This window comes from Vulpes vulpes, chromosome 14 (assembly GCF_048418805.1).
Source record: "Vulpes vulpes isolate BD-2025 chromosome 14, VulVul3, whole genome shotgun sequence".
NCBI lineage: Eukaryota > Metazoa > Chordata > Mammalia > Carnivora > Canidae > Vulpes > Vulpes vulpes.
The window spans coordinates 5,953,026-6,238,533 of record NC_132793.1 but is presented as its reverse complement, the minus strand read 5'-3'; the positions used below and the strand labels follow the sequence as shown (position 1 = coordinate 6,238,533).

The 285,508-nt window shown below is 46.9% G+C and overlaps 8 protein-coding genes across 15 annotated transcripts; 6 read left to right on the top strand and 2 right to left on the bottom strand.

Annotated features, from left to right (window-relative positions):
- The first annotated feature begins 17,242 nt into the window (after positions 1-17,242).
- On the top strand, positions 17,243-20,133 carry MC3R (melanocortin 3 receptor). The gene is made up of 2 exons (XM_026015069.2): positions 17,243-17,375; positions 17,680-20,133. Exons 1-2 carry the CDS (start codon positions 17,276-17,278, stop codon positions 18,708-18,710), a joined length of 1,131 nt encoding a protein of 376 aa, XP_025870854.2. The 5' UTR covers positions 17,243-17,275; the 3' UTR covers positions 18,711-20,133.
- Positions 20,134-96,285: 76,152 nt separating this feature from the next.
- Positions 96,286-105,678, top strand: FAM210B (family with sequence similarity 210 member B). Its single transcript, XM_072735543.1, has 3 exons — positions 96,286-96,518; positions 102,922-103,097; positions 103,283-105,678. Exons 1-3 carry the CDS (start codon positions 96,333-96,335, stop codon positions 103,497-103,499), a joined length of 579 nt encoding a protein of 192 aa, XP_072591644.1. The 5' UTR covers positions 96,286-96,332; the 3' UTR covers positions 103,500-105,678.
- Positions 105,679-107,709: 2,031 nt separating this feature from the next.
- AURKA (aurora kinase A) lies at positions 107,710-126,981 on the bottom strand. Of its 2 annotated transcripts, XM_072735542.1 has the most exons (10): positions 126,590-126,832; positions 124,593-124,626; positions 122,372-122,418; positions 119,550-119,829; positions 117,988-118,042; positions 116,715-116,906; positions 115,565-115,703; positions 111,306-111,454; positions 108,474-108,648; positions 107,710-108,345 (listed from the first exon to the last, which is right to left on the bottom strand). In XM_072735542.1, exons 3-10 carry the CDS (start codon positions 122,411-122,413, stop codon positions 108,160-108,162), a joined length of 1,218 nt encoding a protein of 405 aa, XP_072591643.1. In that variant the 5' UTR covers positions 122,414-122,418; positions 124,593-124,626; positions 126,590-126,832; the 3' UTR covers positions 107,710-108,159. The 2 variants fall into 2 exon arrangements, with proteins under 2 accessions (XP_072591643.1, XP_072591642.1); XM_072735541.1 differs by lacking the exon at positions 124,593-124,626 and having other exon boundaries at positions 126,590-126,981.
- CSTF1 (cleavage stimulation factor subunit 1) lies at positions 126,844-139,316 on the top strand. Of its 4 annotated transcripts, none has more exons than XM_026015035.2 (7): positions 126,857-127,003; positions 127,831-127,914; positions 129,902-130,102; positions 131,671-131,948; positions 132,098-132,295; positions 133,129-133,519; positions 137,130-139,316. In XM_026015035.2, exons 3-7 carry the CDS (start codon positions 129,934-129,936, stop codon positions 137,387-137,389), a joined length of 1,296 nt encoding a protein of 431 aa, XP_025870820.1. In that variant the 5' UTR covers positions 126,857-127,003; positions 127,831-127,914; positions 129,902-129,933; the 3' UTR covers positions 137,390-139,316. The 4 variants fall into 4 exon arrangements, with proteins under 4 accessions (XP_025870822.1, XP_025870820.1, XP_025870821.1 ...); XM_026015034.2 differs by lacking the exon at positions 126,857-127,003 and adding an exon at positions 127,122-127,222; XM_026015037.2 differs by lacking the exon at positions 127,831-127,914 and having other exon boundaries at positions 126,844-127,003.
- A 4,917-nt stretch (positions 139,317-144,233) lies between these two features.
- On the top strand, positions 144,234-178,613 carry CASS4 (Cas scaffold protein family member 4). The gene is made up of 7 exons (XM_026015147.2): positions 144,234-144,522; positions 164,123-164,545; positions 170,368-170,469; positions 172,084-172,164; positions 173,066-174,373; positions 175,854-175,931; positions 177,942-178,613. The coding sequence occupies exons 1-7, from the start codon at positions 144,487-144,489 to the stop codon at positions 178,341-178,343; spliced, it is 2,430 nt and encodes an 809-aa protein (XP_025870932.2). The 5' UTR covers positions 144,234-144,486; the 3' UTR covers positions 178,344-178,613.
- Positions 178,614-185,785: 7,172 nt separating this feature from the next.
- Positions 185,786-227,250, top strand: RTF2 (replication termination factor 2). 2 transcript variants are annotated; one of them, XM_026015043.2, is made up of 9 exons: positions 185,786-185,961; positions 190,828-190,922; positions 192,084-192,177; positions 196,068-196,207; positions 198,898-198,976; positions 222,352-222,465; positions 225,123-225,177; positions 225,483-225,578; positions 226,500-227,250. In XM_026015043.2, exons 1-9 carry the CDS (start codon positions 185,893-185,895, stop codon positions 226,676-226,678), a joined length of 921 nt encoding a protein of 306 aa, XP_025870828.1. In that variant the 5' UTR covers positions 185,786-185,892; the 3' UTR covers positions 226,679-227,250. The 2 variants fall into 2 exon arrangements, with proteins under 2 accessions (XP_025870828.1, XP_025870829.1); XM_026015044.2 differs by having other exon boundaries at positions 185,799-185,961; positions 226,503-227,250.
- Positions 203,568-217,719, bottom strand: LOC112932183 (beta-1,3-galactosyl-O-glycosyl-glycoprotein beta-1,6-N-acetylglucosaminyltransferase 7). Of its 3 annotated transcripts, none has more exons than XM_072735540.1 (4): positions 216,980-217,719; positions 210,483-211,375; positions 209,253-209,348; positions 203,568-206,142 (listed from the first exon to the last, which is right to left on the bottom strand). In XM_072735540.1, exons 2-4 carry the CDS (start codon positions 211,084-211,086, stop codon positions 205,919-205,921), a joined length of 924 nt encoding a protein of 307 aa, XP_072591641.1. In that variant the 5' UTR covers positions 211,087-211,375; positions 216,980-217,719; the 3' UTR covers positions 203,568-205,918. The 3 variants fall into 3 exon arrangements, with proteins under 3 accessions (XP_072591641.1, XP_072591640.1, XP_025870827.1); XM_072735539.1 differs by having other exon boundaries at positions 210,483-211,511; positions 216,980-217,711; XM_026015042.2 differs by lacking the exon at positions 210,483-211,375 and having other exon boundaries at positions 216,980-217,695.
- Positions 227,251-230,079: 2,829 nt separating the features above from the next.
- Positions 230,080-233,176, top strand: LOC112932244 (protein FAM209). Its single transcript, XM_072735538.1, has 3 exons — positions 230,080-230,941; positions 231,094-231,421; positions 232,399-233,176. Exons 1-3 carry the CDS (start codon positions 230,787-230,789, stop codon positions 232,660-232,662), a joined length of 747 nt encoding a protein of 248 aa, XP_072591639.1. The 5' UTR covers positions 230,080-230,786; the 3' UTR covers positions 232,663-233,176.
- Positions 233,177-285,508: the final 52,332 nt, after the last annotated feature.

Sequence of the window (285,508 nt, the reverse complement as noted above, 5' to 3'; positions counted from 1 at the left end):
AATGCGAGAAGGGGTCAGATCCTTGTATATAAATAACAAAATAACAAAATACATTATGTCCAGTTTAAACAGAAAAGGAATTTATTAAGGACATTAGGTGGCTCACAGACACTCTAGGAAAGTCAGAACATTAGGCCCAAATCACCCTTTTGGACAGCCCCTTTGTGGAGCCTTTGGCCACCATCACTGGTCACACATTGGAAGCACTGATACAAACACAACAGCTGAGACATCTGCTGTCTGGCTGCAGTTCCTCAACTGTCATCAGAGTGAATTCCACACTGGGCTTGTCCCTTTTAGCACTACTTCCCAGTCAAAGTCTAAAATGGCTAGATCTCTCTCCTTGCCATTCAAAGTCAAGTCTGTGGATGAGCAATGTTGTTATTGTCCAGACCTACAGAACCAGAATCTACACTTTGACAAGATCCCTGGGTGGCGATCCAGGTGCCCAGCTAAGTTTGGAAATCCCTGCTCTGCACCACCCCACCCCGATGTGAGACAACTCAGTGGTGCAAGACCCTACAGCCATAACTTCACCAACGTAATGGCCCCACGAAACACAACACTGAACACAGAGAACCCAAGTGTTAACCAAGCAAAGAGAACAAGAGTTGCTGAGGAAAATAAGGGGCACTCCGTTTGGTGATTAGTGAAGGAAAAACAACTGCAAAGTGCTAAGATTTATTTTTAAGATTTTATTTATTTATTCATGAGAGATACAGAGAGAGAGGGGGGCAGAGACATAGGCAGAGGGAGAAGCAGGCTCCATGCAGGGAGCTCGATGTGAGACTCAATCCCTAGACTCCAGGATCACACCCCGAGCCAAAGGTAGATGCTCAACTGCTAAGCCACCCAGGCGTCCCAAGATTTTTTTTTTTTCAGCCATAAAATATAACAGAGACTATGTTTGGACACCGCAGAGGCTTTTTTATTCATTACCTCTGATCTTTCAACCAGACTTGATAGCATCAAGAACTCGGAACAACGTGGATCATTTTGTCTTCTACACACAGAAGAGAAACTCCTGCCCTTTGTCATTAATTTGACTTGGTTGCCACAATTTGTGAATCAGCAAGAAGAAAATGGACTTGGAGACGTAAATTGGTTTTTCTCTTAAGTTTCCAAAAGTGGATCTTGCAGAGTACAAAGAAAAAAAAATGTTCTTTAAAAAAAAAAAAAGGCATAAAAAAGTACCTTGACCTGTTCCTTGCATTCAAGTGTTCAGAAAACAATGCACTCTCTCTCTCTTCACAGAATCTCCTTGACATCAAGAGATGAAGAGGAAGAAGTTCGTGGTTTTGTGGTTTTGAATGTTCGTGGAACTTCCACGCTGGATTTTAAACAGGAAAATTTACAGTTCTTGGGGTTTTTTTGTTTTTGAATCTGAAAAACGACAAAGTGAGAAAATGGAGGGTTCTTTTATCTAAACCCAGCCTAGCGGGGCATTTTTTTTTTTTTTTTTTTTTTTTTTTTTTTTGCTGTCACATAGAGATAGAAAGTAGACTAGTAGTTGCCAGGGGCTGAGGGAAGGAGAGAATGGGGAGTGGCTGCTAATGGGTATGAGGCTTCAATCTGGGGTGATGAAAATGTTCTAGAATTGCAACTATACTAAAAACCACTGATTTGTATACTTTAAAATTATGAACTTTATGGTATGTGTAGCTCAATTTTAAAAAGGGAAAGAGAGGGTCACCTGGGTGGCTCAGTTGATTAAGCATCTGCCTTCAGCTCAGGTCGTGATCCCAAAGTCCCGGGATCGAGCCCCGCATCAGGCTCCCCACTCAGCAGGGAGTCTGCTTCTCCCCTACCCCTTATGCTGCTCTCATGCTCGTTCACTCTCTCTCTCTCTCAAATAAAGAAAATCTTTAAAAGTAATTAAATAAATAAATAATAAAAAGGTAAAGAGATAGAGATTTGCAGGCATACAAAATATTAGGAACCTAATGTATAAGTAAAAATAAATCTTGAAATGAGTTGGGAAATAGAGGCGCCAGGGTGGCTTGGTTAGTTAAGCATCCAACTCTTGATTTTGGATCAGATCATGAACTCAGGGTCCTGGGATCAAGCCCCATATGGGCTCAGCACTCTGCAGAGTCTGCTTGAGATTCTCTTCCCCGCTCCCTCTGCCCCTTTCCCCATCCTTATATGTGTTTTCCCTCTCTAAAATAAATAAGTAAATCTTAAAAAAAAAATTAGTTGGGAAATAAAGGCTTATTCGGTGCATAATATTAAAGTATTTGGACACGGAGTTGATAAAACAGAGCTAATTTTCTTCTGCATGCCATTTAGACAAATTAATAGATTTATATACTTGTATGTAAATGAAAATGAAAATCTGCAGATTAAGTGAAAAGGAGGGAAGGAGCAAATGAACAAAGGAAGGAAAGAAGCAAAGTGCCTGGCACATCGGAGTATTCCTAAGGGGATGCTGTTACCGGCAAAGTAGGTGTTGTGGCATTTGGCTGTGTTGGATCCGGTAGAGAAAGGACAGGAAACAGAATATGGGAAAGAACAGGAAGACGACCATTGGACAACGATGTAGGAACTGCCCTCCCATCCTATTATTACAGCTAATTAATACTTATGTATCACAACCCATATCCCTTCCATGAGTAAAAGTAGGGTTTTAAGACCCAGAAGAAATTCACATAAAAATGTTAAGACCTCGAAGGCCAAACTTGAGTAACCAAACCTCAATTACATAAGACGCTCATTAGCAAGTGACCAAGGCTAGCATCTCAGGGATGCCAGGTGGGTGGCATGTGCCCCTGATACGATGTGATGAGAAGACATGTCACTTCTGTGGTATTCTTTCCAGAAACCCATAACCCCGGCCTAACCATTAAAAAAAAATCTGACAAATCCAAATTAAAAGACCTGCCATAGAATATCTGACCAGCGCTTCTCAAAACCATCAAAGTTACGAAAAGCAGGGACAGAAATTGTCACAGACTGGAGGAGGCTAAACAGACATGTCGACTTAAGGCAATGTGGTCTCTCACATGGGATCCTGGACCAGAAAGGGGACATTAATGGGAAACGGGTGAAATAAAAATGTGGAGTCTGGTGAATAGCAATGCGCCAAAGCTGGTTTCCCAGTTTCAACAAAAGGATTGCGATGATGTAAGATGTCAACGATGGGAGGAGTAGGACGAAGGACAAATGGGAACTCTGCATGGTCTCTGCATTGTTGCTGTAAATCTAAAACTACTCCAAAATAAAACACATAAATATGATTTTTCAAACTCGATCACACAGCAAAGTGGCTGGCCACGATGAGAGTGTTACGAATGTGTATCAGAAACTCCTAGATTCTACTTAGATCATCACAAAATGTGGCCAGCCCTCCAGTAACTCATAGATGAGCTTGTTCCTTGTCATCTTGTTCCTTCCCCAGAGGTGTCCCTGCTGTCAGCTCATACTTGGGCAGTGAGTAACTCTGCCTCTGCTTGTTCTAACCACTCTCCATAATGACACGAGCTTCCAGCCAAGCACAGACCTACCCTGACCCTTTGTCGAAGGAGGTGCTACAGTCGGTACCCTCATGGAGGCAGCTGCCATGTCCCCCTCTGTGAGGGATGTCAGGAACAGAAATGCCGCCTCCAGCTCTCCCACACTAGTGGCAATGCTGTAAAACCCAATTCCTGGGTAGACACAGTGAGGATACCCCCTGCTGCCCAGTCCCATCTCCATGTGGGCACATACTCATCTCTTCTTTTGGGGTGAACAAGGAGCTGCGCTGGCCAGGCCCCCCTCCAAGCCCCATTTGTCAGCTGGAAGCCTCTAGCTTTATAGTTCCTTCAGGATTTGTCTCAGCTCAGAACACCATCTTGCCCAAGAGCCCCCTTGTCCCACACAGCCCACAGCTCATGGCTGACAGTGTGATAGGTATCAAGACCCAACCTCTTCAGCCCAACAGGGATGACTTGGGTGGACCACATTTCTCCAGAGCTCCCCATGGTGGGCTGAGGCCAGCCTGCATCACTCTTCAGCTTCTTCCTCCACCCTGTCCCGCCCTCTCCCCTTCCCTTCCCTCCCCACCTCCTCACCATCCCCCACCTCCATTCCTCTCCCCTCCCCTTCCACAGGTGTCAATCCCTAATAAACATCCTGCACAGTGAGCACCATCTCAGCATCTGCCTCTGGAGAATTCAATCTGTGACCTCTTTCTTGATGTGGGGATGGAGGAACAGTATGTTCAAAATAACCAGTTATATAATCCTTAATCCTGAGTTCCCAGGCCCCCTTGCAGCTAGAGCAGAGCATGTGATCTCAAAGGTCTCAAAGCACAGCAACTCATTAGGAAAGCAGAACACCCTATACCTGAGCATTCTGAAATACAAACTATTTTGTTTGGCTTTTGCTTAGGAAAATGGCCACCTAAAGTTTTCCGGCTACCATTTCAGGAAAGCAATCAGGTCTCAAAATATCCATATGCATAATGGGTTGTATTTTTTTTTTCCTAGCCAAGTGAACATCACTGCTTTCCACTCACACACCTAAGACCTTCCAAAATGGAAAAGGAGAAAGCAGCCTCAAACCACTGGAAAGCAGTCCAAAAATGCACTGCCATTAGGAGCACACAAATAGACATTTCTGCTTGAGAATAAGTCAATGGAATTGTTTAATCTCTGTAAGAGCCTCATGAGCAAGGCACTACGATTATACCCATTTTACAGACAGGGAAACAGCTTTGAGAGCTGTAGTAACCAGCCCTAGTCACACTGTTAACTTGTGGCAAGAGCTGGTTTCCAAAACCTTAGAAAAAGCAACAACTCACCCAATCTGCCCTCAGTCTCCCAGAAAATTATTTCACTTTCCTGAAGCCCAAACAGTGATTTCATCAGTGAGCCATTCTATCAGATCAGGAATCTATCAGATTCCCCTGAAATCCCTGTCTAGTGAATACAATGAGAGAAGTGTGAAAAGGGTTAATGACCGGTTCCCATTACTGCAGTGAACCGGGACTGCGTCTGGTGCCCGGCATCTGCAGGGAATGGCACCACACTTTCCTCAGGGGAACCAGCCTTCCCTCTGGGTGCACAGGACTCGGGCCTAGTTAACTTTCCCACAGCTCCAGAACCGAGTACAGGACTCAGGCCTGGCCAGTGCAGACACCACCTTCTCCTGTCCCTAGCAAATGGCTGAGGGATGTGCCCCTGGTCCAAAGAGATTCAGAAAAATGCAGTCTGCATGTCTTGCATCAGTTGAGAACAAGACCCTCCTGCCTTTCAGCTGGACTTGAATTCCTAGCGCACAGGTCTAGAGCCACCTTTACCCCAACACGGAACCTAAGATTGAGGCCAACGTGAAGGAGGGCAAGGCCACACTATGGAGCAAATCTGTGCTGTAGATTAAATTATGCTCTCCCAAAATTCATATATTGAAGCCCTAACCCCAGGGTGGTGGTATTTGGAGGTGGGGCCCTCAGGAGATAATCAGGATTAGATGAGGTCATGACGTGGGGCCCTCCTGATGGGACCGCTGTCCTTGTAAGAAGAGATACCAGAGGGACGCCTGGGTGGCTCAGCGGTTGAGCCTCTGCCTTTGACTCGGGGCGTGATCCCAGGGTGCCGGGATCAAGTCCCACATTGGGCTTCCCACAGGGAGCCTGCTTCTCCCTCTACCTGTGTCTCTGCCTCTCTCTGTGTGTCTCTCATGAGTAAATAAACAAAATCTTAAAAGAGAGAGAGAGAGAGAGATACCAAAGAGCTTTCTTGCTCTCTCTCTCTCTCTCCATCATGTGAGGACCACACCTGCAAGCCAGGAAGAGAGCTCTCACCAGAAAAGAAACTGCCGGACCTTGATCTTGAACTTCCCAGCCAGAAGGACCGTGACAAAATAATTTCCATCGTTTAAGCCACCTAAGCTACGGTGTCTTGTTATGGCAGCTGCACTAATGCATCCTGGGTCCTTGTTAAATTCACTGAGCCTTAAATCCAGCCATGTCTGAATCCATAAACCCCCTGAAATTTTCATTATATGAGACATAAAGTAAATGTTTTTGTCTTTTTGCACTTAAGCCATTTTGGATTCACTGCCAGAAGTTCTTCCCCACCCATGAGCCTATCAGCTACTTGGGAGGACGGTCTGCACGATCTGGGATAGAAGGAGCGTAGAGCCTTTACGGCTTTTGACAAGATTAGAAGCACATTTGTCATCTTCAAAAAGGAGCCCCAAAGTGAGCAAGTCGTTACTTCATGAATATTTCCTGGCTTATCACATAAATCCTCCTCCACAAGTGCAGCCAACTACAATTTTACTGTCTGACCATTTTATGCCAGCCACATGCAGGCTACACCGCCATACGCAGGCTACACCGCCTCATGTGGCCCCCCCTGTCATATGGAGGCTACACCACCACATGCGGCCCACCTTGCCACTGACGGCCCACACTGCCACATGCAGGCTACACCACCACACCCCACGCACACTGCCACACATGGCCCACACCACCACACAGAGGCTACACCGCCACACGCGCGGCCCACCCTGCCACACGCGGCCCACACCGCCAGCCACGTGCAGGTTACAGCACCATACGCAGGCTACACTGCCACACGTGGCCCACCCTGCCACTTGCGGCCCACACTGCCATGTGGAGGCTACACCACCACAACCACACGCAACCCACACCAGCACACAGAGGCTACACCGCCACATACGGCCCACACTGCCACACGTGGCCCACACCACCACATGAAGGCTACACCACCACACACGGCCCACACCGCCATATGGAGGCTACACTGCCACACTCAGGCTACACTGCCACACACGGTCCACACCACCACACAGAGGCTACACCACCACACGCGGCCCACCCTGCCACAAGCGGCCCACACCGCCAGCCACGTGCAGGTTACATCACCATATGCAGGCTACACTGACACACGTGGCCCACCCTGCCACTCGCGGCCCACACCGCCATATGGAGTCTACACCACCACACACGGCCCACACCACCACATGCAGGCTACACTGACACACACGGCCCACACCAGCACACAGAGGCCACACCACCACACGCGGCCCACACCACCACACACAGAGGCCACACCACCACATGCAGGCTACACCACCACATGCAGGCTACACCACCACATGTGGTCCACACCAGCACACGCAGCCCACACCACCACACGCAGCCCACACCACCACATGCAGGCTACACCACCATGCAGAGGCTACACCACCACACACAGGCTACAGCGCCACACGCGGCCCACCCTGCCACTCACGGCCCACACCGCCACATGCAGGCTACACCACCACACGCGGCCCACACCACCACACACAGAGGCTACACCAACACATGCGACCCACACTGCCACACACAGCCCACACCACCACACAGAGTCTACACCGTCACACGCGGCCCGCCCTGCCACACGCAGTCCACACCGCCAGCCACACGCAGGCTACACCACCATACGCAGGCTACACTGCCACACATGGCCCACCCTGCCACTTGCGGCCCACACTGCCATGTGGAGGCTACACCACCATACACGGGCCACACCACCATATGGAGGCTACACCACCACACGCGGCCCAGACCACCACACGCAGGCTACACCGCTACACACGGCCCACACTGCCATTGGCCAGACAAGCTCTATGCAATCCCACGTTGCCTTAGAGTTTAAGTATCACCTCTAACAAGTCGTGATTGCCTGAGTAATCCTTCCCAGTGCTCCCCTCGTGTTTTCCTTATCTCTCTGCATCGCTCGCTCTATCCCGGTTCCATGAAGGCAAGAACACTGTCTCGCTCCTCTTTCTCTTCCCAACACCTAGCATGGTACCGGGCGCGCAGATGCCACTCCATAACCGTCTAATGGGTGAGTACATGGAAGAACAGCTTCATCTTCAACCTTCTTTCCAGTGGGGGAAATAACACTGCATTACTGCCCAACAGTCAGCTGCGTATTAGCTAGCAAACGCTCCAAAGTGCTGTGACCGAAAACCCAAATTTTGGTGACTTACACAAAATAAAAGTTCAATTTTCTTCCATGGCACGGCCCTGAAGCAAGTGGCTCTGTGTGGACGAGGAAAACTAGCTATATAATAGGTGGTTTCCACGCCTGGGTCTCAACCACTGAAGCGGGGCTCCCATGTAGGCTCCCATCCACGGTCACGGCCACGCAGCTGCAAGGGAGGCTGGGAAGGGCAGGCCCTGATGGGAGAGCCACGCGCCTGATTCAAACCACTCTTGGGGTCTCTGTGATTAAAGAAAGAGGCAATAGATACTTGTCGGACAATGTTTGGTCATAGCAGGTAAGGATTTGGGCAAAGTATGAGCTTCTAACAGAATTTTTAAGTAATTTCGGGAATAGTCTCATAACTTTCATCCATCACCAAGTCCCTTCACTGTAGAATAACCCTGAACCGGGTTTGTATGCCCTCACTGCTACAACCACCCCAAGCCCTGCTCTGTACCGATCAGGGGTCCGTCTGGCCCTCATGATAGACCCCAGGAAATGGAGTTCTCCCCCAAATCCCAGTCCCACAGCTAGGTTCCTAATAGCTATTTTCAATACCTACAGAAGCTTTAGGACACGGGTTGAGCTCTTCGGCTCTGTGGCCAGACAGGAGTTTCCCATTTCCAAGCTGTGTGCCTTTCCCAAATCACAGAATGCCTTGTGCCTCAGTGTCCCCATCCACAAAGCAACAATTTCAATTCTCACCTATAAAGAACGTGACGTAGGGCCTCACACAAAATAAGCCCTCCGTAAATGTTGATTGTGGCTTTGACTTCCAGTCCATCCACACTCAGACAGTAAGTGCTGGCCTGGACCTCTCTGGAAGTATTCTTGCTTCCAGCTGCTTGCACATCACCAAACAGGACCAGGGGAGCCTTGGCCAACTCCAAGACATTGCATACCTGTGAAGGCCACTGCTCATTACCTTCCTCAACAGTCCTCTTGGGGCCTCAAACGTCAACCTGTTGGCAAACATCAGGTCCATCTGCAACCTGCTGCATCCCTGCCTGGCCCACTACACCCTGACACTGGCCTGATCTTGGATCTGACAGGTGTTTGTAAAATGCCAAGGACTATGAACTTAGCAAAAGTAGAAGAGATTGTCTTTACGTCCTTTTGTGTACAGTGTGTGCCTAGCTGGGAAGTGAGGCCTATTAATTCAGTCTCCTCCGGAGAATGTCAATCACAAAACTAGCATGCATTAACGAGAGAGAGAGACCTCCTTAGAGCAAATAATAATGAAAGCTTTAAGAATTAAAATGCAATTAGAAGCTGCCAGCATTACAGATACTTTGCACTCATGGATCAAGAGGCTAGTTGCTATTTAATCATCTACAGAAGGAAACACAGTGAAAAGAGCTTCAACCACTCTCCTAATGCAATGTTCATGACAGATCTGAATTACAATGATTTCCACCCCCCCCCTTTCTCTTTCCTGCCTCTTTAGTGCCACTCCCCTCCCACCCTCCACCTTAATTATGAATTCCAACAAACCAAGATCTGGTAGAAAAGACATTATCTTGATTCCACGGGCATAAGAAGGGCTCTCTTTTCCTCTGGGCACATTGATCACACACTCAAGACGATGATTAAAGACCCCACTTTCACATTCAGCAGGTCTTTGTTACTATCAGGATATTAATTTATTACTCAATTGCAAATGTCAGATGGGCACCTCAGACCCTCTTAATCAAGATACAAAAATTGGGGTGGTGGGATTCACGTGACTGAAGAGTTAAGGAATATAAGCTGCAGACATGCTGGATCAAGCACTCAAAGGATGCACAAATCTCCCTCTTCAAATTCCTCTGGGTTGGCTTCATCATCAGACAGGCCCCCCTCCTCCCATATCTTATGCCATGGAAACCACCTGCATAGGGCCTTTATCACCCCAACTGTGGCTCCTCAGTCGGCACCTGACTCATCACTATGGCTAGAGGGGTGGAAGGCGTTAGGCCAGAGCTGTCTAAAGGAACGTTCTGTGATGACGGAGGTGTTCTACATCTGTGCTGTCTGGTATAGGTGCCACTAGCCACACATGGCTACCGAGCACTCACAATGTGGCAAGGACAGCTGAAGATGAGAAATTTAAACTTTGCTTTATATTAATTCATTTAAATTTAAATGGCCACGTGTGGCTAATGACCACCATATTGTTCAGAGCCTCTTGATGATGTAAGTCAGGGGGCACAGGTCCAAGTTCTTGCCACAGAGAATAAGAAAAGAAAGGAAGACAGAGGCACAATTTCGGGTGGAGGGGAAGTGGCTGCTGAGGATACAAAGACAACTGAGGCTTTCTGGTTTGCACAGCTGGCTGGAAAGTGAGGCCATTTACAGGAAAAGAAACACTGAAGGGTGGTCAGATCCAAAGGAGCAAACACAAATCCAGTGCTGGACATGCAAGTGTGAGTCGCCCATGGGGAGAGATCAGAGAAATGGTCTGGAGCTCCAAGAAGGCTGAGCTAGAGATATAAATTGGAGGGGCGCAGATCAAAACATTGGAGTGGGCACAGGATGAGATTCCACAGGGAGAAAAACTAAATAGGGTCAGGAAAGGGGAGCCTCCATGCTGGTGTAGGGGAGGAGGAGGAGCTTGAGAAGTGGGATGAGAAACAGCGGCCACAGGATCAGCAGGGAAATCAGGAGTGCAACAGGAGCCAGAAGAGAAGGATCTTAGAAGGAAGGAGTGGTCGATAGTGCCAAAGTCAACCAGATACGGGTTAAAGATGAAGATGTGCCCTGGCCTTAATGACAAGGAGGTCGTTGGTGCCCTCTGTGAAATCATTTCCATGGAGTGACTGGGACAGAAGCCAGGAGGCATGGCTTGAAAGATGATGAGTGGAGAAAGCAGGTGTTGACCATTCTCTCAAGACCCTCAGATGGGAGGGGAAGGAGGGCTGAGAAGAAGCTACAGGAATATATGAAACCAGAGAAGAGCTGAGGTCTTTAATGAGAAGGACACGAGTATCTGCAGAAGAGAGTCTCATCCCACCTTTTCCCCAGATAGCAGAATTTTAAGGACACAACTAAGCCATTCAATGATTTAGGAAGGGGGGAAAAATCCATTAAGAGGCTTGAACTTCTAAAATGGGGTGCTGGGTCAGTGTTTACTTAGGATGGCGTGAACTAATCAGGAAGTCCCCCAAGACTGTGGCACTCTCCCTCCTCCCCGATCTTCCAGCAATTTCAAGATGGTGATGGTGTCTTCTTCAAGGAGATAAAGGGATGCAATTTTAAAACACATTTAAAGTCTCTGTCTCCCATAACAGAAAAAGAAAGGAAAATGGAAGCTTTCCTTCGGATGGGTGGTGAGAAGGATCAACAGAATAAAAACTATGAGACAGGCTCCAAATAAAGGAAATAAAGTCGAAGCTGGTGATTATGAGAATAAAATCTCCGTCCAGGGTAAGGAAGCATTGAAAAGATGCCTACATATCTATCACGAGTGTCAGTGTGTGACACTGGTCTCCACTGTGAAGGGACACACCTCTAGCGAGTCTTCATGTGACTATTGACCATTTAAGGCTGAGGGAGCACAATCATGATCATACTTTTAACAACTTACGCAGGAACACTTATACACCACACACTTCATCCGTGCTCAGCACACAAATGGTTCTTAGTAGGTCTATTCAATTGTGCAACCATCGCCCTCACCCGGTTTTCAAACATATTCACCACCCGGACTGTGCCCACTGATGGTTAATCCCCACCGCCAGCCCCGGTTCTACGCAACTACTAATTCAGTGTCTGTCTATACAGATCTGCCTTTTCCATACACATCTAGTAAGTGCAGACACCCCAAATATAGTCTTTTATGTCTGACTTCTTTCACTTAGCATTCTGGCTTTGAGATTCACTCATGCTGTGCACGTATCCGTGTTTTTACTGCCGATTCGTGTTCCACGGTGGGGATACGCCACATTTTGTCTATCCGGACACCAGCCAATGGACATTAGGCCGTTTCCACTGTTTGGCTACCAGGAATCACACTGCTGTGAACATCCACGTCCAAGAATTTGTGCAGATGTTTATTTTCATTTCTCTTCTGTAGGCATCTAAGAGAGGAATTGCTAGAGTCAGATAATTAAGATTACGTTTTGCTTTCTTTAAAACCCCTATTGGATGTTTTCCAAAGCACCTCTACTGCAATGTTTGCCACTGTCGGTTATGCCAGGGGCTGACATATAAAAATGAACAAGACAGCTCCCCCTCACGAGCAGCATATGCTCTAACAGGAGAGAAATTATCAATAAAATTACAGACCAATGGAGTTACTTTCGGATAGCACCTAAAAGTGAGGTCTATCAGGTTATTACACAATTAGGACCGTCTAGAGTGGAAAAAGAGAAAGATACGGAGCTTCTTCCTTTGAAACATTTTTGGAGCACCTAATATGTTTCTTACAGAAATTGGAGATAATTGAATAGGAATACGGTCATGCTTGAGGGACTTTGTTCATCTGTGCGGAACAGAACACCTCACATTACTAGAGCTTACATAAATAAAATGTTGCTTGTTGGGATGCCTGGGTGGCTTAGTGGTTGAGCATCTGCCTTCGGCTCAGATCATGATCCCAGAGTCCTGGGATCGAGTCTGCATTGGGCTCCCCACTGGGAGCCCGCTTCTCCCTCTGCCTATGTCCCTGCCTCTCTCTGTGTCTCTCATGAATAAATAAATAAAATCTTTAAAAAAAAAAAAAGAATGAATGAAAACGTTGCTTGTCTGGCACATAACTAGAAACCTGAAGGCAAGCAGTTCAAGGCTTTGCCTGCCTCTCAGTAAAGTCGACAGGGTTTCAGCTCCCCCGCCCCAGGGTGGGTGCCCCCAAAGGATCTGGCCCTTGTCCTCTGACTTACAAAACAGGACCTGGAGCTCCAGCCTTCATGCTACCATTCCACTTAAGGGCAAAAGAGTGTGTGCTGGTTGAGTCCACTAGCTAGCTTAGCAGAGTGACCTCCCTAGACCTCCCCTGCCTCCACTGGCCAGATGTGGGTCATGCCGCCTGCAAAGGAGGCCAGGAAATGAGTGTGTCATCTGGGCATGCTGCTGGTCTCAGTATATTAGGAGCCCAGGAGCGAGGAAGAAGGGGACAATAGGCCCCTTCAGGCTGGGTGAGAATCCCACAGTCCTGCCTTCCGTCCTTGAAGTAAATAATCAAGAAAAAAAAAGGATAGCATACCGGAGACCTGTGGCACACAGGCAGTGCTCTGGAAACCTTAGTTTAGGTCCTCTTCCCTCCTCCTCCTCCCAGCAGAACCCATGCCAGAGACCTGGGAGCAGGTAACTTATGTGGGAGATGATCCCAGGGAACAGGCATGAGGGGGAAGGGAGGAGGAGGCCGCCAGGGCTCAAGGCCACAGGGGCCACAGGGGCCTCTGGGGAGCACACAGGGCAGCCCCCGCTTGCCCACCTGAAGACAGGAGGCTGGCTCCAGCCCTCAGCAGCTGAGTGTTGCCCCAGACGGTGTTCACTCCCCTTCACTTCCAAGCTGAACCTGACCAGGCTACAAGGGCCACTGCCACTGCCCCACATCAGGGGAGACGCCGAGACACCACATGGAGGGAGCCCTGGATGTGGGACCTGGCAAAGAGATTGGAAACTGAGCTCCCTGGCACCTGCCCAGCAAGGGGCGGCTGAGATGAGAGGCAGGCTGGGGATGGGAACACAGCCAAGAAGGCCTTCTCCTCGGAAATAATTAGGGTTAATGATAAAATCTAATCGTCGTCTCCAATATGACCTCTGGCCAGCGCTGTGCCCATTGAGTGGCGTGGGACGTGACCACCAATTACATAACATTCTGCATGTCATCAGAGCGAGGAGGGAAGGGTGAGTTTTGCCAGTCGGGGGGCCGGGGATGTAGTGGCTGAAGAGGGAATAAAGTGAATAAAGTACATAAGATCTGAGGAAAGCTGTAAAACAAAACAAAACAAAAAACCAGTTCACATCTGAGCTGGGTCTTGAGGGCTACGATGCATCTGAGGCCAAACTCAAGGAAGCGTTCTTTGGGCAGAAAGAACTCCCAGGTGGATTATCTCTTAGCATAAGAAGCTCCTCATTATGGTTTATTAGAACATTCGAACAGGCCCCCCTGCACTGCCAACAACGTAAGGAAACACTGGAGAAGGTCGCGTCTCACAATTGTGATTAATAGAGCCCATTCATTTATAGGAGATTCAATTAAAAAATAATGCTGCATCTGTGCGGCTCCCCCAGGAGGGTGGGGGTGGCGTTTAGGGAAGGCCAAATCAATACTCTTTAGCAGAGAGGGTGCGTCTGAGAAGCAGGACTGCAGCTGCGGGCCCCATCCACTCGCTCACGCTCAGCCCGTGCCACGCACAGAGCATGAGGGGCCCGGCTGGTGACGGACACATCATCTTGACTGCCGAGCTTTGCAGGTAACACCATTGCCCCTGAAACCAGACAAGACAGGATGAATACACCTCTGGATGCATCCTGAGGGTGAGGAGGAGAGGCCCCCCCGAAGGATGAAGAAGATTGTGTTTTTCCCCAACCTGGAAGATGGGTGGTTTCGCATCAGAAATTAAGTTACTCTGTTGAGAATAAATAGAAGTGGTATCTCTTATGCCCCTAGGCAGACTGAGATCCCTACCCAGACACCTTTTTCATGTTAATAGAAACTGCCAAAAGATGAGACTATTCACAAACACTAGGATTGTCTTGCAAGTGTTCTCCCAATATTCTCTCCTGAATTTGGTATTTTTTTAATTCTTTTCTTTTAAGATTTATTTATTTATTTATGATAGACAGAGAGAGAGAGAGAGGAAAGGCAGAGACACAGGCAGAGGGAGAAGCAGGCTCCCCTGCAGGGAGCCCGACATGGGACTCAATCCCGGGTCTCCAGGATCACGCCCTGGACCAAATTTTTTTTTAATAATAAATTTATTTTTTATTGGTGTTCAATTTGCCAATTTGTTACAGAATAACACCCAGTGCTCATCCCGTCAAGTGCCTCCCTCAGTGCCCGCCACCCAGTCACCCCCACCCCTCGCCCTCCTCCCCTTCCACCACCCCTAGTTCGTTCCCAAGTATTTTTTTTTTAATTCTTGTTAATCTAACTGGAAGAATGGTATTGGAGTCCTGTTTGGATTTGGATTTGCCTCACTCCCTAGAAGGTTGGACATTTCTTCGTGTGTTTACTTTCCATTTGTATTCGCTCTTCAGCGGAAATCTATTCATACCTTTTGCCCAATATTCCAAGAGGAAATTCATCCTTTTCTTATTAATTCCAAAGTACTCTTTTTCTATAAGAGACAGAAACCTGTCTCATTGCCTACGGCAAATGTTTTCTTCCTTTTTTCCAAACTCTGAATTTTGGATTGCTCATCTTGTTAAGAAAATCTCTCCCGTCCACAGTTTTAAATATTTAAAATGTTCTTCTATTTCCTTATGCGTGTTTCTTCTCTCTCATACACACAAACACTCATTAGGTGGATCATTAATCCAACTGGAATGTGCGTGCATGTGAGCGTGTGCGCGCGTAGGGGCAAAGGGACTCTGTGCTTCAAGATTTCACACAGTCCTCGTGTACAGCACCAAATGTGACATCAAGCAGGTACTTAGGTCTATTGCTAAATTCTCCCTTCTACATTTTCCAGCTCAAAAAGCATCTCTGTCCTCCCTGCTACTTAAGAAGGAAGGGGAGGTGCTCCCTGCCCACTGCCTCGCCCACAGTCGCATGGTCAGCCACCCTCAAATCTCAGCCAACGCTTCTGCCTGAACACCTCCACCCCCTCCTCCCCTGGCCCCACGCCACCTCCTCCTCGCTCCAGCCTACCATCATCTACCCCAGACTCCGAAGCCCTGGCCTCCCTGGTTCCTTGCCCCTCCCCTCCCAATTCATTCTCTACCCTGCAACCGGGAGTCTTTCTAAAGCACACCCTTCCCTCCCCCCCGCCCACTACCTAAAGCCCTTTCTTCCACGGCCCCCACTGCCCACAGGAGACAGTCCAACCTCCCACATAGGGTAGACACTATCCTTCTGGATCCAGGCACTTCTCAGCTTTTGTTTTAAAAAAAAAAAAAAAAAAAGCCTTTGCGGTCTTAATTCTCAAATTTTGTCTCCCAGTTGCACACTCTGACCAAACTACTTTCATTTCCTCAAAAACACCGAGCTTCCTTGTAAAATACCTAAATCATAGGGATGAAAAAATACGGCATAAGGAATATGGGCAATAATACTGTAATAACACTGTCTGGTGGCAGAGGCTATGACTAGAAATCACAGCAAGCACTGTGTTGGGTCACTATATCATACACCCGAAACTAATATTACACTGTGTGCCAACTGGACTTTGGTTTAAAAAACAACAACAGGGCAGCCCGGGTGGCTCAGCGGTTTAGCGCCGCCTTTGGCCCAGAGCATGACCCTGGGGTCCCAGGATCGAGTCCCACGTTGGGTTCCCTGCATGGAGCCTGCTTCTCCCTCTGCCTGTGTCTCTGCCTCTCTCTCTCTCTCTCTCTCTCTCTCTCTCTCTCTCTGTCTCTCATGAATACATAAATAAAATCTTTTTTTAAAAATGACAAAAAAAGAAAAAGAGAAAAACACCAACCTTCCTTTTCAATTGATCTCAATCCTGGCCATGCCCCAGCTCACCAGTCGAAAACTGGACTCACATTTGTCCGGGTCCTACCCTTGGGGATCTTGATTCAGGAGGTCAGGTGGGTCCCCGTACCCGCATTCTATGATGATCCCTATGGCCAGGGTGGAGAGCCACTGCTCTTTGCCTCCTGGTTTGGGGTATGTGACTCCCTCTGCCCGGGACTCTCTTCTACCTCCTTTGACCCCAGTCCCACTCCACCGCTAGACATCACCTTCTTCCTCCAAGTCAAGGCTTAGATGCTCTTTCGTCCAGGAACTTCCTTGGCCATCCAGGTTGGGCCTCCACCCCCACGTCCCCCCAGCCCTGTGGCCTTCGTCATCACGATGAACTGGCGTGTCCTGACTTCTGGTCTCCCACCGTGGACGCCAAGTCTGGGGCAAACCGGAACGGCGTGTGGGTCTGGCCCACCCTTACATTCCCTGCTCCCAGCAGAGACCTGACACAGAGTAGGTGCTCCATAAGTGATGGCTATTTAAAAACAAAAACAAAAATGAATGAACAAACTGGATGAATGGACAAATGCCTGTGGCAGTTTCCATGACAAATAGGAACCGCTCGGCCAAGGCGGCGCGCAGACCAGCGGTCTGGCCTGCAGAGGGCACCAGCCTGCTGCTCACGCTCCCCACCCCAAGCAGGTGCCGCTGTCGGGGAGGCGCCTGCTCCAAGCTGATGCTCAGTGGTCGTTCCGCGGCGCTGGAGATGAAGCCGGAGTTGTCTGCCCGCAGCCCGTGTGCCGAGCCTGGTGTTCACCCCTCACCTCTAGCAACAGGTACCTCGTGCCCGGTCCTGCTCTGCAAACGGCTGGCACTCCAGCAACCAGTGGCAGCTTTTCCATTCCCAGGTGGGGGGGGTGTGAGCAGGGGCAAGAGTGGGGGAGATGGCAGACGACACAGAAGAGTGTCCGTGAAACTGGGTGTCCCGGGGAAGCAGAGGAAAGTTCTCTCGTCTGTGTCCAAGCTGACTTTCCCTCCCTCTCTTCATCCTGTTGCTCAGGGGGGAGAACAGTACCTGTCGGGACCGGACGGGCATCCACGACCAGCATCTGCAGGGTGATTTTTTTTTTCCTTTCCCAGAAACAGCAGCAGCAGCAGGTTCTGGAAGCTGCCGGAGCCCCAGCTCTGATCCACCAGCGATGAACGCTTCGTGCTGCCTCCTGTCTGCTCAGCCAACGCTGCCCAACAGCTCGGAGCACCTCGCAGCCGCGTCCTTCGGCAACCAGAGCGGCAGCGGCTTCTGCGAGCAGGTCTTCATCAAGCCCGAGGTCTTCCTGGCGCTGGGCATCGTCAGCCTGCTGGAAAACATCCTGGTCATCCTGGCCGTGGCCAGGAACGGCAACCTGCACTCCCCCATGTACTTCTTCCTCTGCAGCCTGGCGGTGGCCGACATGCTGGTGAGCGTGTCCAACGCCCTGGAGACCGTCATGATCGCCATCGTCAACAGCAACTACCTGACCTTCGAGGACCGGTTCGTCCAGCACATGGACAACGTCTTCGACTCCATGATCTGCATCTCCCTGGTGGCCTCCATCTGCAACCTCCTGGCCATCGCCGTGGACAGGTACGTCACCATCTTCTACGCGCTGCGCTACCACAGCATCATGACCGTGCGCAAGGCCCTGGCCTGGATCGTGGCCATCTGGGTGTGCTGCGGCGTCTGCGGCGTGGTGTTCATCGTCTACTCCGAGAGCAAGATGGTCATCGTGTGCCTCATCACCATGTTCTTCGCCATGCTGCTCCTCATGGGCACCCTCTACGTGCACATGTTCCTCTTCGCCCGGCTGCACGTCCAGCGCATCGCGGCGCTGCCACCTGCCGACGGGGTGGCCCCGCAGCAGCACTCGTGCATGAAGGGGGCCGTCACCATCACCATCCTGCTGGGGGTATTCATCTTCTGCTGGGCCCCCTTCTTCCTGCACCTCGTCCTCATCATAACCTGCCCCACCAACCCCTACTGCGTCTGCTACACTGCCCACTTCAACACCTACCTGGTCCTCATCATGTGCAACTCCGTCATCGACCCCCTCATCTACGCCTTCCGGAGCCTAGAGCTACGTAACACCTTCAAGGAGATCCTCTGCAGCTGCAACGGCATGAACCTGGGGTAGGGTGCCGGGACCACGGGAGCGGGCGTCGGCTCTGTCACTGGGGACCCTCCAACCAGCCAAGGTGTTTAGAAAACAGAAGAGGCGGTAGAGACATCCTTGCAAGACTTAAAATATGTCAACAGCCACGACAGTCCATGTCTTTTGTCTCTGTGCTTTGCAAAGCCTTTTGACGGAGAAAATGGTACGTAACAGGCTTTCTCGAAGGATTCTGAAGGGGGTAAGTCACTGATTTCCCAAAGAGGCCCTGGCAGGACTCAGTGAGGGCTGCTCTGGGTGCCGCCTGCATTCACTTCCATGCCCCCGGGGTTTGTAATGCCCCTGCTCAGCTGCCTCTGCTCCCCCTCCCTGTGTCTCCCTGCCACACATCAGACCAGAAGGAGGACTCTCATTGACTGTAAGAGGGGTTCGAAGGCCTCCTCAGGAAACCTGTCACGGCTCTGGCTGTCAGTTGCTCAGCTGGTCTTGTCCTTGTTTCGTAAGAAACTGAGTTTCTACTCTCTTGCCTAAAAAATACTGAGCCTTGTTATGGAAGAAGCAATGCCATGTATGCCCCTCTTCTTAACCCCCATACTGGCCTCCCCTCAAAAACTAGCATGGGGATGCAGCCCACTTCTATCCTGGCTGCTGCTGGCGTTGTCGGGTTCTTATGCACTAAATCTAAGGCTGCTTTCAAAATTCTAATGAAAGACAGATGCAGTGCTTTGGAAAATCAGCACATACCTGTGTACCAAGTATTTTGAAACCTTGCTATTTTAAGGGATAAATCTCCCCATTTAAAAAAGAAAAGGCCTCTTTCCTATTATTCCTTTTCTGTCATTCAAGCGAGAGAGGGAATCACGGATGAGAGGGCACGTGTCTCAAGAACTTGCCATCCTGTAGTTTCAGAGAGTTTCAGAAACTGTGAAGATGCATGTGGCTTTCTCGGCAGCTCTGTTTTTGCCCCCGGTAGCTGTGTCTCTATCACCTTCTCTATACCTGAGTTATCTGTGAAAGAGAAATTTCTTGGTTCACTGCTCTTTTTTTCTCCGGCGTGATATAAAAGTTGGGGTGACGACCTGGCTTTCAATGCCTGCGCCTTATCAAGTAAAGCAACTCATTCCTGTGAGCGTAGGGCGAGCTCTGCTGACTAGCACTGTCTCTGCGCGCTGTACATCACTGCGTGCTACACACGCAGACCCTTGCCTGCTCTAAAGAACTTCTTGCTGTGCTTTCTGGCTGTCCTCACACTGCTCCCCCCACCAAACCCCGGATGAATTCTTCTAATATGCTGTGTCTTTGGTGTACAATTGTGTATTTTTCTTGTGCTTGCATATATTGTGGTTACCTTGTACCTGAAGACATCCTGGCAATATAAGCAATATCACTTGTCTCCTGTTTTGGTTGTGATGTTTGGAAATAATAAAAGGCTTTTGTGGCTGCTAAATGTGTGACACATTAAAATATGCCACCTGGAAGCATCCCGGTGACTTCTGCACATGGCCATCAGACCTTACGCTGCAATTCAGAGTATTTTGTAAATGGCATAAACACTGCCATTGACCACACTGCTTATCTTTTCTAGGGCAATGCCTTTTAGCCAAACTACAAAATTCTCCCATTTAGTTTCCAAAAATACCAGGCCGTAGTTCCTGGGCCACTCTCGCTCTCCATTATTCTAATTGAGGCACCAAATAATAGGTCTTGCCCATTGCCACTCAGCCAGCAAAAGTGGAAAATGGGGAATCAGATTCTTTGAAAATTGTATTAACAGCTATAAAAATTATGATGTCCTTTTTCTATGTAAACAAGATAAAAATAACTTACTTTTCACTCTGATATCAGCTTTCACATCACTTATCCTCTCAACAAACTTCTAAAACAGGTGAGTCATTTTACAGACGATGAACCCGTGCAGGAGGGGTGACGTGGTTGTCTAACAATGCCCAGCTGGTTAGGGTCACAGCGTTATCTTGTGTCCTGGTGCAGATGTCTTTTTAGTACCAACATGATGTTGGCAACAGGTTTCCATATTCAAACCTGACTCAGCTCTCCTCGCTGTATACATTTTCACTTACAGTAGCACTTCCAGATGTAAATGCCCACAAGAATCACCTGGGATCTTGTTCAAGTGTAAAATTCAAATTAGCCGGTCTGGGGTGAAGCCTAGGATTCTGCATTTCTGACTCTGACAAGTCCCCCAGGGGACGCAGCTGATGGTCCAGGGACCATCTTTCACAAAGCAAAGCAAGGGCATAGAGGACTTTCACATGAGCATAATGGAAACCCAAAAGTACTCATCTGCATAGAGCACTGACCCCAGGCCAAGAACTGTGCTAGATACTGTATAGGCATTTGCTTCTCTGACCCTTGTAATAACTCTACAAGGTAGATACTGTGATCACCCTTATTTTGCAGATAAGGCATCTGAAACTCAGAGATTAAGGAGCTTGTCTACGAAAATTCAGTAGCAAGTAGAGAAGCAGAGACCCAAACAGGCTGCCTGACCCACATCTGCAAGTCCAACGCCAATGCCCTAGCACCTCTCATGGAAACAGTATAGATGATTGAGCCATGACCCGATGACACCTGAGGCATGTGCTGCCATGGAGGGAGACTAATGCATATTTCTACAACTCACAAGTCCAGAATTTCATAATAGAGTTTCCATAGAGATGTCACAAGAACCAAAAACCAATTAATCATTTTATTTGCTCTCCTTTTCCAAAGCCTGTAGGTAGCCCTGGGGAGTACATCTCTTATTGAGGGGGTGAACAATATCGGGCGTCCACTGCCATGTGGCCACTACATGTGCCAGAAAGCCAATAAACATTTTAAGCAGCAGGAGTCAGGTTTGAAAATGCTTAATTTGGGGAAATAAAAGCCCATCATGATTTTAATTCATTTGTTAAGTTACGTTCATCTTTCACTCCCATCCCCAAGGTAAGATCACCGCAGTGGTTGGCTCCCGGGGTTGGCTTTCCATATTTCCATAGTCTCTAGAAATGGTTGCCTGTTGTCCTTACTTAAGTTGAACTTTTGAGCTTAATTCTGATGTTCTCCTATAGGGCTGGGAGCCACAACATACTCCAGCCTCCTTGGCTGAAAACCTCCCCCCACCAAATGTGGAGTCTGAGAAAAACAGCCCAATCTCTGAAACTCACAATCCAGCAGATCACAGGTGATGCCAAGCATCTGAAGTCTTCAAACTCCACAGGCAATTATGATGTGCACCAAACTATGAGAACCACCTAACCCAACAAGCACTGCTCATTTCTGAAGAATAACAAAAAACCAGCACCCAGGGGCTTAAGTCTCTTTCCCGTCACCATTTCCTGTCAGGGTGTGAAGCACCTGCAATTAATGTTGGGCCCTCCAAGTGCCAACAACATGAATCTAGAAACCAGGACCACCAGATGACAAAATGCAGACTAGAAGGGAAGCTTTCAATTGAAGAACTCAAACTTTCTCATCTAAGAACACCTCCTTGGGAGCCAAATCAATAGAAATAATAATAATTGGAGCTATATGGTGTTAATATGTGCCTGATACTGTGCTAAGTGTTCTGATACATTAACTCACTGAATTCTCACCAGAAGCCTGGAGGTAGGCACTACTCCCATCACAGCCTGCAGAATAGGAAGCTGGATGGTGGAGGTTAATCATCTTGACCCAGGTCCCCAAGAAGGTGAGAGAGAGCGCCACACCACCCCAGCTGTGTGTTCTGCACCCATCACTAACTAGCTTGTCACCAAGCAGGACTGGGCACAGATTTTACGTCCCTTCTATGCCAGGAGGAGAATAGTTCATTCAAGTTAGTCTTCACCAGGGGCAGGGTTGTGTCACTGATGCTCAGTGAGTACCAAGTGCTGTCCCATGACTCAAAACCATTCACTTAGAAATATCTAGGCTTCCAGAGCTTGCCTGCTCTGGGTAAAAGTCATTAATAACAACAATAACTAATGTTTAGAGAGTATTTAATTAAATGCCAGATACCATCCTGGGCACTTTACATCTGATCGCTTTGAACCTTCACAACTGTCTCCTAAAGACAGTGGTTCTCAACCAGGGGCCATGTGGACCCCAGGGGCCATCTGCCGATGTCAACAGATACTCTTGTGGGTCACATCTAGGGTGGGGGTGGCATCTAACAAGTGGCGGCCAGAGCTGCTGCTAGACACCCTACAGTGTTCAGAACAGGCCCCCACAGCCAAGAATTATCTGCCTCAAATGTCGGCAGCGCTGAGCTGAAGAAGCTGTTGTAAGGTAGGTAACCGCCATCCTCACCACCTCACAGGGAAACGAGCCGCAGAAAAGAGCCTGCCCGAGGTCATGCTGCTTCCAGGAAGCCCTAGCACGGAGCCCAGGCTCCAGACTCCCCCTACCGCCAGTGCAGCACACTGAGGGGCCCTCCTGTGCGCTAGCCCCTCCCAGGTGAGGGGGCCACTGAGGTGGGCAGGTGGATGGGGCCCTGCCCTCCTGGACGGCCAGGGTATTAGGGAGATGACAGGTAGGTGGACACCTAGCAGGTGGGAAGGGCGCCAGAGGGCTGCAGAAGCAGAGAGCGCCCCCCCCTCAGCCAGGGGTGCCCTGGGGTGGGGGGGCCGGGGAGCCTCGAGGAGGAGGGAGGTGAATGAGACACAAGTGGGAAAAAATGAGAAGCACAGGCCAGAAACTGAAGGAATCTCAAGGAGCCTGGAGGTGAGGGCCAGGCCTGCAGGAGGGGAGGCGGCAACCACCGCTGCACTCCTGGCTTCTCTGACCAGCCATGCCTAGAAAGGCACCCAGGGGCCTTCAGGGAGCCCTGTCATCATCTTTCCCTGGGGGCTATTCACTGCTCCTCAGAGCCTTCCAGCCCCCCAAAGGGATTAGACCCAGTGACAGGAAATGGCAGCTTACCTAAGCCAAGCCCCTCTGCTCCTCTCCCAGGCGGGCAGACACGTGTCTTGCTGACCAGAGAGAGGACGTGGGAAGCCCTCCCCCTCGGCACCCTGACCGGCCGCAGGGCCCGCTGGGGTGGCGAGCCCCTGGGTTAAAGCAGGGTCAGAGTCCTCTTTCCTGCAGTGGGTGTGAAGGCAGGTCAACACTCAAGGACACCCAAGGCTGGGCTATCGTGGCAGCAAGGGAAAAGAGACTTCTGGGCAATCACACCAGGCACAGGTGTGAAACCGCAGGCCTCTTTGAGCCTGTGTGCTCATCTGTAAAAGGGGGGGGAGGGCCCCCACCCACTTACCTGGCAGCATTTAGTTGTGATGACTGAATGCAATCCAACAAGATCCAAAAAATAACCAACATAGGAATTTCACACTCCCCTTCCCTGCACTGGCTGGCCTCTAGAAATGTCTGGAGCTGCCTGCCCCTCCTCCCCCAGGCACCTGCGGATGGCTGTCAGCAGGGAGGAGGAGGAAGGAGTACGGTGAAGGTCCAACATGTGTCTTTCCCAAAGTATAAAGTGCGCTCCACCACGGGCGTGCACGATGGTCCACGGCGGTACACATTTGCCAACGGCTTCTATTTTAATAGAAAACTTTCCTAAGTAAGGCACAATCTGAGTATTTGGATCTTATTTATACTGTAAGGATATCTAAACGCATATTACATCGTTTACAAGACTCGTGGTCTCTTAAGTAGTGTTGCCCAGGACGGGACTCGAGCAGTATTTACAAATAAAGATGTGAGTTGGCGATGACACTCCTCAGTAAATGGGTCACGGACGTGACAAAATCATCAGGGTCACACACGAACGAGTGACGTTTGAGAAAATCTAGCTCAAAGATTTTTTTAAATTTTATTTATTTATTCATGAGGGACACAAAGAGAGAGAGAGGCAGAGACACAGGCAGAGGGAGAAGCAGGCTCCATGCAGGGAGCCCGATGCCGGACTCGATCCCGGGTCTCCAGGATCACGCCCTGGGCTGAAGGCGACCCTAAACCGCTGAGCCACCCGGGCTGCCTTAGCCCAAAGATTTTCACCGTAAAAAGAAAAGTATTAGGCGAGAGGAAAAATCGGTCAGGATATGGGGCAAGAGAGGAGAAGCTGCCTCTGAACTCCGTGTGAGTTCAGATTCTCGGGGAGGCTCTTGGCGCAGCTTCCTCGGGTCCCCAGGCCGTCTCCCAGGACACTGCAGTGATCGGCATTGAACTCCGGCCAGGTTTCTCGACCCTGGCACCACGGACCTCGGGGCCAGACAATTCTGTTGTGGGACCCATCCTGCACATTTTAGGATGTTTAGCGGCATCCCCGGTCTCTACCCACTAGATGCCAGTGGCACCTCGCATCGTGACATATGGCACATGACAACACATGTCTCCGGACATTGCCAAATGTCTCAGGGTGGGGGACGCCAAACCCATCCCCGGCAGAGAACCACTGCAATCGGTTCATTTGTTCTCCGCATCTTTTTTCTCTGTGATGCCACATGGAGACTGAATCAAGTGGTTGGTGCGGGCTGCCGGGGATGTATGCGAACATCCTATCAAGGAGTCTTGAAAATATAAAGTGTTCGGAAAACGGTGCCGTTGTACTAGGTCAAATCATCTCTCATTCAAGAGGATGCGCACAGCACGCTGGGGCTTATGTGTCCCCATCTCACACAGCACTTTCTCAGATCCTCAAGGATGGGTTGAGTGGCCTTCCCCCAAGCTCTCCAGCCCCATAGACCTCCCCAGACAGAGAACTTACCACGCTGTGTAACTGTCCTGTGGCCTTCTCTCTCTTTTCTGCCAGTGAGCTACACCGAACCTACCGGGGCAGACAGAGTGCCAGTGACCTCAAACAATGTAAGCCTGGGTCTCCAACACAGGAATTCACAATTAGCTGCATGGACATATAAGAAAACCCTCATTCCCAGAATCCCCATGTGATTTTTTTCCCCCAGTCTCTGAGGTCAGACAGACCTGTGTTCAAAGCCAGCGTCTTCGATTTGCCGCATAAAGAATGTAAATTCTCATAAAACCAAGTAGAAATCTGGCAGCCAGTAAACCAGGACTTTATTTTATAATTAAATTATTTTCATTGGCAGGAGGGGAGCTCCCTGAGGTGTTGGAAGCCTTCTGTTTCTCAATCCACTTGTGAAAATTCATTACACTTTATTATTTATGTACTTTTTAATGGAAGTGTAATAAACATTCAGGAAAGTTCCTACGAATTCTGTTTCGCCAGGTTCTGTGATAGGCCATGCAGGAAGCGGGTCTACCCCGGAGCCAGCAGTTGGCTGCGAGTGGAAAAGCAGAATGGAGTGAGTTGCTCCAGCCAGAGGAATAGATTTCCCAAACGATACCTGAAGAATCACTCAGTTCTCCAAACACTCTATAGGATACGCATCTAACACTGCAGATATATGCATGTTCCTGGCAGTGTTTTCTTTGTTTTTAATTGTGGGGGGAAAAGATCCTTCCTTGCACTGACTCTGTTTATGCACCGACATGTTCTGATTCTGAAGAGGCTGGCACATCCCACTCAGCACCAGAGTGAACACAAGAGCAATATCGCAGATGGTCCTTTGGGGTGAATGCCATAAGAGCGGCTCTGAAGGGCTCTGTTTGTCAGGAAGGGAAAGGCTGTGGGTACCACCCTGAAAAGACTGGGCGGCCAAACGGAGGAAACTCTGAGCTGAAATTGAGGAGAGCCTGGGACCAGACACGGCTCTAGGCTCGCGTGACCCTGAGCAAGTCTGTCACTGTCTCTGGGCTTCGGGCACACACGGATGTGAGGGGCAGAGCTGGACACGGTGGGTGGTTCTCACCTTGTCCCTGTCCATGGCAGTCACAGGTGGGCCCTGCTTCAGCACCGTGGCTCACATGGCACAGACCCCACCGCAACAAGAGCCACGAGGCAGGTGCCTGGCCCCCACCTGGCCACCTGTGGGTCCTCTACCTCTTGGGCACAGCAGCCCTATCTGTGACCCAGGGCAGCCCAGGGAGACTCCATACCTGTTCTTGAGCCACTGAGAAACAGAGGTCCTCCTGCCCCTGGAACTCTGGGTGCCAGAGGGGACTGCAGGAGGGAGGCACCAGTCTGTCTGACAATGCAGCCAGCACCAAAGGAAGCCGGCAGGAGAAAGAGAGAAGAAGACCCCCGCTGTTATCATGTGAACACCTGCATCCCTCTGTGCCTGAAGGTAATACTAAATCTGGCCTTTAGGTGACTGAGCTACTGCCACTTATAAACAGCGGCATTCTGACAAACACGGAGGCCGACGTGTGGCTTCCTCAGGGGCCGGGGTGGGGAGAAGTCAGGTGGGGGCCGGAGTGGGGAGGGCAGAAAAGTAACAACCGAGAAGGGCTTCAAGCTCAAGGAGACCAGCTCCAGTATGGAGCAGCTCCAGCTCCTGTATCCAGGTGTGCATACAGACTGGGTTTACTGGGTTTTCAAGAAGAGCTGAAAACAAAGACAAACCGCTAGAGTAAGACGATCCAAAGAAACTTCTGGTCTACCCTCATATTACACTAAGGGTAAAGCAAACAGAACTGCATGGAAACATTTCTAATCAAGGTATGAGATGGAGGGTAGAAAATTGGACAAAAAAAAAATAGTTTCCAGTATGCTAGGCCACCCACTTCCTCCTCAGTGACCCACCATCTGTAGGTGGACCTGTCTCGAGCACTGCTCTCCTGCTATCATAACTAGAAACTATGATGACGTTGACACAATCTAGCTTTTCTTGGCAGCCAAACTTGGAGACAGACATGCCTGTGTCAGGCAGATGCTCTGAGAAAACTGCAGGGAAATGCATGGATCTCTGGGGCCTGTGAATAGCTGGCAGAGAGCAGAGTCTCTGCAGAAGGAAGGAGGGTCTGGATGTCTAGTGGGGACAAGATCTGAAATGCATGTGGTCACCAGTGATTGGAACAATGGATTTACCCTATGGGGGCAGGGGTGGCAACAAAGCACTGAGTCCTACTTTAAGGTGAGCTCAGGGCATGGACTTGGGGTGCCCACAGGGAGCAGGAGAGTTCACACCTTATACATGTCTGCCACTCCTCCCATCCCTCATCCTCTCATCCCCTCCCCTAACTGGGAACACAGGGAGGAGGCAGGCTCCCGCCGACTTCTCCAAGTCCATCTCAGTCCTGGTCCAAAGCAGGCACTCAGAAAACATCTGAGGGGTGAACAAACAGATGGGAGCAAACTCGTTCAAACAGATCAACGTCATAGCACAGAGCCTGAGGTCGTGAGTTTAGAAACAGGCAAGATCTCAATTCAGCCCAGGGCCCTATTTCTCACAGCCTCTCACCTGAGACGGTAGTTTATTTCTGATCCCTCACCAAGAAAAACGGGAATAAGGTCAAACGTGGTTGAGACATTTCAATGAAATAAAATTGAAAAAACTGGGTGGCTCAGCACTTATAGCACCACCTTCATCCCAGGTGTGATCCTAGAGACCAGGGATCGAGTCCCATGTCAGGTGCCCTGCATGGAGGCTGCTTCTCCCTCTGCCTGTATCTCTGCCTCTCTCTGTGTCTCTCATAAATAAATAAATAAAATCTTAAAAAAAAAAAAAAAGACTCACTGTCACGGTGCTTGGGGCCCATTACATTGCTCCCATTGCTAACATCGTCATTAAAATTAGTGGGTCATCTTGTTCCATTCTGAGCACACCCAGGGGGGTTCTCAAACAGGAATGTGCACCCCAAACTCCCTGGGGATCCTGCCAAAATGCAAATTCTGATTCACCACGCTGGGTGGAGCCTGGGGTTCTGTACTTCTAACAGGTGCCGAGCTGATCCCAGCACTGCTGGTCTCAAAACCCCGCCCAGTGTGGCAAGGCCCCCCACGATCAAGACATCAAAACTGAGGCCAAGACAACTTTCCACAGCTGAAAGTCCCTCAGAAATCCCACCAGAAAACTCCAAAGGCAGTAAAAACAGGTTGAGCAGCCAGCAAGGCATGGAGCCTCCGGCTGAGAGAAAGGGGAGTAGGGTGACACAAAGCTTCTAGAATCATCATCACTGGTGCTAAGTGAACCAGAAGCACGTAGGGCTGTGGTTCTCAAATTTGGAGGCACGTGGCAAAACTTTAAAAGTTCTGATTCTGGGTCCTAGCCATCAGAGAATTTGATTTAATGGGCAGAGAATTTGATTTAAATGGTAGGGAGTGCAGCCTCATGGCACAGATCTTTTTTTTTTTTTTTTTTTTTTTTTCCTCTTTTAAAGCTCCAACATGATGTTTTGGATATTTGGAATCAGGTCAGGAGCAGAATGCTGTCAGTGCGGTGATGCTTAATGCTTACCCCTCGGTGCCTAGGGTCTCCCCGCTATGAAATGGGAATAGAAACTAGCTTCAGGATAATGGCAAGCGTCCCAGATTTAAAAAAAAAAAAAAAGTGCAAAGACTCTGCTCGGTATACAACAGTCACTCCTGGGCATCTTCTTGCCCAAATAAGACCTCATCTCCTTTAACTTATATCTTACCTAAAGTCCCAAACCAATTTACCAGTCATCTGCCTCACAATTGCTGGTTTCAGAAGACATCAGGCTTCAAATATCCCACTTAGCACATAAAACGCGTACTCTCTTCTGAGCTCACCTGTTCTCCACGTCTGCGTCTTCTCTTCCACCATCACAAATATTTGTTGAGTTGGTTTTTTTAAAGATTTTATTTACCTATTTGACGAGAGAGAGAGTGGGAGCACACACAAGGTAGGGGAGCAGCAGGCAGAGGGAGATGTAGAAGCAGCTCGATCCCAATGTGGGATCGATCTCAGAGCCTGGGATCATGACCTGAGCCAAAGGCAGACGCTTAACTGACTGAGCCACCCAGGTGCCCCTTGTTGAGTGTTTAATACGGACCAGCTACCATACCCAGCGCTGGGGAAGGAACACTGAATATGACAACCCTGTCTTTACGAAGCCTGGTGGCAGGTGTAGGGACTGCTCTTGGACAAGCAAGGTCTGGATTCTCTTTCAAAGTGAAAGTTTGCAAGAGAGGAACGCACAGCTCCAGGCTGATTGATCTCTTCACTGTGTCTCATTGACCCAATGGCTTCGCCATTCTGTGCCTCGGTTTTTCTCTGTAAGGTGAGTGAATGGCTCTTGTTCTCACCAGGCATCCTTGAGTGGAGAAGGAGGCCAAGAAAGTAATCAGGAACACTTTGCCAAGTGGATCCGAAACTGCTCCAGACTTCCCTCCCAGTGTCAGATCACCTCCCTGACAAAGGAAGAAAGAAGGAAGCAATGGCAAACAAATTGTTTTGTGTGGTCTAAAGCTCAGCCAGAAACATTTAAGAAAGGTCAGACTTTGCTCCACAGCACTTAGGAACAAGAGACAGCATGTTACTCTCATTTTAAAAAATCAAATTCTGATGACCTCTATTTATTCCAAACATAAGCAGAGTCAAGACTCTTTCAATTGCAAGCAACAAAAATTCATCTCATACTGGCTTAAGAAAAAAAAGAGAGAGAGGGAGGAAAGAATTCAGGCCCTGCTACTTCTAGACACTGAAATGATGTCATCAGAGATCTCTGTATCTTGAGACGAATTTCCTATCCTTTGACTCCTTTCTTAGGCAGGTTTTTTTTCACATGGTGGGCCCAATGGCATGAGGCTCTACTCTATAAGCTCATTCCTCCAGTAGAAAGCCAGCTTCTCTCCCCCCATAGTCCCTCTACCCATGTCCCACCACCCAAAAAAGAAGAAAATGAACTTTGAGTCAACTTAAATCATATGCCAACCATCAAATCAGTTGCTGGCCAGCACCTTCACTCAGGCCTGGATAGACCCCCAGCCCACCACAGGGACTATGAGATGGACAGCGGGTCCCACACAAACACACTGGGTGCTACTTCCAAAATAAGTCAGCACACCAGCCACTGTCCACGCTCTGCATCCCTGATGCAAGTACTCTCAGCGGGTTCCTCAAGGGGCTCCATCTGCATGACCCGCTTTGCAATTCTTTTGTTTCCCATAAAATATATCAGCTAATTCCTAGGTAACTCTACAGTGCATTCACTGTAAGATTATGCAATTCACAGTGCATTCATTTTAAGCTAATAAAATATTGTTTAAAGAGTTTATGCATAAATACAAATACATATGATAGGAAAGATACTGAGTGGGGCGCCTGAGTAGCTCAATCGGTTCAGCATCCAACTCTTTTTTTTTTTTTTTTTTTGTCAGGATCCAACTCTTGATTTCAGCTCAGGTCACAATCTCAGGCTCAAGAGATCAAGCCCCACATTTGGCTCCACACTGAGTGGGGAGTTGGCTAGAGAACCTCTCCCTCTCCCTTTGCCTCCCCACCCACTTGCACATACTCTCTAAATCAATCAATTAAATCTTTTTTTTTTTAATTTTTTTTTATTATTTATTTATGATAGTCACAGAGAGAGAGAGAGAGAGAGAGGCAGAGACACAGGCAGAGGGAGAAGCAGGCTCCATGCACCGGGAGCCCCACGTGGGATTCGATCCCGGGTCTCCAGGATCGCGCCCTGGGCCAAAGGCAGGCGCCGAACCGCTGCGCCACCCAGGGATCCCTCTTTTTTTTTTAAAAAAAAAAAAGAAAAGGTTAAGTTTTTAACTGGGTGGTCCTACAAGTTTGGTTTCCTAGTGCTTTGTTTCAGACATTCAAGGGCTCACGTAGTTTGCTAAAAAGTTTATTTCTCACCCCCCAGTGTTGACTTTGGTTTCAAAACACCACTAGCGAAAGCTCTGACCTTTCTGGGCCTTAGTACTCAACACTAATCACGTTGGACGTGTCTTACAAATCAGACAGAAATATAAGTAGACAGGGGCACCTGGGTGACTCAGTCGGTTGGGCGTCCAACTCTTAGTTTTTGCTCAGGTCATGATCTCAGGGTCATAGGAGTGAGCCCAGCGTCAGGCTCTGTGCTCAGCAGGGTGTCTGCTGGGGATTCTCTCCCCTTCTCGCTCTGCCCCTCCCCTCACTCCTACTAGCACTCTCTTTCTCTCTAAAATAATAAATCTTTTTAAAAAGAGAAATATAAATAGTATCTTACCTTTTAAAAGAGCAATATAAAAAGAAAATGAGTGGACCATTGTTTCCTCAAGTATCGCTTCCATTTGGTAAACTCCCCTCACCCGTTGCAACTCACATTCATAGTTCAACCACTATTAAAATAAGTAGATTATTCATGCAAATGTTCTAGAAGCACTATATATCATAGCCAAAAAGTGGAAAAACCTAAATGCCCACTGACTCGTTGAAGGGATAAACAAAATGTGAAATATTACTCAGCATAAAAAGAAATGGACCACAGTTACAACACAAATGAACCTCAAAAACATAATGCCAAGTGAAAGAAGCCAGACACACAAAACTAGAGCTTGTGCAATTACATCCATATGAAACACCTGGAAAAAGCAAAGTCATAGAGACGGAAAATAGATTAGTGGCTGTGTGGAGCTAGGGGTAGGAACAGAATGAACTGTAGATCTGAATGAGGTGACAAAAACACCCTCAAACTGGATTATGATGCGACTGTATGTGACATAATAAAAAGACTGGAATTTGGTCTTTGTCCCCGGTTCTTGGCACAGGCTCCTAAAGTCCTTAGAATCTCCCAAGTGATGAGAGTGGGTATCGCATGCTAGTGAGATGAGCTGGTGGGAGGTGGGAGTGGGGACCCCCAAGATAGCTCCAGGATGAGGGCTGGTGGCCAGAGAGACCACAGGCATGATCACAGAGTTGGCAGTTTCAGCCCCAACCCCAGGAAAGAAAGAAGAGCTGGAGACTGAGTTATTACACCAACAACCACTGATTCACTCAGTCCTGCCTACATAATGGAACCTCCATAAAAACCCCTAAGTGGTGGGGGTTCAGGGAGGTTGGTGACCATACTGAGGACCTGGGAGGGTGGCACGTGCTCCTTCCCACATACCCTGCCCTGGGTATCTCTTCCATCTGGGTATTCTGAAGCTGTACCCTTTGTGATAAATCGTTAATAGTAAGTAAAGTGTTTTCCTGAGTCATTCTAGAGCATTATCTGACCCGAGGAGGGTGGCTGTGGGAACCCCAACTTACAGCCGGTCAGTCAGAAGTGCAGGTGACAACCTGAGACCTATATCCAGCATCTCACCTGAGGGCAGGCTTGTGGGTGAGCCCTTAACGTCAGGGTCCCTACCAACCCCGACTAGTCCGTGTCGGAATGGAATTGAACTGCAGGACACCAAGTAGGCGTCCAGAGAGTTGGCAAATTGCTTGGTGTGGGGGAGAAGCCCATACATTTCATGCCAGAAATGTTGTGAGTAAAAACAGCTCATTGCACAACTCAGTAAAATTGCTAAAAATCACTGACGGTACACTTAAAATGGGTAAATTTTGTGGTATGTAAATTACATCTCCATAAAGTTGTTTAAAAAAAAGTAAACCTGCCAGGAAATAAGCAAATGACATGAGACATTGTGCAGGCAGGCTGTCCCAGAACACCACGTTCTGGGGCCCAGCTACCTGTACCGGCAGGAAGTCCAGACCGCCCCCCCAAAGATGCTCCAACACCCTCTACTTCCATTCGTGCCAGGGAGGGAACGGTCAGTTCTGCTCCTGCCTATCTCCAAGAACAAATTAGATGCAGCTCCTTCAGGACCAAGGATGGCACAGTGTGGAATCCCACTCCACCAACATTGTACCCCACCCCCAGTGGCCCAGATGCCCACTGCATCAGGGACCAGACCCCTTAACCCCACTCGAACTGCAAATTCTTAGGGCACAGACCTCCCACAGCAACCTAAACCCAGCGTTTCAGTATAACTCCCAATTCCATGGTAGACCCAACCCCCAGGGGGTCCTTCCACTCACCCACTCTGCAGGTTGCTAGATTAAAAGAGTAGGGGGTACTCAGTTCAATTTAAGTTTCAGATAAACTTACACTTTTTCAATATAAGTAGATCCCAAACATTGAAGGGGACATATTTATAATAAAAAAATTATCCATCGTTTATCTTGCAACCCTGCATAGGGAATGAATGAGATGGTTCTAATGAGATATATTTTTATTCACTAAATCTGGCAACACTACCCCCAGAGCTATTTTATCTCCTGGGACCCTTTCTCTTCCCTGCTTCTGGATCTTTGTGCGAGCCCAACCCTACACACACACAGTAGGTCTTCTTAACTTCACTCCCAGGGACAGGCAGTTGTGTGATCAACCCTTTCCCTTCCAGAAGGTTCCAGGGCTTCTTATGTTGGTTGGTCTGCCTTCCTCTAAGCTCTACATTGCAAAGGTCAGGGCAGCCTTGCTAAATCCAATAAAAGCTCCACCTTCCCGCTGTCCTCTGAGCCAGCAACCCCTCCTCAAGCATCTGTAACTTTTTATCTATGTAGAGACCAAATAGCAGCTTCTCTTGCTGAAAAGAAAAGTTAGGGGCAGCCTGGGTGGCTCAGCGGTTTAGCGCTGCCTTCAGCTCAGGGCGTGATCCTGGAGACCCGGGATCGAGTCCCACGTCGGGCTCCCTGCATGGAGCCTGCTTCTCCCTCTGCCTGTGTCTCTGCCTCTCTCTGTGTCTCTTGTGAATAAATAAATAAAATCTTAAAAAAAAAAAAAAAAGAAAGAAAGAAAAGTTAGCACAATCTCTCTCTTTGGGCAGGGCCAGCACTTGACTCAGGAAATTCTTGTTAGCATGAATATTTGCAATTTCTAAAGCACCTACTTTGTGCCGGGCTGTGCAGTCAGGAACCAGGGCACCCTGTGAGGATCGCGGCAGGAAGGGAACTAATATTTACTGAGAGCGTGCTGAGCTCCAGGCACCATTCCAAGTGCTTTCAATGTACCAATTTATTCAATTTCATGCTTGTTTCACTCCCTTCACACCCTTGAATGAAGAAACTGCTTATTATCCACCTTTTAGAAACAGAAAACCTAAGGTACGGAGCAGGTTAAGGAACCATGCCCAAAAGGGGACCCAGCGAGTGGCCACATGCTTTAATGACACAAGTTCTAGGAATCAACCACTGGCTGACCAACACCTGGTCAGGAAGCATATGTCATCCTTTGTCAAGGGTTTAGGTTACAGGATCAGATGGAGGGGCACTCGGACCTGAAGGCTACCACCCACCAACTGGGCATCATCCCCAACACCATCCAAAATAGCCACTGCTTCCTGGGAATTGACTCTGTGCCCGTCACTGTGATCACACAGATCTGAGACGGTGGTGTCACTTGCTCCTCTAATTTAACTGCATCTTCGAAACCACACAGCAATCACCCGCATTTCACTGATGCCAAAGCCCAGAAGCCTGAGCTGTTTCCCCTATGGCGCAATAACACAATCTGTAAGACAGGGCGGGGGAAAGGGCCTCAATCATTTCGTGATTAAAAAAAAAAGAAAAAATGAATTGCTCAAGGATTTGAAAGGCTAAACCATTTTAAAAAGGAAAAACTAGCATTTGTTTAAAGAAAAGAAAATAATCAAATCCGGAAGTCTAAAGTGTTTACCTAATATCCAAAAGCAACTTTCGGTAAGACGGACACACTTTTTTAAGGGATAAATCTAAACTTTTGAAATGAAAAAGACCCAACTCTGTCTGGCCTTACATCTCCATGACGGGATGACTGGGTCTTCAGTACACATACAATAGAGTTAATTTCATTAAATGGGACAAGAAGCGATTGTAGCTGCCTAGAAAAAAAAAAAACTTAATAATTATACGCTCCCCTCCAAAATGAAAGGTCAGGTTGTCCTACCCAGTGAAAGTGTCACACGAGCCATTAGCCATTTAAGCCTTGGAAGTTCAGTCTTCGGTGTTCTGACTCCCAAGCTGCTCCTCATGCCAGGTGCCTGTCGCTCCCACATCCGGTACGTGTTGTGCCGGGAACAGACCCACCCTGGGCAGGTACAAACCACTGGCCCAGGCAAGTCCTTTAAAAGCAAAGACGCTTAAATCTGAGACACAACGTCCCTTTGTCCTTTGGAACCTGCAGCATCCCCCATCTCGTCCAATGCCCAAAGTCAGCTAACTCGTGGACTGAGCCAGGTAACGTCACTCTCAGGATCCTGAGGATCCACTTGCCGTCTTGTGACCCAGGGGCATTCCTGGGTCTCCCTGAGCTTTTGTTTACCAGAACCTCACTTTTGTGCTTTTCTCTCAAAATCCTTACCGGAATTCATTTCTCGGGGGCGACAATTCCTCTGCTGGGATTAATCTGCAAACAAAACCAGCTGTGTTGGAGGGTACAGGAAGGAGGGCAAAGAAGGTACCTTCCAATGTGACCAGTATTAATGTAATCATAACATACATCAGATAGAATTTTGGTTAAAAACCTGCGGTAATGGGGGCACCGCGGTGGCTCAGTCGGTAAAGAATCTGCCTTCGGCTCAGGTCACGATCGCAGAGTCCTGGGATCGAGTCCCATATTGAGCTCCCTGCTCATCAAGGAACCTGCTTCTCCCTCTCTCCCTCTCTCTAATAAATACAATCTTAAAAAGAAATCTGTAGTAATGATAATGTCACGGGGTGATGGAGCAGGATAAGAAAACTAAATCCTCACCTCCTACGGCGGGAAGCCCACGCATGACATCTGATATGTAGAACCAAGTAGACCTGGAGGCGGACTGCCTCGAGGAGGAGGGAACTCAGACCACCCCTGCCCCACTGTCTTCCCAGGGCTGCTGGTGATCACGGGGACAAGGTGCTTTTGTAAGTCACGCTGCATGGTCACCAAACAAGGACCACCAAAGCTAGCAATGCAGCAGGAGCTGATAACCTTGCAGAGAAGAGGGAAGGACAGAAGGAAACCGCTGGGCACCGCGCTGGGAGCTTCAAGAGCAAATCTCACCAAGTCCCGCGACTCTGCGTGGCAGCTGCCATCTCCCACCTTCGGTAGTGAGGAAACAGGCTCTGAGAGCTGAGGTCCACTTCCCAGGCCACGCAGGAAGCGGAGCCAGGACTGCACTCTAGAGCCCTCTGCATCCTGCCCTGTGGTTTGCCCACCCTGTGGGGCACGGGGCACGCTCCTCTGTGGGTGAAGGCACCTGGCGAACACAACTGAGCATAACTTTCTGGTTTTAAGGTAAAAATGCCTCCACTCTGCTGATGTATCAAACAGCTATTAACATGTTCTCTACAGATTAAAAAAAAAAAAAACCATCTAGCAGGTACCACATTCATGGCTCCAGACTCCGTAAGGGGCAGGCTAATGACTCATTTAGTAACCCCCCATGATGCTCCTTAACATTTAAAATGAAATGGACAAAGTCTTTTATGTGCTATAAAAGAAAAATGTAGCTCAACAGGTACCTTAAAAGGCCATATTTTTAAAGGCATTTCTGTTTGTAATTATTGGCATTTGTGCTCTAATGCAAGATGAAAATCCTTCTGCTTAACACCCTGAATTCATCTAGAGGGAAGGAGTAAAAAAATCAAGTCTGCCTTGAAAACCAAGCTACTTTTTCAAACAGCCTGAGACTCCCAGTAGAACTCAAGTCGCCCTGAGTTGATTTGGGTGATTTTGAACTATGAGCAACTCCCCTCTTTTTCTTCTTTAAAAGTTTATTCATTAATTTTTTTAGTAATCTCTACACACAATGGGAGGCTCAAACTCAAAATCCCAAAATCAAGAGTCGTATGTTCTTCTAACCAAGCCAGCTGGGCATCCCAACTCCCTTCTCTTTCTTAATCAAGAGTTGACTTTTCAGCTAAAAGGCCCCCTCCTGCAGGAAGCCTAGGATGACTGCGCCCTGCCCTGGTGAGCAACGCCTCCTGAATGCCTGGAGCATTTATTACCTACAACCCCCAGTTCTCACATCAAACAATTGTGTGAGGACCTACCCATCCCAATTACTGCCCTTGGTGCAGGGAACAGACCATGGAGAAGACAGAGAAGGGCCCTGCTCTCCTGGATCTTGCCCAAATGAATAAACAAGAAGATACTATTAACTCTGGAAATAAGCCAGCTGATACCACTGAAAGTGACTGGATGAGGGCGGTGGCATGATAATAAATGTTTAGCCACCAGCTCTCTTAGGGACAAGGGGAGGCCCTAATTCAGAGTGTTTTCCTATTTCTTTTGTGTAAGTACCCCACATCGTGGTTGAGTTCAAGCTACCACCACGGCATCCTGGGACAAGGACTTGGGAGAAGGTGTGCAGCAGTGCACCATTATGTGAGAGCTCCACCACATGGATGGGAGCACTGCGTAACCTCAAGATCACAGGAAATACCCAAATGTGGTGAAATAATTAGATTTTTTAAGATTTTTTATTTATTTATTCATGAGAGACAGAGAGAGGCAGAGACAGAGGCAGAGGGAAAAGGAGGCTCCATGCAAAGAGCCTGATGTGGGACTCGATCCCAGGACCCCAGGATCATGACTCGAGCAGACAACAGATGCTTAACCGACTGAGCCACCCAGGCGCCCCTATATAACTTTATCTTTAATAGTGACTACACTTGACTAACAGCTTATAATATTTTTTGAAAATTTAATAATCCACTCTCTTGAGCCAGACAGGCAAGTTCCAACACACCCACATTAACGAGGGGGACAGAGAAGGGCTTTTCTGAGCAAGTGATTTTTACGATAAAACCAGAGAGGAGGGGAGGTGCCAGCCACGCAAAGATACTGACCTGAGAGGGGCCTGGGCCACGGAGGGAGAGGAGGTCAGTGGGGCTGGAGCTCAGGCGAAAGAGCGTGTGTGGAGAGGCGGGCCTGGAGGACGGGCACACTGTGCAGAGCCTTTGGATGGTAGAAGTGACTTAGCTGACAGTCTCATGACAACAAGAAGCCACGGAAGGTTTTATTAGGAACCTCTGGGAGAATGGGCCACAGGAGTAACAAGAGCAGAAGAAGGGAGCCCCTCTGGGCAGCTGTAACAGTTGTCCAGGAGGCAGGGGTGACACCTCCCGAAGCTTGTGTGTGCTTTTGCAAATGGTATGTCTTAAAGGGGCCTTTACAATTTTCTTGCCTGAGCCCCCCAAAATGAATCACAGAGGGTAAGATACTCCTATTTTAAAGACAAGGATGGGACACCTGGGTGGCTCAGCAGTTGAGCATCTGCCTTCGGCTCAGGTTGTGATCCCAGGTCCTGGGATCGAGTCCCACATGGGGCTCCTGCATGGAACCTGCTTCTCCCTCTGCCTATGTCTCTGCCTCTCTCTCTCTCCCTCTCTCTCTCTCTCTCTCTCATGAATAAATAAAATCTTTAAAAAAATACAAGGAAACTGTGCTGAGGAATATCTCAAGGACTTCAACAAGGCTACAGGGCATATTAATGGTTGTGACAGGGCTTGAATTAGTGAACTAAAGGATCATATGTCCCACTATCTCCAAGATTATCTGTTTTGCCTCATGTATCACGATTATTATCATCACCTTTCACTTTGAAAGATGTACCAATTTGAGATATAAATACAGAATGAGGGAAGACAAAGAACTATGTGAGGGTGCCCTGGAATTGGAGGTATGGATAAGAACTCATGGTTTCTAAAGTGTATGTTTGTGTGCATGTGTGTGTAAATGGGATGCTGAAAGGGCCTAGAAGCAAAGACAGCCCAGAAGCAATGCACACATCTCCAACCCAAATCTTGGTCTCTAAAACCATTCCTCAAGAAAGAAACCAGAGGTCCTCAAAGAAGTAGGTGACTTCAGAACTAGAACAGGGAAGGTACAAGCTAAACCTGGAAAATCTTATGCCAAAAAGTAAGAACATGCTTGAAACAATGATGGGGAATGTCAAAAGAAGAGATTCCCATTGGCCAAATCTGGGACAATTTGAGCACCAAAATGATTAAGGATAGTAATGAATTACAAACCATTGGGAAAGATGGAAATCTATGTGTCCATACTGATAGAAAATAGGGTTAAATAAATTTACAGTAGAATGGTAACTGCCAACTGGTCAATGCTGAGAAAGTGGCAGATTTGTAAAACCATCATTTCACAGCATTTGAAGAAAAGTTCTAGTAAAAATGGTTTTAAGAAAGTGACATCTAGAGGAGAGTCCAAGGTGGTGGAGGAGTAGGAGACCTTAGCTTCCTCTGGTCCCAGGAACTCAACTAGATTGCTATGAAATCATGCTCAACACCTGCAAACTCAACTTGAGACCTAAGCAAAGAATGGCTGCAACTGTGCAACTAGAAGAGCAACCACTTTCTGCAAGGTAGGAGGCACGGAGAAGTGACAGCGACCCATGAGAAGAGACCACAGGGCAAGGGAGCCTTGGCAGCCGACACCGGAAAGGGGTAGAGCAGCTGAGCACAAAGTCACAAATTTCAGAAGTCTGCTCAGGTGAGGGACGTCCCTGCCTTGAAAGGCACTCAGGCAGCAAAGCAGGGGGGGAATCCCAGTGGGACAGCGTGGTCTCAGGATCCCCAGGAGGTCACAGGGAGACCAGGGGTGCCTGCGTGTGGCAGGAGAAGCCAGCTGCAATCAGTAAGCCCAGGAGCAGGCTCTCAGCTTGGGGTGGCCACAGGCCCCGAACCGGGGTGCAGTCAGCATGATCGCTCTTCCTGCAGGGGCCCAACAAATGGTAGAACTGAGGAGACCCTCCCTTCCTCCCCGGGGCGGAGCCATGCAAGGAGTGAGCTGCAGCAGTCTGCAGGGCTTAGAGACTCAAGACAGGGTCTTGTGCCTGAGATAGACACGTCAGGCCACAGGCTGGGTGAGCACGGAGTGCAGATGGAGACCAGGGAGACAGGAGGAGGGCTGGACTGCTTTTCCCTAAGGCTCTACTGAGGAGTGGGGCCCCAGCTCTTGGCTGCGGGACTGGAGATTGGGAGGCTGCCTTTTTCACCTCATCCTCTAAAGTGCTGGGGAAAGCCTTCAGGGAAGGTATTATGTCAAGTGAAATAAGGCACTCAGAGAAGGATAATCATCATATGGTTTCACTCAAACGTGGAATATAAGAAATAATGTAAGGGATTATAAGGGAAAGGAGGGGAACTGAGTGGGGAAAATTAGGGAGACAAACCATGAGAGACTCCTAACTCTGGGAAATAAACAAAGGGTTGCAAAAGCAGAGGTAGGTGGGAGGATGGGGTAACTGGGTGATGGGCACTGAGGAGGGCACTTGATGGGATGAGCATTGGGCATTACACTACATGTTGGCAAACTGCACTTAAAATTTTTAAATGTGGGGGGGCAAAAGCCACCTAGAGCAGTTAGTTGGTTCTAACAAACCAACCAAAATACATTCAGGATATAATATATTTCTCTGTTCTGTTCACTTGTTTATATTCCTTCCTTTTTTGTCTTTTAATTTTCATTTTTGCAATTACATTCTATCTTTTCATTGTATTTAGTTTTTGTGTACATATATCTATTTCTTTTGTTACAAGTTTGGGATCTAGTTTCCTAACAAATAGACCAAAATAGACACAGGATCCATTATATTGCTTGATTCTATTCACCTGTCTCTCTCTTTTTTAAGGTTTTTATTTATTTATTCATGAGAGACACAGAGAGGCAGAGACATAAGCAGAGGCAAAAGCAGGCTCCCTGAGGGGAGCCTGATGTGGGACTTGATCCCAGGACCCTGGGATCACAATCTGAGCCAAAGGCAGATACTCAACCACTGAGCCACCCAGGGGCCCCTATTCTCTTCTTTCTTTTTTTTTTTTTTTTTTCAGTTTCAGGTCTCTTCTGATTTGTTTAGTGTATATTTCTCTGGGGCCATTGTTGCCATTTTAGTATTTTGTTCTCTTGTTCTTCTTTCTTCTCCAGACAGAATGACAAGACAGAAAAACTCACCTCAAAAAAAGAGAACAAGAGGCAGTACTGACTGCCAGGGACCTAATCAGTTTAGACATAAGTAAGATGTCAGAACTAGAGTTCAGAATAATGATTATAAAAATAGCAGTGGGGCTTGAAAAGCATAGAAGACACTAGATAATCCCTTTCTGAAGAAATAAAAGAATTAAAATCTAATCAAGTCAAAACCAAAAAGGCTATTAATGAGATGCAATAAAAACTGGAGACTCTAATGGCTAGGATAAATGAGGCAGAAAAGAGAATTAGTGATACAGAAGACAAAATGATAGAGAATAAAGAAGCTAAGAAAAATAGATAAACAACTACTGGATCACAAGGGGAGAATTTGAGAGATAAGTGATACCATAAAGTGAAACAATAATAGAATAATTGGGATCCCAGAATAAGAGGAAAGACATGGAGGGGGGCAGAAGGTATACTGGAGCAAACTGTAGTGGAGAACTTCCCTAATCTGGGGAAGGAAACAGGCATCCAAGTCCAGGAGGCACAAAGAACACCTTCAAAATCAATAAAAATATATCAATACTTCAACATATAACAGTGAAATGTGCAAATCTCAGAGCCAAAGAGAAAATCTGAAATCAGCTCAAGGCAAAGGTCTGTAACCTAAAAGGGTAAAAAGTTAGATTGGCAGCAGATCTATTCACAAAGACCTGGCAGGCCATAAAGGACTGAAATAATATATTCAGGGTGCTAAATGAGAAAAATATGCAGCTAAGAATACTTTATCCAGTTAGGATCTCATTCAAAATAGAAGGAGAGATAAAAAGCTTCCAGAACAAACAAAAACTAAAAAAATTTGTGATTACCAAACCAGCCCTACAAGAAATATGAAATGGCATCCTTTAAGTAAAGAAAGAGCCCAAAAGTAACACAGAACAGAAAGGAACAGAGACGACATACAGAAACAGTGACTTTGCAGGTAATATAATGGCATTAAATTCATATCTTTCAGTAGTTCCTCTAAGTGTAAATGGGCTAATGTCCCAATCAAAAGACACAAAATATCAGATTGGATTTAAAAAAAAGCAAGACCCACCAATATGCTATCCGCAAGAGACTCCTTTTAGAAACAAAGATACCTCCAGATTTAACGGGAGGAAGCAGAAAACCATTTATCATGCCAATGGACCTCAAAAAAAGTTGGAGTGGTGATCCTTATATCAGACAAGTCAGATTTTAAACCAAAGACTGTAATAAAAAGATGAAGAGGTGCACTATATAATAATTAAAGGGTCTATTCAAGAAGATCTAACAATTGTAAATATTTATGCCCCTAACATGGGGGGCAACCAATTATGTATGCCAATTAATAATCAAATTAAAGAAACACATTGATAGTAATACAATAATAGTAGGGGACTTTAACACCCCACTCACTGCAATGGACAGATTATTTAAGTAGAAGATCAACAAGAAAACAAGGGCTTTGAATGACACACTAGACCAGATGGATTTCACAAATACATTCAGAATATATTCAGAACATTCTATCCTAAAGCAACAGGATACACATTTTTCTCCAGGGCACGGGGAACAGTCTCCAGAATAGATCACAAGTGGGTCACAAATCAGGTCTCAACCAATACAAAAAGACTGGGATCATTTCCTGCATATTTTAAGACCACAATGCTTTGAAACTTAAACTCAATCACAAGAGGAAATTAGGAAAGAACTCAAATACATGGAGACTAAAGAGCGTCCTACTGAAAAAAGAATGAGTCAACCAGGAAATAAAAGAAGAGTTTTAAAAATTCATGGGAACACATGAAAATGAACACACAACTGTTCAAAACATTTGGAATGCAGCAAAGGTGGTCCTAAGAAGGAAGTATATAGCGATACAAGCCTTTCTCAAGAAACAAGAAAGCTCTCAAATACACAACCTAACCTTACACCTAAAGGAGCTGGAGAAAAGACAGCAAATAAAGCCTAAACCCAGCAGAAGAAGAGAAATAATAAATATTACAGCAGAAATCAATGCAATAGAAACCAAAACAACAGTAGAACAGATCAACAAAACTAAAAGCTGGTTCTCTGAAAGAATCGATAAGATTTATAAATAAATCCCTGGTTAGACTTATCAAAAAGAAATGAGAAAGAACCCAAATTAATAAAATTATGAATGAAAGAGGTGAGATCACAACCAATACTGAAAAAATAACAAACAATTATAAGAACATATTATGAGGGCAGCCCGGGTGGCTCAGCGGTTTAGCGCCAGCTTCGGCCCAGGTCGTGGTCCTGGAGACCTCGGATTGAGTCCCACATCAGGCTCCCTGCATGGAGCCCGCTTCTCCCTCTGCCTGTGTCTCTGCCTCTCTCTGTATCTCTCATGAATAAATAAATAAAATTTTTTAAAAAAGAAAATATTATGAGCAACTATATGCCAACAAATTAGGCAATCTGGAAGAAATGGATTCATTCCTAGAGATGTATAAACTATCAAAACTGAAACAGAAAGAAATAGAAAACCTGAACAGACTCATAACCAGCAAGAAAATTGAAGCAGTAATCAAAAATCTCCCAACAAACAAGAGTCCAGGGTAAGGGCAGCCCAGGTGGCTCAGCGGTTTAGCGCCACCTTCAGCCCAAGGTGTGATCCTGGAGACCCGGGATTGAGTCCCACATCAGGCTCCCTACATAAAACCTGCTTCTCCCTCTGCCTGTGTCTCTACCTCTCTCTCTCTCTCTCTCTCATAAATAAAATCTTAAAAAAAAAGAGTCCAGGGTCAGACAGCTTATCAGGTAATCCTATCAAACATTTAAAGAATTAATATCTATTCTTCTGAAGCTGTTTCGAAAAATAGAAATGTAAGACAAACTTCCAAACTTGTTCTATGAGACCAGCATTACTTTTTTCCCAAAACCAAACAAAGATATGAATTCAAAAGGAGAATTAGAGACCAATATCCTCAATGAACATGAATGCCATAGAAAATTTATACCATAAGACTACCCAATAGGATCCAACAGTGGAATTGATTTCTGGACTACAAGGGTGGTTCAATAACCACAAATAAATCAGTGTGATGCACTACATTAATAAAAGAGAGGACAAGAACCATATGATAATCTCAATTGATGTAGAAAGAGCATTTGACAAAATACAGCATCCTTTCTTGATTAAACCTCTCCACAGTAGTAGGGATAGAACAAACATACCTCAATATGATAAAAGCCATATACAAAAAGCCCATAGCAAATATCATTCTCAATGGGGAAAAACTGAGAGTTTTTCTTCTAAAGTCAGGAACACAGCAGGAGTGTCCACTATCACCACTGTTCAACACAGTACTAGAAATCCTAGCCTCAGCAATCAGACAACAAAAAGAATTAAAAGAATTAAAATCAGCAAAGTAGTAGTCAAACTCTCACTCTTTGCAGCTGACATGATACTCTATGTGGAAAACCCGAAGACTCCACCCCAAAATTGCTAGAACTCATACAGGAATTCAGCAAAGTGGCAGGATATAAAATCAATGCACAGGAATCAGTTGCATTTCTATATACTAACATCGAGACAGAAGAAAGATAAATTAAGGAGTTCATCCCACTTACAATGGCACCCAAAACCACAAGCTATCTAGGAATAAACCTAACCAAAGATGAAAGGATCTGTACTCAGAAAACTATACAACAAAAAAAAAAAAAAAGAAAAAGAAAAAAAACTATAGAACACTCATGGAAAAAATCGGTGAAGACACAAAGAAATGGAAAAAACCTTCTGTGTGCATGGACTGGAAGAACAAATATTGTTAAAATGTCTATGCTACCTAGAATAATCTATACATTCAGTGAAATCCCTTTTAAAATACCATAAACTTATTTCACAGAGTTGGAACAAATAATCCCAAAATTTGTGTGGAAACAGGAAAAATCCCAAATACCCTAAAGAATGTTGAAAAAAGAAAATCAAAACTGGTGGCATCACAATTCTGGACTTCAACCTCTATTATAAAGCTATGATCATCAAGACAGCATAGTACTAGCACAAAAATAGACATATAAATCAATGGAAAGAATAGAGAATCCAAAAATGGACCCTCAACTCTAGGGTCAACTAATCTTCAACAAAGCAGGAAAGAATATCCAATGGAAAAAAAATACAATCTTCAACAAATGGTGTTGGGAAAACTGGACAACCACATGCAGAAAAATGAAACTAGACCTTTTCCTCACACCATACACAAAAATAGACTCAAAATGGGTGAAAGACCAAACTGTGAGACAGGAATCCATCAAAATCCTAGAGGAGAACTCGCAACCTATGGAATGGGAAAAGATATTTGCAAATGACACATCAGATAAAGGGCTAGTATCTAAAATCTACAAAGAACTTCTCAAACTCAACACCCAAAAAACAAATAATCCAGTCAAGAAATGGGCAGAAGACATGAACAGACATTTCTCCAAAGAAGACATACAATTGGCCAACAGACATATGAAAAAAATGCTCAACATCACTGGGCATCAAGTAAATACAAATCAAAACCACAAGCGATACCACCTCACAAGGGTCAGAATGACTGAAATTAAGTCAGGAAATGACAAGTGTTGGAGAGGATGCAGAAAGTGGGGAACCCTCTTACACTGTTAGTGGGATTGCAAACTGGTGCAGCCACTCTGGAAAACGGTATGGAGGTGCCTCAAAAAGTTGAAAATAGAGCTACCCTACAACCCAGCAATTACACTACTAGGTATTTACCCCAAACATACAAATGTACTGATCCGAAGGGGCACCTGCACCTCAATGTTTATAGCAGCAATTTCTGCAATAGTCACACTATGGAAGGAGCCTAGATGTCCATAAACAGATGAATGGCTAAAGATGTGGTATATACATACAAGGGAATACTACTCAGCCATCAAAAACATGAAATCTTGCCATTTGCAATGACATGGATGGAGCTAGAGGATATCATGCTAAGCAAAATAAGTCAATCAGAGAAAGACAGTTACCATATTATCTCACTCATATGTGGAATTTAAGAAACAAAACAGAAGATGATAGGAGAAGAGAAGAAAAAATAAAACAAGACAAAAATCAGAGAGGGAGATAAACCATAAGAGATTCTTAATCATAGTAAACAACCAAAAGTTCACTGGAGGGGAGGTGGGGTAACTGGGTGATGGACATTAAGGAGCACATGTGATGTAATGAGCATTTAGTATTATATAAGACTGATGGATCACAGACCTCTACCTCTGAAACCAATAATACATTATATGTTAATTAATTGAATTTAAATTTTTTTAACTCTAAAAAAATTTTTTAAGTAATAATATTTATGTAAAAAGCAACTATGCTATTAAAGATATATTACATAGGAGTTATTCCAACTTATACCTAAAGAATTTTAAATTCAAATATACTTTTAAATAATAATATGGAATTAGTCTTTTACAAATAACTCACAACATATTTTGTAAAGGTCCCTGTTGACAGTACAAAATTGTTACAAATTTTATTAAGAACTGTTACACAAAAATGGAACATCAATAATAAACCATACTTCATATTTAAAAAAAACAAAAGCTATATGTAGGGGGAAATGTGGACAAGAAAAGGGATATTCATGTGATCTTAAAGTTTCTCCACCCACATCGCTTCTTAGATACAGGGAGGAATAGTTCCTATACACTGAAAGAATCAGACAGCTCCTCTGAGTCCTGGGTGATAGAATCAGCATCTCTAACGAGGGCAGGTGGACATCATGGGCCTGCAGACAAACACCCTGAGAAGGGCACAACATCACTAGTGGAGTGACCCGATGGGGAATACAAACCCTAAAGCAGTACTTTAGGGAAAACATATTTGCAATCAACTAAATTAATAAAAAATGGTACGTGTTCATATATAAAGGCCTAAAAGGATACACACTACAGAGCTGAGAGTCATCACATCCGCAAAGTGAAAAAGAGGAGGCAAGAAAATGTGCACTCCCTGCTTTATATATTTGGATAGTATTTGAATATTTTGACAGGCATATACCATGCCTGTCTTAATACCAAAAAAAAATGAAAGAAAGAAAGAAAGAAAGAAAGGAAGGAAGGAAGGAAGGAAGGAAGGAAGGAAGGAAGGAAGGAAGAAAGAAAGAAAGAAAGAAAGAAAGAAAGAAAGAAAGAAAGAAAGAAAAAAGAAAAAAGAAGAGAGAAAGAAAGAAAGAAAGAGAGAAAGAAAGAAAGAAAGAAATATAATCAGCATCTCTATCACTGGGGCTCTGGTGACTAAGGTCATTTGCAACAAGCAATGGCCTTGGCTGTCCTGCCTCTCTTAACTGAATTCTCTGAAAGGCTTCAACGACGCTTGGGCATTTTTCTCTCTGAAATGCTTGGCTTTAACAAAATTCTGAGTAGAAGTATGACCATGAGTCACAATTACAGGAAGGTTTTATAAATATTATGTAAAAATTACCTAAGGCAGCTTGGCTAAAACTTGCGCAAGCAGAAATGATTCACCCAAAACAATAATTGGGTGAGGAGGGGAGAAAAGCGAAAACCTTCGTGGGTCATTTTGTTCAATATCATCCCATGCTGCCCATATCCAGAATGTTGGGATAAATCTTCCCCTTCTGATTCAACAGGCTTACATTTGTCACCATACCTGGGTTTGATTCCAAGAGCCAGGGACACAAGGCCCTTTCTGGACATGTTGAGGGCACCATTTTGAAGAATGGTGTTCTCCTCCATCCAAATAAAGGGGAAAAAAAACCACACCAAACACAATCATATAAAGAGAGTAGAAAAGCCCAGTGGATGTCCGGAAGCATTTGCCAAGAAAGTTATATTTATATCTATGCTCATACATCTAATCCTTCTTAGTATTTTCAATAAAATCACATCACATCAGACATCACCTGAAACTACTTCTCCTTCCTCAAACCTGTAACCAGACTCAACCACTTTTCTCCCTGTCATTGTTTTCACCAACTGCTTGAGGCTGAAGACAATCTCATCCGTCCTCAGGCCAAGACTTCTTTGGGCATTCTGTATTTTCCGCTATTTTACATTAAACCTGCTTTTCCCAAATTTCAGTTATATCTTAGCATCTCCACGGTGATTGCCAGGTCGGTTTACAACCTGTCTTAAAATTGACTTAAGGTTCCACACAAATCTTAAGATTACTTGTTCCAACTCTCTGAGGAAAGTCCATGGTATTTTGATAGGGATTGCAGTAAATGTGTAAATTGCTCTGGGTAGCATAGACATTTTCACAATATTAATTCTTTCAATCCATGAGCATGGAATATTTTTCCATCTCTTTGTGTCTTCCTCAATTTCTTTCAGAAGTGTTCCGTAGTTTTTAGGGTATAGATCCTTTACCTCTTTGGTTAGGTTTATTCCTAGGTATCTTATGCTTTTGGGTGCAATTGTAAATGGGATTGACTCCTTAATCTCTCTTTCTTCAGTTTCATTGTTAGTGTATAGAAATGCCACTGATTTCTGGGCATTGATTTTGTGTCCTGCCACATTGCCGAATTGCTGTATGAATTCTAGCAATCTGGGGGTGGAGTCTTTTGGGTTTTATTTTTCTTTTTTTTTTAAAGATTTTATTTATTTATTCATGATAGTCACACATCAAGAGACAGAGAGGCAGAGACACAGGCAGAGGGAGAAGCAGGCTCCTTGCAGGGAGCTGACGTGAGATTCGATCCCGGGTCTCCAGAATCGCGCCCCAGGCCAAAGGCAGGCGCCAAACCGCTGCGCCACCCAGGGATCCCTCTTTTGGGTTTTCTATGTACAGTATCATACCATCTGCAAAGAGGGAGAGTTTGACTTCTTCTTTGCCAATTTGAATGCCTTTTCTTTCTTTTTGTTGCCTGATTGCTGAGGCTAGGACTTCCAGTACTATGGTGAATAGCAGTGGTGAGAGTGGACATCCCTGTCATGTGGAGAAAGGGGAACCCTCTTGCACTGATGGTGGGAATGTGAACTGGTGCAGCCACCCTGGAAAACTGTGTGGAGGTTCCTCAAAGAGTTAAAAATAGACCTGCCCTACAACCCAGCAACTGCACTGCTGAGGATTTACCCCAAAGTTACAGATGCAGTGAAAAACCGAGACACCTGCACCCCGATGTTTCTAGCAGCAATGTCCACAGTAGCCAAACTGCGGAAGGAGCCTCGGTGTCCGTCGAAAGATGAATGGATAAAGAAGATGTGGTTTATGGATACAACGGAATATTCCTCAGCCATTAGAAATGACAAATACCCACCATTTGCTTCAATGTGGATGGACCTGGAGGGTATTATGCTGGGTGAAGTAAGTCAGTCGGAGAAGGACAAACATTATATGGTCTCATTCATTTGGGGAATATAAAAAAATAGTGAAAGGGAATAAAGGGGAAAGGAGAGAAAATAAGCAGGAAATATCAGTGAGGGAAACAGAACATGAGGGACACCTACCTCTGGGAAATGAACAAAGGGCAGCCAGCCGGGGGGAATGGGGTGACTGGGGTGATGGGCATGGAGGGGGGCACTTGACGGGATGAGCACTGGGTGTTATGTTATATGTTGGCACATCAAACTCCAATAAAAACATAAATAAATAAATAAATAAATAAATAAATAAATAAATAAATATTTTAGAACAAGTATGTTGGGAAAAAAAAATTGACTTAAGGGGATCCCTGGGTGGCTCAGCGGTTTAGTGCCTGCCTTCAGCCCAGTGTGTGATCCTGGAGTCCCGGGATCAAATCCCACATCAGGCTGCCTGCCTGGAGCCTACTTCTCCCTCTATGTCTTTGCCTCTCTGTCTGTCATGAGTGAATAAAATCTTTTTTTTTTTAATTGACTTAATGTTTTTAAAAGTACATCTTTTTAAACTTAAATAAGGAATTCTTTTAATGGAAAATGGATATGCCTTCCTAAAAATGCAAAAACAGTACCACTTGCTGTATTAGGATATGCTGAGTTGCATGGCAGAAACAAACAATCCCAAATTCTCTATATACATTTCTATACACATTAGAAATTCATTCCCTGAGTGACTAAGGTTCACTACCATCCAGGCCACCCTCTCCAATGCCACCAGCCCCTATGAACCCAGAGCTCCAGGCTACAGCCAACAGACACCTGCCAAGTCAATATGTGATTCTACAGTCACTGGTTATAGAGCTGAGCAATGACTACTGAAGGCTTTCCCATCTAAGTGTCAACTGTGCCTTCGGCTCACATCTCATTGGCCAAAACAGATCACATTACCATGCCCGACTTCAAGACGACAGAGGACCGTGATCCTCCTGTGTGTGTCCAGAAGTGAAGGAGACCAGAGAGTGGTGAGTCAGGGAAATGCCTGCCATGTAAATCATGAGAAGACAGTAAACCCAAAAATGAACATAAGAATGAGCAATGTTATTAAATTCTAGCTAGATGCTGTTGCCTGCCAAAGGGAAAGGAGCCAGAGACAGAAAGGTGTTAAAGACATACAAGCAGAAGCACCCCTCTAACATGCCATGGAGGACAGTAATTCCAAAAATAAGTGTAATGAAAATGAACCAGTAGTATTTTAAAGATTGAGATGATATATTCAAAGTGATTTATCACTAATCAAAGCACATTGCTTATGACTGAGGACTAACTCAATCACTTTTATTATTATTGTTATTAGTTCCATCCAGAGAAGCATTATGCACATATTCACTGAAACAGTTATGAAAACTGTCCAGCAACATTGAAATATTCATACACTATATGGAAAAAGCAGTGAGATAACTGCTTCATAAAATTGTGTACTTGACACTGAAGTATCATCCAGCCTTAAAAAAAAAAACCCTACCGTGTGCAACAACGTGGATGGACTTTAAAGGCATTTTGCTTCGTGAAATAAAACAGATTCAAAACGACGAATTCTGCATCATCTCACAGATACGTGGAATCTAAAACGGTCGAACTCACAGAGGCAGAGGCCAGAATGGTGGCTGCCAGCAGCCGGGGTTGGGGGAAAATGAGATGTTTCTTAGAGGGCGCAAAGCTTCACTCATGTAGATAAAATAAAAAGTTCTAGAAATCTAATGTAGAGCATGGGGACAATAGCTGATAACACTGTACTGCATGCTTGCAGTCTGCAGGGGGTAGATCTTCAGTGTTTTCACCACCAAAACAAAGGTGACTGACGAGGTGAGGTGACGGATGTGTACTAGCTTGATGGTAGTGATGGTTTCATGATGTGCACGTCTCTCAAAACATCACATCTACTTTAAACATGAACAAAATTTATCTCTAAAATGTAAAAACAGGGCAGCCCGCGTGGCTCAGAAGTTTAGGGCCTGCCTTCAACCCAGGGCATGATCCTGGAGACCCGGGATCGAGTCCCACGTCGGGCTCCCTGCATGGAGCCTGCTTCTCCCTCTGCCTGTGTCTCTGCCTCTCTCTGTGTGTCTCTCATGAATAAATAAATACAATCTTTTTAAAAAATCTTTAAGGGGATCCCTGGGTGTCTCAGCGGTTTAACGCCTGCCTTCGGCCCAGGGTGTGATCCTGGAGTCCCGGGATCAAGTTCCACATCAGGCTCCCAGCATTGAGCCTGCTTCTCTCTCTGCCTCTCTCTCTCTCTCTCTCTCTCTCTCTCGGTCTCTCATGAATAAATACACAAAATCTTTAAAAACAAAATAAAATGTAAAAACATAAAAACATTAAAATACATATATGAATAAGGACTAGGAGAAAACTAGTCCTGTTTACAGAGAATCCATGTGCTGGCACCTGTACTAAGTGCTTTCGGCCTTGTTGAGTCATTTAACCCTCAGAATTACCACAAGCAGGGCGCCTTGGTGCCGCAGTGGTTAGACGTCCAGCTTTTGATTTCAGCTCAGGTCATGATCTGAGGGTCAGGAGATCAAACCCGGTGTTGGGCTCCATGCTGAGCATGGAGCCTGCTTGAGATTCTCTCTCCCTCTTCCCACCACCAACTTCTCTTTTGAAAGAAAGAAAGAGGAAAAAAAAAAAAAAACATTGAATTACCACAAGGTAGGTGCTACAAACTCCAGATAACCAATGAGGAGCCTGGTCACAGAAGGACTAACTAGCCCACACTATAGAGCTTGTTACTGAAAAAAAACTGAGATCTCAACATAAGTCTGATGCCCAAGTCTGGGCCCCAAAGGGTTCATTTTAATCACCATCATTTTAATTGCTTGCCCTCCAAAAACTTAGATATGCCGAATGCATTACATCTCTTTATTTGCCATCAGTTGATTTTGGATCCAAGCCCTCATTCTTCTGGGCTGGTAAGAAATTCAGCCCTAACTATTCTTCCTTTTTCACTAAAACCACAACCATTAACCACACCATCACCTGCTCCTTCAGGACTATGCACAGGGCCTAGGAAATTTCCAGCACCAATTGGGAAGCTGCCCTGAGTCTGGCTGGCTGTCCACCGTAGCTGCTGCCAGATAGACCATTCCTGCCTTGAGCTTCACCCACTCTGCCTCTTCCACACCAAGTATAGCACCAGGCATCTCTGGGACGCCCACAGCCCCTGCCTAGCCCACACTGCCCCTTTGAGTAAACATGACCATCCTCCCTAAGACCTTGGGGAGGGTTTCCAAAGAGCAAGGCTCACGATTCCTGCTCAGGATCCCAATGAGAACAAAGGCCTTCTCCTGCCCCAACCTATGAAATTTCTTCCAAATAAATAAATATTTTTAAAAATCTGGGTAAATCCTTTCATCTCTTTTAAAACTTCTCCCATCAGAATTCCTCCTTTCCTCCAACCCATTCTTTGGGGGGCTTTGGCCAGCAGCCACAAGTCAAATGGCTTCAGGACCCAGCCACAAGTGAGCAAAATGAAGACCACATGGTCCATGGAAAGAAGGCAGCTGCTCCTCAGCACCTGCCCAGAGTTGTCTTAGGAGAATTTTAGGATCAGAGTTGCCAGATAAGTTTCCTGGAGATTTCAGAAATCAGATGCTTAGGTGAAATTGCACAATCTCTAAAATGCTATACAGGTCCACGGAAATGCCTTTCAGGCATTATGAAGGCCAGTGTGTGATCCTTGGCTAACTTAGGCTTTGAAAAAAAAAGAAAGAAGGAAACTGGGAGAGCAAAGTGTTCTTCACACAGTTCCTGCTTTGTGCAGTATCAGAGACCTCCCCCAAAGAAAGAAAACCTAAAACCTTCTCCCTACCTGAATGGGAAAAACAAAGAGAAGAAAAAACATTACAAACTTAATGTCTCAAAAAAAAAATTACCCTAGTACATCTCCATTATTGTCTCATTTGTACAAACTATACAAATTCAAAGAGCACTTTGACTCCATGATCTAACACATGTTATTTATCCGGATTCTTTTTGGTTACAAGTGATAAGAAAAAAACTAGCTGAGACGCAAAGAGATTTTATTGCTTGTATAACTTAAAAGGGTAGATGTGGCTCTGGGCTCAATTTTATAAATAATTCGGACATTGTCACCAAATCTTGGTTTGCCTCCATCTCAATAAATTGGCTTCTCAGGCTACATGTAATGGCAAGACAGTGGGAGCCTGGAACTTGCTTCTAGGTTCAAAAATGAAGGAGAGCCTCTTTCCCAGGAGCCCCTCTTCAGGCTCCTTGCAATCCACCAGCTATGATTTGCATCCCTGAACCAGTCACTAAGGCCGAGAGATGATGAGCTGGTGACTGACCTCACGCCAGGTCCTGCTCCACCTGGGAGCTGAGGCACCCTCCCCAAGCACACGGTGGAAGCAAGGAGGAAGGCTTGCCGAAAGAAACTTGAAAAATGAACAAATGGATGCTGAGAAGGCAGAGGATGTTCACCATAATAGACTTTGAAAAGCCCTCACTCAGCAACCTGTTTTGCACAGCTGCTTACGAGAGGCTCAACAATTCTGAAGTGGTGCAAACCGACAACCACCACCCGCCCTCCATCACCGACAATTTCTAGCTGTGTAATCCACCGGGGCCAGTGCAAAATGAAAATGTGAGGGGTCTTGTTCAAAAGGTGGCAGGGGGCCGGGGAATGCTGTTAAAGGCACTGAAATATAAAGCTTTCCCTTTATTCTGAGGACTCTTAACTGATCATGGTATCTTTCATTCGCTATGTACTATCCTAAGGAAAACCTCAATTTTACATTGTGAGCATGAATTTTACTGCTTATCTTTACTTTATGCAATGCCAGTTTAAATGCAAATATAAGAGCATTTAACTCCTCTCCAGAATTACCAAAATTACACAATTTGTATTTTGTAGCTCACTTGTGCACATGCATCTCATTCCTACCGGAACAGTCGAAACGCGGCACGAAGCTAGCTCAACTGTCTGTGTCTAACTTTTTGAGACCTGAGCATTCGTCCAACATGGTCTACCTTCGGCTACTGATGAGTAAGTAAGACTGGAAAGAAAAGGAGCTCTGGAGTGCCCCCTCCCTTTCTTGTTCCTTCCAATGCACCATTTTCAGCATAAACAGTTGGCTTATGCAGGGAAGCAAGAAAAGATATAATAGGGGCCCTTGGTCATTTGTGTTTCTTCAAACAATATTGGCTTCTTTCTGCCTTCAAAGAAGGCTCTGGTTCCAATAGGATCATCAGCCTCCCAAGGCTATCCATGTCCCTGCTTATTCCGTCATAGATGTAAGGTACTTCTCTTGTACTCCTTTGGAGTCTTGCTGACTCCCATGTGCGGTAGGTCTGCTGGAAGTCTGTGCTCATGGGTACCACAACAACAGTGTGCAAATGAGGCAGATAGGAACTGCAGCAGACACACACACGTGTCTCCTCTACTCGTGCAAACATGCTGTTACCCCATCAGTCTTCACTTACAAAACACAAAGTTGATAAGAGTTTCAAGGTGGTGACAGCAGGGCATTTAACCAAGTGCAGGGCCCCTCTGAGAACACAACCTCAGAGGGACAACTGTCCATGAAGCCGGCCCTGACTTCAGGAGACACAGCAGCCCTCACACAGACACAGACATTCTCTGTGTTGTTCCAGATATTTCAACCCCATCATCACCACCCAAAACAACAGACTCACAAAGTAGTAGGTTAAAATAGGTTGACCAATAGACAGGAAAATAAAAGCTCTATCAAAGCCAACGCTAAACCCTACAACATTGCCTATTTGGCTAATTATATGTTGTTCTGCTTCCTAATGCTCCTCTTAACATTCATCATCACTGAGATGGTACAGATCGAGCTGTGCCACATGTTTGTTTCTCATGGGTAAATGTCCAGAAACAAATCAAGCTACTCTGTGTACTTTTGCTAAAGAAGTTTTGCTAAAGGAGACCGGGCTCATGAATCAAGGCCGCAGGGATCTATCACTGACAGGTCATCCACAAAAGAAATGACTCATGTGGAGTGCATTTGGAACAAATTAGTTTTTACTTATAAAGTACCTCTGTAGCTCTTGCTCAGTGCCAGCAACTGTTCTAAACATTTCACAAGTTTATTAATCCCCAGGAAAATTCTAAAAGGTAAGAAAACCATTACTGTACCCATCATCTAGGTGGTCAAACTAAAGTACAGAGAGATTTATTAACACTCAGCAACACAGCTGGTCACAATTTGTCAAGAGGCAATTGCGGTGGTCAGAAAGTCCAACTTCTCAGAGAATCGATTAGGACTACTTTTCTCACCAGGCATAACACAACCCACCCAAAAGAAGTAAACCTTTCCTTAGCTTGTCTGAAACCAAACGTTCCTCTGCCCACTGGCTGCCAGCCCTGACTACATCTTGTAATAACCTGGACAGCTCTTAAGTATCAAGATGCCCTGGCCTCAGCCCAAACCAATGACTCAGAACCTCTTGGATGAGAGCAGTCATCAGTGTTCTGTAAAGCTGCCACTACTGAGACCCACAGGGCTCTGGCCCACTCTTCCTGATACAGTGGTGAATGTCTGGCCACCATCGAGAGAAAGAGCTGCCATTTGGAAATGACTTATATTTTAATAGACCTGTCCACCTCCTCTTCTTCTTTAAGAAAATACTTTTTGCATCAAAAATCGTTCTGACCCTAATGCTGGCAAAATCTGAGGCAAGAGTCCAAACTAAGATACACATCTCAGAAGTCTTAATATTTCAGTTATAAGCTAACGTCACAAGTTGTTAAATATCTATCCTCCCAGTATGACAAATATACCCACCCACTCACCAAATGGAAAGAAAACAAAACACCTGTAAAGCAACAGTTTCTCCACACCATTGCAGATAGAACAGATTTGAAGGAAGTTTCGTTTTCTGCCGAAGACTGCAATTTGCTCTGGAGCAAGAGTGGGGATAGAAAGATGGATTATGAAGAACTTCTCCCACCCTCACTGGGTGGCCTCCTGGTTTTTGCAGCTAATCACACTCCTAGGAGCCAGGGCTGTAAGTACTGTGATTATCCCCATTTTGCACATGAGAAACAGGCTGGTAAAGGTGAAGAACTCCCAAGACTCTGCACCCACCGGACAGGGCCAGGACTTGAAATGAGCGCTAACTCCAAAACCCATGTTTTTAAGCAATTCATTACATCTTCTTCCCTCTGGTTGTCTAAATTACACCGCTCTTTCATGGGTCTCTGCAAAACCCAGCTACCCGGGCCAACCTGGACCAAGCCCCTCACTGACAGTGATCTATCCAGCCCTGAACTCATGTTATCTCGGACAACAACCACACTAGCGTGTGAGTACTCAGAAACTCTGGGATCAGCCTCACAGATGGTTTCAAAAGAAATCAATTTCCATATTCTCCAAGTTCATCTGTGCTCTTTCTAAATCCAATCTGAGCACATTCCTGGTGCCTAGAGGTGCTCAGAGCTCCCTGCTCGCTCTCCCCACTACCAGTTCCCTAATCGCCCTTTCCTACTCTACAGAAGCCCGTCTCTTCTCACCCGCAATCTCACCTCCGTGCACTGTCCCCAAGTCCAAACACTACTGGGGCACCACACAAAGGACCAGCAGAAAAGGAAGTTTTCAGAAAACAAAGGATCCTAACGTTGGGGACAGAGCCCTCCACGAGCCCAATGCCTTCCAATTCTTTGCTTATGATAATATTACAGCAGGACCTAATTGAGTTTTCAGCTCACAGATCATTAAAAATATTTTTTCTGACAAATCACCATGTGATTTTGGGCACATAGCTCAAGAGTTTAAATAACGGAGTGACACTGCTGTACCAAAATTCTTTTATTTTCATTAATTTATTCATGTGTGAACAAGGTTTCTCAGAACTTACATTTATAAAAAATGAAAAATAAGACCAGAATTAATGCTAAACCCTGCATCATTATAAGAACAGAATTAATGCTGAACCCTGCATCATTATGGTAATAAGTGATTTCCTCCTTCTGAACAGCCTTTTTAAAAAGCCCTATCTTATTAAGAGATACAGTCCAATAAAATGTTACTTCTTATGCTCAATAATTACTTCTCATATTTTATAAGAATTTATTTTATGTGGACCAATTATATTAATAATAACTAAATTGCAAATTCAACCTAGAAGAATTTTTTTTAAGCCCTAAAAGCCTTATGGTGCCCACTCTGGCCAGGAAGCCATATTTGGCTTTGATGTATCTACGTTTGCTTACAGAGAACTATGATTAAATGGTCAATGAAAGTTTTTAAAGCACAAAAATATATGTCATTAGAATAAAATTCTCTGTGGAAATTTAAAAAAAAGAAATTATAAACCTGAGAAAAAGGAGACAACGTAAAACTCACCGAAGAATTCTTTTCATCCATGCTTAAATGAATAATGGTGGGTATTCCACTTGTTACGGGATTTAGATTCTACTGGATATAACTTTTTAAGATATGTAAACTTTCTATTGTAAAACATCAATATTCATAATATGCCAAAAGTAATATTCTCTGCAAATACTAAAACTTACAAAGAAAAATGTGAATGTCAACCTCAAAATGTATAAAGGGAATTCACAATTTTTCAAAATACTTTTGGGGGGGTATACACGCAAAAAACTATGGAAGCTGTTAGCCTGTGTTATTCACCAGTTCCCACCACTGTGGGATGTGTCTTGGTTTTGATGTATTTCTGTGTCTTCATCCCCAGTATAGAAGAAAGCTAAGCCCAGACTCCACCAGCTCTCCATCCACCCCCTTATAACTCAAGAATAAAGACCTGAATGGAAATCCCACACCTGGGGATCCCTGGGTGGCTCAGCAGTTTAGCCCCTGCCTTCGGCCCAGGGCATGGTCCTGGAGTCCCGGGATCGAGTCCCATGTCAGGCTCCCTGCATGGAGCCTGCTTCTCTCTCTCTCCCTCTCTCTCTCTCTCTCTCTCTCATGAATAAATAAATAAAATCTTAAAAAAAAAAAAAAAAGTAAATCCCACACCTGCCAGCTCTGGGGCACGTGCTCCACAGCCATCAGTGCCCCCTCTGGGTCTTAATTTTCTCATCTATAAAAAGGTTCAAGACCATACACCTACTGTATCTATGTTACAGAATTCTTATGAGGCTCAAGTGGAATAATCTTTCCTCCTAGTTTTAACTCCAATTTTTGAAAGATTACCTTGCAGCCTGTTCGCTTGCTCTGAGCTCACAAACACCACCTCCCAAAAAGAATAAAAAATGTTCCCCACAAGAAAAAAATCAATGTCCCTAACCACCACCACCCCTAAACAAGTGAACCTGTTCCATCTTCCTCATTCAATGAGCCAAATATACCCTAAAATTTCTTCACAAAACCCACAGCTCTCTAAGTCACCAGCAATTGATCTTCAAGGCCACTTTCCCTCTGATGTATTTGATTATTGACTGTAGAGTGCTGGGTGTATGGATCATGGAGCTTTTGATGGCACTTCCCTCCCAGGAACTCAGAGGTCTCGGTAGACCCCCTGTGGTAGGGACCCGCACGTACTCCAGCATTTGTCTGGAGAGTTAGGAAGGTATGTGTGTGGGAGGAGAACTACAGGGTCTATGTCCCACTCCCTCCCCTCCAAAAGAGAAGCCAGAAAATGTCTCTGCATGGTTGCGCTCTCTGCAGGGTCTCTGTTCCATTAGTGACATCCTCTGCAGAGCCTGCCAGTGCTGTTTCATAACTGCTGTCATTTGGTTTGCTTCAAGTATTTAAGTAGGAGAGGGGTGCCTAGGTGGCTCAGTCATTTATGTGTCTGCCTTCAGCTCAGGTCCTGATCCCAGGGTCCTAGGATCAAGCCCCTTGTCAGGCTCTCAGGAAGCCTGCTTCTGCCTCTTCCACTGCCTGCTATTCCCCTGCTTATGCACATTCTCTCTCTCTCTCTCTCTCTCTCTCTCTCTCTCTCTCTCTCTCTTTCTCTCCCTCTCTCTCTCTCTCTCTCATAAATATTTTTTAATTTAAGTAGGAAAGAATACACTACTCTGCCAGCTGCTGCTGTGTGCAAGAAGCTTATTATATTAATAAAAAGACCCTCTCATCCTGGGAAGCCCTGGGAAGGTGGACAAGAGAAGCAGAGTAACCCAATAAATCAGCCAGGGAAAGAGTCTTGGCAATTGCTCTCATTCACCAGGAGAATGAAGACACACCAACCTGAGTCCCAGAGAGGTAAAGCCACTACAGTGCTGATCCTCAAGCCCACAGCTGTCATCCGTGGTAAGAGTCAATATAGTCTTAGGCTTGAAAACCAAATCTGCCACATTTCAGTATAACTCCACTTCTCCCTCCTGATAGTGAAAAACAAGGCCAAGCCATCCCTTCCACATGTTCTCACTAGCTCTGCAGATATGCCCACTCACACAAGAGTCCAGAAGGACTGACATGCTGGGCTCTACTGGGCTCGGCGTCTTAGTTCTAATCAATATAAACGCCCCAGGATGGAGGGCAATGAAGAGCCCTCCAGGACCCACTGGAAAGCTACCAGCCCTTGTTAGGCAGAAGCAACATTGCTGGTTACACTGCAGCAAGTCATCTCTGATATTCAGACCATGAGCCTCACAAGGCCACTGCCTCGGTTGGCACAGAAGAAATTCAAGGGTTCCTATGCTGGAGGGTATTGGCTTCTCCATATCAGGCACTGATCTCAGTGCCCAAGACAAAGCAGTGAGCCACAGACAAAAACTCTAGTAGAGAACAGATAATTAACAACAGAAAAATAATAATAAAATATATTCTACATCCAATAGTAAAAAGAGACAAAAAAGAGAAGAGTCTGAATAGGGAATGTGTGTATTGCAATCTGAGATAGTGAGGTCAGGTCACCTTGCTGAGAAGGTGACCTACAAGTTCAGTCTTGAAGGAAATGAGGAAAGGAGCCATGCAGTGATCCAGGACAAGAGCAATCTGGACAGGAAGAACAGCAAGTGTGAAGGTCCCAAATTAAAACCTTTCATGCATATCTTGGTCACAAATCTTTTTTTAAGATTTTATTTATTCATTCATGAGAGAGAAAGAGGCAGAGACACAGGCAGAGGGAGAAGCAGGCTCCATGCAGGGAGCCCGACACGGGACTTGATCCCAAGTCTCCAGGATCACACCCTGGGCTGAAGGCAGCACTAAACCTCTGAGCCCCCCAGGCTGCCCGGTCACAAATCTTAGCATAGCATCATCAATTAAGTCCATATTCCTTTCTCAAGTTCTATAAAGAACTTATTTGTTGTTTAGTGAGAAGATAAGGTGTTATGGTCACCACTCCAATGGCAGACGTTCACCCCCCAACTAAGGAATGTATACCTGATGCTCTGTGTTCAAGCCTTTCCACTGGTCTAGTAACTTTTCATTTTGAAGCCAAATCATGGTGTGATTGTTTTGAAGACATCTTTAACTGGCAACTAGACCTATGGTAACAACAATGCTCATCAATCAATTGAGAACTATAGTAGCAGTTAAGACCAAGTTCACACGTGTTCAGATAATGACAACCACATCATACCTGTTGTCTGGCTGAGAGCAATCTTAAATCACCTGTTCAAGACTGCTTGCAGTTTTCAGAGATTTTGAAATGTGATATGAATAATTAACAATGTGACTGAATAAAAGATTAATATACAAAAGCTAGCTCTGTTCTCAAAACCAAAACCTGAAAGCAACCCAAATAATTGGCCACCAACTGGACAATGGATGAGTAAACTACGATGTATTCATATCAGGAGATAGTAGATGAAAGTAAAAATCTATCCATTGCAGCAACATGAAGTAATATGCACAAAGTACGGCATAAGTAGATTTTAAAAAGTCCAAAAAGATTGCATAAGGCACGATACCCTTTTTACAAAGTTAATAACTACTAAAATTAAAAATACACTCTTGAGAATACATATAAATACAACAAAATTGCATAAGAAGAAGAAAAGGAAAGAATTACAAGTAAAACAAGACTCAAGGAGATGGTTACCTTGGGTGGAGGAAGACAAAGTGGTTGGTTGGTGAGGGACCATACGGTTGTCTTATCCTCTGGGTCAACAAATACATACTTAAGATACAAGAGCAAGTATCACCTTGTTAATCTTTACAGCCACCATAGTGCCTGTCTTTGTCTCCAACAAGAGCAACAGTGGCAGTAAGGAAAAGGAGGCAAAAGCCAGATTCTTTAGGACAAAGAATAGAGAAAAACAAAACAAAATAAACAAGAGAAAACTGAACACCTTCTCCAAAGGAGACATTCTAAACAGCTTCCTACAGCAGAGCTACTCCCACTTCTTTAGAAAGACTGATGGGACAACCACCGTTAACAGAGGACAATCTCAGGCTCAGGATCTCTTGCCTTGTTGGCATAGAAGGCATCCAAGTACAACCTCCCCTAGTCATGGAAAGAGGCAACATTCTCTTCCCCGTGGAGTTCTGCTAATTCTTTCATACAAATACAAAGACAGGAAAAAGTATTTCCACTGGAGCTGACTCACTATGAAAAAAAAATGAGATTCTTTTCTAATTAAGTGACTGTAAGAGATGCTTCCTCTGAAACCTATTGCTTGCTCAGCCAGTACTAGCTTTCAATGAGTGCAGCTGCACAGAAAAAAAAAATTAAAACATTGAAATGTCACAAAAGAAAGTCATCCCATTTATAAAATGACAAGGCTTTGGGGGGAGAATTTCCATCAAAACTAAAGCTAAGATATCATATCCCTCAGGATACAGGCATCCTCGAGTTGGGTGATTTTAAGAAGTATTAAAAAAGACTCATGTTCAAAGGTTAGGGAAATCACAAGGGATAGGAAATGCCCCGGCTCTAAAGGGAATACACAGACACACCTTTAGGCCTGAAAGAACGTGAGGAAAAGACAGTTCTCACAATGTGGAAGGTGGTCTCCATGTGGAGAGGGCTGCCTAATGCCACTTGGAGTCATATTCTTTAGCGAGAAAATGCAGCCATCCCAAGTCAAACCTGCAGGCAATGAGCCAGGGTAACAGCCACTCTGACCTCATTCCTCGCTCTCATCCCTCCCTCCAGTTTTCTGCTGCGGATTCCCATCAGTCAAACCCAACCTGAGACCAGAGAGAAGGGAGCCCTTTGATGCAGATGTGCATTCAGAAATAGAAAGCAAGGGGGATATGGATGCAAAGGGGATCTGGAAGGGCAAATTAAAAATATCGAATACATACACTGGATGTTCTTCAGTATCTACTTATCTCAATCCCAGTTAGCTCGTCTATTTAACTGACTTCCTATTTGCTCATTTTCTCCGGCTGTTAACTCTGCCACTTGACGAGTGGAATCAAAATCCCAAAAGTTTAATACAAAATACACAAAGATTATATTGGCCAGAGTTGTTATATTTGGAGGGAAAAATAGGGGACAACTGATCTACCCAGAGTAGGGAAAGGAATAGCAAGTTCAATTCTCATACATACACTGCATGAGTATTACCTCTCTCTAAAAATAATGGTTCTAACATATGAGAAGTTGGAAATGTTTGGGACCTAATAGAAGCGAAAAATGAGGCCACCAAATAGGCCATAAGATGGTTCTGCCTGTGTAAAAACAAACAATCTATGTTTAGAAGAAAATATACCAAAATGTTAGCATGTTCATCTTTCAGTGGTAGACTCTTTTGGGTATTTTTTATGCTTTACTTTATTTCTCAAATGTCTTTTTAAAAGCACCTAGTACTTTCAGGAGAACAACAAAAAGTACTGATGGAAAAAAACAGCCAGGGCAGGAAGGGTGGGGGGAATAGAGGAGGTGCTGATGATTCATTTTGGCCTCTGGATTTTCTGATGTGTCTATTCTAACCAAGTAACTTGGACAGCATCGGCTCTTAAGGGCACGCCGTGAACACGGAGGCACGGTGGTCTCCCCTTTCTCCACCTTCGCTCTGGGCGTTTCTCCATCATCCATGACACAGAGGCCAGAGGAGTAGCAAAGGCACTGGTCTCCAGGCTTCTGTCCACTATCTCCCTGCGCCTTCTCTTCCCGTGAAAGCCACTACCAGGACAATGGGCCCTCTCTCCCAGCACTCACCTCCAAACTATGCCCCCCTCACAAAACTCAACTCTGACCTTCCTCACTCAAGAAACCCTTCCCTTCCACCCAACTAGATAAAATCTCAGTGTGAGAAAGTATGTGTCCAAATGCCTATCCCTCGTTCTGACAGATGCTGAATGATAATTTCCTTCTCTTCTCCTCAGTGTTTTTAAATTAACAAACACTTGATTAAATAAACAAAATAATTTCTTTGCAAATGCCAGGCTGGCAAATGTCTCTCTGGCTGATATCTTTTTTTTTTTTTTAATAATCCTTCCCTAGTTTGCCCCCTGTAACATCCATAGTTCATTCTACTTCCTCTCCACGCCACCCCTCAATTTCTAGGACTTGTTCATAATTCAGAGGTCAGCCCCAGAGCTGAATCTGTTCAACAGTCATTAAGCAAAGTGCACGAGTTAAACCAAAGCGCTGCTGGATAACACAGCTGTTTCTACAGCTGAACAGAGGGCAGCTTTTATTAAATTATGCAGCCAATGTTCCTTTTATTTCCTCAATGAGAATGTGGTTCCTAAATGGTTACATGGATTAATCAGTTAATTTCAACAATCTATAGCCTCCAGGTAATTGCACCTCATTGTGTAGAGTGGACTGAGCATTTAAGATTTTGAAAGGACGGCGATTTGTTTTTTGAGTCCAGGACATTCCATGGGTCAGAGCATTTGTACCTGCTCAGCCCTTTGGGGACCTCCTCTTACTCAGGCTGGATTACTACTCCCTTGGGATGTAACTTCACAATGTCCCTCTCTGCAGAGTTCCAATTGTGTCTCCTAATCACAAGAGCTTCGTGTGTTCCAGAAAAAAAATAAAATAGCTTCCCGTTTAGACTCACCTGAATCATAGCAGATGCACTTGAGGAGGGGGTGCTGATACCAGAGGCTTTTGGTGGTAGGCCCTTTTCTAGAAAGGTTTTACTTTAAACATCATATGTAAGCAGGGGGACAAGGCAATCTGACCTGTGAGAATTCCTCTAAGGCTAAGAGTAAAGAGTCACCACCTGTGAGTCTGAAAATCACTTCTTTGGACCCACTATGGGCTGAGAGCCGCAGCAGATACAAGGATGAGTAAGACCTGACACCTACCCTCCTTCAAAGGGCTCGCAGTCTCCAAGGTACAGTGGTTGACAGCAAGTAGGCTCCTACTCATGTCTGGGTATAGAAACCCAAACAAGTCAGTGTGAAAATACCATGAAACAAACTAAAAAGATTTCAGTGGAAGCAGGCAGTCTGGCTCTGGGACCCTGGGAAAGTTTCTCAGCCTCTCTGTTTCTCTTTCATCTCCTAAAAAACAGGGATAATAATAGTGCCTACCTTATAAGGAACGAACTAGGGGTGGTGGAAGGGGAGGAAGGCGGGGATGGGGGGGGTGAATAGGTGACGGGCACTGAGGGGGGCACTTGACAGGATGAGCACTGGGTGTTATTCTGTATGTTGGCAAATTGAACACCAATAAAAAATAAATTTATTATTAAAAAATAAAGGAATGAATGAGTTAATATTTTCAAAGTGCTTAAACCAGTGCCTGGCTCAGGTTTAATTTTGTGTTCTACTTAATGACTGGCCTCCCAACTATTTCCAAGTCTGGAAGTTGATGATGGGGGAGGATGAACTGCAGATGTTTCAGGAAAAAACTGCAGAGGAACTGGCAAAAAAAAAAAAAATCCTTGAGTTGTCTGGCAGTTGCAAAGAAATTTTTGTTTACTTAATCTTTACTTTTCTGTTTACTTAATATTTGAGGCACAATCTGAAAATAAAGATTTATCATAGAATAAGTAGCTCAATTTAATACATAAGATACAAATATTAACCACCACTAATATCCATAGTCTCCAAGAGAACTATCTTCATCATTAATATAGCTCCCACTTCAGGAATTCTCAGATCACAATTAATATCAAATCATTAAATATTATATCAAACTAGAGATGTGGCACTTGGGAGAAGCAAGTATTAAGGAGTCCACTGCTGTCTCTTTACCTCATGCCCTGCACTTTTTGTTAACAACTGCCACAATTGTTATTATGTAACTACTTGTGATATTTTTAGTGTTCTCTTCCTTTGCCTCAATAGACTATAAATTCCATGTGGACAGGAGCCATGTCTGTTTTTTTGACTTTCACATCTCCTTTACCTAACACGATGCTTGCCACATACGAGACATTCAGTGGATATTTCTTGGCTGGCTGGCTGGGTGGATGGATGGATGGATGGATGGATGGATGGATGGGTGGGTAGATGGACAGATGGGTGGATGGATGGATGGACAAGTGGATGGATGGACCAAGGGATGGACACTTCTCAGGATCAGCTGCCATATTAGCTTCAATTCTTTTTGTCAGTAAAACATTATAGCTTCAGCTAGTGCTCCACTCCCTTCCCATCCCATTTCCCTGAGACAACTGCAGACCTGCGTGTCTATGTGTCACCTCTGAGGAGGGTTGACATCGCTCACGTTTTAAACACAGCAAACTGATACTTGAGCTTTCTGTCTCAGAAAGAAATGAGAAAACATTGTGCTTTTATGTTTTTCTTTTACAAAAGTAGAGTGTGGTGTGACATTAGCTACTCTTCCTGTCTTCCCATTTTTTATCTTCTTTCTCATAGTTTGCAAAGCTATTTTGAGATAAAGAATATGTGACCACTTTATTTTTAAACACTGGCCCTTAAATCAAGGCTATTTCATGAAATCAGTTTCAAAATTCTTTGAACAAAATAATTCCAGTTTATGGATTTGCTTTAGTTTCAAGTTTTAGTCAAACCTCTATTTAACTCTTAAACTGTATGTTTTTATCCCCGCTTGGCCTCCTATGAGGCTGGTTAACCTTGACCAATTCTCCTAACCCTTCTGTGCTAATGCTCCCTTGTGTAGCACTCAAGGTCCAGAAATGAAATAAAGGGCACACTCAAAGTTTACCATTAAAGAGAATGAAATGAACATCACTAAGAAACCAACAAGGGATAGGGAAATACCCCAGAGCTGGCAACAGCAGAAAGCCATCCTCAGCCTGGACCATAAAAGATGAGGGAAAGTAGTTGGGCCAGAATCTGGTGATCCCAAAGATGGAGGGTAGGGCCACTTGCCAGGAGTTGAGGCTTCAAGCAGGGAGATCAGTCCATGCCCTCCTATGACATTATGGCTTGACCTTCCATCTCCTGATGGCTCCCACTGGACAAATCTAACTCAATCCAGAGGACAAAGGAGCACAAGTAAATCATCCTACCAGAGTAGTGTAGAATGGAGGATATGGAGGGGCACACAGAAAATCTAGCTCACCCCAACTGTAAAATTAGGATGATACTAGTACCTGTGTCATATAGCTATTTGGACTATAACATGAAAAAACATGTACAGTCTCTGGCTCAACATATTTGTATATGCCCAACAAATACTAGCTTATTGCATTGCATGATTATTAATTAGTCCATATAATCAACTTACCTCTGAAGCACTGAATAGGCATACTGATGTTTTCAAAAAACTACAGAAGTGAATTCTTTCTGAAAACCCATCTTACCATGGCCTAAGGGACTTACATTCATTTGTATGTCTACTGATTTATTTATAGATCTGTAGCAAGGAATTTGCCAAAGAAGAAGTCCTTTCAAAACTGAATGTTTTCACCACACATAACTCAAGAGAAAATCTTCATTTTTTTCTGATGGGTAAGTCTGTGCCTTGATGTAATATTCACGGCCTTGCAGGAAAAAAAAAAAAAAAAACAGACATCTCTTACAAAATGGAAATGATTTTTCTTCAAAGAACCTGCTGCTCCAGATTTGTTGAAACTGATTTAATATTTGGTTCGATATTTGTCCCAATGCCAGCTTAAAATCTGGTGAGAAGTTTCAGGCTGAACCATGTGGCCTGAGGAAGACAATGATGAAAGCTGTTTCAGTACAAAAGATTCCTGTATGCAGCTTCCCTAGATCCTCTCTCCTTGAAAGCCAATGACGAGCTTTTGAAGACCAAAAGCTCAAAGCTAAAATGCAAAATATAAGATTGCTATCAATATCATTAATATTTGAAGGTTTTCATTTCTTGTGGTCAGTACTTTTGTACCAAGTACACCCAGAGATTTACGTAAGCCTGTGGTAACCCTAGTTATAGAATGTGAGCAATTTCATAGCCATAAAGCCCCAGGTTACAGCTTTACTAACTCTCTACTCGTCCTTGGGCACGCCAACTCCATTTTCTCCTATCTAGATCGGTAGCGAGAGTGCTTACTTCAAATTGTAGCTCAGCCACTTTTTTTTAAGATTTTTTTTTTTGATTGTCTGACTGATTGATTGATTGGTTGAGCAGGGAAATCAAGTACAAACCAGGGGATAGGCAAAGGGAGAGGAAAAATCTCAAGCAGACTCCCCACTGAGCATGCAGCCTGATGCGGGGCTCAATCTCACAACCCTGAAATCATGTCCTGATTTGAAAACAAAGAGCCAGACACTTAACTGAATGAGCTATCCAGGTGACTCTCTGCCACTTTTTAACCTTGAACAAATGATTTAACTTTTCTGGACCTGGGTTTCCTCATACATAAAATGGAAATAGTAACACCACATACTTCATGGCAGTGAAGATTAAATGAATTAATGAACACAAAACACTTAGCTCAGTGCCTGGCATTCATTTACTGAACAAGTATTTGTTGAGCACCTGCTATGTCCTAAGTGTTGTTTTAGGAACACAAAACTCTCTGCCTTCACTGACCTTACATTCTACTTGGGGAAGAGAGACTACAAAAATAATAAACTATACAGCATGTTAGGCAGTAATGAATACTACAGAGGGGGAAAAAACGGAGCAAGACAAGAGGAATCCAGTAAGTGATGATATTACAACTTTAACAAGATGGTCAGGGGAGATCTCAGTGGGGTAATGTTTTAGCAAGGGGCTAATGCTGATGATGGAAAGAGTTACAGGAATGGCTGGGGTGTTCCAGGAAAAAAAATAGCCAATGCAAAGGTCCTGAGGCAGGAGAATCCCTGACACATTCGAGGAACAGTCATAAGGTCCAAAGTAGTCAGTAGTCAATATTAAGATATTTTCAAGGTGGGGATCCCTGGGTGGCGCAGCGGTTTGGCGCCTGCCTTTGGCCCAGGGCGCGATCCTGGAGACCCGGGATCGAATCCCACATCAGGCTCCCGGTGCATGGAGCCTGCTTGTCCCTCCGCCTGTGCCTCTGCCTCTCTCTCTCTCTCTGTGACTATCATAAATAAATAAAAATTTTAAAAAAAAGATATTTTCAAGGTGAAATTAGCAGGATTTGGTTATGTTGTGTATGAGAGAAAAAGAAGTTAAAACTGATTCGAGATTTTTGTCTTAAGCAAGTAAAAGGACCATGCTGTCCCTTCCTGAGTCAATAAGTCAATCAGCTTGTTCTTCTTTATTGTTTATAATGAAAAACTCCGGTGTTGATCTGGACTCTCATCTAATGCCAAAGGTGATGTGCATTGGTCCTCTACACCATATTCCCATTAATTGCCAAGCAATTAGTCCTCCAGGACAGCCTGAACACCAGACCTGAGCTGATAAGTCAGTCAACAGTAAACACTGAGGTCATTCCCACTCGGCATTAATCTCTGGACTATGCTGGCTAAAATCAGGCTGAGCAAGATTGAAATGACTTGCCAGGGGTCCCACAGCCAGTCAGAAGCAGAGCTTTCAGCTTATACTAATTCACCCTGCCTGCCATGGATGAAGATTTACCTTTCTTTAAAGCAGCAGCTCTGAAGCTCTTGGAGATCCTGGACCAGTCTGAGAACCTGATGAGAATGATGGGTCCCATCTCCTGAAAATGCACCTAGACACACACAGCTATGTAGACAGTTCTGGAAGCCCTCCCCTTAAAGCTCATCTGCAAACCCACTCAGGAGCCCTGGGCTATGAACCCTTGCACTAGAAGCAAAGCCAAAAATAAATAGGATTATAATAACTAAACTACCCAGATATACATTCTTTTCAACAGGTGATAGGTGTACATGGAAAAAAACACTAAAATGTAGGACAAAAGGATGGTCTCCCTCCCACACCTATGTGGGGAGCATCTCTGTGCCCCTGAACCACTCCTTCTTCTATTGACACCCAGAGATGGGGTGTGTGCATGTGGGGGTGAGTGCCTCTTTCTTTTCATATAGAAAGGAGCATACTGTTATTCTGTTAATAAACACAGTATTCTGTCCCTTAGTTTTTCTCATTCATCTTCAAGGTCATTTCTTCATGGAATCTAGATACATGGTATGCTCCTTAAAGCTCCCCTAATGCTCCTGCTCTTTATAGCTGGCTCTTACTGATGAATACTCAGGGATTTTTTTTTAACTTTTGCCATAAAGAAAATACTGCATTGAATAACCTTCAACATCCCTGTTTGTGCTCATTTGGGAATATGTCTATAGCAAAAGCTCCCCGAAGTGGGATTGAGGGTCCAAAGAGGGTCCACGGTCATTTTACACTTAACGCATTTTCCAAATTGGCCTTCAAAGGGATTGTACCAATTTACACTCAACAAAATCACCAGATATGATAATAACATTGCCACCTCTTTCCCAAGAACTGGAACTATTGTTTTTAATTTTTAAAAAGAAATGCATTAAAAAATTAATTAATTGATTAATTAATTAAAGCATTGCATGAAATACTTCTTGAGTTCTCTTAACTAGTCCAAGTTCATTCCACAAATAAAAACAGATACAGTGGGATACCTGGGTGGCTCAGTGGTTGGGTGTCTGCCTTCAGCTCAGGGCATGATCCTGGGGTCCTGGGATCGAGTCCCACGTCGGGCTCCCCACAGGGAGCCTGCTTCTCCCTCTGCCTATGTCTCTGAGTGCTCTCTCTCTCTCTCTCTCTCTCTCCATTTCTCTCATGAATAAATAATTAAAATCTTAAGAAAAAAAAAACAGATACAGTAATCTAACCCATATACTCAACATTTAGCTCAGGCCAAAAAACAAAGACAGGTGTACAGATAGCTTTCAGAATGCTTGTCTGTTAACGAGGGACTGATGCTTGATTATTAATGAACAGACATCCCATTATTAATAAATAGAACTGATGTCTTATCTGAATTGCAGTTTGTTTCAATTCCAAAGGAACCTTACATGAATGACCCAGAACAGAGGGAGTTTACAAAATCAAAATGAAATAAAAAAGGGGGGAAAAAAGGAAAGGAAAAGGAAAAATGTCAAGGCCAGAATCCATTCTCATTTCAATTAGTTCTGGTGAAGAACTACTGAATCATAGTCTGCAACGTTGCTAAAGCAATCACTCGTTAAGGCAAACAGAGAAGGGACTCGATCCTTCCTTTTTCCCTTCGTGGGAGCAGAACATCCCATGCTTTCAGATTTGCACACATGGTACTAAGTACATTTAAAAATGAACAAGAAAGTTCATTAAAAGAAGATGCGGGAGGGGCAGCCTGGGTGGCTCAGCAGTTTATGGCCTGCCTTCAGCCCAGGGCCTGATCCTGGAGACCAGGGATCAAGTCCCACATTGGGTTCCCTGCATGGAGCCTGCTTCTCCCTCTGCCTCTGTGTGTGTGTGTGTGTGTCCCATGAATAAATAAATAAAATCTTAAAAAAAAAAAAAAAGATGAGGGAGAAAAATAAAACTGGATGTCTCAGCCAAGGTTGATGATTGTAAGAGACTAAAGCTCAAACTGGCTCCGGGAGAAAAAGAGAGAGTTCATAGAGAGAAAGCTCTCACCCCCTCCATTAAGGGCCATTGATTCGGCATCATTCCCTAAAGGGGCTTATGATTTCCTGGCCTACACCTTAAGATGCTCCCTCAACTCTCACCCTAGGGTTACTCCCCTGGGATCCCTTACCCTGGCCGACATCCCAATGGGACGGACATACATACAGCTACGTTCCTCAGTACCGTCTAGACCCATGGAAATGTGCATTGCAATCCCCCCAGCTCAGCAAATGTGGGCAGCTTCCTCTGCACCCTCTTCTCAGCCTCCTGCTATTTGGAGCTTCTCAGGCTGCCACCTGCCTTCAGGCCCCTCCAGGCCAGAGACGGGCACCATTCTACAAGGCCAAGTGCCCATGTGACAAGCTCTCCCACGCCCTCGCTCACCTTCTGCTCCTGTAGCACTTGGGGGCCAGGGAAGCATGGGGAGGTGAGGGTGGTCTACACATGTGAAAGCTCAGCAAGCACCCAGCCTAGGAAGAGATGCCTGTCAGCCTCCAGGCAACACACAGAGTAGATATTGTCCATCTCTGCCCCCTTCCCCTCTGCCTCACCCTTTCTGTGCTCTCTACCCTGACTTCCAAAGGCCCAACAGGCAACTCTTTTCTCTGGCCCCTAGAGCCTGCTCAGCCTGTACAAGGCAAGCTGGAAATGTTAAGATTATTAACACTCCCAGGGAAAAGCCTTCCATCACAACCAGTAGAAGCTGGTTAATACCCCAGCCCCCTCACCCCTCGGGTGGATAACTCTGAGGGGGGCACTCTACACTAACTCTCAATGTGGCCCGCAGTGGGAACATGCTTGATGACACACCCTGTATGGACGGTCTTCTCTTCCCTGTCCCACCTTCCCACTCCCCTACCAGTGTCTGCAGAGATCACCTCTCAAATAAACCACCTGCACTAGAATCTGTGCCTCGGGATCTGTCTCCAGTACAGACTATGTCAGGAAATCAAAACTTTCCCAGAAGTCCCCAGCAGAACTCTGATTACGTCCCACTGGTGAGGCCAGCATCACATGGCCACCAGCTGCAAGGCAGTCAAAGAGAAGCTCAAGTATTTTAGCTGGTTATACTGCAATGCAAACAAAATCAGCCCAGTCTTTCTGTGTCTGGCTTACTTCATTTAGCATAATGTCCTGACTGATCTATGTTGTTACCCATGGCAAGATTTCATTCTCTTTATGGCTGAATAATATTCCAATATATGTCACATTTTCTTTAATCATTTAACCATCAATGGACCCCTAAATTGTTTCCATATCTTGGCTATTGTGAATAATGCTTCAGTGAACAAGGAAGTGGAGATATCTCTTCAAGGCACTGATTTCATTTCCTTTCCATAAATACCCAGAAGTCGAATAGCTGGATCATCTGGGAGTCCTAATTTTAATTTTTTGAAGAACCTCCATGCTGTTTTCCATAATGTCTGTATCAATTCTCATTCTCACTAACGGTGCACCAAGGTTCCTCTTTTTCCAAATCCTTGTCAATACTTGTTATCTCTTCTCTTCTTGGTAACAGCCATCCTAACAGGTGTGAGGTGCTCTCACTGTGGTTTTGATTTGTATTTACTTGATGATGAGTGATACTGAGCACCACTGAGCTTATGGTAATGTGTTACCCAGTAATAGAAAACTAATATATGCCTTTGAGAAGCAGGAGGGATTTCCAGATGGCCCTGTGAATCTCCGAGTTCCCAGTTTGCTGAGGAGGAGGGATGGCCTATTGATGAGGATGAGCCTGGGGGAAAGACAGCCTCCCTGGAATTACCGAGCTCAATGTATAATGAACATGAGCTACAAGGCAGCTACCACAAACAGGATGAAAATTGAGACCCTGGAGCCACACAGCTGGGTAAAATGGTGCAAGGAAAATTATAAGTTCAGATATACCATAAGGGCTGGAATATCCATATCCTATACTATCTTTGGTTTGTCTTTGGTTTATCCCAAGACAAAATTCCTCACCATGCCCCCCAGCCCCAGCAGGTCTTACCTCTGCTGACCTCCCTGGCTTATTCCTCTCCATTCTCCCTCTTATCAAATACATTCTTGTGCCGTCAGCCTTCTTTCAGTACCTGGAACATGCCGATCTCTTCCCACCTTTGGGCCTTTGAAATTTCTGTTCCTCTTGACAGAAATGTTCTTCTCTCATCTCTTGCCTTGGGTGGCTCCTTCTTCAGATCCAGCTGAAATAGTATTTCTTCTTTTATTAAAGGGCTTCCAAGAAGCCTTCTCTAAATGCTCAATCCAAAGTAGGTCCCTCCATGTCACACCTTATCCCTGCACACGTTTTCTTCCATTTAGACACTCATGAGAACTTGAGTTTAGATCATGTACTTGGTTATTTACTTATTCACCCTCTATCTTCAACACTGGAATGTACACATCCCTGGTGGCTGGAATCACGTCTGCCTATTTAATCTCTGCTCCCCCAGCATCCCACAGTGTGCCAGGCCCAAGAAGACCTTCTGTGCAAAAACCAAAGAAAGACTACTTCTTACTTGAGCAGAGGGCTTCTCTGCCATCCTTTCCCCACCCCACCCCACCCCCGTCATAAGACCAGCAAGGCACAGAGACTTCAGGATTATGCTTGATCTAAGCTCAAGTTTGGAACTAAGAACTGTGCCCAGTATATGATGGACATTCGATAAATACTGTTGAAAGAATTAAAATGTTAATATAAAAAATCAGGAGTTCATAGGTATGTACACAGCAAGGGTCTCAACTTGGGTAGAATCCAAACACATACGGGTTTGCTGGCAAAACTGGCTTTCATTTATACTGGGGTTTCTCAATCTGGGCATCGCTGATTTGTGAGTAGGCCATTCTGTGTTGTGGGGGCTGCCTTGTGCCCTGTGGGATGCTCGCAGCATCCCCGGCCCAAACTCTTTAGATGTCAATACACCCCTGCTGGTTGTACCAACCCCAAATGTGTCCAGGCAGTTTCAAATGTCCACTCGGAGCACAAAATCACTTTCCTAACTCAGTGAGAACCACTGAGTTAAGTGTAGCAGAACCTAATCTTTATTGAAATGTGATCTAGCACAAAACTGAAAAGTATGAAGAATCTCAGAGCTTTTTGCTTGAACAAGGACACAATCTGCCAGGACACTCGGCTTGCATTCCTTTTCCTGTATAAAATTGATAGACTCTGCTTCAGAAGAAATAGGGGGAAGGAGACAGGGAGACTCCGCAGGTCACCTTGAGTTCCTACAGGGGCCATGCCCATTTGTGAAGCCAAATTCAAGTCCCCAGCTGTGTGGCTACGGTAACATCTGGATTTAATCTGACATGGGGGTGTCACTGTCTTCTCCCACATTGGGGGAAAAACAATTTTCAGCCTCAGCTGGAGTACTTAACACTCAAAATGAGAGTTTCTGGAACAAAAGGTGTCAGCCATACCACAAACTACAAAAGGCAGGTGGGGGAAGGATACTTCTTACATTAGAAATGCTGCTGAATTAAAAGTAAAACGAAGTGAAGGTTTCTCTTATTTGGAGTATGTGATATTATCTAGGAACAAGCAATACAGAAAATATGCATATATCAAAGAATTTTCTAAGTGTCACTGTGAAACCTCTCATACTTAGAATCTCATTCCCCCACGATGGTTTCTTATCTGAATTGTTAAACACACTCACCTGTCAGAACTGGTGTCACCAAACGAACTAGGGGTGGTGGAAGGGGAGGTGGGTGGGGGGTGGGGCTGACTGGGTGACGGGCACTGAGGGGGGCACCTGATGGGATGAGCACTGGGTGTTATTCTATATGTTGGCAATTTGGACACCAGTAAAAAATAAATTTATAAAAAAAATAATTTTAAAATAAAAAATAAATAAATAAAAGAACTGGTGTCCCCTTCCTAATGAACTGTAAGGAACAGCACAGAATCTGGCGAAGGCACAGAGTCCAAAACCACATCCCTCACCCACCCTTCCTCCCCTCTTTCAAAGGTAGAGAGGAACAAACATGTTTTCATCTTAAATGTCAGGCCTTCTCCATTGGGGCTGCTGACTCTGCTCCCCAGCAGGACATCAGAAGAAAAATCAGTCACAAGAGAAAGGAGGTGCAAGTTGGAATTCATGGGCACTTTGCTTAAACGGGACTTATTGCTTATAGACAAGGGAGCCTGCAGGGGTCAGAGCCCGAGAGACGCCGACTTTTAAAATAGGTTTCTAATTCATGGAACATTTTCTTCGGATGCAATCCCCAGAAAAATCGCAATCTCAATAAAAAAGCAGATATGAGAGCAGGCATTTTCAGAGACATGTAAGGTCTAGAAACCTACCCCAGCCAACACTCAGCCGAGCAGCTGCCACCACACCTCACCTCGCTCTGCCAAAGCCTGTATAGTTCCCTGCCCTGAGGGGTTAGGTTTTTCTCCTTGATGTTTGGTTGCTCTGTGGACTTGGACTTCCAACTGACTGTGCTTGCAACTGGAGCTACTTGGTCTGCCGCCTGCCCCCGGCTTCCAGCCCCTTCTCTCCTATACCTTGCTCCGTGGCCCAGGAGCTAATTCTAGGGACTGCCTGGCCCAAGTGCCCCTTGGCTTGGCCAGTGGAAGGGAGGGCAATAAAGGCACTTCTTCTCCACACACTCTCGAGATTAAGATAGTCAGCTCAGGCTGTTTTTGCACTGTGGCTATAGAATCACAATTTTCTGAGTCTGTTTACATTTTGAACAGCCTGATTGGGATTTGAGGTTGAGAAATGTGATTGCTGATATATATGTGCATTAAGTTCAAGCCATCCCTGAAGAACATCCACTTTTTTTTTTTTAACCTGGAAGTGGAATCTAGTTTGTTGGTTGCCTGAGAGACAAAATGCACTGCTTTGTACCATTTAAATGTTAAGAGGGCTTGGACATTTTTCTGCAAAAAACCTATTTAACCCCCACTGAGTTGCCCAGGCCTCACAGTTTCACAGGTTAGGAAGTTCCCTTTCATTAATAAGTTCTTTACAAAATGAAGGGGATGGATTTCATTTATATGAATTTCTTCCTGTGCTTTCCACTCAATTCCAAGCCCAAGATTTAATGGATCAGATCCACGAGGTCACTGTGACTTAAATATTTCATATCGAGCCTGACCACTATTAACTGAGCACCAGCTTTGTGCCAGGCATGCTCCATTCACTGTCTCCAGTCCTCCTCCAACTCCCGAGGGAAGTAGCATTATTCTCAATGAAGAAACGAAGGCTTAGAAATAAATGAAGTTACTTAGGCAAGCCAGAACTTGAACCTAGGTCTTTATGGCCCCTTAAAGCCTGATCTCTTTTCTACAATATGTAGCCCCTTAACATTTTACCCAAGTCATCTGAGGTTTCAATTTGGCAATGTCCTCATTTTGAGGTTGCCATCTTTTTCCTGCCCCTAATTGCTCAGAGTTGCAATGGGCTATGAGCAAGCTTCATGTTTGCCCCCACCCCCCACCTTGGAGTCTGCACAAAAGGTGCCATGCATTGTTTGTTAGCTAAGGAAACTTGGGTACCATTTGGGATGGTGAGAACAGAGTGGCCTGGGTCCTTCATTTGAGATGATGCCAGGCACTTCTCCTCTAGCTAGGCACAACACGTCTGTGTCTTAGAGCTTAGCTGCAAGAGGAGTAAGGCTATTCTCTGCAGAAAGAAGCTAAGAGGTCAGGAACTGAACTTATTGCTAGAGTACCCACTCCAACACCAGCTCCTTTGGGAACTCATGAACAGGGACCTTGGCAGTTCAGAAGAATGAAGCACACTGACAAACAAGGATCAAAGAAGAAAAGGCAAGAAAGAGTACTTCTTTCTTTAAATTGATATAATTTACATACTATAAAATTCACCCTTTTATTCAGTTTTAGAAAATTCACCAAATGGTGCAAGGACATCAGTGCTATCCCATTCCAGAACATTCTCATTCCCCAAAAGGAAACCCCATGCCCATTAGCAGTCACTCCTCACTGTTACCATCCACCAGCTCCTGGCAACCACTAGGCTACTTTCTATCTCTGTAGAGTTGCACATTCTGGACATTTCATAAAAACGGAATCGTTCAATATTTGGCCTTTTGTGTCCAGTTACTTTCACCTGCCACAGTGTTTTCAAAATCCATCTAACTTGGAAACAAACAAAGGGTTGTGGAAGGGGAGGTGGGTGGGGGATGGGGTAACTGGGTGACAGGCACTAAGGAGGGCACTTGATGGGATGAGCACTGGGTGTTATACTATATGTTGGCAAATTGAATTTAAACAGAATGAAGGAATGAATAGAAAAAAATAAAGGGAAATTTTAAGAACCATATAAAAAAAACAGATCTATCTAAGTTGTAACATGTGCCAGCAGTTATTTTGTTTTTTGGCAAATAATTATATGTATAAAGCATATTTTTTATCCAGTTATTAACTGATGGACATTGGGTCATTTCCATTTCTTACTATTATGAATAATGCTGTTAGGAGCATTCATGTACAAATTATTCTATGGATATATTTTTTCAATTCTCTTGGATGTATATCTAGGTGTGGAATTGCTGAATCATAGGATAATGCTGTTTAACTTTTTGGGGAACACCATTTTACATTCCCTCTCCATATGCATGGGGGTTCCAACTTTTCTATATCCTTGCCAACTCTAGTTACTGTTCATCTTTCTTATTGTAGCTATCCTAGTACATGTGAAGTGGTAACTAATTATCATTTTGGCTTACATTCCCCAAAAACTCTGGTGTTAAGCATCTTTTTACGTGCTTACTGTAAACCAGTACATCTTTTTCAGAGATCCATCTGTTCAAATCTTTTCGTGTTTTCAAAATTAGGTTGCCTTCTTATTGTTAAGAGTACTTTACAAGGGCACGTGGGCGGCTCAGTCGGTTAAGTGTCTGCCTTTAGCTCAGGTCATGATCTTGGAGTCCTGGGATCTAGCCGGGCATGCACCTCCCTGCTCAGTGGGGAGTCTGCTTCTCCCTCTGCCCCTCACCCTGCATGTGTGCTCTCTAATAAATTAATTAATTTTAAAAATCTTTAAAAAAAAAAGAGTATTTTACTATACTATAAAAGAGTACTATATTCTATACAATTCCTCATCAGATATACGATTTGTAAATATTTTCTCCCATTTTTGTAGGTTATCTTATTTTCTTGATGGTGTCCTTTGGAACACAGAGGTTCTCGATTTTGATAAAGTCGACTGAAGAATTGTATAGGACATGCCTCAAAATCTTCCTCCTGAAAGAGAATGAAGTTGGGTGGTCCGGGAGGCATTACACTGCCAGCACGCCTAGGTCACGCTGGCGCCCCCTGCTGGGACTCTGGAGAAAGACCCGAAGCTGCACAGCGGAGATGAGCCGTGAACTGTCCAGCACCGCGGTGCTGAAATCAGCTGGACCCAGCCGTGATGGGGGGACACCCACAGCCTCTGCCAAAAAGCATGTCCAGAGCAAGACCTCAGAGCAGTCTTGAAAATAAGCAAAGAACTTGCCAAGTGGACCCAAGAGAAAGAGTATTCCAGATGTAAACAGCATTTGCAAAAATGTAGAAGCGGAACACAGAACAGGTGCGTTTAACGGACTGCAGTTAGCTGAATCCAGAAGAAAAGTGGCTTGTATTAAAGTGATAGCAGCACTAATGGAAAGAAGTGACCACTTTGAGGATGGCTGCAGATACAGTCTACAAGACCTAAAGAAAGACTGGATGTGAGGGATGAGGAGAAGGGAGGAATCAAAGCAACTCCCAAGTTTGACTTGAGAAACCAGGCAGTTGAAGGTGGCATTTACAGAGATGGAGAAAAGTACAGAAAGGCTAGTATAAAAACTGTAATGTAAAACAGGTCTGCACTAAAAATCAAGGATGAGGAGTAGCAAAACATATGGTTAAATTTCAGAAGCTTGTTTTTTTATTCTCTGACTAGTATTGCTCTTGATCATTTTGAATCTCCTTCCCGTGATGTGTAAAAATGCCTTCCCTTGTCATACATTAATTTTTATGGAGTAAAGAGGAACAATGGTAAAGGTCACTGCCTCCAAAGCCAGATGGCTTGGGTTCAAGCCCAGCTCCAGCTCCTATGAACCCTGAGCCCAGTTCCTCCTTAGGAAGAGATGGATAATCATAGTCTCTAACTTAGGGAGTTGTAATGAATCTTAAAATGAGTAGATATTTTGCATATCTGGGGAACAACTGTTAATGAGTATAAGGCTTCTTTTCAGGGTGATGAAAACATATTATCTGAAAATAGATAATAGTGATGGTTGAACAATCTTCTGAATATACTAAAACCACTCAATTGTATGCTTTAAAAGGGTGAATTTTATGGGTATGACTTGTATCTCAAAAAAGAATCATGAACAGGTCAGAACCATGCTTGGCTAAGTGCTAAGGAAGTTTTAATTAAATGAATTAAAATAAATTGAGAAAACCATTAAACGAAAATTTTAGACTTAAAAATCTTTATTCTTCGATTCCTCCATCCTCCCACCACAGTGGATTTTTCAGAGTCTACTTCACTTCTGCAGAGCCTTCGTCCCTTCCTCCTAACTGCACTTTCTAGATGGCTCATTTCCACCTCCAAATTTCCCTCTTTCTGTTACATAAAGAAATATCACCCCCCCCCAAAGTCCTCACCCCAATTCAGCACCACACTCATTTTTGTGTATCCAAATCAAGGACCAAAATGCCTTCCATTTAACAAGATTCCATCCTAATTAAAAAGCAATTGTGGCTTATGTTTTCATTTTTCTTAAACAAGTAATTGTGATAGAAATGATGTTTTTTAATTGAAAGAACTCAAAAGATAATGTAGAAAGGGAAAACTGGATTGATTAGCCAGATATCTGTGCTTGAGGAAGCACAGATGGGTCTGAAAAATGTTTTTTTCCTTCTCATCTACCTTTTTTTTTTTAAAACAAATTTCAGAACATTTTGGCCTCAGGCCTTTGTATTTACTGCTCCCTCCACACAAAATGCCTTTCCAGCAGTTGCTACATGGCTCATTCTCATACTCCACTCAGGTCTCTGTTCAAGTGTCACCAATCCATGGTATCTCAGGGCTCCTTGGCTATCCATGCTAGGTCACACTCTCTTCACTGACACTCATACTCTCTCATACTGATTTATTTCCCCTCTACAACTTGTACTATAATCTTCCATCCTCCATACTGCAGTATTTACTTTTTTTAGAGTCTCTCTTCCTGCTAAAATGTCAGTGCCCACAGAGCAGTATTTTCTCTTTCTTATTCACTACAATGTCCCCAGCACCAAGAACGGTGCCTGGCACATAGAAGATACCCAGCACATATTCAGTAGATGGAAGAATGAATGAACAAATAAATGGGTGACACAAGAAGCCAGCATTCAATATATATTCCAGACCAGGATAACATTCTGCACTGACAGTATCACCACACAATGGGTGGCATTTGGGTTCTCTATATCACTTCCCTGGGTATCATGGAGACCTCTAGGAAGCCACTGTTCTGAAATAATATTACAGGGGGAAAATCAGTTCAAAAGTGTTCATGATACTGAATAAAAATTCAATGTGAACAGAAAAATCAGGGAGATAGCAGTCTACTGTCAGTACCCTTTTATTCTCTTAAGTTTTAAAAATTCATTATCTCCTCGGTGCTTGTCTTGCCACTTTCTCCATCAGGTTGAGAGCTCCCCAGAGGAAGAGGCTGGGGCAGAACTTAAATGAATTATAAGACATCCAGCTGGTGTCAGAACTGGTCCATGAGAGAAAAAAAGCTACACACCTGATCACAGAAGTGTTCTGTGTGAGTGGCAGAGGAGAAACACAAGTTTTTTCTCTTATACAACTAACTCAGGATGGCTGAAGCAGCAACTCTGGGCATGGGGCCCAACAGTCTGTGTTCTAACAAGCCCAAGAAGCCATAGTGGTGCAAGTTCAAGTTTGAGACCATTGCCTGCTTCCCTCTGGGAAGTCCCTGAAGTGTCTAACCCTCCTCCACACCTTCCCCCTCCACAGAATCATTCCATCTGAGCCCACAGTACCAATTTCCAACTAACCACAATGCTCTATAGCTCTAAATAGCATGTTTATACCATTGTTTCCAGATTTAGGTGACATATATTGCCTCCCCCAGCAAGAGGAGTTAGCTCATAACTTCCCCTCTCCATTTCCACTTTTGACATTTATAGCCTGAGTTTTTAGTTCCTTTGTGATTCTTCAGAAATGCAGATGATATGCTGAACTCTCTATTTCTTGTTCCATCAACTTTCTGCAGGATCCCCTGACCCCCTGTCTTTGTAAGATACTCATTAGCTCCCATTCCCCTCTCTCAACTCCTCATCCCTCCCATTCATTTCACAATGTTTTGTCAAAACACCTTTGCTTTTCTGTTTCTAAACAGTTCTGATTTTTCAGTTCCTTCTGACCTCTGAAAACAAAAGCTAAGTTTTTCATGCTTGGCCTAGGAATCCATTCTAAATGTTGAAAACCAAGAAATAGCACTTATATTGTTATAGGACTGTGTGTGTAAAAAAGTGTGGCACAGTGTGTAGCACATTGTAAGCCCTCTACTAATAGAAGTTATTACCGTTATGACAAGGTGAATGGTGTTCATGTGGTAGCCAGCCTCCAGGGTGGTCTCCAGTGATACCTCCTAGTATTCACATTTTTGTGTAATCCCAAAATGCATCACAATGAATCATGTTGACCTATTTGGCCAATAGAATATTGTAGAAATTATACTGTGTGATTACCAAAGGTAGGTTACAAAGAACATTGTAACTTCTACTTGTTCTCTTGGGATTATTTGCTCTGGGGAAAGCCCGCTGCCATGTTGTGAGGACACTCAGGCTGCTCTATGGGGAGGCCCGTGTGGGAAGGAACTGCAACAGTCAGTACCAACTGGCCTGTCATGCGGGTGAGTCATTTTGGAAATGGATCCTCCAGCCTCAATCAAACCTTCAGATGATGGTGGCCCACATGTTGACAGCAACCTCGTGAAAAGTCTTGAGCCAGAACTACCCAGTTGATTCTGAATTCCTGACTCACAGAAACTATAAACAATATGTTTATTGTTGTTTTAAGCCACTAAGTGTTGGGGTAATGTGTCATGCAGCAATAGAGAACTGCTGCAGTCTACCACAGAGTCAGCCATCCTGTTGAAGAGCCATATTTCACAGTCCATGGCTAGTTCCAAATGGCAGTATTCCAAGTTAGATAAAGAGATGGATCTCTCTAAACCAGAGATCGTTTTAGCCTAAGTAAAGCTATGGTTTTAATTATCTGCAAAATTATCTCCTCATCCAAGTGGCAAAACCAAAGCCAATTCTCTGTATATTCTAGGCTATAGCCAGTATCTCACTGAGACCTTTAAGCATTGACATTTTAACAAAGAGGATGGCTTTCCAGAGCTCACTTTTGCACCACACTGCCTGCTACCCTCCCCACATCTTAATGCACTGCCAAAAACACAAACACACACACACACACACACACACACACACACACCACAAACAACTAACTGGCTTTTTAAAACCATAGCTCCCAGGTTGCCATCGGCAGGGATTCCTAACCAGTGTCTTTAATCTAGACTCAGGAATCTGCTTTTTAAAGGAGGCATCCCCCAGGACATCTCAAATGTTGGTAAGTATGCAGAGAAAAGAGACCCCTTCTATACCATCGGTGAGAACATAAATTGGTACAACCATTATGGAAAAGAGTATGGCAGTTCCCTCAAAAATTAAAAATTGAGCTACTGTATGATCCAGCAATGCTACTTCTGGGTATATATTGAAAGGAATTGAAATCGGATCCCATGCACTCCCATGTCCACTGCAGCACTATTCATAACAGCCAAGATGTGGAAAAAACCTAGTGTCCATAAATGGATGAATGGATAAAGAAGATGTGGCATTATACAATAGAATACCAGTCAACCACAAGAAAGAAGGAAACCTGCCATTTGTGACATGAACAGACCTCGAAGGCATTCTGCTAAGTGAGATAAGTCAGTGAAAGACAAATACTGTATGACTTCATTCATTTGTGGAATCTAAAAAAAAAAACTGAGATTGCAAAAACAGGAGTAGAATGGTGGTCACTGGGGGCTGGAGAGTAGGGAAATTGGGGACAAACTAGGGAATTTGTCTAAGGGGACAAACTTCCAACTTGTAGATACATAAGTTCTGGAGATCTAACGTACAACACGAGGATTACAGTCAATAATACTGCATTATAAACTTCAAAGTTGTGAGGTGGTGACTCAGCTAAGCGTCTGCCTTGGGCTTGGGTCATGATCTCAGGATCCTAGAATCAAGTTCTGCATTGGGCTCCCTGCTCAGTGGGGAGTCTGCTTGTCCCTCTCTCTCTCTGCCCCTTCCCCCTGCTCATGCTCTGTCTCCCACTCTACTCTCTAATAGATAAATAAAATCTTTTTTAAAAAATTTAAAATTAACTTCAAAGTTGCTGACAGACTAAATCTTAACCATTCTCAACACACAAACCCAATGATAAATATGTAACATGATAAAGATGTTACCTAATCCTACCATAGTGATCATATTGCAATATTTCAGCTTGTCAAACCAATGCACTGTACATCTCAAATTGACCCAATGTTATATGTCAATTATATCACAGTTTAAAAAGAAAGCCATCCTCCTACCCCCACTCAGGTGATCCTGACATTGGTAGTCCTCATCCACACTCAGAGAAAAGATGCTCTACAGAATGGGGTCTCCTCTCCCCTCATCCATTAGCTGAAGTGATAGCAGCTTGTAAAGCAGGACTAACACTGAAAGTATTTGAACATAAAGGAACCAGACTTTCTCCAAGTCTGAAGGCAGAATGGCAAGCTGAGCTCCATTATGTAAAATATATACAATCGCAATCCTTTCTCAGCCTCATAAAAGATCCCCCAGTGAATAACTACGAGACAAATTCCCCTAAAAGACTCAAGGCCTATTCCTACCTGAAAAAGAGGCTTTTTCTTTTCTTCCCCACGTTTGCAAATCTGAGGGAATTATATCTGGTTCATTATATCAGGTGTTTAGGACCAAGACTGTTTTAATGGATCTTTAAAGTCTCACAGACAATGCAGGGAAAACAATTAGGAAACCTTGAAAATCTTAAAGTTGAAGCAAGAGCCTGGTTCCTTCCCGCTGCCTCGCTTGGCTCTGCTCAGGGACACGGATTCAAAATACTCATTTCCTCCGCCTAGTCAATACCCTTGATTATTCGCCACTGAAGTTATTAAAGCAGATTGATGTGCAGAAGCTAAAGCTCTGCTGGTGCCCTGGCTCACTGCAGTGGGTAACAAGATTAGGACTTTGTGCCTTACCGAAGTATAAAGATTCTATTTTTAAACAGGACCAAGAGACAATCTTGAACAAAGAAAACCACAGAAACTAAAGTTGAAATTCCTTATCCCAAGAGGAGAGCCCACAGAGATGGGTGCCCTCGGAGAGTTGGCACAGTGCTTGTCCTCCACACTACCATTCAAGTAGTATTTATGAACTCACTACGATTTACACGGGCAACATTACTGCGGTAGCAAACCAAGTTTTATTTCTATTCCAGTGCTTGCCAACCGGGGATTCCTGGAGCCCCAACCTGGAACTCAGAAATATTTGGTTCAACTTCTAGAGGTTTGGTTTGATATGTTTGCTTGTTTGTTTTTAATTCATTGCCAACATATAAAAATCAGGAGGTATTACAGGTGCCTGGGTGGCTCAGTTGGTTAGGCACCTGACTCTTGATTTTGGCTCAGGTCATGATCTCTGGGCTCTGTGATCCAGCCCCACATCAGACTCGTGCTGAGCTTAGAGTCTGCTTGAGATTCTCTCTCTCCTTCTCCCCCTGCACCTCCTCGCCACTGCTTGCGTGCGTGCACACTCTCTCTCTCTCCCTTTCTAAAACAAATAAATAATCTTTTAAAATTTTTTTTATTAAAAAAAAAATCAAGAGATTTTACATTCTTAAAATGCAGAGAGTAGGCTTGGTCAGTTAGCATTTTCTGTGTAGCAACTACTTGCCGTCTCATGATTCTGGGGTTTGGCAATTTGGATTGGGCTCAGCCAGAAGGCTCTGCTGGTCCGGGCTGGCTTGGCTCTTGTGGCTGGGTTTGTTCCTGTGTTTATGATCCACTGGAGCACAGATGGGGCTGGCTGGTCTAGGATGGCCTTGGCTGGGATGACTCACTCTGTCCTACGTGGGCTCCTCCTCCAGCAGGCTAGGCCAGTTTTGTTCACAGAGTGATCACAGGTTTTGGGAGCAACAGCAGAATGTGCAAGGCTCCTTGAGGCTGGGCTCCAAACGGACACCATCACTTCTGTGGCATTCTACTGGCCAAAGCAAGTCACAGGCCGGCCAGATTCCAAGCAGGGGAAATCATGCTTCACCTCCGAATGGGCAGGGCCGAATCTGTAGCCACCTTTCCAATTTACCTCACAGCTTATCTTAAGAATTGAATAGAAGGAAGCCAGAGTGGCTCAGCGGTTGAGCACCTGCCTTCAGCCCAGGGTGTGATCCTGGAGTCCTGGGATCGAGTCCCACATCAGACTCCCTGCATGGAGCCTGCTTCTCCTTCTGCCTGTGTCTCTGCCTCTCTCTGCGTGTCTCTCATAAATAAATAAATAAAATATTTAAAAAAATTGAATAGATGTGGCCATGTTGGGCACACATGTGCTAGAGCACACAGCTGGCCCCTTAGATGGGTATGGCTGTGCCCTTGTCCATAAGCCTTGCCCCTGCTGACTCACTTATGCCCGGTCTGGCTCTGTGGGCCTGGAGGGTTTGCCATTCCTGATTCCAGAATGACCTCCCATCCCACAGATCCCAAAGATCTGTCCCCGAGTCATGAACACAGCTGTGATCACTTTTCACTTCTCAGAAAACATCTCCTTTCTCTTTATCCTGTTTCTTCCCCACCCCCAACCTCCTCACCTCTATACCAATAAATATCCCATTTGCTTCTGGGAGGATCCATGAGGGGAGGGGGAATTGAGAAGTGGGAAATAGGATGATTACTCAACAGCTGGGAGACTTAGGGGAAGAAGGGCCCGGAGCCAGACCACCTGGGTTCCCCTCCAGGCTGGACTGCTCCATTCACGGAGTCTGTCCAAAACTCTGTCCTCTCCCAGACAACTGTACCTGCTGTGCTCACACACCTGTCCTGGAAGATATGATGTCAGTTACCTGTTCGTGTTACTTAAATGTGGACCCATTTGGTGTAGCAAAAAATTTAGACACAAAAGCACAAGGACAACCCAAAAGGCACTCAGAGGAGTGAGCGGTAAGGTTACTTCCATGCTCACCTCTGAATTTAAGGCAGGTTTTCCACAAAAGGGAACTCGAGACTGAGCCTCGGAAGCATTTCTCTGACCGGTGGGAACTCGACTGCGGCGGGGGTGGGTGGGTGGTGACTTCAGTAGTTGCATTTGCACTTGCACGCCCTATCTCGCCCCACACCTGCTGTCCGTGCAGGTGCCTCACCCCTCGGAGCCCTCGGCGCCCTCGGAACCTCGGGAGGGCCTGCAGCGCCACCTGCTGGGCGAGGACGCCTAGAACAGGGTGAACAGTGCGCCGGGCCGCGCTATGGAGGGTAAATCCGCGACGGTCTGAACCACCTGCACGCATCACCCAGCTGCAAGCCAGCGGGGCGCGGGGCCCCTGACCAAGCTGAGCTCTGCAATCCCAGCGACCTTCGGGGCTCAGGCCACCTTCGTGCACGAGCGCGCAGGTACTCCGAGCCTGCCCTAGATGCTGCACGGGGAGGGCTTCAATGAGCTCGCATCTTGGGGGAAGGAAGCCCCCCAGCCCCCGCGTCACGGAGGGGCCCTGCAGCCCCAGATCTCCCTCCCTGAACCTCCCTAAGTCTCAACTGCCTCATCTACAAAATGGAAAAGATAATGCCAGACCCCAGGGGTTGAGGTTAGCCGCAAATGTGACAATCCCTAAGAAGCGCCCAGAAGCCGCAGCAGAGTGTGCAAGAAGGAGCAGCTATTCATGTCAGGCCTGAACCTCCTCTGCATAACAGTTAATATAAAAAGAAGAATGAGAAGTCGTGGTCTTCTCATCCAGCAGGGGCCAAACAGCAGACACCGTGGATTTACTCCGTACCAGGCTCTACTCCTTACCTGCACTGAAACTCGAACATTTTCCACAAAGTCGATAACATTTATTCTCTTAACTCAGAGAGTTGTTAAGTAACTTGGCCAAGTCAGCTACCAAGCAACTGGCAGGACTAAAATTCAACTGCCAGCAGCCTGTGTCTGGAAATAATAAAAAAATATATATATAGAAATAGGGCAGCCCCGGTGGCTCAGCAGTTTAGCACCTGCCTTCAGCCTGGGGTGTGATCTGGAGACCCAGGATCGAGTCCCACGTCGGGCTCCCTGCATGGAGCTGCTTCTCCCTCTGCCTGTCTCGCTCTCTCTGTCTCTCTGTCATGAATAAATAAATAAAATCTTAAATATATAGATATATATATAGATATATCTTCCTGGATAGCTATTGGCAAGCCAGCACCCTCCCCACCTCCCACCTGTTTTCCTCTAATCTATTAAAAAGGGGGAAACTAAGCAACCAAATGGCTTTGCCCCCACCACCACCACCACCACCACCACCACCACATTCCTCCAGGATGCTTTTGGGGCCGGCTGATTCCTCTCCTGAACAGTAGGCAGCCCTGGATATTTGCTCCCCATCTCACAGGGAGAAAATGATGAGGATGTATGAGGCTAATGACTTCAAATCCCTTGCCTGTCACTCCCAGAAGCCAGTCAGTGAAGGTGCCAGCCTGGAGCCCAGCGTTCTGGGCCACACTGACCTGGGTCAAAATCTGCGCAGGCCGACAGAGGAGGGCTGATGAGCAGCACCTCCAGACTGCGGGGAGACGAAGGAGAGACCGGTGCGTGCACACAGGCTCCGGGTCATCCACGTACAACATCACTTTGAAAGGTCCCTGCACGTCGAGGTCTGAGACCTGCCCGGCGTGGTTTCCAGGCCGAAGGGAACTCGGTTTGCCCCTGACACCTCGCGACCCTCGATAGGATCCTGGCAAAGGGGGAATCCCGACTTACCCCACAGGCCGGCTCTTCCCGGGCTTCCCCCCGGCCGAGGGCCAGCTGCCCCCCACCCCCAGCTCGCGGTGAGGTCCTGCTTCCAGCGCCAGGGGCCCCCGAAACTGGCCCGGCACGTCGAAGACAGGGAGGCCACCCATGGGCAGGGGGCAGTTTTAGCAGCAGGGGACCCTCGGGAGGGCCCCACCGCCAGAAGCCCGAAGCTTATAGGGCGGCCCCCGCTGGCCTCAGTCGGTCCAGGTAGGCTCCCCAGGGGCCCCACCCTGAAAACGGCTCCCTCCCCAGGGGGGCGGGCGGGGCAAACTCCTCGGGCAGGGGCGGGGCGGGGGCGGGTGCTCTCGCGACCTCCTAGCCCCACCCCAGGCTTCCCCCGTGATTCAATCCTCGCACGTGGCCCGCTAGTCCACCGGAGCCCAAGGCACGTCCTCCCTCCCAATGCCCCTCTCTCTCTCTGTCCCCCTCTCTCTTCCCCCTTCCCCCTCCTCCTCCCCTCCCCCTCCCCTCTCTCTCCCTTCCCCCCATCCCTCCCTCGCCCTCCCTCTCCCTCTCTCCCTCTCTCCCTTCCCCTGCCCCCTCCCTCCTTCCCTTCCTTCCCTTCCTTCCCTCCCTTCCCTTCCTTCCCTCTCCCTTCCTCTTTCACTCTCCCTCTCTCCCCTCCCCCTCCCTCCCTTCCCCCTGCCCCCCTCCCTCCTTTCCCCCTGCCCCCTCCCTCCTTCCCCTCCCAACCTCTCCCTCCCTCTCTTTCCTCCTCCCCCTCCCTCCCTCTCTCCCCTCCTCTTCCCCCTCCCTCCTTTCCCCCTCCCCCTCCCCCTCCCCCTCCCCCTCCCTCCCTCTGCCGCTCTCTCCCTTCCCCCCACCCCTCCCTCCTTCCCCTCCCTCCCTCTCCCCCTCTCTCCCTTCCTCCCTGCCCCCTCCCTCTCTCTCCCTTCCCCCCCACCCCTCCCTCCCTCCCTCTCTTTCCCTCTCCATCTCTCCATCTCCCTCTCCTCCTCTCTCCCCCTCTCTCCCATTGGCTTGTCTCACTCCTGGGATAAAAGCCCTTTAACTTTTACCCACTGCATCTAGAATGAAAGCGACTATTCTGCCCCCCCCCCCGTAACTTTTTCCAGCGCAGCAGTACCCCTCACTCCTTGTGCCCTGGCCACTCAGGCCTCCTCTGAGTTGCCTGCCCCCCAACACACCAAGCTCACCTCTTTGGAAATGCATCCGTGCCCTCCTGTCCTTCTGCTCCCCGGCCTCTGCTGCTTTGACCCTTCAGATGGCGGATGCCTCTTTCTTGAGGTCCTTCTGATCACCCAACGCCCAGCACACACAATTCTGGATGCTCTCCTCACTTGTTCACCGTCCATCAGCCTCACCCATCAATGCTCCATGAGAGTGAGGACCATGTTGAGCCATCTGCCCATAAAACTGGCTCAATACTGGGCAGATCATAGATGCTCAACAAATATTTGAGGGAGGAGAGGGGCAGAGTGGAGGAGGGACAGAGGGAAGGAATGGGAAGATAGCTATACCCCTGTGGGAGATCAACCATTAACTTTTCAATATCATTCATAGTAATAATAGCTAACGCCAATATAGGGCTGCTCTGGGCCAGACAGTATTCTAAGCACTTTACCCTTGTTAATACATTTACTGCTCACAATTACCCTATCATGTACCTGCTGTGCATACCCCCATCTTGTATACGCAGAAACTGAGGCACAGGTTAAATCATTTCCCAGTGTCCTACAGGAAAAGCTTGAACCTGGACCTCACGCCAGACTTCTTACTCTCAACCTTCACCGCAAAGACCCTAAATGTCCACTACGTGGGGAAAGGAGTAAACCATTTCTGGTGCAACCACCACAGGTAATACAATGTAGTCATTTCAAGAGAGATGAGGCTGCTCTGTATATTTACCGACACAGATGTCCTTGATAGGATAGTGGCTGAAAAAACAAACGAAGGACACATTATAATCCAATTTGGGAAAAAAAAAGTCAAATAAAATAACTAGATGCCATTGTTTATACAGAGAAACCTTCCTGGAAGGACGCAAAAGTGCTAACGGCTGAGGCTAGGAGGTCCTTCCCTGGTTCTCTTGCTGCGAGCTCAGGGCACACGGAACCCTTCTGTGACAGCTACCAACTGGCCTATCTAAAGCCCCCCTGCCCGCCACCCCATTACTCCCCAATCTCTTACCTCACTTCCATGTGGTATTTACTGCTGCCTGACATCAGAGAGTATACTTACTTGTTTCATGCCTGTCTGTACAGGGGTGAAAACAAAATGAAAAAAGTGAATTTTCCATGGTGCTTCTTAAAGCACTTCCTTTAAAAAAAACTTGAAAATCCCTTTTCTGCCCCGGTGAAATGCCTGCAGACCTTTTTAAAGGTGAAATAAGCTCTTGACAGTTTTACAACCCAGAAACATGTTTCTTAAAAAGCTGAGAGCTGTATCTTTGAAATGTAAACATGAAGAAAGGTAGTATCCTGAACTCCCAGTCTAGGGGAGGGTCTCACTTAGGTGACTAGCTCCCTGTTACAATTACATGCTTGTCCTAGAGACATGACAAGTTTATTATTCTTCTCAGGAAGATAATTAGCAATCACAAATGGCCATCCCCATTACCAGGGGATTTAAGACGAACTATGTGTGACAAATGGTGCTCTCAAGTCCTCTTACTTGAGAACTAGTTATCGTTTATCTTGAGGGCATGAATACAATGCATTATATCTGCTGAGCTGCATAAAAGGGCAAGATTTCTGTCTTTGCCATCTCTTTAGTGACTCGCCTGTCACAGGTATCACATTCCAGCTTAATGTTTACTCAACAAAACTGTTTTCTTTCTCTTTTCTTTCTGTGGAAAGATTTTCTGGATTGGCAGGAGATTTTGTTTTGAATTCTATTTCCCCAACATCTCTTCCTTAGTGGAGCATGAGCTCCGTGGGATTTTTTTTTTTTTTTTTGTCCTCCTAGCTCAGGTGTCCATAGCACCTGGAATGGTCCCCAGCACCAAGTAGGCATTCCAAACGTGTTTATTGAATGAATAAACAGATTAACCCTCCATCTTTTTTGAATTCTATTTCTTGCAATGAGCAAGTATTTGTTATAATCAAAAAAATCAATTGAGCTTTTAAACTCAGCACAATTGCCGATAGAACAGGTAGGCGCTATTTGCTTTATGGATATTGATTTTATGTCCTGTGAGTCCTCATGCTTCTCAGCCATGAGTTGTAGTCTTTAAATCATTACTAGGAACTACTTCAGACATTCTCATAAGCAGCCATTTCAGACAGCATACAAAAAACAAACAAAAAAAAAAAAAAAAAAAAAACAAAACACCAAAAACAGAAACAAAAAACCTTTAGACCTCATAGTCCCAGTTAATCCAGATCCTTCCTCTGTAGTGAGAATGATCTGTTTTTATCTCAAAGACAGTCAAGAGGAGATTCTTTGGTGCATCTCAACACCTCCATGCAGGGTCATGTTTTCCCCTCTGCCCTCCTTCTTTCGTTATGTCCCCCAAGGCCACTTGTGTCCAGATGGAGGGAAGATTCATTTCCATTATTCTAGGAAGCCATAGAGGACATGTTGTTATTCCCATATTACAGGGAAAAAAACCCTGAGTTTCCAGGAGGTTGCATACCTTCCTCCGGGCCACACGGCTAATGGTCATGAACTTCAGAACCTACCTCTGACCTATTTGCCTCTGAAGACTCTGCCTCATGAAAGAAAAAGAATCAGTAGTCCTGGTGTAATGGAAGCAAACCTCACCACTTCATTAGTACCCAGTAAGTACACTCTGAGTAAGCCATTAAATGAATGGATGAGATTGTTTCAAGGAGAAGATTACTAACAGGATCTATTGCTGCAAGACAATACAAATAATGGGTATTAAATAGAGGGCTAGAGGGATGCCTGGGTGACTCAATGAATGGTTTGAGTGTCTGCCTTCAGCTCAGGTCATGATCCCAGAGTCCCAGGATTGAGTCCTCCTGCAAGGATCCTGCTTCTCCCTCTATGTCTCTGCCTCTCTGTGTGTCTCTCATGAATAAGTAATAAAATATTTTTAAAAAGGGCGGGGGAAGGGGTTGGGGGACTTGATCATTAAGTCCAAGTTACTTAAAAAAAAACAAAAACGAAAAAAGGAAATCACCTATATATATCCATTATAGTCTACATTAGTCAGCTTGGGCTCCCATAACAAAATACCACAGACAGGGAGATTGGGGAACTTAAACAACAGAAATTTATGTCTCACAGTTCTGGAGGCTGGAAGTTCCAGATCAGGGTATCAGCACAAACAGGTTCTGGTGAAAGCCCTCTTCCCTGCTTGCCTTCCCACAGAGAGCGAGTTTGGGCTCTCTTCCACTTCTTATAAGGGCACTAATCCCATCATAAGAGCCCATGCTATCTATAACCTCACCTAACCCTATGTACTTCCCAAAGTCCTCATCTCCAAAAACTATCATACTAAAGGTTAGTGCTTCAACACAGGCATTGCGGGGGGAAGGGGGCTGGAGTGGAATACAAACATTTAGTCCATAACATCCAGTACTAGGAGACTGGATTAAATAACTCATGGTGCATCAACATTATAGAATGCTTTGTGACTTTTAAATAATATTCCACAATTGTGGTTTCAACAAAGACATCAGTGACCTATGAAGTGAAAAGGCCATGTTATAATACAGTTATACAGCATGATCCCATTTTTATCAATACCAGAGGCAGTGAGGCCTTTGGCAAGACCTGGGTCCTGTGGCCAGCCCCTGACCAGAGGGCAGGTGGAGCACTGAGATTTGACAGCCTCACCCAAACTACAACAGGAAGAAAGGGGGGCACTCTTCAAGACAAAGAGGGACTAGGCAAATGAAACAGGAAGAACTACCAGCCATGTTTTCATTTCTCGAATCCTTCTCCATGCCAGGTCCAGTTCTGTAAGCCCTGAAATATGTCATCACATTTAACCATCATGGTGCCCTCTGAGATGAGTCCTATTACTCCCACCCATAAGGGAAGAAGTAGAGACTTAGTTGGAGTCACTTAGCAAAGGTTCAGGCCAGAGCCAGGTTCTAAGCCAAGCCTGTAGTGCACCAAAGCCCTGAGGCTATCCACCAAATCTTGAGACAACGGGCCTTCCACTGCTGCCAACACAGCACCTGGCATGCCCCGAGTCATCAGAATAATAAATGCTGATTGGAAATGAACAAAGAGGGTGCAAGAAGTGATGGATGGGCAGGAGTGATTGGGTTTGCCTTGGAAAAAGGGACAGAAACAGGGCAGAGGGAGGACTCCAGACAGGCCACAAACAGAAACAGTCACTGCATCTTCTAACAAAGTGAGAAAGAGAACAGGAATAAAAATGCTCTTGTCCACAGGAAGACTTAGGTATGTAGGTATGGTCAGAGAATATGCTTTGCACAGCAATTGCTCCCAAACGCTGCCCACTTGCCGGATGAACACTGCTTGTGCTCAGGAATCTATCCCCCACATTCCTATAGAAACAAGCCGTATGAGTAATCACAGGCCCCCGACCCCAGAGCACTTTAATGACATGTTCCCTTGGAAACTGGGAAAAGGGGATCCTCTGATGGAAGGGAGGAAACTTCTTGCTTCAGCACCTCACCCACTTCCTCCTCAACACTTCACACACACACACACATACACACATGCTGATTCCAACTTGCAAACATACATTCCCGTGTTATTCACTCTGCCACACATGCACACACCACCCTGTGGCACCATCTGTGGGTTACCACCTCCCACCACCTCTGCCAACAGAACCTCAACTCTGTTAGGAAGACAATATGCCTGCTCCAAAGCCAACTCTGCTTCCTTCTGCCAGATCCTTGAGCTTCAGACTCCCTTGCAGCTAAGAGTGATCACGTGGCACAGTTCTAGTCAATGAGACCTAGGGGGCTTCCCGTAGTAGGGGCGGGTGTGTTCCAGAAAAGGTTTTTATTTGCTGTCCTACTGAATTTAGTCATATTGATCCCATCTCTTTCCAGAACCTTCCTGGTAGAAAGGCTAAAGTTTCCCAGACTCCTTCACAGCTGGGCTTCTGGATACAAATTCGTTTCTGCCAATTGGATGCACTTGCACAATATTCTGAAGGCAGAAACTAGGCAGAGGCATCTTCCTTGGGCTTGGGCTTTTTGCTGCTGTTAAGCAGGTTTGCAGAGATTGGGAGTTTTCTGAAGAATTCAGGTGTCCAGTTGCCAAGCTATGGTTGTGGACAGGCAGTTGTGGCAGAGACAGCAGCCACACTGGACCAGTTTTGTGGGAGCTGGAAGGCAGGTGCAGTGGTGGCAGTTTCCTGAACCCTGGATCACAGCTATGGCAGCATGTTCTAGAATTCATTCATTCCACTGGCCAACTCCGGATGCCCACGTCCCCAGATGTGGCTGGCGGGTGTTGCTGTGTCCTGGGAGTCTTTTCTGGGGGCCCAGTCTAGTGCCACTCTGCCCTAGCTTTTCCAGTGGTTTTCCAAGCACTAATTCCCTGTGGTAAATTCTTTTCTGTCTAAAATAGCAAAGATTTAGAATCATTTAGAATCCTCTAGTTTCAACCAAAAAATGCTGAAGATGTCAGGCAATGGAAAGTGTATGAAGATAAGAGGCCTCGGGAAAGGCTCCGTTTCTTTGGGCCTCAGTTTCTTCTTCTGTGGAATGGAGACCAAAGGTCACTATCATCATTATCATCAGTTAATAATTATTGAATACTGTGGCATCCTGTATCTCTCAAAGATGGTCACACCAGTATTTCCCATCCCGTAAGCCTTCCACCGGTGACCTCGTCACTTCCCATCACGCAGGAGTCCAACTCCGTCACTCTTGCACCTGGGCTGCCCGCTGACTCTCCTGTAGCCACCAGAATACGGCCGAATCCACGCAGCCTAAACGGCAAGGACAGGGACAGGCACGAATCTCCCTCCCGCGAGCTGCGCGGGGGGGGGGGGGGGGGGGGGCTCCGGGTCCCAGGCTCCGGGTCCACTGCGAGAGGCTCGGGCTCGGGGGCGGGGCGGGGCGGGGCGGGGCCGGGGAGGGATCGCGCGGCTCCGGCTCCGCCCACTGCGAGGGCTCGGGCTCCAGGGGGCGGGGCCGAGGGCGGGGCCGAGGGGATCACGCGGCTCCGGCTCCGCCCACTCCACGAGAGGCTCGGGCTCCTGGGGGCGGGGCCGGGGAGGGATCGCGCAGCTCCGGCTCCGCCCACTCCGCGCGAGGCTCGGGCTCCAGGGGGCGGGGCCGAGGGCGGGATCACGCGGCTCCGGCTCCGCCCACTCCACGAGAGGCTCGGGCTCTTTGGGGCGGGGCCGGGGAGGGATCGCGCAGCTCCGGCTCCGCCCACTGCGAGGCTCGGGCTCCAGGGGGCGGGGCCGAGGGCGGGATCACGCGGCTCCGGCTCCGCCCACTCCACGAGAGGCTCGGGCTCTTTGGGGCGGGGCCGGGGAGGGATCGCGCAGCTCCGGCTCCGCCCACTGCGAGGCTCGGGCTCCAGGGGGCGGGGCCGAGGGCGGGATCGCGGGGCTCCGGCTCCGCCCACTCCGCGCGAGGCTCGGGCTCCGGGGGGCGGGGCCGGGGAGGGATCGCGGGGCTCCGGCTCCGCCCACTCCGCGCAAGGCTCGGGCTCTGGGGGGCGGGGCCGGGGAGGGATCGCGGGGCTCCGGCTCCGCCCACTCCGCGCAAGGCTCGGGCTCCGGGGGGCGGGGCCGGGGAGGGATCGCGGGGCTCCGGCTCCACCCACTCCGCGCGAGGCTCGGGCTCCGGGGGGCGGGGCCGGGGCCGGGGCGGGGCCCGGAGGGATGGCGCGGCTCAGGCCCCACCCGCCCCGCGTGCGGCTGCGGAGGGGCGGGGCCCGCTCGGATCTCGGGCTCAGGCGGGTCCCGCCCCCCGGTGCTCGCTGCGCGTCCGGCCCGCTGCGCCCGCGGGAGCGCTTCTCGGCGCGCCATGGCCGGGCTGCTGGCGCTGCTGGGCCCCGCGGGCAGGGTGGGCGCCCGGGCCCGGCCTCGCGCCGCCTGGGTCCTGGGCGCCGCCGCCCCGTGCGCGCCGCACCCCCTGTTCCTGCCGCCGCTCCGGCGCGGGCCCGACGCTCTGCTGCTGCGCGCGGTCCGCGGGGACAGCGGCGGCCGCCAGGTAAGCCTCCCCGCCCCCACCCCCACCCCCGCCCCCGCCCCAGGCTCCCGGATCCCGGATCCCGGTCCACCTCCGCCCAAGGAGACCTGCACTCGCCCAGCTGCCCAGACCGAGCGCCCCCAGGGTCCCCAAGGCCCCAACCCCTACAAGCCAAGGAAGCGATCGTCCCAGTTAACGGCTGGAGAAACTGAGGCTCAGGGCGGTCTGGTGGTCTGCCCAAGGTCACACAGCGTCTGGCCGAGCCCCAGGTTCCCAAGGCGTCGGCCGGTGGCCGAGAGGACGTCGCCGGGGCCCGGGCTGGCTGTCAGCGCCCTGTCACGTGGCTGTCGGGTTCTTCCCCCTTCCTGCGCCCGGGCCCCAGGGCGCAGGACCGCGGCGGCTCACGCTGCTGCTCCGTGTGTCTAAGCAGAGAGCAGGCCTCCCCGCCAGACTCCAGTGTTCCGTCCTGCTCCCTTTCTGTCGCCTTCTATGGATGGGAAGTGAAAACCGGCCTCCCTACAGAAGGGTAATACGGACTTTCCTAGAAAAAGAAAAATCTTTTAGTTTCTCTCTCTCTCTCTCTCCCGCTCATCTCCTTAAAGGAAAACAGTGGTAAGTAGCACAGTCTGGAGACACTGGGCTAACGAGTAGGGACACGCAGAACCGGGCTGCCTGCAGCCCCTTAGCCTGAGGATAGGATCCCTGCCCTCCCCTCCGCAGCCAGTGACCTCACCCCAAGTAGGCCGAAGGCTCTGAGCCTGTTTGCTGACCTTTCAAAGGGCTAAAAATAGCACCTTCCCAACCAGAGTTTGGGGGACAATTCCATGAGCTGAAGCGGGGCTGAGCGCAGTGCCAGTGGAGCTTCCGGAATGAACGTTCCTTAGGGATTTGACTCCCGCCCTCATCATGCCTCCTGCCTTCCGCTCCCCCATCTGACAGGCTGCAGATCTTGTCTCTAAATCCCGAGCCCTCTGCACCCATCTGGCTGCCTCCTGGCGATTCTTCGTGGATCAGCCCACTTGTCCCTTCCTCCAGGAAGCCTTCCATGACCATCAGTGATGCCTTGGGTGCCTCCACTGACACCCCCCACCCCCAGTCCCATGGACGTGGTTCCTCCCTACACTTATCATCTGGAATGGTCTCCTGACTTGCTTGTCTGTCCCATCAGCCACATCAGTTTTGTCCCTAGCCCAGGGCCTGGCACTGGCAGGTGTGTGGCACGAGAGCATGCATGAATATGAATGTGTATACAGAGGTGACCAGTGTGGTCAGACTCCCCATATTCCTGTCTCTACTCAGTAGTTCTGTGGCCTTGATCAAATTTCCCCACTTCTCTTTTGGTTTCCTCGTCTGTAAAATGGGATGTTAATAATTCACATTTCATGGAGCATGAATGTGAAACCTGGCATCGGGTACGTTCACAGGGCCTCACGGGCTGTGCTTGTTTCTCCTGCTGCCTGGTAGATGGGCAGGATCCGAGTGGGATCAGAACCTGACAGGCTGCTAGGACAGAAGATGCTCATCACTCAAAGTGTCATCTCCCTGAGAAAATACATCCCTGGTGGGGCCTGGCAGTGGCTGCAGGGGTCTCCCCCGTCAGCTGTTCCTGGCTACCCACAGGGCACCGTGTTTTTGGCCACTGGGAAGAGGGAATGCTCTTCGGGTCTCCATCAGGTACCTGAGAGACCGACTGGCATCTGCCTTTGGTGGGGTCTCCACTCTAACCAGAGGGAGGTGAAGCCGAAGGACAATCCTGCCTTTGTCACTTAACCTAATTCTCGTCATGTCAGCTGGCAGCCCAGCCTGCCTACACCTACACTATGGGAGGGAAATCTTAGGCAAATGATTTGCTCTCAAAAGCCCCAGTGTGTTTTGTCAGTTCTTGCTCACATGCTGCCTTTTCAGGGAGCCCCTCCTTGGTGCCCTTATATAAATTGGCAGTGTCCCTCCCCACAGTCCTACCCGTCTACCTCTCTTCCTTGAGGTTTCTCCATAGCACTTGTCATATCTGGCAGTCCTGATGCTGTCCTTTACTGTTTCCTGTCCCCACCCTCCCCACTGGACCACAGGCTCCCTGAGGTAGAGTTTTGTCTGTCTCCTTCATCGCCCTCCCGTACCCGCCCCCCCCCCTACTAGGAGCAGTGCCCCGCACAAAGCAGGTATCTGTGAATAACTGAGGAACATGGCATAGTTGTTTAGAGCAAAGCCTCAGAACCAGACTTGGCAGGTTTAGATCCCAGCTCTGACAGGTTAATTCCTGTGTGACCCTCCGAAAGCTACTAAACCTCTCTGGGCTTCCAGGATCCTCTTCTGTTAAGTGAGGATGACAATAATACCTATCTCACAAGGTTGTTGTGAGGATTATCTGAATTAATATTTTCAAAGTAGTCAGAATAGTGCACTACACTGTAGTGTCATGTTTAGGATTATTATTATTTATTGAATGAATGAAAACAGGTGTCACTCCAAACATCGTGAGCAACAGTTTGGCTCATTCCTCAAAACCTCCCTGCCTCTTCTAATATAGCCTTTTATACTCTAGGAACTGTTTGGCTTGGGGGCGGGGAGGCAGTCACACAAATACACACAGACGCACAACACATGCAGGATCTAAAAGCACTTTGACTAAGTACAGACATCAAGGGACGTATGATGTTATGTGCACCCAGGGCAGTGCCTAACATAACATCACAGGTACTTAGGGTGGTATTTCACAAAGAAAGGAATGTCTGAAAAATAGCAAGCCACCCCCTCAAAAATTCCTTTATTTTAGCTTCTTCAGTCTCCTCTAGGGTTAGTTAGGAAGAAGACCAAATGGCTCACAATGTTTAAAGAAACTTCCCTTTACCACAATAAAAGGAAGAAAATTGTCCCAAGATTCTAACTCTAGAAAGTTAACAACAGACTCTGCGGCTGGCTCACAGCAAATTGTCCATTGTGTCTGCGTATTTTATCCCTCCCATTGTTTTGCAGTAGATGCTGGTTATTCTGTAGCTGGAAGTCTGGCCGCCTCTTTGTTTTTCTTTCTTTTTTTCCCCTTTGGCCAAAAGGCCTTTTGCCAAAACAGAGGTTGTAAAGAAAAGAGCCCTCAACAGAGACAGGTCCACTCGGCTCTGGTGAATGGACAGATGGGGCATAATTAAGTCTGGTCGGGCCAAGTGTCAAGGGTAGGAAATGAAAAGGGGTTTCTCTGTTCTCAGCCTCAGAACGTCGTTGGCACTTGGACTGGAGATTGTAGATTATTGCCCTATCAGCGCCCGACGCCTGGCAGCCAAAAGGCGGGTGGGGCCTTGCTTATCAGAATGAACCTGAGCTCTGAGCAGCCATTCTGGCTGCTGGGAGGCAAGCCAGTGAACAGCTTTGGGGGGAAGAAGTCACGTGTGCTAGCCAACCTAAAGGAGACTGGTCTTCTCCCCACCAAAGCCTTGAAATCCTGGAAAAGTGTTCCAGAACTTTAGGAGTGTTCAGCTCTTACAGGACAGACACAAAGGCCAGTCTGACTGCAGAAGCCGTGTGGCCTCCTAGTGGCCACTGCAGTGACTAGGCCAGGCACTGCCGCCAGCTCACCACCCCCACACCCTCACACCCCCACACCCTCGGTCTCCCGCCTGTCAAAGTGGGAGCCACAGAGGTGCGCACGTTACCACAAGGGGTTTTATGAAATGACACCTTTAAAGCACTAAGCCCAGCACCTGGCTCAATAGAGGGAGCCTAACCTGAGGACACAGGTGGTTTCCTTTAAACCTTTCAAAAGAAGTTATGGGTTGCTGCCTACCTGAATGCAGTCTAGGCGGGGTGCCTGGCTGGCTGGGTCAGTGTAGCACTTGACTCTAGATCTCGGGGTTGTGAGTTCGAGCCCCACGTCGGGTGAAGAGATTAAAGATTAAAAAGTCTTTAATCAAAAAGAGGTGGGGGTGCCTGAATGGCCCAGTTGGTTAAGCATCTGACTCTTGATTTTGGCTCAGGGTCAGGCTCTGTACTCACGGGTGAGTCTACTTAAGATTCTTTCTCCCCACCTCCCCCGCCCCCACCAATCCACATGTACACACTCGCCCTTAAAAAAAAACAAAAACAAAAACTGCACTGAGACCTGTGACCAGAGACTGGATCTCGAACAGCCCCTCCCCTTTTGTTAGGTCTCTGTTTTCATAACTCTGAAAGTGGCTTTTTTTTTTTAAATTTTTTTTTATTATTATTTATTTATGATAGTCACAGAGAGAGAGAGAGAGAGAGACAGAGACACAGGCAGAGGGAGAAGCAGGCTCCATGCACCGGGAGCCCGATGTGGGATTCGATCCCGGGTCTCCAGGATCGCGCCCTGGGCCAAAGGCAGGCGCCGAACCGTTGCGCCACCCAGGGATCCCTGAAAGTGGCTTTAACATTGGATTCCCAGGAATGTGAGCAGCATTGAAAGAAATTGAGATGAATTAAATGAAATTTAATTTAACTAATTTAATTTCTGAATGAAATTGAGATGAGAAGCTTATGGGTAAGAGTCCCCAGTCAGCTGCTCAGCAGGTGTATCTGGAGAACATGCTGAGGGTGGGAAAGGGCAGGGCAAGGGGAGGCAGGATTGGTAAGCAGGGCTTTGCCTGGCAACTGATAACTAATCCCAGTGCCCAGGCCTCACCCCAGGGCACAAAATCAGACACTGGGCACCTGGACAGAAGTACGAATGGACCAGCCGCACGTAAGCCACCTGGGAGCTCCTGAGAAAAGCCCCACATACCTGGGGGATATGGGGCTCCTGAAGCAAGGCAGGGCTGGGAGGTCCCCTGCAGCCCCCCGGGGGGGGGCCTCCCTAGATTTGGAGGTGCTGCTCTGTGCTCCAGTTGTTTCATTTTCATTCAGAAAGCCCTGCCCATACCTTCTGGGGACTCTGGGCTGTTCTGCTCTTCCATCTTGCCTTTGAAGTTGGCCCGGATGCAACCTACTCTAAAAATACAAAGAAAAAGCCTTCATTCCGCAAGGCAGTAACTGGAGCTAAATGACCCAGATACTGTGAGAGATAGGTCATTAGGATTCAAAAAAAATCTTTCATAAAAAAGGCTCCATATTGAGAAGGAGCTTTTTAAAAAAAGAAATGCAGCGTTGTTGGGTCGTTTTTCCCAAACGTTCCAGGCCCTGTAGGTGCTCAATAAATGTTAAGATAGGGGCACCTGGGTGGCTCAGTTGGTTAAGTGTCTGCCTTCAGCTCAGGTCACGATTTGGGGGTCCTGGGAGTGAGCCCAGGGATGTGGCTCCCTGCTCAGTGGGGAGCCTGCTTCTCCCTCTCCCTCTGCCTACTGCTCCCCTGGCCTGGGGCCTTGGGCATGCATGCCCTCTCTTGCTCATGCATTCTCTGTGTCAAAATCTTTAAGAAAAAAATGTTGAGATGCTGGGTGCGGCGGTCTGTTTCTATGCAAATCCCAGCCGGTGCATTCATGGCCCAGGAATCGGCCATCCCTGGATCTGCTTAGTTGTCTGGGGTCAACCTCGATTCTGGTCATAAATACAGGTAGCTTCTGCTCTATTTTATTTTGCTTTCACTGTCCTTGATTTCGTAGTCTAGGATGGTTTTCATGTCCTCAGGCTGTGGACCCAGATGACCTGGATTCTAGTTTTGGTCACTTTGGGCCAATTGAAGCCTGTGTGGCTCCTCTGTAAAGTGGGAAGAAAACAGTATCTACCTAGAAAGTGGTTGTGAAGGTGAAAGCCAACAGCAGATGCAGAGAAACATCCAGCACTGCCTGGCTCAGGGACAGCGTCCCCAGGTGTGTGAGCCCGAAGGTCTTAGCTACTGTTGATGCTCTAACAACAGCTTACCAGAATTCCAGTGGCTTAAAACCACACATATGTATTACCTTACAGGTCTGGAGACCAGAAGTCCAAAATGGGTCTCACGGGGCTAAAGTCAAGGCATTGGCAGGGCCAGTTCCTTCTGGAGGCTCTGAGGGAGAGCCCATTTCCAGCAGACTTTTCCAGCATCTGGAGGCCATTCACACTCATTGGCCCCTGGCCCCTTCCTCTGTGTTCCCAACCAGCAGAGCAATGTCTTCAGATGTCTGCTTCTGTGCTCACATCTTCCCTGGCCTCCCTCTCTTCACGTATAAGGACCCTTGTGACTACATCGGAAAATCCACGATGCCTGCCCATCTCGAGATCCTTAATCACATCTGCAGAATCCTTTTGCCATATTCACAGGTTCTGGAGATTGGGACCTGGAAACCCCTGGGGCCATCATCCCGCTGATCGTACACGAGCCCCAGCCTTCCAGTGCGCTCAGTGTTGAAGTGGGCGCTAGCCTCACCTGAGGAGGAAGAGTCACTGGTCCCTCCCTGGGGAGGAAGGAGGATAGAACACGGAGCGACAGGAAAGCTGCCGTCAGCTACTAACATCCTTGCTCCTGCCCCAGATCATCTCTCCTCCTTTGGTTTGTGCACAGGACCCCAGCAAAATCACTGCGACAACAGGCAGGGCTGTCAGCAGCGGACAGGAGGAAAAGCAAAGCAAGTCACAGCAGCTGAGAAAGGTCTTCCAAGAGTACGGCGCCGTTGCTGTGTCGCTGCACATTGGAATCTCGTTAGTCTCCTTGGGCATCTTTTACACGGTGGTTTCAAGGTAGGATCTCTGTTCTTTACTGTCCTGTCATGCATGATTCTCTAAATGACAACATTTTTCCTATGAACTTTTATTCGTCTGACCACTTTTGTCATATTTTTTAAATACTTTAAATCTTAGAGCCAAATCGATTGTCTAACTTAACCCCTCGTGATAATTTTTTTTTTTTTGGTCTCTTTCCCCAGTGGTGTGGACATGTCTGCAGTCCTGCTTAAACTCGGATTTAAAGAGTCACTGGTGCAGTCAAAAATGGCAGCAGGCACGAGTACCTTCGTGGTGGCCTATGCCATCCACAAGCTGTTTGCCCCGGTGAGAATCAGCATCACCTTAGTTTCTGTGCCCTTCATTGTCAGATATTTTCGCAAAGTGGGATTTTTTAAACCTCCAGCTGCAAAGCCTTGATGAACTCTCCAACTGTGGGCCTGAAAACCTGTTTCTTTTCAATAGAAATTTTGGGTTAGTTTTAGGATATAGCTTTTCTGGGGGGGGGGGGGACAGAAAGCTAATTGCTATATTCTCATGAATAAGGTTTACCTTTGCCAGCAAAAATTCAGGTTTTTTAATAATTGTAATTATTTTGCTTTACAAATGGTCTTAATGCTCTTCATCACAGGGCTTGTATCCGTAATCTAAAATGTCAGCAAAATATCATAAACTGAGTTGTCATCTCAAACAAAACTGTTAGTCTACAAAATGTTCCTTCTGGAAGATCACTGGTGAGGTTCTAGTCTGCAGAAGCCCCAGGGGTTAATCTTCGCTCAGATTCTTAAAGGGCAATGATTCAATTAAGCTAGTTTTTAAAATTCCCCTTCCTCCAATATCTGTTGTCAGGCTGCCTGCGGTTTAATATGCAATATTCTGTAAAACAGCTGCCAGTGTTACAATTAATGAATCAATTTAAGACTTAACAATATGTAACCAGGATCTAAATTAGCATCAACACTTGGATGTCCGTTACACGTGTTTTGGGGGGAAGAATGACCAAGTATTTCTGGTGTGTTTCATTGATCCTAAAACACCCTCAAATCTGGACATGATGGCTCCTACCTGGTGGTTCTCCTCAAACTGCATTAAAGTAGGTCAGGATCATTTGTCTCTGTTTAGGGAAAATATGGAATCTTTATCCAGTAGCAGGGGTATCAGGTGGCTCCTGACGGCCTTGTCCACAAGTGAACCTGGATACCACACACATGGAAAAAGCTAAGACAATCTTTGCTGAACCCTCTACATCAAACTTCAGACATTCCAGAACTTCAGTCACAATGTTTACATTGTATCGCTACTTTGATTTTTTTTTTTAACTGAGTTAAAGTTATATAGAAAAAGATTGTTATATTGAAAAAGATTCTCCTTTTCAAAGTTATATTAAAAAAGATTCTCCTTTCTCTAAAAAGGAGAATTGGAGGCACTTGCTGTAAATGGGAGGCAACTGTGAAATAATGTTAATGTGAACTAATATGAAATGATACAAGCCAGGGAGGGAGAGGGACAGGCAGGTATAATTACTTTCTGATGAGCTGGTTTTACCTGATACAGGATGTTTGATATGAGCACCCCCCGCCCAGAACCGATGCTCTTAGGGACATTATTAAGAACAGAAACTCAAGCACGCAGATCCAAATTGAGATTTTTGTCCCTGAAGCACTTAGAAGCAGGCAAACTGGAGGGAATTCCTTTCCGTGGGATTCCTGTAAAGCTACCCTCCAGGCCGCATCCACACCCCGATTAACCAGTTCCACCCTGCCACCTTGGCCGAGGGAGTTCCAATTATTAATTACCTAGGTGACAATCAGAAAACTAAGGGAACTATAAATTGACCATCCTGGTTTTACCACCTGGCTGCTGACTGCCCCCTGGCTGAGCCTTAGTAACCTACGTCCATTATTTCAGTTAACTTTCACAAGAAGCTTTGCGAGACGATTCTCCACTTGGCGAGACTGTTAAAGAGGACCTCCCCACCCCCACCCCCCCCTTAAAGCAATTAGCGCATTGCCAAAAGGCTTCACTGATTTCAAGTTGGAACTGCCTTTCTGGGATCTAATTGCAAGGACATCGACACAGCTGAGCCAGATGCCTGGCGAGAGTGCTTGGCAGTCTCTCCTGTGGTCAGGCTCTGTTCACCTAGCTGGCTTCCCACTCCTAAACACCTTCTCTACCAGTCTCCCTACCAGTCAGATCCCTAGTAATGTCTATGCAAGAAAAAGCTGACAGTCCTACAGGATTAAGGGCTGAAATCAAACTTTGATTCCACGTTTGGAGGAATGGAAGTGGACAGGGCAAGCAATAAAAACAATCACCAAACCAAATAGCCATGGCCTCTCCTAAGCCCACCTCCACTCCACTCCTGCAGCCAGTGGTCCCAACAGAACCAAACCTGGAAAAGAGATCAGAGGACCAGGGAATATGTGACTTCACCAGCAAGATGTAGATTGCCTGTATTTACATTGTTTTTATGGAACTAGGGGAAATAAAACATCTATTTTAAAAATGTAAGCAATTGTTCATTCCTAATTTTGTATCTGACAAAATGAGCTGCTTAAGTTCCCTGAAACAAATAAACATCTTTGTAGTGTATGAAGAACTTTGGATTCCTCTTCTGGTTACGCCGTAACTGTTGCTGATTAGGAAGCAGCACTGTGTGTGACTAGTTTGTTAATGTTGTGCAACTACAATGAACTATTTTCTTTGCTCGTGTGGGATTCTGTTTGGGAAATGACAGTTTAGCTGGTGTCACTGGTGAAGTTGGTCACGTTATATTAACTATATATTGGGTGGATGATGCATGAAATACTACTTTGGGAACGTAAAAATTGGTTTATTCAAGACTGAAAAGCTTCATCCCAAGGGAGCTAACTGGATGGATACCTGGAGCTTTACTCAGTTGTGTTCTGAAGCTTCTGTCACTGTGTCACCAAAGCTGACCTGGAAGTTTCTCCACGTTGGCCACTTCCTTGTATCATTTCTAGTTTCTTGCATCGAAGTTGGCCATGAAAAGCATGGTTCTTAGTTCTCAGAAACTTCAACACTTCCAAGGTCGAGTTTACCCTCTCTGGTCGAGATGATGTCCACAGCCAGAAACAAATATGTAACTTTATGCATCAGAAGCACATAGTATAGATCAGAAAACGGATACACCTGCTTCTCTCATGGCACCTACTCATTTATTTTGCAGGCCAGTAGTGAACAGGTAGTGTTCACTAAGTTGCATGAGTAATTTGCATGGTAGTGTTCACTAAGTTGCATGAGTAGTGAACAGGTAGTGTTCACTAAGTTGCATGAGTAATTCTGTCACTGTGTCACCGAAGCACATTATTCATGCAACTTAGATGTATTTGTGTCTCGATGTTTCAACTTTACATACATGGCATGGCTCCAGAGTAATAAGTACTAAAAACAACCTGCCAAGTGTCCCTTGGGATCCAGATAAGAAGGGGATCAAAGGAAGCCACCAACAGCTGTACTGAAGGGGCAGCAGGCTTGAACACAGGCTGTACCCAAATCTCCCCACGGCTGGGAGAGATTCCACTTACGCAGACATTCCTTTAGAGAATTAAGGGCCACACTTAGAAATTTTTCAAAGAACTAGTTCACCCCACGTGTAGAGCTCTTTGCACCTTCTTGAAAACAATCAGAGCCCAGAGGTGGGAAGGTATGGACATAGATGACCAACTCCTTCAACCCTTTATCCTGACCACCTGCAGCTATGATGAACCCCCCAAAGGTCCCATGCCATGCCAGGTGCACCCACTTCTGTCAACTACTGCTGACTCATCAGGTATCTCCTCAGGATGAGGACCCACCAAGGATTCCAGCCCTATGAGCTGGGCTGCTGTCCTGTACTGCACTGAATGTCCAATGCCTACCTCAGAACTAACGCTGACTGGGCACAGGGCAGTTTGCAGGATAAAGAGAGGGCACTGGCTACCCCTTCCACCACCCAGTCACAGGGCCATGTGCTTGCCACCTGTGGTGCCATGTTTTTGCTGCTCCCTCCCTGGGCTATAGGGACCTCTTGCCATTCCTGCCTCCAACCTTTCCATCCTCCCTCTCCTTCCACCCTAGTTCAGATGCCATTCCCGCTTAATTACCCATCGCAATTTCCCAGCTCCCTGACTTGCCCCCCCTTCCCCCCACCCACCCCTCCCATTACCCTTGCCCCCGGTCAGTGGCTACCCTACTAAGTTGTGTCCCCAGACATCACAGGGTGGGTATGTTCACAGGCCAGGCCAGCTCCAGAACCGCAGCCCCGACAGTACCATGCAGGAGCCTTCCCACCCTCCCAGTGGGCCCACACTTAGCTCAGCATTTCTCAAAGGGTAGACTGAACTGGAAAATACATTATAATTTCAAGGTCATACACATGAGAACTTTAAGTATAATCATTTTATATATGTATAAGACTTAATGTGCTTTACAAAAACTAAAACCTCAAAACCATGAAATAGTAAGCCCTGTAACATTTAGAAACAGCTGAGACTGGTGTCTAGCCAACCCCAAGGAGGTAGAGCATGTGTTCCTACCTTGAGCAGTCTCAGAGAGGAACAGGAGGATTAGCTCACCAGGATACCGAATGCAGTCCTAAAGGGATATGCCATGGAAGTAAAGATAGAAGTCTTTATAAAAATCTTTATTTTAACACTTAAAAGAAAGAATCACATGTTCATCCTGACAGCTTTACCAGATTTGGCCACCCAATAAGTTACACACACACATAGGTACTTGGAAGGTTATTGCACGCCTCTTTCACTGATGGAGTCACGACGAGGTGGCCACTCTCCCTGCAGTAGGACCCAGAGTGGGTCCTCCACAAGGAGGCCTGACTTGGAACAGGCTGTGGGGAGGTCCAGGTGAACCTCACCTCCAAATTGTGAAACTAGTGACACTGCCACAATTCCTGTGGCTACTTTCACTCCAGAGCGTACTGTTCACTTAAGTAGACTCGAGTGGGGAGGCCGAGGCGCCACCTGTGCAGTAGGCCTTTGTCTGTAGCGCCCTCCGTCACAGGCAGGCCATCAGCAGTATCAGCAGCCCTGCCTCTCAGGTTTCTCCCCCTGCACAATCCTTAAGACTGTTTGCTAGTTGAGTCTTTGCTTTTTTGGCTACTTGATGGTTTTGATGAGTTAGCCATGATCCACGGGTGTTCAAGTACATCCTTGAGAGTTGGCCTTTGGCTGGGATTATGTTTCAACAGTCTTGAAATGAGATCCCTGGCTCCCTCCGGCACGAAGTCAGGGAATGTGAATTCAACCTGGAGTATAGGAAGTTCAGTCACAAAATGCAGCTTAGAGAAACAGTATGAATATTCAGCTCACAGCCAATGTTAAGGCTGATAAGCATTCTACAAGAAGCAACGGATCATTTCTCATTAGGTCTTACCCGTGATATTCTTTTGTAGGTCTCTTGGTATGTGCTTGCCTCAAAAGGAGGCTTCCCAACTAGAAATTCATAGCAAAGAACTCCAAGGCTCCAGAGATCCACCTTCTCATCATGCATTCGGCCTTCAATCATCTCTGGGGGCAAGTAATCCAGGGTGCCGCACAGGGTGGTTCTCCTAAAAGCGGAAGCAGGCTCAGGTTGATGTACTTCTCTTTGTGTTATCACAAGAGCTGCTAAATGTCACTAACAATTACGTTAACATTGAGTGCTTAGGCCAGATCCTGTGCTATGAAGCAGGTAAGATTAAAATCCCCGGTTTTAAGAGTGCCTGAGTGGCTCAGTCGGTTGAGTGTCCAACTCTTGATTTTGGCTCAGGTCAGGTCATAATCTCAGGGTTGTGAGATTGAGCGCCGCATCAGGCTCTGCACTCAGTGGGGAGTCTTGAGATTCTCCCCCTCTCCCTCTGTGCCTTCCCCACACTCACACGTGCACACTCTAAAATAAATGAATTTTTTTAAAAAATAAATCCCCAGTTTTAGGAAACAGATTGAGAGAGATGTGCAACACCACACAGCTAGCAATCAAGCCACACTTCAAATCTGTTCAACTCCAGAACCTCCTTAAATGATCTAAAATAGATGAAATTTAAAGAATCACTATTATATCAAAGAACTTATATGAAAGTTCTTTGTAAATACAACCTGGAGTTCCTTATTTGTTTTTATATTACACAGATAGGCTAAGAAGCTTAACAGCCAGGTGACACTAGTAACAACTAAAACCTGTCCTACTGTGAAAGCTTCGGCATTACAGATACATGCTACCTCTGATACATCACGGGTACAAAAGACATACTTAAATTTGGGGGTGACCTATGAAGTATTCTTGCCAAAAATACTATTTAGGCCCCTGGACCTACTTCGATTAAGAAGTAGCAATTACAGAGGATGATGGACCAAGTGACACCACAATCAGAAAAATCCATCTTAAATCGTGGGACAACTCGTCTTAATTTAGACCAAAAGAATACAATCAAATACAATACAGGGATGGACCTTGGTTGGACTCTGACTTAAAAGAACAGCTCTAAAATTCTGTGGACAACTGGGGAAACTGGTACATGAACCAAATTGGCACAAACAAGGCTGTTCATTTTCTGAGCAATAATGGTTGTGGTTTATAAGGACAATGTCCTTATTTTCAGGAGATAAATACTCAGGTGCTCAGAGAATGAAACATGATGACTTAAATTTATTTTTGAGGGTTCATCAAAAAAAAAAAAAAAAAAACAAAAACAGACACAGCCAAATATGGCCAATGTTTGACCATACTTATGGCAAATTGTTACCACCCACGGAATGCAGGCACTAGATAGGTGAGAAGCCAACCATCAATTCAGCATTTCTGCATGTTTGGAATTTTCAACAACACAGGCTGAAAACAAGCTGAGGATGGCAAACATGGAAGTAGGAACAAACACCATGTAGGTTTCCAGGGCTTTATATCAGTTATTCTTTGCCATTGGTTTTTCTGCGGGGTAGGCTGAGGCTATGCTCACCATGCTGGCACCCCAAAATGCACTCAACTCAAAAGAGCCCTGCGGCCTGGGATGAAGGAGCTGCCTCCCTGGACACCTAACCTCGAATCACCACTGAGGTCCTGGAAATGGACCAAGTCAGCATGTTCTCAACCACCACACCTGGGAACTCCTATGGTTACTCACGCTGAGGAGCTGTGGCAAGGGAGCATCAACATGTGCACAGCTTATCCTTTCTGGAAAAGACATTTACCTTTCCTATCACATGACCCACTGGACAGGTTAAGGTCCAGGTTAGGCTTTTGGTAGCCCAAAAGCCTACAATTCTTCATCACTGTTTGTTTCACCAGAAGTCAACAGCTTCCACTAGTGACAGACAACCAACTATGCATTAAAAAAAAAAAAAAAAAAAAACCCACAAGGTTGGGGGGGCATTCCAACAGGAGAGTCAATGCATTGCTGCAATCAGTAGTGATCTAGCAAAAATAAAGCTACCTGCCCCCACCATGTCACTTATCTTAGCCTATAAAAATTTTTAACTGTCTTAAGTATTACAGCTGTAATTTCTTAAGTCCTACCCCAAAGTTGACAAACTTACAAGTAGATGTATGTTTTTAATGCTCTACCTCCCATGAGGCTTAAAAAGCTTAAACCTTAAAAAAAAAAAAAAAAGCTTAAACCTTGAAACAGTATGTTAGCTCGTTTGCAAAATTAAGATTTAAATTGTTTCATTAGATTTCTCTCTGTGTTACCTTCAAGAGGAGACAAGAAAGGACTATGCTGCTGACAAAGGCAGACCCCAGAGTCTTCACCTGCACCCTGAAAGTTCTAGCCAAAACAGTTTGGGTTTTTAAATTCCCCAGAGAATTGTGCTCTGGGCTCTAGATATGTGTGTGTGTGTGTGTGTGTGTGTGTGTGTGTGTGTACGCTGCCCTCAGAAACTGGTCTCCTGTCCAGGAAGCAGCTGAGTCTCTACCTCCCCACTGCTTCAGGCATTATCCTATACACACATCCTACACTTCCTTTGTCATATACTTGTCAGATGTGTCCCCTTCATTAGTCTCTAGGGACATTAAGTATCTTTAACCCAAGCCAAGGACACAATAAATAGCCCCAAGCAGTTGCAAAATAAAAAGTTCTCAACATTTCTATCATGTCCAAGTTATTCCAAAGTATGTGCATCGCTTACCTGCCTGGATTCCATACATCTGTGCTTAAGTACTTTTCTATTTAGTTCCTGAAATCCCTCAAGGCTTTTGCCAAACTAAGTAAGTTCCACTTCTAAAGTCACATACCTGGAGGATGGAGCATGTACTGACCACCCAAAATCTGCAATCTTAAGCTCTCCAGCTGATCCAAGGAGTAGGTTCTCTGGCTTAATGTCTCTGTGAATGACTCTCTTTGAGTGACAGTAAGACAGGGCATCTGCCAACTCTGTGATATACTATTAAAAAAATTAGAAGTGTGAAAAGTCTGTATCTTACATTTTACATAAAACAATTTTAGACATCTCTTGTGAAAGGAAACCCACCATAGATTTTAACATGTTTCGTAGATTTTAAGGCAAAAGCTAGAAACGATTGATGATGCCTACAATTTTTTTAAGTAAATTAGTGTTTAGCATAAAATACAAGTTATCTCATACTAAATTATTTATTTGCTAATACAGCAAATAGGATATTGAAGGATGAGGGAAAACCGATTAGCTAGAACTCATCACCACATGGCAATTTATGGCCTAGTAGCAATGAATTATGTAATACTGAGAAACTGGCACAAATTAGGGAGTCAGACTTGTAAACAATTAAACAATTTTTAAAAACTTAAGTACCATCAATTCCCATTTTTAAAACCAAGATGAGGGGTGCCTTATGTCCCTTTGGCTCAAGTCAGGATCCCAGGGTCCTGGGATGGAGCCCCAGGGCCCAGCTCCCGGCTCAGCAGGGAGTCAGCTTCTCCTTCTTTCTCTGCTCCCGTCACCACCCCACCCCCAGCTCATTCTCTCTAGCTCACTCTCAAATAAAATCTTAAAAAAAAAAAAAAATCAATTTACAACAAAAGGATTTGAAGCTGAAAATTTACTCTAAAGGAACAAAATAATCCTGAACAAACAAAAACCCTAAAAACCGGTATATTTGCATGTTAAATACTGTGTTAAATTTGGGTATACTAATTCATTAGCTTAAAAAGGATACAGCAAGTCAGTCCTTTTGTTAGTTTTGTTTTCATTTCAACCAAAGAGAGATCTAGCAGGTCCAGAATCTGCTTCAGCATATAGATAAGAATTGCTTTAGTTCATATAAGTTCCTGAGAAAACTGAGGAGACTCCTTGTTTCTCAATACTTCTTTCAATATTTTGGACATTATAAGGACTCAACATCTTGATAAATCACCAAGTTTCTTAAATTAGAAGTCTAATTGAAATTTTAAATAAAAATAAAGATTGTTATTGGTGTATCAAAAAAATATATTCGGCTCTGGCTAAAGTTTAAAGTGTCCCCCAAAGCAAACACTGGACAGACTGAAAATTATTTTAGACTAAAAAGGCCTACTAACCAAATGGTTGTAGAAACCAAATGTGGCTGTCAGAAAGAACTTTTTTTTTCAGCCAAAAGCCAGAAAGACCAAAATTTAAACAATAATAAACTGAAAGTAAAGGCAAAGAAAGCTCCTTTACACCAAACTGAGTTGATGGCACATCAAAATCATAGAGGGGCTTTCTCTGCTTAGATCAAGAAGCTAGTAGTTAGAGCTCTTAGCACCTACTTCCTTCACACCTCCTGTATCAGATTGTGGATATGTGCAAAGGTCCCTAATATTTCTCTACAGTTAGTTTTATTTGAATTAATCAGAAAAGGGAAACAGGAGTGTGTATATATTCATTGTAACTACTAGGGAATCTAGAAAGAATCAAGCTTTTCTTTCCAATAACTATGTGCATACATCAACATAAATTCCATCTAGATTAAAGAAAACGTAGTAGTAGTACAAGTATTAATTGCCAATTAAATAAGGCAACTAATTAGGTTAGCTAATATTTAAAAAGTCAAATCAATCTATTTCTACTTATACAAAAATCATTTACGTTTAAAATGTCTTATTGCTGAGATGAGACCAAAGGGTCATTCACCAATAGTGCTGTGATTTCAAAAGCAGAACCACCTGAAAGTAATGCCATTTAAATCAATGCCAAAAAGCAAATGAGTGCACATGCTACCCAGAAACAAAGCAAAGTAACCGGGCAGCCCAGGTGGCTCAGCGGTTTAGCGCCGCCATTAGCCCAGGGCCTGATCCTGGAGACCCAGGATCAAGTCTCACGTCGGGCTCCCTGCATGGAGCCTGCTTCTCCCTCTGCCTGTGTCTCTGCCTCTCATAAATAAAGTATTTAAAAAAAAAAAAAAAAAAAAAGGAAAGCAACCAATCATCTGCCAATTTAACAAAAAAAAAAAAAAAAAAACTGCCCAAAGACTCTTCTTCAAACAAGTAATTTCATTCAGATAAAGAAGCACTATCCATAGGACTGGGGGAAAAACACACAAAAACCTGATTATGTTGGACTTTTAGATACAGGAAAAAGAATGAAAAGATAAGGCACAGGCAGGGAGCAAACCTTTATAAAACACATGCGATAAAAGACTTGTATCCAAAATATACAAGAACTCTTTAAAACTAGAGATGACCCAAATCCCAATTGAAAATGGGCAAAAAGCTGGACATCACAAAGATGATATACACATGGCAAATAAGTACATGAAAAGATGCTCATCACATTGTCAGTAGAGAACTGCAAATTAAAACAATGAGGTGCCGGGCGGAGCACCTGGTTGGTTCAATGGCTGAGCTGAGCGTCTGCCTTTGGCCTTTGGCTCAGGTCGTGATCCTGCAGTCCTGGGATTGAGTCCCACATTGGACTCCCCTCAGGGAGCCTGCTTCTCCCTCTGCCTATGTCTCTGTCTCTCTCAGTGCCTCTCATGAATAAATAAAATTAAAAAAAAAAAAAAACGGAATGAGGTGCCATATACACCTATGAGAAAGACTAAAATCCAAAAAATTGACAATACCAATTGCTGGTGATGAGAAACACAAAGATGACACATCTACTTTGGAAAGACAGTGTACAGTTTCTTACAAAGCTACTACACCACACAAGCTAGTTTTCAACGCTATTGAAAACTTATGTCCCACAAAAACATGCATGCATGTTTAAAGCAGCTTTATTCATAATCACCAATAACCGGAAGCAAGCAAGATGTATTCAATAGATGAAGGGATAAACTGAACTATATCTATGCTGCAGAATATTATTCAGCGATAAAAAACGAGCTGCATGCTCACACCCTGAAATGATACAGATGATCCTTAAATGCATAGTTGTTCCCCCACAGGGGTCATTCTAATACCACTACACATGTACACTGGAACTGAATAATTAAATGGTTGGTAGATGCAGAATCTAGGTTTTTCAAGGTTGGAATGGGAGGCTACAGATAAGCAATGAGCATACAGAACACCCAAATCTTGGTCTCTAGTATTCCAATAAAAGATACCAGGGCTCCTTGGAGACATGGCAGGTTCTAAAACTGGGATGGGATATATGCAAATCCAAGGTTTAGCAGCTTGTAGGGCCAGATGCAAGGACATGCTGCAGTACACACCACACACCCCCAGTGATGAGATAGGTCATAAAAACTAAAACAGTGTGCCTGGGTGGCTCATTTAAGTGTCTGCATTCAGCTCAGGTCATGATCTCAGGGTCCTAGGATGGAGCCCCACATGGCACCGGGCTTCCTGCTCAGTGGGAAGCCTGCTTCTCCCTCTCCCTCAGGCCCTCCCCCTGCCTGTACGCTCTAATAAATCTAAAAAAAAAAAAAAAAAAAACTAAAACAAGGACCATGTGAAAGGGATCCCAAGGACCAAAGCTGGAACAATTTGAGCAGGAAAATAAAGTAGTATTAGATTATAACTCAAAACAAACTATCCATGAGTCCACAGTAATAAATGACTGAGTAAATAAGGGAGAACAGACAAATGTGTGATGCAGAATTCCCAGTCCTCCTTCAGGATGGGCAGTACAGAGCAATACACTTGAGAAGAGGGCAGTATGGAAAGAGAGAAAGGGTAACTTCCCAGTGGAGAAACCTAACAGGAGTGACCTCAGCCAGGTGACCAAGGCCAACACCCCCAGTGACAAGCCAGGTTTATAGGAGGGACCACATTAATGGACAAGCAACAGGAGAAAAAACATCTGCACTATCTTCAGATTCTCTAAATCCAAAACAAAACAAAACAAAAGTTTATTTTAGAATAAAGAAGGCAACTATTCATATATATACATTTCCACAGAAAACAGCTGTGGAAACAAACCCACCTGGTACCTGAGTTTACCTGGACGTATGCTAGCAGTAGGGTATTCTGAGTCTTTCATTCAAATACCTGATCCCATTAAGCTGTCTTTCTTAAGACAAAACCCACTAGACTATGATGAAAGGCACACTGCTACATAGGACAGGAATAGAGGAAACAGAATTAGCCAGGACAATAAATGAAAACTTACAGTAGCAGTTCTCTGCTCATCAAACTTTGACAGTTTCTGCAGTTCTCTGTAGACAGCTCCAAGAGGTGCATATTCTAGAATTAGGTAAACTCTGGTGGCATCATGGAAATAACCATACAGCCTAAGAATATTTGGATGCCTGCAACAAAGGATCAATATTCTAATCCTTGGTTTTGGAGAAAATACAATATGTACTACCGATCAAACCCCTCATGTAAAACTAGTGAAAACTGGTTCTGGTCACAGACCTCCCCACCACCACATCCACCCACCCAACTTGAGCATCTGAAACTCCAGACCTACTAGGAAAACTTAAATACATCTGCACGTTAGTGCAGAGTATTAATGAACCTCAGGTTTGGTTAAGACTATTTCCTTCCCTTAGACCATCTTTATTCTTAGGGGGAAAAATTCAGCTAAATGTTAGTTCTCTGCACATTAGAGAAAGAGAAGCATGACATTCCCATAGCAGTATGATCACCAAACACTAGGAGACACAACTTTAAAGCAGGGTTCAGCAACAGTGGGAAAGGTGGGCCGCCAAGAACTTCACACAGCTGAGAACACAGCCAGCACAGCAGCCCTTCAGCTCCCACCAGCTGTTGCCAGGAAAGGATATAAACCTGATGCAGACAGGTCTGTAAGTATTTATGACTGATTCAAATCTGAAAAAAACAAGAAGGAAAAGGAAAAGGAAAAGGAAAAGGAAAAGAAAAGAAAAGAAAGAAAAGGGGGGGGAGAGAGAGAGAGAGAAAGAGAGAGGGAGGGAAGAATGGGAAGGATGTGAAGGAAGGGAAGGAAGGGAAGAAATAGACCCACTGGCTAAAGTCAACCTGCAGAGGCTGCCAGTCAACAACCTCTGCTTAGAACTCAGAAGTATCATTTCCCTTAATTATGCGTGCACATGTGCACACATGCATGCACACACATGTGCACAACACACACAAACTGGGCTAATGTACATATTTCATTAACAAAGCATAAACCTCCAAGGGACTTTTCAGGACCACAGCACTCATCTAGATAAATCTTTTTAAAAATGGTGAATTAAATAATTCTTTACAATACTACAGAGCATGCCTTGCATCGTTTAACTCTTAGTAACTAAGTTCTGCACCACATTCTTTTGAACGTCAATCTGGAAACTTACCTAAGGTGGGACTGTATTTCTACTTCTCTTCTCAGCTGATGTTCAACTCCTGCTTTCTCCAGTTGAGCTTTAAATAATACTTTAATAGCCAGGATAAACTTGCTTTGTTTTTCCCTTGCCAAGTAAACATTACCAAACTTTCCTTTACCCAGTGGGCGACCAATTTCAAAATCTTCCAAAGCCCATTGCCTTCTAGGAAAAAAAATTTGAACATTTTAAAATGTGAAAAAATCAAATTTTTTCTCTAACAATTTATTATTAAGTTGTAGATATGTCTATAAGTAATTTTATATTTGAAGTTGTATTCAATATGTACCTTGGCAAGAACCAAGCCAATAACTACTATATGTGTCTTCAAAGACATTAAACCCTCCACTCCTCCACCTGCCGATAGCTGTATGAGTCAGTGACTAGGAATGATCTGGACTTTTAGAGCTGAAGCACTAATGCTAAGTGTCCTAAGGCAGTACTGCACTCTGAATTACAGACCTATCACCACCACCACTGAAGACCACAGGAAAGGTTAGGGAAGTAATTCGAGGGACAAGTCTTAAGAACTTCTGTGGGCCTCTTGCAAACGAGCCACAGCCTCTTCCTCCATCCCAGACATGCTAACTCTCTGGAGTGGAGAATCACTCTGATAAAGCAAGGGGGGTAGATCCTACAGGGCAGGTGGGGGGCGAGAACCACTGGATTTAGATTCTCAGAAAGCTACTATGAAAGACAGCTAAAGCAAAACAGCATGTGGGTTCATTCCTGGCTCCTCCTGCTACATTCTAGACATTACATTCTACATTCTAGAGTCTAGGCAGTTCAGAAATTAAGAGCAGACTTTTAGAAAATATCTGAGGAATATATTATAAAGAATAATTGATACTGTTAAAATATCCATAGTCATATATACATGTGTCTAGTTTTGCAACAGGACTGCCTTTTGATAACAAACTTGCACTTCTGTATAAGATTTGAACTAGGTAGAGAAACATACCCAAGCTGTATGTAGTGGTTACGTCTGAGGGTAGAGAAGAGCTTATTTTACACATTTCTGTAACAGATTCATACAAGTTTTTCTAAATTTGGAAAGCAGTCAGAAAAGCTTGAGTCCCTAGTAAACATCATTAAAATACTTTTTTTTAAAGGTTAGATTTTGTAAACATTTACATTTTCTAAGTGAAAATATAAAAACCTCTTTTTTAATAAGTTCCCATAATTAAACTTGCAGTGGTGTATTCTAATAGAATGATAACACAGGACTTTGTAAGATAAAGCTTACTTTTTTGATTCTTCATTTTTCTGTTTTGTTGCCAGTTCCTTTTCAGAATTATTTCCTATACAGAAGAAGTTAAAAAATCTGTTTTTAGAACAGCTGTAATTATTTCAGAATAACTATACAGAGTAAGTTAAAAACCTATGAACAGAAATGAATCAAAGAAGGGCCACTAAAATATTAATGGTGTCTCCAGAATGGTAGATCTGGGCTATTTTTAGTTTTCTTTGTAGAAAAAAGAACACCATACCCTAACCCGACTCCAACCAGGTGAAGTCTTTATCGATTTCCAGAGTAAAGACAAGCAGATACATATACAGCTAGGCCATCTGATAATTTAAAGACTCAAGACTGTGCAGATTCTCCCTGAAGCTTCTGTTTCCAAATGAAGAGCTTCTAAGGCAGAATTTCCAATCTCTCCATCCATAAGCTCCCACTCATCATCTTTCCCCCCACTAGGTGAGCAAGCCCATGTCCATCTGCTATGTGCAAATTACCAACAATGTGCAACAAAACATAGACCAACTACCTTCCTTCCACTAGATTAGTCACCAAGGGGAAATATAAAAATAGAAGCCACCGAGTCAGTAAAATGTACAATAAACCAACTGCGCAACAGGGTGTTCATTAGCCAGAGGATATATAGGACATTTCCACTTCAAATTCCAGCAGCAGCAGGGTACACTCTGCTCAGATACCTGAATGTGGGCCCTAACTGGTTTTCTCCCTCTATGTTTCACTACTTCCATTAATGCCATTAATAGGACCACCATCCCTAAGTCCAGTTTACTGCCCAGTTCTATCCAGTCTTCATCTTCAGTGAGCACTTGAATTTGTCTGCACTTATCCATCCTGGCCTATCTGAGGGGAAGTTAATGTTTCTGAGTCTCCGCTTCCTCCTCTGTAATCAGAGTTAATGACAAACTACCTTCACTGTCGTCCTGAGGATGGAATGAGGCAACGTGGATGAAGGAAGCTGGTCTCCTGAGCGTGAGCATGGAAAACTGTAAGTAACTATTAATATGTACCCTGCTCCACCCAGTTCAGGCCGTGGCCATCTTTGACCTACCCCCAACAGCCTTCCTCCTGCCTACTACCCCAGGATGCAGCATGACTACTCACCACTTCATTCCACACATCCAGAGGAAGCCTCTTTCATAAAGGCCAGCTCCTCCTCTGCTCAAAAACCTTTCAGAAATTTCCCCATGTACAGGGGATGAAAGCCCCACTCCACGACACAGCCAGAGGGCCCACCGTGACCTCACCTGGCCAGCCTCAGTTTATCCATGTCCATCCACTTCCCCGGCTGCCCTCCACACACACTCCCAACCCTGGAGCTTTTCACTATGCCCCACAAGCATACCACGAAGGTAGGAATCAGCTCTCCATCCTGGGCCCAGGGCTAGCCCACAGGAGACACTGCTACTTCAACCTGAAATCACACTTTCTCCCCATCCTTAATAAAAAGGATGTAGAAGCAAGGGCTCCAAACAATAAATCCAAGTCTATCCACTTGCTTCCAACTAGAAGGATAACTATCCAGTATTAGTCTCAAGAAGTTGATTTACCAGGGGCTGATGATGAGGGTTGCTCACTCTTTTGGGTATTATTCAGTGACCTAGAGGCAGGACGAGGGACACCAGTTGCCTGCAATTGCTTCTGCTTCAGATTCTGAGCCGGTTTATGGCTGGAGACGAGCTTTTGGGTTTGTGGAGGAACTCGCTGGGAAGAATTTGAAGGACACAAGACCCGCTGGGCCTGGCCACTATTTGCAGATAATGGATTCTGTGAAGGAACTTGCTGAGTCACCAGAACACGTTTTGGACCATCACCAAGTGCAATTGCAGTCTAGATTGGGAGGGAAAAATAAATTTCATGTCTTCGTAAACAAAAGCCGAGTGTTTTGAGAATTCCACAAAGTCTGTTTTCCTAGTATAGCAAAATACATATTCCATGATAATCCATGGAAGGGGAAAGCTATTTTCATCAGCACTCCCAGAGGATATGGTTAACCTACAGCTGAAAGGAATACCTGAATGATACCTCCCACCCACCTCAAAAAAACCATGCCCCCATAAACATTCATTAACTAAACTTCCATCTAAAGAGAGAAACATTAAACACTTTCTAAGAATTCTCAATGACTTGGGAATTACTACTTGGCAAAAAGCGACAATACCAAAATTTTATAACAAAATCCCAATTCCATTGAAATTTATTTGGCAGTACCATACATGTTTAGAAAAAAGACAAATATGTCGAAATATTTAACAGTGGTTATCTGAGTCAAGATGTTTTAGAAGACTGAATTTTTGCATTTGCCAGATTTTCCACAAAATACTTCTATTATTTACTAATGTTTCATTGTCCAAGTATTTACAAAATGGATCTGAGCCAAAAGAACTATGGCAAAGAAGAAACAAACAGGATCTTCAAAAAGTTAGGTCAAAATACATTATTTACATGCCAATAAGTGAAGGATCACAAGCTTAAGAAAAAAGTTAATTCTAAGACCTTGAACCAGTCAAACTAAAATGGGGTAGAGGACTTCCTCCAACTACAATGGAGGAAATCTCCTCATAAACACGGAAACAATGCTAGGAAGGGAAGCCTCAGAGTTCATCACAAGCCCACTAGGTATGGGTGCTTCACGAGAGACAGGTATCCAACTTCCAAGTAAAAGTCAGTTACGTCTGAAATTAGTGACATCCACAGGCAGCGACAAATGTTTTAAACAGAGCAGCTTTTAAAAATGATCTTTATCATAGGAATTGAGAATCAGATACAATGAGTCAAGTTAGCCTTTTTCTAATTGGTTATTTTAGACTTTTAGCCAGTAAAAAAAAAAAAGTTAAGTATCCATTTACTTGAAAAACTTCTCACACCTATCAGAATGGCTAACACCAAAAACACAAGGAACAAGTTGTTGATGAAGACTTGGGGGAAGAGGAACCCTTGCACACTACTGGTGGGAATACAAAAACTAGTGCAGGTGAAGCAGTATGGAGGCTCCTGAAAAAGTCAAAAATAGGGGAGCCTGGGTGGCTCTGTAGGTTGGACATCTGACTCATGGTTTTGGCTGGGGCCGTGATCTCAGGAGGTCGTGAGATAGAGCCCAAGGTCAGGCTCAGCACCAACCTCCTAACATTCTCTCCCTCTCCCTCTGCCACAGCCGCCCCCCCTCCACACACACATCCCACTCATGCATGCTCTCTCAAACAAACAAAAAAAAAAATAAGAAAAGGAAAACTTTTAGGGACGCCTGGGTGGCTTAGTGGTTGAGCATCTGCCTTTGGCTCAGGTCATGATCCTGGGGTCCTGGGATCAAGTTCCACATCAGGTTCCCTGCAAGGAGCCTGAGCCTGCTTCTCCCTCTACCTATGTCTCTGCTTCTCTCTGTCTCTCATGAATAAATAAATAAAATCTTAAAAAAAGAAAAAAGAAAAAAAAGTAAAGCAAAACTTCTAAAAACAAAACATACATACAAACCAAGAAACAAGATTTGTATGTTTATGCTCTTTTCCTAGAAGGAAAAAAAAAAATCTGGGGAATATTTATATTAAAGGATCTTTATATAAAGACTCATTTAAATTCTAAGAGCCAGAGGTCCTTCCTTGATGAAGCCTTTCTAGATTCCAACCTATCCCAATCTGAACATCCCTCTGCAGAATTACTCAGGTCATTTCATATACACATATTTTATGAAGGTGTGATACCAGCTCACATAACCCACCAAAGAGCTAATAAGCTCTTGGAAGCCAAAACCATGTGCTTTTTTATCATTATAACCCCTGCATCTGACACAGAACCTGGCTCAAAGTGGATTCCCAAGAAATGTTCACTAAAATGCAGCTTGACAGTCCTCTGAATCATGACCAGAACAGACTATTACAAAGCAATTTAACTTCTGGCAAGCAAGTAAGCACAAGCATGTATTAGGCACCCACTGTGTACATTATCCTGCACACAATGGAGGAATATAGATACTTAAACAGCTAGCTAGAAGACAAAGCAGAACAAAATAATAGTTACAGTGACAATCAACAAAATGTCACTGAATGCAGAGAAAAAGTGACAGACATCCAGGAATGTAGTAGAGTTCTGAAGTTAAAATCCAAAGTAAAGGTAAAACAAAGTCCAGATATAAAAACCAATCTCCACTGGGTTTTATAAATGTGATTAAGATTACAGATTGGGACGCCTAGATGACTCAGCAGTTGTGCATCTGCCCTTGGCTCAGGGCATGATCCTGGAGTTCCAGGATCAAGTCCCACACCAGGCTCCCTGCATGGAGCCTGCTTCTCCCTCGGCCTTTGTCTCTGCCTCTCTGCCTGTGTTTCTCATGAATAAAATCTTAAAAAAAAAAAAAAATTAAGATTATTTAACTTACCTTAACAGGCCCTGCAATGCAGTTTTCTTTAGATTTGTCCATAATGCCTGAAAAGAAAAGAGCCACCTTTAATTTATACAAATCCCTGTGCTTCAAAGTGCTACTATGCTAGATCAGGGTTATAGCTCCTGATGAAAAAGCCTCAACAACACAGAATTTCACACTTTTTCTTTGTCCAAATGAAGCTGGCAAGGGAGCCTTGCTTTCTCAGGTAACCTAAGGGACAGGTGTGGGGCCTCCCTCACCCCCCCAACTTCACTCCCTGAGACCACCTGCTCCACCACCCCCTCTCTAGGGGATTAATTCCAACAGTGCAGGAGCCTGCTTCCAGCCCTGCTCCCTTTAAAAAAAAAAAAAAAAGCAGCTTCTCTCTTCCCCATAACAGACTCTAGATACAACAGCATCTCTCCTCTCACTCTTCAAAAGCAAAGCTCCAGAACAGTCATTACACTCCCTGCATCCACCATTTCTCTGGCTCTCGCCCTCCCCCATCAGGATTTTGTCCCTACGGAGAAGCCAGCTCATGACCGACCTCTAATGTTAGCAAATTCAAAGGTCCAATCACCACCCTGGGCTCCCTGGTGTCCCCAGCAGCATTTGACAGCGTCACTCTTTTTTCTACTCCCAGCCTCCGCTGGCTTGGAGGGTGGTCCCTGACCTTACCAGCTGTCCTGTTGTGACCTCCTTTGCTCGATGATCAGTCTGACTTTTGCCAACCTGAGAGTCTAGGGTTACCCACCAATGAGTCCTTGGACTCATTTCTCCATCCATTCCCTTCCTAGGGTCCCCCATCCAGAACCAGGGCTCTAAACATCTTTAAGATGACTTGAATTTACATCTTCTACCCTAACCTGTCCTGACTACCAAACTATTACCTACCTCCTGCTCATTATCCCCCCCCCACCCCAATCCAGACAGCTCTTTTCTCCTCCCGGCTTCTCTTCCCCTCTGCTCTCAGGAGCAGCCTGAGCTCAGGCCTAGAAACACTTCTACTGCTATACTCATTCCCTATTAAACTCATCCAGTCTCCTGGCTCTCAATACCACTCACAGGCTGAGGACCTCCAAACTTCCATCTTCAGCCCAGACTTCTCCCCTGAACTCCTATCACCTATGAAATATCACCACCTGTAACCAGAGAGGCATCTCAAGTTTAAAATGTCTCAAATGAAATTCCTGCTCCCTCCCTACCCTATCTCCCCAACCCCGTTTTCACAGATGTCCCCATCTCAGTTACTGGCAAACCCATCTTGCCAGTTGCTTGGGTCAACTGATCTTTTACATGATTCTCCCTCAAACCCCATACCTAATCCATCAGCATATTTTGTAGGCTCTACCTTCAAAATCACTGCTCAAGACATTTAATACCACCACCTGATTAAATCAATGCTCTCTCCCCTCATTTCTTTGCTACAGGCTCCCGATGGTCACTCTGCTTCCACCCTTACCCCATGATGGTCCATTTGCAACACTGCACCCAATGATCCCATTAACAAGTCAGCTAGGCCGGCCCTTGGTTCACAAGCCAAGCCCCTCCTGGTCCCTCAACTCCAATTCAAATTCAACTTGCACAGACAGACCTACAGTGTCTGACCACCTTATGGACTGATCTCTTGCCTTCTGCACACCAGCCATACAGGGCTTCTTTCTTTCCTCAAAGCAGTGCACTGCCTCAGGGCCTTTGTACTTCCTGTTCTCTCTACCCATTTGGCACTTCTCTCAAATACAAGTGTGGCTTGCTCCCCATGACATTCAGGTCTCTCCTCAGATGGCTCTCTAACCATCTCGTTTTTATTTTTCTGCATAGCCCTTACTTAACACCTTACATGACGTTACTTGTACTCGCTTACTTCTGCCTCCCAGCTCCCTAATCAGTATCTCCAAGGAAAGTAAGCTCCATGAGAGCAAGGGCTTAGACTCATTTTGTTTACTGTTGCCCCCTGCCAGAACTTGTCTGGCACATAGTATTCACACCAATGTTTGGGGGAATGAGTTAATCCGTTAAGAAAGCATATTAATAATGAAAATAGTTAACACTTGCTAAGCCCATACTGTGAGTCAGGCACAGTCTAGTAAATTAGAAGAACATAAACTCCAAGAAAGCAGAAACCTTTCTGTATTTTTCCTACCCAGGTGCTCTCCGAATTCTAGAATCCAATCAAAAAGTGCCTCCCATCCCCACCGCTTTCACATCCACTTCACAAATAAGCAGAAAACTTCACCTTGAAGATGGAACCACAGCTAAAGAGAGGAGTCCTTATGTCCAACAGCAGGTTAGGAGAAACAGGAAGGAGAAAGGAGTTATAAGCTCGTGTTACGCAAACATTAATTTCACACACGCTCTAAGGCTTCCTTCACTTTCCCCAACGATCACAGGCAGCAGACCAATGAGATCACACAGGCCTAACATTTATTCAATCGTCTCCAACAGAAGCTAGATACTTGTTCCAATTGGATATACTTTTCCTTCTCAGGGAGATTAATAATAATAAACAGAATGAAATAAGATGATTCTGATCCAGAGATTCTGAAGAGAGCCCCAGGAAAACTGCCTTTCTAGTGATTCCAGTCTACAGCCAGATTCAGGAGTCCCATGACCCCATGACCCTCACAAGATCCCTGCGGCTCAAACCACATGTCCTACTACTCTGAACAGGAGATGTGCTAAGATTGTATAGCTCTGCACGTTTAGACTTTTTCTCCATCAAAACTGCTTAGTGTCTGCACGGACTCAGAGGAGGGCAGCAATGAGTATGTTGCTGACAAGTATTTCATTCAGAGAACAAGGAAGATTAAGGAGCAGATGGAGCCGTTACAAATCAGGGGCAGTAGGTCCATCTACATCTGGAGGACACGTGTTAGAAATGGAGACTTTGGGATCCCTGGGTGGCTCAGCGGTTTGGCACCTGCCTTTGGCCCAGGGCAAGATCCTGGAGTCCCGGATCGAGTCCCACATCAGGCTCCCTGCATGGAGCCTGCTTCTCCCTCTGCCTGTGTCTCTGCCTCTCTCTCTCTCTCTGTATAACTATCATAAATAAATATAATAATAATAATAATAATAATAACAACAATAAAAGAAATGGAGACTTTCGGGGATGCCTGGGTGGCTCAGCGGTTCAGTGCCTGCCTTCGGCCCAGGGCGTGACCCCGGGGTCCCGGAATCGAGTCCTGCCTCAGGCTATCTGCATGGAGCCTGCTTCTCCCCCTGCCTGTGTCTCTGTGTGTGTGTGTGTCTCTCTATCATGAACAAATAAAATCTTAAAAAAAAATAAAAAAAGAAAGTAAGAAATGGAGACTTTCGAGCTTGACCGTAGACCCAACAAATCGGATTGTGCATTTTAACTTCCCCAGGCGACTCGTGTGCTCTGGTCTAGATCACTGGATCCCCAGAAACCATCAAGAGAAGCACCTGGAAAACCTGAAAAACTACAGATGCCTGAGCCCCTGTGCCCAAGCGCTTCTGGTTCACGAGGTGGGGAGGGGGGTCCCGCATTTTTAACAAGGACCCTCGGAAAATGCCCGATAAAGGCGGCCCGAGGTCTGCGGTTGCAGAAGCACCGGCCACAGGAGAGAAAGCCTCTCTGCGGAAGCTTCCGTTTATCCATCCACCAAGGAGGGCCCTTCGTGGCTGTTGTAACCGAAGCAGCCCCCGCGGAAGCCACACTATCGTCGGGCGGGTCGGTGTGTTGGTTTGTTTGTTTGTTTTGCGAGTTCTCGGGCCCCCGCTCCGCGCCTGGCGCCCCACCCCCACGAGCACGCAGGCTCTAGGGGAGCAAAAGCCCTCCCAGGTCTTCTCACCCAGGGGCTCCCCGAACACGAGAATCCCATTAGGAAGCGCCCCAGCTCGGCAAATTGAACTCCAATCAATCAATCAATCAATGCACCCCGAGCCCCAATAGATGCCGCCCAACACCCCGCGTTCGGCACACACCAGGCGCTATCCCACAGGGCGCCCCGGGAGCAGACGGGAAAGCACGAGGGGCCAGAGGAGAGGGGTGGGGGGGATGCAGGTGGGAGAGGAAGCCCGAGGGGGGCGGAGGGGACCGCGGAGGGGGCCGCGGAAGGGACCGCGGAGGGGGCCGCGCACCCGGGCAGGGCAGGCCTCGCCTCCGCTCGTCCCCGCCAGCAGCGCCGCCGCCCGCTCAGAGGCCACCCAGGCCCCGCCGCCCTCGCCCGCTCGCCCGCTCGCCTCCCAGGGCCGCCCCCGCCGTCTACCAACCCGCCGGCTCCAGCCTCCGAACCAAGCCGCCGAGTCCTCCGGAGCGCTCAGCCGTTAAGATTCAAAGTCTTCATTTTAAATAAGAGTTAAACCCTCTGCTCTGGAAGCTGATTGGCCGGAGCTCGAGAGGTGCTGCCTTGTGATTGGCTCACAGCCCACCGGACGCCGTGAGTCGCGTAATCACGTCCAAGGCGGTGACAGCGCGCAGGCGCACTGCCTCCCCCGCCCCTCCCTCCCCGGTAAGGCCCCGGAAGTGGTGGAGCCAACGGCCCGCCAGACTTTGGCAGTTCTAGCGCCCGTGGTGCTCTCCGGGATCCGGGGCTTGTCGGCCAGACAGCATTTCCTCAGCGTCAACCAGCGTCGCCGCGCAAGAGGCCAAGTCGGAGGAGGTTAACGAACCACTCGAACGCGCCAGTAAGTAAGATGGCGAGAAGGGCAGGAGGGAGTGGCGGGGCGTGTTGGGGCGGGGTGGGAGGGGGGGTGGGGGCGATCGACAGCGCAGCGCTCGGCGCCTCGCCCTGCGCGCGTGCGCAGTGAGCGTGCGGTCCTGCGCTCCGAGCGATCGATGGTGCAGAATTGGCGCCTCCATTTTTCTGGGGAGAAAGCGGGAGCCCGAGAGAGCCGGACTAGCGGGTACTGGGGGCGTGGGATGCATGGAGAACGGCTGGTGCGGTCCGCTGGGGTCGTTAGGGGAGCACAGGGAAGACGAGCGCGGCGGGAGGCCCGATGGCGAGCGGGGTGGCTGGCATGCGCCCTGAGCGGCCAGGCTGGGCCTGCACAGCGCCTGCGCTTCCCGCGGTCGCCCCGGCCTTCGCTCGCTCCTGCGGCGGGATGGTGGCGTGTGCCTTCCCGCCCGGGCCCCCGTGCAGCTCCGTGTGGACGGTTGCTCGGGCCTCGGCGTCCTCACTTGCACTTGGGGGGGGGGGGGGTGATGAGGCCCTTCCTAGCCCAGCGAGCGGACCTCCTGGGAGGCCTGGGAGGCGGGGCCCGTCCCTGGTTCTCTGTCTCCATCTCCCTTACAGCCCGTGATGCTCCCGGCACGCGTGCAGAGACGGGAGAGGATCGTGGATGAGTTCCGGGCTCAGCCGCGGGCCGTCCTGGCGGCCCCCCCCCCCCCCCCGACGAGTCGCTCCGCCGCATATTTTATTTCCAGTTTCCTAAAACCTCGGTCCCTGCCGGTTTCATCTTCTCTCTCTCTCTCTCTCTCTCTCTCTCTCTCTCTCTGTGTGTGTGTGTCCTAGAGTTCTGCGCAAGCATAGATGTACATACAGCTGCTCCTGCACGTGCTTCAGTACACTTTGGGTGGCTTCGTTCAGCGAGCTAAGGTTTGTCGAGTGCTTGGCACGGAGTCCGGCGAGCGCTCCGTACGCGTTAGCTGCTGTCGTTGACACCCGGCGGCGCGGCGCAGCGCAGTCAGGAGGCCGCTCCGGGGCCCGAGAGCCCGCCTGAGGACGCAGGCTGTGCCGTCGACAAGCTCCTTGAGCCTGGGTTAATTAATTAACTCAACCTCTCCGGGCTTTTGAGGTTGCCTGTCTCTAGATAGGATGGATGAGAATCAAACGGGGTGATGCGGATTAGCTGCTTAGGCGGCGTGTGTCAACACGCTACGCTGAAGGTCCCCGGAAGTCTAGCTGGTTTGTCGCGGAGTTTTTAAGGGGCAGATCCAGGTAGTCATCTCATCAGGGACAGCACAGTCCGCATGGCAGCCCTGGTTTCTCCAGGCACTGCTGGGACCTTGGAAAGTGATGTTCCCTTCTCTGTGAACCAGATTGCAGGGCCTTGCCTGCAGGGTGGTTTGAGGACTAAGTGAGATAAAACATGCTGAACACTTAGTAAATGTTGGCTCTTCTTACAATCAGTAGCTTCGTTTCCTCCCCGGAGGGGGTTAGAACACATGGTTCCCCACCCCTTTCCTGTCGTCCTCCCAAAATCTTTCCCTGTAAAGTACAGCAATCCAGGCAGTGCTGCTGTTACTGCTCGCTCCTCTCTTTTCTGGTATTCCTCTCTCCCCTATACTCTGACTTTCAGTTTCTCGTCTGCCTGCTATTTCTTTTCTTTATTACTGTTTCCCAGGCTCCTGTGGTCTTCCAAACATACATGTATATATATACAGACATTGATTTTTTTTTTTAAGATTTTATTTATTCATGAGAGACACAGAGAGAGAGAGAGAGGCAGAGACAGGCAGAGGGAGAAGGAGGCTCCATGCAGGTAGCCGGATGTGGGACTTGATCCCAGGTCTCCAGGATCAGGCCCTGGGCTGAAGGTGGCGCTAAACTACCAGGGCTGCCCCAGACATTGATTTTTGAAAGTCACATTATCCCATCCTATCCACCAATTGGAGTTATTTTTTTGCATAGACCGGAAACCATCATCTACAGGTTTCATTTTACTGTCTAAGAGAGAACTTAAGCACTTGAGAACCGATCTAAGGACACAGTCTTTGAGATTTTCACACACCCCCCTTTTTTTTCATTTTTTTTTTAAGGCTTTTTTTTATTTATGATAGTCACAGAGAGAGAAAGAGAGAGAGGCAGAGACATAGGCAGAGGGAGAAGCAGGCTCCATGCACCGGGAGCCCGATGTGGGACTTGATCCCGGGTCTCCAGGATCGTGCCCTGGGCCAAAGGCAGGCGCCAAACCGCTGCACCACCCAGGGATCCCTTTTTTCATTTTTTAATTATTGTTTTGGCCATATCTTAACTTGCCACCATTTTATTAAGCAATTCATCTTCGAATCTTTCCAAAGCACTCAACTTGATTTAGTTTTCATAGCATAGTGGCTTTTGTGCTCTCGTGTTGTTATTTACTATCAAATTATGTAATTTAACAAAATACCTTAAAACACATTTAAAGAATGAACATAACTGACATCAGTAAGCATACAGCTCAGCTGATGGAAACAATAGTGTCTAAATACTCAACAATAGCAGCTGTCTTACCTATTGCAAAAACCAGTTGCTGTCTTATCATACGAGAAATAGAACATTCTGAGATAGCAATATAGAATAAAAATGGCAGGTAAGTTGTTTGACAGAGAAGAAAAGTTGATGAAAAGTTCTGTAAATACTCACTAACACGATTTGAATGATATTTGTGTGCCACAGTGCTCAATGCCCTGCACTCACCGTCTTATTCGACCTTGGCTAACTTGCTTAACAGCTGATCTCAAATGAAGAAGGTCACTGACCAAAGATAATGCAAGTAGTAGAGCTGGGATTTACACCCCACGAGTCTGACCAGATTGTTGTGTTGCCTCTGTGACTTACTAGTGCCTCTGCCCTTCACCATCCCTGTTTTCTCATCTTGCAGGTGGCAAGGAAATTGTCTTCCTCTTTTCCAAGATGTACAGAACCAAAGTGGGCTTGAAAGATCGCCAGCAGCTCTACAAGCTGATCATTAGCCAGCTGCTGTATGATGGCTACATCAGCATTGCTAATGGCCTCATCAATGAAATCAAGCCTCAGTCTGTTTGTGCACCCTCGGAGCAGCTCCTACATCTCATCAAACTAGGTAGTTTTAAATGCAGATTCATTGATTCCATGGCAAGGTTCCAGATGTTTTCACAATCAGAATTTTTCAAGATTATTTTTGTTTAGTTTTAATGCCTAGTATGTGTCAAGTACAATGCTAGATACTGAAGGAGGAAGCAAACCCCAGATTATGAAGATTTTGAGCTGGCTCTGGCCTCAGGCTGTTTATGAGAATTGTCTGAACTGTTCTTTCATTGTATTATTGACTTCAGATTTCGACTCAAATGGCATTTTAGAGTCCTCTTCACCTTTTCTAAAATAACCCACTATCTTCCCCATACTTACCCAGGTATTCTAAAACAACAGTGCCATTTCCTTCGTGATAGACTCATGATCTAAAATTTTCTTCATTGTATGAAGTTGTTTCCCACACAGTCTGTACCTCCCCCCAAAAGACAGCAAGCTCAATAAAGATCAAGATCTTGTCTTGTTCAACAATATATCCTGGTGCTTGCCTGGGTTGTAGAAAACACTCAATAAAATAAGAATTACCAACATGTTTCTATTCTACGCTTTGACTTAGTAATGCCAATTTTGAGAATTTGTGCTCAAATTTGAGGAAATAAAATGAATACAACTGAAATACCCAACAATAAGGAATCCGTTGTTAATGTTCTTGTATCTATCATATTGGGTCCAACAACATGATGTATATAAACCTTACACTGGCTAGGTGTTTGTTCTGACTGAGTAAATGAACCAGTAAGTTAACAACATATCCTATGGTGTGGTTCTATTTTTGTTTTTAAGAATTGTAACAACTGTGCATGGACCTTCTGGAAAGGTCCAGAAGAATTCTTTCCTCCATGTTCGCAGTAATCATCTCTGGATAATCTAATGAGAAGTCATTATTTTGTGTTCATCTGTATTCCTAGTTTTTTATACTAATAAACATACTGTTTACCTGGTATGTGAAGTTATTTTTAAACCTAAAAGGCATTTACCTGAGAAACTTTATTTAAATATCAACATTCTTTCAAGTATGTTTCACTAGCATTGATATTAACAATGTATCTGACTTAATGGGCTTCAAAGCTGCTACTAACAGATCTCAGCACTAAAACATACTAAAATACAGAATGGGAAAAAATGGACAGCTTAACTACAGAACTGCTTTTAAGTTTATGTAGTTGTGATTAAACTAGAAAATTTTGGAGACAAAAGTCGAGGGAGCTGACTCTCCTACAGTGTCACAGTGCGTGCTTCCAGGTTGATACACATAATTTTGTGAATTGCTAAGTGTCAGCTCCAAGAAAGAGAAAGTTGATATTGGCAAACATCCTTCCCAGTTTTTTCTGTTTTTTAATATATTTATTCATGAAAGAGGAGAGAGACAGAGACATAGGCAGAGGGAGAAGCAAGCTCCGGAGAGAGAGCCTGATGCAGGACTCTGTCCCGGAACCCGGGGATCACACCCTGAGCTGATGGCAGACAGACACTCAACCGCTGAGCCACCCAGGCGTCCCTCCTTCCCAGTTCGGATCCAGAATTTTGTCTTGGCTTTTTAAAATAACATTTTTTTCATGCGCTTAATTTTTATTCCCTCAGGAATGGAAAATGATGATACTGCAGTTCAGTATGCAATTGGTCGTTCAGATACCGTTGCCCCAGGCACAGGAATTGACCTGGAATTTGATGCCGATGTCCAAACTATGTCCCCAGAGGCTTCAGAGTATGAAACATGCTATGTCACATCCCATAAAGGACCGTGCCGTGTCGCTACCTACAGTAGAGACGGGCAGTTAATAGCTACTGGATCTGCCGATGCTTCCATAAAGATACTCGACACAGAAAGAATGTTGGCCAAAAGTGCCATGCCAATAGAGGTAAAAATCACGGGAACATGTACTATCTGCCTGTTGTTGTTTGTGGGGAGAATGAAAGACTACTTTAGACCGGAGTTAACTCAGCATAGTTGGATACTTTGAGTCAGACAGATTTTACATTTTGAGCATGTCTTTTCCCATTGGTCTAGGTCATGATGAATGAGACGGCACAACAGAACATGGAAAACCACCCAGTGATTCGAACGCTTTATGACCACGTGGATGAAGTCACATGTCTCGCTTTCCACCCAACAGAACAGATCCTTGCCTCTGGTTCAAGGGATTATACTCTTAAATTATTTGATTATTCCAAACCGTCAGCAAAAAGAGCCTTCAAATATATTCAGGTTAGGGATGTTTGGAAAGGAGTTTTACATTGTTTTCTTAAAAACAAAGAGCTATTACTGTGTGACTATTCTTTTTTCTAAAGCAGTCTCAGCGATCATGCTTTAAAATGAGTTCACAAGGACACCTGCCCACAGGTGGCACAGGAATCAGATTGCACTGATACATGGTTCATATGCTGTCATGTGCCCACTTCTGGCCAGTCAGGACTGCTGGCTGGCCACGATTTATGCAACAAGGGTTCAGAATCTTTATCGCTCTTTAAAGATCCCTATTTAAAGACAACCAACTTCGCTAAAGTATGATTTAATGGGAATCAGATTATTCAGCTGAAACTGTCCTATGTATCCTGGAAAAGTGACATTTGGTACCATATCTTGAATACGCAGTTCAGAAATACTAATGTTTTGATAGTGGCTTCCACCTTTTAATGATTTAACTTAGTTTTTTACTCAGTGTTTGGAGACCTAGGACAAATTGAAAAAGGTGTTTGTGTCTACAAGTTATATCTATCGTAGTTCATTCATGTGTGAATGTATATCCTACATAGCCTAATAATATTCCATTCTGAGTTCACCCAGTGCTCATTTGCAAATAATGAAGCTCGCTTCTGCAGTTTTTGGAATAAATAATGTCACTGGTATATAGTTTGTGAAATCTGTTCAGGTGATACTTTCACGTACCCTGGAAAGTTCATTGTTCCTCCTTATACATTGATGTAATGACTGGCCATTGTTTTATGTATTCTTTCCATCAACCAAATACTTTCCACATTTCCTCTGGATTTAATTGCTCACTAGTTGGTCACTTAACGTTAATGTCTCTGTCCTAACAGGAAGCTGAGATGTTACGCTCCATCTCTTTTCATCCTTCCGGAGACTTTATACTTGTTGGAACTCAGCATCCTACTCTTCGGCTTTATGATATCAACACGTTTCAGTGTTTTGTCTCTTGCAACCCTCAAGATCAACATACCGATGCTATATGCTCCGTGAATTACAATCCTAGTGCCAATATGTATGTAACTGGTAGCAAGGATGGCTGCATCAAGTTATGGGATGGTGTTTCAAACCGATGCATCACAACTTTTGAGAAAGCCCATGATGGTGCTGAAGTTTGTTCTGCCATTTTCTCCAAAAATTCTAAATACATTCTCTCCAGTGGAAAAGACTCTGTAGCTAAACTTTGGGAGATATCGACAGGACGAACACTGGTCAGATACACAGGTATGCGAGAAATTGCTATTACTTGACATTTCTATAGCATTTTATGGTTTCCTGAACTCTTAAATCCTCACAAAAGCCACACAGTAAGTATACTTTGAGCAAGGCAGATATTATTCCCTCTTTTAAATTTAAAAAAAAAACCACAACAACAAGGCTTGGAGTTTAGCCAAGGCTGCAGTTTGTAAGAAGAAGAGCTGGAAATAGAATCACAATAGTTTCATAACTTTATTCTCCATACATTACTGCTTAAACTAGATCCGATTCCATGTGAGTAACATTTGAGCCTCTGGTGGTCCATCTGTAGACCAACAGTCTGCCATTTTCCCATGGACATAAGAGCAGTCTAGAGAAAAACTTGAGTTGGTGCGTCTTAGTAAATAATATGCACTATGGAAAGAAGGCTGAGAGGAAGATCCTGGCCTATTCCTAAGAGAGTGCAGGTAGCTGGGCTAGTCACTTGACAATGAGTGTTGTTAAAATATTGTATCTCGTTCTATGTTCCTTGGAGCTGCAAAGGCTGTTGTTGGTAAAAAAAAAAAAAAAAAAAAAAAATCCTCCAGGAAACTAAAGCTAGTTTCCTCTGCTGTGAGATGTTTGTGTCATACGCTAAAATCACCAGAACCAGAACACTGAAAGCAATACCATTGTAAGGGCTCAGCTGAGGTGGTAATTAGCTGAGACATCTGCACCGCTAGGGTGCAGCATAACCCCCTCAGATTTATCTCCTCGTAACCAGAGTTCCATTCCTGCCTTCCATCTGTCTGGCTTCTGACATTATAGATGGTGTAACTAACAAGTCCTGGGAAGAATCATTTTTATCATAATTCTTGGTAACTTTCTTGAAACATTTTTGTATGGAGCTATTTTGAAGAATTTATCTAATTCTTACTGTTCAAGGACTGTGTGCTTATTGCGAAAAGAAGATACAAAAATGATCAGAGTAAAAGTGGGAAAGCCTCCTCCATCTTCAGAAGTAACGACCATTGTCTGTGATGCATCCAGAAGGGTGCACACTAGATTCTCACAAGATTTATTATATTTGTTTTGTCTTGTGAGCATTAGGTTGTTTCATGCTTCTCTGTGACTGGTTTGTTTTGGATGGAGAATTGGGATTTGATTTTAAAGTGAGATTATACTGAATTTGTATGCAAATTCCCTGATTTTCTAATTCACAGGTTAAGATACCATGTTAGTGTGTTTAGATCTGAATTTCCAGTTTTAATGTTTAGTTAGAATTCAAAGGGTTCTTGAAATAAAGACAAGGAAAAGCTATCAAGCATTAGAAATTTCAGTGTTAAAAATTAATTCTGGGACGCCTGGGTGGCTCAGCGGTTGAGTGTCTGCCTTTGGCTCAGGGTGTGATCCCAAAGAACCAGGATCGAGTCCCACATCGGGCTCCCTGCAGGGAGCCTGCTTCTCCCTCTACCTGTGTCTCTGCCTCTCTCTCTCTCTCTGTCCCTCATAAGTAAATAATATATATGTATATATAAACATATAAACACTAAAAATTAAAACCTTAAACTAGGGAAACAACATTTCTAGCATGTAAAGTGGACACATGTTAGACAGTGGTGAGTGAGCTCAAGGGGAGCTAGGTGACCCCCGGTAGGTACTGTAAACCTAAGAAATGAAAACGCAAGTGTCTTTTTGTAGTCATCAGACTAGGAATTTAAAAGATTGATTTTATCTTGTGTTGCTCACTATTTTAGGAAATTACATATTTTATTGTTAGGAGTGTCAACTGGTAAAATATTTCTAAAGGGCAGGTTGGTGTCCCATATCAAGATTTTCAGTGCATGTCTATATTCTGGACCCACTGTGTGCACTCTTAGAAATTCAGCCTAAAAAAACTTGGCAAACATGCACATGCCCACATAGAAAAATGTCTATCCCAACGTTGTGTAGAGTAGGGGAAAGGTAGAGACAACAGAAATATCCACCAGAGGGGCACCTGGGCAGCTCAGTGATTGAGTGTCTGTCTTTGGCACAGGTCATGATCCCGAGGTCCCGGGATCAAGTCCCACATTGGGCTCCCTGCAGGGAGCCTGCTTCTCCCTCTGCCAATGTCTCTGCCTCTCTGTGGCTCTCCTGAATAAATAAATAAAATCTTCAAAAAAAAAAAAAAAAAAGGAATATCCACCAGAAAGCATTGAGTAAATTGTTCCTCATCCTTTTCACGGTATACAAGCTTTAGAAATAAATACTCCCACTGTAAGACTGTATGTATGTTACACCTTATGCTGATCTTGTAGCCATCTTGTGGGTAGGTGCCATAATTATCCCCCATAGAAAAGAAAAGGTGTAAAGGAACTGTGTAATTGGTCTCTGTTCACATCACTAATAAGTGTCAAATCCAGATCTAACACCAACACTGTATTTTTATCCAATAAACCATATTCCATCTTTATGGATCTCTACTACAGACTGTTGAATAAAAGCATATGATGTATGCTCTGCTTTACAAATGATAGACAACATACAGAGATATTGAGAAAGGGTATTCAACAAAGTCCTGACTCGGGGTAAAACTGTCAGGCAGTTTTTATTTTTATACTTTATGTAGTATTCTAAACAATCTGTATTTTCATGGTGCTATAAAAAGCCTAAAGCTTCCTTTTGGAGAGCAGATGTTCATGCTTGCCAGCAATTCTGTTCTAGGAATTTAATCTTGAGGATATAGTGTGTTCTGGGTAAAGACTTTGTCACAGTGTTATTTGTGATCAGATACAAACTAAATGCCTAGCAGAAGAAAGAATTATTAACTAGTAATAGTGCTTCCAAACAGTGATGCATTTTACAGCCAGAAAAAAACATGGAGAAATGAACAACAAAGAGTTGATTTAAACAATGACAGAAAAAACCTATAATATGACACCAATTTTGTTTGCTTGTTTGTTTGGTTTGGGGGCTTTTTTTGTCATTGTATTTACTTATTTGAGAGCGAGAGAGGCAGAGGCAGCGGGAGAAGCAGGCTCCCCGCTGAGCAGGGAGCCCAACACAGGGCTGGATCCCAGGACCCCAGAATCATGACCTGAACTGAAGACATGCTCAACTGACTAAGCCACCCAGGTGCCCTGTTTATTTTGTTTTTTAAAATATTTTTATTCCTAGAAATACATCCGAGCATTAACAGTTGCCTGAGGTGGCAGGCCAGGGGTGATTTTCTGTTGCATACTTCTTGGGAGTGTCCCACATTGCACAAGACATGTATTCAATTTTAGAATGTCCTTTTAAAAAAAATAAAATAAAATAAAATAAAATGCCCTCTTGAGGGCAGCCCTGATGGCCCAGTGGTTTGGCACCGCCTCAGCCTGGGGTGTGATCCTGGAGACCCAGGATCGGGTCCCACATCAGGCTCCCTGCATGGGGCCTGCTTCTCCCTCTGCCTGTGTCTCTGCCTCTCTCTCTCTCTCTCTCTCTCTCTCTCTCTCTCTGTGTGTGTGTGTGTGTGTCTGTCATGAATAGATAAAATAAAATTTTTTAAAAAAATAAATAAATAAAATGCCCTTTTGACATTGACAGGATAATTAAGCAGAGCAGTCTGAGGATCTAAAGTGTAAACGGGACAGCTGGGCCCAGCATTCAGACCCTTAACCTCTCATCTCTGCAGGTGCTGGCTTGAGCGGGCGGCAGGTACACCGGACGCAGGCCGTGTTCAACCACACAGAGGACTACGTGCTGCTGCCGGACGAGAGGACCATCAGTCTCTGCTGCTGGGACTCTCGCACAGCCGAGCGCCGAAACCTGCTCTCCCTAGGCCACAACAACATCGTGCGCTGCATAGTGCATTCGCCCACCAACCCCGGCTTCATGACGTGCAGTGATGACTTCCGAGCCCGGTTTTGGTACCGGCGATCAACCACGGACTAGCCCACCTTTGTTATATCCGGTTCTTTCCTTGAGGACTATGCCCCTCCTGCCCCCGTGTCCCATCACCAGCTTCGGTAGTAAGTCACTGCACCATCTGGCAGTTGTGCTGCCACCTCTCCATCCTTCTTGGATTTGTACAAAAGGATCTTTTTTTACCTTGATGTAGAATCATGGTGGGAAAAGTTGGAAACGCAGATCTATGCGGTTGTTCTGCATTCACTGATTATTACAGTGTGATTTTCATCGGTTTTGTAAATATAAGACTTGCCATTTCTCTTGAATCTCTCGATCATTTGAAGAAGGATAGAGTATTAAAGTGCTTTCTAGATCTCAAGTGGATCTGTCATGAGGAATTGTCATCTGGTGGTTTTGTCAGCTTTTATGCCTGTTCTACACCCTCTTTGTGTATATATCTCCTTGCAGAGTACATTTTGACGGATAAATAGGCATACAGCTCTGAGAATCAAGAGTCTTGTGCCATATTAAATACAATTTAGAGAATCCAGCAGTTCTCTCCTGAAATGACATCATTCTGATAATAAAGCTCGGATTTCCAACTTTACTGTTACACCTTTTTCACTTCAATGAAATTAGTGGCCAGATTTTCCTGAAGATTTATAGGAGATAGATCTTTCATCATACCTCCCACTTCTCCTCTCATTGCCTGCAGTGCTTATCTTCAGTAAATATTTCTGATAAGATTATGACCAGTTGATGGAAACCTAATTGTAGGTCTGTCCAATCTAACCAAAATTAGGTGAACCTGTTGCCACTCTTCGGGTGTCGCTTGTTTCACAAGTGATTCATATTGACTGACTTGGTTGTTAGTTCATTTTAAATCTCATTTTTCATTTTTCTTCAGCCTGGATCGTAACTACTCATGGTGGATGCACATGGCAACTATGTTCTTGGAAGATTTTTGCAATTAACAAACTGACAGGTTTAGTTTTCTTTCTCTTAAAACTTTTTAGAAAGTGACGCTATGTCTCTGGATTCAGCTCAAGCTAGGTCAGGGAACCCTCAGCTCCACTCTAAAAGACTTTGGTCTATATATTTATCCCCAAATACAAATACTTCATGATCTGGGTAGGAGTACCTGAAATTATAATCTAGGGTCATTTGATAAAAATAGTAAATAGATTAAAGTAATTGTTTTATGTTCTAGGAACTTTAAAATCTGAAGTTTACTGCATAAAAATTCTGCATTAGTCTTCCTTAAGGATCATTTCAACTCTTCGGTCTGTGAAACCATTTTAAGGATCTTAATGTGTTAAATCAGAATTTTAGTTCAGATTTCCAAAGAGCTGTATTTTTTGGTCTATATAGTGAGTTTGGGTTTATTTTTATTTTGTGTCCTGATTGTCCAGTATTTGAACTTGGCCATCTGTGGGTGCTGCTTTTGTAAGATTACAAGGAACCTACTGAATAGGAACAAGAATAACCAGTTCCATAGAATTACCAACCAAAACTCACTTCTTTTTCTGATGTTTCTTTTGCTTTCAACCCTATGAAACTACAGCAGAGATTGACCATTTCTGCGTTCTGCTCCAGCACATGCACTAGAGTGACCCCATTGCATTACCAATTTAAGTTCTGCTGGGTCTTTTTAACTGTTCATGAATTTAAATAATGATGCCTTCTTTTTCCAGTTTCTGGAATAGTCTCAGCAGTCCATGTATAGTTTCAGGACTCCTACTTACAAGATCAAGATACTTTTGTGTTTCCAAAACAGACTTTTTTTTAAATTGCATTAATATTTTGGATGCCAGGAATATTGGCATATTGGACTTGGCATCAGCATGTGATTAACATGCACCACCCTGACTTTCCAACGGCAAATACAAAGTCAGGATAAGAGCTTATAACTTCTATGTTATTTTTTAAAGATATGTGATTTCTAAAATAAACTTTTTGTATATAATGATAATTTAAAGCTAGTTCTTTTTTTTGTTGCTCTTCTTTTTTTTGGACTCTGCTTTGAATGTTGCCTTACTTGGACATGTGTTCTCAAAGGACAGTTATGACTTCAGTACTTTTCTGTTTCTTTAGTGTTTTGTTCTAGAAGTCAGATTTTTATAGCCGAATCTCCTTTAGCTATGTATCTTTCCTACTCTATGAATTTAAAAAACTAAAGTATAATTCCATTTCTTTTGATGATTCAGAGAATCATCTTAGACTTTGATTTCTCTTAGGAAGGGTAATGTGGGGGAGGCATCTCACCTCTGTTACTGACTTGTTAAGTAGTAAAACAAGCCAGTTCTCTTCAGGGCCACAGCTTTCTTTTCTGTGATTAAGGAGCTTAATCACAATCATCCCCACCATGCACTCAGTCAGTGAAGCATGCTGCTTTTTTTTTTTTTTTTTTTTTTTAACGCAGCATGCTAGAAACCATAGAAACAGACCTGAGGGAGGGGAAGGCATTAATTTTTGCAAGGAGACTTCTGTTTCTGAAGATGAGTCGAATACTCTGAGAGCCCTTTGGTACACACCTGCATAGAATTTATTTTAAATTTCTAAATAGCAGAGCACCTAAGTGGTTCGGTGGTTGAGTGTTAGCCTTTGGCTCGGGGTGTGATCCCGGATCCTGGGATCAAGTCCCACAAAAGGCTCCCCACAGGGAGCCTTGCTTCTCCCTCTACCTATGTCTCTGCCTCACTGAGTCTCTCATGAATAAATATATAACATCTTTTTTAAAAAATAATAAATTTCTAAATAGCTGAGCTATTAAAAAATTCTCAGGGAATTCCTGAGAGGCAAAAACAACCAGAAAGCACAAATCCAGATGGCCAGGAGCTATGGGGTGGCTGGTTGCACCAAGGACACTTGTCAGTCCCCCAGAGCTTAATGATTTCTGAGCTCTGATTTCACATGGTGGGAGCCAAGACCTAGAAAGAAAGCCCAGAAGCCAGAAGTTGTCCCTCCCTCCCCCAAAAGGGTGAACTTGCCAAAAACCTGCCTCCAGGAACGAGGACCTTCCTGACTGGGTGCTGGCTCAGGTTTAGGGGGAAGGTCTTCCCCAACAGTCCCGTCTACACACTATCTGTCCCAAGTAACATGAGAACAACTCGCACTACCTGTGTAGATTGAAGAAAAGGAGCCAGCACAAGTGAAGGAAGAACACGTCTTCACCCCAGGCCCCAGTTCTCCCAGATAAGCTCTGAAAATCATGGCTCCATAATCAAGTATTTAAGGAAACCGCCCCCATGACGAGAAGCAGTAGAAACTAGAAACGAGCGTCCGGCTGGAAGACGTGGAATTGATCAAATGCACAATATGTGAGTGCATCGAATATGAAGACCTAAAACAGGATCGAGGACCAAGAGACTTAAAGTGACCAAGTGGATTTGAACAACAGCGACAGGAACCTTTTAAACACAGTCAACGTTTCTATAGCTTTCACTCCTCATTCTTTTGGTCTTGATGGAGCTTTTCCCCTCCGCCTTCTGACTCCCTTGGTGGGCGTTCTGATCTGAGAAGCGTCTTTCCCACTCACCGTTTGGCCAATTTGCTCTTCACAGCCTGGCTACCTACCCAACACTGACCCCTTGCCTGTGGCCCCACATCCTTCCCCAGGGTTTTCTCATGCTCTCTGCTAACACTCAGCCCTGTCCTCCAGCCTCCCCCATGCCCATGCCCACAGCGTTTCCTTTGCATCCTGTTTTCTCAAGTCTTGCTTCCTTTTCCCTCTCCACATTGGCATCAAAATTCAGGCTATGAAATAGAGTCATCGCTGACTATTAGAGGAGCTGTAAAATCCCTGTCCTCCCTGTTTCATCCATGCGTTAGGGAATTTAAGTGAATTTGTTGACAATTCAGGAAATTCTGCTGTGACTGAAAGAGCTGTATTTATCTGTTATCTTCATGAGGTTACAACCTGCCAGGTCATCAGATGATCTTACAGCCACGCAGTCTGACATTTCCTGCCAAGCCTTTAATGCTTTGGACATTCTTCACCTGATGTCCAGCTGCACTTTAAAAACTCAGGCATTGGGTGCCCCGTGTTCAAAGACTACCCCTGGTGGAGCTTGGTAGCTAAAAGTCCACATGAAAACCGTATAAAGCATACCAAAAAACAGTCCCACATACAAAAGCAGTCTAACTTCCTGCACATTTATGAGGAGCTGAAGAAGGGATGTGATCAGACGCCCTGGATCTTGAAAATTCATCCAAGATACTGTTCTCAGTAGTGTTTGTCAAGAGAAGGGAGAGAATTACCTCACTAGCATCGCAAACTTAGTTCCCTTGAAGTCTAGCTGTTTCAACCTCCGGTCAGCGAGATGTTACAAAAGCCACCTGATTTCCTGGAATAGCAAACTCCTCAATATTTGTGCACAGAAGGACCCACTTGCCTAAATAAGTAAATACGAATGGATTGCAGCAAAATGTCTAAGAGCTTTCATTCAGACAAATGGCAGGGCCAAATAGTGGACTGAGAAACCCAGTCCCTCATTCCCACAATAGGACACTAGGTATCCACTTAAGAGTGAGTCTGTTTGATTTCAGGGCCAAATCTATGGCTTTTGTGTCTTTAACTCTTTTTAATTTAGGTTGTCTTCCCTTAAATAAACAAGATAAATTAGGAAGACCTGCAAGTTACAGCATTCTGACCTCAGTATTGGGAACTCCAGGGTCAGCCCTTCGGTATTGGGAAGAATCACTCTCTGGAGTTTGCCAAGATGACAGGAACTGTCCAAACTGTACCTGGAGTAAAGGTAGCCTTTTTCTGAGAGACTCGGGCCTGGACTCTACCTCAGCTTAATCACTGTGACCTTGAGCAAGTTTGTCCATCCTTTCTTTTTACTTTTTTTTTCCAAATTATATGCAAAAGTCAATTACACAACAAAAACAATGGTTGCCAGGGACTGGGGTAATGAGGAGTGACCACTAAAGTGTATGAGTTTTCTTTCTAGGGTGACGAAATATTCTCAAATTACATAGTGCTGATGATTACGCAACTCTGCGTATACGAAACATGGAACTGTGCTCTTTAAAAGGATGAGTTTTGTGATACGTGAACTATATCTTAATAAAGCTGTTGTTTTTTATTTTTTTAATTCAGTGTGGGCAGTGCCGTACAATGCATTTCCATGTAGCCATCACTCAAGCTCTGCAGTTTGCTACTCGTAGCCAATCTTACTTACCTATCCCCCTGGCCACTTTCCCCTCTCTTGAATGATTCTGAAGCAAATCTCAGATCTTTATCTGTAAATCTTTCAGTATGTGCATTTGAGAGGTAAGGGCATTTTAAAAAACAAAATCATAACATAATTACATCTAAATATACACGGAAACATCAAATTGAAGTTAATAGACTCCCACCCTGGAAACATGAACCTCTGCCTTAGCTCCGTAATGCCTGCCTCTTCCTCATCGGAGATCACAGACAACCCACACCCACCAACGTGGAGGCCCCAGTGGGGCCAGAAGAAAGCAGCAGCCAGGAGGCACACCCACGAAAGATGTCCAGATTCACTTTCAACAACATGGAAATCACCTGCCGGTTGGTAGAGGCCTTTACCTTACAAGTATCACTGGCTATGTGCCTTGCAGGAGTACCCGCTTTAATGATTCGTCTTATCTGTAAAGACTAATAGGATAAAATCCTCCTGCTAGTCCAGGCTGTCATTCATAACCTCAGCCCCTATGACTCATTGCTCTTTCATCTGAATCTGCTTGGTTTCCTTAAATGGAACTTGCTAATTCCATCTTTTTTTTTTTTTTTTTTTTTTGCACATTCACAGTGCTGCAGCCAGGAACAAGTTCTGCCTCTCTACCAATCGGCCCCTGCTTCTCCTATCCTGCCTTCCTCGTGAAGCCCTCCCTAAATACCTCCCCATTCTCCCATCTCTGTCCGCTTCTCTGTGGACCTCCACTTTGAACTTGTTGCTAAGTCAGCTTGGGTTCATTCTGTGGGGTCATTGTTCCCTCCCTGTTATGCGCTCCCATCTGCAGCACGTCCATTACTTGGCCCGGAAGTTAAATTCCAACAATGCTAACAATTTAAAATATGGATCGTCTCAGCCAGAAATCAGTCAGCTATTTACACCAGTAAATCCTTCCTGGTGTCCTGACTGGTGAGGCCTTCCTACACGGGGATGGATGCCCAGCAGACCCGACGGCGAGTGGGCGAGTGCTATCACGGCAGGAAGGTAGCAATGGGAGAGGCCACCTGCTGGAGACTCGACCCAAGCCAGGCTCGGAAGAATGGGTGCCAGTTCGTTTGAATGAAATAAAACTGTGACTGTGCCTCACGAGAAGTCTTCTTCCCTATAGGTTCCCACTGAGTGTGTAGTCTGAATTTAGGGAAAGTAAAAAACACTTAGCAAATAATGCTGAGCTGCAATGAGCTAGTGTTGTGGTTTTCAAGTTCAGACGGTGGATGGGTGAGATTTAAGAGATAATTTAATCGAACCGAAAGGTGCTCAGAAGAGCCCTGGTAGAGTCAGAACTCAGAAAATGGTCATCTTAAAGTTTTGTGAGCAAAGAGCAGGAGGTGGGCGTGGGGTCAGAGCAAGGAGCAGTGTGCTTCAGAGGACAGATGAGCTGGGACTAGGTCCTTTAGGGCATTACCCTCGACTTGTTTTCTCCCGGCCATTTGCGGGGCAAGTTTAGGAAGCAGGAAGGAAGAGTCCTTGACCATGATCACAAATTTGGCCTAGTGGCTTCTAATCAGGAGAACGAGCTCGGTCTCGTTCGCAGTCTTTGTGGGGAGGAGAATGTGGAGCGTTCGTCACGCCGAGCTTTCAAAGTAGGAACTTCACCCTACAAAGCAGAAGAGCATTTTTTTTATGCTTTTGTGGTTTCACATAGCAAATGTGTGACAATCTCTACTTATAGACCAAGTGACATGCCAGGCATCGAGGAGTGAGCGCGGCCTGGATTTCTTTTGCGTCCCCATCAGCCCTTTTATTTTACTCTCATCGCGCTTTCCAGAAAGTTTGCCTGCTGGGAGAATCGTTTTGACAATTTCCCGTGTTGTCAGCTCCATAGAATCCAGTTTCTGAGAAGCGGCCAGAGGCATGCAGTGACATTGCATAATCCTCCTGTGAAGCCGGAGATATCAGGCGGAGAGCTCACGGGGGCCGGTTCACACCAAGATGAAAGGAGCAGGCGTCATGGATGGTGCGCCCAAGGTGAGTGCGGGGCCCTTTGGAGGGGCAGGGGGCAAAAACAGCCCGCTATGGTTAAGGACAGTGACGGATTTTTAGCCCCAAGCTTCTAGGGAAGTCAAAAAAGTCAATAGTAATGAATACTAGTAACATGTGAGTTAGAGATGGAAAAGTTTCATGTAAATAAGTCTAAATGCGGAGAAGATACGTGCTCTAATGCCCCTACCAGTGAGGCTTGATTCAGAGGTGGATGAAAATGACTTCCCAGCAGAAGCCAGTTTATGGGGTTGATAACACAACCCAACCATCCCTTTGGGTCCACTCACCTTCTAACAAACTTCTTGAGCAAGATGCGAGTCTCGGCCTCAGCCCACCCCGACCTCTCTTCGCTCTGGACCCTGCAGGCCCTTAGTGTCACTCCCAGGAGGCCTGGGTGATTCTGTGTCCCTTTCCAGGAGCAGAGTCCAGATCTGGCTTCAGCCTCCCGTGCTGAGTCCATAGGGGGCATTCTGCAGGCTATTTCCCGGGAACTTCTGTACTGATACTTGTGAGTGGGGCTCAAGTCTGTGGCACGCATCGAAAAAGATTCACCACTTAGAAAGTCGCAACGGCTGCTTGAAAGGAAAAACAGCTAGGACACAAGGAAAATGAAGTCTGAGGATTATCTTGCTATACCTTTTTAAAATCTGAACCAGAACAGGAAAAAAAAAAATTACTAAAGAGGAAGCTTGCTTATGAATTACATATATGTTACTTATTATTCAAATAATAACAATGGATGTCTCTTGATGGCCAACAAGCCCATGACAGCCTCTCTTATATGGGTTGTCTGTAAATATCTAAGCTACCCTAGAATTTTGTACTCAACTATTTTCTTTGAAAAATATTTAAACCATTGGAAAAATGTTTAAACCATTGGAAAAATGTTTAAACCATTGGAAAACTGGGGGTCAGTTAATTCAGGTAACCCCTGTATAGCCTTTACGTAGATTCACTGTTCATGGCGCTTTGTCACATTTGTCTGCATCCATTTGTATTTATTTAGACCCACGTGTACACACAGTTTGTTGTGATTGTTGTTAAACGATTTGAAAACAAACTGTAGGCATAATGACACCTCACCCCTAAATGACACTTCACCTCAATAGGTGTCTCCTAAAAACAAGGACATTCTTCTACACAACTCCAATATGATGACAGGCAAGAAAATTTAACATTGAATTAATAATGTCTTTCTCATACTCAGTCCACATAATGGCAGTACGTCTTCAGCTCCTCATCCAGATGTAACCTCAGCTCAGGGTTTTGGGTTACAAAACTGCCAATGCACATATGATATGATTTGTGTTTTAAAAGGCTTTCTATAAAAAAATAAATAAAATAAAAGGCTTTCTATAAATAGGAGCACTAACTGAGCACTAACTGTTGAGCTTCTCACCTTTTATAATTAAGAATATGTATTAGAGTTCCTTTAATTTTAGCACAGCTGAGCTCCTTGATTATTGTTCATTGATTGGTTTTTATTAGATGGTGACACAAGGCAGTCAGGGGTCATACCACGTAAAGCAGTTCTCCACTTTGGTGCATTTGGCTCTGAAGCACTCTCGCTCATCAGGGGCACCTCAGAACACCTCTCATACCCTGAAGGTGGCCCGTGGCCAGTGGGTCGTGACCAGTGATTGCTCCGTCACACTGTCCCCTGGTGCTGCTGCTCGCCGCACAGCAGTTCTGTGTCAGTAGAGTCTTCACCTTAGTTCCCAGCAGCTGTTGTGTAGTTAGTTGTCTGACTCTCATTAGGTTTTTTCCTAATTCTCTTGTAAAATTCAAGAGAAAACCGGAAAATAAATATTATGATATTAGTGGTAGGAAACGCTGAGCTCAAGCGGTACATTTGCAGCAGAGAGGGGAACCTGTCGTGTGTGCCAAGGTGGTCCTTCTAACATGTCCTTCCTTGGCTTACTGGACTGTAGCTGGTTGACTCTGTGTTCAACTCCATTCAAGAAATGATGGAGAGTTTGGTCTAACAGGGTGAAGAAGTGATTTTATTTTTTATTTTTTTGAAGAAGTGATTTTATTATAGGTAAGCCCTTATTTGGGGTTTTGGGTAGTTTCAAAAGTGCCTTATTTATGAAAATGGAGTCTGCATGTACTTTATTGGTGGAGTCCCATGTGTTACAAATTGTGTTCACATCTGAGTATGCCTGGGTTTATGTGTGTACACGTGTGCCCGTGAGTACAGGCCATTAGAGGGGACATTGAAATTAGCATCTTTGGACACAGGCAGCTTTGTCTCATTGAGGTAAATGTCCAGGAATTGAAGGAGAACTACAGAGCAGATAAGCACGGTGTTTGTCTTCCTTCACTTTCTGAGAATTTCTGAAACTCGAATCTACTCTAAACCGGCTTTATCACAGTGTTTTCTCTACACGCTGTACTTTCTTCTGTCAATATAGCTGTATGCGCACTTGGTTTTCTGAAGGGAGTTTTCAAACAGATGTCTTTCTCCTGTTGCTGAAGGATGGATGTCCAGGGAACTGATCAAAATAATATTTATGTTTTACGCACATTTAAATGTTCTTAGATGCCCTTAACATTTCAGAGTCAGCCTCGAGCAAAGAGCAAATATCCTTTAGCCCTCTTCCCTCCCAATCCTGGGTGGAGTGGTCCGAGAGTCCCTCAAGAAGAGTCACAGGAAAGACATAGAATTTTTTTTAAGATTTTATTTATTTATTCATGAGAGACACAGAGAGAGAGAGAGAGAGAGAGAGAGGCAGAGACACAGGCAGAGGGAGAAGCAGGCTCCATGCAGGGAGCCCGATGTGAGACTCGATCCCAGGACCCCGGGATCACGTCCTTGGCCAAAGGCAGGCGCTCAACCGCTGAGCCACCCAGGCATCCCAAAGATGTAGAATTAAAATCGCCAACATTCCCAGGGCTGGTGTAGACACCAACAGACCCAAAAGCGAAGTGTCTGCCACTTGCCAGACCCAACTGCTTCAGTGCTTCCAGGCAAGAGCAGTGGGGATGTCATTTGAGGGTGGGGGACAATGCAGGCTCTCCTTGTGCCTTAGAACCTCTGAGGTGGGCAGCAACACATTTAACTCAGGCTTTGTTGAGGAGCAGCAAGTAGGAATGTATGCAGAGAACTTACTACGGCCACAAGGTCAGCCTGACCCCTCTCCCCCACCACACCCCCTCACCTCACTTCCTCCCCTTCCTCTGCCTTGGGATGTTCCGTTTGGGGACTGGATCACATGGATCCCCACAAGCATCTTCCACACTTGCTCACTCGATTGCTCAACTCCTCTCTGGACCACCCCATCCAAGTCACCTCCCCACCCACACCCTCCCTGGTCATGTTCATCCTCCACCTCCTCTTCATTAATCAACATCTGAAATCACCCCTCCCAATTGTTTCTCCCTTTGTTCATCATCTGTCTTCCCCTCTGAAGTGTCAGCTCCATGAGGGACAGAGCTGGGCTTTTTTTTTTTTTAAGATTTTAAAGATTTAAAGATTTTTTAAGATTTTAAAAATTTATTAATAAATTTAAAAAATTTATTAATTTTAAAAATTTATTAATAAATTTTAAAAATTTATTCACAAGAGATAGAGAGAGAGGCAGAGACACAGGCAGAGGGAGAAGCAGGCTCCAGACAAGGAGCCGGATGCGGGACTTGATCCCAGGACCCCGGGATCACGCCCTGAGACAAAGGCAGACTCTCAACTACTGAGCCAAACAGGTGTCCCAGAGCGGGGCTTTCTTGTTCAGTGCTGCGTCTCTAGCAGCTACAGCAGTACCTGCTCATAATAGGTGCCCAATAAACACTTTGCATATGTGCGTGTGAATGAATGGGAGGTAACAGAGAGTGCAGATAGAGCCCTTGCCACACAGCCCTGCCCTGCCACAAGGTCAAAGACAGCACTTCCTAGTTGTCAGACATCTGGGAACTGAGGCCGCCCCTGACTCTAACTCCCTAACCTCAACCTGGCCCCAGCCTGACCCACTCAGTGTAGACTCTTGAGAACTGGCCCCCGCTGCTCCCATGATCAGATGTTGCCTTAGATCTGAGCTTTCACAAGAACCTGTGACCTCCCTGTGACCTGGTCAAGCAGCTCCAGCCCTTCACTTGCCTCACAAGGCAAAACAGCCCAGATACAACAGCCAGCTTCAAAACACAATTCACTGTCCCCCGTTTAGCCTTCTACCTAGCGTGTAGTTATCAGGTTGTGGCCTTCGGATGACCAACACAGAGCCGATGTTCCAGTGAGGTCAGAGAGTCAGTAAATGAGTCAATGGATGCAAGGATTTCAGGTGGTGATAACGGCCACACAGAAAATGAAACCAGGTAATCTGATAGAAGTCACGGACAGAAAAGGACCTCTCTGCAGACCTCAGTGATGACAGAAGCATTCTAGACAGAGGAGACAGCAAATGCAAAGGCCCTGTGGTGGGAATGAATGCGGCATAGTGAAGGATCCTTTAAAAAGCCAGTGTCAATAAATAAATTAATTAATGAATAAATAAATATTAAAGTAAAAAAAATAAAAAGCCAGTGTCGTTGGGACAGGAGGACAAGGAGAGAGAGTGGGCACAAATGAGATCAGAAGGGTCAGCAGGGTCCTGTTCACAGAGGACCCTGTGGGTCCTGTGAGAACTTTGAGGTGCATTCTAACTGCAAAGGAAGCCACTGGCCTATTTAAAGCAGGAGATGACATGGTCTGATTTATGTTTCTAAGACATCCCTCAGGCTTCTATCCAACAACTAATGGACTGTTGGCCAGGAAGAGCAGAGCAAAGGGAAGGGTGAGGAGACAAGGGTGGATGGTCTCTCTTTCCATTCTAGAGACTGCCGTGGGGTCCTCAGGGGATGCGGACAAAAATTGCTTGCCCTGCCTTCTGGAAAAAAACTTTTGACATTTGAAATTGTCAGAGGATATGAACAGAAAAAATAGTAAATAAAGGTATAAATAACTTTTATTGAACTACATGTGCTACACACCTTTTTTTTTTTTTTGAAACCAGTGTTTTTCTTTCTTACCAACCTTATTTCCAGACAATATACCTTTCATCCATTCACCAAATATCAAGTGCTTTGCCCTGTGCCACACACTGTTCTAAATGCCACAAAGGACAAAAACATCTAGGTCCCTTTTCTACATATAATAAACTGCCGTTTTAGTTAGTAAAAAGTCGTCCCATGATATGATCACTTCTGTTTAAGAACTTTAATTCTCGTAACATTATATTTGCCAGAGAGCTCACTATATTTAAAAAGAAGAAGAAAAAAAGTTAAACAGAACACCCTCACGAGCCCAAAAGTTACCAGACTATTCAAAGGAAAGTGGCCTGCACGATAATCAAATGGGGAAGCAGCCGTAGAAACAGAACATGGTCATTTTGGAACTAGAATGACTAAGGGAGGAAATGACAAGTGCCTAGAGGGGAAATAACTTCAAAGGATGGAGGTAGGAGGCGGGTAGAAAATATGCTACACAAGTGATATTCGGACACTCCAAAATGAGTTGCAAAAAGGGGAAATAAATATTTTAGGAACCATTTCCAACTGTATTGCTCAGAAGCCATTTGTGGATTGGAATGGAAGAGGACTCTTGTGTCCACACCATGGGAGCCGAGTTAATGCCAAGAAGGCAGCGCATCCTGCACCCGGGACAGCATCCCGGGCTCCTGCATAAGGGCTTGGCAGCCTCTGCAAACCCCTCTGGGGAACGCGTGAGAACCTCTGAAAAGTTATCCATGGGCCAGTCTGGGCTACCCGTGTGGCCACTCACTCCACAGAGAATGTCTCTGTGCGTTTAGAAGTTACCAAACGTACAGCACTGTTCTTTTCCTTAAAGGGTTGCTTCTCCTTAGAATCAAAAGCAGCCTTGGCTACACATGTGTTACAGGCAGTCCGTCATCTGGGGAGAAGAAAACAGAAGAAATGAGATAAGAACGCAGTAGGGTCTTTCTCCCTTGGAGATGTTTGCCCCCTGGTTAGCAAAAAGTAAAAAGAGCTTTGTGGGATAGTCACTCCGGGTTCAGAATTCAAACCTGCCCGAGGTAGAAAGGGCAGGAGAGTCGGTTATAGATAGTGAGCCCTTTAAATTGCTTTGTTCCTACATGAATGTTGCCCAAAGTGAGGAGATAATCAGCAAGCACGGTGAGATCAACGCACAGCCGTCTCCAATCTTCCATGTGGTCTCCCCTGTAAGACCTGTAAGACCTGCGATGGGTTTATCTGTAGCCCGTTACTGATGACAAAATGAATAAGGCCAGGGACTGGAATAAATCCACACCCACAGACTGGGAGACCCACACCTTAAATAATAGGGCAGCTCCTTGCTTTCCTAACACCCCATAAAAACGACCTTGGGGGATGGAGAACTTGGTGAATAGGCATGAACCTTCCCTTATTTTTCTGTGATCCGTTAAATGGCTTGGGCCAGCTTTGATTTCTCCTTGATCAATCAGACAGAAAAAAAAAAAAAATCACACCCCGTGGGGACCTTGAATGCTGCCACACAAGATGATTTTAGGTGCAGGATACAGATAGAACCTTTTTGTAATGTCAGTTATGTATTCTGATGCACGTTAGAAAACACTTAAACCAGGGGCCCCTGGGTGGCTCAGTGATTGAGCCTCTGTCTTCAGCTCAGGTTGGGGTCCCGGAGTCCTGGGATCGAGTTCCGCATCGGGTTCCCTGCAGAGAGCCCTGCTTCTCCCTCTGCCTGTGTCTCTCATAAATAAATAAATAAAATCTTAAAAAAAAAAACCTTAAACTAGCTCATCAAAGTGTAATTTTATAGGTAAGGTTGCTTAGGGAGAGTTGCTTTTAATTGGCTTCAAGTAACATTTCACTTTAAGTTAAAAAAAACCTCCAGACAGCAGGTGGATGTGGGGAGAAGCAAGCTGTCGGTAGACACAGGATGTTGAAGCTCAGTCTCAGGCAAAGTGTCCTCCTCATCCGAGGAGGTACGATCGCACAGAACACTTTGCTGGATCTTCCCTGCCTTTCGTCTTCTTTTCCCCTTAAAAACAAACAAACAAACAACAACAACAACAAAAAAAAAAAACAGAGAGAGAAAGAAAGAAAGAAGGAAGAGAGGAAAGGGAGCTAAGAAGGGAAAGAACCTACCTGCGGAGGCCCCGAGAAGTTCCCAGTTATTCGCCCTCCTTCCTCCATGAGCTTCTCAAGGGCGAGGGCGGAACCTCAACCACCTCCAGAAGTTCCTTCCAACTTCTCTTTTGCCCAAACGAGGTACCTTCATCAATGACCCAGGGACATGGCTGGCAAGGGGTGAACGTGAAGGGGGACAGAGAGGAACAGATGCGGATGCTGGATCTCCAGGGCACTATGGGCTGTCGAACACGGTTTGCTAGAACGTGGACCCGTCCTGGGCCGTAGCTTTACAGAATCAGTTACTGGAAGGCCTGGTCTCTTGCGTCCTTTCAATCCCGGGGCTAGATCAAGCGGATCTGGTGCCCCTCGCTCCCCCCAGCACACGTTGCCAGACATACAGTAGGTGCTAAATGTGTAGCTGTCAAACCAACGAAGCGCTGCAAGTGCCCCTTCTAGCGAGGTTCTCACGAGTAGGGGAAGCACATTCAAACGAGTCCATCTGGTCAAGACCCAAACCTATTGGAAAACCACCGTATTCAGGCGTCAGGGAAGAAAACATTTCCTTTCCATGGGGGTGGCTTTGGAATTTTTTTCTGGCCAGTCACTTCCCCAAAGTCCTTCTGCCGCTACGGAAGTCCTGCGACAAGGGGCTTTCTCCTCTGAACCGTCAGGGAGAATTTAAAGTTGGAGACACCAGAGTCCGACGTTACGGTGGAGAAAGCACATCCAGCTGGTGCATTTTCACAGATGATGCCATCATCCAGGGCCGTTTTTACAGGTGTTAGGAAGACAAGGAATCACTCTTAAGTTTTTCTTTTTCTCTTCTATTATCTTCACATTGCTGAGCCCCCCAGGGTTATTCCCCCCACAAGGCTATTTGAACCCAGATGGGTGGGGGGGGGCAGTCAGGGAGCAGGTGGAGGGGATGCATGGTGTGGCCAGACCCATCCTTCCCGGGCCCCTGGGCGCAGCCCACACCTGCTGACGGGAACAGCTGCAGAGCTGCACGCGTCCACGCCCCAGCGTGAGGCCCACGTGTCCGTGCCCACGCGTCCCTGCACTCCGGCACAAACTGCCCCCCGGAGAACTTCCCTCCCCACGCGCTCCCCGGCCGTGCTTTCCAGATACGGAATGATCACCTTTACACATCATCTCTGTAAGGGACCAAGATGAAGGTGAATGTGAGTATCTGAGTTTCTCTCTCCGGATATCCATGTCTTGCAACTATCCAAGTGTTTGGGACTCTAACTGTGTAAAGGGATCCGTGACTTGTTATTTCAAGTTTTTCCCCCGTGTTAAGGGAGGAGGTAATGCTGTTCCTCAAATAACTGTCACCCCAGTGGAAGTAACTGAAAGTTGCTCCATGGCCCATGTTTTGAAACCAAAAAGAGAATTTATATTTTGTTTAAAAAGCTATATTCTACTAGGTTAAATTTTTTTTTTTAAGCTTAAGTGTGATGCTAGACGTAAAGGTAATTGGGGCAAGGGTGGGGTGGGGAGGGAGGTGTTCCTGTATGTCACCTCCAGTTCAATGACTTTGGGTGACTCTCTCCATATTCTGGAGCCTTCCATTGCAGAACTCGTCCACTTTTTCAGAGGGGCTGCTGGAGCCAAAGCTCCCTGGCCTCCCCAGCCTCCCTGGCCGACAACAGCAGCTTTTCCTCAGAGTCTCTCCTTTACCCACTTTGCTGAGTCTTTAAAAATTTGCTCCAAGAGAAGCAGCTCTTCTGTATGCGTAGGATGATGCAAGAAGTTGCATGGCTGTCACCTCATTAAAAAAAAAAAAAAAAAAAAAAAACAGAAACAAAAAAAAAAACAAGTATTTCCGAGGTGAACATGCAGATTATCGAGCGGAGCTGTCCGGAGCGCCACAGCGCGGCAAACTAATCCTGTCACATCAGGCGTGACAAATGGGACGACAGTAATTGAATACGGTCCCGGCTCCCAGGGCAAGTTCTGAGTATGAACTAGACCGTTTTGCTCTCTGCCGTGACGCTTAGTTCCCTATACCTAGTGGAGTTGTGCTGTTTGATGTAAGTGTCGCTGTGGAAAGCTACTGAAACCTGCAGGGGAAACCAGAAGTTAGGGCACCAGCTTCTTCCTTGGACGCTTGTTCCAAAGGGAGATGCTTAAGGAGTAGAGAGGGGGCGCCTGGGGTGGCTCAGTCGGTTTAGCATCTGCCTTCGGCTCAGGTCGTGATCCTGGGGTCCTGGGATTGAGTCCCATGTTGGCCCTGGGATCGTGTCCCAGGTCGTGATCTCCCAAGGTCCTGGGATTGAGTCCAGATCATGATCTCAGGGTCCTGGGATCGAGTCCCAGGTTATGATCTCAGGGTCCTGGGATCGAGTCCCAGGTCATGATCTCAGGGTTCTAGGACCGAGTCCCCCATTGGTCCTGGGACGGAATCCCAGGTCATGATTTCAGGGTCCTGGGATCAAGTCCCAGATCATGATCTCAGGGTCCTGGGACTGAGTCCCCCATTGGTCCTGGGATCAAATCCCAGGTCATGATCTCAGGGTCCTGGGATCAAGTCCTCTCTCTCTTAGATAAATAATAAATAAAATCTTAAAAAAAAAAAAAGAGGTAAGAAGGAAGGAGGGACAAATGGAAAACAGGAAATGGGGTGAAGGGCAAGGAAAGGAAGAGGAGGTGATCCCATCTCAACTGCAGACCTCAGGACACAGCCCCAGGAGAAGGAAGCAGGCCATCTCGCCCATCCCCCGTGTTACAGGTGCCACAGCAGCGCTGCTCTCTTGCAGCGGCTCCTCCTGGGTTTCGCTGTCGATGGCATGACTCTGCATGGAAAACTGCTTTCAGCCAAGATGAGGTTGACGTGGAGGCCAGGCTCCTATCCAATCGGGGCAGAAGGGACAGAAATGATGGACAGTGACCAATCATTCGGATCTACCAACCTAGAGCCATTCTCTTCCAATAGAACCAAAGTCTTTTTAAAAAACTAAAACACATACACGTGGTTTACAAAATTCTAACTGTACCAATGAGCATGGATGGAAGGAACGTCTTCCTTTAACCCCACGTCTCTATAGTTTCCTGGGCTCTGGTCCCCCCTGCCAGAGCGAAAGCCGCAACCAAAACCTTATGTTGTCTTCCAGAAAGATGCTATCCTCCCAACAGCATAAGTGGGTGCATACCATACATGGTTTATCATCCCAATTTTTTTAAATTAATACTGTATTTTTGGAGAATGTTTCATTTCAACCCATATAAGTTCCACCTCATTCTGATGGCCGTATGTTACCCTGTTATAAAAATGTATCATTATTTACCCATAATTACACGGAAGCTATTTCACAAATTCTTAGGGAAGGATCTAATTCTGGTTACTGGCCATGCAATGTACACCCCTGAGTTAAAACAGCATTTATCAGCTTGCCAGCCCTCTCTCCGAGGCATATTTGGTCACTCGCTTGTCTATCGAAATGCGCATGTCATCTTGCAGGGGAGTCTATGCCAAGCGCTGTGATTTGTAGGCCAAAAACGCAGACTCCAGGCTGAAAACTGCCTGTGTTCCGTTCAGTCCTGTGCTTTGCTCACTGAGCATCCTTAGGCTACTTTTTTTTTTTTTTTTTTTTTTCATCCTTAGGCTACTTAATCCCCCCCTCTGTGCCTTAGTTTTCTCATCTCTCAAACAGGCTATTAGTAAGTAACTGCTTCATGGGATTGTGTAGACCAAAGGAGATAATCTGGGTGAATTATCGAATTATGGCCTGGCACAGAAGTTGAAACACTGTGAGCTATCCTCACCCGGGAGGCATTGGTTAAATAGTTATCAACGAAAGTAAAGTGATGCCTGACTCCATATGCAGCCAAAAGATTAGCAGGGATTTTTCTTTCACTTTCATTAATTACAGGAAGTTAGTAGTAGCGGACACACAGCATGTGTAAGAAGAAGGCTGCATTGTTTTGTGGGGTTTGCAAACCAGGAATCCTTTCCAGACCATCTTTGCCGTGACTGCTTAAAACCCTGTCTACCCTGGCATCTCACCCCACGGGATGTTGTTACCCATCAAAACCTCGTACTAAACGAGTGTCATGTAGATACTTGGTCTCTTCCTCAGGGTTGTCCTTCTTCCTCTGTCTTTCTTCCCTTTTTGGAGAATGTGGATGGGAAAACGGAGGTGGTTGAGGGGATTTTGCTTCTGCTCTTGGAAACTTATATTTTCTTTTTAACATAATGTGCTTTTACGAATGATGGAAAGTAAACATGCGCAAGCCAGGCAATAGCACCATTCTCTCTACTTTCGTCTTCCCAAGCCTATCTGCGTATTTACGGAGCATGAAATACTTCCAGTGAATTCTTCAGGTGCATTTGAGGGGAGACGATTGTCCTTAGCGACGATCAAAGGGCTTTCTCAGCCCTGTGTCTACTCCTGGGGATCTGATTCTGGATTCAGCCGCCCCATAGAAGTATATGAGAGAAGCTTTCACTGATCTCAAAGTCAAGGCTCCTACAGCCAGGGGAAGCCCTATATGAACCTCAACGATTCATACTTGCCATACTTCAAAGGCTTTGAAATATTTACAGTGTATGCTTTAAAAAAAAATTGTGGTTTATGTGTTACTATTCTCTCACGATCCTCAGAGGGGAAGTATGAACAATTTTGCCACCTTCTCCTAAAACTCAGATTCTTGGAAACAAGTCATGGATTCTGTGAGAAAGAAGCTAAGATGATAAATATGGACATCTCTCAAAGAGGGAGTTTAGTAGAAGACAGGTGGCCATTTAGTCAACAATGAGGTTCTATGACGTTGTTAGAGCAGGGATCCAACCATCACTTGTCACTCATGGTTCTTGCCCCATGGGCTGTCTCCTCTTGTGTTGTTCAGGGCACTTCTTATTTACTATTTCCTGCCCTAAGCTGGTCACTTTGTAGTAGGATTTACGTCCCCAAGGAAATGATGATATTCTGGCTACTTTGAAGGAAACCATCTCAGGGTCTATCCTATCCCCTGGCTACTAACTTTTTACTGTTAGGAATACAAGAGGATGGAGGTGGGGATAGCACTTGTATCAGCCGTGATGCTGATCTGACCCCTGTGAAAGGGAGGACAGAAGAGCAGACCACCTGTTAAGAGAAGCCCTGCATTGAGCAAAAATGCTCCAGCCTCCTGCCCATTAACTTTGGGTTTGCCAAGGAAAACCTTGAGGGCCTCTAAGACCCTAGGTGTGGGCTGGACTCAGCAGCAGAGCACTTCACTTAGCCCAAGAAGTTATATTTTAAAATCTGTATGAGCATGCCACAGCCTCCAGCACTCCCAAATGCCTTATACCTGGCCTGCCTCAATATCCTTTCTGCCCAGATCCTATAATCATGTGAGATTGCTGCTCCTTCCTATGAATGTCTTTAAAGCCACTTCTTCTAAAAGCACTTGCATTTAGACTTTAGCAGATCAGAGCAAGAGGTTAACCTGGACTTGGAAAGGCCGTGCATGAAGCTGGCAAAGCAGACTTTGGAATCAGACAGACTCAAGTCTGAATCCCTACACATCTGTCTGCTGCTGTGTGTCCTTAGGCAGGCCATGTAACCTCTCCTGGTCTCAGGCACATAAATCTCTCAAATGAGGCAAACCCAGAAGACAGCATCCAGGGTCCCTGTCCTGCCCTAATGCTCTGAGTTTCTGCAGCTCCGCTCTTTCAAGTGAAGTAGAGAAAATAAAAATGGAAAGTAAAGCCAGAAGGCAAGCAGAGCTCTTGCAGTTTCCAAGGAGCTGTGCCCACCCTCCTGGTCTAGAGGGTGATGAGTGAAGAAGCACAGAACTGAAGCTTCTGCAGGTGGCATCTCCATGGGCTCGTTCCATCTGGTTCTGGTTAGAACTGTGGCTGCTGCGGAAGACAGAAAGGACGAGAACCAATTCTCTCTCTCCACTTCTTGCTCTCCCTGGTCCATACCGCGTCCCTCCTCCCTTCTCTGGTAATCATAACCCTGCCCTTCTTTCAAGACTCGCCTCAAAGACTGCATGCCATCACCACCTGCTCCCTACGGCTAACTTAAATCCAACCTGTACCCTCATCTCAGTGACGGGCATCCCCCACCTGGACTGGGCTATTGGCTTTGACGAGCCTCTTTGGCCTCACAGGAGCCCCACTCTGATCCCTTTCACCCAGCAACCAGATAAAGAATCAAGCTCCGAATCCTCTGTTTACTTGTCTTTAGCCAGCCTGGTCACTTTTCAGTTCCTCTAGCTTGCTACCCACTGCACACGTGCGCACACACACACACACACACACACACACACTCCATCTCCTCCCTCAACCCTCAGACATTTCTCTTCCTCCGCCTGGATGCTCTCTCCCCCACTCTTGCTCTGACTCCTACTCACCCCCAGAGCACAACCTTCACAGCTCCTTTCTCCCTACACCCATATTTCTCACAACTTCCATATTCTCCTTCATTGCCCGAAGAGGGGTGGAAACCTATATTGCTTTCCATGAAAATATGATTGGACTTTGCCTCCTCCACTGGAACGTAGATTGGCATGAGATCAGGAACTGTTTTGTTCGCTGCTGTGTCTCCAGCAGAGCACTGGGCTTATAGTAGATGCTCAATATAGTCTTCGTGAATGAATGAATGTATGAACGAATAAATGAATGATGCAACAACATCCCAGATTTCTCTAATTGTAGCTAATTATTCCCATAGCTCATTGCTGATTCAACATAGACGAACACATTGCATCTGGCAGTTGTGCGAAGGTCTCTCCAGAATGAGAACATTATTCTTCGCCTTCGTTTCTTTCTTCCAGCTCCATATTCATTTTCCTTTTCCCTCTTTTAGCTGCTGTATGGAGATGGGCATTTGAGGGAAATGCCATTTTTGGAAATTACTTAGGAATATTTCTTTCACTGCTCATAGAAGCTAGCTGCCACTGTGCCCGCGGGGAACAAAACCATAAACACATATCTTCCTTCATCTCTTAAATATCTGCACGATGTTTCCAAATTAACACCCTATTAGAAAAAATACCTCGTGAGTGGCCTCAGAGATTATTGCAGTTGTTGTTAGGTTCTCTCGTGGTGGGCTGACAGTTGCTTCCAAGTATTGTCTATAATGAGCTGAGGACAGTGCCAGGAACATAGGTGCACGATGAGTGTTTGCTGCTGCTGTTTCTTCTCCTCCACACACCACCAGTCAGCCCAAAAGAATCTGGCTTGCCCTGACTGGGTTCTTTCCTCAGCATGCCCACAGGCTCAGCATCTCAGGCCTGTGTGGATCCAGAGGAGGAAACTAGCCTTAAGTGGGTGTCAGGGACACCTCTGCAAGAGGTGACTTTCATGCAGGGACAGCCTCTGCAGGAAATGACCTTTGAGCTGAGATCCGAAGGAGGTGCCAAGTGATGCAAGGTCTGGTGTAAGAGGGCTCTGGGCAGGAGGAATAGCAAGGGCAACGGTCCTGAGGTGGAAACAGGCTTAGTGCATCTGGGAAGAGTGAGAAAACAATGGGGGAAAATTAGCGGGCAGAGTGGTGGGCCAGGAGGGCAACCAGACAGGGAACGCAGGTTTTGTTCTAAGTGTATTTCTAAGCCATTGGAGGTTTTAAATAACAGATCAATATGATCTGGTTTATGGATATAAATACTTATGTGTATAAATGTCTGGAAAATGAATTGTAAGGGAATGGTGCACTAAGGGATATGGGGAGAGCAGTTAGGGTCCAAGTGACCTTTAGACAAGTCATTTGACCTCTCTGACCCTCAGTCTCTTCCTCTCTAAAATGAGGATAAGAAAACCCACCTCTGAGGCTTCAATGATAATAATGACTGCAGTGCCCCCAACACCAAATAGGGCCCCCTTCAATATGGTCCTCTGTTTTCTAGATGAAGAGCCCCCAACACACCTCACTTGTGCTAAATTCTTTTGGAACAGAAACGTTGATGGGCTTTGTTATTAAAACTCTGAGACGCTGACTGATTGCATGAGGTGTCCAGAGACATCCCTGCCAGTTATAACGAAGGGAATTAGTGATAGCAACAGACGCAGGATTTTCCTTTGCTGGGAGTTTATGGCCTGTAAGGTAGGCGTGGTTGTACCCCAGGCTGCAGGCCGGAAGCCCAGAGTAAACCTTGCCTCCCAAATAAGACTGGGGTTGTCCATCTAGGACAGCTGTGGGTGCCCAGGGGCGTGGGTGACCAGACAAACCCACTATTCTCTGGGAAATAGTCCCTGCCTCTCGCAATAGGCAAATCCACCGACGAAGCTGTTGCCAATCTGGACGCTTCCGAGCAGCTGCCACGCTGCAGCAACTGCTCTGTCTGGACATACACATGATCTTGTTTCTAGACAAATGCAAGCACAACTCAGATGATCGGCTTTGTCTTTTATGGATGTGTCAAGTGTCTTTCATAAAATGAAAGATGAAATGGTGATTGGCTGGAGACTGTTTTTGTTTTCTTGCCCGTGTGGACAGTTGAAGTGTAATGTTCAAGACGGTAAAATCATGACTCTCAGGAGAATTTAAAATGACCTCACATCAAAGATTTTATTAAACTCATCAATGAATGGGAGAAACAGTAAGATGTTCAAACTAAGTCAAAGAGCATTTGAGAACCTAGGTAGTTGTAGGCAATTTTTTTAAAGATCTTACTTATTTATTGAGAGAGCATGAGAGAAAGACAGAGAGAGACAGAGAGAGAGCATGAGCAGGAGGAGGGGCAGAGGGAGAGGGAGAAGCAGACTCTGCTGAGCGGGGAGCCCAACATGGATTCTAGGACCCTGGGACCATGGCCTGAGCCGAAGGCAGACGTTTAACCAACTGAGTGCCCCCGTTGTAGATAATCTAATAAAAGATTATTAAGAGATGATTGCAAGGCTAGTTATACATCTGGTTAAAGTCTGACAAAGTAGTAAACTATAAACTTTCAGGTTCGTTTCTTACTATACAGAGATTGTTATTATTTAACTAGAAAAAATCTACAAAGCATGGAACTTCACTGAATCCTGGCCTTTAATCCGTACTCTTTATAAGATTCTAAAACTCTGTTCCCTCTAAATGCTTCATCTTTGCTGGATTCTCCAAGCTGGAAAGGCGCTCACACCACATTGACGGGACAGTCACTGAGTGGGCAGATTAGCCAGGTCCTGAGCCCACCTTCTGGAACGTCTTGATGGTCATTCTCACCATCAAGAGATGGTGATGGCCACCTAAGGAGATGGGCAGAGAGTCACGGAGAGCCTCCATCTACTCTACTCTAGAAGGAAACAGGGGCTCTCACCTTGGTGCTGTGTGTCTCTTTATCTCCCAAAGACTTGAACGCAGGGGCATTACATTGCGCGTCCATATCCACCCATTAACTCAAAAAGTGGCCAACGAGCAGCTCCTATACCGGAAGCTGGGGATGCTGTTAGAGCAAGGAAGGTGTGCTCTGCAGAGCCAGTGCTCTAGCCTGGACATAGACACCACATAGACAATCATCATCTACTTAGTGAATTATATGCGATTATCTTCAGCACCAATATGGAAAAGCATTGAGCAAAAAAATTGGAGAGGCCTAGTGTAGTCTAGGCGAGTCTGAGCATCAGGGAATCTTTTGCAGGGAGGGGACATCTATATGGAGCCTGGAAAGATGAGTGGGTCTGACCAGGCACCCAGCTGCTGACCCTTTCGGGTAGAGGGAACAGCCTGTGTGAAGGACTCAAACCCCCACAAAGGGTGGTGCTCTTGTGGGGCTGATGAGGAAGTTGATACCACGAGCCTGGAAATGTAGGCGGGGGTGGGGTCTCTTAGGGCCTGAAGGTTTGGGCAGAGTAAAGGCTCCGAGGGAGCCATGGAAAGCTCAGAGTGGACCATCACATGATCAAAATTGGTGGCCCCACACTCAAGCACAGGGGACAGTGCCATACCTCACACACATTCAGCCAAGGTCAGCTTTCCTTATGAAGGAATATGTGGCTGGCCAAGGGGACATTTCATGGGGTCCCTCACACCCAGAAGGCAGTCAGTGTCTTATTAGCCCTAACTTGGCTTTCTGCTTTTCAGTGCAACCCCCCAAACACACATACTCTGCCTCCAACTAGTGAGATCTGCGCCATCCCTCTCAGGGAGGGTTTCTGGTTCTCCAGGGATGGGAGAGGAGATGCCCACAGGCAGGCGTGTCCTTCACAACACACATGCCTCTAACACTTCAGGAACATGTTCCTTCTTTTTAAAAATGTGTTAATTTCCAAAAATGTGTTTTAAAAAAACATTTCAAGTTTCCACGACAAAGATTTTTAAACAAATGCACCATCCAACCAAGATCATGACAAGGGTCATGGGGTGTGAGGAAATGAGCAGTCTTGTTCCACTGTTGGGACGGAAGTGTACACAGGTCAACCGTGCCTGAGGGCAATGAGGGAGGGGAGCTCTAAGGATTTTACCCACCTGGAAATTTGTTTTCTGGAAATTCTCTGTGAAAATAAATGAGAGTTGCAAATATTTGACTATAAAGATGATCATCTTTGCACTGTTTGGAATAACTGAAAACTGGAATTAGCTAGCATGACGCAGAAGCAGGAAGGACAAGCATGGTTCACCCTTAAAACAGAAAACAGCGCCACTGTTTAAAAGGATACTGAGTCATGTGTCTTTGGGGGCACAGAAATATATTCATAATCTATTATTAAGTAGGGGGAAACAGCAGATTGTAAAACTGTATGTTGCATATGATCCCATGAAGTTTTTAAAATACAACTGACTCTGGGTATATAAATGGACAAATAAAAAAATAAATAAAATAAAATAAAATGACAAATATGCACAAGATCCAAGAGGTCATGAACAAAAGGAGTGACAGTGGCTTTCTGTGGTAAGCATTTCTGTTTTCTTCTACCTGCTTCTCATTATTTTATGGTCTCTCTGTTGTGAACTTTCATTGCTTTTGTAGTAAGAAGAAGGTTCCATGGACGAAACTTGTTCCTGGTCTCTGAGGATCTCAACTGCAGTAGATTTTATGTGGGATTTTCAGTGTCTGCATGGAGAATCTGATTCCTCTTATGCTTCTCAGATACACGTGTAACAATGCAACAATGCTTCTCTAAATACCTATAGACCTGACTGTGGTTTAAGGTGATACTTTTCAATAGTTGGACATCCAATTCCATTTTTGTAGCAGAAGAACTTTATGCAGAAAATAAATAAAAAGCAACACTTCTTAACAAACGTAATGGGGTGGTTGAACATTTTTGCTTCATTTTATTTATAAACTGTATGTACTAGGAGCTAGTGAGTATAAAAAGTATAATTAACTAAACTTAAAGAAGGAAAAAAGCAACCAGAAGGATAAATACCAAAATGGTATGAAAAGGTACCTCTGAGTGGTGGGTTTATGGGTAATTTTCACTTACCTCTTTTTGCTTCCATATATTTCCTAATTTTTCTGTGATAAGTGTGCACTGATATAGTAACAAGTGATTATGTTAAAACCCAGAGAAACAAACTGCCTTTGTTTAATTACAGCAGAAAATCCATATAAGAAGGAGGCTTACCCATGGCTGCCCCTGCGACAGGGTGATTTACCTTTGAGGATCATGTGGCTTATGGAAAGATGATGAGTCTGAGAATTATGGAGACTGACTGGATTTTTTAAAATAATTTTATTTCTTTATTTGAGAGAGAGAGAGAGAGAATGAGCATAGGCAGGGGGAAGGATAGAGGGAGAAGGACAAGCTGACTCTCTGCTGAGCGTGGAGACCGACTTGGGGCTTGATCCCAGGACCTCAAGAACACAAGCTGAGCTAAAGGCAGATGCTTAATCAGCTGAGCCACCCAGGTGCTCCTGACTGGGTTTTGATCCTGGCTGTGTGACCATAGACTAGTCACTAACCCCCATATCTCTGCTTCATCACTCACCAGTTCATGAACATTTACTGAACATCTCCTATGCACCTGAGTCTGTGCTGGGGCCAGAGCAGCACATAAGTGAGATGTGGTCCCAGGCAGTCATGGAGCTTCCAATCCAATTCAGGAGAAAAATAACAAGCAGAGAAAGAGCACTATGATCATTATGACAGTAACAGCCAACCTTTACGGAGCACCTACTAAATGCCAGGCATTGTTCAGTGAGCTTTATGTACATAACAACCCTTTTCATTCTCACCCCCTGAGGGAGGTATTATCATTAGTCCCATTTTACAGACCAGGAAATGGAGGCCCAGAGAGAGTGGCTCATTTGCTCAAAGGCACACAGCTAGGAAGTCATCAAGCCAGGATTTCAACTCGACTACATGCTATGCTGCACTCACCCGCGCAGGTCATGGTCATCACAAATTGAAACAGTGCCGTGGGAGTACATTCAGGAGACTTGCCAAATTAGACTGCCCTGAAGAGATGACATTTCACCAGAGACCCCAAGGATGGGTAGGAAACAATCAGGCAAAGAGTAGGGACAAGAGCCTGTGGGTCAAGGAAACATATGACTGTCCTCTAGTGTTTCTAACCCAGTGGCGTAGGTGGAGCGGTTGTCAGCAACAGTAATAACAATGAACGCTTTCTCCTCCCGCCCCCAGACACTCTTGGCCAGAGCACTTTACGACAACCACCCAGATTGTTCCTATGAGCTGGCTTTCTGCAGAGGAGACATCTTGACCATCCTGGAACAAGACGTGCCAGAAAGCGAGGGCTGGTGGAAGTGTTTGCTCCACGGGAGGCAAGGTCTGGCTCCTGCCAACCGCCTCCAAATCCTCCCTGAGGCCCCTGCAGACAGGCCCTGTCCCCCTTTCCTGAGAGGCCTGGAAGAAGGTCTCGCCAGCTCCAAGGAGACCTACCAGGTGCCCACCCTGCTCAGGCCCCTGACTCCAGGCCCCGTGTACGAGCACATGAAGAGTTGGGTGGAGGGGCCTCCACCTGCCACCGCCGAAATCTACGAATTCCCCGACCCCCCTGCCAGTGCCAGAATCGTCTGTGAAAAGACTCTAACCTTTCCAAAACAGGTATGCACGTTTCCAAATAAAACAGATGGGTCAAGGAGTATGTGAGACACCCCGGGGCTTACCTCTGCCTTGAATTCTTGGTGTCTATCAGGAGGATCAAATGTGCCAAGTGGGAACCTGGACCCCTCTGACTCGGTGATGATTTCCTTGGCAGGAAATTGGATGCTTAGTGGGGCTGGTCATGAAAGTATTAAGAACTTTCGCGGTGGCCTCTTGGTGCACTAGGACTTCTAGTGATGGGTTCAAAGGCAAGGAATCACCCAACAGATTTAATATCTATATTCCCTTCAACCCAAGAGACTTTACTTCCAGTATTGCTACAGAAACACACAAGAAGGCAAACATATCTGGGTGAGGAGGCCATGGCCATAATAGCATTTTTTTTTTTTTGTCACAGGGTAAAATAGTAGATGACTATTTTTTGTTAATGGGGGGGGGGGGGATTGGTTACCTAAATTTTTATTATCCCTACAACACACTAGGCACTTGTCAAAAAAAAAAAAAAAGATGAAGTAATTCTAGGGGACATGTATCAGGGGAAAAAAACCAAACATTTAAACAAAAACCAAACAAAAACTAAAAAACAAAAAAAAGAAAAGAAAAGAAAAGAAAAAAGAAAAGAAAAGAAAAGAAAAAAAAGAAAAGAAAAGAAAAGAAAAATCTGTGTTTGTATATGTGTGCATGCTCATCCAGAAGAGATCACACACCAATAGTGGCTCCCCTTAAGAAGTGGAGTTGATCATTTTTATGTTCCTGGGACTGTGCCTGGCTGGGGTGGGTACTCAGTAAATACATGATGAGCAGAGAGATAAGGAAGCTGATTTGTGTGTTAGATGCAGTATGTATTGCATCTGCAATTTTAAAAATAGCCATTTAAAAAGCAGAGGGAAAGAAGCACCAGGTAAATGCAGAATGAACACTTTTTTTTTTTTAAGAAGGAAAGAAATTTAAAGAACAAAGGAGAAAAATCAAGTGTTGTTTTCCCCAGGCCCAGGCCTTCACGAGGTGTTAAGCATGCAGAACAGATCTGCGTGGTCTCCGGTCACTGTGGGCATTTCCTGCACACTCTGCCTCCAGCTCAAAGGACACATCCCACCTGGCTCGAGCTCCAGGCCGGGGGGTCCTGGCCAGGTCTATGTCCAGGAAGGCTGCTCCCCCTGATGTACGTGCTGGGGGCCCTGGGAAGGTCCTGCTAACCATGCATGCCTTCTCCACACCACTTCCGACCAGAGAAAGGTGTTGATTTCTTAGAATATTTTGAACACTTCAGATTTTCTAACCCCCCGGGCTGCCAGGCGGAGAACCAGACATTTGTTACACAGAACAGCTGCCATTCAGAGGCGCTGGCTACAAACACCAGAATGAAGCTGGTCAAGCCTTCTACAGCCGCCCCCAACGTGGACCCTAAGGCACTTTTCTGGAACAGCTGGCCAGTCGAGGCCTGGCATGCTCAGCTGCTATCTGAGCAGCTGACTCCAGGCAGGGCCTTGAAGGCGGTTTCTCCAAGAACAAGTGGCCTTTTCTGAAGTGACTTTGTTTCCTCCTCTCCCTAAAAGGCAAACAGGTGCCATGTCTGCGGTCCCCCAGATATCCCTGGCACCCCAGCCAGCGCAGGCTCCTACAACTTTAACGTTTTTGTTTTTAAAGGTTTTACTTATTTATTCATGAGAGACACAGAGAGAGGCAGAGACGCAGGCAGAGGGAGAAGCAGGCTCCACGCAGGGAGCCCGATGCGGGACTCGATCCCAGGACCCCGGGATCACACCTTGAGCCAAAGGCAGAGGCTCAACCACTGAGCCACCCAGGCGTCCCCAACATTAACGCTTGCTAAGTAAATGAAGTGACTGTGGACTCCAGCTTCTAGACTGGCATCATGATAAAGACGAGTTTACTTTCTAAACCTAACTCAGAAAAGGGTCAGAGCATGGGCTGTGCGATTCACCTCGACACGAAGCGTGTCTGTGTCTGTGATTGGAGCCCTCCTACATGTGAGGCTGCGGCCGTGCACACAAACCACAGCCACCCCAGGGGAATTCAGAAACCAGGGGCTCTTGGCCACTCAAGGAAGCTGCTTGACGTGGCCCCAGTAAAACACCTGGGGAAGTTTCCTGCCCGTTTCCTCTGTGGCTGCTCCATCTGCATTTTTGCTTCCTCCTTTCCCACTTTTTTTGTATTGCCTTCTCTCTGCTTTGGGGGCGGGGGGTTGTCTCAGAGCAAGAGGTGCCACCTGTGGCTTGGAAATCAGCAGGGCTGGCTGATGGGGCTGATGGGGCCATGCTGGGAGAGGGGACACGTCCCAACGCTCCTCTGTAACTCTGTGTCTTACTCTGCCATTTCGAAGTCTCGAGGTTGTACCTTCTGGCTATTCTAAATAATTCCACTGTCTCCTCTGCTACGAGAAGGAAGGAGCTAGAAGAGGTGGATCAGTTCAGGGGCACCTGGGTGGTCGAGTGGTTGAGCGTCTGCCTTTGGCTCAGGGTGTGATCCCAGGGTCCTGGGATCGAGTCCCACATGGGGGTCCCCGTGGGGAGCCTGTCTCTCCCTCTGTGTCTCTCCTCCTCTGTGTGTGTGTGTCTCAGGAATAAATAAGTAAAAAAAAATCTTTCAAAAGAAAACCGGTTCAGAATCTTCTGATCTGTGGAAGAGGCAGCCCTCGCCACCCCGCTCGTGTAGTCTGGGGGTCGGCCCTGACTCTGCGGTGGTGGAGGGAGTGCATACTAAGTAGTAGCACTTGATGGGACCAGCCAAGTCCAGCCACCAGCTTGGAGCTGTTTTCCAACGGGCAGTTCATGGGCTTGGAACCGACCCATGTGACCAGATGACCCATTTCACAGACCCCCCTCCTTATCCCCTGCTTTGACTCTCACTCAAGTAAGGTGGCCAAAAATTAAAAACCAAGAAAGGTGAAAAGATATCACTTTTTTCGAGTTGTCTGATCAAGGGAGCCCCGTATCAGAAGCAGACATCTCTGGAAGAGACCTATGTGGGTCTTGAGGACAACTCTTCACTTTCGAAACAGGGAACTAATTCCCAGAGAGGTGGGGTGGCCCATCCAGGGTCACAGGGTGACGGATGCCCAGGACCGAAGCTTCTGTGAGCCTGCCCACAGCTGTCCCTGCACCTAGCCTCTGCATGCCCCTGCCCTTGGCTGTCCTGACTCCGCGGCTGACACTGTCCATTCTTTGCAATGAGCTTTTTACTGAGACGTAACCTCCAGATCCTAAGGGTGTAGCTTAGTCACTAGCATCCAGATCAAGGGACTGAACAAAACTAGCACCCCAGGAGCCCCATCACACTTTCTCCCGGTCACTTAACTTCCTCTGGGGTGGCCACTATCTTGAGCTTTGTTTTACTTTTTATTTCAACTTCCTTAATAGAATAGGACTGGCCTGACTTTTTTTTTTTTTTTAATCACCATACAGAGAACATATTTGATGCTGGTTTGAATTCAGGAAGGGGAATCTTTTGTATTTCAAGTAAAAGGGGTTCCAACTTCCCAGTGGGGTTACTTTCAGACCCACTAGTTCTTTTCTTTTCTTTCTTTCTTTTCCTTTTTTTTTTTTTTTTTTTAATTTGAGAAACAGAGAGGCAGAGTCACAGGCAGAGGGAGAAGCAGGCTCCATGCAGGGAGCCGGATGTGGGACTCGATCCCGGGACTCCAGGATCACACCCTGGGCTGAAGGCAGCGCTAAACCACTGAGCCACTCGGGCCGCCCGGACCCACTAATTCTTGAACAGGAGTTCCCTCCTATCCTCCTAAACCTTTGAAACTGTGGTGCCCAAACATGTTCCTTAATTGGCCGCCACCTTACACCCATGTTTTCCAAGAAAACACTGGGTATTTTCGAGCCAGCTTCCTCTACCTGAAATTCCCACGGGAAAGTCCCTCTGTCCTCTGCAGGTGGTCTACCCACAAAGCCAGCTACAAAAAGCAAAGGAGCCTGGGGTCCTAGGGGGTAATAGGCAATGGAAGTGCATTTGGAAAAGCTCTGTGGTAGGAGAGAGCTTGGGGTGTTGGAATAAGCCTGGACTGGAGGTGATGGCCCTTGGCCTAGCCCGAGACACACCGCGCACGGTCGCTGCGATTGGACAGGGCAGACCTGTCGGGAGCTTGGATTTAACCCCGAGTGGGGTGGAAAACCACTGTCAAAGCCTAAGAGCAGCAGGGACAAAGTCAGGTTTCCTGCCCCACCGCAGGGAGAGCATTCATAGAGCAGAGGAACCATGGGGCGTCTCACAAAACACAGGCTCCCTTGAGCACAGTTAGTTATCGGGTTGGGAAAAGGTGGGGTTTAGGTGACGGGTACACAGAGGCTCTATGCAAAATGGGGCAGCGTGTAAAGGGTTGGCATCAGCCCAGGCTGCAAAGCAGGCTCCTCTCTCCTTGGGACCCTCCAGGTTGGGGTAGACGTGGAATGTCCCATCTGATGTCGCCTGCCTGGAGCTCTGTGTCAGGGGTGGACAGCGAGCCTGCTTCTCTGACAAGAGTGGGATGTTTCCTTTTCCCTAATAGAACTTCAGGCTGCAATGCTCCTGAGAGCCTAGGACTTTAGAGAACCAGGTTTCTCTGTAAGAAAGCAGTTAGCATTCGGAGGGACCTTATTTTGACACGTGACAGCTGACTGTGTCCTGAGGGGAAGGGGGCTGTCTGTCCTGTTTGCTTTGCAGCTGCTTTACCTGCGCCAGTTATTCCAGCCCAATCGGTGGTGGGACCCACTGGTCTGCTACCACTGCCTCAAGGGGTACCCGTTCTTTCACCCCAAACAAACAAATCAATAAGTAGGTTCTAGCATTTCCTTCATGCCAGGCACAGAGGTGGGTCACCCTACTGATCAAAGGGAGTCTGCTCTAGTCCTCATCAGCTGCTCCTCTATCTGGACCGCCCACCCATCTGCACCTCTTCAGGTCCTAACCATCCTCGCGATCCAATTCAGAAAGCCCTGGGTGCCCAGTGGGAAATGCATCTCCCTCTGCCAGACTCTCTGGACTTGACCCTTTCCTCTCCTCAAGGGCCTGTCTCGCTTTCCAGCCCACATCCTGGCTGTGTCCACACCTTGTTTCCCCCTTTAGACCTTAACCATGGCAGACAGCATCCATTCACCGATAAAATCATCCCTCCTGGAGACATCCTTGCTTGAAAGGTCTGACATGGAGCCCCGGCAACTGCATTATTTTAAAGTTCGCCTGGTGGTTGTTTCCCTGGCCAGGTCTGGGTGCTGCCACCCTGGAGCAGACAGAGTGGTACTCCGTGGAGAGCGGATATTCATAAACTCTGGAGGATTAACTGGAATCCAGTCATAGGCACAGCCTCCAAGGCTGAGGGCCACCACGGGTCTGCTCACCTCCTGCTGCCCCATGGGACCCTCATCCCCAGTGGCATGTCCTGCAACAGGCCCCTGCTCCCTCCCCACCCCCATAATCCCTTCACTTGACACCCTTCCAGCCTCTCTGCCTGTCTGCCTCACTGCTGCATCCCCAGCATCATCGGATGAACACATTAACCACCCGGATTCAAATCACAGCCCCAGATCCCTAGAGAACTTCAGAATCGCCTGGGAGGCTCGCTGATAGTGCAGATTCCCAGGGTCGCCGGCAAGACTCAGAGACCCCAGTATAACGGACATGGGGCCTGGGAATCTGCGTTCTAACCTGCTTCCCCATCCCATGTTGGGGGTCTGAGTGAAGAGCCACCATTTAGGGGTGCAGGGGGATTGCCTGCATGCTGTGGGGGCAGCCTTTGTTGTGTGAGGGTAACCTGCAACGTGACATGTGGACTCTGCGGTGACATTTCCTTCCCTTGGCTCTTCCTTTTCCCCTCCAAGGCCCTCTTCACGATTCCCAGACCAGCTCGGGCCTCGTTGCCAACCCTGCCTTCCCAGGTGTATGACGTGCCGGCCCAGAGCCGGGGCCCCCCGGCTCTGAAGGTGAGTGTGGCCTTCCCAGCATCACACAGATTGCTCTTCTGCTTCCTGCCTCTCCTTCCACCTGTCACTGAGCCACTGTTCCCAGGTGGCTCCTCCCTGGGCTCTGGGGACAGGCGGGTAGGTCATCTCTAGCCTTGGCTTCCTGTGATGCTCTCACCCCCTCCCACACTTCCGGCCTGACTTTTGCTCCAGGGCAGGCGTGACCCTCGTCTGGCCCATGGATGAGCACACTTGCTCCCTTTGCCATGGCAGATGCCGGAGCACAGGCTGCCCCCGCACTGGACAAGCAGAGTTGAGGCACCGGCTTCGGGCACCAAAGTCTTAAATAAAGACACACATGCTGGACTCATATCACTCACCTCACTCACCTCACCCTCATCCTGGGCCTCTCACCTTGTCTTTATTGAAAATAGTGAGGTTTTGTTCATCGTGATTTTTTTGCATTAATTGTGATTTTTTTTAATGTTGCATCACATTGTTATTTACCTTAACGATTGAGAATTTTGGTGCTCTCTCAACCGCTGTGGCCAAGGCAGCTGCTTCTCTTCCTTCTCCCTGGTCCCCACCCGAGAAGAGGCCATCTCTAGCACAGCCACCCCCTGTGCTTGGCCATCAGTATTCCCACCCTTAGCTTTCCCTGAGCTGGAGTTGGCCCCTGTGCACTACGACCCCATGCTCAGGTTGCATGATTCGTCCCTGAAGGTCCTGCTGGGGCACTCTCCATTCTGCTTGAGGGGGATGAAGGACACCCCACCCTTCCCCGGTGATGAGAAGTTGGTAGGAAACCCACATTTCAGCTCTCTCCAAAGCAACCCCCTCTCCAGAGTCCAGCTCTTTCTTTGCAGAACCCTGTTTCCTACTTTCTTTCCCCTCACTTTGGAACACGGCACCTACTTTTCACATCCTGATATATGCATTTTCTAATTGCTGTACCAAAAAAAAAAAAAAAAAAAAAAAAAAGCACATCATCTGTCTGGAACCATGTCTTCTGCTCCTTACTGGGTGTCTACATGTCTATGGCCCAGTGTCCTGGTGGTTATTCTGTGAATATTTGCAGGATGATGACACAACCTACAAGCACAGGAAAATTTCTGCTGAGAAAAACAAACAAAAAAGACGGAAGCATATTAAGTCACAGTTTCATGTATTCCTTTTTAAATCCATGCTAAGGCTAACCTACAGATGCAAATGAGCCACCCTATAGTTTGTCCCCAGCTTCTGTCAAGAGGGCATCTTCTTTTTTTTTTTTTAAGATTTTATTTATTTATTCATGAGAGACAGAGAGAGAAAGAGGCAGAGGGAGAAGCGGGCTCCCCACAGGGAGCCCGATGTGGGACTCTGTCCCAGGACCCCAGGATCACGACCTGAGCCGAAGGCAGATGCTCAACCACGGAGCCACCCAGGCATCCCAAGATGGTATCTTTTTAAAGCACAAAGTCCATTGTTGAAAACATAACCACATAAACTTCCACCATGTGAGCATCATGACCGAGAGCGCCCCAAATCTTTGGTGTTCTGTGTTCTCTTTTGGAAAGAACGCTTGCAGTGGGTAGTTTGTGATGTGTATCCATCAGGAAGGAAAACTCCAAGTTATCCTTTTCCGTCTTTCCCCAGGAGCCAGAGAAGCAGCAGTTATATGATATACCCGCCAGCCCCAAAAGGGCAGGACTTGGTCCCATGACCAGCCCACCAGGTGTAAGTATGATGAGGCCCAGAGATTCGATACTAGGAAAATGTGAGCATCCTCCGGGATGTTTTATTAGCATGGCCAAAACTGGGGATGCAAATTCCTCATAGCAGAGCTTATTTCCTTTGAACCCCCTGCTGGCTGTGGTGTTCAGGAACAGGGCGAGCAATGTGCTTTGGGCAAGTCCTCTACCTTCTCCGTGCCTCAGTTTCTTATAACAAACTAATTGTGAGGACTGAGATCATTCCTGCAGAGGACCTAGTACAGGTACAGTGCTTGGCAAAGAGCAAAAGCTCAGTAGATCTTAGGTAAATGCTTCTTCTTCCTCGCCTTCCACACCTCAGAGATGGGTTGTGTTAAAATGGGTTTTTATCTGTTTATAGAGGACATGTCTTAATTTGAAAATCTGGAATCCATGTTCATTATCGAATGCATTTAAAAATACATATACCTACGCCCAAGGTCATTGGGGAAGGCCTTTAGAAAGTGATGGCATCTCTGCAGCGTCGTGAGGGGTGCATTGAGGTTTGTTAGAGGGAAAGGAAGGGGTCGGGAGGGCACGTAGAACAGAAGGACTGGCTTGGGCAAAATGAACTATAATGGGCTAAGTGAGCATTTGGAGTTCAGGGGATGGTGAACAGCCAGGGTGACTGAGCCCACAGGGAGGCTGGTGGCAGGTGTGGTGGGGAGGCTTAAAGGCAGATACAAGCAGATTATGAAGGGCCTTGAGCGATGATGGCAATGGGGAGCTGCTGAAGACACTTGAGTGGGGGAGTGACCATCAGATTGTAAGAAGCACGCTACCCGGCACTTAGTAGGTCCTCAGCGTAATGCACATTTGTCAGACGAGTCGCTCGAACCCTCTTTTTATTGCTACTGACCTGGGCATCTTTGTGGGGCTCTTCGCAGAGGCAGAGCGCTGCCGCGATGTCGGCGATCGCCACGAGGCAAGGCAGCTACAACACGTTGCCGAGCCCCCAGAAGTCGGAATGGATCTATGACACGCCAGTGTCTCCAGAAAAAGCTGATGGCAGAAATGCATCTCTAGGCAGCTTTGTGGAAGAATCAGAGCCCCACACTCCCCCCAGGTATATGTCCAGCTTCCAGAATCCTCCAAATAGCAGAGCAAGGTCCCTCAATCCACACCTGCATAAAAACGTGCCCATGCAGAAAAAACTCAGCCTTCCAGAAATTCCTTGCTACAAATTTCTGGCACCCAGGGACACGATCCCCTTGGACGAGAGTGCGGGCTACAAGGTCCCTTCGAGCTTTCTGATTCCCCGGGTGGAACAGCAGAACACCGAGCCAAACATTTATGACACCCCGAAAGTGGTGGCCGGGGGCCGACGGGCCGCGACCGAGCCGGGGACAGTGAACGGGCCTTCGGAGAAAGCGGACCGCAACTCCGCGTGGCCCTCGGGACAGGCACCATCGCTGTCCCCGGACCCCGACAGGCTGTCCGTTTCCAGCTGTGACAGCAGAGCCAGCGTTGTGTCCTCGTGCTCGTCCACGTCCACGGACTCCTCATCCAGCTCCTGCTCGGAGGACTCAGGCAAGGAGCTCTCGTTGGACCCGGACCTGGCCAGGGAGACGGTAGCGGCGCTGCAGCAGCAGGTGGCCGGCTCTGTCGCCGGCCTGATGCTCTTTGTCAGCAGGAAGTGGAGGTTCCGAGACTACCTGGAGGCCAACCTCGGAGCCATCCGCACGGCTGCCCACCGCGTGGAGGAGTCTTTGAGAGCATTCCTGGAGTTCGCCCGCGGGGTCCAGGGGAGCGCCTGTAACCTCAGCGACACCACCCTGCAGGCCAGGATCCGGGACCAGCTACAGACCATCTCCAACTCCTACCAGATCCTGCTCGGGACGAAGGAAAGCCTGGACAGCTGCAACTGGTCTCTGGAAGTCCTTGTGACCGACAAGGTCCAAAACAACCCGGATGACCTCGAGCGCTTCGTCATGGTGGCACGGATGGTTCCAGAAGACATCAAGAGGTTTGCCTCCATCGTCATTGCCAATGGGAAGCTCCTTTTCAAGCAGAACTGTGAGAAGGAAGACACCTTGCCGATGACCCCCCATGCACCATTGAAGCTTGCAAAATGCCTCCAGCTTCCCCAAAGGGAGATTGAATCATATCAGAGCAGTGTTCCTGTTCACAAACGAAAGGAAAGCGTACACTCCCCAGAGCTACTGAAGAAAAACGGGACAATTATCCGCGAACCGGTGAGTTCAGCGTGGTGTTATAAGGATGCTTTCAAATTTTATCTGGAGTGGTCACCCATCAGTTAGATGCTAAGAATATTTCACTGATTAATTATTAGATAGTTCAATAATTGGATTATTGTCTTCCAATAATTTTTGAGAGATGTTGGTTCCATTTTTAAAAAAATAAAATTCATGAAAGTAATGTTCCAGATGAAATCTTATTAAGAAGTAAGATAAACACTTTAATATATTTTTAAAAGATTTTATTTATTTATTCATGAGAGACACACAGAGAGAAGCAGAGACATAGGCAGAGGGAGAAGCAAGCGCCATGCAGGAAGCCAGATGTGGGACTTGATCCCGGGACTCCGGGATCACACCCTGAGCCGAAGGCAGATGCTCAACCCACTGAGCCACCCAGGCATCCCTAAACACTTTAATATTAAGGCACATCAGATGCCTTCAGGAAACTTGGTGTCTTGGGGTTTGTCTTTAATACTGGGGTTAGGGAGGACTTTGAAAACCTTTTGAAATCTGTTCTTTGAGCACCTTTTTTAATCTCACCAATGAGTTTCCTTGCATTTTTGAAAGTTTCAGATTTAGTCATTTTCTTTGTGTTTCTTAGAAACAGAAAAGGAAGTGTAAACACTCTTCCAAGTTGTGCATGATCTTAGCAGCCTCCAGACTGCAGTTGCTGTTAGAAATTCTTTGCTGCATGAGTTCAGACGCTATAGAAAGAGAACCTCTGGTTCAAGGATTTCGAGGATCAAGGGTCAAGAGGCACAGCACATATACTGAGAGGGCTGTCTCAACATGACTTGGCCCTTTACCCCAAATCTTGCATGGTATTCTGACAAAATGCCTGGTGGTCGGTGTAACAGCTTCTACACATTCTTAGAGAAGCTAGAAACTTGGATAATTTTTAATTATCCAAGTTTAATTATAATTTAAAAATATAGATATAAAGAGATATAATACACATTAATATAAATATATGTATACTTTTTTAAAAAACCCATGTGTCCTTATATCAAGCCATATTGGTAGGAAAAATTCAGCCCTTGGTCTTGCAAAGTCTCCTTTGCTAAGAAAAGGCATCAGACCTCTGAAACTAATAACATACTATATGTCAACTGATTGATTTTAAATTAAAAAGGGGGGGGGCATCCAGAGGCAGAACCATTGGCAAAACTATAAAGAGAATTGTTGAGGCAGCCTAGGTGGCTCAGCGGTTTAGCACCACCTTCGGCCTAGGGCGTGATCCTGGAGACCTGGGATCAAGTCCCATGTCAGGTTCCCTGCATGGAGCCTGCTTTTTCCCTCTGCCTATATCTATGCCTGTGTGTGTGTGTGTGTGTTTGTGTGTGTGTGTGTGATGAATAAATAAATAAAATCTTCAAAAAAGAGAGAATTGTTCAGGTTTTAAAGTGGACATAAATACCTCTATACCGCGTAAAAACCATTCAAGTTGGTAATCAGGAGGGATTTTATTTTTCAGAAGTTGCCTAACCTAGAAAAGACAGAAAAATCCATCTCAGAAGAAAGGTTGGATGAAAACAAAAACCTTGAAGCACAGGTAAGTGATAGTGCTGACTGCCTGGTACTTGTGACTCACACGCTTTGTCCCTAGAGATGTCTTCTGCTCTGAACAAGTCAGCATGAGAGACACGACCCACTTGGGAGTAGATGTTTTTATGGTAGTTTTTCCCATTTGCAGTAGAAGGACCCCTGGAGATGAGCAGGCCCGATGAACCCCAGTAGGGTGGAGCATGATTTCTAACCATTAGTGACATAGTTCTCGGTGGCCTGCAGGTTTATCATGGGTGGGACTGACATGGCTTTCAATAGCATGGACTCACATTTCCTTTTTATATTCTCTTTTAATGCTTCTGATCACAATAGAAAAACCATTTTGGTTTGGGGCTTGTTTATCATCAAAGCTTTGACACTTAATGTACCTTCCTTTTTTTTTTTTTTAGTTAAGGATGTTATCATTGTGCTTATTTTTATTGGTTACCTTCTACTGGTGGCAAATGACAATGACTTTCCAGTTACCAATTTGAAAAGTTTCCATTAAACTAATATATATAAAACCAGTGGATTATGTTAAAGATGCAAATGAAGCAAGTCAAGGTCAAGAGGGAGGCCAATAGGGCCTAACTTGTGAAGGTCATCTGAGTACCTGAAGCCTGAGGACCAGTGAACCAGATTAGATCCCTGGCTAGGGGTGCATGGGGGTGGAAGAGGCAAGAACAGAGATGTCTGATGACATGGGCAAGACCATTTGTCTTCTCAGGGGGTAAAATGGACCGAGAACTCTAGACTGGAAGTCCTAGATCAGGGTGCCAGCATGGTCAGATCCTGGTGATCTGTCTTCTGGTTGTGTCTTCTCAAGGCAGAAAGCAGAGAAGGGAAGCGAGCTCTGGCAAGGTCACTCATTCCATCACGGGGCCACATCCAAATGACCTCATCCAATCCCAGTGACCTCCCAAGGGCTCATCTCCTACTACCTTCATGTTAGGGGATGGAGTTTCAACATATGAAGTGGAGGAAGCATGAAAAATCAGACCTTAACGCCATCTGAGTGCTTTGAGGCTGCGAGTTTTGAGACGGCAGGTGGATGAGAGAGCACGCAGATTAATGAAAAGATTAAGACATTCAGACCTAACTGACTCAGTTCAGAACTCCAGCTCTTCTTTTCACTGAAGGAATGACCATGGGCAGCCCCCTCACTTCAGAGAGTGCCCATCGCCCCACCTGTAACCTAACAAAGGAGCTTTGGATCATTACCTGGAGTGGTTGCCACTAAGTTAGATGCTGAGAATCTTTCAACAATGCCTAGGCTTTGGGAAGACACTGGCTCCATATTTTAGAAAATAAAACTCAAGAGAGTAAAATTCTAGATGAAAACTTTTTTTAAAGATTTTATTTATTTATTTAGAAGAGAGAGAGAGAGAGGAGAGAGAGAGGCAGAGACACAGGCAGAGGGAGAAGCAGCCTTGCTGCAGGGAGCCGATGAGGGACTCGATCTCAGGACCCCGGGATCACGCCCTGAGCCAAAGGCAGATGCTCAAACACTGAGCCACCCAGGTGTCTCTCATTTTATTTTATTTTTTAAGTTATAGATTGAGTCATTGTCAGTGTGCTTCTTAGAATGGGCTGCTAATGGTTTGTTGAGGGTATTGAATAGGATTTTATATATTTAACATGTGAGGCTATATATACAACGCAGTAGATAAGACTGTATATATAAATACTATAATTTGGCAGCCCTGGTGGCCTAGCTCCCTGCAGGGAGCCTGCTTCTCCCTCTGCCTGTGTCTCTGCTTCTGTCTCTCTCTCTGTGTCTCTCATGAATAAAAAAATAAAATATTTTTTTAAAAAAATAAGTAAATACTATAATTTACATGTAAGTGCTTTGAAAACATTGATTTGTTAGGCAAATGGTGCACTGTGGGGCTTCCCAAGCAAAACCATATTTTTTCTTATAAAAAGCCTAGGAAGTTGAGCAAACCAGAAAAAGGGAGACAACCACAGCCTGGTGACCAGACGTGTCTCTTATCAATTGTTTTCCTCCCTTCTCCAGAATCCGAGCTCCCTCTCCTTGAGTCAGCAGAATCCTGAGAAGAGATTCCACCTCTCTGAACACTGCCGCCTCTACTTCGGGGCGCTCTTCAAAGCCATCGGCGTGTTTAACAGCACCCTCAGCAACAGCCAGCCCCCCGAGATCTTCATCACGCAGAGCAAGCTGGTCATCATGGTGGGCCAGAAGCTGGTGGACACGCTGTGCAAGGAGACCCAGGAGAGGGACGTGCGCAACGAGATTCTCTGCGGCAGCAGTCACCTCTGCAGCCTGCTCAAGAACCTCGCCCTGGCCACCAAGCATGCCGTGCTCAAGTACCCCAGCCCTGCAGCCCTGGGGCATCTCCAGGCAGAGGCCCAGAAGCTGGAGCAACACACTCGCCAATTCAGAGGGACGTTGGAATGAGCCTCCTTCTCTCTCTTTCTCCCTGCTGACCTCCCAGCCCCAACCTGTGCCACCCTGTCCTATGGGAAAAGCCAGCCGGGGAGGGTACAGTGATGAAGCTGGTATTACCAAGTGGCTAAACAACCCCAGGACATTGACTTATCCCATGGACAGCCAGGTAGTAAATAAGGACCTTGCTAAGGTTTTAGCATGGCATGTGGGGTCAGTGTATGAAGTGACATTGTAGAAACCAGTGTTACATTGGTTGAATGTATACCTGTTTTAAATTCATTCATTCTATGCTTATTTATTGGGCACCTACTATGTGTCAGGTTCTAGGTGGTGGGCATATAGTAGGGAATTAGACAGAGGCCTTGCCTTCAGGAAGCTTACAATCTAGTGGAGAGACAGAAGATAAGTGATGAAGAATTACACGCACGATATGTCAGGTGCTAGGAAGACAGTAAAGGAGGAAAGACTTATTTTCAAATGATGAATTTCTGTTGCATCCGTTAGCAAATGTAAGTTTTTTATTTTGGACTTAATTAATTCTGTAAGATTTGGTACAAATTATGTATCTGCATCTTACAGTATATATATATGTAGAATATATATATCCTATTCTATCTATATATTATATAGATTCTATATATATAGAATAGGACATATATATATATATATATATTCTATTTTATCTTAACCAAGTTAAAGATGCACGCTATATTTAAAACATAACATGTTCTGTTGGGTTCCTCATTAATTTATTTTGTATATAATAGTCTATGTTGATAAATTCAGTATGTTTACTCGTCAAAGGCTTGTAGTTCAACAGTCTCAGATCTGTGACCTTTTATAACGTTATGTAAATATAATCATGAATCGAAACATCCTTTGTAGCAATCCTTTCTTTGGAAGAGTTGGCGATCCATGCCACCCAGGTTCTGGCACCAAAGCAAAGCCACCAGTGTTTACTTTTCTTACTCAAATGCCTCTCCCCAAGGTGCACAAGGAGATGTAGTAGAGGCCAAGCGCTCATGCACAAGGCTAGTACAGCAAAAGCAAAGCCATCCCCCGTGGTGGTGCAACCAAGAGGTGTAATGTGGACAGGATACTCACTGCTGGGCACGGATCTGAAAGTGGTGCAGAGCTCCCCTCACGTCAAACCACCTCCTCTTCCTCTCCTTGCAGCTGGGTCTTCAGCTCATGTTGCTATGGTTGCACCATCTCTACTTCACCTCAAGTGAAGGCCCGCGTCTCCTTTACGCTTCGGCCACTAAACACCTTGGTAGCCTGGAAACAGCATCCTCAGGCTGGAAGGCATCTAAAATGTCACCAGCTCCTGCTCCTGCCAGCTATTCTGCACTTGGCAGGCACTTCGAAATGGTTGACTGTTAGAAGACTGGTTGTTTTCACCGAGTTACTCCTAGGATCTCAAAAGAAGGACCACCATCTTTGTGAGGCTTGTTTGGTTCTCTACACTAGAACAGAGAGGCCACATTCTTTGAACAGCTGTGATCTGTATCGGTTGGGACTCCTTCTAAACCCTATCCTGTCTTTCTTAAGCAATAAAGGAAATGTATTGACTCAAGTATCTAAAAATAACCCAGGGGCAGACTGGCTTCAAGGCCAGCTGATGTGAGTGCCCAGTTTCTCAGCCCCACTTTCTCTGTGTTAAGTCTCATGGTTGCAAGGTGGCTTCCCCAACCTATGCCCTTGGATTGTGGCCAGAAGAGAAGAAAGAGGCTTGATTCTGCTTGGAGTGGCTGCTTGCCCCTGAAAGCCCCATAACAAACAGGGCTTGTAGTACCCAGATTGACCTACACTTGGGATTCACCCCTGTGCTCTCTTGCACGCGCTCTCACTCTCTCTCTCCCCACTGTGTCCTAAGAGAGGGAAAAGAATAGCCCTGCCAATAACTATGATATGCCCTAGATCCCTCTGCTTTATTTTTTTTTGATCCCTCTGCTTTAAATGAACAAGTTTACCTGCCAGTTTCATGGATGTTGAGAGAAGACACAAGATTCTGGGATCAGAGATCATGTCTGGGGTCCCCAGGATGACCCCTAGGTCCAATGATTTGAAAGGAGGAATCCTAAGACTCAACATTATGTTCATACTCATGGCTATGATCTATTGCAATGAAAGGAAACAGCAAAGGGAAAAACTCAAAAAGTACAGGGCGAAGGAATACCAGGTTCAAATGGCCAAGCGTCCTCTCTCCATGGTCACACAGGACCATTTTAATTCCCTCAGCAACAAATTGTGACAGCACCCGTGAGATGTTGCCAGCTGGGGCAGCTCACAAGAGCCTCACATCCAGGGTTTCCATGGAGCTGATCACATAGGCAGCCTCTACATGGCACATTCCCAAATTCCAGACTTTCAGAAGGAAAGCAAGTGTCCAGCATGAACCACATTGTTCGTACAGTTTAGGCATGCCGACCCCTTCTCATCAACTCTGGGGAGGGTAAGAACCCTCCCCAAATCCAAGTTCTCATAAACAACAAGAGGCCAACCTTGCAAGCCAGCCTTTCTAAGGATACTATTCAGGCCTGCGATGTCAACTCTTCTGCCCAGAGGCAAAGGATTTTTCTTACCGCCTTGCCAGCAGCTTATGCTTCATCTTTACATCATGTCCCCCTCACCTCAAGTCCCAGGGCAGAGCCAAGGAAGGCACAGGTGCTGCTGTGCACACACTGGGTTTGTGTCAAAGCCAAAGAACTCTGAGCAGAGGCAACCCCAGTCTTTCATAATGGTCTCTGCACAGACCTGGCCCAGCTTTGCCTCAGAGCGAGACATTATCGTTATTATTCTAGACGGCAAACACACCTGCCTTTCTGCTCTGGAGGGAGACATTATCTCTGTCTTCCAAGGGTGTTCGCTAAAAACCACCTTGAAGAGGTAATTCAGAACAAAATGGCATCAATGCATCTGTTCAAAGGACATGCAAAAATGCAAGAGACCCCAGAGAACTGTTTCTCAACAGAGACCCCAACCCAAGTTGGGAATGTTTTTGGAAGAAGGGAAGGGGTGGTTGCAGGAAGGCACCAATACATGTTTACTCTGGATGGCAAGATTATTTTTGCACCATAGGAATAGCAACAGTACATAATTATTAAGTGATTACTACATTCCAGACCCTGTTCTAATTCTTTCGATGTTTTAACTCATTCAGACCTTCATCCGTGAGGGGCTCTAAAGGTAATCAACAGCTCCCCATTGCCCTCAAAACACTATAGATGTAGGTATGTAGATAGGTAGGTAGAAAAACATATATGGAGATATATCTGTCTATCTGTACTTTTTCTGTATATATATGTATTTTTTAAGATTTTGTTTATTCATGAGAGACACAGAGAGAGAGAGGGGCAGAGACACAAGCAGAGGGAGAAGCAGGCTCCATGCAGGGAGCCTGATGCAGGACTTGATCCTGGGACTCCAGGATCACACCCTGAACCAAAGGCAGATGCTCAACTACTGAGTCACCCAAGTGTTCCCTTTCTGGATATATTTTGAGATGATTGTTGACAAAGTACAAAGCCATTGGGTAGAAAATATTGAAAGTTGCTGCTTTTAGCTAAATTTGTTTCCTTCCCTTTTTTTTCTTTTTGAAAGAGAGCAGATATGGGATGAGTTTCCACTACCTTGATAGGATAATTGCTCCTGAAAAATATTTAAAAGTAAAATAATATCACATTTTTTTTAACTTTTAGCACAGTTTTGATCGGCAGTTTTCTATAATGCCCAGAATTCTGTGCTGCTTTGTCTCAAGGTAGGAAGAGGAAATGGTGGGTGGTGTGGTGGTGCTGGTGGTAGCAACTTGACCTCAATTAAGTTAAATTTCATCAGGAGGATGGAAGTGGTGAGGAGCCTAGTTGAGAGATCTTCCAGTGTGACAAGTAGTAGAGAGCCATGTTTCTGGTTTGGGGGCAACTATCTTTATATATATATATATATATATATATATATATATATATATATATATAACATGTTTTTAAAATTTTATATTCTCCCCAAGTATGCACCCAGGTCTCCAAAAGCTGCCCATTTACAAAAGTTGCCCATTTGTGTAGAGGACTTGCTAATGCCTTTTTCCTTTCATTCGTTCACTGAACAAATATTTATTGAGCATCTCCTATCTACCAGGCCTCTGCTGATCACTAGAGATGCTGCAGGGGACAAAACAAAGGTTCTGCAACTTGCAGCCTTCATTCCAGCTGAGGGGGATGGGAAACCAGGGCCAGGAAAAGGTGAAGTGAGAAGGCACTCGCCTTGAATAAAAAATGTAGAGGGGCACCTAAACGCTTAGTAATCAAGATAAATTGTATTTTACCTTTTAAAATGCAATCTTTTAAAAATCACAATCAATGCAAAGAAGTCCATGATGAACAAGATATCAAAATTTAAATTTATAATATGAGGTCAGTGGTGGTAAGTGACCATCCCTGAGCAGGTGCTGAGTCACTCAGGGAGCCAACCTGGCAAACTACAGGAAAAGAGAGTTCCTGGAGAGGGAACAGCAGAGCAAGGCCCAGAAGTGGAAGCGTACCTGCAGCTCTCAAGGGACAGAAGGGGCCAGTGTTGCTGGAACCAAGAGAGGAAGGGAAAGTGGGTGACATGAGATGAAATGGGTAGCCTGAGGCCAAACCATGCAAGGCCTGTCTACTCCTGAAATGTGTTTAACATTTCCCTAAAACTGCAAATTAAAAGTTATTTTGCGGGGGGCGGGGGTGGTGGTGGCGGGAACAGCCCGGGTGGCTCAGTGGTTTAGCGCTGCCTTCAGCCCAGGGCCTGATCCTGGAGACCCAGGATCGAGTCCCATGTCAGGCTCCCTGCAGGGAGCCTGCTTCTCCCTCTCTCTCTCTCTCTCTCTCTCTCTCTCTCTCTTCCTCTCTCTCTGTATCACTCATGAATAAATAAATACAATCTTTAAAAAAATTAATAAAAACTGATGTCAAGTACTAACAAGGATGCAGAGCAACCGAAACTCTGACTGTTGGTGAAAATGCAGAATTGGGACACCTGGGTGGCTCAGTGGTTGATCATCTGCCTTGGGCTCAGGGCATGATCCCAGGGTCTTGGGATCCAGTCTGCATTGGGCTCCCTGCAGGGAGCCTGCTTCTCCCTCTGCCTGTGTCTCTGCCTCTCTCTGTGCCTCTCATGAGTAAATAAATAAAATCTTTTTTTTTTTTACAAAAAGATCCTTGTAAGGAAATAACCTGTTACCAGTTCATTCAGCAAAGGCAGTGGAAATAGCAGCTAAGGACACCAGTGTGTCTACTGTGCCCACAACAAAATGTCTCAAATCGTGTAAAGCCCTGAATATAGCATCTGATACTCAGCCAACTCTCAATACAAATTACTTGTTATTGATGATTTTTCACTCTACCAAAAGCTTATGCTGTGCATAGGCACAGACTTTATAGACACAGAGTAACCTAAAAAAAAAAAATTCTAAATGAGGAAACCAGGGAGGAAGAGAGAAAAAAAATTCAGCTGCCCAAGCTTCAATGCCCACCCAGTTGGCACTGCTGGGTGTTGCAGCAGCTTTCAGGGAGGAGTTAAGGAACGTGGCATTGGTAGTCACATGGGCCTCATTTGAGAAAGCCTCTCATCTTGTACTCCTTCTACTCAACCGCTGTGTGCCCCTGACCCGAGACACCTTGTACACCTCAATCACAGTTTTGTCATTTGGAAGATGGAAGGCATGATATCCCCAACCGCCTAAATTGTGAAGACAGAGGAAACCATGCCTCCAAATCTCCCGGGCACAGTCATGGTTTAATAAAGAATGGTTATTTTTATTTTAATTTCTCCAAACGAAGTCGGTGAGGGGCATATTTAGTCGCCAGAAAAGAGCACTGGTTTGAGAGTCTGTCTGAAGGCCTTCACGTTCATGCTACTCTGTACCTGGTTTTCTGTCTGTCGTTTTGGGGAGAAAACTAATCTTGCAATCCAGTCCCAGCTCTCCCTCTTACTAGCCGCGGGACCTTGGGCAAGTCCTTTGATCTTTCCAGGCTTCTGGTTCCTTACTTGCAAATGGATTTTCATGGCACTTATGAGTTTTAGGGGCTGCCCAAACTGGACGTGAATGTGTCTGCACTTCCTTTTTGGTTGATTGAGGAAATGACCATTGAGTGTGCCAAAGGCTCTTCCATGCACTGAGGATATAATAGAGATGAAGATGAAGCTCCCACTTCACAGAGTTAACAATTTCTCTAGCTGGCATAAAAATACATCCTAAGGCCATAAGAGACCAACCGATTAAAGAACTTACTTTCTTTTAATTCCCATTAATTGCAGGAACAGATAATCCAATGTCACAATCTATGAACTTTTCATAGCCACATATTTTCTGTTCCCAACTGGGGAATATTTTCAGGGTTGTTTTTTTTTTTTGTCTTTGGGGTTTTTTTTTGTTTTTACGTCTCACTTTGGGTCAGCAAGGTAGCATCCACTTAGGTAGGCCCACCTTACTCCCTGTGGTTGACCTCCCCCTAATGGTTATAATAATTAAAGGAACAAGTAGAAAGATGGTCAAGAGCAAGAAAGTAGACAGTCACGGATTTTAGCAGGGGGGCTGCAAGGAATCTGTGCTGTCGTTCCGAAGTAATAGAACCTGTGTCTTGGAAAAGGCAGGTTGACATCAGTGAGGCTCTCATACCTGCCTCTCTTCACACACTATACTTGCTTTTAAATAACTCCATATAAAAAATAAATAAATGAATGAATGAATGAATGAATGAATGAATAAATAAATACATAAATAAATAAATAAATAAATAAATAAATAAATACATACATAAATAAATAAATAAATAAATAAATAAATAAATAAACAAATAACTCCATAAAAGAGGAGGCTGTGACTCCAATACGTGCAGGCACAGCATGTATTTGCTTTGCAGCATTTCCTCTGTGGACCGGACCTCGGCATTGCCAAAGTTGCAGGCCCTACACAGACCGCGGTACTTCCCGTGCACCTCCTGCAACAGCCTTCACAGGACTGTCGTGAGCTCCGAAGTCACAGGGGTGCCCCCTAAGAAGTTCTCGTGTAAGCACCTAATCGTTAGCGGGAATAACAGGCGCCGTCACATGCATCGTCGATTGCACTAAGAAAATGCAGCCCTTTCCCTCGCGGTCCCGGGGTGTGCCGCGCCCAGCGCCAGACACCCGGGGCGGGTGACCCCTGTGTCACCCCTGCCCCCGAAGCGCGGCGAGCGACCTCCACGGTGCAGCCGAGACCCTGCACCCTGCGCCCACCGGAAAGCAGGAAGGGACCTGCGGGGGCCCGGGAGACCGGGACGCTCCGCCAGCCCCGCGCGCGCAAGCACAGGCCCGCGCTCCCGCAACCCGCGCCGCGGGGGCCTCCCGGGCCCGGCGCCTAGCGACGCTCTCCATGGCAACCGGAGCTTGGCAACGGATCCGCCCCGCTGCGCGCTAGGGGCGCCTGCGTCATCCGGGCGCGCCGGAAGTGACTGCCGCAGTCGCCAGGGGCTCGCCAGGGACTTCCGGAAGTGGCGGCTGCGGGGTGTTGCTGCCGGCTCGGGCTCCCGGCTCCCGGCTCGCGATGGGTTGCGACGGAGGAACAATCCCTAAGAGACACGAACTGGTCAAGGGGCCGAAGAAGGTTGAGAAGGTCAGCGACGTGGGTCCAGGGGGGCCCGGCGGTCGTGGGGTGTCCAGGGAGCGAGGGGCGGTGGGGGTGGGGCCAGCGGGGCTCCTGAGGCCGCCGAGCTCGTTGGGGGAGACTCAGAGTTGACAGCGGTACCGCCGTCAGACCCTGCCTGGTGCTCGCTCTTAATAACGCGGGGTGGCTCGTGCGGTCTCACAGCAGCCCGTGGGCACGCACTGTCGTTGCCCCGTCGCTTTCAGACGGAGAAATCGAGGGCCCGGAGGACACAGCTGCGGGGCCGGGACTTGAGCACTGGCTGCCGTTGGTCGCCGTGAGCGGACGGCTGCTGCTCCTTGAGCCTGGTGCACGCTGGACCTCATTTTCTCCCAGAGGTTCCCTTATTCACACGAGCTCGGGTCCTAACCACCTGACTCCCCTGCACCCTGCCTTCGTGGTTGATTAGTGTCGGCCACAGAGGCAGGTGAGCTGCCCGGAGCAAAGTCTGTCTGTCCGTCCCCTGCCGCTAGCACGGCCCCTGGCCCAGGAAGCTCGGTGAGTATGTGAGCGAGCCGGCGGTGTTGAGAGAAGATCGCATGTGATAATCTCCGTGCTGCTAACAGGGGAGTTGAGTGAGTGGCGTGATCAAGATCACAGAACGGACAGATAATGAAGCCAGGATTTCCAGCCAGTTTTTAAGGTTTTATTTATTTATTCATGAGAGAGGCAGGGACGCCGGCAGAGGGAGAAGCAGGCTCCACGCAGGGAGCCCAACGCGGGACTCGATCCCGGGACCCCAGGACCACACCCCAGGCTGAAGGCAGGCGCTCGACCGCTGAGCCATCCAGGGATCCCAACTTCCAGCCATTTATTCAGGAATTCAAAGTCAGCATCAGTAATTATTTTTTTTAATGCTTTATTTTTAAAATTATCTCTACGACCGGGGCGCCTAGGTGGCTCAGCGGTTGAGCGTCGGCCTTCGACTCAAGTTGGGACCCTGGGGTCGAGTCCCGCATTGGGGTCCCTGCAGGGAGCCTGCTTCTCCCTCTGCCTGTGTCGCTGCCTGTCTGTGTGTGTGTGTGTGTCATGAATAGATAAATCTTTAAATTTTTTTTTTTAATTTTTTATTTATTAATGATAGTCACAGAGAGAGAGAGAGAGGCAGAGACACAGGCGGAGGGAGAAGCAGGCTCCATGCACCGGGAGCCCGATGTGGGATTCGATCCCGGGTCTCCAGGATCGCGCCCTGGGCCAAAAGCAGGCGCCAAACCGCTGCGCCACCCAGGGATCCCTGAATAGATAAATCTTAAAAAAAAAAAATCTCTACGACCGTCATGGGGCTTGAACTGGTGACCCCAAGATCAAGTCTTGTGATCTACCAGCTAAGCCAGGTGCCCCATGTTAGTAATTACTTGTTTTTTTAAAAAGATTTTTTATTTATTTTTTATTTTTTTTTAAGGCTTTTAAATTTATTTATCTATTCATGAGAGAGGGGGTGGGGGCAGAGACACAAGCAGAGGGAGAAGCAGGCCCCATGCAGGGAGCCCGATGCGGGACTCGATCCCGGGACTCCAGGATCGCGCCCTGGGCCAAAGGCAGGCGCCAAACCGCTGAGCCACCCAGGGATTCCCCTTAAAAAGATTTTTTAAAGAATTTATTTATTTAATAGAGTGCGTACACGGCAGGCAAGAGGGAGAGGGAGAAGCAGGCTCCCCACTGAGCAAGGAGCCCAGTGCAGGGCTCTCTCTCAGGGTCCTGGGGTCATGACCCAAGCCAAAGGCAGATGCTTAACCACTGAGCCACCCAGGTACCTTTTCTTTTTCTTTCTTTATTTTTTTAAATTTTATTTATTCACAAGAGACATGAGAGAGAGAGAGAGAGAGAGAGAGAGAGGCAGAGACACAGGCAGAGGCAGAAGCAGGCTCCCCGCGGGGAGCCGGAGGTGGGACTGGATCCCAGGACCCAGGATCATGCCCTGAGTTGAAGGAAGATGCTCAACTGCTGAGCCACCCAGGTGCCCCCCCAGTAATTGCTTTTTAATAACAGAAGGCATGTAAAAGATCTGATACAGTGCCTGGCACATGTGGGTGCTCCCTATATTCTCCCTTCAGCAACTAGAGAAATCTTTTTAAAAGTAAATCTCACATATCACTACTATATTTAAAATCCTCCAGCTTTTTTCATATTCAGAACAAAATCGCACAAAGTCCTGTGTGATCAGATGCCTTGCCTGTCTTTCCACCTCATCTTCTACCCCCTTCCAGGTCTTTCAGCCTTTTCCAGTCGTACAAGCCTTTTGTTCCTCAGCCTGGAGTATAATTTCTACAACCTGATAATGTTCTTTGCTGAGATATTCATTTCTTTACTTCATTCAGTTCTTTCCTCAGATATCATTTCAACCCCACTGTTGCCAAAATACGTGTCACTTCCAGTTGTTCTCTATCCTCTTTTGCTGCTTTCCTTTTCTTTATAGAGCTTATCGTTGTTCTCGTTTGTTTATTGTTTGTCTTTCTCCAGCGTGAGTAGAGACTTTGCGTGTCTTACCTCTGCCCACCACACAGTAGATGCTTAGTAAATGTGTTGAATGTGGTAATGAGCACTCAAGAGGATGGAGTGTGCCCGGCGGCTCCACTCATACCTACATATACATACACTAATGGTAGATGGTTAACACTCATGAGAGCTCTTGCCAAAAAAGTATTCAGCTAATTTTGTTAACTTGTGACTAGGACTGAAGAGGAGCAGCTTAATGAAAAGCTTGGCAAGGTGTCAGTAGGGGGTAGACAAAAGAAAGGGTGATCTGAGACAACCAGAGTGCTCAGGCATGATGGATTTTTGTTAACTTTATTTATTTAACAAATATTTTATTAAATGCTTACCTTAGACACCAGTCTAGGCCCTGGGGACAGTGAACATTGTCCAGCCTTTGCATTGCTTACATTTCAAATAGATACATAATTTTAAAAACACAAATAGCTACATAATAACGTAATATTTTTGATCACTCATGTGGTATGTTTGGTCTGACAAAACTATTGCTGTAGTTCAAGGCCCTGCCCTGAAAAGAAGAGAGACCTTGGTTTAAAAAAAAAAGGATTTCAGAAGTTTTTTGGGGTTGCTAATTTTTAAATCTCTGGGTATAAGGATTAGTTTAACACTTTTCTCCCTATCCCCAGTTCTCCTGGTTATTTTTTGAATCAGCAGAGAACTATGGGTAAAGCAGGTGAGGCTTCCAGAAAGTAGACTGACTTAATGTGGTTTTTTTGACTTTGCAAAGGGTATAGAAAATCGAACTTTACTAAAGTTTTTCTTAGGGCTTGGCTGCATTGTGAATTTTGATAAAAGCTGTTTAAGCTGCCAAAATGTGGCTCTTGGGTCTGGGGTGTGGGTAGAATAACAATTATAGTAATGTGGGCTTTGTTCTATTTTTTTTCTGTTTTGTTCTATTTGAAATAACAGAAAAGCAATAGAAAGTAGTGAGTAAAAGCATGGTCTCAGGGCAGCCCGGGTGGCTCAGCGGTTTAGCACCACCTTCAGCCCAGGGCGTGATCTTGAAGACCTGGGATTGAGTCCCACGTCGGGCTCCCTGCATGGAGCCTGCTTCTCCCTCTGCCTGTGTCTCTGCCTTTCTCTGTGTGTGTCTCTCATGAATAAATAAATAAAATCTTAAAAAAAAAAAAAAAAAAAAAAAAGCATGGTCTCAGAGGTACAGTAGGTTAAGCATCTGACTCTTGGTTTCAGCTCAGGTCATGATCTCAGGGTTGTGGGATCGAGCCCTGTATTGGCCTCCGCGGTTACTGCAGAGTCTGCTTGAGACTCTCCCTCCCAATACTTCTCCCCCGTTCTCTCTCAAATAAATAAATAAAATCTCAAAACAAAATAAAACAGCCTGCTTGGGTTCTTATTTTAGCTCCTTCATCTACTTGCTGTGAAACCTTGGACATGTAACCTAACTTCTTGGTACCTCCAGCTCCTCAGTAACAAAGTAGAAATAATAAGTTACTGGATTTTTATGAGGGCTAAAAGATCAAGTCACGGAAACTGTTTAGCACAGCACTTGGCACTCAGTAAACATTTAAGCAGTTGTTACTACAAAAAGTAAATTTAAGGTAATTTTTCCACATTTTCTTTCTCTCTTCCTATTTCTCCCACTTGGGCCATCCTATATATTCAGGTTTGGCATTCTAGGAGGGGAAGAGTGAGACATAGAATATTACATAGGTGAGATATCATTTGAGGGCAATTAGAAGGTCTTGTGTTTGGATTTTAATAGTTTGGGTAAGGATTTCATATGCCCCCTGATGAACAGGGTTAGATTGGTGATTTTTATAAAGAAGTTTATAGTCTTTTGCTGAACTTTTTAAGAAAATATATCTATTTTCTAAAATTCTTAATCTTTAAAATCAGCAAATACTTTAGAGCCTTTCCCATTGACAGAAATGAACCTGTATTGCTTATTTTTTTCAGTATGGATTCTCTAACTTATTGTTAAGATACAAATATTAGGGGCACCTTTGGCTCAGTCAAAGAACATGTCTCTTGATCTCGGGGTCATGAGTTCAAGCCCCAAGTTGGGTGTAGAGATTTATTTAAAGAATAAATAAATAAACTTAAAACAAGATAGTGATATTTATATGAAGCTTTCATAAGCAACTTAATGACTTGATGTGAACTGTTCTGTTGTAGGTGTCACATTTGGAGGGAACTTTATTTGACATGGTAGTAGTTACTTTGACTTTTTAAGTCCCAGCTTCATATGTCACTGTCTTTGATATAAAAGACAAAAATCATTACCTGTGGTATTACTGAATAAGCCTTTATATGTAGAACTGTGGACCATATGTCTTTCAGAGCTGAAAGTTAATTGAAAGGATTTTTTTTTTCTTTTCTTAGGTTGACAAAGATGCTGAACTCGTGGCCCAGTGGAACTATTGTACTCTAAGTCAAGAAATATTAAGGCGACCAATAGTTGCCTGTGAACTTGGCAGGTATGGTTCTTTTTACTTAATTGAGATGAATTTTTATTAACTAATTTTTTAAAGAATTTTAATGTGAAAAAAAAAGAATTTTAAATACAGTTCTTGATTCATGAAATGTGAATTATCTCAAACTTACGAAGTCTGAGTTATCATTCCCTGTCTCTGAACATACTTCTGCATTTTTCTGTTTTGTTTGGTGTACTTAATCCATGATCTGAAAATTCAGGGCCCAATAAGAGCTGAATGATAAACATAAATGCATGAAGGAGCAATGTGGGGTAGTAGAGAATGGTGGGGACTGTAGGAAAATGGGGAATTCGTGTCCTGTCTCAAAGGGTGGCTACTGCTCATTTCCAGCCAGGTGTTGTAGTTCCAGAATGTGGGCCTATTGCTTCCAGAACTTCTGATTGTTTTTCCCAGGAAAAGTTGAAAATGTGTACTTTTCTATTAAATTTCCCAATTTTTAAGATCCTATTCAGATCACATTAAGACTGCCAGTTTGCAACCCTTGATTTAAACTAGTTTCTTGGGGCACCTGGGTGGCTCAATCAGTTAAGCTTCTGCCTTCGGCTCAGGTCATGATCCCAGGATCCTGGGATTCAGGCTCGCATTGGGCTTTCTGCTCAGCGAGAAATCTGCTTCTCCCTCTCCCTCTGCTGCTCCCCCTGCTTGTGCTCTTTCTTTCTGTCTGTCAAATAAATAAAATCTTTTTTGTTTTTTTTTTAAGATTTTATTTATTCATGACAGGTGCAGAGAGAGAGAGTCAGAGACCTAGGCAGAGGGAGAAGCAGGCTCCATGTGGGGAGCCCGATGTGGGACTTGATCCCTGGACTCTGGGATCACGCCCTGAGTCAAAGGCAGACGCTCAACTGCTAAGCCACCCGGGCATCCCTAAATAAAATCTTTAAAAAAAACAAAACAAAACAGAACTAGATTCTTTCTTTGTATGCTCTGGAAATAGTTGAGGCAGGATTTAATTTACTTTTTTAATAATGCAGGGCATTTCTGTTATCAAATGTAAATTACTTTGGATTGTAGTGAATTTATTCTTACTCCTTTGTGTGGAGTAAGAATAAATTAAGGTTCTTAGTATATTAAGAACTCCTTAATATATTGATGGTTTTTCACAGAATGTTGCCAGAATGTTTTGACTAATCCTTATTGTTGCAGACTTTATAACAAAGATGCTGTCATTGAGTTTCTATTGGACAAATCTTCTGAAAAGGCTCTTGGGAAGGCCGCATCCCACATTAAAAGCATTAAGGTAAGACCAGTGATTCTGAAGTTCTCCAAGGGTCTCAGTGGTTAGTGTTTATTTTATAGAATTCATGTACTTTATAGACTGAACTCAGAAATTTGGAATTCCATTCCTACCCAGCCGCCTAATAATAAGTGTGATTTGGGGCAGGCCATGTAAAGCTCAAGCCAGAAGTTCCCACACCGGTCCTTCTGCCTTAAACATCTGTTATAATTTAATATGTGCAAAAGAGGTTCAAAACTCTTAATATGATGAATAAATATTTGGGAACTTTTTTGTAGTTAAAACTCAGCGACTTGAATTTCTGATTTGGAATACACCTAAAGAATTACCGTTTTTATAGGGAGATCACTTGTTAAATCTGTGTGGTATCTCCAACTAATTAGACATTCTGATTGGCAGTTAAAATTCTTTTATAAAAATGGAAAAACAAATTTTTCACTAAAAGAGGTTGGTTGAGAGGACAAAATCTTGCAAATCTGGTCAATGGGAGAGAAATCAGAAAAGTGTTAGAGAATTTGAGGACCATCAAGCTTATAAAACACTTCATCTCACAGGTGAGAATGCTCACTCTCCATGACTTTTTGAGGCTACACAGTTAATCAGGCACCTAAACCAGAACCAGAATTCCTAGCTCCCTATATAAGGCTTTGGATTTTTTTTTTCTTTCTTTGTAAATTTTTTATTCTGTTAGGCTTTTTGTTTGAATTCTTGGATTGATTACAGGATGCAAAATATGTTAATTTCAGGCAAATTAGTAATTCTGAAATGTAGCTAAAGTAGTGCTTCAGAAGTAACCATCCTGATTTTTGTCACCCTTTATCTTGGGAAGAGAGAATTCATTCTTAAAACACCCATGGTAGCATAATTATTTTATTTCAAAAAAGTGATTATCATTGAAATTAATTTATGCAATTCTATATTGAAGATAATATTCAAGGTATATGATTGAACTTTTAATGCAAAAAAAAAAAACCTTCAAGAAATCAGAACTTTTTTTTTTAAGATGTTATTTGTTTATTCACGAGAGACATAGAGAGAGAGAGAAGCAGAGACACAGGCAGAGGGAGGAGAAGCAGGCTCCATGCAAGGAGTCTGATGCAGGACTGGGATCCCGGGATCACGCCCTGAGCCAAAGGGCCATCCAGGCGTCCCCGAAATCAGAACTTTTAAGCAGAGAATTCAAATAAAACAATGCTAGTAGCAAAATGATCATTACCGTCAATTAATAGCCCACAAATACTCTTGAGTGGAGAACTTGATGAGACACCTGGCGGCTAGCTGTCAACCAGGAAATTGACCATACCAGGGTGGCTTTCCTTTCGAGGCACTCTGCTGATCTCTGGGGTGCTGAAAACAAAATGGTACAATTAAATGTCAAGAAGTGTTCAAATGCTAAAGTGGAGTCATTAGATCACTCCTTGTGAAGGTGAGTGACGGCTACCAGCGGGCGCAGCTCGTGGCCCTCCTGTCGCAGGTGAGCCCGCGGCCGCGCGGCGCCGGCAGCAGGGACGCGGCCGTGCAGGTGAACCCGCGCCGCGACGCGTCGGTGCAGTGCTCGCTCGGGCGGAGCCGCCTGCCGCGCGGGGCCCGCGACCCCGGGGTCCCGGCCGGGCCCGGCCTGGGGGGGGCGGGGGCCGCCTCGCCGTCCCCGTCCCCGTCGCCGTCCCCGTCGCCGTCCGCGCAGCCCGAGCAGGGCCGCCCCCCGCGCCCCCCGCGGCCCCCGCGCACCGCCGCCGTGTACTCGGCCGTGGCCTCCCGCCGCCTGTCCACCTGCCCGCACCGGCCCGGCGGCGGAGGACGGGGACGAGGACGGGGAGGGGGAGGGGGAGGGGCGCTCGGCGAGGAAGGCGCCCCCGCGGCCCGCAGAGGAGGCCGGGGCAGGCCAGGCGGACCGGACGCCGAGGGCCCCAGGTCGTCGCCGCGGAGCCCCGAGCCCGCCACCGAGCGGCCGCGCTTCCAGTTCTTAGAGCAGAAGTACGGCTACTACCACTGCAAGGACTGCAACATCCGATGGGAAAGTGCCTACGTGTGGTGCGTGCAGGGCACCAACAAGGTTTATTTCAAGCAGTTCTGCAGAACTTGCCAGAAGTCTTATAACCCTTACCGGGTGGAGGATATCACCTGCCAAAGCTGTAAACAGACTAGATGCTCCTGCGCAGTAAAACTCCGCCACGTTGACCCCAAAAGGCCCCATCGTCAAGATTTGTGTGGGAGATGCAAAGGCAAACGCCTATCCTGTGACAGCACTTTCAGCTTCAAATATATCATTTAAATGAATGTTTAAAAAAAAAAAAAAAAAAAACCCGAACGTGAGCTAGTAGAGCAGACACGTTAGCTTTCTCCCATGTTCCTCCTTTCTGCCTCTCCCTTCTCAGAATACTTCATGAAAGGCTGTAGTTTTGACAAAGCCTTCAAATAAAAGTACTGCAAGAAAAAAAAAAAAAAAAAAAAAAACATACATGCGAACAGGCAATCTTGCCCCAACACACACTCACTGTCCCCTACAGCTCTGAGGAGGAGCAGTGGTGGCATGGTGGTGGTGGTGGTGGTAGTGGTGGTGGTGGCGGTGGTGGGTGCTGCAGAAAGGGCAGTGCCAACCCCTCTGAGGATGCCGCTTTGACTATAAGGGTGAGGCTGGTGCCACCCAGGGTGTCCTGGGATCTGCAGGTGTCTATCCCTGAGTCTTCCTTTCCCTCCAAAGCAAGGGTGGCACAGACAGTAGCTCCCTGGAGCTCAGGAGCCAACACAGGCACACGCACGGGCGTAAGTTGGCTTCGGCCACTGCCACCCCATCGCCCTTCTTTTGTGCGTCAAGCTGGCATTTTCGCTCCGCTGCCCCCTTGCCCCGCCACCTGCTGCTCATTCAAACTCCTATCTGGGTCTCTCCATACCCTCCCTGCCTTCCCATCAGCCACATTGGCCCCTGGGCACCAGAGCAACAGACACAGAGCATGTCTGGCTTTTGTGGTAGGTCCAGACTCACGCTACTTCTGATTTTCCTGCCTCCCAGGGTTCTCCCCCACCCCACCCCCCCTTATTCCTGTGCACATACCACTCTTTCTTCTCTTACCCTGCCACAGATATTCCCCATCACCCAGAGATGCCAGTTGTATTTGTGGGACTTCACCCATTATTAATAAAACCTATATTTATACAGTAAAAAAAAAAAAAAAAAAAAAAAAAAACAGATCTTGGAATATGGAAGTATTCTCTGGCTAATGTTCTGCCTTGGGCTCATTAGACTGTTGGCCTCATAGATTTTACTGTCTGTCCAAATATTAAATAAACGAGGGTAGCAGTAATATGGAGCAGCCTTAGTGAGGATTCATTCACAGAGAAAGGAAGTGTTCCTTTCTGGATAAAACGAATACAAAATGTTCTCTTAGTGGAGTTATTTTTCATGTCCAAAGTTACTTTTTTAGGGATGCCTGGGTGGCTCAGCAGTTGAACGTCTTCCTTTGGCTCAGGGCCTGATCCTGGATTTCCAGGATCGAGTCCCGCATCAGACTCCTTGCATGGAGCCTGCTTCTCCCTCTGCCTGTGTCTCTGCTTCTCTCCCTCTGTGTCTCTCATGAATAAATAAATTAAATCTTAAAAAAAAAAAACCAGAAACCAAAAAATAAGTTACTTTTTTAAATAGCAAAGTATTGGCAAAGTGGAAATTAATCACTTGCCAGCCAGTGAATTTTAGAAGTCCTGTTTTTTATCACAATTTATGGTTTAAGTCTTTCATCCATGTTACAATTGGTGGTCAAAGGAAGTAGCTGGGAAGATCAGGTTTGGATGTGAAATTCTGAACTGGAATAATTTAGGTGGTTAATTTAGGTGGCTATTGAAGCTAAGAATGATCCCTTAATCCGATGAATTCTTAATATATTGATGGTTTTTCACAGAATGTGACAGAACTGAGACTTTCTGATAATCCTGCCTGGGAAGGGGACAGAGGAAACACAAAAGGTGACAAACATGATGACCTCCAGCGGGCACGTTTCATCTGCCCCGTCGTGGGCTTAGAGATGAATGGCCGGCACAGGTCAGTAACAGATGTGGGGCAGACGGTGTGTGGTCTGGTTAGAGAATACTGGTGCTGTTTTGTCCTGTAGCTTTATGATCACACAGTCTTCGTTAAAGTGTGCTTTGTTTTGGGTCGTGCCTAGAGCAGAAGTGCTGGATGTCTGTAAGGTGGCATCCAAGTCCACCCAGCTTTGGTGTCTGTGCTTTCTGTTCTTGAGAATAGGAGCACCTGAAGTAAAGAGGGATTTTAAAAAATTTCCAGTGTGACACTTAACAAGACTTGAATAGGGGCAGCCCTGGTGGCACAGCGGTTTAGCGCCGCCTTCAGCCCAGGGCGTGATCCTGGAGTCCGGAGGTCGAGTCCCACGTCGCTCCCTGCATGGAGCCTGCTTCTCCCTCTGCCTATGCCTCTACCTGCCTCTCTCTCTCTCTCTCTCTCTTTCATGATTAAATAAATAAAATCTTTTTTAAAAAAATGACCATTTTAAGGTGCACACATCAGGGGTGTTTGGTACAACCACAGTGCTAGGCAGCCCACACCTCCGTCTGGTTCCATTTTCTCCATTGTCCTCACCTCAAAAGAAAAGTCCCTAGCCACGGAGCAGTCCTCCACATACCTCCACCCCCAGCCCCTGGCTACCACCAGTCTGCTGGCTTCATGGATTTGCCTGTTCTGGAGATTTCCAATGTATAGAATCACTCAGTATTTGACCTTTATGTCTGGCATCCCACTTCTTTTTAAGAAAACCATGGTTCACCCCAAAAGAGGAACTTAGAAACAGACTCAATCTGGGGTCTTGAGGAGGGGTTCCTTGTATACAGCCTGTTGCTCCAATTGTGGCTTCTCTAGTTTTTCCCTTTTATTCGCTGGTTATTCTCCTCTCTTCTCTCTTCCCCATTAAATGAGCTTTGCCTGTTTTGGCTCTGCCCTCCTGCTATTAATAGGGCCTCCACACTGCAAAATTGATTTGAAGGTTACTTCATACATTTATTAAAGTTTTTTTTAAAAAAAATGATTTTATATATTTATCCATGAGAGACAGAGAGAGAGAGAGAGGCAGAGGCACAGGCAGAGGGAGAAGCAGGCTCCATGTAGGGGACTCGATCACGCCCGAGCCCAAGGCAGACGCTCAACCACTGAGCCACTCAGGTGTCCCTATTAAAGTTTACACAGTGAAGATTTAAATGCAGAGAAAAATGGAAATAAATGACTAGTGTAATGAAAACATTGAGCCTTTATTTAAAGAGAACTAATTTTCGAGGTGCCTGGGTGGCTCAGTTGGTTAAGGTCATGATCCCAGGGTTCTGGGATTGAGTCCTGCATCCTGCTTCCTGCTCACCAGGGAGCTTCCTTCTCCCTCTGCCCCTCACCCTGCTCGTGCTCGCGCACTCTCTCTCTCTCTCTCTCAAATAAATAAAATATTTTTTTAAAAAATATCATTTTCTAAATTACTAATAATCATCCATAAAATAGGATTTTTTTTGGGGGGGTCCTAAGCAACAGTAAATGAATGTAGTAAGTGTTATTAATTGGGTCTTTGTTATGGCAGTCTGTATCCACTACAATCCCTAGAGAATTGGTGAGAATTGTGGCATTTTTAGAGGAATATATAAAGTCACATGTGCACGTGATTTTTGCCCCTTTCCCGCAGTCCCTGCCTCCAGTGGCAGTGGACTTAGTTGTTTGGAGTTTAATGCCCCCTACAGACCTACCCAATACCAACATGCATACTCCGCACTTCCCTGTACCTCTGCCATTAGAAATACAAATAAACAGCGTTCTTCCCACAGTCATGGAAACATACATATCTTGCAACCTCTAAGAGATGGTCAGAAAAGTGATTCTTTCCTTGATACTGCAAATTGTCCCACTGAGACACACCATGCGGTGTCTGCCACCAAGACTTGCCTGTTTCCTCCTTTTCCAGCTGGATACCTTCAGTCTCTCTCACCACCGCTGGCTGTGTAAAACATGGCACATCGTTGTTTTGCAGTGAATTTCTTTAACAGTTGAGGTTAAGCATCTTTTATAGGTTTTGGCCATTTATCTTTCTCCTGTGTGAATGCCTTTGCCCATTTTTCTAATATATTGCTTATTTTTGCTTTTTGAGACCTTTTTCTATATTCATAAACACTGAATCTCTTATATATTTAAGATATTTTCTCCCAGAGTTCCTATTCTGTCTTTTGACTTTTTTTTTTTAAGATTTTATTTATTTATTCATGAGAGACGGGGGGGGGGGGGGGGGGGGGGGGGTGGGTAGGCACAGACACAGGCAGAGGGAGGAACAGGCTCCACCCAGGGAGCCTGACACGTGACTCGATCCCGGGTCTCCAGGATCACACCCTGGGCTGAAGTCGGCACTAAACCGCTGAGCCACCCGGGCTGCCCCTATCTTTTGACTTTTTATGTTTGTAGGGTTTTTTAATTTATTTTTTGTAGAAGGGACTTTATTCTAAAGGATTATTACAGGGGAGCAGGAATAGGACTGTGGCCTATATTTCTGATTTTTATATATGTGTGTATATATATAAAGTAGCATATAGATATATATGGGACGTGTTAATTTTTTTCCTTTAAATCAGATGTGACCATTTTTTTCTTTGTACTTCTTGGCCTTTGTACAAACTGGACAAATGTTAACTGATAGTCTGGGTGATCATTTTTAAATTATTGAAGTCATCCTCCATTTTGGATTATTTCTCCAGGTTTTGCTTCCTGCGGTGCTGTGGTTGTGTGTTTTCTGAGCGAGCCTTGAAAGAGATAAAAGCAGAAGTTTGTCACACAGTGAGTTGTTGACATATATCATTTTTTCCGTCTTGGTAGCTGAGGAAATCGGGTGGTTTAGGGTCCCTCCCTTCATGTGATATTTCAACATCCTTCAATTCTTTCTGAAACAGATCTCATTAGTTGTTTCTCTGCTTAAAACCCTTCCGTGGCTCAAGCTTGCTGGAGGTAGATTCACACTGCCTTCTGTGACCTGTCCCTGGCTGCCTGTCCGGCACAGGCCAAGCTTGGGCCACGCCCTGACCCCTCTTCTGTGCCTTTGTTCCCTCTGCCCTAACCTGCCGGCCCGGAAGGTCATGTCCCCTGTAAACCTTAGTTCCAGAGCAGTTGCTTCCTCTCTAAACCCCTGCTGCCAAACCTCCTTCCCCATTCCCCGGGTACCTTGTTATCGAACTGATCTCATCAGAGTGTAATTGCTAGTTATGTGATGATTTCCCCCCTGGACTGGGTTGGTTGTTTTTTTTTTTTTTTTTTTTTTTTTCCTTTTTTATTTTCTGTAAGACCTTATTTTTTAGAGTAGTTTTCACAGCAAAATTAAGAGAAAAGTGAGGGGTTTCCCCTATTCCTTCTGCCTCCCCCTGCTTAGGACAGGGCCAGCCTCTGTCCTAAGCAGCATATGGTGGGATGGCCTAAGGGATAAGATTGATAGAGCCCTTGCTTTCATGGAACCCACAGTCCAGTTGGAGAGAGTGGCACTCAGCTGAGCAAGGCAGCTGCAGTTGTGACAAATGCTAGGAAGGAGACACAGGGTGATGTCCCTTAGAGAGAAAGGCTGCCATAGTGGTGATTGGCAAAGGCACCTCCAGAGGTTTGAGCTGACCTGAAGGGTGCAAAGGAGGAGCAAAAGCTTTGAAGTAACAGAGGACTTGGCTAGTGTAAGGAACAGAAAGTGTGGTGGAGGAGTGGCCAGTGGAGGGAGAAGTAGGAAAGACAGGTTAGCTCGCTAACCTGAAGGGGTCACTTCATACAGGGCCCAGCAGGCCACATTGGGGCTTATGGATTTTTATTCTAAGAACAGTGGGAAGGAAGGCAGAGGGCAGCTTTAAAGTGGACTCGATGTACTTTAGTTTGAAAATGGTCCCTCTATAAAAGAAACCAGATGCAGAGGATGACACCCAGAGCGTTTCCATTTATTTGGGATGCGAAGACAAGCCAAAAGTAATTGTTGGTGAGGAAGTCGCCAAGAGGCATGGAGTTGTTTCCATTTTGGGGTGATTGTGAATAAAGCCATCACAGAATTTGGCATCTGTCTCATTGAGCTTTTATAAAAGAAAAGAAATTCACAGAATGCATTCAGAAATTGACTTATGTCATTTATTTATTCACCACTGTTTATCACATCTTCTGTATTAAAGGTGAAGTGGCAGGTACTCCGAGGGCAAAGGGTTGACATAGTCCCTGCACTCAATGAGAGACTGTAGTCCTACAGGAATCCTAAGTTATATGAAAAATCATGTTCTTTTTTTTTTTTTTTTTTTTTTTGAGGCCAGCTACCATGTGGATGACAAAGATATTGTTTAAATTTAGGGGCCTGAGAACTTTGTTTTGACTGTGCTGGTGAGCAGTGGCTTTATGAAGGAGGAGATGTTCATTCTAAGCCTTCAAGGCAGAGCATGGTTCTCATTGGTCAGACTTTCCCAGAGGTTGGGATGTGACCACCAGTGGTATGAGTGCTGGTGTGAGGCAGGGCACAGACAGGACCCCAGACGGGTCTGCGAGACACACAGCAACATGGGGACTCCCATTTTGGGCTCCTTCAGATGCCTGCTTGCCTTGAGGAGAAAGGCTCTGAATAGGTTTTATTTCATTTCACTCCAGCACATGCCAGGCCCCCCGAGAGAGAGGACACTACACTCAGAGCTCTGGCAGGCAATTCTGGTGAGACTTGTTTTGTGTTCTGCACTCTGTGCTTGCTTTATGGCAAGGGGTGCTGTTTTGTATTTATGGCAGGGATACAAAGCTAACCTTTAAAGTAAATGTAAGTAAAATTAGAACCAATGGGCACATTTACAGAAATACAAGACACTGATAAGTGCATCAGCAGGGAAGCATGAAGGTACGGGACAGGTAGCAGGTGGGAGCGGAAAGGAGGAGGAGGAGGAGCAGCTGCCATTGCTGCTCCTGGAAGGAGAAGGCGGCCCAGGCAGCCCATGGAGATGGAGGTGCAGTGCCAGTGGTAGTGCTCACATGGGCAGGGCAGGGTGTGTGAGCAGAGAGAGGCCTGAGAAGTGAGCGGACTGGACGTTGGAAACTTCGAGGGCCAGCCCAAGGGGTAGGTCCAGGTGGGTATGCAGTGTAGAGCCGTTGACATCTGTGGGAACATAAATGTGTAGGCCTGTGCAGGATGCACAGAGGGTGACGGCCAAACAAGAGGAGGAATTTGGCAGCAGGTGAGTGCAGGGTTCCTGTGGGAGAAGCACTGTGGGATCCAGTGCTCAGCTGGCCTGGGGCTCCTTCAGGCAGGAAGGGAACTTTCTATACATTGGGTTCAAGAGTGTGTGTGTGTTTTCCCACACAGTATGGAAGGTGTTGTTTACATGTTAGACACATTCACAGGTACATTCTCGAAGTCTGCTTGAAAGAACAGAAATACGAGAAGGTGGGAAATTAAGCTGAAATTTATGATAGAAGCCAAATACCCTAAATCAGTGGTACCTAAACCAGGCTATTCACGACAGTAGTGTAAGTTCCCACCCCCATTTCAGACCCACCAAATCTGAGTCTTTACAATTGAGGTAAAGCCCCATGGCTTTCTGATTTAACTTAAGGGTTCCCAGAGTGATGCCAGTGGGCAGCTGAGTTTGGGGAACTGCCGGATCCAGAGCAATCAGATGTTATTTTCTTTGCCCCATAACGGTCACCATCCCTTAGATGGCACGAAGCCATCCTTTGCGTAGGCTGACCTCGCACATCCATATGAATGACCGTGTTGACAAACCTACAGCAAAACAGGACTGTCTGCACAGAGCTTCACAGAGAAGTTGATTTTATGTCACTGAAATACAACATTGCAAGGGAAGTCTGAAACATTTCTTGGTTACCTGAGAAGTTTCATCAGACACTGGTAAACTTTTGAAGATCAGCACGTTGGGCGCTTCAAGGGAAAGGAAGTATGAAGGAAAGGGGAACTGAGGGTACCAGGGTTGCACAAGGGAAGTGCAGGGCAGGTGAGAACTAGGAGTGTTGGCTCCTCCTGTCTCATGAAGGTGGCTGTCGAAGCCACTGCCAGTCAAGACAGGACACCGGCTACACTCCAGGGATACCTCAGGGAGAGAATTTTCTGAACAATGAATCTGTTGCCAGAAGAGCAAGATAATGAACACTTTTAACTACAGGATTCACATAAAAATTGTCCCTGCAGAGCCACATAGAATTCTCCCCCATATTAGTTTGCTAATACTGGCTGCCATAACAAGGCACCACAAACCAGGTAACTCAACACAAATTTACTCACGTTCCTGAGGCACAGAGTCCGAAATCACAGTGTTGGCAGGATTGGTTCCTTCTAAGGGCCATGAGATGGCCATCTTCTCCCTGCATGTCCTCATACGATTTTCTCTCTGTGGAGTCTGTCTCTGTGTCCCAATGTCCCCTTTTTATAAGGACACACCAGTCATATTGGATTAGGGCCCACCCCAGTAACAGCATCTTAACTACATCTACAGCAACCTGACTTCTGAAGGTGGCCTCATTCTGACATAATGAGGGCTAGCGCTTCAACTTTTTGTGGGGGGATACGTTCAATGTAGAACACTGTGCAATTTAGAAAATCATAGAGCGTGGGACAGTCAGGGGCCCACTTGAGTGGGAGCCATTCAGCCATATAACCAACGCTTGAGAGCCTGGTATGTATCAACGCTGGGTCACACTCCAGCGCTGGCTTGGGAATATTACTTCTCGGCTTCGGATTCTAATATGTAAAATGAAGGATTATAGTAAATTCTTAGACACTTTCCTTTTTGATCCAGGTTCCAAACCATAACATTTTAAAATCATAAATGACAAATTTGTATGCTGCTATCAGATATCAAACTCCTGCTTCTAATTTAAAGTCTCTAAAATGTGGAAATGCTAAGTGTATCAACCAAGGTTGGCTAATTGCTATGACCCACAGCTTTCACATTTTCACCTAATTCCGTGAAAGTTCTGGTTGGGCAGCTCTCTGCCAAGGGAAACTCAAGGACTCAGGCTCCTGCTCTCTTCTGGCTCAGACCTCCCCTGGGGTGTGGAGTATTGTGCACTCAGCTGACTGATGGGAACAGAGGAGACCATACAGTATAGGAGGTTTTATGGGCCCAGGCCGGGGAGTGGTGCAGTTCTGACATCCATCACTCAGTCATGTGGCCACACTGAACTACAGGGATACCTAGGAAAGGTAGTAGAGCTGGTTGCCAGGGAAGAAGTGAACCCCAGCTGTTTCTGCCAAAACTGCCAAAAGGAAGAGTGATGTGCAGCACATCAGGGAACGGTCAGTAAAGTGAGATGAAGCCACAGCGTCTAAGTCTAAAAACAAATATTTTCATTTTTTCAAATAATGTCTGGAATTTAGAGAAACCAGTGTCATAAGAATGACTCAGGAACCTCATGAATATTTAGGATATACGTTTTCTTTATTCTTCAGTCTGTAGTTTCATACACATTTGGTTTTTCAGTTCACTAGAAGAGACTCAGGGTTTAAGATCACTCTGGGCACACTTGATTTCTAGAAAGAGATGTAGTTGCTAGGTTGGTTGGTTTGTTTTCACTCTAAACAAGTCACTAGCCAAAAAATTAATTGTATTCCTCACTGTGTTCTTCCTTCTTGGAATAAAGAGAAACACATTGGAGTAATTACAGTTTGCTGAATAAATGATGTGCTTGTTACTCAAAGCATGATCCATGGTCCTGCAATATTGGCATCACCTGGGAGGTTTTTTTTTTTTAAGAAATGCAGACTCCCAGGTCCCTTCCCAGATCTGGAATCAAAATCTGCATTTTAATGAGATCCCCCTCACCTGGGGTTTGTATGCACTATAAAGTATAAGAACCCCTGATCTAGATGTTAGAGGTGTGACCTGTAGCATTTGACTTGCCACTGGCTTCATTTATTTAGGCTTTGTGGTCGGTGAGTAAGGTGTGTGGGTATTAGTACTTTATCTGTTACTGAAATGACTTGTTGAGATAGCTTCTTCTGTTATGTGTGATCCCTTTGAGGGCAGCTCTGTGATTGAGTTCATCTTTCTTTGTATGAGGTGAGGTGGTGTGGTAAAGGCGTGGGCTCTGGGGCCAGACTACCAGCTTGGGTCCAAGTCCCAGCTCCACCTGCTTAGCCGTGTGGTCCCGAAAAGTTCCATTGTTGCCCCGAGCCTTGGTTTCCTCATCTGTGAGATGAGTCAGATGTTATTCTAAGTACTTCGTATGGCAAAATATGGCAAATCTGGCAAGTAGACATCCAGAGTAGACCCTTTCATAATAATGTGATTATACTGGGAATTGACATTGAAACAAAATGAACGCGAGCTTGTGTTTCAAGTAACTTGAAAAGATATAAACTTTTTTTTTTTAATGGGTTTTGCACTTAACTTGCTAGTGAGTTGTTAAAATATAAGGGACACAGTCATGGTGAATTTGAGCCTTCAGACCAGCCAGCTGGCACCATCCATGAGCACTGTGTTTGCCTATAAGAATGCGTAGAAAAGCAGAGCTGTGCAGTTGTAGGGCTCTTGGGTTCTCACCTTTGACAGTTTTAACATTTTCAGTGTGTGCTTTCCTTGGATCGAGGTGCCTGGATGAAAGAAATGTTTGTTGGAATGGAGATTTTAATGTTCTTTGGTTAGTTACGATTGATTTGTGGGATGTGCTTTCAAGGCCTCTTTTGCTTCTATTTCGCTTTTTGCTTTCCAAGGGCTATTGCATTGACTAAGTGGATTTGACTTCATTTCCTCGCAAAGCTTCAGTTTATTAAGGCTTTAGACTCTGCTCCTGAATTATATATTTATTTCCTGTGCTTCCCGTTTCTCCTTTAGTTCTCCCATGTTGTGCCACTCCATAGTTTTATACATGTTCAGTCTCATATGGTGCCATGAACTACTTTAGAGAAAGAAAATAGAAATTTCTCAGAACAATGAAAAGGTTGTGGACTGTTGAGAGACTTGAATCTATGAGTGGAGAGAGTTAAGATCATTCCTGCCTTTGGCCAGTGCTGTTCGGTATGGTAACCACCAGCCACATGGGACTATTTCAATTTCAGTTCATTAAAATCTTCTTTAAATAAAGAATGAAATTCACTTAATCTGTCACACTGTCTGCATTTCAAATGCCCCGAAGCCCCGCTGTGGTCGTGGTCGGTGTGGGACAGCTCGGTGGAGCTTGTAGCCATCAGGGCAGACGTACTGTTAGCACCCCGAGACTACGGGAATTCACAGCAACCGGCTTAAGAAAGTGTGTTTGGATTCTGGTTAGTTTCATTTTACCCAAAGGAACCAGACTCTTCTGTATTTTCCTAGGATTACCAGAACAGAGTTCTGTGGTTCACAGCCAAAGAGGCTGTTTTAGATAAGCAAAGGTTAGTTTTCAGGGGGAGTTTGCTCTTTATTAGAATCTCATATGCAATTGTATGTTCAAAACAAGATGTGTTCTTAACTCGAACTTGAGCCAGGGTCTAAGCGTTTGGAGATTTTGATTTGCTGCCGTTTACAGAAACAGTCAGCCCTCCAGCTGGCGGATCCACATGCCCCCAGCAGTTCCTTGAGCTCCTTTTCCTCGTGATTTCTTCCTCAAAGCTAGAAAAGTGGCCTATGATGGACAGGAAAAGCTCATCAGCAGCGTGTTTGTAAATTCATCTCACGACTAGCTTGTATCAAGGAGTCATCTCGCATTGTCTCTTTGGTTGAAAGTTCTCTCATTATAAGTCAGGGGCACAGGCGATGGCCCCAGGGGGGCAGGCAGCGTGCAGCTCCCCGCTCAGCGGCCCAGTCTCCCGTTGAGGTGACGCTCCCGTGGGAAATGCCAGTGCGGCTCCACCGCAGCCTCCGCCCCACGCAGCACCCGCAGCCGGTGCCACCGTTCCAGGCACGTCACCACCAGGGGGTCCGTCGAGTCGAACGCGTAGGCGAACAAGGAAGGGGACCGAACGATCCACGGCAGGTCTCCTGGTCCGTACACGCAGCTGTCGTGGACATAGTGACCTGCAAAGAAGCATGAGAACTTAGCTGCCTTTGTGTCCTCCGTCAGTTTACATTCACACACAGAGAGGGACGCTTCTCCCGGGTTAGCCGTCGGGCCCCTGCCTCACAGGACCTCAGATGGGACACAATTTCCCGGATGGCTCTGATGGGAGCTTCTGTGTGGGATTTATAATCTAAATGGGGGGACAGGCGTGCTGTGTGCAATGGATGCTACTTTAAGGGAATGCGGTGGAATGGTTGTGAATCATGAACACGCAAGGGAGGCATAGTAGTGCTCGTCTCTCGTTTGCCTGGCCAGCTCTGAATTCTCTATCAGCCTTCACGAACAACCTCAGTCATGGGTGGTGCGCAAGAATTGCATAGGTGCTAACAGGTCGTTGCTGCAGTCTGTTGCTCCGGCAGGGTGAGTGTGTGATGTAACTAGGAGGGAGAACTGAAACGGTGGTTCGAATCCTGTGCTGACCTCCCAGCAGCCTGTTCCGTGCACTCACAGGCCCTCCCTGGCAGCGTGACGTGACCCCCCCTCCCCCCCCGCCACTGTGGTTCGCAGAGGAGCGGGCGCTCAGTTTGTGTGAGGGAAGGGTCTGTCCGGGTGGTGTCCCTGCTCCTCTCTCCACACCCATAAGGAGGTGGGAGAAGCCCTCCTTCTCCTAAAACCTGCCGGAGGGAAATACCACAGGACGGGAGGAACTGCGTGCACAGAATCACCGAGTGGTGTTTGTGAGCAGGAGAAGGTGGGGAGAACCTTCCCCTTGGGAGCGGGTGTTCGTCCTGTAAGGAGCCAAGCAGCTGGCGTGCAGAGAGCGCTCTGCCGATGGCCCCGTTTTCAGGACTCAGATCTTTCTCAATGAGAGGCATCCTTGGTACAGCGTCACAGAGTCTCAGTAGAATTGCATTTCACCAGTTGGAAAGTTGGAGTATGAAGACAAGCAGCGTGAAGAACTTCGGACAGAGTGAAAAAGAGTCCCTCAACTGTGCCTGGATAATCCTGTCCTTTGTATACACACAAGTTAGAGCTGGAAGGGAACCCAAGCCAGTGGAAAGTCCTCAGAGCTGGATTCATGCTGTTTGGTGACCACGAGTAGGCTTTTGCTGATAACAGCAGGGTGACAGGCACTCTTTGTATCAGCTCATCCAGTGGAGGGGCACCAGGCAGCGGCACCTGGCTCGAGACCCAGCTCTGCCACTTCCTGTGCCGCTGCCTGGGACATCGGGGGTGACTCGCTCCTCCAGGCCTACGGTTCCCCATCTGTACAGTGTACTTATGATAGTTAATAACCCAGAGTCATTGTGAGGCCTGACTGCAGGCCCAGAGCCGGGCTCTGGGAGGGGGCAGGGTCTAGCACAGTCCCTGCCAGGGCTTGGCCTGTGGCGGGGGCTGGCGGAATGCTGGCCATCTGTGGCCACATCACCGCTCTGCTGGCCGACGGTGTGCGTACCGAAGTGAGCAACAGCAAGAACTTTCAGAAGTGTTTACTTCGGGGCAATGATGATTGTTGATAAGATCCACAGTAATTAGGCTTTTTGGCAGACGTTCAAATACCCAGGTTGTCACTAAATGAAATTCTAAATCGATATTATTGATAGCAGCAGCCCTACGTGACTTCCACTGTGAGTGAATCATGTTTTCAGGAAGAATCTGAGCTCCACCCTGCAGGCCCCTGGCCTTTCCCGAGCATTTATTCCCCAGTCTTGTCAACCCCAGTGCATCATGGCAGCAAGAACCTGCTTTCTGAAGAAAGGCCAAGGTTGCTGCTTACTCTCCTGTTTGGCTATCACCTTTTTCTGTATGTGAAGAGCTCCCTAATTGAATCCTGGCGAAAGTATTTATTACTAGAAAATTATTATAGCCCCTCCTGACCTGATAACCTGTCAGGAGGGCAGCTGTGCACATGACAACAGGAATTACTCATCTTTGAATTACTCTGATATTAGGTTTTACATTTTTCACTTGTTTACAACCTGTCTCTTTTGGGTCAGTCCTTTAAATACCTTGAGAACTGGGGTGAACCCAGCTGAGATTGCATATCTGGTCTACTGTAACTCAGTGCACCATGAGACTAGGTGGTTCTATCTTCACAGTAGCTCCCACCGTGGCTGGAAAGCTGCAAGCAGGCAGAAGCGTGGGCCAGATCTGCTCAGACAGAGGATGCTGTGCCCCAGTCCCCTGCACGCATGTCTGCTGTGCTCTCCCTGCTTTCTCTGTCCCCGACAGTTGGCAGCCCCGTAAAGGTCAGACACCTCGACTTCCTTTCCATGCAGGCTCCCAGAGCATTTGCACCTCTCTCTACCGGATTTGTGTGCATGGCGCAGTGACCCTCTGCCTCCATCTCCTCCCCAAGACCATCTGCTCCTCTCAGACAGCCATCAGATCCTGGGCTTCAGGTGGGCAGGAGGAGCCGGTGCCCAGAGAGGAGGCATGAACAGCCTGGTGGGAGCCCAGGCCCAGTGTTCCCACTCCCTGGACCTTTCCCCCTAGACTGCGGTGCCTGAGAATCTGCAGTCAGCCAGTTCTTTTCCACTGCCCTCCCCACCCCAAGTCTTGCTTTTCTTTCTTGTTTTTCTTTAGTTACCAGTATTGTCCTGGTAACTAAAACCTCTGAGACAGTGGACACAGGGGCAAAAGAATTCACAGCTCACAGGGAGAATCTTCTGAGGGCAAAGCGAAAAGACCTTCCTTCAGCAAGAACTACTCAAAAACCCGCTCTGGAGCATACACCCGTGTTACTCATCTATTCCAGTAGAGACTTAGGGAGACATGGAGCTTTTTTAAATAAATGTCTGAGTTTGAATTTTAGGAGCACGTGGAACCCAGCTAGCTTATGTATTTTTATCTTAAAACCTTTGCTCTCCTTTAAACCTTTAAAACCTTTAAAGTTACAGCCTGGTTTTGTGTTCACTTTGTGAAAATTTATCAATTTGTGCACTTTTCTGTCTAGATGTTAGAATTAAATAAGTTCTAAAAAGATTGATCCAATGGAATTGGACTGTCACTAATCACATCGCTACTTCTGCTAACGATCGTCTGCGTCTCCCCATGTTACCCTGGCAGCAATTGTATAGTTTTCATAAAATTGGAAGGCTTGCTTTTGGTTTGGTTCAGTTTTTACCTTTACACCCATCATGAACACTTCCCTCCTCGTTTCTCCATTTAACAGCTCGAACATTTCCTTCCCAACCGGAGTCTGGTGTGGCTCCTGGGGCATCTGGGGGGAAACAGAACAAGCATTGCAGCACACAGACAGCTCCTCAGCCCTCCCTTCCTCCACTGTCAGGGATAGAGGTGGGGGGAGGGGGGAAACGGAAAGTCAGGCCTCACTTGGAGTGTTGGGTCATCATCTGATGAGGGGTTAATGCTCTGGGGATGGGTGGGGGGTGCTGGGCTGGCCCTCTGTTCCAGAGTTGTGCTTCACTTTCGCTTTCTTCCTTTTCTCCATCCCTAGTAATTCACTGAACAGCCTGTCCTTGGCATGATGATGTTGGGTTTCTTGGGATTGTGTTTTCTCCATGATAGCCCTCTGAGGTGATTTGAAAATAGGATTTTTAGTAGATATGAGAGATTATAGTGAGATCCTAACCAGACCATGAGTTCTGCTGGATTCATTGTTTGCGCTGTCATCTGGACCAGTTAGCTTAGCTGTTTGAACTTGAAGCCATACCCCCTATAGAAGCCGATCAGCTTTGTACAAAGAGAAAATAATTCCACTTAAAGAAGGACATCAGATTTCCCTCTGCCCTTCAGAGAACCAGAGGTATCCTGTCTGCCACCCAGAAAATTACTACTTTTAATATTTTCTATTCCTTTTTTAAAAGATTTTATTTGAGAGAGGGCGCATAAGCAGGGGGAGCCTCAGGCTGTTGGAGAGGTAGAAGCAGGCTCCCCGCTGAGCAGAGTCTGACATGAGGCTCCATCCCAGGATGCTGGGATCATGACCTGAGCCGAAGGCAGACACGTAACTGACTGAGCCACCCACACGCCCCAATATATTCTATTCTTCAAGAGCCCCAAGCATAATGTCTGGCTCTAGTAGGTATGCAGTAGTATTTAATAAGTGATTGAAGAAGTTTCTGAAGATCTGTGCCCAGATGCTGGTATGATTTTTTTCCAGAGAGGGAACAGAAGCAGCTGGGCTGGTTTGGGAATGTGGTGCGCTCTCAGCAAACCTCAGACCCCTAAAACTGAAGACCCTTCTGTATCCTCAAGTGAAAGATCCTGTACAACGTAGAGCTATTTGCCAAGCCATAGTAAAATAGTGAAATACCAAGACTTGTCACTCAAGAGTAAACTGCTGTTGCTGCCTCTACTCTGACCAGACCCCATACTGCTGGGTTGTCCTTACCTCTCAGCCTGTTCAGAGTCACCCAGTAATGGCGCTCTGGGCTCTGCACATCTTTGGACCACCGGAGCATGTCTTTTGCACGGGCGTCAGTCAGTACAAAGTCTACAAACTTCCTTGTTAGGATATAGTAGGCGCTTCCAAAATAAATTGTTAAGTTATGGGGTGGTTTGTCTTTGAATTTTGAATTTGGAGATATGTGGATATTTCCTTCAGAGCTGAATTCAGGATGACTTTCACTTGTCTTGGATTTCACATTTGGTGGTTGGATTACTCCAGGAGTGATGTTTTTATCATTCCATTTGCTTCTGATGTAATGTATGATTTCTTTGTTGGTTTTGATTGGAAAATCCTGTCCACCAAGGTTAATGACATAGTTCCATTGAAATTTGGAATGGACCAGATCTTTCATACAATTAATATCTGCCTGTAGTCTTGTAAAGCCAGTGTAAGCCACTCTTGCTCTCTTTGAGGAAATAAAAATATTTCCAAAACAGTTAACCAGGGTTTGCACAGCAGTCTTGTACTTCTTTGGGACCTTTTCATCCACATAAATACAGTAAACATTTTGAGGCACATAAATAGCTCTGAGAAGTTGCACAAACATCGCCAGCTCCTTATGAATAGTTATAATATATGCCAAAGAGAAATTTCCCTCTTCTGCAGACAAGGGTCTGGTTATGAAATGCAAGTCCTGGGAAATCCTAGAACAGTTTCCTGGTGTGCGTAAATGAGCAAGTATTTGAGAAGCGTGAGGGGTTTTACAAAATCTTGCAATTTGAAGGGCGGCCCCTTTCCCTTCAAGTAAAGCTGAACACAGTTCGTCTGGATAAAAACCACATTCCACTACTGCTGGATAGGTGGGTTCCTCCTCTGCTTCCTCAGGAGTTGGATTCCTTAAATAAAGAAAAACAAAGATGCAAATGCCTGCACACACGAGGAGCCCAGGCTTCGTGGCTCGCAGCTGGCTCATGTTTTGGGCTCCAAGGGCCTTCTTGTCACCATGGTTTAAAATGTTTTCCTTTCAGCTTCCTAAGAGAACAACAGGTAGACTTTAGGGTGTGGCAACTCTTCCCCAACCTACAGCTCGACTGAAGCGCAGGGGCATAACGCGTATAACATGCTCAGTGTTTCTGTACCTGTATGCGTATACGCCTGCAAAACCATCGCCACAGTCACCAGGACAAGCATTCCCCTCACCCTTGAAAGTTTCTTTGTACGCCTTTTACTCCATCCTCCTTCCACCCTCACTCTGGGCTATTTCTGATATTCTGTTATTGTAGATTCACTGGCATGTTCCATTAACTTTATATAAATGGAGTTGTACACTGTGTAGTTTTTGCCTGGCTTGTTTCACTTAGGATACAGATTTTGACGTTTCATCCACATCATTGCATTCATCACCGTCCTTGCCTCTTTATAACTGAGCAGGGTTCCATTGTGTGGGCACGCCACAGTTTACCTGTTCATCTGCTGTGGGCATTGAAATTGTTTCCAGTTATAGGATATTACTAGGTGCTATAAGCATTCATGCACAAGACTTTGACCCTTTGTTTTTGTTTTTGTATTTCAGTAGCTTTATTGAAAGCTATAGCTATAGCACCAAAACATAGTAGTTGTTTAGGTGACCTCTACCAACTCAGAATTAACACCGATGTATTCAAACTATTGAAATATAGATCAGCCTTTGGGAAAACTGAAAAGTTATCCACGAAACATGTTTACAAAAGTGTAAGATATGCTGTGGGTCTGTGGTTTATTTTCCGGTACTTATTGACCAATAATGTGATATCAGAATTGGGCACAGCTGTCCTGGATGGACTCAGGCTACACATTGCACTGAGTAGCCGTTTGCAAAACTTGTGATGCTGGAGATCTCCTTACATTCACTGACATCCTAGAAAATCCTGATGACTAAAAGTTCACAATCATAAATGTTGCCTACCTAAGACTTGCTTTTGGCACAGTAGGGGCAATTAGTGAAAGTATAATTCTTATCCTTTTAAACACAGTTCTAAATTAGGAGCAATGGCAGTTTAAAAAAAAAAAAAACAGCACTTAGTGAAAACATCTGGAATGTTAAATCAGCAGGTTTCCAGGGTGATGTTAACAGGACTGTTGTTTTTGTTTCCCTGGGGGTAAATACATAGCAGTGAAACTGCCAGCTATTTCCCAAAGTGGGTGTACCATTTTACAGCAGCAGTGTAGCAGAGTTCTAGTCACTTTATATCCTCCCCAGCACTTGGTGTGGTCAGATTCGTTATTTTAACCATTCTGATAGGTGACTGGTGATGGTTCATTGTGGTTTTACTTTGTATTTTACTTTGCATTTCACTTTGCATTTCCTTAATGATGTTGAGCATATTTGCATGTGTTTACTGCTGTAATCTTGACAGGCAAAAAATGTCAAATATTTATTTTGGACAGAAATACTTTTCTGTTCCGCATTATTCAGAGTTCATTTTGTGCTGTCTCTCTGTATCATGTTATAAGCAACAAATCAGGAGAAATATTATGATCATAGAATATGTCTTGTTGACATGAGTTGATTATGTTTAGAGAAGGCTTCAGTGATTAAAAACAAGATATCTTTTACCTAATATCATTTGATAATAATTGAGTTGCCTTTCTGGAGCCCCGCAGAAATGCATGAATGGCTTAGCAGGAGTAAAGGTGGTGACCAAAGGCATTTTGATTAATTAATTATTAATGCATAAAAGGCATCATCACCTTTGAAATTTAGGAAGAAGAATGAGCAGGTAAATTGTCTGTGTTGTTAGTAATTACTTTTTTCATATTTATAAATCCTGACTCCTGGTTTCCATAAAAAGCTTTACCATTGCCTATTTTAAAAGCCCATTTGCTTTTGAGCAATGTTCTGTCTCAGGTTTGACACTAGTCCCTTGGCCTCCTACATTATTATAAATGGCATTTAGATGAAGCATTGACCAGGCAGCCTTTTGAGTTATCCCTGTGTTCTTAAACTGTGAGCCAGTGAAAGCTCTAAATGCTGATTGTGGGTTGTGAGTTTAAAAAACGTATTTATTTTCCTTGTATGGTTTCGTTTTACCCACCCTGCTTCGAACATAAAAAGCAGCCACTGCCCACATAGACCAAGTTACAGTGTTTTAGGCCAGTTCAGTAAATGTTTATAGATAGCCCCAAACATGAAACATTAGGGCATAATTTTAAAGACATTTTTAGAAATTATGTAATACTTTTTACAAATGCAAAAACTGATGTAATGAACACATTTCATATCTGGTATGTAAAATAAAACCTAGAAATTTAGCAGGAAGGAAATTCCTTCTTGAAATTAAAACAAAGCTTTAAAAAAAAATAAAACAAAGCTTTTAACTACTTTTACAAACTTCAATTCAAGGGCACCCATGTGCCATAGTTTGTTGCATTTTCTCTTGTATTATAGCTTTGGCTTGTTTGGTTTTGTTTCTAGGCTTCTGGTCAAAGTAAAACATTGTGGTCTCATCACAGAAATGTTGCTAGCCCCACTTCACTGACAAATCACACCCCGTGTAAACTGTGGCTCCACCACAGGGAATTGGGTCTTTTCAGTAGTTTGTAATAATTAAATGAGGACAAGTCCCATGTGTAATCCGCTATCCTTTAGGGTAATACCTGGGCTAAGTGTTTTCTCTCCCTTCTGTAGAGGCAGAAGAGCTTGGCTGTGTTCATCTGCCGCCACTCGGCCTCCCAATTCTGTCAATGAAGCGCTGCCCAGTTAAACCTTCCTTCCAGCTCAGGTTCCCTCTGTGATTGAGAAGTAGGTGTGCCCTAGAATGCCACCGGCTGTGGGGACCAGGGTCAGCAGCAGTGAAGCTTTGTTGTCATTGCTTCAGCACAGGCTCTTTAAGGCAGGCAGCCCTGCCTCCTAAGTGCGGCCTCCCGAGGCCTCGCCACTGTCGCGGTTCTTGCTGTGGCTTTAACACGACACCTAGTGGGCAGCATGGAAATCCCCACAGGCCTCCCCTTTTCGGGGCTGGCCAGGTCATCTTTCAGCAGGGGATGGGCACCATTTTCAGTTTGCAAATATTGGCTAGCCTTGATTCTTGGTGACTTGTGGTTTTGTCTATCATGTAAACTCGACTTTTGTTGCCATAATGAAAATGTAATTATTAAACATGCGACTTTTCTATCACCGAACTAATTTCTGAGACATGTAAGTGGTATTTTTCAAGTGTGGGGATAATACACAGCTCATTAAAAAGTGCAGTCTTACTTCTGGACCCTTTTTTTCTCCCACAAAAAAAAAATATTTAAAATATTTATTTTGAAGGCTTTAGAAAGGAGCACCTGGGTGGCTTAGCTAGTTAAGCATCTGCCTTCAGCTCAGGTCATGATCTCGGGGTCCTAGGATCCAGTGCAACGTCAGGCTCCCTGCTGTCTCCTTCTGTCTCCCTCCCCTTCTCCCTCTCCCTCTGCTCGCACTCTCTCTCCCTCCCTCTCTCTAATACATAAATCTTAAAAAAAAAAAAAAGAAAGGAAAAGAAAAAGACTTTAGAAAGAGTAGCAGTTATCCTTGTGTTTTATGGAGCAGATAATATGAAGGTTGTCCAGATCAGACCCATTTTTACTATTCCAGTATGTTCTTTCCTCACCTTACTGGAGTCACACATGGCTCCTGAAACTGTTATTTTGTGTGTGAGAACATTCTTTTTTCATGTACTGTTACTGAAGTTACCTTTCCTGGGCCTTACATACCCTAATAATCTGTTAGTCCCTCCATCACCACAGCCTTTGGGAGGCAGAATCAGTGAGTATGTTCAGGGTGCAATAGAATCAAGTAGCAAATAGAATTAAATAGACCGTGAGTAATGTTTTGAAGATCATACGTTTAGTTGACTGAAGACATACGACACCTTTCAGTAAAAATAATTACCAAAGCTATGGTTAAGGATGGGGTTTAAAGTTTTTCCCTGGGACACCTGGGGGGCTCAGCAGTTGAGCGTCTGCCTTTGGCTCAAGGTGTGATCCCAGGGTTCTGGGATCGAGTCCTGCATTGGGCTCCCTGCATGGAGCCTGCTTCTCCCTCTGCCTGTGTCTCTGCCTCTCTCTCTCTGTGTCTCTCATGAATAAATAAATAAAATCTTAAAAAAAGTAGTTTCCCCCTTTTTATAGTGTTAGAATCTATATAATAGGAGAAATGATTTTCAGGTAATAGTTCTCAAAATGGACTTGTTTTGCTTTTTATGTTTTTGCCCAAGCATATAATACTGTCAAGGAGTTGTTTCAAAACACATTACTCCCCTAATTATTAGACCAAGTGAGTATGTTTTTCTTTTTCTTTTCTTCTTTAGCCAGCCACAGTGCCCCCCCCCCCCTTCACCACCCATGGCAAGCCTTGACAGCCAGAAACAAAAGTTAGCGGCGTGGGTTGGTATCGTGTATTACCACGAGAACACTTTCTTTAAGAGCAGTCATTTTGAATTTGTTAGGATAGGATTTAATTATAAAGACTTTTCAGGGGAGTTGACAACATCCTGTAGAAGCTAACTCTTTTTGCTAAATCTTTTATACTTTTTTTTTTTTTTACAAGGGTAATTTCTGTGAGTTAACAGATAATGCACTAGTGGGCATCTTTAAAGATGAACTTAAAATAGTTTCCTATATGTTTTAGAATATTACTGTTTTAGAGCATTAACATTAGCTTGCCAAGATTAAATCATTGAGTCTCCATTTTCTGGACTTAAGATGGAATGTATGATAGGACCTGTCCCATAGGAACACCGGGATAGGAGTTCTGGAGCAGGTGGATGTGAGTTTCCTACTGAGCCTGGCTGGGGGAGGTACTCAGCTTTAGCAGGATTGGGGTGCTTAGCATTGACCCCAAGACCATGAATGTCGATGCTCTCTATTTATTGGCTTTTTTATCCTAAAAAAGCCTCTTTGGCCACAGCAATGAAAATTTGGTGCCTATTATTTTATGGTCTCTGGGCTCAGAATGATGCCCAGTATCCACAAATTAAATCATTTGGTTTTCTTGAACTCTTTTAGTTTACAACGTGAGACTGATTTTGAATTCAAACACTGTTCAACTATCCAGCAAAATAGATGTCTTAGTCACAGCATGTATACGGTTTCAGCCATTTCAATACAAAGAGGAAAACCTTTTATGATATCCTACCCAAAATCACCACAACAAAAATAGCATGATTGGCACAAAGTGAGGCCTTGAACATGGCCTTGAGGCTGACTTAGTTATTATCTGTGGTATGAGGAAGGAGCAGCTGGTGGCATTTTAAATTTAAAAATCTAATCTCCAACTTGAAAATATTCCAGTTTTATTTTCTTTGGCTGAAACGAAGACCAAGGGCTGTTTTTGAGAGAAAAAGATGCCTGCTTACATATGCATTTTAAAATATTACTGATCTTCCACTATTTATGTTTTAAAACTATAAAGGAAGCAAAAAATTTTTTTTAATAATTGTATCCTGCTCAGCCTCTGGCATTCATGATCTGGGCATATTTAGTGAAGCACTTACCAAAAGCCGTTCCTCGTATTCCAAGGGCTGGAATGCTGGCCGTGTCCGTCCCAGCCCAGTTTTTCTCTCCCATGGGTGGTTCTCTTCCCATGGCTTCCGCTCAAATCACATGAACGGAGTTGCTTGGCAGGTTTTGTTACCCTTTCATCCCTGGAGGATTTTATTCTTGTTGGTTGGAACCTGCAGATTGAAAAATAGTCGCTTCTTCTCTGAGTATTTCTCAACGACCGGATCACTGCTTCACAAAACACGACGAGACAGCAGCCGTAATCACTCAGCCCAGATGAAGGGCAGCACAGTGCTCTGGTGTTCTGAAAGCTGGATGAAGCCCTAGCAGTTGCAGGGCAAATTCTATAAATGTTTTTAAAAATTGGAGGCCAATTTTCATCAGAAGAATAAATAATAAAAGTCCTTTAAAAATCTTGTTTGCGGGGATCCCTGGGTGGCTCAGCGGTTTGGCGCTTGCCTTCGGCCCAGGGTGTGATCCTGGGGTCCTGGGATCGAATCCCACGTCGGGCTCCCTGCAGGGAGCCTGCTTCTCCCTCTGCCTGTGTCTCTGTCTCTCTCAGTGTCTCTCATGAATAAATAAATAAAATCTTAAAAAAAAATCTTGTTTGCTTCCTAAATAGCATTCGGAACAATGCAAGCGTCTCAGCACGGCTCTCCAGAGGGCCTGAGTTCAGGGACGCAGGTGAGCCGTGCCCTGCTCAGTCCTCTGTGGCTCGCAGGGGCGGGGCTGTGCCGAGGCACGTGGCTGAGGTGGCCCCTCTGCTCCACCATCAGTGACTCTTCCCTTTGTTCTCTGCTGCTGGATGCCTGTACTCTCGCCTTCTTTCCCTCCTCTAGTTTAAAAGCTTCCCTCACTTGCTGTGTCTTTAGGTTTCCCACAAACAGCTCTGCTAAGAGCAGTGGAGCCAAGAAACTAGAGCTACACATGGTGGAGGCTTATCTACTTGCATGGATGGATCCAGGCACTGGAGCTTGACTTTTAGTCAGAGGAGTACAGGTTCACTTCACCTGCCCGCAGGTGACTCGAAGCATCTGTTGCTCTTCTGTGGAACAGATTTGCTGTTGCCATAGAAAGATTTCTTCATTGAGCAGATAAAGTCTAGTGTCTTTAGGCTCATGGAGTTGCAGCATGGCTGTGTGTGGCAGGAATGCTTTTTTATATAAAAAGATTTGTGCCGCCTTTCAGTAGTGAGATCTCAGATGTGTTTGTTTGGAGATCTTTGGATGCCTGAACAAGAATCAGGAAAGGAAAGGTCCTTTCACATATGGCAAGGCTGCTGGTGAAGTCTTGCTGCAGTGTGTGCCCCCCGTACCTTGAATGCTTGTTGGAAAAGTCATCCTGTGGGTACTCGTGACCTGGGCCCTTTGTAGTGGCCTGTCCCTAAGGGATAAGGATTGGTGCTGGATTTCACCTGTGACCTCATATCCTGAACCTGGAAGGAGGACGAATCACTAAGCCAAAAAAGCAGTGAAAGAAACAGCTGAGAACATAGAGTGGCCTGCATGCATCTTTACACTTCCATAGCCCTAAGGGAAATATAGGATAAAACCAAACATACGGGAGGAATTACTGTGATAAATGGAGCAAAGGCTAATAGGCCTAATGTATTGACTTCTTATACAGGTTGGTTCAAGTCAAAATGTTTTTGAATGAATGTCCTAATAAAGTGGACCTATAAGCATATATATGTAATAGTGAGAGAGGCAGTAGGAATGCGGTAGGGATTTTTGTTTCTTAACCAAAGCCAAAAAGGAGTTTATCTTCTTTTGCCTTCTAGATCAGGGTAAGTTTTTTTGTTCCTTCAAATTATCTGGTCTGCTGGGCCCTCTCACATGCTGTAGGGAGTGTAAAGTTAATATCTTTCAGGGGAACTATTTGGCTTTAAAATTTTATTCCCTTTCCTCTTCATTTGGAGTAGTATTTCTTCAGTCTCTATTTTCATTCAGACATAGCATGATTATTTACAGGACCCTGGGCCCCAGCTGAAGACGACAACGACCAGTCCCTCCCTCCGACATGTGACAGAGGGAGGCACTCTGCAGGAATCAGGCTGTGTGGTGGAGAATATACAAGTCCCACAGTGGGATTTAGGGGTCTGAGATGCATTTCATTGATTGTTTTTTACAAATGTTATTTGTAAGAATAGTGATTGAGAAAGCACTCTTCCATTTGTGATACAGACATACAGATAGAGTAGCATACAATCGTAATTCTACCCCTGTTCCCTCGGTGCTTTCCTGCTTTTTTTTTTCTAATGCTTTTATAAACTATTAATCTCCAGAGGTCATATGGATATGCAGTTTGTAGTTGTCTTCTCTTAGCATGATAATAAGCACTTTCAACATTTTCAGAAACTCTGAAATAACTATCTGCCCTTCTTTCTAAAGAACGTATTGTGATTTTTTTTTTCTAATTTTTTTTTTAAGATTTTATTTATTTATTCATGATAGACATAGAAAGAGAGAGAGAGGCAGAGACCCAGGCAGAGGGAGAAGCAGGCTCCATGCCGGGAGCCCAACACAGGACTCGATCCCAGGACTCCATGATCGCACCCTGGGCCGAAGGCAGGTGCTAAACTGCTGAGCCACCCAAGGATCCCCTATTGTGTTATATTTAACTATTTCCCCATTTGGGGGACATCTAGATTATAACTGATCAAAGGAAGCTAATTGAAGATAAATTTGTGGTTTCAACTGTGCAGTAAGTAACCATACACATAAAAAATGCATTTGGGGGCATCTGGATGGCTCAGTGGTTGAGTGTCTGCTTTTGGCTCAGGTTGTGGTCCTGGGATCAAGTCCCACATCAGGCTCCTTGCAGGGAGCCTGCTCCTCCCTCTGCCTTTGTCTCCACCTCTCTCTGTCTCTCATGAATAAATTAAAAAAACAAAAAGAAAAATGCATTTGCGGGCATACATGGGTGTTTTGCATGTATATGTGTTACTTCACAAGTGGAGAAAAGGTCCGTCCCTTTGGGTCAGCCGTGCTTTTGCCGCAGCCCTCCCCTCCCTCAGTGACCCTCCCTTGACCCTTCAGTCCCTAGAGAAGAACCCAGCCTGGCAGCTGGTGCTGTGGACAGAAATCTGCTTCCTGCTCTGGCTTCACTTTCCCCAAGGAATGGGCCACTCACCCAAGTTCCTGGGGTCAGTCAGAGGCCTGCCAGGGTCAGGCCCATACCAGAAGCATGTGAAGGGCCTGTGGCCAGTGGGAGGGTCATGTGCCCCAGCTCCAGGGGGCAGCCCTGCTCAGGTCCCAGCAATTGAGGCCTTGAGAGTACAGGTTCAGTATTGATAGATCTTTTGCATTTGGGGGAGAAAGCAAAATATCTCAATTTTTAAAAGTGTGAGAGGTTCCCGACTTTTTATATGCTTAGTGGCTAATTCAGTTTTAAAAATATAATTGCAGGCACAACACACCACAACTGTATGTAGAACGGGGTCCAAAGTCATATCTAGACAACTAAACGGTCACAGGTGGAGGAGACAGTTGACTGCTGAGAGCTGCTGTAGAAAGCCTGGAGTGGGGGGGCAAGGCGGGCCAGCGGGACAAATGGGGACTCCTTTCTATCTCTTGGTTGTGTGCTCGGAGGGTTATTGACGCCATAGCCCTGGCCCCACTGGGCTGTATCCACCTCCCAATTCTGTTCTTGTAGATCCCTTTTGTCACCTCAGGACAGAGATCTCCCAGGGGAAGGCTCTACCCAAACCTCCCACAGCGCAGGGCTTCCCAGGGGGCCGCCTCTTGCAGAACCCGGAGGCCTCCCAGCAGTGATGACAAAAAACAAGCTCCTTTTCTTCCAAGGCAGTCCCAGCTAGGTGCCCTGTCAGGTCCCCTTTTATTGTTCATGTGACTTCTCTGTGGCCCTGATGTTGATTTGTGGGCCACAGTGGGATCTCGTCAGTTGTGACAGCTTACCAGATCCCCCCTAGAAAAGGAGGTGCCTTGGGCCCGTGTGGTGGGTTTTGGAGGTGAGAACCAAGCTTAGGCAGCACCTGAAGGGTCAGCGCATGTCGACTGGCTCTCCTGTGTGTTGGGAGGTGCTGGGAAGGTCTTGGCAGCTTTTAAGAAGAACGCTTCAATGTCTTGTGCTGAGAATGTGTTGTAGAAAAGAGATTCTGGGTACAGTAGGTCAGTGGCTCTTCCTGTTTTGGGGATAGTAGGCTTTCGAGGACTCACTGGGGTCAGCACATGATGTGCTCGCAGCTCATATTTATCCCAGCATTCTATTTTATTTATAAAATAGAAGGCTCTGTGGCCACTGGTAAGGGACAGAGACCCAGGCAGACTCGGCAGGAATCCAGGCTGTCTCCCTTCCATGAAGGGACACAGACACACTTGGCTCTGCAAGGCAGATGCAGCCACATGTGTGTGAGGTTTCTCCCAAGGAAGCTACTTAAGAGACGTCATGTGTCCTGGAGATGGGGCTGTGTCGGAACAGGTCGCTCTCCTACAGGAAAGCACAAACCCACAGCTGTGGCCCGTGGTAGTTGGCTGTTGGGTGCCCAGCCCTGTGCTACAGTCCCTACAGCGTCACCCTAAACTCTTGCCTCATCCCCCACCGGGTTGGGAGTTCCGCTTACTTCCCATTGAACAGATGTGGTAACTGAGGCCAAGAGCATCCACGGGTGTGTCTGGGCCTTGGGACCCACAGGAGGAGGAAGAAGACAGAACAGATGCTGCCCCAGATCCTTCCCTCCCTCCGCAGGGCCAGCTCCCCAGGGGGGCTTTGAGAATGTGGGCCCCACACCCCCTCCGTGGGAAGCACAGCGGGCAGCAGCCCAGGACCGAGCTGAAGAGCAGCCCCTGCCTCTGGACAGGTCCTCCCGCTGTCCTACTGGGACGGAGCCCAGTTCCTCCAGTTGGCCGTCTTCCCAGGCACTGGAGCAGGGAGGGGTTCCTCCATGGGCAGCGTCTGCGTCACCTGAGAACCATGTGAAGTGCAGGGGATGGGGACCCCCCTCCCCGGAGCTCCTGGATCGGGCACTGGCCGGGGCTCCCCTTGCTCCCAGAGACCCTGCCGTCCCCAGGCTGGCGACCATCCGCTCCATCTGGGACAGGATGCGGCAGCAGGTGCTGAGTAGATACTGCTGATTCCCGCTGCAGACTATTCCTGAATGCCCATGGGTTGGGGAGGGGGGGGCGTGTCCGGGGCCATGGGACAGACCTGGGTGGAAAGAAGCCTGACACAGGAAATGGTGGGCACCCTCCACCACGCAGAGCTAGGCCCTTGCAGAGCTAGCCCTCTCAAGCCTACCATGCTGACTCCATACCCAGAACTTGCCAAAGCAGGGCTCAGGGTGAGCATCTGGGGCTAGCTGCCCTCTGCGTGGTGATGCAGTCTCCTCTGTGTTCTCCCTCTCCAGTGTGGGGCTGCCTTCCAGGACGACGACGTCATCGTGCTCAATGGCACCAAGGAGGATGTGGAAACGCTGAAGAAGAGGATGGAGGAGAGGAGGCTGAGGGCAAAGGTCGGGAAGGTAATGGAGCCTTCAGGTGCCTGGCGGTGCTTTCGGGTGTGCAGTGATTAAGGTGCTTTTTACGACCTCCAAGGGTTCGAGTCAGGGCTCACTGTGTGGGGCACAGCACTTCTGCTCTCCTTTATTCAGCTGCTTCATCCGTGATATGGGGATGGTGACAGCCCCTGCGCAGAACAGGTGTGGTCAGGAGGTCACCAAGATTGTCCCCGGAGTGCAGCCCAGGGAGGGGCAGCCACCACCACCACTGTGCTGCCACCGGCTTTAAGAGTATGTCCTGGGTGCATAAAACTTGTGCCATAGAGGTTCCCAGCACATCTGGAGAGCCTCTGCTGTGCAGGTCTGAATGTCCTTGGGAGTCCCCTGGAGATCGGGGGCCCGCAGAGCCTGTGATCCCTGCCCACTGCTGAGGCACCTCAGGTAGCCGGCGGGGGGTGGGGTGGGGTAACAGCCTTCCCATGACTGGGGGCTGCCCCCAGCCTCCCTGAGCCTCCAGTGGGGCCTCTAGTGGTGAGGACTGGAAGGGAAGCCAGTGACGGACCAAAGCTAAGGGTGGATGCAGACAAGGAGGCTTTGTTTTGTGGCCCTGGCCTTAGCATCCCATTCCGTAGGCAGTGGTTTCATTGCCCCATGATTTGGCATAATAACCAGGCTCAAAACAGTTTATCAGTTAAGTCATTTTTATGTGCCATCCATTCTAGATCTAGCAGGAAATTTTGTTATTTCTTAAGTATTTACAGATGATCCCTATCATCTTTCCTGAACAGCAAGATTTTCATTCTTTAAAAAAAATAAGTTAGGGACTTATTTGTCCCTAACTCAGTCCTTAGAGCTCGCAACTCTCGATCTCAGGATTGTGAGCTCCAGCGCCACGTTGGGTGTAGAGATTACTAAAAATAATAATAATAAATTTTAAAAAATAACCATAATTTTAAATTAAAAAATTAAAAATAAATTAAAACCACAAAAAAAAGTAAGTAAGTTTTAGGGTAAATGTGGGAGAAATTTGGGGATCAGAACTAAGTCAAAGGAAAGCTTAAAGTATTAGAAAATTTGTTTCTGTGTCCTGAGGACATAGAGTTGTGGGGAAAAATAGCCTGCCCCTGTATGGCATGCATTTACCAGTGACATAATTATTAAAGATTTTTCAGAGTTGTCCTGTTTTATTTTGTTTTAATTATCACAGAGGAAAGAGAAGGACCCTTGGAATATAAGTGCACTCGTTCTCCATTGTCTAAATGGCTGATGTTGTTACAAATGAGCAAAACAGAAAGAAAAAAGCTTGAGATATTTTTGACAGTTAACAAAAAGGACTCTCCCTCGCTATCATGATCGAGCTCACTGCTTAAAAAGTGTGTTTCAGAGGAAGCTCCCAGTGTCTTGTATGGTCATTAACGGTGTCACTGGGGTGAGTCGTCTCCAGTCCCAGAGTTCCTGCCAAGGTGTTCAGAGCCCAGTGGGGCCAGCACAGCCCTCTCCGCAAGATACTCTCTCAGCTTCTGGGAATGCCTCTTAGATACTGCTACCAGGATACCAAAATATTTCCCAAATATACTCGCAGCCGAAGGCAGGACATAGCATTTCCACTCCAACTTCTTCCTGCTCTTGCTTCTTCCATAACCTCAGCTGTGAATGAAAGGCTTCAGAATCCAGTGGTCTGTTTTTGAAGACTGGGGTATCGTCCTCACGGATTTGAGTGCATGCCCTGCGTGTGTGAAACACCCGGGAGGCTTTTACAGGTCACTCTGTCTGCCTGTGCTCCAAGTTCAAGGCCTGTGCCCAGGAAGGTGGGTTCCCCGGTTTCTAGGGGCAGCAGCCCTCCCAGCTGAGTAGGCCGTGTGTCTTTAGCGCCACCTTTTGGAAGCTTGGAGAGTGGCATGTTAAATTCTCTGCGTAAGCGTCGTTCTGTTTGTGCGGTGACTGAATCTGTTGTAACACAGCCATGTGATTTTCGAATGGTCAGTGTCATCTCTTAAATTTTTGCTGACCAGTGTTGATTATTATGAGTGACTGAATTCTAGTGCCTAAAAATCTAACCGGAGTAATCCAGAGTTTAGGAGAATTGGCTATCATGTCAGGTCTTTTTTTTTTAAGTCTCTTTTTTCTTAGTAACCTCTACCTACACCCCATGTGGGGCTCGAACCCATGACCCCAAAATCAAGAGTTGCGCTCAGTCTTCAACTGAGTCAGCCAGGTGTCCCTAACCTCAAGTCCTTATAGTTAAATATCAAAGCAGTTGGACAACTCTGAAAAAGAGTTACTGGAATGGGTTAGATTCAGTACACATTTTACGGCAGCTGGACCTGAGGTACCCATCTATACTTTGTTGTTTAACTGCTCTTTTATATACAGCAGTCACCATGAACATTGTTATCCCTGGAATCTGGCATCTTTATTTGAGATTTTTGGAACATAGGTAGAGAACTAGGCAGCTCTCTTCAGGTGTATTCCTGAGTGAGGCAGAGGAGCATAACTGGAAACGCGGCAAGGGTCCAGGTTTAGGATTGATGTGGTATCAGAGTCTGCTCCAGAACAAATACCTGCTGTGGATGAACTGCATTGGCTTGGTGGCCGGGCCCCCTGGATGGCAGATGGCAGGAGCCGCACGTACCCTGAGAGTGGACCCAAGCACATCTCCAGTTGGCTCTTTCTTTTTACAGAAAGGAAAGAAACCCAAGGCGGCAGAGTCTGTCTCAAAGCCAGGAGTCAGTGAAGGTAAGACACTAGAAGAAGTTAATATGGGGATCCCTGGGAGGCTCAGCGGTTTAGCGCCTGCCTTTGGCCCAGGGTGTGATCCTGGAGTCCTGGAATCGAGACCCACGTTGGGCTCCCTGCATGGAGCCTGCTCCTCCCTCTGTCTGCGTCTCTGCCTCTTTCTCTCTCTCTCTCTCTCTGTCTCTCATGAATAAATAAAATCTTTTTAAAAAATCTTTTTTTTAATAAAATCTTTTTTAAAAAAAGTTAATGCTTTTGCTTTGTTTGGTTTACCTTTTTTTTTTTTTTTTTTTTTTTTTTAACAGAATCCCCAGGACCATCAAAAATTAAGGCAGTGAAGCCTGAAGAAAACAATCTGGATTCTAGGGAGAAGAAAGCCAACTCAGCTCCCAAAAGTGCAGGTGGGTCCTGCCAAGACAACAGGGAGCTGTTTAGAAAGCTGGTAACCCAGAGGGTTATGTTGCAGTTTCCTTGGAGTGAATTCAAAAGCTCAAGCTCATTCTAAGTCCTATTTCTGAGGAGTTCATTGAGCTCTCCTGGAGGCCAAGAAACAGTCCCCCACCCCAAAGCCTGGTTGAAGGAGCCTGGGCAGAGATGCTGAGTACATATCTGCCAAGCTACCAAGGCTCCACGGGGAGCTGGACTCAGACTCACTGGGGAGACTGGTTAGTGGCCTGAGGCTTGGCGTTGGGCGGGAATGTTCCCAGTCCCACTAAGGCTGGGGTTTTACGTGGTGTACGAGGCACTTAGCCAGCCTTCCCTTTACCTGCCTCCTGGCCTCATGTCAAAGGGCTATTTGACATATAGTCCAGAAGTCGGTGCATTTCTCCTCACTGCCTTTAACTCAAAGATTTATTTTATGAAAAGGAAACGCAGATTTATTATTAGGTGAAGGAATGTATAATTTCATGATGTGAGAAGTACCCACAGTACTACTTGATGGCTTCAGGTCCCCAGCCTACATGGAGTAGCCACCTGGCCTGGGGTAGGTGACCCAGCCTTCTGGTAGTTCTGCTCCTGGCCCTGTGAAACAGGCTGACAGCCCCCACGCATCGGTCCGATCTGCAGCATTCACAGGGTGGGGAGCAGAGCAGAGCATAGTTGTTGATTTTCAGTGATAGATTTAAGTGCAGTAGCTTCACCTGCTTTAGGAGTTGGCAGTTGAGGTGATGTACTATGACGTTTATCCCAAGAAAGGAAGGGGGAAATTCCTGAGACTAACAGACTTTTTCCTTTTAAAAAGAATGTGATATTTGGAGTGATCTGTAGCCCCCCCCCCCCCCCCCCCCCCCAGTAAAGTATTTGGCTTTTCATTCTTCCAGCAGCAAATGGGAGCTCTTCTGGAAAAATTGGGAAGCCTCTGGGTGGAGCTGCAAAGAGATCCATTGCCGATAGCGAAGAATCTGAAGCTTACAAGTCCCTTTTCACGACTCACAGCTCCGCCAAGCGCTCCAAGGAGGAGTCGGCCCACTGGGTCACCCACACGTCCTACTGCTTCTGAGGCCCATGCTGCACTCCACGCCATGCGGGCTCCGTTCCGTTTCCACGGGGGCAGGTGGCATAGGTGTCACTGTCCCCTGTACTCTGCTCACTCTCTGTGCGGGGCAATAAAGTCCTCCTCCCAAACCTCCTTGCTGGTGTAGTTGCTCTTGCTTGTGAGGCGCGTGGGTTCCCAGTGACAGACGTGCTGGGCAGCTGGCCACCCCCTTCCAAGGCACATGCACCTGCTCTCCCCGCGGCCCAGAGAGACGCACTGGCCACACTTCTTATGCTTGAAATAATTAAGGACTTAGATGCCTGGTGGGGTGTGTGGTTGGGCCCTTTTGACTAAAATTGTAATGATTTTGCTGCCAACAGGCCAAATGAAACTGCGCTCTAGGAAGTGAATTTTAAATGCACTCTGCCTGCAGGTCTGTTTGCGGGAAGGCATCTGTGCCTGCTGAGTAGAGCTGGGGCCTTGCCAGTTGAGTACTTCAGGGAAGTTCCTTTACTTTAGCAGTTTCAAGATGAAAGCGATTCAGTTGGGTACCTGAGGATTTGATAGAAAAATAAAGCAAGGCCACTTTTCTCTCACCTGTGTGTATTTTTCTCTCTTCCATAATGTTTTAGTAAGAAAATTATAGCCTTTCTGTTGATAGTGTCATAGCATTTGCACATCGTGAGTTCCTTTTTCACTCAGAAGATGAAGGAAATAGGGGCGCCTGGGTGGCTCAGCAGTTGAGCGTCTGCCTTTAGCCCAGGGCGTGATCCTGGAGACCTGGGATCGAGTCCCATGTTGGGCTCCCTGCATGGAGCCTGCTTCTCCCTCTGCCTGTGTCTCTGCCTCTCTCTCTCTCTCTGTGTGTCTCTCTCATGAATAAATAAATAAAATCTTTTTAAAAATATCAAAAAAAAAAGAAGATGAAGGAAATTATATGTAATATTGGTGTCTCTTACCGATCCGTAACGTGTGCTGACAGCAGTCATTGGAACTCCCATGGGACAGCTGAGTAAGAGCTGGGAATATCCCGGAGTCAGCACGGCTCTCTGGAGCCGGTCGCACTGTTGGCGGGACCGGCTGGTTTCCATCAACAAGCAGGAAAAGGAGCTGGGGGCAGGAGGGGGCGCGGTGTGAGAGGCCCCACATTCTCTGCCTCTGAGGGGCAGAAAGCTTGGCTCCCCAAGGCATCTTTCTTGAATACTGAAGCATTTTAATCAGAATTCTAGTAACATCAGTGAATTTTTGCTGTAGACTTTTCCAGAACAAACCTGAATTGCCCACTCACTTCTTACGTGTTTCCTGTACAGCCCGGTTAAACCATTTCTAGTTGCTTTTTTATTCCTTTTGTCAAATTATTTTCATAACGATCAGTACCTTATTTGGCTAAAATTTCTCTGTCACAGTGAGTTTTCTCCTTTCACAAAGAAAACTAAACAGTCTTTTTAGCTGAATGTCACTAATCACAGATTCAGTCATGAGGTGTTTTTATAGGTTAACGGCCATTATTTTGCCAACTTCGATTTTCCCTAATTTTAGCTTTAGATATTTCGACTGTCCCCAGTTTTTCCCAGTGACCCGGTCACAGTGTCCCCAGCATCAGAACCTGGGCAGCTCAGGCCGCCCACTTCCCTCCAGGTCACCTCCAAGCTCTGCATGGCTCCCTCCCCTCCCTCCGTGCCTGCAGCCCCCCCAGCGCCCCAGCCTCTCCCCACCTGCAGCCCCCCAGGAGAGCTTGCTCTGGAGAGGCCTTTCAGCCTTCAGTGCCTAGCAAGGCGTCGAGCCCTCGGAGGCCCGAGGAGCCAGTGGCACTCATCTGGTGCCCGCCCCCCCAGGCCTGGCAGGATGCCTGGTACACGGGGGGGGGGGGGGGGGGGGGGGGGGGCAAGGCAGCAGGGGCTCGGAGCTGCCCCGTTTTGAGCGCTCACCGGAAGAGTTAAGCACTCGATGGCCTTTGTCTCTTGGGACTCGCGCACAGAGAGCGGCCGGTGACCACCGTCCCTCCTTGAAGCATCGCAGCCCCTGCAGGTGAGGGCCAGAGGGAGGAGGACGGGGCACCTGCCAGCTCCTGCCCCGTGGCCACCCCGCAGGACCCGAGCCTCTGCTAGCCGGGGGGGACACGGGAGGGCGAGAGCTCCAGGACACAGGCTGTTTAACGCGCTTTCTTTCATTTTACAGCCTCCCCACAGTGAACTGAGAAGATTGCCACCCGACACCATGAACCTTCCTGCCTTTTGACCCAGAGAGCCTTGGGCTCAAAGATCTTTCTGCCGCTTACCTGCCTTTCCCTTGTCCTCCTCCTATTGAAAAGCTGCTTTAGGCTTTTGAGCACCGAATAAACCACGACGGCGTTTGCTATCGTTAAATATACATAAACATTTCCAAACGACAAAAGTCACACGGAGGGGAATTTCCTGAGCATTCCTGTTGTGTGGGGTCATCTACGTGAATAAAGCCTGTCTGCCCCTCACTGCATCACACCGAAACCGCCACACATTAGAGCCCTGTTTGGGGGGGGGTGACTTAAAATACGGGGTGCATGTAGACACAGGGCCGCCCCAAGATACTCTGCAGCCGTGGCTCAGCAACAGGGCGACCCTCCCACCAGAGCCGGGTGAGGCTGCTCGGGAGGGCCAGGGCAGAGTCCGGGTTCCAAGGATGAGCCCCCGAGGGTCACCGGGCACCCCCTCTGGCACTTGGCCAGAGGTACCTGCCAGCTGCTTCCCCAGGAGCAACTTCAAAGTAGCCCCTCGCGAGGAGGAATGGGTTCTCCTACCGGGCTACCTTCTAATCAGCCCTTTGGCTTTGCCTCTCTGCAGGCCCCGAGCAGACCACCTCCTACAGGAAGGCCCCCGCCTCTCCATGAGCTGTGCGCGTGTAGGAGCCGGCTTCTCCTGTGCTTTCAGATGGTCTGAAAACTTCTTGGTCACTGCCCAGAGCTCAGCACGGTTCGAGGCACGGGGAGGGTCCCCAGTGGATCCTTGATGACAACTGAACATTTCATTCCTAGGGACCAAGTGTGAATCAGACGACACAGGAGAACAGGTACACAGGCCTTGTGTTCCGTTAAATGCGATTCTTTCGGTTTCGTGTCCTTTCGAAAACGTTCGGTTTCAAATACACTGGCCAGCGAGCCCTAGCTTACGTCCCCACGTTGGCTTCGGTTGGCATACAAGCGGGGTCCTTCTCCCCAGGGTCTTCACACCCCCCCAGATGCCAGCACCCCCCGCTTTCCCCAGCCACCTCATCGTCCTTCAAACTACCCGAAAGTCTTTGTGGGAAAGCCTCCCTGCGTAACCTAACCTCGAGCCGCCTCCTACAGTTCTGTTCTCCTAGAGTGCTCGCTGCTTATCACAATTTGAATGAAGTGATTTATCCTCTTCCCCACGCACCACACAGCCAGGGACGATCGGTGAGTGGAGGCGGGAGGCGCGAGGGAGGGGTGGGCACGGGGCAGAGCGTGGCCACCCACAGGGCCTGTTTGGCCCCAGCCGAGTGGCCGAGTGGCCAGTGTTACCAGCTCATCCCTGTTTTCCAAGGAAGCCAGAAACCTTGGTTTCAAAAGTCGAGTCCCTCCCAATATTTAAATATTCCCAAATAGGGCAGCCGGGTGGCTGATGCCCTGGGCCTGCCGCAGGCGCGTCCGACTCCGAGACCTGGGTGCTGGTTGGGGTCCTTGGAGGCGGGCCAGGCGCTGGAACGCGGCAGGGCGCAGGCAGGGTGCGAGGCGCCCACCCCGAGGTCCTGTGATGACCTGAGGCCACGATCCTTTCCTGCCCCCGGCCCTCGGCCTCGGGGCCCACACGGCCCAGGACGCCCTGCTGTTCGGTGGCCCCTAAAGAGTGTGGCTCCATCTCTGTCCTACTAAATGAGGTCTTCTTCCTGACAAGGGATAGATAGATTCGAGATCCTGGGGTGTTTCCGGCCGAAGTTATTCCTGGAGGCAGGGGTTTAGCACCGCCTTCAGCCCAGGGCGTGATCCTGGAGACCCGGGATCGAGTCCCACGTCGGGCTCCCTGCATGGAGCCTGCTTCTCCCTCGGCCTGTGTCTCTGCCTCTCTCTCTGTGTGTATCTCTCATGAATAAATAAATAAAATCTTTAAAATAAATTAATAAATATCGCCAAATAATCATGTCTGGGAACAACGCAGGCCAAGCAAAGCCCGAGGGGCTCCCAGTGTGCAGCCTCTGGTGTCATCGCCCCCCCCCCCCCCGACCCCCGGCTCTGGGTCCCACAGCGACACGTGCTCCGTCTGCCCCGCTCACCTCAACGTCCGGACTGGACAGGTAGAGAAAGGGCGGAGCCGGGGGCGGGGGGGAGGCTGCCTGTGTCCCCGCCCTCGCTGCACCCGCCTTGGAGGCCGCTCCAGGGCGACCCCCGGGAGCCTCCTGAGCCCCCGCCCGAAGGGTCACAATGGCCTCTGTGACATCACCAACAGCCGGGCCCCAGGCACCCGGTCTCCGGGTGCGCGGGAACAGACCCACCATGAGCAGCTCCGCGCCCCAGCTCTGCTCACCATGCGGACGCTGACATGGCTCTTGCTCCTGCCCGTGTGCCTCTCCTGCGGCTACGCCTTCATGTTTTCCCCGCTGCGAGACAAGGCCAAAGAACCGCAGGGGAAGGTGCCCTGCGGAGGCCACTTCCGAATCCGGCAAAACCTCCCGGAGCATGCCCAGGGCTGGCTGGGGAGCAAATGGCTCTGGCTGTTTTTCGTTGTTGTGCTGTACGTGATACTGAAGTTTCGAGGAGATAGTGAGAAGAGTAAGGTAAGGACGGCCCCACCCCGGGCCCACCCCGGGCCCACCCCAGGCCCACCCCGGGCCCCGCTGCCCTGGGCCCGCCGCAGGCGCGTCTGACTCCGAGACCTGGGTGCTGGTTGGGGTCCTTGGAGGCAGGGCGGGCGCTGGAACGCGGCAGGGCGCAGGCAGGGTGCGAGGCGCCCACCCCGAGGTCCTGTGATGACCCGGGGCCACGATCCTTTCCTGCCCCCGGCCCTCGGGCTCGGGGCCCACACGGCCCAGGACGCCCTGCTGTTCGGTGGCCCCCAAAGAGCGTGGCCGGATCTCTGTCCTACCAAATGAGGTCTTCTTCCTGACAAGGGATAGATAGATTCGAGATCGTGGGGTGTTTCGGGCCGAAGTTTTTCCTGGAGGCAGGTTCGCTGCCCCCGGTTCTTAATTTCCCTAGAAGAGATTCTTAATTTCTCGCCAGTTGCCGAACCGAATGGAAGTGGCATCGTTATCCCAGGAAAAGGAAAAGACCTGTCGTGCAGGGATAAAGGTGTAAGGGAGGAACAGCTCCTCCCTAAAGCGGCTGCACAAGCCTCCGACGGGGAAAGGGGGAGAGAAATACGGCATGTTCTCTGCTAGACAGGCCCCAACTTCATGACGCTGTGTCCAAACTGATAGAGCAGAGCTTGGCAAACGTTTTCTGGAAAAGACCGGATAGTAGATCCTTTGAGCTCTGCAGCCCACACAGTCTCGGTTGCGTCTCCTCAACCCTGCCGTTTGGGCGTGAAAGCAGCCTCGTGCAATGTGCCAGTAAATGAGCAAGGCTGCGTTGCAATAAGACTTTATTTACAGAAACAGCCGGTGGGCCCGATTGGGCCATAGTTTGCCAATCCCTGGACTAGAGCGCAATGCTAGAACCGTCTTCTCTCAAGGTGAGCCCGACCCTGTCGGAACTGCGTCAGGACAGCAAAGCCACCCATGTTGTTATTCACCCTGAGTGTCTTTCTTGACAGGAGCAGAATCCTTCCGGCCTTCGAGGCTGTCCATTTCGCTCTCCACTAAAGAAAAATCAAAATGCTTCCCCCAACAAAGACTATGCATTCAATACCCTATCCCAACTGGAGATGGACCTTGTGAAATTCGTGTCCAAGGTGCGGAACCTGAAAGTCGCCATGGCGACTGGCAGTAACCTCAAGCTTCAGCACTTGGAGGTACCTCCAGAGCCACACAATAATATTACCATCTATGAGATATGGGGCGAAGAGGACTCTGAATGAATGCACTTATGTGTCAGAGTAGGAGAGACAAAATTGAGTGTTGACAAACCGTATGCAAACCAATAAAATTATTCTGAAGAAAAAGAATTCTCAAATTTGACACCTTTTCTTCCCCCGCCCCCTCTCTTTTGAAACTGGAAGAAAAAATAAATGTGAGCCAGTAGCCGCAGCAGTTACTCTCTTGTTTTTGCCTTCCTCACCTCCACTAGAGCAGAGAGTGGTGAGAAGAGCACAGACAGCCACGGCACCAGGGCCCCTGGAGGACGATACGGCTTAGGAAATTTGGGATACGATGCAGAAACCATCTTCATAGTAGTCATCCTTGTAGTAGCTATTTGTGCAAAAGATGGAACCAATTTTTATCTTTATAACTTATTATGAAGGCCAACTTTACAGGTTTAAAAGAAAAATGAATTAAGAGGGGTGTGTGTGTGTGTGCGTGCGTGCACGCGTGTGGACGCACATGTGTGCCCCTGTCGGGGAATGCTTGATTCTAGAAACACTTGATTTTCTTACCGTCAGAAAAGTCTTTTTATTCATTCTGTCTCGTGGATGACCCATATTGACCTTTTCTTGTACCAAATGTCTAACTGGATTAAGAAATAGAGAATTGATCTATATTTTCAATGTAATTCAGATACAGGTGAGCTAACCGGGGCCTCCCAGATTAGTTGACACGAATGTGTATAATGCTTATTAAAAATATGGATGTTTTGGCATGTTTTGTATGGCTAATGGGAACTATGCTTACCCAAGGCTGTTAAATTAGCCTCCTGAGCCCCAGTCAAGGTCAGCGGGTGCAGGCCTGGAGAGGCAAGCTAGTGGGGAGGACCACGGAAGGGCCAAATCAATGTGTGCCTGACAGGGGAGTCCTGAGTCTCCATCAGCGAACCCCCATTGTTTGGGCCGAGCATTCAGGCTCCGTCCCGTGTGGGGGGGAGTCAGGCCTCAGACAAAGGCCGCCAGGCCCATCTCTTCCCGTCTCGTCCCTCCTGAACACTTTTTGTCTTGACTTAAGAGGATGGGAAAAAATGGAAGGAGCGGAGTTGTGCGTTCAGTATTCCGAGTTGTCCAAGCAAACGGGACCATGCGAGTTGTTTTCACAGCCGACTCTGAGGACACTCAGAGAGGCAACAGATATTTTGGTTGGAACCTGTGATCTCCACGTGGCACAGATTTTAGATGAATGGAGATCACCTACAAGGCAGGGGTCTGCAAACCATGGCTCACAGGCCAGCTCGCTACCCGGTTTCATGCTCCCCGTGAGCTGCTAATGGCTATTATGTCTTTCAATGGTTGAAAAAAGATGAGTAATATTTCACGACGTGTAAATAACATGAAATTCACCTTTCAGTGTCCATTGACTCTTGCTGGCACACAGCCACGCGTGTTCATCCCCGTACTGCCAATGGCTGCTTTTGTGCTCATTGGCAGGGTTGAGTTAGCGCGACAGAAACCCTGTGGCCCACAAAGCCGAAAATATTTGCTGATGGGGGCCCTTTACAGGAAGTTTGCCAACCCCTGGTTTATGCTAACCTTATTTACATGTTAACAACCAGGGGATCCCTGGGTGGCGCAGCGGTTTGGCGCCTGCCTTTGGCCCAGGGCGCGATCTTGGAGACCCGGGATCGAGTCCCACATCGGGCTCCCGGTGCATGGAGCCTGCTTCTCCCTCTGCCTGTGTCTCTGCCTCTCTCTCTCTCTCTCTGTGACTATCATAAATAAATAAAAATTTAAAAATAAAAATAAAAAAAATAAACATGTTAACAACCAGGGAGAGTGTCCAAGAGGAGCAGATATATATATATATATGTAACCTTCACAACCCTCCCACATTTGTCTGATAGGCAAACAAGTAATTTATGAATCACATTTTTTGTAGTTCTGTCCAGGTCACGAGCAACTAAAGATGGGGACCCTAAGAGAAGGCAAAACAGCACAATTCCTTACAGCAAGCTGACAAGGATACAAATTAGAACAAAAGCTGCTGTGCCTTTGGATGTAGCAATTTCTTTTTTTTTTTTAAGATTTTATTTATTTATTCGTGAGAGACACACAGAGAGAGGCAGAGACCCAGGTGGAGGGAGAAGCTGGCCCCCTGCGGGGAGCCCGATGCAGAACTGGATCCCAGGACCCCGGGGATCACGACCTGAGCCAAAGGCAGGTGCTCAACCACTGAGCCCCCCAGGTGCCCCATGGATGTAGCAATTTCTATAAACAGTGTCCCTGGGTCTTTGCCTTGCCTTATGCAGAGCTTTGCAGGCCACAGTTTTGCGTAGACAACAGTGTTTTCTTAACCCAGTCAATTTCATGCGATATTTGCATGCAAAAAAATGCATTCAATTCGGGACCTAGAGCCTAAGAAAGCTACTGAATTCTGCTGTTCCAGCAAAAACTCAAATCCTAATGTCACCACACTCTGGTTTCCAAAGAGCGGTTGACGGTTGACGGCCAACGGTGATGCCTGGCGCTAACGTGCTCGGCCCAGGGGCTCCCCTGCAGCGTTGATGCTTGTCTCCTGCAGCGGGGACGTCCCAGTGGTTTGCTCCTTGAAGGCCAGCAGGAGGAGTAGGACCCCAGGAAATCGTAGGAGTAACAGCTGTCACATGACCTACTGGATAGAAACGTGTCTCTCTAGGAGTGGGGGTGACACCCGGCGTGAGCGGCGGGACTGGACCACGGCAGACCCCGCGGCAGAGAGGGCGGCCGGCCGCTCCAGCGTAGAGGATGCTAACGGAGAAGTGGGAGTCGGGTCGGTCCCCGCTGGGCACGGTCATCCGCAAGGTGCATGGATGAGTCTGGGCATGGATGGGGGCGGAAGGGGGGGCCCGGGGAGGGGGCACGCAGCCTTGTGTAGTCAATCTCTGTCTTGAGTGTGGGCTGGAGCTGCCGGGGTGGTCACTGCATGATGCCGGTGTGTCCCGTGAGGCTCCATCCCAGCCCAGACACCCTCCCGGTGGTCTCTCGGTCACACCGCAGCGACGAGATGGGTTCTAGCAACAACCAGTGCCCTGGAAAGAGGCCCCCAAGTTGGGTGAACCCGCAGCCCCAGCTGACATCCAAGTGCCTGAGCACAGGGGCCCACTGTCCGAACTCACACTCGGGACCCACGGAAACGGGGAGACAGTAAGTGCGCGTTGCTTTAAGCCGCTAAGTCTGTGGTAATTCATTACACCGAAGTAGGAAAAAAAGTAATGCAGGACGTGTACGCACACGGATGCACCAGATCTTTCCACCTGCTGTTTCTGACGCCCGGAATGACGCGTCCACCTGCCCTCTGAGCTGCGCGTCGGCCTCTGGATCCGAGAAGCGGGACCAGTATCAGGACAGGATCAAGAATGGGAATATCCTGGGCCTGGAAACCAGAGGCTACCAAGTGTTGGCGCGGGGACCGAACGAGTCACAAGAAGCTGAAAAGATTAGAAAAGAGACTCGGTGAGGCCCTTCCCCCAGATTCCCCAGCGGTTGTGTCTGGCGTCACTGGTACAAAAACCAAAGCAGGGACCTGATGTTGGGACGGCGTGGGTGAAGGGTTCTGTGGCATCTTACCCACGTGGAGGTTGGTACAACCACCCACACTGAGGAGGGCACTTGGTGGGATGAGGGCTGGGTGTTATGCTATATGGTGGCAAATCGAACTCCAATAAAAAGAAATTGAAAGTAAATTAATAAATAACCACCCACGCAGCCGAGAGGTCTGCACCGGCTCGGGGACCTCCGCATACCGTCCCCCTCGCACCCACCCCGGCAGCTGCTCATCTGTTTCCATCGCTAAGATTTTGTTGTTTCTTTTCCTTTTTTTAAGATTTTATTAATTCATAGGAGACACAGAGAGAGAGAGGCAGAGGGAGAAGCAGGGAGCCCGATGTGGGACTCGAACCTGAGACTCCGGAATCACGACCTGAGCCAAAAGCAGACGCTCAACCGCTGAGCCACCCGCTTTTGCTGTTTCGAGGCTGTCGAGGCTGGTGGCTGGGAGCCACCCAGCGTGTGACCTTGGAGGTCGGCTCTTCCACTCGGCATAATGCCCCGAGTTCCTGCAAGTGATTCCCTGTGCCGACCCTCCCCCTGTGCCGTCCACCTGCCGCGCTCGTTTCCCCATCCACCTGCTCAGGGACATTCTGGTCATTCGCAGGTTCGGGCTCTTCCGATGACATTTGTTGCAAAGGATCACGTACGGGCTTTTGCGTGGACGTGCATTTTTATTTCTCGGGGACAAATGCCCAGATTGCCAGGTCATATGGGAGAGGGTGTGTTTTGGCCTCCAGTAAAATTGTTATAACTCGGGATTCGTGGCCAATGTCTTACGATGAGATTTCACATTATAATCTAGTGAGGGAGGCACAGTAAGTCAGCAAGTCTCTGTAAAACACAAATATACACAAGGGGAGTTGCAGGACGTACGCCCTCTGCGCCTTCCCATCCGACGTGCAGAGGCACCCAGCGGCCTCGAGCCCTGTGACCTGTCTCCTCCCGGTCCCGCCGCACCAGGCCCACTTCTGCCGCACCAGGCCCACTTCTGCCTCGGGGCAGTGGCACGCGGCCTGTCACCCTGGGGGACGCTTTGCCATCAGCTGTCACGGTGCTGGTTGTTGTGCTTATCTTTCTGGTCTTTGCCCAGAGGGTCACCTGCTCAGAGAGGCCCCCGCTGACCACCCGCTGACCCCCCTGCCGCTCTCCCCACATCACCCAGTTTCTGTTTTCTCTGCATCACCATCACCATGTGACATGATGCTTTCTGCTGACCTGCTCCTTGTTCGTCCCGGTCCCCTGAGCGTAAGCTCCGTGAGGACAGGGATGTGTCTGCTGCGGTCCCCGCGCTCGTCCCCTCGGCCTTGGCGGTTGGGAGAAGGGCGACCAGCGGTCCTGCACAATGTCCCTCCGTCTGGGTCGAGTGGCGCCTGTTTTCTCATGGTGGGAATGAGGTGACGCCTTTGGGCAGGAGCCCTGAGACGTGCTGCTGTGCCCCAGAGGCACCGCAGCGCTGAGCATCCCGACCTTCACCTGTGACCAAGGTGGGGCCTGCGTCAGGTGGAGATGTGTCCCAGGCCGCCCTGAGGCCGCGCCCTCGGCCCCTCTGACTTTCACCCACTGATGGGAGCATCCCTCCCGGCGCTTCCGCAGTAATTGTTTCAGGGATACTGGTATTTGCCTGATGGTAATTTTGATTCCCTCCTTCCGTCTTCATTCATCAGTTGGAAGTCTGCTGTACGGAAGACCTGGCCCTTCTTCCCCGTTTATTGGTTGATTGATACCAGTATAGACACATAAATATTCATTTTACTTTATTAAAGCCCAATATATAGTTAAAGATTGTATCCGTTTGAGAGAGAGAAAGAGCGTGAGCAGGGGCAGGGCAGAGGGAGAGGAGAGAGGCCGACTCCCCGCTGAGCAGGGAGCCCGATGCGAGACTCGATCCCAAGACCCTGAGATCATGCCCTGAGCCAGAGTCAGACGCCCAACTGAGTGAGCCCCCCAGGCGCCCCCAAATCCAACATTCGTGTTGTTTATTTTCTGGCTCCAACTTTGCCGGTGCCCTCAGGGTGGCTCCGGTGAACTTGAGCAAGCCCCGCCCTCCTTTGAGCAATTCGCCTCTCTGGCAGCTCACGATGCCCCAGCATCGTCCTGGTTATTCCCCGCGTCTGGTCCCCCACTGCTCGGAGCGCCCCCGCCCCGGTACCGGAGGACGGCACCTGGCAACCAGGCTCAGCAGGCCGCGCTGGGCTGTCACAGCACCCAGGCCCCCTCAGCGGGGACCACGAGCGTGCGTCACCCATCCACCCCCCCCCCCCAGTCTGTATTCTGAGTCTGTGACCACGACCTCCTCTTCCTGGTGCCTCTGATTCCCGTCCGACACCTCGGGTCCCTTCTAGCCGTCCCCCGGCCCCTGTTTATAGCTTCGGCCTCCCGCAGTGACAACCCAGCTCTCCAGAGCTGCATCTACGGGTTCGTTCAATTCTAGAACACACACACATAGAGTGGTTCGAGACTCGAACCCGGGCCCCGCGAGGAGCACACTTATAACTAGTGTGGCTGGCCCTGCAGCATCCGGCCAAGACACTTCTCCCAGAGTTCCGGAGGTGGCTTCTTCTCTCACCCGCCCCTTGGTGGGGTCGCCAGCCCATGGCCGTGTGTTAGGTCCACTCCAATTGGGGTTCCCCACGTCCTGGCTGGGTTTACTTGTTTACCTGTGTGTGCAGGTGTGGGACGGATCACCTGGTGCTGAGAGTCAAAGATGGAGAAAAAGATAGACCCAGACAACTGCTGCCCTGTCCCCGTCCCTGGTGCGTGGACCCCCCTCCCCCTGCTCCTCTCCCCCTCCCTCCCATGGATCAAGGATCAGCCTCTTTGGTTTCTGTTCTACCCTTCCTGTGTTTCTCTTGCACAAACAGGCCAGACGGTGTGTTTTCTCAGAGCCCCTCTTACTCACGTGAAGGATAACATGTTACCGATATTCTCTGGGGCTTTTTTGCTGTTGTTGTTTTGCATAAGAGCGAGTCCCGCATACGGCTCCGTCTAGGCTCACAGGGACCTTCCTCATTCGTTTTCCTGCCCGCAGAGGGCTCCGCGTGTGGTTGCACCAAAACTGACAGTAGCTGGTTCAGCTGCTCTATGTGGACATGCAGGTGGTTTCCAGTAGTGAAATGACCAGCGACGGTGCAACGAATAACCTCGTACAAAAGCGGTTTTGTGTTGTTGGAGAGGTACCTTCAGGGTGGATGCCTGTGCATGGGGCTGCTGGGTAGAAAGGTGGCGCACATGTACCTCTGTCGGGCGTTGCCAAGTTGCCCTCAGGTGGAGCCAGGTGCATCCTCGCCCAGGATGCCCATCCGGAGTTTGTGAACCAAACCGGCTCTTGGAGCGCGTGTGGCCCGCAGTTCCGAACACGGCCACGAGGGGGCGGACAGCGCCCATTGCAGAGAGCAGGGCACCTGGTTTCCAAGATTTTTTTTTCTTTTCTTTTCTTTTTAAGATTTTATTTATTAAAAAAAAAGATTTTATTTATTTATTCATGATACACAGAGAGAGAGGCAGAGACACAGGCAGAGGGAGAAGCAGGCTCCCTGTGGGGAGCCCGATGTGGGACTCGATCCCAGGACCCCGGGATCTCACCCTGCCTGAGCCAAAAGCAGAGGCTCAACCACTGAGCCACCCAGGCACCCTCTTTTCTCTTCTTTTACACAGGTTTTATTTATTTATTCAAGAGAGAGACAGAGAGCAGGAGCAGGGGGAGGGGCAGAGGGATAAGCAGACCCCCGCCCAGCGGGGAGCCCGACACGGGGCTCGATCCCAGGACCCCAAGACCATGGCCTGAGCCAAAGTCAGACACTTAACCCACTGAGCCACCCAGGTGCCCCCCACCCCCTGCCCCAAGATTTTGTTTACAAAGGCCCTTGACAATAATGCGTAAGGGGAAGGAAGAGTAGTCATGTTTTTATTACTAACAGCGACTAACATGCATAGTACTAGCAGCAAAAATACCACTATTTTCGTTAACAATTGACATTTGCCGTTTGGTTATTTACTCCCTAAAGGACTTATTTGTTCTGTGCACTGTTGTAGGCTCTGGGGATGAGAAAGTGGAGAAGAGCCTAGACGAACATCCTGCCTGGGGGAGGGAGGCCATAAACACACACATAAGCCCACTATGTAGCCGGCCAGGTGCACACAGATACTGCAGAGGCAGATGAGTAAGGGAAGGGGTGCGTGTGCAGGTGGGGGGGCGGGGAGTTGGGGGGTTGGCTTACAGTCAGGCAGTAGTAGGGGAAGGGCGCACTGAGGGGTAAGCCATGAGGACAACCTAGCAGGAGCGTGTGAGGGACAGAAGTGATGGGAAGTGCAAAGGCCCTGAGGCAGGAGTGAGGCCGGCAGGATGGGGGTTACTCAGAGTACTTGGGGCCCAGTGAGTGGGGAGAAGAGATAAGAGACGAGGAGCGTGTGGGTGCCAGTCGTGGAGGCCTCGCAGGCCATCCACGGGAGTTTGGACTTTTCCTCGGTGAGAGATGGGAGCCACGGGAGAGAACATCAGATCCCCAGAAGCCCAGAAAGAGGGCTCCCTCCTCCCCGCTCCCAAGCCTGCAGTTCATCCCTCAGCAGACAGCTACCAGCCCCAGGGCACCTGTGGGGAACCTACCTGGGGACTGTCACAGCAGGGGGCGGTGGCGGGGACACCCTCAGGCCCCCCAGAGGCTCTGATCCTGCTGCTGGGAAAACCCGTGAGCAGCTACCCCGAGAAACGAGGGGTCCTCCAGGGAGCCCTGCAGGGTCTCAGCTCCGCGACAACCCCCGGAACTCTGGGAACCCCATCTCCGCAGAACACCCGCGCGGAAGAGGCGCCGAAGGGTCGCAGGGGGCATGTGGCTGCGCCTCAGCTGCGGCCGTGTCCCCACTGCTCACCCCGCGCAGGTCTCCCAGGGTCCCTCGGACCCCTGCTCAGCAAGGCGGCTCCTGCTCGCCGGGGACTGAGGTCTCTGTGGGTTGGGGTGGCCCAGGCCAGGTGCACTCCTGCCCCCGCCCTGGGGACAGCCCTGCCCTTGGGTGGGGCCCGGGGACACCTTGGAAGGCTGAGGGCGCTTGACCTTGGGGGACCACGGGCCTCTCGGCTGGACCAGCATCGCCCATAAGCGCATCACTCCGTTGTTCCAGAAATTCCACATCCTCCCACGCATTCATTTCTCCTCTGTTGGGTCATCCATCTGCTGGTCACTCCGCTCGCACTGGCCAGCTCCGAGGGGCCGGCCCACGCGGGAACACAGACGTGCGCCCACTGAGATCCCATCTCACCCTCACTGCCGGCCACTGTCAAAGAACCTGAATCGCAAGTGTTGGCGTGGACGGGGACAAACTGGGGCCTCATCGGGGCCGCCGGTGAGGACGTGCTGGGACCGAGGGCGGAGGGGCCTCGGACACCTACATACAGACTTAGCGTGGGATCCAGCAATTCCTCTCCTGGCTAGAAACCCCGAAGAATTGAAAGCAGGGTCTTTTTTTTTTTTTTAAGATTTTATTTATTTATTCATGAAAGACACACACAGAGAGAGAGAGAGAGAGAGAGGCAGAGACACAGGCAGAGGGAGACGCAGGCCCCATGCAGGAGGCCTGATGCGGGACTCGAACCCAGGACCCCAGGATCGCACCCTGGCCGAAGGGAGGAGCTCCACTGAACCACCCGGGGATCCCTGAAAGCAGGATCTTGAAGACGTGTTTGCACAGCCGTGCTCATGGCTACACAGTTCGCAACAGCCAGGCTGTGGAGGCAGCGAGTGGCCACGGAGGGAAGGACGGACAAACCGAGTGGACGGATGCACACGTTGCAGCGCTGGGCCGCAGAAGGTCGGCACCGTGTGGACTCTGGGAACACAGAAGTATTCGAATCCTGCAGTTTGATGGGGACTGGGGGCAATTAGGGGAGAGACGCAGGGTGTCAGGAGCCGGTACGTGCTGGGAAGAAAAATGGCCCAGAAGAGGCCAGTTGGGCAGCTGGCCAGGGGACAGCATTCAGGGGACACCTTGGGCCGCGGGAGGGGGGAGCACAGCGATGGGAAGAGTCTCCGGGCAGGTGGAGCAGCAGGTGCAAAGACCCTGAAGTTCTCCTGGAAACCCGCTCCTTCCCCCTGAGAACCCCTTATCCCTATTTATACCTTCATGGTGCTATAATTGGATCTCAAGCAGTTTGTGTCCCCCAAATATGCTGTTTTGGGATAAGGATTTTATTTAAAGATTTTATTTATTTATTCGTGAGAGACACAGAGAGAGGTGCAGAGACACAGGCAGAGGGAGAAGCAGGCTCCCTGCGGGGAGACCCCTGCGAGGACTCAGGGATCACACCCTGGGCCAAAGGCCGACGCTCAACCACTGAGCCACCCAGGTGTCTCGGCATAAGGATTATTTTGAGCTGAAGGCATTTGAAGCAGAAACAGTTTCCTACTCTTCCCTTTTCTGTCCAAAAGCAGGAAGGAGGGTCCCCTGGGTGGCTCAGTGGTTGAGCCTCCGCCTTTGGCTCAGGGTGTGATCCCAGAGTCCTGGGTTCGAGTCCCACATCGGGCTTCCTGCATGGAGCCTGCTTCTCCCTCTGCCTGTGTCTCTGCCTCTCTCTGTGTCTTTCATGAATAAATAAATAAAATCTTTTAAAAAATAAATAAAATAAAAGCAGGAAGGAAATTTCCTGATGAGGAAGGTGTCTCCTCCTCCCGCCAAGGCCGAGAGAGAAGAGTGACTCTTCCCACCAAGGTGGAAGTTGAAAATGGGATGAATCTGAATCAACAGGCCTTAAAGTCCATCGTCCGTCAGTCCTCCACACATGTGTTAGCCAGTTCTCCACGACGTACCCCTGGAGCCCGAAAGCCTCTTTCTTTTGCTAAAGTGGTGTCTAAGCCTCCATTCTGACTGCTTCTTTGAGTTCTCCTTCTTTGGACGTGAACTCCCGTGCACGTAAACCGTCACAAAAAAGCGCGTCTTTTCTCCCGTTGTGCTGCCTTTTGTGGTTTAATTCACAACCCTCAGGAACAGAACCTAAGAGGATAGAGGAAAAGCTTGTCCTCCCCGACATTTTCAATTCTCAACCCTCAGCACACGTGTGGGCTCTGATTATTCTAGAGTTTGGATGTCCTGTAATCGAACCAGTTCCTTACCGAGGGGTGTCTGGACTCTCCCCAGTGCCTTGTTACTACGAACCCATAGGGTACATGTTTCTCCAGACTGGGCAGGACTTGGTGATCGTCGCTTCAAATAGCACAACTGCCATCTGCCAGTGTTTGGGCAGCTCCCACAGTCAGCAAACACTGCAGCCGCAGCCAGTCAAGACACAGAAAACAAAAAGCCTAAAATGGCTTACACTTCACTAATTTTAGAATTCCTAAGTACCGTTATATGATGACTCATCCCTCTTAAATTCAAAGCTGTTTGGTGGGCCATCTGGTTCATCAGAATATGAAAGACTTTGCCTAGCAACCCGAAAAAGAACCCAAGAGGAAGATAAAAAGCATGCTCCACTGAGGGTGAGTCCCACCGAGTGTCAGCTCCTTGAGGACAGAGAGGTGGTTGGGTAGATAGACTGCATTTCATCCGGGCCCATTTTTCTGTCAAACGTTCCCCTTTAAAAAAATAAAAAATTCTGATTGCAAAAACAAAGCAACCCAAAGCACAAGTAACCAAAGGAAAAATAAATTAGTCTTTATCAAAATTAAAAACTTTTGCACTTCAAAGGAAATGATAAGAAAGCAAAATGAGAACTCAAAGGATAAGAGGAAACGTTTGTTAAGTCCTATAACTGGCCAAGGTCTAATATTAAGAATATATGAAGGGAGGGGCAGCCCGGGTGGCTCAGCGGTTTAGCGCCGCCTTGAACCCAGGGCCTGATCCTGGAGACCCGGGATCGAGTCCCACGTTGGGCTCCCTGCATGGAGCCTGCTTCTCCCTCTGCCTGTGTCTCTGCCTCTCTCTCTCTCTCTCTCTCTCTGTGTGTGTCTCATGAATAAATAAATAAAATATTTTTTTAAAAAAAGAATAAATGAACTTACTACTCAAAATATACAAAGGCCAATAACCCAACTAAAGATGAGCAAAGGACATAAATTGATATTTCTTTAAAGACGGTGTACGAACGGCCAGTGCGTACTTGCAGAGACGCCCGACCCCGTTAAGCCACCAACTGCGAATCAAAACCATGTGTCCTCACCAGGACGGCTACGATGAAAGGACAGACGGAAGCAAGTGTTGGGGGAGACGAAGAGAAACTGGAGCCCTCACACACGCCAGCGGAAGTCTAAAATTTTGCAGGGACTTTTGAAAAAAGTCTGGCGTTTCCTCAAAATGGTAAACATACAGTCGCCGTATGGTCCAGCGATGCCATTCCTGGGTGTTCACTGGAGAAAAAGCAAAGCATTGGTCCACACGAAACCTTGAGCCTGAATGTTCACAGCACAGCTATTCATTATTCATAATAGCCAAAACGTAGAAACAATTCCAATGTCCGTTACGACGGATACACAGATTAATAAAATGTGGTCTGTCCGTGCAGTGGGACATTATTCGGCCATAAGAAGGAATACAGGTGGCAGATGCTACACAATGCATGGACCTTGAAAAGGTTATGCCAAGTGAAAGAAGCCAGGGACAGGAGACCACCTATGATGTGATGCCTGTCTTGAAGGATAAATTTCTCCTCTAACCTCTTAGGTTATACCCATGGGGACCTGTAAATTAAAAAGATCACTCAACAGGACAAAAGGCACGTGTTTTTTTTTTTTAAAGATTTTATTTTATTTTTATTTTTTAAAGATTTTATTTATTTATTCATGAGAGACACAGAGAGAGAGACAGAGACATGGGCAGAAGGAGAAGCAGGCTCCATGCAGGGAGCCCGACGTGGGACTCGATCCCGGGACTCCAGGATCAAGCCCTGGACTGAAGTTGGCGCTAAACCACTGAGCCACCCGGGCTGCCCAAGATTTTATTTATTTATTTATTTATTTATTCATGAGAGACACAGAGAGGGAGGCAGAGATGCCGGCAGAGGGAGAAGCAGGCTCCATGCAGGGAGCCCGATGTGGGACTCCATCCTGGGACTCCAGGATCACACCTGGTCCGAAAGCAGGCGCTCAACTGCTGAGCCACCCAGGGACCCCAAGGCACATGATTTTTATTAATATCCACGTGCACGGGAGTTCACAAAAAAAAAAAAGTGAAACTAAAGAAGTGGAAAGGGACACCTGGGGGCCTCCGTCGGTTAATCATCTGACTCTTGATATCAGCTCAGGTCTTGATCTCAGGGTCATGAGTTCAAGGCTTACATTGGGTTCCACAATGGGGCAGGGAACCTACTTAGAATTAAGAAAAAAAAAAAAAAGATAGACTCTGGGGGTTATGAGCCATTTTAGCAAAGGACAGAGGGTTTGAGGTCTGAGGGATGCTAATCCATGGGGATGTGACAAGGGGACATATGGGGGAAACGGATGGGAGGTAAGGGTCATGTGAGTGGGCTCTGCTTGTGCAGACTCACCTTGGTGCCAGCTCTGTCTCCGGGGATGAGCGGTTCTCCTGCTTTGGACGAGGGACCTTCACAAGGGAAACCTGTGCCCTGCTGCTAGGAGGTTCTGGGGAGCCCCCCAGGGAGTGCGGCCAGGTGACCATTCTGCCAAAGTGCCCTGGAAGTCAGCCCAGGACCCTCTGTCCAGCAGCATCCTGAGGCCGCCAGGCCCCCACAACCTGCGTCCACCTCTAACTCTGGCAGCCCCCCAGGAGGGGGGGTTAGGATGCCCAGGGAAAGGGGATGCCCCGCAGGCTTCTGCTCACCTTATTCTCCAAAACCCATTGGACGGACGTCATCGCTCCCCTGACCCGCCCGGTGTCCCCTCCCACCCCTGCGCCCTGCCCACATGTGCCAAGGTCCCCATTGACTCACTAGCTGGACTCACGGGCTTCCCCGGGTTCACCTCACCTACTGAACCCCACAGTTGTTCCAGCAAAGAGCTCTGGGCTCCGGGTCACCATCCCTTCCTGCCGTGGGTCCTGGGACTAGTGACCACATTCTCGAATTTCCCCTCCCACGTGGCTGAAACGGAGGTGATGGTGGGAGGCATGAGAACCTGCCCTGCACCCCGCACCTGCTCTCGTATCTTCACATGCCCCCAAATCACATTGGCTCCGTGATTTCGGGCTCGAGAGGTGACCAGCACCAGGGACCCCGAGGTTTGGGGTTCCTGGCTTGTCTGAGGTGCTCTGGGTCCCGGGGGAAGCCGGGTGGCTGCCAAGTGGAAGCTTCACACGCTCCCTGCTCCTCGAAGGGCATCTGAGCCAGCGGCCCAGGCTGCTGAGCCGGGGACAGAGCAACGAGGAAGGAGGGAGGCCGCTCGCTTTCCCTTCGGGTTTCTAGCTCATCTGCAGTCTCCACAACAATTAAAAAAAAAAAAAAAAAGGCTTGAGGATTCCCCATTCCTTCTAGGCAGGACTGGCTGCCGTGTCTGCAGGGCCTGGTACAGAATGAAGACCCTGGGGCCTCTCATCCAAAAATCGGGAATTCCAGGGCACCTACAGAAGAGCACTGAATGAAGCGTGGCGCCTTCCTGAGCGCAGGGTCCCGGCCCCGGAGCGCCTCTCCTGTCCCCTGGGATAGCACCGAGGACAGTAAGCGGGACAGTGTCGGGTGTCAGGCCAAGCGAGGAGAAACTGGGGGCCGGGGATCGCCCTCCCCTGGGCCTGCACCCCTGCAGGCCCACGGTCCCGCCCTGGGTGCCGATGGGAGGGCTCTCAGAGCAGGGACGAGGCTCTGGAGGCAGACACCGCGCAGTGGGAAGTTCGGGATCCTTCCCCACCCGCACTGGGGGCAGAAAGGTGATGGGCACACAGCTCTGCACTCCGGTGTCACAGGCTAGGCAGGAAGCGGGCGGCAGGGGGCAGCCAGTGGGAGCTGGCATGGGGAGGTCCTGCCTTCCTAAACCCAGCGCTGCCTCTTGCTAGCTGTGGTCCCCAAAATGTGGTCCCCGAAGCAATGTCTTCACCTCTCTGGGTCTCATTTGCACAATGAGGTTTGCAATGGGGTGGAGCAGGATCGATGCCAAGATTCAGTAAAATACGGCCATGAAATCCCCACTGTGATGCCTGGCACCCAGTAGGCCCTTCTCAACAATACTTTATTACACACACAAAAAAAAAAAAAAGAAAAGAAAAAAGAAAAAGTTCGGCTGCCCCAGGAAATGAAGTCTCTTGAATAAAGGGTTTAAAAACGTGAGTCTTGAGCTGTGTTACCCATTTCCCTGCCTTCGGACAGAGTAAACTGAAAGTCTTTTAACTTTTTTTTGATGACGCAGGGTGACGGGGCACAGTTCAATTCCCGCAGAGCCCAAAGCCCGCCTGTCATTAGAAATCAAACATTAGGGACGCCTGGGTGGCTCAGCGGTTGAGCGTCTGCCTTCGGCCCTGGTCATGATCCCGGGGTCCTGGGATCGAGTCCCACGTCGGGCTCCCCGCAGGGAGCCTGCTTCTCCCTCTGCCTGTGTCTCTGCTTCTCTCTGTGTGTGTCTCTCATGAATAAGTAAATAAAATCTTTAAAAAAATAAAATAAATCAAGCATCCATCTCCACATAGCCAACCGACGTCACGTCACACGTCTGCCCCCACACCTGCTACCCCAGGCTGCTGGGCTCTTGCAACGCGCGCCAGGCTGTCAGAATGATGACAGGCAGCACGGCCAGCGGCTCCTCCTAGAAGCAAGGACGCGGGTGGAAGTGGCCGCGCCAGTAGGGCACTGCTCTCTCATCTGCTGTGGGCAAACCTCCACATGCCCCAGGCTCGGGGTCCTGTCCTGGACTGACCACGGTTGAGGGTGATTAGTAGGTCTACGGACACACACTCGGGGCCTGTGTGAACGAGCCTTTGCATCAGAAGCTGATTCTCGGTTCCAGAAGCTTTCCACTTAGGGCCGCCGGACTCAGCAAATAAAAATGCAGCATGCCCACTTGCATCTGAATTCCGGATACGCAATGAATAATTTCCAGCACAAGTACATCCCCCGCAATCATACAGCACACTCATGTTCATGCAAGTTTATACATTTTAAATGCGTGTATTTTCTTTTTTCTTTTTAAGATCTTATTTATTTATTCATGAGAGACACAGAGAGAGAGAGGCAGAGACATAGGCAGAGGGAGAAACAGGCTCCATGCAGGGAGCCAGATGCGGGACTCGATCCCAGGATTCCAGGATCATGCCCTGGGCTGGAGGCGGCGCTAAACCGCTGAGCCACCTGAGCTTCCCAAATGTGTGTATTTTTGTATATATTTTCTCTGTGTATTTAGAGAGACTTCATGTTTTTAAAAGATTTTTTTTTTATTTTTTTTTAAAGATTTAATTTTAAGTGATCTCTACACCCACCTAGGGCTTGAACTCACAACCCCGAGATCAAGAGCCCCACACTCTACCGACTGAGTCACCCCTGGAGAAACTGGTTTAAGAAAAGAAGATTTTATTTATTTATTAGAGAGAGAGAAAGAGAGCGAGTACAAGCAGGGGGAGAGGCAGAAGGAGAGCGAGAAGCAGACTCCCCACTGAGCAGGGAGCCCAACGTGGGACTTGATCCCAGGACCCCGGGATCAGGACCTGAGCCGAACGAAGGCTTATCTGACTTTCCTGACCCAGGCATCCACCCCTGGAGAAATTTGATTTTTTTTTTTAAAGATGTATTTATTTATAAATGAGAGAGACACAGAGAGAGAGAGGCAGAGACACAGGCAGAGGGAGGAGCAGGGTCCTCGCTGGGAGCCAGATGCGGGACTCGATCCCAGGATTCCAGGATCATGCCCTGGGCTGGAGGCGGCGCTAAACCGCTGAGCCACCTGAGCTTCCCAAATGTGTGTATTTTTGTATATATTTTCTCTGTGTATTTAGAGAGACTTCATGTTTTTAAAAGATTTTATTTTTAAGTGATCTCTACGCCCACCTAGGGCTTGAACTCACAACCCCGAGATCAAGAGCCCCACACTCCACCGACTGAGTCACCCCTGGAGAAACTGGTTTAAAAAAAAAAAGATTTTATTTATTTATTAGAGAGAGAGAAAGAGAGCGAGTACAAGCAGGGGGAGAGGCAGAAGGAGAGCGAGAAGCAGACTCCCCACTGAGCAGGGAGCCCAATGTGGGACTTGATCCCAGGACCCCGGGATCAGGACCTGAGCCGAATGAAGGCTTATCTGACTTTCCTGACCCAGGCATCCACCCCTGGAGAAATTTGATTTTTTTTAAAGATTTATTTATTTATAAATGAGAGAGACAGAGAGAGAGAGAGGCAGAGACACAGGCAGAGGGAGGAGCAGGGTCCTCGCTGGGAGCCAGATGCGGGACTCGATCCTGAACTCCAGGATCACGACCTGAGCCAAAGGCAGGTGCCCAACCTCTGAGCCACCCAGGCGTCCCAAGAAATTTGATTTTTAAATTAACACAGAAACAGAAGAGTTCACGGGGGATGGTGGAGTAGGAGGGCCCTACCTAAGCTCACCTCCTTCCGCGGAGATGACTAGATTGACACCCACATCTTCACTGGCAGAAGAGACTCTCGCAAGCAAAACATGGAGAAGAGGCCTCACGGAAGAGGCTTCATGGAAGTATGATTCACAAATAAAATCGTGTATGTTTAAGGTAAAAAATGAACACAAGAGCAAGCAAAGGAGTGAGGCTTGGCCGGCCCGGAAGAGAACAGCCCATCGGGGCCTCTGGCTGCCGGGAGAGGAATGAGCAGGGTCTGGGGGGTTTGCTCACCTGCGTCCATGCCTGTTCCATTGAAGCAGCCCGATGCTCCTTTGGGGAGCCACAGCCACCTCCTCCCTGCACCCCTTCCCACCACCTGCAGCGCGCATCACCTTGGTGGGACCGGCTATCCGTGCCCTGGCCTGGCCTGGCCGCGGGGTGACTCTGCTCCAGCCCTGACTCTGTGTCAAGGGCTGAACACGCCGGCGGCTCACGAGGCCTGTAGCACCCAGACAACATGGTCTGTAACCCTGAGCCACCTTGGCCGACGTCCTGCCTAAGGCCAGTTACTGAGGTTTTCCTTTGCTACTTTTAGCTTCCAAACATATTCCTTTCTGGCCTAAATTAACCAGAGATCATTTCTGCTTATAAAGAACACTATGTGGGGGCGCTTGGGGGGCTCATTCGCTGAAGCCCCTGCCTTCAGCTCAGGTCATGATCCCGGGGTCGTGGGATCGAGCCTTCGAGTCGGGCTCCCCTGCTCATCGGGAAGTCTGCTTCTCCCTCTGCCTCTGCCCCCCACCCTGCTTGTGCTCGCTCTCTCTCTTCCTGTCAAATAAATAAAAATCTTAAAAAAAAAAAAAAAAGACAACTAAACTGAAAATCTTCCACTGCCTTGAGCACTTTGCACAGTTACATAACAGCCTTGCAATGTGAGGCTCTGAGCAGCTTGTCGGTTTGCCTGAAGTCACCCTGCGGGTGAGCAGCAGCATTTGAACCCGTGTCTGTGTGACTCCAGAGTCTGCGGCCACTAGTCAAGGTCTCACTCCAGCACAGTGGGAGGATACAAAGACATACTGGGTTGTCAGGACACAAACAAACTCTCCTATGAATCAGTACACAGAGGGGTTTATGCAAATGCCACGATCCGGAAGCCAGGCAAGCCTCGGAGGCTGAGCAGGGGTTTCAGGAAAGCTTCCTGGAGGAGGTGGGTGGTTCTGAGCTGAGCCCTAGAGAATCAGCAGTGGTGGGGGTGGCAGCCAGACAAGCCACCCTGCGAAGGGCATCCCGGACAGAAAGAGCTGCACGAGATGTGCCAAGAACTGGAAGCAGAAGGTACCGGTTAAGACTCTTAGTTGCAGCCCCAAGTGTGGCTAAATAGACTGAAAACGCAACATTGGTTCAAAGGGTGGATAAGTTCAAGTGGGGGTGGACATGATGCTAAGGACCCAGGCCATCAGATGGCAACCCCAGGACCTTGCTTCGTTGTCTGTCCCTGGCTTCGTTTCTACTCTCTTGACTCCATTCTCGGACAGGCCTCCCCCTGTGCTTGCAAGCCGGCTGCCCTGCCGGGAGCCACAGCCTCAGAGGCTTTCCTTTGGCTTCCTTGTCAGATGCCTCGTGACCTCTCATAGGCTCTTTCTAGATCATCTGCCCGTCCCTGACCCTTCACTGATGCTAAGACTGATGACTGGCCATGCCCCCTCCCTCATCAGGTCAGGGTGGGTCAACCTGGGAGACACCTGCCAGGGGTGGGGTGGGAGGAGTGGAAGGAACTGGGGGTGGCGGGATGTGTTTTCAGAGGAAGAATGAATGGAAATTGGAGGATGGAAACACCAAATACTGTCTTTATGGGAATGTAAAGTGAAAGCCTGAAGCAGTGGGGTTCAGGGTCAGGTAGGCTGTGAGCAGATCCCCGAGGACCCATAGGGAGACGGGATTGCAGCCCAGATGCATCTGGGAGATGCGGGCCAGCATCCCAGAGGGAGCGAGTCACACCCGAGGTCTCCTGGCTCTAGGGTCTTCCCCTGAAGGAACACCTGCCAGCACTCCCTGGCTCGGGTGCTAGCGGCTGGGTGGCTGGTGAGTTCCCCCTCTGAGTCCATCCCATCATTTGATAATGATGAGAGCAGGGATTCTTCAAGGAGGCAGCTTCTCCTGACCTGGCTCCTAATCCACCCAATCTATCCAGAGGTCCACACACTTTTCCTGTAATTGGCCAGAAATAATAAATATTTGGGGCTCTGGGGGGCCATATGGTCCCTGTCACAACTACTCAACTCACTGTTGTAGTGACAGCAGCCGTACTATTTACACACTGCCTGCTGCGGCTCTTGAGACCATATGGACCGCAAAGCCTAAAATTTCTATCTGGCCCTTTACAGAGTTTGCCAACTCTGTCAGATACGATGAATATCTTTCAAGTCAGTAAATACCCTTCCTTATGTTTTTTTTTTTTTTTTTTTTTTTAAGAGAAGGAGCAGAGTGGAGGGAGGGGAGAGAGAGAATCTTAAGTAGGTTCCACTCCAGCACAGAGCCCAACGTGGGGCTCCATCCCACGAGCCCTGAGATCACAACCGGAGCCAAAAACCAAGAGTCGGACGCCTAACCGACTGAGCCACCCAGGTGCCCCCCTCCCCCCCACCTTACTGCCCTTTTTTAATTGACTGCATTTTGCTTCCCTTCCACTAACATTTTCAAAGCTGCTCTACTGAGGAGCATTTCTCTGGCCAATGTTCTAGAAACCTAGTTTGCCGTGGGAAGTCACCCTCTGAATTTGGGAAGCGATGAGGAGTGTCCTCAAAGCCCTGTCTGACTTCTCTCCCAGCCTAGGCCTGGTCTCTAAGCTCTGATGGGCTGACAAGGGGGCACTTTCTGAGTCACTTCTCATGACCCATGGATCCGATCGTCTGGATTTTTTTTGCAATTTTGCAAACCCCTAAGTTGGGCCACCTGCTGGGGAATCCCGCTGACCCTCTCCTGGTCGATCTAGGACAGTCCCTCTGTTCCGTGCAGCTGGGTCCCCTTCACATCAAGCTACTTTTCAGCAGTTTATAGGAGCTCCTTGAAATCTCTCTCCCCCTCTTAATTACCGTTTAAACTTGGTCTTATTTGGAGGAAGTTTTCCTTGCTTGCTAGGGTCCACTGTACAATCAAGCTGGGCTGGGGGTCTTCCTGCTGGATCAATGGAGAGGATTGAAGACACAGGCTTGAACCAGTTTTTCTAGTTCCAAGGCACTCTCCAGATTCTTCTGTGGGTTTACTTTTCTTAGGCAGAAACCCTACCTGGTTTTGTGAACAACCTGGGGCTCGTTGTTGCCTTAGATCCCTCCGGAGCCCCAGGAGAAGACAATTGTTTGGAAAGTGTTGCCTCTTAGGCTTTTCCTTTTTTTATTAAAGAGGAATTACAGTCTTTGCACCCTATAACCTTGGACTTCTGCCAAGTTCCCTTGGTATAATTTTCACTTGAAAAACTATGAACATTTCTCCTCCTGAGCCAGGAGGGTATTCCTTGTACCAATCAATAGTGGAGTTTGAAAAAACAAAAATCTCCAGGCTAGTTATACCTCTGGGTTTATCGCGTCCAACACCCCAAACAGACATGTCACCCACCCCCCAACTTGTAGGTAAACTGGAAAAGCCAGACAGAAATAAGAGGCAATCATTCTGCTCATTTTTCAAATTGATAGCATCACTTTTTAAAAAAATTTTGGACTCTGAAGTTCATTTGAAATTTATTTGAGGGCAGCTCTGGTGGCTCAGCGGTTTGGCGCCGCTTTCGGCCCGGGGCTTGATCCTGGAGACCCGGGATCAGGTCCCACATCGGGCTCCCTGCATGGAGCCTGCTTGTTCCTCTGCCTGTGTCTCTGCCTCTCTCTGTGTGTCTCTCATGAATAAATAAATAAAATCTTTTAAAAAAGAAAGAAATTTATTTGAAATTCTGTTTTTTGTTATTATGAAATGATACACGGTCATTAGAGAATTGGAAAATGTAAGCCAACCTTAGCCACCAGCCCATGTTCAAGGAGGTACAGACAGACAACACTGTAGGACGGACTTTTCCAGCCCTTACTGGAAGTACGGGTAACAGGCACTGTGGGCTGTCTGTTCAGCATCCATTCTCTTCGTTTTTCCTAAGACACCCCTGATTTTGTCTGGCATCCACTCTGGACAAGTGGGTGTTTTTTAAAGATTTTATTTATTTATTCATGAGAGACACAGAAAGAAAGGGGCAGAGACAGGCAGAGAGAGAAGCAGGCTCAATGCAGAGAGCCCGAAGTGGATCCGGGATCACGACCTGAGTCAAAGGCAGATGCTCAACCACTGAGCCACCCAGGTGTCCCTGGATAAGGGGTAATCAATTTGAGATTAATTTGTCCTGGTGGCCATTTCCCTCCCGGCAGGTGTCTTGGACCAGAGTATGGGATGTAATTATGGGCCATGAGGTAAGAAGGCAGGTGTCTGCGGAGGGGCGCCTGGGGAAGGTTGCCTTCCTCCTAAGTGAGATGCACTGACGGGGATGCTCTCCTGCTATTCTTTCTGGTGACCAAACAGGACGCCAGGAACCACGAAGGGACAATGAAGCAGATGTGGGAAAGAGAATAGAGCCCAGGGAGTAAGAAATAGAGCAGGAGCCCAGTGCTTTATGCCTGTTATGCCTCTGCCCTTCTTATGTGACAGAGGATGCTCCCAAATTTTAAGCTGGTGTGAGCCGTGATTCTGTTTCTGTAGTGAAAAGTATCGGAAGCTGAATAGCTAGTGTGTGTGCACGCACACGCGTGTGTCACGTTGTAGAAGCCCACCGACCAGGTCCAATTAGGAACATTCCTGCAGTCGAATAAAGATAAGCTTATTAAAAAAAAAAAAAAGATAAGCTTATTTAGCTGCTGCTGCAAGCACCCAGAGGAGAGCACCCAGAGGGGCCTTTGGGAGATTCTTGGAAAGAGAGAGTTGGTGGGGGGTTAGAGCTTGTGCTGGCTGATTCTAGGCAGGGATGCAAGAAACGGGCCAGTTCTGGACCAGATGCTGCCGAAAAGCTGGGCCATTTGGCAACTATCTTAACAACTGAGGCAGTATCTGATTGGAGTAAAGCAGGGTTGGGATGCACACTGACGGACGTGCAGTCACTCACGTGAGAAAAGAGGGATGTTGCGTTAAATTATTTTTATGGTCGCCGTGTGGCCTCATCTGTGATCTGCTCGGGGCCCTGTTTGTGTTCTGTTGGAAAAGTGTCTGGTTGTCAGTGAGGCCCATTTCCCCATCTCTGGCTGTGAGAGAAATATAGCTATATAACCCGAATAAAAGGTTGGGCCCCCTCTCATCCACTCTCCATGCGATGTGACATGCAAAGACACAGTCTCCCAACAGTAATTAAAAACAGCTGATATACTGTGGGTTGTTTTTTTTTTTCTTGTCGATGCAAAGTGTACATCAGAAATACACACATAAATCAGCCCACACAAAAACATTTTAGAATTATTGTTCAACCAAACAAGAACAAGGAGGAAACCCAGCCCATCCTGGAATATACGGATATTTAGTACCCTATAAGAAAAATATCCTGGCAGTTGATTGGAATGCTTCACATCATATCTAGGCTTCTTTGTATCATAAATGAGTGACTCTGAATTCTGAGGCCATCCCAGGCAGGCTGCATGCACCAAGATCACCCACGTTGCTGATGAAAACCTCTGGAGTCCCACCTCCTTCCTCACCTGACATTCTGATTCAGTTTTCTCACCTAGGAACCTGTGTCTTTCTTTCTTTTTTTTTTTTTTTTTTAGATTTTTATTTATTTATTCATGAGAGAGAGAGAGGCAGAGGGAGCGGCAGGCTCCAAGCAGGGAGCTTAACATGGGACTCGCCAGGATCACACCCCGGGCCAAAGGTGGTGCTAAACCGCTGAGCCACCCGGGCTGCCCACCTGTGTCTTTTTTTTTTTTTTTTTTTATGATAGTCACAGAGAGAGAGAGAGAGAGGCAGAGACATAGGCAGAGGGAGAAGCAGGCTCCATGCACCCGGAGCATGATGTGGGATTCAATCCTGGGTCTCCAGGATCGCGCCCTGGGCCAAAGGCAGGCACCAAACCACTGCGCCACCCAGGGATCCCCCACCTATGTCTTTTAACAAGCTTGTGAGGTGGTTATTTTTTAAAGATTCATTTATTTATTTTAGGGAGAGGGGCAGAGGAAGAAGGAGAGTCCTAAGCAGGTTCCGTGCTGAGCATGGAGTCAGATGTGGGGCTCGATCCTATGATCCTGAGATCATGACCTGAGCTGAAAACAAAAGTAGGGCACTTAACCGACTGCACCACCCAGGCAGCCCGAGGTGATTTTTATATAAGGCCAAGACTGGGGACAATCAGTATGGAGCGTCAAGGTTCCATCTTTCATCCTTTCTCTACCTCAGCATCAAAACTCCTTTTCCTCCGATTTCAAGGAATCCAATTGGCTGGGCTTGGGGGGGGCGGGGGGGGGGGTCACATATCCCACTCCTGGGCCATTCACTGTGGCTAGGGAAATGGGGCAGTCTGGTTGGCCAGATCTGGGTCTTGCGCTCTTCTCCGAGACCAAGAGATATTGAGATGGGATGGTGTGATCGACAGCTACGCTGAAGCGGAGGCTGGCTCCAGGTGGATGGGTTTCCCCACAGGAAGTGGGAAGGGCCCTGCTGGGCAGGCCATCCCGGGAATGCCTGAATTATTTTAGGGCAAAAGCAAAGGCCAATTAAAAATTAACTTCATTGGTATCAACTGGGCTTTTGGCAAAACTCGCAGGCAGGCTGTTAACAAATAGAGCTGTGTCTCTTGGCTTAGTGGTGAAGATGGAGGGACAGGGTAGCCTTTCATCTCTTGCCAATGGCCGGTCAACCTTCACTTGGGCACCAGGACTGACTCCTGCCAGGAAACCACCCAGCGAGGATGAGAACTTGCTGGTTGGAACTGCTGGGGTCAGAGCTGCCATCTAAGTGACAGTGACCTAGCCCTTCAGTAAATCATACTCGATATCTTAGAATTTGACCCTGTCCGATTCATGTCCTCCTTCCTGAAGGACAGACAGGAGGGAGAAACCACAAAATTTCAAGCTGAAAGATCCCAGAGAGGGGTTCTGATGGGTCATGTGGAGCAAGCGAGCAGAGGGAACCCCAATATGCTCACCTGTCTAGAGAGTTTGGGTGCACCAATGACTCTTCCAAATACCCTCCTTACTCGTTTGGAGATGCTGAGGCATAATAAATATATATTTGGTCTCTGCCCCTGTTGCCAGGCCAGGAGCTCCTGAAATCCTTGAAATCTCCAAAGTGGTGTGTCTTTTTGTATAGTAATGAGATGATGGGTGGCTGGGGGCTCCTGGGTGGCCCTGGGGGGATGCTGGTTGCCAGGGTAGCCAACTTTGTGTTTGGAGGGTCAGAGCTTTCAGCCCCAAGCCCTGAGCCTTAGGAAGGGGAGAGGGGCTGGTGGTTGAACTAATCACACCAATGACCAATGACTTACTTAGTCATGCCTACGTCACAGCACTTCTACAGAAGGTCCTGAACAACAGGCTTCGGAGAGCTTCCAGGTGGGTGAAGGTGTGGAGGTGCTCCACGTGTGTGCTGGACACGGAAGCTCTGCGCCCTCTCCCCCATACTCTGCCCTAGACGCCTTTGCTATCTGGCTGTTCCAGAGTTATATCCTTCATAACAAACCAGTAATCCAGTAACTACACTATTTTCCTGACTTCTGTGAGCCTTCTGGCAAATTATGGAACCCAAAGAGCAGGTCATGGGAACTTTAATGTATAGCCCCATGGCCAGAGGTACTGGGTGCCGAGCGTCTGAAGTGGGGGGAACCTTACAGTGTTGACCCCTTAACCCACGAGGTCTGCTCTAACTCTGGGAGTTCGTGTCATAATAGCTCTGCCCTGAATTGTAGGCCCCCACCGATGTCCGGGGAGTTGGAGAATTGGTTGGTGTGGGAGCACCCTCCCCCTAATATACCTGATGTGAGTAGAGGGTAGTAGGTAGTAGGTAGAAACCATGTTTCTTTCCTTTGAATGCTCTTCATTTCTCCTCCTTCAAATGTATTAAAGCCTTTATTTTAATATAAGAAAAAAAAAACCTTTCAAAGAGTTTTGCAATAAGGAGTCGAAATAGGGATGAAAGCCAGTAGAGCAAAGAGCCTGAAATTATGCTGACTGAGGCAAATTTCACTTGCCTTTGGTTCTCATTTTATTCATGTGCAGCTAAAAAGACAGTTTTGGTTGTTTGGTGAAATTGCCAGAGTGGTGGAAAAAAAAAATTGCCAGAGTGGTGACTTAGAGATGTGGCTAATACCTTTTATTGGTTTTTTCCCCCCCTTTTTGGGAAGTTAAGATTTGGTCAAAGAGTATCTTCAGATAGTTCTTGCTTTGATCCAAAGTGATTTTAATTAAAATAACCATAACAGGCGCCTGGCTGGCTCAGTCGGTAGAGGCAATGCTTCATCTGAGGGTTGTGAGTTCAAGCTCCATGTTGAGTGTAACAATTACTTAAAATAAAATAAAATAAAACAAAGTAGGGCGTCTGGGTGGCTCAGTTGGTTAAGGGTCTGCCTTGGGCTCAAGTCATGATCCTAGGGTCGTGGGATTGAGCCCTAGTTGGATTCCCTGCTGAGCCGGGAGCCTGCTTCTCCATCTCCCCCCATGCTGGTGCTCTTTTCTCTCTCACTATCTCTTTCTCTCAAATAAATAAATAAAATCTTAAAAAAAAATCAAGCAAAATAACTATGACAGCCAAAAAGAAAAAAAAAAAGGTAAACCAACAGTTCCTGAAATTCTGCAGGTAGAGGAGGATTAGAAGTGGGAACTACTTAAAATGTAGGTATTTGTCTCGAAGCAGAATTTGTCTTGAATCTTAGGACGCTTATCCTTTTTATGTATGCATATTTGGGGGGTTTGGGTTTTTTTTTTAATTTTGGTATTTATTTGAGAGAGAGAGAGAGTATGTGAGTGCAGGAGCAGAGGGGAGGGGTGGAGGGAGAGGGAGAAGCAGAATCGCCCCTGAGCAGGGATCCCGATGTGGGTCTCTATCCCAGGACCTGAGCAGAAGGCAGATGCTTAACCGACTGAGCCATCCAGGCGGCGGAGCATACTTTTCTGGTTGTCTTGATATTGGGGGACGGAGAGGTGGGGAGGTGACCCCGGAGTGCAATGGCCAGACACCACGTAGCCCTTACTGTGCACTTTGTGAATATGAACTCACTTAAGCCCCAGCTCTGCTGTGTAAGCGGGGTCCTCGCAGCCGTCCTCAGATCACGCAGCTACCGGGTTCATCACCGCGAAGGCCCGACGGTTGCCCCCGGGCCCCCCTTGAGACGCTCCGGTGCGGGGCGTGCGGGACTCGCTGGCAGGTGAGGCCAAGCCCTGAGCTGCCTGAGCCTTCGCTCCCTGCCAGCAGAGCAGGGTCCCTCTGGGGGCGTGGGGACCCGCAGCTTCTGCAGACCTGGTGCCCAGGGCCTGTCACCGGGCCTCCCGGAGCCCACTGGCTGTGCAGGCGCCCAGCTCGGTGCGTGGGGAAGGGGGGCCTAGTGAGGCACTAGGCACTGCCGTTGTGTCTCCCCTTCAGGCTCCTGGGCTTCGGGACTCTTCCCCCTGCTCCTTCTTCCTCCCCTTTCTTTCTCTCCAGCCGTGCCTCCCCCTGAGGACCCCAAGGCCCTGGGTCATTTCTCCTCCCCACCACAGAGACCAGGCCTGGAGCGGTGCTAGACTAGCCTGGCAACAGCCCCCCCCTCGTGGGCTCCCTCTGGCTGGGTGGGGCCGGGTGGGGCCGGGTGGGGAGCCCAGGGAGGGGAGCCCAGTGGGGGGAGCCGGACCATTGCGTTGTGTTGGGTCTGCGCTCGAGGGCCGCTTGCTCCAGAGCTGGGGGGCTCCTGGCTTCCAGCGCCCAAGGGCCTGGTCGGTCCCATGGGTGTCCCAGCCTGCTCCTCCCTCACCGCTCCCTCCCCGCGGCCCACCTGCTCCGACCTGAGGCCCCTGCGGCTCCCACCCTCCACCTTGTCCAGGATGCAAGTCTGTCCTTTTCTCTCTGCCTCCTGATCCCCCACCCCACCACCACCCCCACCACCTCCACCACCCTTACCCCACCACCATACCCCCACCCCCACCCCCCACCACCATCCCCCCACCCCTCCCACCCCCCCTGCATCTCAGCAGCAATGGAGCGGCTCCTGGGACCTGAAGCCCGGCCCGGCCAGCGTCCAGCTCCGTCGCTGCTTTCCCTCAGAAGCCCGCTTCCCTGGGCCCGCTGCCTGCCCTCCGTCAGCTCCTGCCCCTTCCCAAGCTCCTCCTGCCAGGACCACCGGTGCCCGTGCTCCCTACACCGGGGACACCTGCCAGTCCCCCTCGTGGGCTTCTTAGCTGCACCTGACCCAGGTGACCACTGTCTCCTTCCAGAAACTCCTCCCTGCTTTCCTTCTGATGCGCTCCAGGTTTTCCCACCGCCAGACCCTCCCAATCCACCTCCAGCTGTCATGCTGCTCCACACATGTCCCTCGGGTGCCACTTTCTTCACCCCCACTTCACTACCCCAGGCCGGGCCACCAGCAGCTCCCACCTGTAGCAATCTCCTAAGCGATTGTCAGCCCTGGCTTCTCGCACTGCTACCACTGAGATCTTTCTAGAATGAAAACTGAATCAGATCAGTCCCTTGCTTAAAACCATGTCATGCTCCTTACTGCGGTTAAGGTGAAGTCTGACCTCCTGCAGGCTTGACACAACCCTGCGGAGCCTGGCCCCTCCCCGCCTCTCTCACCTCCTGGCCCTGCCCCCGCCCCTGCCAGGGTGTCCTCCAGGTCCCAATCACAGGGACAGGTGCTTGCTCAGGTCCCAGAACATTCCTTCCCCTCTGGTCTTTACACTTGCTACTCCTTTCTTGGATGCCCATCCCAACCCTACCCTTTTCCCCACTTCCGCTTAGCTCCTATTTATCCCTCTGTCCTTGGCCTGGCTGAGATGTCATTTCTTCCAGGAAGCCTTCCCTGACTCATCCTCCCAAAACAAACAAAATCCAATCAGACCAAAAAACTGAGTCATAAATTCCTCTCTTCCCTGAGGAGAAATCAGGAAGGTTTGTTTGCATAACAAGCGCACCATTTTTACTTGACCTCTTTGTTACCGCTTAGTGGAAATGGGGTAAGGATCGTAACTAAAAATAAATAACTACACAGCACTAGAAAAACACAAATCTCTACCTGACAGGTGACTCATGTGATCAGCTGATTGGGACAGATCATCAGAAAATGAAATAATCAAAGCAGAGACTTGGTTAATGAAATTATTCTTTGCTCACATGAAAAGATACTTAACTAGGTTTTGTAGAAACCAGGTTTTTCTTTCTTCTTCTTTTTTTTTAAAGACTTTATTTATTTATTCATGAGAGACACATGGAGCAGAGACACAGGCAGAGGGAGAAGCAGGCTCCCTGCGGGCAGCCCGATGCGGGACTCGATCCCAGGACCCCGGGATCATGCCCTGAGCCGAAGGCAGACGTTCAACCTTGAGCCTCCCAGGCGCCCCTGACCTTATGAATCTCATTCTCAGTATGGTGAGAAGCCCTTTGGAAACTAAACATACCACCTGATCTGATAACCTTTTTTTTTTTTTTTTTTTTTTTAATATCTTTGCTACTCTCTGGAAAGCCATATCCAGGCCTGGAGAAAGAAAGTAAATTATTAGCTGAGAGTGTTGAGGTGTATTTGTGATCCCAGACGACCTTCCCTCCCCACCACTCCTGCACGGTAAGGGCAATGCCTTGAGTCAGCTTGCCATCTTGTGGTCAAACCTAAGGACCACACACTTCCCATCCTACACTCCAGGGCCCCTGCATTCATGATTTGAACCCCAGTCTGTGGTCCCTCCAGAATCAGGGGTCTAAGGCTCTATGTTCACGTCCTGGTTTCACCCTCCCAGCCGTAGGACTGAGGAGGATTCGGGTGTCTTATCTGAATGGCGGGGACAGCAACACTCATTTCTGGGGTAAAGACCCAATGAGAAATAAGATTCTGGTTATCACAGGCTTTTGGGAACTCTCCTGGTTGTGGTTGATGGGTATGGTTTTTCTGAGGGTGAGATACGAGCATCTTTCTTCAGCATTACCTTAAACTAAGAAAGTGGGATGCCTACATGGTGGATGTTTTGTACTGGAAGGGATTTTGGGGTGTCCTTAGGGTGACCTTATTTTAAAGAGGAAAGTAGAAGTCCAGACTCTTCAAGGTTACCACTGCTTGATGCAGACTGCTGCTCCTGTGGCTTCGGGGCGAGGATGCTGGAAGGCAGAAGGTCCCAGGTGGGCACCCAGACCCGGGTTCAGGAACCAGGCCAGTGAGGACAAAGATCATGGAGCTCATGGCCCTTTGGAAGCCGAGTCCTTCTTTGTGACCAAGAGGCATCCGTAGAACCTGTGAGTGGGGCTGTGGGCTCTGGGGGTGCAGAATTTCTGTCACCGAGTAAAGCTCCTGCCCCACACCTGTCCCTTTACAGAAGAGGAAACTGAGGTACAGAGGGGAGGAGGGGCCACCCAAGGCACTGGGCAGTGTAGTGGCTGCTCCATCCCAGCAAACTGCTTGGCTGAGGTTGTCGCCCTGGGTCAAATACCTTTTTCTTAGAGGGATTGCAGAACAATGCACTTTATAACCTCGTTATTCTGTTTAATCTTCCCAGCAGCCTTGCGAGTAGTTTATTCCATTTTACAGATGAGGAAGCTGAGGCTCAGGGAGATGTCGTGACATGCACAAGACGACTGAGTGGTGGGGTCCAGAAAGGAACCATCTCTGCTTAACTCTAGAAATTGGGTTCATATTCACTAAAGTGTATGGAGTCAAGAGAAACTGTGAGCTCTTCGGGGTGGGGGCTTATAAAGAGGTGATGAGGAGGGACACGTTGTCTCAGAGTTGATGATCTTCTCCCTGGAGGGAATTGGTTACCTTCACCTATTGCTTCTTTTTTTTTTTTTTTTAGATTTTATTTATTTATCTGAGAGAGGAAGCATGGGGGTTGGGTAGGGGGAGAGGGAGAGGAAGAGGGACAAGCAGACTCCCCACTGAGCAGGGGCTCGAATCCAGGACCCTGGGATCATGACCTGAGCTGAAGGCAGACACTTAACTGACTGAGCCACCCAGACGCTCCAACCTTCACTCATTGCTTTTTGAAAAATGAAGTAAAGAATAAAAGATGGTCGGCACGATGCACCTGCCTCAATGCCTTGATACAAACTCAGGACCCAAATAAAGACATTTCCTCCTCTCATCCCACCCAGCCTCCACTTGCTTGAGGAACCAGATGAAAGAAGCCTCCAAAGGTAGAAAGGTATGAAGTGTGAATGTCTCTGGGGATTTCTTCTGACCCCCTTAACAGGATACCCCTGGGAAGAGGAGTAGGGGCATCCCTTGCTGGAAATACCCCAGTTCCCCGAGGGATGATGACAACCCCATCATTTAATGGAGAACCTGAGAGTCTCAGGACCTGGGAGGGCCTGAGAACCTGGGTGGGGCCAGGGAGCAGATGCCCCCGTGAGGTTCCTTGCACCTGACCCCCAACAGAGGCAGGTCCCACACCACACAGTGACCTGCCCTGGGCATTCAGCGGGTGGGCTCACCAGTGTCACAGCCTGTGCCTAACGTCATCCCTGCACAGCGTCCTCCACCCTGCGGCTGGAAAAGTCCCTGTTTGACTCTGCCATTGATTCTGTGCTTCCTCAGAAGGACTCCTGACTGAGCCTGGGAATTAGCACCCGCAGGAGTCCTTTAGCAGACCTCAGCCTGGATGTGGGAGAAGGGTTTTCAATGGATGGATGCATGATGGATGATGAATTTGGGTGCTTTTGTTCTAGTCCATGCTATCTCCAGGCTCCTTGGAACCAGGGGGCATCTGCTCCCCGCCAACGCCTGATTGTCTTGGACCATGCCAATCTCTGCAGGCTAGCCCGATAGCCGAGGTCCTCGTAGGGGCCAGGGGCTGATACCTCAGTTAGCACCACCCCACAAACTATAAGTCATATTGAAATGCACACACACACACACACTGTGTGCATTTAAAATATCATCTCAGGTATAAATGAGGGGGAAAAGTTAAAACTGAGTTCTGCTAGAAACAAATTACTCACTTTGTGTTCCTAATTTTATTATGTTTATATGTAACACACTAGAAAGAAAACCAAAAACATCCTATATGTTTGGAAATTTGAACACATTCATGAGTTAAATAAGAAATCATAATGTCAATGAGAAAATATTATGACAAAAAAAAAGAGAAAATATTATGACAGCAGGACAGTGAAAACCCAGCCCCATTGACCTTGTGGATGCAGCTAAGGTGGTACCTCCAGGGAAGTAGATGATCTCACAGGCAAATAAATGAGCTAAATGTCTAATTCAGCCAATTAGAGGAAGAACATCGGGGTAAACCCAAAGAAAATGGGAGGGAGAGAATGAAAAAAAAATTCATTAGAATCAATTCAGGGTACCAACAAACCAAAAATTGGCTCTTCTAAAATAAAGACAAATAGATAAAATCCTGATGATAGTATTTACAGATTACAAAGAAAATACACATTTTAGAAATGAAAAGAGGAGCAGTACAGACACTGTAGTGGTTAGAAAATAAGAGAACACTTTAAGGCAGACTTACACCCACACATTTGAAAATTTAGAGGAAACTGACAATTTCCTGAGAAAATGGAACCTTCCAACATCACCTAGGAGGACAGCAAGAGACCTGTATCTATTACGTTACTGTATCCACCTGTCCCAGCTGCTCCACATCCAGCCAGCGGAGGCCCCACAGGATCCTGATGATTTCACAGGAAAGTCCTACCAAAACCCAGATGATCCCTAAGTGGTTCCAGAGGATAAAAAATGAAAGAAAACCGTGCATCTCGTTTTCTGAGGCTAGATTTACCTTGGTATGATACCAGAGAAGAAACCATGAGAAATAAAAACCATGCCCAACATCGCTTTTGAACATAGATTTAAAAATCCTCCGTAATGCGTCATCGAGGCAAATGGAACTGAAGCTGGAGAACATACATGGGGGCAGAGCCATCCTGTGGAGGCGGCTGGAGCAGGGCTGAGTGGCAGCCCTGCAGGAGTCGGTGTCCACCTGGGGTGGGTGTCTGAGAGCCAGGGCCCAGTGGTGCAGGAGATTTGCTACACACAGGGGATTGGGAAAATAAGTAAATACACTAAGAATCACAAGATCCATGTCTCTTACTCTTAAAGGGAAGAGGTCCGAATATGGAAGGAGGGAATGCTAGAATAAATTGTGTGCAATTGGCTTAGAATTGCGAGGATGGATATGAATGTGTGACTTTTAGTATAGATGTAAAAATAAATAAGGATGTAAATGGCCCCCCACACACGTATTTTCTAGCTTTGTCCCCTGAGAGGGCCTGGGAGCAAGGACACCCCACTAGCCCTGAGCACACCTAGCAACCCGATCTTGGTTTCTAAATTCTACTCTGCACTAAAGAGGAAGCAGGCCTCCACAGAGCACCGCGTGATCCTAGGGCTGGGGTGGGAGTAGAGCAAGAGCAGGACAGTCTTTTCATGCGACAAAGTAAGGAGGTGCTCAAAGACTTCAACTTCAAAATAAATGATGGAGATGGAGACCCATAGAATCAAACAGAATATCTGAGAGCTGAGCAGAATTTCAGAATGCTGCCCAGGGGGTCTGCCTTTTTGGCGGCCCACCCAGGAACCTGGGCCCGCTGGTTTCAAACGCCTAGCGTTATCATCCACCCCTATTCCTGCCTTTCTCCTTCTGCACAGGATTTTGTGGAATCTATGCAACAAAGAAAAAGAGGAGGCAGAGAAACGGGAGAGGGACCGGGAGGGGAAGGGGCAGGGGGAGAGAAACTCTCCACCCTGGGTTCTTCTCTTCCCATCTGCCTCGACTGTGGATCCTTCTTCACCTTGCTTCATGCTTGCACATACATATGGGCCACTTAGATGCACATGGTCGCTTGTGTCTAGCCACCTAGAAAGACATGCCGTGGACGTGTGGAAGTAATCGTGGCAGGGGATACAACTGGCTGTGTGGACTGAGACATGAAATGCCAGAGGATGAGTTATATGCCCGTGGCATACAGCAACAGCATAACGGAATAAGCCAGAACGCACCTGACCTCAACGGATCTCAGAAGCAAGGCAGGGCCAGGGGGGTTAGCCTTAGAGGGGAGACTGCCTGGTTATCTGAATAACGCATGTTCTTTCTCTACTCTCTTTTGAGAAAATGGACAAGAAGCAATTCCTCTGTTTCTGACCTCAGTGCTGAGATGTGTTGAGCACCTACTATGTGCCAGGCACTGAGTAGGCTCATGATATCCGCGCACCGCAGGAACTTCACACGGCTGTTACTCGTATCACCCACATTTTATAAATGGGCAGACCAAAGCTCAGAGAGTCACTTAGTAACTCAACCAATGCAGCCCAGCCTGGAAGTGGCAGGGGAGGGATTGGAACCCAGGTAATCTAGCTCCAGAGACTTCCAGCTTCAAAGCCAGCTCTACTGAGAAAGGGTCGTGCAGTTTCTCACTGTAGAACATCTGGTGCGTTTGTTTCCTACGGCTGCTGTGACAAAGTTCCAGAAACCCAGTGACTTAAAACAACTCAGATTTACTCTCTGGTTCTGAAAGGCAGAAATCTAAAACGAGGGGCGCCTAGCTGGCTCAGTTGATAGACTGTGTGACTGTCGATCTTGGGGTTGTAAGTTCGAGCCCCAGGTTGGGTGTAGAGATTACCTAAAAATAACATCTTAAGAAAAAAAAAAAAAAACAGTTGGCAGGGTTCCTCCTGGAAACTTTAGGGGAAAATCCATTTCTGTGCCTTTCCCAGTTTCTAGCTGCCACCAGCATCCTTGGCCCATTGGTCCAAGGTCCCTGCCTCCATCCTTTTTTTTTTTTTTAATTATTAAAGTTTTTTTTTAAAGATTCGGTAAATTTATTCATGAGACACAGAAATAGAGGCAGAGACACAGGCAGAGGGAGGAGAAGCAGTCTCCATGCAAGGAGCCGGATGTGGGACTCGTTCCTGGGGATCCAGGATCAGGCCATGAGTCAAAGGCAGATGCTCAACCGCTGAGCCACCCAGACACCCCAAATTATTAACGATTTATTGGGTTTTTTTTATTTTAGCAAGAGTGAGTATGAGTGAGAATAGAGGGAGAGGTTCTCAAGCAGACTCTGTGCTGAGCGTGGAGCCTGACGCGGGGCTCAACCTTCCAGCCCCGAGATTGTGACCTGGGCCCAAACCAAGGGTCAGATGCTCAACAGACTGAGCCACTCGGGGGTCGGTCCCTGCTTCCATCGTTAAAGCTGACAGCCTCTGATCCCATTACACCATCTGCCTCTGACCGATCTCCTCTTGTAAGGATGCTTGTGACGACACCAGCCCACCCGGATAATCTGGGATGATCTCCCCATCTCAGAATCCTTAACTTAATCACATCTGCAAAGTATCTCTCACCGTGGAAAGTGACATAGTTTAGGGTCCAGGGATTTGGATGTGAATGTCTTTGGCGGAGGTCATTCTGGCTACCACGTTTACTGATTTTTATTTAGGAAAATAACAAAAAGCATTTTTAACTGCCTCCCTCGACTTTAATTCCACCAGAAAAACCTGTCGATCGAGCAAAACTGGGTTTGTTAGCCCTCCTGCAGCAAAGGACAACACCGCTGCAACAGAGTCTCAAATTAGGGAAATTAGGGATGGTATTTATAGGATTTTAGGGCCCTGGCTGGGGGATTTTGAAGCGGGTCTTGCAAGGCAAGGAGCAGGTGAGGACTGGGCAGAGGTTCTGACCTAAGAGCATTGGAATGGTGGGCCAGGGAGGTGAGGTTCTGAAGCGAGAGCTGATGCATAATCTTATCTTCCAGGAGCAGGTATTTCCTGGAACAGGCAGAGAGGCTCATCCCAGTCTTGCTTAACAAAAGAATTATGTCGGTTTTAGTTCTCACTACTCACACTAATAATGGTGCCCATTTTTTGAAGCGCCTCCCACAGGCCAGACAACTTGATCACCTTTCAGCAATTAAGCCTAAAGGCAAGAATTTCAGCCTAACGTCAGGATAGCACAGTCATTCCCCTCTTGGATTCGGGAGTCGAAAGATCCTGCGTAAAAACCTTGGCTCCTCCACCCACTTTCCAGGTGGATATGGGCAGGTGAACTCTCTGGGTGAGGCTCCACTTCTTCACCTGCAAGTCAGGACACCACTTCCTGCTCCGAGGATGAAGGCAGGTGTACGGTGGCCCTGGCCAGGTATACACCATGTGTCCACTTGGATTGGGCGGGGGGGGGCACACACCCCGTTCGCCTGCCGTCGGCCTGGTTCATGCCTGCCCTCCTGGCTTCACCAGCAACGGTGCCCTTCTTACTATTCTCAAAAAAGTGTTCCTCTGTAGATGACAAATTGTATGACCACAGCTCAATACAGTGAATCGCAGGTTATTATTTCCACTCTGTAGGGAAAGTCCAGAGAGGCTGGGTGACCAGCTGCGACCACCTACTCCCTGAGGGGGCAGGATTTGCCCATTACAAGTCTGTAGTAGGTCAAAGGCTATTCCTTCTACCGGAAGTAGTCCCTCACCCCCAGCTCCAAACCATACTTTGTGACTATTCATGGGTGTGATCTTTTTAAGAATTTATTTATTTACTTACTTACTTACTTATTTGAGACAGAGATTGAGAGCGCCCAAGCAGGGGGAGGGACAGAGGGAGAGGGAGAAGCAGGCTCCCTGCTCAGGGAGCCTGATGCAGGCGGGGCTCGATCCCAGGGCCCTGGGATCATGATCTGAGCTGAAGGCAGACGCTTCACCCACTGAGCCACCCGGGCCCCCCCATTTGTGCCGTGTATATATTAAATCCATCTTTCCTATTATATCAGGAGCTCCCCGGGAGCACAGACCAGGTGCGTCCCATGGTGACTACACCAGGGTGCCCAGGACAGCCTTGGTCCTCCAGACACTTGTCATTCACATGCAGATGCTTAGCCTGCTGCCTGGTAAGTGCTCCGACTGTAGGCAGGACAGCTGTTCCCTTGGAGACACCCAGCCCCCAAGGTGCCAGCCTCCTGGAGTTCTGGGAGGGTCCGTCACCCCGGCCCGGAGAAGCGCACTTAGCCACAGAGCAGAGCTGCTCCCACTGCTCACCAGCGGCCTCCCGGGAAGCAGCACCCAGGAATTCATCACGGACCCCACACTCCACCTGACGGGGCTCTGCTAACCATCCACCCTCCACCTCGGGCCGACCCAGGAAGCGGGAGAAGCTGCCCCCGCTGGGCTCTCTCGGGGATGGTTTCTGTGCCGGGCTGGGCTGGAGCCTGACCCCGGCGTCCCCAGCAAACAGGATTTTTTCCTGTAATTACCATTCCTTGGGCTTGGCCCTCACAAAGTTATCACCGTCCAATCAGATGGGAGTTTTAGGCTCTGATAAAACAGTGACTCCTCTTAAGAGTAACAGATGTTAAGGAAAGCTTTAGGCCTGGCCTTCCCTGTGGGGCTCCTCTACTCCGGGGACGAAGGGAACCCACATCCACCTGCACGGCTTTAGACTCAGGTAACGTAGGGCTCCGACATCCAACCCTCGACCGCTATGGAGAATTTTTAAACACGATCTAAAAATCGGAGCAGACTCCGTGACTCAGCAGTTTCAGTTCCTGGAAACTCCCGGGCAGAAGCACTCGGGGCCGACAGGTGTGCACGAGGATGCTCTTTTTATCTCCCTTTGTAATAACAGGAAAAACTGGAATAACCCAAGCTGCATTAAGGGGGAAGGGGCTCCCGCCCGAGCACCAAGCCATATGCACACAATGGAGCGCCTGCCGGGTGCTCAGGGTGAGGAGGCCCCGGGAAGGCGACATCCCGGCTGAGGGCAGAGAACAAAGCAAGTGTTAATGCTGGACTTTTGCGCATTGATATTCAGGTGACTGCCCAGACGAAGGCCTAGAAATGCAAATTGGTTGAGTCTGTTACCTCTTCAGAGTGAACAGAGGGGATTGTATTCAGATCTCTTTGAAAACACCCTGCACCGAAACAAACAGGAAGGTGGCAAGCTTAAACTGGGGCCAGGGTGGGGGGAGCAGGGGGGCTGGGGGGGGATGTTGCTCAGCTCTGCTCTGTGCCTCTGTGGGTAAATGCACCAGCTCAGGGGCTTCCCGGGTCAGGCTAGATTTTTTTTTTTTTCCGGCCAGGGCGAGGCAGATGCAGTAGAAAATTTAAATTACAATGAACATTTCACCCAGACCTCTGCAAAAAAAAAACCCTGAGAAGTTAACCCCAATCCAGTTCTGAACCAGGTGAAAGGTCAAACCAGGCCTGACACTGATGATATTTGGGGCCGAGTGGGAAGTTTGGCACTGTCCCTAGACTCCAGCCTCTAGGTGCTTGCAGCAGCCCCTACCCCCGCCACAAGTCGCGACAACCACAAATGTCTCCAGACCCCCCACACACACACCTGCTGGGAACCTCTGGACAGGTTTCCTAGATCCTCCTGGTTGGTGTCTCATGAGCTAGGGCAACTACTAACTTCACCCCACGCTCGAAAATGCCCTGTCTCATAAATCATATGAGCACCCTGGCCCTGACCCTTCTCCTCAGGAAAATGTACCTAGGCCTATGGCATCATCATCCTGACACTCGGCATCCAGATCCCTCGGGTGATAAAGATATTAAGCACCGGTAATAACACTGTGAGCCTGAATCAGATGCATTTGTAGCTAAATTGTCACCTCTCCTGAAATCTGAGCTCCCATCATTCTCATTTCCGTGGTCTACCTTGTATTTTCCAACTTTTCCTTCAGGCCAAAATAAAAACTGGGAAGCTGTGGGCCATGGGCAAAGCCCTGTAAGATATTTGAATGAAATTCTTCTGAGAGGCTATCAGCCAGTTCTGGATTTTTCCACTTCAACATTTATTATTATTATTATTATTATTATTATTATTATTATTTTGAGATCTGCTGCCTGGGGTGGGGGTGTTCCCTGGCCATCCTATGAATACACATTGATGCTCCAATGTTCCAGGGACTGCGGCCATCCTTAGGGACACCGCGGTGAACCCATGAACAGAGCCCCCACCTCCTGGGGATCTTACCCTGAAGTGGGCGCCAGGAGGGGTGTTGACATCAACCAACAGGCAAAAAATAAGGAACCTGACAAAAGAAGCACTGCAAATTCTAATAACGAGATGCCCCTGGGGAGGCCCTCCCAACCATTCTGTTGAAATACCGGCCAGGGACTCTCCCTGCCCCATTCACCTGCCTATTCCTCTCTTGGGTTCTTGGTGGGCTCTGACGCTCTATGTACCGGACTTATTTATTAGGTCCGTTCCCTGGAATGAAAAATCCACGAGGACAGGACCTGTAGTCCTTTCTGCTCACTTTCTCCCTCCCACCTGGAACAGCGCTGGGCACATAGTAGATGCTCCATGAATATTTGTGGAATGCATGAATGCAGAAGAGACAACTCAGAGCAGAGATAGGGAATCACACGGTGAGAGACCTCGTGGACCCAGGTGGCTGGGGAAGGCCAGGTCGAGAAGGTGACACACATGACTCACGGCGATCCGAGAATTAGGCCTTCTCCAGGGCCTGTGCCCCAGAAACGCGGACGCTGAGCTCACCGCAGAGTGAGTCCCTCTCAAGGTCACAGGTCCCACTGTGGATACTCACCAAGGGCTTTGCAGACATTTCTTTTCACTTCTCCCTCCCGCAGACTCCAAGAGGTCGAGAATGTCATTTCCATTTTAGAGGTGTGGAAACTGAGGCACAGAGAGGTTAAGTTACTTGCTAGTGAGGCCCGAAAATGGGATTTGAATCCCCTGCACCCTTGAGCAGCTCTAGGCAGCATGGGGGTCAGCTGCCCAGGGCCACTCAGCCTCTTGCTGGCTCTGATACCTCCCAAGTCCCCGGCCTGGTGCACAGAGTGCACCCGAGTACACGAGGACACGAGGACTGGGTGATGGCAGGAGGAGGTGTGGCATTCGAACTGGCGGACACAGCTCTCGGAGCATCCTCATCACTCATGAAGGAGTCACAACTAGAAGCCCCTGGGTGGCCCAGTGGTTGGGCATCTGCCTTCGACTCAGGGTGTGATCCCGGGGTCCTGGGATCCAGTCCTACATCAGGCTCCTCTCTGGGAGACTGCTTCTCCCTCTGCCTGTGTCTCTGCTTCTCTGTCTCTCATGAATAAATAAATAAAACATTTTAATAAAAAGGGGTGGGGGGAAATCAGGACTATCTAGAAGTTCTACAAAATTGCCGGCACCCCAGTTAGCCTGTTGCCCCCTGGTCCTGCCATAAACCCTAACCCAGACCTCATCCGGGAGGTGGGATGACACAGGCAATGGGAAACCGCAGCCATTATGTGCTATTTCAGTTTTGTTTGCTACAAACACATGTCCTTGTGGTAATAATATGGATCATTCCAATTTTTTTATCAAAAGGAATGGAATGTGGTTACGAGCAGAAGGAAAAGCAGTCAGCTCAGTGGGGGTTTGGTAAATGGGAAAACATGTCATTTCACATCAGTGGAGAATTGATCAGTTGAAATAATATTACTGAAAGACAAAAATATATATATTACTGAAAGACATAAGAAAGAAAAGACACCTCATTCATTTATCTGCCCCAAGGAAATGGCAGATTTGGCAAATGGGTAAGTGCGTAAACTCTCACCAGGAAAATAGTAGAAAGAACAGAGAAGCACCAGGACGATGAAGAAGGCTGACCTGTTTCAGTCCAGAGGGATTTCAAACATGAAATATTTCAGGCATGAAGCAAGGAGAGGGGACATCACATACCAAGACTTCCTGCACGCTCACCTCGCAGCTCACGAAAGAGGACAGAGGAGCCAACCTGAAAGCCCGACTGCTTCTCCACGACCTCGCAGTGCCCAGCCTCCCCCCGGTAAACTGAGTTCAGAGTTTTCTTCTCCTTCACATTTTTATTCTGTTATTCCCTGTGGAGGGATTGATACCTCTTCTGCATGTTTTAAAATTGGTTTAAAATTTAAATTTAAACAGACTGGGTGAAAAAAAAAATAAATAAATAAAAATAAAAATAAAAAAAATAAAATAAACAGACTGGGTGGGCAGCTTGGGTGGCTCAGTGCTGTTTCAGTCCAGGGCCTGATCCTGGGAGTCCCGGGATCGAGTCCCACGTCAGGCTCCCTGCATGGAGCCTGCTTCTCCCTCTGCCTGTGTCTCTGCCTCTCTCTCTCTCTCTCTCTCTGTGTCTCTCATGAATAAATAAATAAAGTCTTTATAAAAAGCAACAACAACAACAAACCGACTGGGTGGCTCAGTTGGTTAAGCCTCCAACTCTCGATTTTGACTTGGGTCATGGTCTCAGGGTGTTGGGATCGAGCCCCAGGTCCAGCTCTACACTCAGTGGGGAGTGTGCTTGTCCCCTCCCACCAATAAATAAATAAATAAATCTTAAACAAAAATAATACATAAATAAAATCGGCATAAAAGCTATCATACTGATATGCCAATTTTTTTACACCAAGGTAAAATTCACATAACATAAAACCCACCATGTGAGCCATGTTAAATGTACGCTTCAGTGGCATGTACGACATTCATGATGTGGTATGATTGTCACCTCTATCTAGTTCTGGAATGTTCCATCTCCTTGAGACGGAACCCTGGGCCCATTAAGCAGTCACTCTGTGGATTTGCCTACTGTGGATATTTCCTAGAAATGGAATCACATCATATGTACCTTTTGGTGACTGGCTTCTTTTACTTAAGATGATGTTTTTGAGGTCCACCCTCATGGGAGCAAGTCTTCGTACTCCATTCCACTGGAGGGATGTGCCACATTTTGTCGGGCCGGTCATTTGGGATGTTTCTGCCTTTGGCTATTGTGCATAGTGCTGCAATGCACGTTTGTGTCCACATTTTTGTTTGAATGCCTGTGTTTTTTTTTTTTTTCCTCCTTTTTGAATGCCTGTTTTTAATTCTTGGAGATGTATCCGTAGAAGTGGGAATTAATGAGTCATTCGGTGGTTCTATGTTTAACTTTTGGAGGAGCCTGCAAACTTCTGTTCAGTGGCTGCACCGTGATGCGCTCCCACTGGTGATACCCGGGGCTTCCCATGTCTCTGATCCTTGTTTTTTTTTTTTTTTATGATTTTTGTTTATTTATTCATGAGAGACACAGAGACACAGGCAGAGGGAGAAGCAGGCTCCCCATGGGGAGCCTGATGTGGGTCTCCATCCCAGGACCCCGGGATCACGACCTGAGCCAAAGGCACATGCTCAACCACTGAGCCTCCCAGGGGCCCTGTGTGAAGGGCTCTTGAAAACTTTCTTAGCAGCGATGTTGCTTGACAGCGTCTGTTCATCCACGAGCTTTGGCACAGCGGCGTGCAGGGCCTTGGTAGCATCCGGAGCGTGCTGCGTGCAGGTGTGCTGCTTTGGCCTATTGACTGCTTTGACCTGCAGGTGCTTGAGAAACGGTGGATGCAGGTGAGGCCCCCTGACCTCTTCCTCTCTACCCAAAGACAGGTCATACAATGTCCCTTGAGAAAGGTGCCTGGCCACCCTGTACGAGGAAGAGGAGAACATTCCGGAGACTGGGAATCGGTGCTGGGATGGATCTGTTCAAACAAGCCCGAGAACTGAGCCTTATCTTCTGCTGGTCCCTCCCCGGGTAGTTCCTGGTCCCTCCCCGTGGCTTCCAGCTCAAACCCCGCTGCCTCATTACTTCGTGACTCTCCTGTCTTTATCTCGAAGGTACGGAAGCTTCCTTCCCTGGTCCCTTCTGTACCTTTACCTCACGAAGGCCCCCACGGACAAATCTAATAAAACTCTTGTGCTTTTCACCTGTTATCTGCCTTTGGTCAGTATAATTAAGCTCAGCTGAGACCCTTCGAGAAGGAAGAAAGCCTCTCGTCCCTTCCAGCCTCAGTAGTAGCTAATGGGGATGGGACATTCGCCGGCCAGTGCTGTGCCAAGCTGCCCGCCTAGACCATTGCACTTACTGGTCACACCAACTCTATGGCACTGGTGCCTTTGGGCCCCACTTGTCAGACGCAGTGACTAAGGCCAAGGTGCCAATCTGGAAATTTCCATTCCAAGAGGCAGTCTTGGCCTCTCACTTATTAGTAATCATTTTTCTCCTAAAAACTGCATCAAAACTAAAGACTTGGGAAGCCTGAGTGGCTCAGTGGTTGAGCGTCTGCCTTCGGCCCAGGGCGTGATCCTGGGGTCCTGGGATCGAGTCCTACATTGGGCTCCCTGCATGGAGCCTGCTTCTCCCCCTGCCTGGGTCTCTGCCTCTCTCTGTGTGTGTCTCGTGAATAAATAAAATCTTTTTTTAAAATAATAAAAACAAACAAACAAAAAACTAAAGACTTTGTCTTGGGGCACCCTGGTGGCTCAGTTAAGCATCTGCCTTTGGCTCAGGTCATGATCCTAGGGTCCTGGGATCCATCCCTGCATCAGGCTCCCTGCTCAACGGGGAGTCTGCTTCTCCCCCTCCCTCTCCCTCTGCTCCTCCTTCTTGTGCTCTCTTCCTCTTTCTCAAATAAATAAATAAAGACTTTGTCTTAAGTTGTACTTAGGTTAATGTTTCATCTTCATTATTATTTTTCCTGGGAGATTTGGGGAGAACAGATGCTGGCCTCCATCCTGTCCTCAGGGTGGCATTCTCCCTGGGGTGTGACCCTACCAGCATTGGGGTGTGTCAGCCACCAAGAAGGAACTGGATCTGAGCCCTGCTGCTGGGAATTAGCCCATTTGCCTGAACTGGAGACCTAGTCTGTGCAGACATTAACCCAGTAGTCTCCGATTTTACCTCCATGGGACAAACAGGTCCCTTTTAGCCCAGGGTCTGGCACGAAGTAGGTGCTTATGGAAATAAGGAAGAGCAGATGGTCTCTGAATTCAGGGAAGCCAGGGTCTAGTGGGGAGACCCAGAAGGAAAGAAGCACCAAGGAGCATTTTCCCACCCACCCCCAAAAGTGGGAGCTTGCAGGAGTCTGAGCATCGTGGTACAAAGGGAAGGACTTGTGCTAAGGCCATTTTCTTTTTAATTATTTTTAAAATGTATTTTATTAATTTGTTTATTTTAAGATTTTATTTATGTATTTGAGAGAGAGTGAGGGTGCACACAAGCAGGGGGAGGGACAGAGGGAGAGGGAGAAGCTGACTCCCTGCTGGGCAGGGAGCCAGATGTGGGGCTCCATCCCAGGACCCCAGGATCCTGACCTGAGCTGAAGGCAGAAACTTAACTGACTGAGCCACTCCTGAGTCACTCCGGTGCCCCACCTTATTTTATTGAAATTCAATTAGCTAACATATAGTGTATCATTAGTTTCAGATTAGAGTTCAGCAATTCATCAGTTGCATATCCCACCCAGTGCTCCTTACACCACGTGCCCTCCTTGATGCCTGTCCCCCAGTTACCCCATCACCCCCCCCCATCTCCCTTCCAAGGCCATTTTTAAAAATATTTTATTTATTTATTCATGAGAGACACAGAGAGAGAGAGAGAGAGGCAGGCAGAGACACAGGCAGAGGGAGAAGCAGGCTCCCTGCAGGGAGCCCGATGCGGGACTCGATCCCAGGACTCCAGGATCACCCGTGGGCCAAAGGCAGGCACTTAACTGCTGAGCCACCCAGGGATCCCCTCCAAGGCCATTTCTGATGGACTTTTATGTCCTTGTGTGAGAGTGTTTGGTCTTAGTTTTAATGAAATAATTGGTTCTTAGTTACAAAAACAAGATATGCCCATGATCCAGATAAATCAAAGTACAAGAGCACACAAAGGCAGAAAATAAAAGGTAGGCTCTTCCATCCTATGTCATCCACCTCCTGATTTTATTCCTTATGATTTTGTAAATTTTCAAGTATCAGCAGTTAATTTGCCAACAGGTGACCGTACACCATATCTCCACACCTGGGGGCCTCCCTTAGACAGTTGTGGTCCAGTCTCCATCAAAACTCTAGACAGTACATCAAAAATATATCTGACCCTTGTCCCCTCCTACTGACACACACACACACATGCCATCATCATCACTATCATCATCCTCCAGCATCAAATCAGAATCCGTGTATTGCATTTGCTCATTATGTCTCCTGAGTTGCTGATCTGAAATGGTCTTCCATCCCATGTCCCCCCACCCACACCTAGCCAGGGACCCTCACAAGGTGCCACACTGTGCTTGTCCTGTTGTTTTCTGGTGGTGTTTTTAATTCATTTTCTATAAACTGAAAGTTGAGTTTGCTGGCTTACTTAGATTCAAGTGAAACTCTGGTCAAGAATTGGTCATTAGGGGACCCCTGGATGGCTCAGTGGTTGAGCCTCTGCCTTTGGCTTAGGGCATGATCACAGAGTCCCAGGATCGAGTCCCACATCGGGCTCCCTGCATGGAGCCTGCTTCTCCCTCTGCCTGTGTCTCTGCCTCTCTTTTTCTGTGTCTCTTGTGAATAAATAAAAATAAGATCTTAAAACAGAAAGAGTTCTTCATGAGTAGGATTGATATACCTAGCAGGTAAAAATAGAGGACGCCCTAAATTTGAATTTTGTTTTTTTTTTTAATTTAAATTTTGGATAAATAATGAATACTTTTTTAGTGTAAGTTATGCCCTCTGCAAGTATAGTTGTATAACCTGCTTCTACTAAAAAAGGTATTTATTTAAAAAAAAAAAAAGCAAAAAGAAAAGAAGCATTTGTTGCTTATCTGCATTTCAAATTTAACTGGGCATCCCATATTTTACCTGTCAACCCCGGTAAAATCATAGTGCTGCTGTAGGCTCTATAGAGCCTCTCTGTGCCAGGAACTGATGGGAGATGCGAGTGACCTCTGGGTTACAATGGGGACTTGCAGGTCTCTCAACTGTTCGTTTGGGAGGCCATCACATTAGGCACTGGAAATGCAAAATCAGAGATGACCCTCGTCCCCAAGGAGCCAGCCACCAGAGTCTCCAGCCCCTTTCAGTTCTTTTTTCTCCGATTTTGTAAAATAAAATAAAAGAGGATACACCCAAAAAGATTTTAAAACTTCCTATAAACAAGCAAAACAGAGTGGTACCAGAACCAATGTGCTTTGGGGTGGGGGGGTGGTCAGTGACCCCATCTCAATGGCATTAAGTTCCGAAAGGCTGAGATAGGCAGAGCAAAACTAAGCTAGGTGCGCAGGGTGACGGGGGAGGGACACATGGCACTCTGCAGCAGGTTTACGGGTGGATGAAACTAATGGTGTGATGGATACTCATGGGGGTTGTCCCAGGAAGCCCCTTTCATTGGTGAGAGAATGAGGCATGGAGATCAGCGTTAAACAGAAGTGCCAAGGAGGCAGAGATATGGTGTGAGGTTAGGGCCACAGGTCTTAGATTTGTTTGGACTGCAGCACAGCCCTGGGCTTATCGCTGTTGGAAGCTCCCCAGGAAGGACATTTCACTTTCTTTGTACTCAGATATGATTGGATCGCAGAGTCATGCTAACACAGCAGTGAAGGCGTTCCGGCCCTGGGGATGCTAGACCCAGTGGCCCATCTGTTTCAGGAATCTAGAAAATACTTCAACATTTTCAAATATAACAACGAGGACATGGATGGCTTGGGGAATGGAGAACTGAAGCCCTTATTTTCTGCATTTCTGTGCTATTCTCATTTGTTTTGAGGGGCATGCATATGTCTTGCTTTTATCATTAAAAATGGATTATTTTCGGAGCGCCTGGCTGGGTCAGTTGGTTGAGCATCTGACGTTGGCTCAGGTCATGATTTCAGGGTCCTGGGATTGAGCCCCACGTCGGGCTCTGCACTCAGCAAGGAGTCTACTTATCCTTCTCCCTCTGCCCTTCCCTCTGCTCCTGTGCGCCGCCCCCCAAATAAACAGAATATTTTTAAAAATGAATTTATTATGCATAAATATATTGTTTAAAACATAGGCATTTTTAAGAAAAGAGACATTTCATGGGACGCCTGGGCGGCTCAGTGGCTGAGCGTCTGCCTTCAGTTCAGGACGTGATCCCGGGGTCCTGGGATCGAGTCCCATGTCGGGCTCCCTGCATGGAGCCTGCTTCTCCCTCTGCCTGTGTCTCTGCCTCTTTCTCTGTGTCGCCATGAATAATAAATAAAATCTTAAAAAAGACAGACATTTCAGACTGGCAGAAACTGCCAGCCCCACTTCCAGGTCTGACCCCACCCTGTGCTCCCCACACCTGAGCTGTACTCAGCCGGGGTCCGGGTCCTGCTGTCCAAGCTGGGCTCCCGAATGGGCTTCTCTCCACCCAGGCCTGTCCCGTGGCCCTGGACACGGCCACCCCCCGCTCCCCGCCGCGGGCATTCAGGAACAGTCTGCAGTGGGAATCAGCAGTATCTACTCAGCACCTGCTGCCACGTCCTCTCAGGAGGACCAATGTCACGAGAGCCTGTGCTGTGCCTGCCGCACACCGCTGGCCACGGGCTCAAAGGGAACAAGCCCTCAGACCTTCTGTCCCAGACGGAGCAGACAGTCCCTAGCCTGGGGATGGCAGGGTCTCAGGGAGCGAGGGGACCCCCCGCCGGTGCCCGACCCAGGAACTCCGGGGGGGGGGGGGTGTCCCCCATCCCCTGCACTTCTCATGGTTCTCAGGTGACGCAGACGCTGCCCATGGAGGAACCCCTCCTTGCTCCAGTGCCTGGGAAGACGGCCAACTGGGGGAACTGGGCTCCATCCCAGTAGGACAGCGGGAGGACCTGTCCAGAGGCAGGGGCTGCTCTTCAGCTCGGTCCTGGGCTGCTGCCCGCTGTGCTTCCCACGGAGGGGGTGGGGGCCCCCCTGCATTCTGAAAGCCCCCCTGGGGAGCCGGCCCTGCGGAGGGAGGGAAGGATCTGGGGCAGCATCTGTTCTGTCTTCTTCCTCCTCCTGTGGGTCCCAAGGCCCAGACACACCCGTGGATGCTCTTGGCCTCAGTTATCCATCTGTTCAATGGGAAGTAAGAGGAACTCGGTGGGGGATGAGGCTAGAGTTTAGGGTGACGGTGTAGGGACCGTAGCACAGGGCTGGGCACCCAACAGCCAACCACCACGGGCCGCAGCTGTGGGTTTGTGCTTTCCTGTAGGAGAGCGACCTGTCCCCACACAGCCCCATCTCCAGGACACAGCCCCGTACACCACAGGCTGCAGAAGGGCACAGTGTGCCAGCATTTATACCCAGTTTTGTACCCGTGTATGACTCCTGGATCCCATGTGGGAAATACAACGAAAAGGTACATGTACAGGAGGAAATACTCCAGGGGCACCTGGGGGGCTCAGTCGGTTAAGCGTCTGCCTTTGGCTCAGGTCATGATTCCTGGGTCCTTGGAAGGAGCCCCCACATTGGAGTCCCTGCTCTGGGGGAGTCTGCTTCTCCCTCTCTCTCTGCCGTTCCCCCTGCTTGTGCTCGCACTCTCTCTCTCTCTCTGTCAAGTAAATATATAAATAATCTTTAAAAAGTGTAAAAAAGAAGGAACTACTCCAACTTCTATTTGCCTAGGCTGCTAACTTACTGTCATATGTTCTTTCCTGCTGGGGGTGGATGGGGAGCATGCAGGTAGGCATGTTATTATTCCTTCCAACTTTTAATACTGAAATATCTTATATTTGAATCTTCAGTATTTATTATTTTTAAAAAATATAATCTATTTTTAAAGTTGACCCTTGAACAGCACGGAATTGAACTGTGCAAGTCTACTTATAGACTGATTTTTTATACAGTACCATATTGTATCCATATTTGAAATTTTTATTTTTTAAAAGATTTTATTTATTCATTTATTCATGAGAGACACACACACACAGAGGCAGAGAGACACAGGCAGAGGGAGAAGCAGGCTCCATGCAGGGAGTCTGATGTGGGACTCAATCCCAGGACCCCAGGATCACACCACTGAGCCATCCAGGAGTCCCAATATTTGAAACTTTTATGTAGTAAATCTCCTCAACATTATTCTTCACATGTTGGTGGTAAAGTCATGTCCATGACTAAATTTGTTTATTCCTTTCTCACTTTATACCTTTAATTCTTTGCCGTCACTGAACTCCTTTTTGGAATAAGGAGTTAAGTTTTCACTGCAAAATGTTTCCGGTTTTTTTTTTTTTTAATGTTTCCGTTTAATGTCATGCACGAATTGCCTGTTCTTTATCCACTGATACGAAATGAAACCTTTTACCATTTGCCAAACCCTCATATCGACATGAATACAGTATTAAAAGTCTTTATTCAGGTCCTTTAAAATTCTTTTTAAAAAGATTTTATTTATTTATTTATTCATAAGAGACAGAGAGAGAGAGAGAGAGAGAGAGGCAGAGACACAGACAGAGGGAGAAGGAGGCTCTATGCAGGGAGCCTGATGTGGGACTTGATCCTGGGTCTCCAGGACCAGGCTCTGGGCTGAAAGCAGGTGCTAAACCGCTGAGCCACCCAGGCTGGCCCACTTTAAGGTTTTGGTTTTTGGCTTTTTGTTTTTCCCTTTAAGGTTTTTGATTGCTCTTGTGCCAACACCACATCATTTAATAAAAAATTAAGTTGGTATTATTATCCCAAGAAGATGGTAAAGGATTATTATCCCAAGAAGATGGTAAAGGATGTTGGAACCACACACGGAGAACATCATTCCTCCCCCCAACAATTCCATCTCCCAGAGATAAAGGTCTGGGTTAGGTTCGCAGTAGGATTAGGGAGGAGAGCCCCGCTGGGGTGTCTGCATTTCAAAGGCAGCCGTGCCCAGACCTTTGATCAGCAGTGAGAGGGGAGGGGGGGTTCAGTCTTAGCCAAGCTTCTTGGAAGGAGGTTCCCGTTAATGTGCTGAAAATGGTACACTTTGGGGGCTCACAGTCAAAGGAGCTGTGACTGCTATTACTTTACAGATGACATAAAGAAGTTCTTTTTTTTTTTTAAAGATTTTATTTATTTATTCATGATAGTCACACACACACAGAGAGAGAGAGAGAGAGAGAGAGAGAGAGAGGCAGAGACACAGGCAGAGGGAGAAGCAGGCTCTATGCAGGGAGCCCAACATGGGATTCGATCCTGGGTCTCCAGGATCGCGCCTCAGGCCAAAGGCAGGTGCCAAACCGCTGCGCCACCCAGGGATCCCCGACATAAAGAAGCTCTAAGCAATTAACTGTCTTGTCCAAATCCATTCTGGGAGTCAGTAGGTGATGTTCTTCAAATTGGGTTGCAGAGCAGGGCACATGCTATGTCTTTGGCTTGGAGCATCTTTCTTCGTCCACCACACTTTGCAGCTCTGGGTATTTGATGGAGGCTGTCTCTCCAAACAGATCAGAAACCCCATGGGGCATTTATGAGTCCTGTTTTGTTCACTGCTATATGCCCAAAATCTATAATCAGGGGCAGTGCCTAGTAGGTGGCCAATGGATTGTTTGGGATTGACAGGATAACGCTTATCCCGCTGCCTGGTGCCTAGGAAAGGCTCAAGCAAGGTATGCTAATAATTGCTTTTGAGAAGGCTTCTATCTACTGGCAGGTAGTGAGTCTCCAAGTGGCTAGCACAGTAGCATCTTTTTTTTTCCTCAAGATTTTATTTATTTATTTGAGAGGGAGAGCATGAGTGGGGGAGCAGCAGAGGGAGACAGAGAAGCAGACTCCCTGCTGAGCAGGGAGCCTGATGCAATGCGGGGCTCGATTCCAGGCCGCTGAGATCATGACCCAAACCAAAGGCAGAGACAGACACTCAACTGACTGAGCCACCCAGGTGCCCCACAGTAGCATCTTTTAAGGATGTTCAAAATTGCAGCTTCGTGGTACGGATTTCAGTAGGAGACAAGCTTGTTTCCCATCTACATAGGTGCAACAATCCTGTCTGTATGAGTAACACGGAGCCAGTGAGTAACAGAGCATTCATCATTTTGGCTAAACTCTGATAACAAGCCACCTTTCATGGTGAGCTAGTACCGAGAAGTGGAGAGAAATCATGCCCACACACTGGGCTCTCCCAGACACCGTTCTTGTGCGTTGTTTTGTTGTTTGGTCTCCTGGCTGGGCTTCCCTTTAATCACCACATTTATGGGGTGGAGACCGTCTCATAGATTCACCTCCACCTGATAAGATAAAAGTTCTAGATTCTTCAGGAATATCTACCCAGTTCTTAGAATAACAAAACTTTCAAGTCTTAGTCATTGTCCTGGGCTCCTCGACCCCCAGAAGAAAATTATTGTTGTTGATAATTATTGACTAAATTCTGTAAAGTGGACTATTCTGCAGATATTTAAAAATGAGATACAGCTATAGATAATAATGCAGATGGATACCCAAAAATATCAGTAGAGAATAGATTTGTGTATAATAGCAAAGAATAAGATATGTATAAAAGCTGTTTGCAGAGATATCTTATATATACAGAAAAAGGACTGCAAGTATCTATGCATTTTCTGAATCGTGGTTGGTTCTGGGGAGGAGAAGCTGAGGAACTCTCAGGCATCATTCAGGGAGGGCACCAAAGAGAAAAAGAGCCTGAAAGAAACAACTGGTCAACTTCAGGAATAATGTTTACTTCTGGGAAAAAGCTAGGGAGAAGGAAAAGACATTTCTATCTTCTGTAGCTGTGTATTTGTACATGTTCCAGGAATATTTTATTTTATTTTTTAAATATTTTATTTACTTATTTATTTATTCATGAAAGACCCACAGAGAGAGAGAGAGAGAGAGAGAGGCGCAGAGAGACACAGGCAGAGGGTGAAGCAGGCTCCATGCAGGGAGCCCGATGTGGGACTCGATCCCAGGACTCCAGGTTCACGCCCTGAGCCAAAGGCAGATGCTTAACTGCTGAGCCACCCAGGCGTCCCACCAGGAATATTTTATAGCTAAAGTACATTCATGCTTTCCTGGGTCATTAAAAAAATATATCTATTAAAAGAGAAAACCAACAGAAAGTTATGAAGTGGGAAAAATGCAAACCCCTGTCCCCACTCATTCACCTGCTCTGCTCCCTTCCACCAGAAACAGTGGTTTCTTAGATCTGTAATTGTTCCTTTGTAAATGAATATTTACGACAAGAGAAAATGTTAATAGCAGCAGGTTTAGGCAGTAAAGTTGGTAGGTTCTGCACTGGGTATGGCCACAGGGGAAGGGTATTAAACCACATCACAAAAAAGAGAGAGAAGAGAAAATAGAAGAGAAGAGAGGAGAAGAGAGGAGAAAAGAGAGGAGAGGAGAGGAGAGGAGAGGAGAAGGGAGGAGAGGAGAGGAGAAGAGGGGAGGAGAAGGGAGGGGAGAAGGGCAGGGCAGGGCAGGGCAGGGCAGGGAAGGAGGCTACAAAGTGAACACCTCTTTCTGAATCTGCTCCCCGCCCCCCTGCACAGTGCTCAGACCCTACTGGTGACTGCTGGTTTTTTAAAATAATAATGTCATCCATTAGAATGATACTGGCAGCTATTGTGTGCTTGACCCTGCTTCAACTCTGCCTAACAGCTTTGCGGCTCTTCAACATCGGGCTCACGTCTTATTTCCATTTTATTTGTTGTTATCATTATTATTATTATAGAACATTTCAAACACATCCTGAAGGAGAGAGAATTGTCGGTGACTTGTCCTTCACCCTGGCCCCCAGCTGTTTGAACCACCGCTCCCTGTCGAGCCTCGGGCTTCATCCACCTCTCTCTATTCCCAGCCCCAGTGGTTTAAAACAAACCCCAGGCTTCGTATCATTTTGCCCAGAAATACTTTAATGTGTGTCTCTAAGAGATGCTTTTTTTTTTTTTGCTTGCTTTGGTTATTCTAAACCCCTCCACAGGATTGCCACTCCCAACAGAATTTAATAATTTCTCTCATCTGATAACCAGACCCCTTTCAATTGAGTGATCTTTTTTTTTTCTCAGTCTTGTGAGGAAAACCCAAAAACTTTGAAAAATTGGCAAATGCCATAAGTCGCTTTAATGGCAAGCAAGATCAGAGGATTAAGGCCAGTGCATGGCCTGGGAGCTTGCTAGCAGTGCAAAGTCCCTGCCCCAGACCCACTGAAACCACAATGGCAGTTTAAGAAAATCATGGGTGAGTCAAGTTTGAGCGAAGAAAATGCAATAGCCTGTCCACTCCAGTTTAATCCCCATTCCCCCCCACCCCAGATGTAGGTCTTGCTGCTTCTTCCAGGCTTTCCAACAGAGAGCCCACCACACAGCAAGCATCAGCCAGGCTCTGGGGACAGATGAGGTCCCAGCTGCTCTGACACTCTCAAGAGAAACACTCTCTGACACTCTCTCACCTACTATAATGTTTTGAACAATGAAAATTACCATATAGGGGCGCCTGGGTAGCTCAGTCGGTTAAGCCTCTGCCTTTGGCTCGGGTCCTGATCTCAGGGTCCTGGGATGGAACCCCACATCGGGCCCCTTGCTCAGTGGGGAGCCTGCTTCTTCCTCTCCCTCTACGCACCCCCTGCTCATGCTCTTTCTCTCAAATAAATAAAATCTTAAAAAGAAAAAAACTAATAGTGATCAATATGTGAATTAGCGCTTTTTTTAAATCTATTTAATCCTTGGGATGCCTGGGTGGCTCAGTGGTTGAGTATCTGCCTTCTGCTCAGGGCGTGATCCCAGATTCCTGGGATCCCCACAGGGAGCCTGCTTCTCCCTCTGCCTGTGTCTCTGCCTCTCTCAGTGTCTCTCATGAATAAATAACTAACATCTTTAAAAAAAAAATCTGATCCTATTTATAGGACTAGCTCCTGGGAGGAAAGGGGGCTGACACCAACAGCTCCTGAACTGAGAATACATTGCACCTGACCCTTGAGTGGGTGCTTCCCTTAAGGGCTGGGAGCCTTGGTGGGGCCACGCCCCTGCCCCCGAGCTGTGTTGAGGTTGAAGCAGAAGTCTGGAGCTGGAGCTGCAGGTGAGCCTTTGAGGACTCTATGCCCTTGTGGCCATCCTCCAGGTCACCCGTCTGGATTTTTA

What these genes read in the sequence shown, in the direction of transcription:
- MC3R (XM_026015069.2), top strand. Translation starts at nt 17,276, where the DNA reads ATGCTCAGTGGTCGTTCCGCGGCGCTGGAGATGAAGCCGGAGTTGTCT. An exon ending in CCCCTCACCTCTAGCAACAG is followed by an intron (nt 17,376 to 17,679) that starts GTACCTCGTGCC and finishes TTCCTTTCCCAG; the next exon opens with AAACAGCAGCAGCAGCAGGT.
- FAM210B (XM_072735543.1), top strand. Translation starts at nt 96,333, where the DNA reads ATGGCCGGGCTGCTGGCGCTGCTGGGCCCCGCGGGCAGGGTGGGCGCC. An exon ending in GGGACAGCGGCGGCCGCCAG is followed by an intron (nt 96,519 to 102,921) that starts GTAAGCCTCCCC and finishes GTTTGTGCACAG; the next exon opens with GACCCCAGCAAAATCACTGC. An exon ending in TTTTACACGGTGGTTTCAAG is followed by an intron (nt 103,098 to 103,282) that starts GTAGGATCTCTG and finishes CTCTTTCCCCAG; the next exon opens with TGGTGTGGACATGTCTGCAG.
- AURKA (XM_072735541.1), bottom strand. Translation starts at nt 122,413, where the DNA reads ATGGACAAATCTAAAGAAAACTGCATTGCAGGGCCTGTTAAG. An exon ending in AAAAATGAAGAATCAAAAAA is followed by an intron (nt 116,907 to 117,987) that starts GTAAGCTTTATC and finishes TTTTTTTCCTAG; the next exon opens with AAGGCAATGGGCTTTGGAAG. An exon ending in ATGAGCAGAGAACTGCTACT is followed by an intron (nt 111,455 to 115,564) that starts GTAAGTTTTCAT and finishes TTTTTTTAATAG; the next exon opens with TATATCACAGAGTTGGCAGA.
- CSTF1 (XM_026015037.2), top strand. Translation starts at nt 129,934, where the DNA reads ATGTACAGAACCAAAGTGGGCTTGAAAGATCGCCAGCAGCTCTACAAG. An exon ending in GAGCCTTCAAATATATTCAG is followed by an intron (nt 132,296 to 133,128) that starts GTTAGGGATGTT and finishes CTGTCCTAACAG; the next exon opens with GAAGCTGAGATGTTACGCTC. An exon ending in AACACTGGTCAGATACACAG is followed by an intron (nt 133,520 to 137,129) that starts GTATGCGAGAAA and finishes TCATCTCTGCAG; the next exon opens with GTGCTGGCTTGAGCGGGCGG.
- CASS4 (XM_026015147.2), top strand. Translation starts at nt 144,487, where the DNA reads ATGAAAGGAGCAGGCGTCATGGATGGTGCGCCCAAG. An exon ending in GGGGCCCCCCGGCTCTGAAG is followed by an intron (nt 170,470 to 172,083) that starts GTGAGTGTGGCC and finishes GTCTTTCCCCAG; the next exon opens with GAGCCAGAGAAGCAGCAGTT. An exon ending in ACAAAAACCTTGAAGCACAG is followed by an intron (nt 175,932 to 177,941) that starts GTAAGTGATAGT and finishes TCCCTTCTCCAG; the next exon opens with AATCCGAGCTCCCTCTCCTT.
- RTF2 (XM_026015043.2), top strand. Translation starts at nt 185,893, where the DNA reads ATGGGTTGCGACGGAGGAACAATCCCTAAGAGACACGAACTGGTCAAG. An exon ending in GAGATGAATGGCCGGCACAG is followed by an intron (nt 196,208 to 198,897) that starts GTCAGTAACAGA and finishes TTATTTCTCCAG; the next exon opens with GTTTTGCTTCCTGCGGTGCT. An exon ending in CTCAGCTCCCAAAAGTGCAG is followed by an intron (nt 225,579 to 226,499) that starts GTGGGTCCTGCC and finishes TCATTCTTCCAG; the next exon opens with CAGCAAATGGGAGCTCTTCT.
- LOC112932183 (XM_072735539.1), bottom strand. Translation starts at nt 211,452, where the DNA reads ATGAGCCAGCTGCGAGCCACGAAGCCTGGGCTCCTCGTGTGTGCAGGC. An exon ending in GACTCTGAACAGGCTGAGAG is followed by an intron (nt 209,349 to 210,482) that starts GTAAGGACAACC and finishes GTTTCCCCCCAG; the next exon opens with ATGCCCCAGGAGCCACACCA. An exon ending in TGTTCATGATGGGTGTAAAG is followed by an intron (nt 206,143 to 209,252) that starts GTAAAAACTGAA and finishes GCTTCTTTGCAG; the next exon opens with GTCACTATGTCCACGACAGC.
- LOC112932244 (XM_072735538.1), top strand. Translation starts at nt 230,787, where the DNA reads ATGTCTGGGAACAACGCAGGCCAAGCAAAGCCCGAGGGGCTCCCAGTG. An exon ending in TCAACGTCCGGACTGGACAG is followed by an intron (nt 230,942 to 231,093) that starts GTAGAGAAAGGG and finishes CATCACCAACAG; the next exon opens with CCGGGCCCCAGGCACCCGGT. An exon ending in GAGATAGTGAGAAGAGTAAG is followed by an intron (nt 231,422 to 232,398) that starts GTAAGGACGGCC and finishes CTTTCTTGACAG; the next exon opens with GAGCAGAATCCTTCCGGCCT.